The 268,204-nt window shown below is 37.2% G+C and overlaps 5 protein-coding genes across 9 annotated transcripts; 4 read left to right on the top strand and 1 right to left on the bottom strand.

Annotated features, from left to right (window-relative positions):
• Positions 1 to 3,207: 3,207 nt before the first annotated feature.
• On the bottom strand, positions 3,208 to 47,580 carry ZFC3H1 (zinc finger C3H1-type containing). Of its 2 annotated transcripts, XM_081957422.1 has the most exons (35): positions 46,802 to 47,580; positions 42,792 to 43,205; positions 40,796 to 40,842; positions 39,888 to 40,086; positions 39,552 to 39,778; positions 36,971 to 37,094; positions 33,498 to 33,595; positions 31,352 to 31,555; positions 30,042 to 30,206; positions 29,594 to 29,731; positions 28,640 to 28,758; positions 28,176 to 28,322; positions 25,841 to 26,015; positions 25,573 to 25,704; positions 24,095 to 24,643; positions 23,762 to 23,871; positions 22,020 to 22,151; positions 20,325 to 20,446; positions 19,866 to 19,967; positions 19,658 to 19,774; positions 18,551 to 18,734; positions 17,767 to 17,953; positions 16,532 to 16,723; positions 15,354 to 15,591; positions 14,820 to 14,925; positions 12,772 to 12,970; positions 12,166 to 12,260; positions 11,216 to 11,326; positions 9,933 to 10,037; positions 9,300 to 9,465; positions 7,740 to 7,840; positions 6,041 to 6,142; positions 5,407 to 5,446; positions 4,297 to 4,359; positions 3,208 to 4,171 (listed from the first exon to the last, which is right to left on the bottom strand). In XM_081957422.1, the coding sequence occupies exons 1-35, from the start codon at positions 47,355 to 47,357 to the stop codon at positions 4,034 to 4,036; spliced, it is 5,904 nt and encodes a 1,967-aa protein (XP_081813548.1). In that variant the 5' UTR covers positions 47,358 to 47,580; the 3' UTR covers positions 3,208 to 4,033. The 2 variants fall into 2 exon arrangements, 1 of the variants encoding a protein (XP_081813548.1); XR_014175728.1 differs by lacking the exon at positions 3,208 to 4,171 and having other exon boundaries at positions 4,294 to 4,359; positions 5,619 to 6,142.
• Positions 47,581 to 48,036: 456 nt separating this feature from the next.
• TMEM19 (transmembrane protein 19) lies at positions 48,037 to 89,550 on the top strand. 4 transcript variants are annotated; one of them, XM_081957334.1, is made up of 8 exons: positions 48,037 to 48,270; positions 53,446 to 53,532; positions 75,198 to 75,351; positions 78,891 to 79,004; positions 80,180 to 80,317; positions 80,869 to 81,120; positions 85,431 to 85,640; positions 87,713 to 89,550. In XM_081957334.1, the coding sequence occupies exons 3-8, from the start codon at positions 75,219 to 75,221 to the stop codon at positions 87,874 to 87,876; spliced, it is 1,011 nt and encodes a 336-aa protein (XP_081813460.1). In that variant the 5' UTR covers positions 48,037 to 48,270; positions 53,446 to 53,532; positions 75,198 to 75,218; the 3' UTR covers positions 87,877 to 89,550. The 4 variants fall into 4 exon arrangements, with proteins under 4 accessions (XP_081813460.1, XP_081813458.1, XP_081813459.1 ...); XM_081957332.1 differs by lacking the exons at positions 48,037 to 48,270; positions 53,446 to 53,532 and adding an exon at positions 73,285 to 73,499; XM_081957333.1 differs by lacking the exons at positions 48,037 to 48,270; positions 53,446 to 53,532 and adding an exon at positions 73,292 to 73,536.
• An 18,742-nt stretch (positions 89,551 to 108,292) lies between these two features.
• RAB21 (RAB21, member RAS oncogene family) lies at positions 108,293 to 120,099 on the top strand. The gene is made up of 7 exons (XM_081956690.1): positions 108,293 to 108,840; positions 112,691 to 112,750; positions 112,864 to 112,971; positions 113,557 to 113,620; positions 114,428 to 114,482; positions 115,911 to 115,999; positions 118,321 to 120,099. Exons 1-7 carry the CDS (start codon positions 108,661 to 108,663, stop codon positions 118,458 to 118,460), a joined length of 696 nt encoding a protein of 231 aa, XP_081812816.1. The 5' UTR covers positions 108,293 to 108,660; the 3' UTR covers positions 118,461 to 120,099.
• A 12,433-nt stretch (positions 120,100 to 132,532) lies between these two features.
• Positions 132,533 to 174,268, top strand: TBC1D15 (TBC1 domain family member 15). Its single transcript, XM_081957329.1, has 17 exons — positions 132,533 to 132,677; positions 138,800 to 138,913; positions 139,103 to 139,177; positions 142,369 to 142,507; positions 145,050 to 145,260; positions 157,329 to 157,422; positions 158,796 to 158,993; positions 159,100 to 159,228; positions 161,822 to 161,925; positions 162,544 to 162,638; positions 165,457 to 165,573; positions 165,993 to 166,093; positions 167,830 to 167,929; positions 168,770 to 168,867; positions 171,036 to 171,152; positions 172,043 to 172,129; positions 172,940 to 174,268. Exons 1-17 carry the CDS (start codon positions 132,654 to 132,656, stop codon positions 173,141 to 173,143), a joined length of 2,007 nt encoding a protein of 668 aa, XP_081813455.1. The 5' UTR covers positions 132,533 to 132,653; the 3' UTR covers positions 173,144 to 174,268.
• Positions 174,269 to 176,427: 2,159 nt separating this feature from the next.
• TPH2 (tryptophan hydroxylase 2) lies at positions 176,428 to 267,970 on the top strand (the record flags this gene model as incomplete). The annotated part of the gene is made up of 11 exons (XM_081958434.1): positions 176,428 to 176,532; positions 181,877 to 182,029; positions 183,419 to 183,602; positions 183,723 to 183,823; positions 185,997 to 186,064; positions 193,438 to 193,634; positions 199,242 to 199,377; positions 204,401 to 204,527; positions 254,365 to 254,460; positions 267,449 to 267,582; positions 267,690 to 267,970. 11 exons carry the CDS (start codon positions 176,428 to 176,430, stop codon positions 267,862 to 267,864), a joined length of 1,476 nt encoding a protein of 491 aa, XP_081814560.1. The 3' UTR covers positions 267,865 to 267,970.
• Between the last annotated feature and the right edge of the window lie 234 nt (positions 267,971 to 268,204).

The following is a 268,204-nucleotide window of genomic DNA, read 5'->3' as shown; positions in this document are numbered from 1 at the left end:
ATAGATGATGTCTTGTACGTAAATTACAGGAGAGTGAAAGAAAGTATGGTATAGAATAGGAAGCTCAAAGTACTGTTCTCTACTGTCAACGAACTATTTAAGAATATGTTAGGAAAGGCCTACCAGTTATGCTAAAAAAATCAATTAAAATTAAAATTGATACTTATGGTATTAATTACAGTATGTTAGCAAGTTGATTGCATTTTTTTGCAGCTGTTGTTAAAAATATGAGTGGTTGACTGATTTTGAGTAGTCATATTTGAGGGATCACCACTCCCCGGTTACATCTACCATCCTAGGTCTGGCAGGATTCCTTTGCTAAGGCAGTGGTTCTCAACCTGTGGTCCATAGACCGGGGGGGGGGGGTAATGATTGTCATGATATCACAGGTCTGTGAAGGTTTGAATTAATGCCATGATTTAAACCTTGAGTCTAGGTGGTCCGTGGCCATGGTCCGTAGCCCCAAAGATATTTTAAGGGGATCTGTGGTGAAGAAAAGGTTGAGAATCATTGTAGTAAGGCATTCCATCTGACAGGACTCAGCAAATGAGTGTTCTCCACCTATGGATTATCACCCTGAGGTGAGATTGGCTCCAACTCTGATTTTCTGGAAATCCATTAAAAAGCGTTTTTTCAGGTGTCAGCTGGCATCTTCGGTTTCTTTGAAGCACGCTAGCAACAGCCATAACCAGGGATGAGGGGCATTTGGGAGGGGAAGAGTGTTGGAGGTGTGAAAAGAATGCTATGGGAAATTGGGGAGTATGGACTCTGACAGGAACCAGAAGTGCTAAATTGAGCTATCTTTCTGTCTTCAAGGACACCGGTCCTGGGAAAGGTTCGCAAAACATCAGAATAAGACCTGATTGGACTATTCTCCTAGCGGGGTTTTGGACATGGGGGATTGTTTTTTATGTGATTTTTGCTAGTTTTTCTTCAGTGCTTGCCTCGCTACGCTGCACTCAGCATCCCTGGTAAAAGTACCGTTTCTCTCTTCCATCCAACCTGTGCTTGAAGCCAATGTTTATCAACCCTCCGCCCACCTACCTTCAATATATACCTTTTGAGGTGATGGAATTAGTAACAGTATGTGGGCTCTTGATAGCTTCAGTTAAAAAACCTGCTCAAATGATACTTCACATATAATCACCAACAGCTAGGATTCATGAAGATTTTTATTCTGGAGAAGGTTTAATTAAGGGAAAGGGATACTTGAGTGACACTTGGGAGTTAAAATTTCCAGCTATTTCCATAAAACAAAATTTGGATTTGGGCATTCCTATGGAAAAAATTCACTTTGGAAATATAACCCATTTAAAATTGAGCCTGCATGGGTAAAATTGGTAATCAATCAAAATTATAGTTATTTTGTGAGACTATTCAGACTGGTTTCTCTAGGAACAAACACAAATAAGATGTCAAAGGTTTTATAAGGTAGGCTCAGTTGCCTTAAAAAGTTACAATTCTCAGTATTTATCAATACTAACTGTTGCATTCACATTTCTGGTAAATACAATTTCATTTCTGCACATATTCTTAATTGGGTAGTCTGGCTAAAGTCAGTTTAGCTGAACTATATTTGTTGAACTTTTAAATTAATAAATGAAGAGGACTGTATTTGGACCATCAGGCTATGAAACTCTTTTCTAATTATAATTGCAGTACCCTTAATGTATTTCCTTGCTAGTGGGATGCAGGCAAGCGTTTACTGGTTTGCAAAGTATGTAGTCTAGAGATTTTAGTTGCATTGAACTGAACAGAATGAGCACACTTCAATAAAATTAGACTGGTTCCATTTGTGATGCGCTGGCCCAAATGAGCTTACTATTAAGGAATGATGCAAGCATGCGTAAAACAGATGGTAATCTGCAATGCGATGAATAAATTTGCACTTCCTCAGATAGGACCAGTACATTATTTGGGGCTCCTCCTAGACTCTCAACCCCTGGTTGAAGACAAGGTGGCAACTGTGGCTAGGAGGGCCTTTACCTAGCTTTAGGTTGTACACCAGTTGCCCCTGCTCCTGGAACAGAAAGCTGTGCTCACAGTCACTCATGCCTTAGACACCTCCAGATTGGACTATTGCAATGTGTTCTACATTTGGTGGGTCCCAGGTGGCAATCCTTCTCTGCCATTGTTATGAAATACCCTTCCCTTCTGCAAACTTTAGATTAGCTCCATTCCCTCAAGAGTAAATGTATTGAGAGCAAGGGGAACAGCAAGGCAGTGCTGGAACTGATGACAGCCTCAAAGAGACAGGATTGAGGTGCTTAAAATGTATTAATTCATGTACATAGTGGAAGCAAGGATGGTTTGTAAAGATAGAAATGTGTGGAATAGTATTGAATACAAGTAAATTTTCATAACTAAATGTAGCTAAATTTTCTTTTCTTTCCTTACCTTGTACCTTCAACTTCTTTTACATCTTATTTACTTCTTTTGCTGTCTACATGACACCACTGATGGATAATCCAGAAAAGGAATAGCTCATGGATTTCTATATTTGTATGCTAATCATGAATTATCACAAAAGATTACTGTATTTTTAGCTCCGTGAGACGCACTTTTTTCCTCCCAAAAGTGGCTGGAAACGTCTATGCGTCTTATGCAGCAAATATGGGTGACAGGCAGCAGTGGCGAACAGTGGCAGCAATCCCTGTCACCTGAAACAGCTGATCAGCGGTATTCTGGGAGGCTGATCCAACCGCCGATCAGCTGCTTGGAGGCAAAGGCTCCAGTGATCCCGGGGGGAGGCTGCAGACACAGAGGAGGCAGGCTGTTGGCTGCAAGGATGCTAGCCAGATGAATACCAGATGGACCGGTATTATGGTCAGAAGCGTCTTAAGGAGCGAAAAATACAGTAATTAAAACCCGCGGAAGACAATGTAGTGTGATTCTACAATGCAAACATTTTGATTCTTTCTTATGATATACTTTCTCTGGTATTTATTTTCAGTCTGGATTTTTAAAAAAATACTAGGCAAGTGTCTAATAGCCTGATCTATTACTATTACTACTAGTAGTATTTTAACTATTTTATCTTTATCACTATCTACTTTAACTTTCCAATTTATTGCTGCTGCTACTACTACTACTATTTATGGCTCGGTGCTCTTAAAAGATTGTAAGCTGTTGTGTGCTGTTTAAAAAAAAAAGAATGGAAACAGAAACCACATTTGTAATATCTAGTAAAAGACAACAAAGACAACAGGTTTTTTAAAACGTATATTCAAAATATCTTTGTATAAACAGTAATACTACAGTGTAGTATCTTAATACAAATCAGTTCAATATTATTAACTGTTAAACTTTTATTATAAATTAAAATTTCTTTACAAAAATTGCACATAATAGAATTGATCACTCTTGAGGTTCTGATGCACTGGCATTTGTAATAGAAACTGTACTCTTCAGATTTTAGTCTCTGCCACAAGTCCAAAATGCAGAAAGGGATTAAGCTACCCTTATAGCCTCCAAGTACAAAAATCATACTTGTGGCCATGGCAGGTACTTTGTTTAAGAATGGTTGTTTTTGTTTAAATCCTGCAATCAAAACAAATCTCGGAAACAAAAAAGGAGACTGGGAAACAAGGACAGGGAAATAAAAAGCAAAACAAAACAGACTGGTTGTTTTTCATGTAAACAGGGCCCTCGTTATTAACTCCAAACATAGCTCTCTCTCTCAGGCATCAGTGTGAGTGTCAAGTGAAATCAGTAAATAGCACAAAAGAAAATGAAAAGGAGCAGGTTTTTAAAAAATTAATACATTTTATGTCTGTCATTGGGATGAGCTATACTTACGTACATGATGTTATGAGAGTCAGGCAGGGCCCAGAAGCAGGCCATAGAGGGCATCATTTATCCAAGGAGGCGCCATGTTAATTGTTTCCAGGTTCAAGGAAAGCAAGCCAAGAGACTTGAGCTGCTCAGCCCGGCTCATCTGCTTTACACAAGCCTAAAGCCAGAGATCAGCCTGGAGAATCATTCAAAATGATTTTGGCATTTGAGAGGACTTAGTACTGACTGCACCCAGCGTTCAGTGATTCGTGCTTTCTGTTCTGTAAGTGTTTAAATTTAAAAGCTCATCTAGGCTGATTCCAACCTCTTGGCACTTGGAAACTAGTTTTCTCAGGTTATCAGTTTTACCTCCTTCTGATGCTTCAAATAGGAACTGCTGTAAGAGATGGGGAAGCAGACATGAGATTTAGCCAGAGCTTGAATATCACCACATCAATGGACATGGGATATGCAGAAAATTGAAATGAAACCTTAAACTGAAACATAAGGAGAAAACATTACATCTTTCCACAGGGTTGCACAAAGAGGTAACTTCTGAAAGGCTCTCTGATATAAGTGATGGACCTGTAAAGGAGAGACAAAAAAACAATTTGATGTTATCACTCAGTAAAAAAAATTCTCATTAATCTCTACATCAAACTATCTTAATCAGTTTATCATACTAACTCTCATATATACTAGTAACCTCATTAAACACACACACGTTAAAGCCCGCGTATTTGAATTAATACAAAAACATTATTTTCATTCTTAGAATTAACTTCATATTGTCTTGTTTTAAAAATAAAAATTTGTGCATGAAATCCTTATACCTGTTTATCTGGGAATAAAGCTCACTATAGGTAGAATTATATTGTAAATGAGATGTCCTAAGGTCAAAGGGAATTGCATTTAAGTCAACCCAATTAGCATGTGAAAGGACTTTGGGATGGTACACAAAGGTACCATTCCAAGTGGTACAAATATATTGTTACTGCATTTAACGGAAGAGACTGAGCCACATGTCTTTTCTTTTGCTCTTTCAAATGAACATAATGGATTGTTTGCAACAAAAAATTAAAAAAATTCTGCTGGAATGTATTTCAGGTATTTTATATTCACATCTAGCCTATCTGCTCCAGCTTCCCTTTATTCTTTCAAGCAATTAAACCAGGAAGAGGATAGTTTCACCTGTTGTCTGAATTGTGGAGTGAGGACAAGGAATATGTTATTAAGTATAATTAATGTATTAATTAATGTAAGTAAAAAGTTATTAACAAAACATACTGTGATTGGCCTAAGGGGCCTTGACTATTAAGGTTGGACATCAGATCAAACTATTTCACTTCTTGATTTATTTACCTGTACTATAAAAGAAGAGCAAATTAATTCATATTTTGTAAAACCAGAATTCATGGCTTGTTAAACTTTATCCAATAGTACAATCTCTGAATACTGAAAAGCATTTATTAGGTTTTTTCCCCCCTACAAAATAAACCACCATTGCTTTTATTCCTAAAGTACTGTTTCTTCTTCTTTATTAATAGAATTTAAATAGTAGATGAGACAAATTAAGAACCTTGGAACAATTATTTTCAAATTATTTCTATTTAGTATATTTTCCTTACATACCTCTCTTTGTCCCTTTAAAAAGCATTCAGCAGCAATGGCTCTGAAGGGAAGAAATAAAAATGATTTATTTTTACTGAATACTGAATATCTTTACGGGAAGAACACTGGATATGGAATGAAACTATAAAATCCTGGAAAGTAATAGACTAATTCCCAATGATGATAATCTATAGTGAAGAGACAAAAAAGATCCATTTTATAAACAATCTTACATGAGCAAGACATTTCAGTTGTTCCCATTATGTACAAACACTGCAGACAATGATCAGTTCATCATCACTGGATAGTGCTATTATGATATATAAAGGGGAGGGTAGAAAGGAGGAGGAAACAGAAGTCAATAATTTGAATAGTACAACACTCCAAAGTAGCAACAAGGAAAGAAATCATTTTTTCCTTACCTATATACACAAAATATACTTACTTCTGAATTTTTTTTTTTGTATGGCAAAGCAAGGTCCTCGCTTTAATATCGTGTACATTTCTAAACCAAAGAGTGTGAATTGGACTATAATGGAAAACCTTCCTAGTAGAAACTATTTTGAAGACTATTTCAGTTTTATGAAGCAAACCTTTTTAAACAAAGAGAACTACAACAGTATCTATCTTAACAGGTGTATGACTGTTGAATTACATTTTCCAGATGGCCAGGCATGTTGGCATATTATATGTAAACATCTTGGCTTGCAGTTTCAAAATTTGAATATTGTTTTCTTCCCAATACTGCTGAAGCAACCTGTAATTACAAAGAAGCATATGAGAAAATGTAGTAATAGCTAAATCAGCATGTTAAATAAAACTTTTTTTAAACTCCAGAAAAAGAAAACTTATTGCAAATACAAGTTGAGGGTTCTACTTGATATGCATTAGGTGATTGGGTCCAATCTTCTGCTCAGAGCAGAAATCTTCATCACTCAATGGGTGATTGACCAGTCTCTGCTTAAACACTTCCAAGTGAAGGGAAGTTTTTAACCTCCTTCAGTAACTGATCTATAGGTAAACCATTATTATTGCTTGACATTATCAGGCTAACTTCAGCAAAAATAACCAGGCTAAATTACACCAGAAAACATGTTACTAAAACATATATTTATATACTCTTTATTTATTTTCTTTCAAAAGAAATTGCCGGTATTAAGAGGATTGGGACTCTGCTAGTTGAGTAAACTTTGAAAACTGAACAGAAAATTTGGTATGAAGGGAGAAATGATGAAATGAAAAGATTGGGATGAAAAAAAATGACCTGGTCAGAAAGATAATTACTTAGACATCCCAATGTATCTCTGGGGCGACTGTTTTTAATATTGGTAATTGCAGCACAACAAATGAACATTTCTATGAAGAGTTTAAAAAATGCTTACTAAGACTTTATTTATTAGTTATTACTAATTGGTACTAATACTAATTAATTAACTAATAGACAACAGGCATACCTACTCAAAAGACTGAAATCTACTAAGCATAATGGCTGCCTTAGTGCTAATGAAACCATTTCTTCAGCCATCTGCTTGCATTAATTTCCTAGATTGACAGTTTCTGAATCCAATGTATGGCATTTGCTTCTTTTAATGCCTGAACAAACTTTCAATTGTATGTTCCAAAGGTGCTTTTTCGCAAGAGGTAACTGGACTTTCAGCTGTCCAGATCTGAAGAAGCTTTTTGGATGACAAGCGAAATGTCTTCAAAGAAAAACAAGAAAGTCCAGTTGCCTTTTGGAAAAAGCACCTTTGGGACAACTATGACCTGGATGACTGAGAATCTCCATAGACTTTCAATTGTGTGATTTTTAAATGAAATCAAGTTCCATCGAAGTGTTCCTCTAGGTTGTACAGTAAGTCCAAAAGCCCTGGTAAAAACACATTAACATAACACTTTGCTCTAGTTTAGCACTAAACTATTATTGTGCCCAATATTTTTCTTATAGACTTGCTTGATAATATTTATAATTTAAGAACCATATTTATATTTAGAGAACTAGGATGATAAGATCATTTTCACCATTCAACAAACTTTCTAAGCTGCAACTCTATATTGGCTCAGTACACTGGATTGGATGACTGGGTCACAAGTATTTTAAACACTTGCCCAGGTGCTTCTCCTACAGGACTGCACTGATTTTTTTCATAGCCCTCAGTCTGATCCAGCCCCTTTCAGGATCTATTTTTTTATCACTAGCTTCATCTCTCATGTCAAATTCAGTTTAGTTCAGTTTTCAGACAGTTGCTAATCACACAGCTCATTTACCTAATCTTTTTCCAACATTCCACTGGATTTGAAAGAATAAAAAGAAGCACAAACATAAACTTTTAGATACTCCCAGTAATATTTCTTACTTGAATGCAAGTCCAGGATTCGAAGGCATGGTAGAACAAAACCGTTCCAAAGCTTTGGAATGCTGAGTCTTAGGAATACAACTCAGATAGAAGGAAATTACCTGAAAGGTTGATTTTGAAAACATTAGAAGTTCCATTTATTTATTTTTTAAACCACGTTCTCTAGTGTAATGAATGAGAAAATAGCATGCATACTTTTGAATTCCGAGTTAAATTGGACTGACCAATGCCTATCAAAATAAGATTATTTGGGGATATTCCATCATTCATCACTGTTAACCTACTTGTTTCACAGGAAGGAGAAGCATGCCATCTAATTTCAGGTTGGCATGCATAACCCTCTATTAAGGGTTGGTTTATTTTTAATCCTGCTTTTATTATTTTTAAAAATAATTTAAGGCAGCAAACAATACGCCTTCCTGGGCCAAAATAGTGAGAGAATCAGAAATAACAACATTGGACGCTATATGGTGTTACTGCAAAACATTGATTTTTGTATTATTTGCAGATTTTAATGGCAAGAACTCTGCAACTTCTGGTTTTTGATAAAGGGGGAGTAAGCCACAATGAAGTTTGTGCTATGCAATGATAGTCCAGTTGATCTCTGAAACAGAACTGATGCCTTTGCTTCAGGACCCAGGTGGCATTAACATTTTTCTGGGCAGTCTGAACAGATGAGGATATGGTGGTGTGGACAATCTTCAATACCTGACCACACAAAAGTATTCTCAGTCTTGAAGACCAACTGCATATGACTTGCTTTGTAAGGTTCTTTCCTTTCCTCCAAGCAGAATGGAGGCAAGTAATTTTCTTAGATACACAGCAGCTTACTACCATATTTGGTGCACCTATTAACTGGTGCCTTCTGGGTCATCAGTACATGGAAAACCATGAAGAGGAATAAAAATAGAAAATAGGGAAGACAAAATAAAAATACAAAGCAGAAAAACAATACCTAGCAGAAGATGGAAATAATAACAGAACAAAGAGACCAAGCAAATGTCCAAGGAACTCTTGGATGTACTATTACAGCAGTGATGAAAAGGAAATAAAGTAGATAGGCATCAATCCTGCTGAAAAGTAAAATTTCCTAATTAATATTTCAAGAGATTCTGATTCCATTATCTTGAACCATAGGCACAATGAAAAAACAGCCACGATAACTCTCTCAATGCAAGTAACCTGAAACTACCATAATTAAGTTTTGATGAGGACAATATTTATATCTCAGGGTTGAAATGAGGGGCCCCTTAGTACTCTGTAAACTTGGTTGTTTTCTTGCAAACATTTCATTAAGTGTAGGTAAATGTGAGCAGTGATGATGTTACCTAGATGGGTAATGACATGTCTGCAAGAAAACAACCAAGCTCAGAGAGCACCAAGAATCCCTCATCATTACATTTCTTCCCCCATTCCACCTGAAAGTGTTGATTTCAACATCAAATTTTGTCCTGCCTTCTCCCAAGCTCTGACGGGTCCTTATAACATTTTGGCTAATTGAGGATCTCAACATTTTGCTTGTATTAGGTTTGCTTTATTGTGGCTTTTGAAATATTGTACCTTGTTATGAAATTCATAGTTGGTCCAGTAATCAGCAGTGCTAAATGGAATAGGGTAACGTGTTGGGACTGTAATAAGACATCTGTTCACAAGATCAGTAAAAAGCTTGAATTCTTGAACTTGATTGTTGGATTTGACAATTTTGTCATTCATGAAAACAAGGTAACTGGAAAATACAAGTAAAACTCATATTTGAATATTTCTGAATAAGCTATTAAATACCCTTAAAACATAGATTTTTCACAGCCTTGGGGATCCCAGGGAGTGTTTACACAATGGTTGTATAAGCTCAGGCACATCTGCATTCTTGGGTTTTATGAGAGGCAACACAGATCCCCACCTTCCTGGCATTTTGGAAGAGTGTTAAAAACATGGCTCTGCCAACTGGCTTGGGGGTCCAAGGGTACCATGCAACGTGGAGGTGACTGGTGAGCTAAAGGTACTTCCTCTTCCTTTTAACCTTGATATTGTCCTTTTTAACTTTGTTTTAATCTGGTTTTTAACTTGTTTCTAACTATAGCTTAATTTATTATCTATAAACTACCCAGAGGCATGCAAGATAATATAGAAATTTGATATATAAATAAATATGCTAGCTAAATAGTCAAGTAATGTCTCATCATTTCTACTTACTCCATCCAAATCTGCTGAACTATTTCCTCTTGCATGACTGCTCCCAGTGCTGCTTCAAATGCATCTGTTGCTTCTATAGAACTTCCATGAAGTGATTGGTATAAACTATATAAAAAGAAATGTTTTTGTAACCAAACACACACTTTTTGCTAAAAGAAAAGGGCAATGGAGGAAGATGACATTTAGAACCAAAAAGTGTCAAATATGCTTTAGTTTGCACACAACACTAAACTGGTTTAGTTTATGCGCACAGATTTGTAAAGAACTCAAGCAAAGTTTTGAGCTCATTTTCTTTACCTCTCAAAACACTGCATAACAGAACAAAAGTTCCACTTTCCTTTATTTCATTGTTTACTAGTACTTTTTATATAAAAGATTGTTTTAACACAATCCGAACACCCAAACAAAATTTTAGGCATTAGAATTTTGAAATAATAAAACAGGATTAATGAAAAATCAAACTTGATTTCTTTTCCTAGAACTATGACGACATAGGAATAGTAAATTCATTCTTATGTACATAAACCAAACCTGTATTTCAATTTTTAAAAGTCGGCAGACAGCATACCAGTCTTAAGATATAAATGATTAAATTCAAAACCAAGAGGCAAATTTTATATTTCAATTTAATACTTTAAAAACAAATGCTGCTGTCAAAATATAGAGGTTGTACTCATTAGGAGAATAAGCCAAAATGGAGATTGTTCATGTGGAAAAAGTATTCACTAGTTACAATTTCCAGAACATACATTCTTACATTCCTTCCTTTTTGATTACACTACTGAAATGAAGAGAAAGAGGCTTCTTGTAAACAAGATAGCTTTTATTTTTAAATGTGTTGGAGGAGGTGGGGTGGGGCTTTAATCATTTTGGTCGCACCATCGTGTTAACTTTTTTATACGTCATACAGACATTGATGTGAAAGATTTTGAGCTGTTTTGAATACCCAAAATCAATACTTGAATTCTGAATTTTTAATTAAAAAGCATATACTACTTCTTTTCATTAGGTAGAATTTAGGATTGTAGGGAAAAAAACCCTAAGACATTCCCATCCTTACAAATTTTTCCATTCTTATCTCCTAACCTTAACTTGCAAGCTGAAATGCGGAAAGGCACTACACAAAGGCATGATACAAAAAAAAAAAATTCATACCATAGGAGAAAGCTGTATTTATCAAGTGTGATAAATATATCAGGAACAGAAGGGCTGCTCTTCAAGAACTGCTTTAGTATAAGGCACCCTATGCAAACTGATATTAGCATTAAAACAATTAATCTCACCAATATATCTGCCACAGGTAAGGAATCTGCTGGTTTAAAACATCTTCCATAAAATTTCCCTTATACGAGGGTGGTGTAAATTCAATCGGCATTGGAAAATTCAAAAAATACCTACAATAAAAATCTGCTTTTAGTACATAGAACTAATATTATATAACAGAAACTTTATAAACATATAGCAAATATCAAAGTCCAAATGCTATGTTAGCTATTAAGTAGGAATCAAATTAGTTTCTGCAACAAATGCATAACCGCAAACTAGGGCAGGTGCAAAAATTTCCCATCCATACTACTAGTACAATATTGTATTTAGAAGTTGCATAGAATTTTAATTAATAAGAGGAATTGTAAGTACTAATGCACATACAAAACCTAAAAGGTGGCAGCTGCTAGGGTTTATTTCAGAAGTGAGAGAAATTCATTTTAACATTTGCATCATTATTTTCTTCAGTTCATCTAATTAACTTGATTAGCTTAGCCAGAATTTTCAACTGAGAAAAAGAATAGCTTCTGAGTAACTGAGTAGTATCAGCACTGCTTTAAGTAACAGTGAGTTGAATTCAATCTAACGAAAACAAAAGACTACCAGAAGTGGCTATGTTCCAATGAAAATAGACTGATGTTAATGAAGAAACTATTCCAAGACCCAGTTGTGTGCAGGAATAAAATAGTGGATATAATATTGACACAAATCTGAAGACAAAATTTATTAGTAACAAAACTATTGTTTAGTGGAATGGGAACCTAAATGCATGAAGTACAAAGTAAATATGCAAAATCCCTTGATTAAATAGTAGACAAATGGAAATAATTGATTTTCCTGAAAATATGCTTAGTAGTTTGGAACCTGACAACATACGATTAAAATTTCTACAAATACATGTATACTACAATTTCTACATCAAAAATGAGGGTAATTCAATGTAGAATAAAACAGCAGCCAGGCTTACCGTAATAAATCTACAGGATGATTTTCTTGAGGAACATACTCAAAAAATGCAGCAACAAAGGCTTGCAAGAGTGCAGGAATACTATCTGATCTATTCTGTCATAAAAGAATTAAATCTGATGTTAGCTTAAATTATAGAATCCAGTACAACATATGTAAAAACATTTCAATGATTTTTGAAACTAAATCAATTAAATGAGCTGACATATGGAAATATTAAAAGTAAACATTTAGTAATTATATAAAAGCAGAAAAAGGGGACACCCGAATCGTCAAGAGATTACTCAGAAGCAACAACACAAGACCAAATTAACGTCTTATAATTTATATATAAAAAGAATACAAAAGATCCTTTCATGTATAAAACAAAGGTATGAAAAATCCATCTGGTATGTTGTACCTTTGTCACAAAGTTCTACATCATCTACCCAATAAACCAGAACACTCAGATTTGTATCTCAATCTTGTAACATGTAAACAACTAATTTGGGTAAGACATATTTTTACTCTATTCTACAGCAATCTCCGCTATATCTCATGATAAAGTTGTCATTTTGCATTGGAAAAACTGGAATAAATAAATCAAATATGAAACAAGTTGTTTTACCTGCATCATGAAAAAATTGCACATAAAGTAAAAAACCTGGGCATTCTGAGGATTCTTCTCAAACGCTGAGAGCCACACATCGCAAGCTCTTTCAATCTCTCCTGTTCTCAAATACAAATCAACCAGAGTCTTCAAAAGATGACAGTCAAAAGGATTTAGTTTCAGAAGTGATTTACTCAGTTCAATAGCAGCTTCCCACCTTGAATGAAATCAGTGAAGTTTTCTATGAACATCTTCATAGATTATTTAAAATATTAAAAGAATGAAATATAAAAGCCTTATACATTTTTTTTTAAAAAACCACTCCACTCTTAAGGCAGCACAGCTAATATTTCCCGGCCTATCTAAAAGCACTAAGAAGAGTTGGGTCTGTTTATTATTATAATGGAAACTATTAAGAAATGTAAGAGCTGCAGAACTGAAACTTCCCAGAAAGCAATGTCAAGCCCTATATGGGGTGCTGCATAGTGCTGCCAAGAAAATCTTTTGGCCACACCCAAAGTCAGCAGGAGCTGAACTTGATTCAAATTTGTCAACAGAAACATCAACATGGAACCTTATGGTTCCTTGGGGTAGTTATGACCGTGAGCTTGGATGCCTGCTCTTCAGACCATTCCCTTGCCTTGTTTAAGAACTTCGGGGAGAGGGGCAGGTTGTGTGAATGGGTAGAAGGAGGGACTTGTTCCTTCACATCTTCAGGAGGTCTTGGTTCGCCCTCCTCAATAAGCCATTGCTCATTCAGTACCTAACCTTCAATTTTTAAGGAAAGTGACTTGGTACAGAATGCAGCAGTATGGGAAATTAAGTGTATTCGTTGGAATGGCAGACATTATATTTCTGCTCTTTCAGTGCACTGGTTGCCAGTTTGCTTCAAGGTCCAATTCAAGATGCTAGTTTTTACCTTTAAAGCCCTCCCTGGCATGGGTGTCAGGCCCAGAACTTAGAATGACATGTAGTAATTCTTCCAAACTGAATTCTATATTGTTTCACATCTACAGATAAAATCTTGGCAGACTGAGGACTCTTATCATTTGCATCTACAACATACCGTATTTTTCAGAGTATAAGATGCACCTTTCCTCCCACTAAGAACGTGGAAATGTTGGTTCTTATACACTGAATACAGCCCTTTTTGGCCTCCTGAAGCCCCGCCCCTGTATCCCATTTTTGAAAAAATGGGCGAAAAACTGAGGCGCTTTTACCTTCCCCCAGCCCCCAGAAGCACTCTGCAGGTTTCAGCAGGGCTGGGGGAAAGCAAGAATGCCCCCGTTTCTGCCCGTTTTTCTCAAAAACGGGGGTATTTTTGCCTTCCCTCAGCCCTGCTGAAGCCTGCAGAGTGCTCCTGGGGGCCGGGGAGGACAACAACTTTTTTCTTACTTACCTCTTCAAAATCTTGGTGGGTCTTATATTCTGAAAAATACGGTATTCTGTGAACTAAAGGCTGTCCTTTACCCTTTTTTCTCAGACATGATCTCTGGACTGAGTTGCCTGTTACTCCACTGGAATGCACCCTGGGGATCCAATTTCTCACTAGATTTCATCACATTGGACCGGGTTATTTGAGAGACTGTCTCTTCCCATCCCAATTACATCTGTCTGTCCCAGGTGTAATTGGGATGGGAAAAGATCCAACAGAAGAATTTCAGATGCTCTATAACCCGTCTGCTAATTACATTTGGCAGGACCCTGGAGGCAGACCATTTCTGCCATAGTGCCCATAGGTTGGGTCCATTCCTGTTCATATTTTACAATGTCATCAGGCTTGGGAGCTGAGCCCTTGGTGAGTTGCTGAGATGGCTTTACTGCTGTATTTGTCACTCTCTCCTTGCCTCTTAAAAATTGTAGTATTTTTTAATGGTTGATTGTTTTTATATTGTTTTTTAATTTTATTTTACGCCACCCAGAGACACATTTTATGAGATGGGCAGTATAAATAATAAAACTCTTTTTAGTCTTCTAATGTAAGTGATATTAGGGTAGAAACAGCTGGTCCTAGAATATAATGCAAGGAACATACAAAAAAAGTAGGGTTTTCAATAACAACAAACCTTTCTAACAGCTGCTGCAAAACAATCATGTTTCTGTACAAGGGAAGGCAAACAATTCTTTTCTCAGTGGAAGCATCTTCACTACTAGTACATGATTGGATGGCATCTAAAATAATTCAGAAACAAAACAAAAATTACACTTAGAAATATAAAATTTTGTCACTAAATACATATATGTAATTGCCATCCACATTATTTACTACACTCAACTTTAGCACAATCTTCAACATTAGTTTTATAAAATTGATGTTTATGAACCAGCTGAATAAGATTGCAGTGGTGCTCTCCAGTTATATTGAGACTTCAATTTCCAGAGTGTTTCTAGAGAAGGGCTGGTTTGCAGTGATGACCTTCTAGAACAATATTGAGGTTATCTGTGCCTATTAAGAAAGAAGCCTCACTAAGACAGATATATTTACTCTAAATTAATGTATGAAGGACTAAAATCAATGCTTGATAATCAGTAATAGCACACTGTATCCTAATTATAGTATGCAATCTATTAAGTATTATTTTAAGAATTAAACCAATTACCTTCAAACAAAGCTAACAAGGTATCAGGATTAGCTTTAACATCTTCCATTGTTTTCCAAGGTATCAAAAAGGACTCCTTTTTCATTAGTTTTGAAGGGTTGCTATTGGCTGGATCATAGAATTTAACTGGAAGATTTCCAAATTCAATCAAATGTATGTAGGATAGCCAAGCTAAGCAACGGTCACTTACAGTCAGATGTTGCACTATGATCTTATCATTTGCTGACTTCAGAGCATTCTGTGGAACAGAAAAGGATATAGGCTTAAAGAGGAGGCCTCATCAAGGAGACTGAACCTTCACAACTGGAAGGTTCAATCTCTTGGAGCAGATGGCTCTACAAATCATAAACCTCAAAACTGGATCTTTTAAAGCATGGATGTCAAACTCGTGATGTCACATTGTCTTCATGTTACGTTGGTGGTCCTTTTTCCTTTGCGGAGTTGGGGTGGATGTGACCTGTGTGTGATGCATTCAGCCCACGGGCTGCCAGTTTCACACCTCTGTTCTAAAGGCACTTTTTCAGATCTAGACTTTTTAAAGGATAAGAACTGCCCAGATCAAAAGGCATCATTTCAAACAAGATGCAGATCTCCCTGTAAATAAAAGCTGACTTGTGAGATTTACTTATCTTAGGAAGGAAGGAAGGAAGGAAAAAAGGAGGGAGGGAGGGAGGAAAGGAGGAAGACAGGCAGGAAGGCAGGAGTAATTTTGCTCATGAAACAAAATCAACAGCCACAGGAATAAGAACTGGAATTTCTGTATACTGATTTTTTAATCCTGTCACATTCTAAACTATTACATTATTACTATAATTTTAAAGGAAACAATTAAGCATAAAGCCAAGGGTAACAGAAAGTAATTTCATCTTCTGGAGGGGGGGGGGGGGAAGCTGCTATACATTTTATACACGAGTCTGTCTATTTTAAAAGTAATTTATTTCCAGTCATCATTCTTGTGACTTTTGTGCATTATACAATAGTTGTCAAAAATGACTGGTGAACAAACAGGGATTCCTTTTTTCCCCACATTATTTGATAAAAATTAGAATGTTTCCATTGCTGCTCATTTTTTCTTTCTTTTTTTTATTCAGGGTATGCACTAGCCTCTGCAAGATATGTCAAACTATCAATAAATTTTAATTATTTGGATGAATTTATAACATAATATAAGCAAATACCTGAAATAATGCAATGGCGTTTTGATACTTTCCAGTAAAGAGACTTAAGTGAACTCTATACAGTAACATCTCCAGCAAATGAAAGGACGAAATATTCACATTCTCCTCATTCTTTGGAGCTTTCATCAGGAATTGTAGCATTCTTCCACATACATAATCCTTTCCATCATATGAGTTTTCAAGACTTAGAAACTGAACAATAGTTGGGAGAAAACATTCACTCTTAACCATAAGAATCGTTTTGGCTTATAAAGTAAAATACACAAGATTTCAAAAGATAAGATAAGCTCTTAAATTTATTCAGGTTATTTTTGAGACTTTGTGTCCCCAACTGTATCTGGGTGTACATGCTCTGGGTCCTTCCACAATACAGCGCCATTTAATGGGACCCAGAAACACGAGTTCTCTGTCATGGCACATGCCCTATGAAACAGCATCTTCTCTGAGATCCAGGAAGCCCTGATCCTATTAGCCTTCCAAATACCAATGGAATTAGGGATTGCGCGGTACTGCGCTCTCTGGGGGGCGGCCTGGAGCCTCCCCTTTAACCGCCCAGCAGTTCGGGGGCTCCCTTGTATGCAACATGTCCAGTTTGTGTGGGGTAAAAACAGATATTTAGGCAGCACAGAGACACTAGGTGGGAGGAATCACAGATGGAAAAGGAACAAGACAAGATACAAGGAACAAAAACCTCTAAGACCAAGTGGAGAGTCAAAAAGTTACTCCTTCTGGGCCGAAGACTGAGATTAATCTGGGGAGTCACGAGGAGGAAGCAGAGGGAGTGGCTTCAAATTTACCTCAGTCTCCAGGCAAATGGGCCATGTTAATAACCACATGTGACTCCTCCCACGCCTCACTTCGGAGACGCAACTTAGAACTGAGGAGAAATTTCCTGACAGTTAGAACAATTAATCAGTGGAACAAGCTTGCCTCCAGAAGTTGTGAATGCCCCAACACTGGAAGTCTTTAAGATGTTGGATAGCCATTTGTCTGAAATGGTATAGGGTTTCCTGTTGGACTAGAAGACCTCCAAGGCCCCTTCCAACTCTGCTATTGTATTATTGTATATTGGAAGTTCGACTTGGCAGCCATGTTTTTATTTCTAATGCTTATGGTTTTAATAATTTTAATGTGGTTTTTCTGCTGTTTTAATTCTTGACTGCGAGATACTCAAGATTTTGGTATAAGATGGGGAGGGTTATATGAATGTTTTAAATAAATAAAATATAACTTACTGTCCACCAAATTTTATAAGTAGGAGCATATTCCACTGCTGTCTCACACATTTCCTGCACTTCTTCCTTAAGCCCTCTTTTTGAAAACAGCTTGAGATAATGACACCAGATTTCAGAATTGTCTTTGTTATTTTCTAGTGCTCGGGCCAAAACATTTAAAGCTGAATCCAAGCATTCAGCAGATGATCTTTGTAAAAACAAATGGGAGACAAAACAATATTTTAACAAGATTTGTAGAGAGGCAGCCTTTTTGATATGTTGTTGAAAAAATTATAGTACCTTCAATTAACAGATTTATCATGATATAAACTTTCTTGCATTGCAGCATTTGCAACTAAGATTTGCTGCCAGATAACATTCTTAGAGTATTGCCAGTTATTTTCTGGAAAAAAAAAGTCTTCTCATGACAGTGGTTCCACAATTATCATCACTTTTAGACAGACATTTCCTATTTTATTCAAATACATTTTTAAAAAAGCAAAATAAATATTTTATTTCCATATAACCTTTGAAACCACTGAATTGTGTAATTCATTGTTATAACAAACAAGCCTTCCTACTACAAAGCACTGAAAATAAACAGGCTTTATCTTAGAATATACCAATGTTTTATTACCTTTACACTGGATTTATAACATAGCAATACAGCAAATTGTTTTTAAACAATAGCTTACTGTCTTTTGAGCAAGGGCACAAAAGACTTGACAAGCCATTAAGGGAGCATAAGGGAGAAGATACTGAGCAAAAGTACAACTGACTGATCTGCACAGTAAGAATTACCTACCCTTCATTTTGATTCAGGTACTTATAAGCAAGTTTGATCCAAAGCTGAACATTAGAAGGATTCTCGAGTACACTTGCTTCCAAGTTTGAAATGTCATCAGTCTCGTTGGTAAAATACCTCACATCATCTGGAGTCACAACAGCATCCAGAGCAGGAACACTTATTTTGTTTTCTTTTGGAGGAGCTAGAAATAAAAGTATTTTTTTTCTCATGACTATCATAATATCAAGGATTGAAATTATTCCTAATTTTAACTACAGGTAATCCTTGACTTACAACAATTCATTTAGTGACTGTTCAAAATTACAACGCCACTGAAAAAAGTGACTTATGACTGTTGCAGCATCTCCATGGTGACATGATCGAAATTCAGATGCTTGGCAATGAATTCATATTTATGACGGTTGCAATGTCCTTGGGTCCTGTGAACAGCTTTTGTGACCTTTTGACAAGCAAAGTCAATGTGGAAGCCAGATTCATTTAACCACCAGGTTATTAACTTAGCAACTGCAGTCACTTAACAACTGTGGCAGGAAAGGTTGTAAAGTGGGGTAAAACTCACTTAACAAATGAATCACTTAGCAACATAAATTTTGGACTCAATTGTAGTCATAAGTCAAGAACTACCTGTATTTCAGCAAGGTAGGCTGGCATGTGCAGCTGGCCTGCCTTCTAAGTTACAATGAGCTGCAGAGAAGAGGCACATTTAAGTTCCAGGGAAAAAAAAAAAACCTTAAAAATGTGTTTTCCCAATTTTATTTTGAAAATGAAAGAGTCAAAGAGAACTAACTCGTAGAAACAACAGTTTTAGCCTGTTTTACTAAAAATCTGACTAAATCTTGTTTTTCTGAGGATGTTAACAATTGTTGAATAACTGTCATTAATACAACAAGGATTCTGCTAGAACTGAGACAAAAGATTCTGAGTAATTATGTATTTTCTGCAATCAAGTTAGAATCAGCAATCTCTTGTTAACACTCAGTTTTGATTTCCCAACTTGCTTCTTACATTAACATTTATACAGGATTATGAGACATAAACCAAAAAACTATGTGAAGCATAAATAATTTTATAAATAATTTTTGGATTGCTATTTTCTGTTATTACCATATTTAATGGGGCCAGAAGATAGTTCCTCTTCATTGCTACTATCACTGTCTGGTGTTTTTTTCAAGTACTTTACTCTCCATTTCCTTTCTTCTTTCCAGGTTGTAAATGGAGGGGCTATTAATGAAAAGAGAAAGAAAAACTCCTCAAGCAAATGCAAAATGCATCTTAAAACACTTAACCATTGATACTGTTAAAAGTTACTTACTATGGCCCTTGCTTTCATTGATATTGCTAACTAGAAGAACAGCAATCTGATCCATTGCCATGCGATCTTTATTTACCCCGAACAGCTTTTCTATGTATTTTTCTGAAACAAGATGACAATATTGAAGTTTTACACTACAATCAAATTTTTACAAGAGTACATTCACACACCTAGGAAGAAACCCACAAAAAAATTGGTAAAACGTATTACAATGAAAATAAATACAAACGTAACTTTTATAAACTTGAATCTTTAACACAGTGAGTCACAATACCAATTAACAGCTTACATAAAACTAATACTGTATAATAGAAGGTTGCTTTATATTTTCTTATTATCTTATTACAAAGTAAACTGGAAGCATTAGAAAGCAACTTGTTTTTTACATGTAAAGCAAAAAATTTAACAAGTAACATTATAGAACTGAAAATCTTTATTGATATACTAATATGCACATACCTGTTGCGGTACTTATCTCCTCATCAGTACTTTTATCTGAACAGCCTATCAAACCTAAATTGTATGAAATAATATCCTCAAATAGCTGTCTCCTGCTAAGAGTGCAGTCTTTCATGTGTTGCCTAAAAGTAAATAATATACTTTTTACAAAATGTAAGAAGAAAAATTGTGAACACAGGATCACAATATGTGAAAATTTTAATAAACTATTTTAGCTATCAGAAGTTGAGAACAATTTGCTACATAACAATGCCCTTTTCTCATAAAAAACATTTTTAACGCTCCTTTGTAATACTCAGCTATATTAATACATTGTGAAGCATTCAATATTAAAAATTACATTTTGATAGTATTTTTTACAGCCAGATGGATTTTTTTTACAAACCTGCTGTATGGACTACCTTAATAAGCCAAAAATAAATCCAGTGAACAAAATGGATTTCAACACATGAAACATGAATTCTGCAATAAAATAAGCACTAATGATTCCCAACATGCTCCATCACAAACCAAATGTGACTTTTAGTATCATTTAGTAAAAATATGGAATAGGTAATTCTCCACTTACAATCATTCATTTAGTGACCATTCTAAGTTATTACATCACTGAAAAAAGTGACTTGCAACCATTCCTTGCGCTTACAACCATTACAGCATCCCCATGGCCATGTGATCAATGTTTAAGTGCTTGGCAACTGGTATATATTTATGGTTGCAATGCCCTGGGGTCATGTGATTGCTATTTGAGACTTCATAGCCAGCTTCAAACAAGCAAAATCAATGAACAGAAGCCAGCTCACTTAATCACCTCATGGTTCACTTAATAACTGCAATGATTTGCTTAACAAGCATGGCAAAAAAGCTGTAAAACTAGACATGACTCACTTAACAACCAGGTTGATCAGCAACAGAAATTCTGGTATTTGTTCTGGTGGTAAGTCAAATACTACCTATATAATCTTTTTTGTCTATAAGACTTCTTATGCATCCATCAATTTTCTATAAAAGGTGTTTCAAATACACACATATTCATATGTGAACATGAGAGTCATTTCTACAGAACTTGTTAGTGTTTAAAGCCTGGAGAGTTGTATTGTGGATGAATTTGAAATATTGGTTGCTTCTCTTGTTCTCTTTATATAAATCATATTCTATTGATTGATTGATTACATTTATATACTATCCATCTCACCATCAAGCAACTCTAGGTGGCTTACATTAATGGTAAAAGCTGCAATATAAAATATTGAAATAAAAATATTACTATTAAATTTAGCTAAGGAAAACTCAATATACAGCAGGATGGAGGGAGAATCTTCTCTTAATCCATTTAATACCTCCAATATGGAACGCCCTGATTAGGACCCCAGTATACAGGTGATATAGATGATAGATAGATAGATAGATAGATAGATAGATAGATAAGATAGATAGATATAGATAGGCAGACAGACAGGTAGACAAGACAAGACAAGACATACATATCTTTTAAGTATGAACGTACCTTCTTCAAGTTAATTTTATAGGCACAAGTGGAAAACAAGCATGATTTTTTAAAGAAATATGTCACCATATTTAATGATTCTTAAAACTGCTTATGTTGTCTTTGCTCAAACAGTCTGACAATAACAAATTCATTTCAACTCTACAGGCAATAATCTGCAATCACTTAATTTACGATATAAAGTAACTCACCATTGGCACTCGTCGTCATTGCATGTGCCTGTTAAATCAAAACGGCAAAAACACTGTTTGGGTTCAATCTTATTGCTGTAGGATACTGAGCTGAGGTAAAGTTTTTCTTTTGTTCTAAAATAAGGACTAAACCTAAAAAACATAAGTAAAATCAAATACTTGTCATCAAGCAAATATTTTTTTAAAGCAAAAATGGGAAAAGTACTAAATTGCATTCAAATCAAAGATAACTGTAATCATAATAAGATACTCAAAATATCGTTTGTTATTCAGTCCAAAAGGAAGATCAATTGTTCTTATGCAAAGAACCTGTTAACAATAAGATTAGCTGGGATTACAACAATTGACCAAATTGATACATACATTGGTAATGTTTTTATCTAAATGGTATAATCCAATGTCGACACTGGAGATGGTTTTTTAAAGTCTAAGTTCCCCAAAAAAGCAAGGATGCAGAGGAATTTTAGTACATTTATATGAAAAGAGAGACTACTACATTTAGAATATGAAAAATGAACAGAAAAAACAATGTCAAACTAGTGACTATGTGGGAATGGATGAGAATAGAGACAGAGCAAGGTCAGAGTAAGTGTATGGAATATTTAGGTAAGTGTACTACACTGCTTACTTTTGGCTAACTCAAGACAGCCATCTACCTTTTAAAAAAAATACAGAGCAAATATATTCCCCCTGTTTAAAATATGTCCATCTCCCACTGATTTTAGAATAGAGACCATTTAAAAGGAGCTCAGCATTGTATTTCTCAACTTTTGAAAGTGCATTTGGACACCAATTCTTATAAACCTTATTTCCACCCTCAGAATAGTATGTATTTTAAATAAATACAGGTAGTCCTTCACTGACCATCAATTGCTTAGGTACCATTTGAAGTTATATCAGAGCTCCCCAATAGGGTACCAAATTCCAACAGCTGCCCCTCACCACAATCAGATAACTATATTTTGCGCATTTGGAAACTGTCCCACATTTACAGTTGTTTGCAGCACCCTGCAATCAAATGACCATGATTTACTTTCCCCTTCCCACCAAAAACAATATTTAGTTCCATTCTGGGTTTCAGTAAAACCTCCCAATAGCGAATGAGTTTGCTTTCCGACCATGGCATTTATTTTACAATCATGGCGTTTGCTTTATGATTGCTGCATTTGCTTTCCAACCGCTGCAAAAAAAAGTCATAAAATAGCAATAGCAATAGCACTTAGACTTATATACATACTGCTTTACGGTGCTTTACAGCCCTTTCTAAGTGGTTTTACAGAGTCAGCATGCTGCCCCCCAAAATTTTGGTCCTAATTTTACCCACCTCAGACAGCTGAGTCAACCTTGAGCCTGGTGAGATTTGAATTGCCAAATTGCAGTCAACTGGCAGTCAGCAGATGTAGCCTGCAGTACTGCATTCTAACCACTGCACCACCGTGGTTCATAGAGTTGTTCACATGATGAGTCACTTTTATGACAGTAATTGACAGGCTCCATCACGGCTATAAGTTGAGGACTTCCTGTACTTTTCTCTCTAGTCCTTCCCCGGTCCTTGTACTAACAGTGCAGTTGAGTTACATTTTTCCAGTATAACCCAGTTGCTTCTAAGACAACATATATTTACACCTACTTTGACAACAGGACATTTTCTGATCACATTAGACATTCCCATGTATGTTCTAAAACAACCCTATAACAGTATCCACTGGTGGCAAACAATGTTAACAACTCCATGTTCATACCTGTAAGATTTAAAAACAAGAAGAGGACTATGATATGGTCCAAATGGGTATGGCTTTCCTTCTGTTTGTTTATTTGAAGCTGTGAATTGGTCTATATCCACTGTTATTTCCTAGAAAAGAGTATAAGTGTACATATGTTGAAACACTATATGAAGATTCACACCATAGAAATTAAAAATGTAATGCATCAGAACTAAGATTAGAATCTTCCTACTTTTTCAGGAATAGTAATCAAGTAAAACAAGCTAATGAATACTAGCCTAACTCCTATTCTAAGCATTATTAACTATAAGTTGAAGTCATCAATTTTTTATTATTTAATATATAACTTACTTGACCACGAGGGTTTTCTTCAATAGAAATAATGAATGGTGCATTTTTTTCCAAGACTTCTTTCAAACCATCAGCTTTCACATAAAGATTTTTTAGTTCATCAATATTCAGCCCCAAAAAAAGCTCTGGTTGTTCTAATGTCTTTTTAGAAAGTTTGTTTGCAGCTTCTTGCTTGGGAGTGTCCACATGTTTAAAATTAGGTTTAGTAAAAGAATTTGATTCTCTGAAAGACCTTCTTCGTTCTCTACTACAATTGGATGAAATTTCATCATCAAAACAATTCTCTTCAATATCCAAACTCAATTTGTCTTGTGTAAGATCATGAAGGGAAGGCTGAGGTAGTGCAAATTCAGATTCTTCTTCTACAGAAGGGACAATAGTTAGCCGATCCTTACTCTGGTATGCCTGGGCCTCTTTTAGTTGCTGAATTTTCAGGGCATACTCATGTTGCAATTGTTGCAGCCTTTTTTTCTCCTGTGCAATCAACTCTGCAGAATGCTTCTTTGGACTTGATGAAGGTGATTTCTCGAGTTTCAATGTTTTGTTTGGCTGCAAAGAAACAGATCTCTCTCTCTCTCATGAACTCAATTATGGGCAAGATAAATTAGAAACACAATATTTGACTAACTTCACCATTATTATTTTTTAAGGAAAATTTATATGTTCAGCTGAAAAGTGCAACATTTCGGCATATTTACAGAAGTTCAACTGAACCATTCTACAATAAGTATATTTATAATGACCCACAGTTTTACTGACTACAAGTGCTCATTTGGCCTCTCACAGACTGCCTCTTCACCCCAGTCATGTGAGAAAGATTTTGTAGTTAGCTTGAGCCTCTCAGGTTTTCAGAACATGTACCAAATGGCTAGCAAGCATAGTCCTAAGTCTCCGTTTCTTTCATTATGCTATGAAGATGTTAAGAGGGAAGATAAAAAAGAGGAAAAAGTAGCATTTTGCTTATTGCAAACCTCCAACAGTCACTGGCTTACTACAACTTCCTTTCTTTTTCTTTTGATCTATCTGGGCAGAAACAGCAAATACTTTTTGGCCTCCACTACCTGCTGTATTCTGAGCACCGAACAGCTCTATTCCTGCTAATTATTGAGCTGTACTGGGTCTGGAATATGTTTTGATACTAGATGCAACCCCTCCGTTCTTGTCTCAGTCCTAAGGATAGTAGTAGCCATGTATATTTTAAGGCACATTATAGAGGTAGACAACAAGCTTATTTTGCAACAAGCTGCAAAATAAGCTCAAATCCTCCTTCAAAATTAAAGTTGAGGGGTTCATGGGATCACACTAACCAATATTCAAATTGCAATATTCTGTTCAGTTTTTCACATACATTTAAAATTTATGTTTTATAATTAATTTGTAAATTAATTTTCATTCATATTTCACCTTGTTTTCTGACTTCAGGCTAGAACAGTGACTATTTCAGAACAATAGTTCTTAAATTTGAACAACAAACTTACTCCAAAATGGCTGTGTTCAAGTTTTCGTTTTCCGATTTCTTTGCTAGCCAGGGCTTTGGCTCGAGCAAGTTCTTCTCCATATTTTAATGCCAATGCTTTCTTAACTGTTACTCGTTGCTGTACTCTGTGAATCTGAAGCATTTAAACATTCTTCAATGAATTCTATTTTCCAACCAAAAATTTTAAATTAAATTTTAAAGACTCTTAAACACATCTAATAAGATAAGCAACTCTTTAAAATACTACATTGCATTTTTTACATACTTACTTGTTCTTGAAGTTTTTTTAAAAATATCTTATTAGCGTTTAGTACTTTTTCCGTTGCTTGTAGCTGTTCATTAAGCTTAGCAATTTTGCTTTCAGCAAGACGAACAGATTCTTTCTTCTTTGCCTCTTGCTGCAGAAGATGTTTTAACACAGACTCATCCTTCATCAAGAGAAGTCTAAAGAGAACAGTTACATTCTACATAAAAGCTCTATATTATCAGAACCACCATCAAAAGCAGCTGAAGTCTACCACATATTTTCATGATTTTTGATACATTTTCTTTCAATTAGCAGACTATGTTTAACAATAGAATAATATTATAAAACAATAAATTAAAAAGGGAAATCTTTTAAAATTATAAAAAAATGACACAATGATATATTGCAATCCAAATAGTGGTTTTATATATTTACATCTATTGGCCATTTAACTTCAGAATCAACATTGTAGTCTAAAATTTGTATCTAATTTAGCAAAAGTTGATTGTGAAAAGATATACAAAGCTACAACACTGAACTTTACATATATTTATTATGTATGTATCACAATTCCCACCAAGTGAGCTAGTGTTTTTAGGGGGGAAAGGGAGTATTACTATAAATATTATTTTTAATAATGCCAGCATGTGTCTATAAATAAACTCCATAATGAAACTAACTTTATAATATCATATTTAGCAGGAAATTGTGTTATAGTAAAGAACTCAAATGTGTTTACATAATTCCTTAGCTTTTCAACACTTAAGTTATATCAATAAATTAATAATACAGATCTTAAATGTCAAACATATTTAGTATCAAACAGTACTTAAAGTGAAACATCCAAAATTTGGAAGAACATCACATTTATGTATGAAACTGATGCATGAAAATGTGTTGCCATTTTTAAAATTAAAATTATTATCACAATACAAATAAACCACCAGGGTCCCTTCCAACAGTTATTCTGTTATAAAGCAGCTGTTGGAAGTTGGAATATTCAGTTTCTCATAAATTGTTAAGTCACATATTTTCTAATTTAAAAATAACAAAACACATAAGCAGACAGTGCATTGATAGTAACTATATAAACAAACTTATTTCCAAAAGTTGCAGTAAACTTAACTCCTTTCTCATTAGAGATATATACTAGGTTAGCAGCAGTGGTGGGTTTCAAATCCCGTTCCAACTGGTATGGTTGAACGAGGCTGGCAGCGTCCTCATGGAAGCGCACAACACACACATGCATCTTAGCGCCTCCGTGACGCTCCAACTGCTCCGCAGAGTATTGCGCAGGCACTGTACGCACCATGCGCGGCAGCACAGAAGCTTTAAAACACAGGTAAGGAGCTCGGGTGGGCGGGCCCTCTGGAGCACCGTACCGAACGGTACCCGGTGCTCTGGACTGGCTCCGGTACGCCCGTACCGGGGCATACCGCCTGCAATCCACCAGTGGTTAGCAATAACATGTGCACATTGATGCCGATTGCTGCCTCGGCACGTCATGTTTTTGCCCTCCACACGTCGTGTTTTTGGTCTCCGTGCATCGCATTTTTGACCGGTTCCAGGCAGCAGAGATTGGCTGAAAATGCAACGCGCAGAGGCCAAAAACAAGGGGTGTAGAGGGCAAAAACACAACACACAGAGGTGGCAATGTGCTGTAACTATCCTGGCATCCCAAAATGGGTCTAAAATAGAGTGCGCAGAGGCCAAAAACGTGACGTACCGAGGCCAAATACGCAACATGCGGAGGCGGCAATGGGCTCTGGCGATCCCTGCAGCCTGGAGCAGCTGATTAGTGGTATTCTGGGAGGCCGATCCAACCATCAATCAGCTGTTTTGCTAAATCAGGCTGCGATAAAGTGCTGACCATGCTGTTTGCTGCAAGGATGCTATCCAGATGAATACCGATGGATGCTGGCAGGCAGAGGCAGATTTTTTTCTCTAGTTTTCTTCCCCAAGAAAGGTAGGTGCATCTTATAGTCCGGAGCATCTTATACTCCGAAAAATACGGTATCTGTCAAGGATAGATGGTGGACATTATAGAGCCAGTTTTGACTACTGGTTAAGTCAGCAGGGTAGAAAGTGGGATTCTGAGTAAAGTGCAAATCCTTCCTTAGGAATGAAAGCCAGCTGGGTGACTTTGGGCCAGTCACTCTCTCTTAGCCCAACTCACCTCACAGGGTTGCTGTTGTGCTGGGGAAAGTAGGAGGAGGAAGGTATGTTGGATAGGTTGCCTTATTTGTAAAAAGACAGGATACAAACAAATAGTGTAATAACCAGCAAAATATAAAAGATTAACCCTTTTCTCCTAAAAAACCACAATCCATAGAGATGATCACAGGGAAAAGACTTACTTGTGCTTTTTGAGTTTTGCCTCTGCATCTGTAACTTGCTTCGTTACCATGGCTATCCTACCAACTCCATCAATTTCAACATCAGAGTTTACAGGAGATGAACTTGTCTTCAAAGGTTCAGCTATTATCAAGCGTTGCTTCTCCCGACTAAAAAGATTTGAAAACCAGTTTTTAAATGTTTCAAATTACAGAAATTCAGAAATCAGAAAAAAAATTCTGAGAAAATAGAACAATCTCTGAAAAATAAGCTAAACCCCATTAGCAGAACTTAAAACTAAAATGACCAAGTGAATCTACTCAAACAAGGGCAGCAATAATTCAGAGATTACTTTAAACAATAATTTGTTTTTTATTTGTTACATCATTTATTCATTGATTTATTAAACTTGTATGCTACCCATCTCACCAGAGGCAACTCTATGTAGCTTACAGGTATACGGTATCATACAGTATATTAAATATACCTGGCAATCTCTTCTTTTAGAAGTCTATACTCTATTTTTTTTTCTTCTGGTAAAGCCTCAGGAGTTCTCACAGGATTATTTTCTTTTTCTGACTTTAAAGGTGCTTTGGGTTTTGATGCCTGCAACAAAAAGACCCAAGAAAGGAACCTAAATACAGTATTAGAAGTTCAGAAGAAAAGTTATTTTGAATTCATTTTTACATGGTATAGTTTTTTCAGGTCTATATACAGTACTTCCCTTCAGCCGTACTTCCTGGGAATTCTAGTAGTTACACTTCCAACATATATGCTTGTGAATATGGATTTAGGAGACAAGAGAACAGCAAGGTAGCACTAACTAACACTGAGGAAAGGCCCAATAATATTTCAGGGCTCCTTTCCAAAGGTATGTTCTGAAAAACTTTGAATGCTTCATTCTCTCCTACCATGTCAAATCTTTTTCCAACATGTGCCATTCTAAGGAATGGTCCAATTCCAAAACTGTCTCTTTCAAACAGATAATTTCTAGAACATCTCAGAGATCTTTAAGTTCGTAAGATACAATTCTGAAAATTGCTCCAAATATGGCATGAACCAGAAGGAAACTGAAAGTTCTATTTCCTCATCAAGGATTTTTCATATTCCCAGTAAAGAACCATAAAAACCAGGCAACTACCATAATCTACAACACAGAACCATGAAAGCAAATAGTAAAATGGAAAAAAATATAAGTACATGAAAAGGGCCAATTCTGGCTTTTAAAATAGTTTTTCAAATTTAATGCTTTTCAGAAAGCAGAACCATAACTCAGAGTGACTTTTCCCCAGAAGATGATTCTGAAATTGGTTGCTCTATTTACAGGTTCAGAGGAACAGCTATTTTACAATATTTCTTTTAATAAAAACTATCCTATAATGAAAGACAGGTGCACGGAGTAAGAAATGTGTGGCATACATGGCAGCACTCATCCATTTACCTCCACAGTTCTTCTAGCTTCTTTGATCATAGATTCTAGACCTCCAAATTCATTACTAGTAGAGTTAGGTTGTTCTGCATCTGATTCACTGTCATCTGAATCATTCAATGTAACAACAACTGACTTGTGCTTTGGAAGCTGCAGAAATAAAATTACCAGTCAAAGAATATAACAATTTTGACTGAAGATAACAGCAAAATCTAGTATTATTTGATTTTTAAATGTACACTGAACTTCCATTTGTTAGAGAAGAGCATGTTAACCACTAGCTTTTTCCAGTTGACTTTAATTCTTAATGTACACAAATCTGAAATCAGCTTTCCTCAGCCTCTTTTATCATCTCAATTGAAAACAGAAAAAAACAAAATATTCAATTTTAGACACTTTCCTCATATGACAATTTATAAAACACTTTAAAATATGAAGGAATTTTTAAAAAAATTATTACCGCAATGACTGTTCGGGGGGGCCTCGGTACTCTAATAATTTTTGTGTTCTTTATACGAGGTTGACACACAGTATTAATACTGACTGCTGAAAGATTGCTTCTTGGCACAGAATAAGTATTATTGGGAAACGGTGGAGAAGGTGGACTGTTATTATTTGAGTTTTCCTAAAAAAAAAAAAAGATCACAACACTTAAATATTGTATTAAAATTATATATTAAAATGAATAAACTGTTCACACTTTATAGGTTTCTCTGTATATCAATGTTTAAAATATTGTGCAATTATTTAAAAGTAGGAAACTTATAAATCTTTCATCACCCATTAACTTTGATAATGTCTGCCATATGACTAAAATCAGATATTCACCAAAATCCCCCACATTATTCAATCCTGCTAGATTCAGTATAAACTTTTTAAACAATTAGGTATCTGATTCAACAAATATCCAGCTATTTTTTTAAAAAGCACTTTACGGGATTCAGGGATGTACAAAAATTGTATTTATCTTACAGGCTTTAAGAGATAAACAAAAATCCCTACTTTTTTTAAAAAAAAATGGGTGCCTATTTGCAGCAGCCCTGGACTCTTTGAAGATAAGGCTTCTTTCTCATACCACCCAAATTCAGCATGTGATCACACAACATATTCACTGTAGTCAATGTAGGAACAGTAACAACCTGAGTAATACCAGAGGAGCCCAAAATGCGCTGGATTTTCCAACAGTTTAAAAAAAAGTTGTAAGTACATTGTAAAACCTGCAAACTGCAACGATCTTCCCACTTCACAGATCTCTTTCTGGGGTGGCCAATACTAGCTGAATTTCATTCTTGTTATTCCTTAAGGGGGGCCTGGTGCTCTCTGAACTTGGTTGTTTTCTTGCAGATTGTTTCATTACCCAAATTAGGTAACATCATCAATTCTAGACTAATCTTTTTTCTTCCTAGCTAGTCTAGCATTGATGACATTAGTTTGGGTAATCAAATGTCTACAAGAAAACAACCAAGCTCAGAGAGCACCAAGGACCCCTCATTTTAACTGGGGTACAAATATTCTCCTTTACTGGTAATCTTTATCCACAGATCCATTCTTACACCCAATTTGAATCTAAATCTCCCATTTTGATTATACTGGGTTTATAGCAGAGTTATTTTAAATCCTTAGTAAATAGCGGAAATGCAGAAGAATCTTTAAAATTCTAAAGAACTCATCATCTTATCTGATTTCTACCATATATCTTACTTTTCCCCAAACAAAACAAAATGTACTAGGGCTGCCATCTAGTGGCAGTATTAAAAACCTATTAAATACCTCTGGTTTGAAAGCTCGTTTGTAAGCTAAAGATTTAAGTAGCTCTTCCCGTAGTAACATTTCTTCTTCTTCCTCCTCATCTGCAAATGGAGGTTTTGGGGGTTGTTCAGGTTCTTCAGGTGGAAGAGGAGGAAGAGGTGGTGGCGGTTCCAGAGAGACAGTTGAAATACCCTCCATGTACAATTGGCTAATTGGGGGTAGAGTCTAAAAAAAGGTTAAAGAAAAAATACATGTTATTGCTACTAAAGGTTCTCCAGTACTATGTTCTTCTCACCTCACAGATGGAATTGCTTTAAGACAGTGATGGCGAACCTGTGCCACGCGTGCCACAAGTGGCACGCGGAGCCATTTGTCAGAGTTCACCTTTTTGAAAGCTATTTTTTGCCTTCCCCAGGCTCCAGAGGCTTTATAGGAGCCTGGCGAGGGCGAAAAGAGCCTCCCCCGCCCCCCCGGACGCTTTAACGCTTAAAACCACCCTCCGAGCAAACCAGAAGTCACTTCCGGTTTGCTCGGGGGGTGGTTTTAAGCGCTCCGAAGGCTTCAGGGACCGTCCGAGGCTTCCCTGATGCCTTCGGAGCGCTTAAAACTACCCTCCGAGCAACCCGGAGTCACTTCCGGTTTGCTCGGAGGGTGGTTTTAAGCGCTCCGAAGGCTTCAGGGAAGCCTCCAGATGGTCCCTGAAGCCTCCGGAGGGCCTCTGGGGGGTTGGGGGAGGCTCTTTTCGCCCTCCCCAGGCTCCTATAAAGCCCCTGGAGCCTGGGGAGGGCGAAAAAAGCATGTAAAAATGGGGGGGGTCGCGCGTTGTGTGCACATGTGCACTGGGGGTCGCGCGTTGCATTATGGGTGCGGCACGCCCGCACTCGACCCCCCTGCACTCCCCCCACTTGTAACACACGAGCCAAAAAAGGTTCGCCATCACTGCTTTAAGTCATCTACATGGAGTTGTCTTTGAACATTCAGTAGTTGCCCTATCCACTAACTAGGGACAGTAGAGCTAGAATCTTTAATATTGGGGTGGGAACTGCAATGATTATCGATTTGCTTCTGGTCCCATATTAAAATGGTGATCTCTTTTAAGGGTTACACAGTTTGGTGCCCAGATATTCTCAAGTGTACTGTGTGGTTTCCAAGGTAGACCATGTATTCCCATCTTGCATTAAGTGAAAGATCCCTTTAATCACAGCTGCCTTTACACTTTGAAATATATTAGCGTATTATTCGGAGTATAAGATGCACCTAACTTTTGGGGAGGAAAACAAGGGAAAAATCTCTGCCTCCCAGCAATTTGCCTCCTTCCAACAAACAGTACAGACAATATATACTGTTTGTAGTGTTATATTTCATACTATACTTGTACAGTTGTTGTTAAAATGTGCTTTCTGGAAGTATAGTTATTCTCTGCTATTTAAAAGAATAGCACTTTTTAAAACAATAGCACTGGGCCTCTTCAGATCAAGCATCTATTTTAAAAAGCTTCTTCATTTTGTTAAGTTGTCTAGAACAATAATAAAGCAGTCTTTAAAAAATAAGTCTAATAATTTGAATATTCTATAGGCATTTATAATTGTTGACTTACCTCCTTGCAGCAAACAGCCTGATTAGCACAAGAAAAAAAATCTGCCTCCCATCAATTTGCCATGTGGAGCAAACAGCTAGTTTCACTTTCAATTTATCTTGCTCATCAGCTGTTAAGAGGCTGCAGGGATTGCTAAAAATTGCTGGGAGCAGAGGCCAAAGGATGGGGGCTGGTGGGTGGGGCTACATTCGGTGTATAAGGCACACCCAAATTTTCACCCTCTTTTGGGGGGGGAAGGTGCCTCTTATACTCCGAAAAATACGGTACTCCCAAAGTAAGGTATGCAGCTGATCTTCAGCATAAAGCCATTTTATCAAGCTTTTCTAGCACAACTTTTTTATACAATACTGATGATTAGTAGTGTTTTCAAACAAGGAGAGAGCAGAAAAGCTGTTTCAGAACTCCTATTATAATAGGTACTTTAAAAGAGAATTCTCAAAATGGCCAAAATGAACATACCAATGCAAAAAAAAATGCACAAAGAACTTCCATAATTGCATGTTGGAGGCATAGAAAAACATATTCTTAGATTTTTCTACTTCAAAAATTTTATTTTGTATTATCACTTACTGAAATCTGTGGTGTAAGGGTCAGTGAGATTTGTTGAATAGCAGAAGGAAAATATCCAGCAGGACATTCAAAATAAGGAGGCTGTACTGGAGAAGATGCTAGAAAATATTTATCAGAAAAAACTATTGTTACTACAAACTACCATTTATTTACAGCAGCAATCCCCAATCATACCATGATGGAAGAAAGAAAATTATAACTATGCAAAATAAATGTCACAATTTAAACTCCAAGCTTATCTCATTCATTAATTGAATAAAAAGATGAAAGATACCAGGATTCAATTAAAAATTATTTTTACACATGCATTATTCAGCTTCATGCTATAATTCTTCAGTTACATTTCCAAGAGAGGGTGTGTGTGTGCGTGGGGGGGGGGAGAGAGAGAGACAGACTGTCTGTCTGTCTCTCTATCTGCACAAACCAAGCAAGAAGAAATTTTAAAATTGAATCTTAAATCTGTTCCATAACAATGCTACAATATAGTGGAGAGCTTCCAAAAATGGGGGGTAGAACTACTTTTCTCCTTCTGATGAAGACCTGATTTCACTGCCAAAGCCAGCTCTTTGGCAGCACTTGCTCCCTAGATTGAAATGGTTACAGTAAAGGTAAAGGTTCCCCTCGCATATATGTGCTAGTCATTCCCGACTCTAGGATGCAGTGCTCATCTCCATTTTAAAACTGAAGAGCCAGCGCTGTCCAAAGACGTGTCCGTGTTCATGTGACCGGTATGACTAAATGCACGGAACACTATTATCTTCCCACCAAATGTGGTTCCTATTTTTCTATTTGCATTTTTACATGTTTCCGAACTGCTAGGTTGACAGAAGCTGGGACAAGTAATGGGAGCTCAGTCTGTTAAGGGGCGCTAGGGATTTGAACTGCCGACCTTTCTGATTGACAAGTTCAGCGTCTTAGCCACCTCATCCAATTGAAATGATAGCAACTAGGAAAGATCCCAGATGACTATTGGACGATCGTACTACTTGCCTGTGAAGAGAAACCTGGTTGGTTGCAATTCATGAAAATCAGCTGTTTGGATTTTTAAGGACATCTTCTTTTTAATATAACTTTATGAATTTGGTTTTGCTTTTGACATATTTTGAATGTTAAACATCTGGTTGAATACTGAACTAACTATCCTTTACCCTTGCTGGATTATGTGATTTTTTTTTTCTTAATGGTTTTGAAATGGATCACTTTCGTTTTCATTTCATGGAAATCGATGGCTCAAAAGTTTCTTTTTCCATAATGAAAGTGCTTTGATTTACACTGGACTGTTATAGTAAGGAATGTGTATTTCACTAGCTTTTATAAGAACTTTGCTGTTTTACTGTATTTTATTTCTGAGTATTTCTCTAGTTCTTTTTTTTTATTTACCTCAAAGAGACAATAAACTTTTCCCTTTGTCTCTTTTACTTATTTTCTGTTATGGGAAAAATTATCTCAATCTCTCTTGCAACTTGTTGTGTAAAGCACTGTTCTTGAGAGGAATTCCCTATGGTTTTTTTGGACTACATTAAAAATGAAAACATTAAAACTTCCTTGGAAGCCTTCAGGAAAAAATGCTTTTTAACCGCTAAGCTTTCTTTGAAAAATTGGATAAAAAGCTTAATGAAGCAATAACAATTATATATCAATCTAAAGAAGACATTAGGCAGGTAATAGCAGAATTAGATTTGTCATTGGATGGATTAGAAATTGATTTGCTACTGACAAGAGTTGGAGAAGGAATTACTGAAAAATTACAGACTTGGTGGAAAAAGCTGAAAGGCCTATGAATCCAAAAAATTCTGAGATACCTGAATGGAGTGACGAATTGGACTTACTTAAGAAAATTTATGGACATTTAAACTCCATAGCATTTATACTTATATGGAGTTACCTACAACAGAGATCTGAGACAATGACTGTAATGGTTAAGGCTGAAATAGAAGTCGTTGCAGAGGGTTCTGAAGTGGGTTTCTACTGGTGAGGTTACCTGTTACCTGTGTCTTTTTATAGTAGATGATCAAATTGTTTGGGTAAACAGATTTGTGGAAGCTTATATACTATAGATCTGTTTTGCAAAAGGGAAACTACTAATATAATAATATTATATTTATAATAAATATAGTAATAGATTTATTGGTATTCAACTGGAAAAAACAATATATGTGCAATTTTATGCATTTACTTTTTTTTTGACCTGATTAGTTCTTGTTTTTTGCAAGTTTGCATTTTAACTTTTGAATAAAATATTTTTTTAAACAAGAACAACTCTATAATATAGTTTATATGGCATAATTTAAACAAAACTGATTGGACAGAATAGACAGAGGGATTGAAAGAGAAAGATACACACACAAACAGTGCCACCGATAAAATAGTATCTGAACACATCATTCAAAATAAGAAGCTATTTTCACACAAAAAATTGCCCATAAATATACTGAATAACATAGTTATATATTTTAATATATATTGTCTACAATAGGGGTATCAAACACCAGATCCAGCCTGCAGGATGCGTAGATCTGGCCCACGGGGCCAGCCTGGAAACAACAAAGGACCTGCCCGCAGTGCCTCTGCCAGCAAAAACGGACCTCAGGAAGGCCTGAATAGCCCTCCCAGGCTCCACTTTTGCCTGAAACCGCCTCCTACAGCCCTCTGCCAGCAAAGATGAAGTCACACTCCCCCCTCAAAGCTCCGTTTTCGCTGGCAGAGGGCTGCTGGAGGCCACTGCGGCTGAAAACTGGGTCCAGGAGCCCATTTTTGCTGGCAGAGTACTTTGGCCACCACAGGTGCCCCAACACAAGTGATGTCATGCTGGCACGCCCACCATGGCCATGCCCATCCCGACCCCTTGAGGTCAAACAAAATCCTTTTGCGGCCCTCAATGAAATCGAGTTTGACACCCTTGTGTTAAACTTGTCTACAACAAACAGAGGAAAAACAATGGAAAAAATAAAACTCCCAACAAAGATAAAACGGGTAAAGATGAATGGAGAGGTTGAAATCTTGAATGAAACTACTTTTTATTTCATTTACAGTACAATTCCAACATATATATCCTTATAAAAACACTTCAGAGTAAGTTAAGCTAAGGAAATGCTTTTTTTTCCAAATTGGTCTATCGAATTATGTTTCCTTCTAAGCAGTATATGGGACTTAGAATGTTTATTTATTAGAAAGAAAGAAAAGCACCTTTGTTTTATTTTTACCAATAAATCAAAATGTGATACAATAGTACCACTGTAGCATTTTTTTAAACCTTCACTTGACATTCCTAAACTACCTTATTTTATTCATAATTTTTGTGTTTTGCACTTGATGCAGATGCAAAATTGTTAAGGCATTCCATTTTAATTTAAATCAACAAAACATTTTAGTAGTATTGCATGCAGGAATTAATAATGATCAATTACATATAGGATGCAAATATAAAAAGGCACTATTAGGAATAAAGCATAATTGCAAAAAGTAATACTTACCAGGTGAGTTGGTTTCACTTTCTGTGTCCATAGCAACTTCATCATAATTATCATACTGATAAATTCCTCCTGCACTCTCAGTAGATTGCTTATCTAGGGACCTTCTCAAATCTTTATCTGAAGACTAGACAAAGTATATTTATTAATCATATATGTACTTCAAACAATCAAATAGTTTTCCTTCTCCACTGCTAATAAAACTAAAAACTGCCTGCTTTACTACAAATTGCTTTCAGGAAAAAAGGCTATAATGGTGCTATGCAAATTGATTTTCTTCTCATACTTTTTGCTTACAACTCCCACAAGGCTTACTTATTGACAGGTAAACAGAGAATATAGATACCATGGACCAAAATTTCTGAAGGCAATTAGATTGCCAAAATAACTTTGTACAGATGGTCCTCACTTAACAATCATAACAGTCATTAAATGAGATGCTCATATGACCACTTTGCTCAACAAATGCAATCCTAGCTCTCCCAGTTGTGGTTGTTAAGCAGATAGAATGAAAGAGCTGCTTGCCCTCCTTTGCCAGGCAGCTCTTTTGCTCTGTGCATGGAAATAAACTCTTTCCCTGAGCAGGCTGAATGAGGCTTGGACAGATTCAAGTCCCATTCACCTGCCCTGGGAAGGAGTTCCCTTCCATTCATAATGTAAAAGAGCTGCCTGCCAAAGGAAGGTGGAAGAAAATTCTTTCCCGGGGTGACATGCACAAGGCTTGGATCTTTGGTTTAGCCTGTCAACATAGGAGTCATTCCCTTTCCCTCAAGTGTAGGACTCAGCTAGATTTTAAGAGTGAAAGAGCTCCCTGTGAGATTGGTTCAACACCATGCAGGGCAGAGAGCTCATAATGATGATTTGCAATATTTTTTGTAACATCCATTGGGTATGCTGTATTCCCCTAATAACCACATGGTTTTCTTAAGAACCGTGATGACTTGCTTTATGACCATTGTAAAAGTGGTTATAAAATTGAGTCAGGTCAAATGGTGAGTCTGTTAATAATTACTCCAGTGTATGACCAAACATCTGAGCATAATTTTGTTCCAAATTGAAGACTACTTGTAATTCATATCCTAGAAATAAGCAGCTTTCTGAGTAACCTCATCCATTTCCTTGTTCTCTACCAATCACTGCTTCTCCAGGCAAAAATACTTCTAGTAGACTGGTAGGGCAAGTAGGTTTTTCTTCTGTCCAAACAAGTACTTCTGCAGAAGTACACATTGCTTCTATTTTTTTAATAGGATTATGACCCCACTAATGCCTGGAAAAACCATTAGATAATACAGAAGGCCTTTTGTATCTTGAAGACAAAGTCATGACTGTTAAAAATCAGCATAGCTTTGCCAAATTATCATGTGAGATACATATTGTCTCCTTTAACAAAGTAACTACCTTAGTGAACAAGAGAACACTTTGAAATAATCTATCTCATTTTCAGTAACAATTTACCTCAGTTTCTGAGAAGTTTCTGTATGATGTTCTCATAATAAACTGTTAAAAGTGAAATCTGATAGATTCAAAACTGGGTGGCTAACCATACCGACAGCATTAATGACTTTATATTAAGTTGGAGAGAAGTAACTACTAGTGTTTTTCAAGAATGTGACCATATTATTCATTGATCTGGATGCAATTAATAGATTGCTTATGAAATGTGCAGAATGTTTCGTGAGCTTGTGGTGAACTCCTGCACTGGTCCCATTAAACAAAGATTGGATCACAAAGATCCAAAACACTATATATACATATTACATACATATTGAATAGAAGCAGTCTTAGAATAAATCTAGGAAGAGGTGTTCTAGTTTTCAATTCCCCCCAGTCAATGCTTCTATTCTTTGCAGAATTGAAAATATAAAATATCCCTATGTGTTATATATTTACGATGTATTTCTTCAGAATAAAATGCTGCTATTTATAAAAGTATTAACACTATTTTTGGTAATCAATTTAATGCTTTGAGAATGTTATTTACTGCAAAGCAATGTACCAACTTAAATTTTTGGTTTATAAAACATTTCGTATTTACAATGTTATCAATCTGAATCAGCATTCCCCCATGATTCATGAACCTCATACTGACTTTACTAAAAAAAAACACAATATTGAAACATGGACCTTTTCATACACCATTTGGAAGTCTTCTGTATATTCTTCTATCTTTTATTAATTGCTGGGATTTTTTCATTGTTGTTAACTTTGCATGCCTTCCAGAATCATTTTGAATTGGGCATTGTTACAAATCAATAAATTAATTTTATCACCTACATCTCAAAATGTAAGAGATAAATTTCTGTCTATCATGGGTATTACATGATATTCCCTATTTCTATTTTTTTTTACAATTTTGGCAGCTATCAGACAACATAGTTCTAGAAAACAGATCAACAAAAGAAATATTTTAGCATTAATGGGATAGAAAATTAATGATACATGGCTTACAAAAAGTAACTTACAAAGTTTCCAAATGTATATATTTTAAAAAGATACACAATACACAAGTTGTAATATTTTACATGGTATCACTAACAACCATTTGTGTTGTATTCCTTAGAAAAGGTAGTATGTATGTAAATACCTTGCTTCTTGACCTCATCTTTCCACCAACCAGCTTCATGAACCTATTATACTGTTCTTCTTGATTTGAGAGATCACGAATTTTTCTAATTTCCTCTTCTCTTTTTCTTCTTTCCTCCTCTTCATCCTGTTTCCATTGTTCTTCCTCCTTCTGACGTCTTTCTTGTTCCTTTTGCTGCTGTAATTTTTTCCATACCTTTGTCTGCTGTTTTCTTAGAGCCTGCTTAGCTTTAAAAGAAAATTATTTAACTATGCTTTCACCTCCCAAAAAACCCCATAGAAAATCTACCAAAAATGTATCTTGTAAAAACCACCATTTACTAGGTTGATTATTTACCTGCAGTACTTGGCTTTTTGGCAGAATGAGATTTTGTACTGATTTTGCCTTTTTGCTGTACGGTTTTTGCTTTTGTTAGTTTTTCTTTGCTTTCTTTCATTACTTGCTGCTCTTTCTGCTGCCACTTTTTACTAGCAGACTGAAGAGCCAGTAGTCTTAGCTGTAACTCTGATACTTCTTGTTCCTCATCCAACAGTTTCTATTATAGAAATAAAACAATAAATAAACACTTTAATTCTTCATCCAATTGCAATATCTAACTGGGCAGAAATCCTGCCTTTCACTGAAGTGGCTTATTATGTGAAAACCGCAGGAATTAGGGAGAGTTGGTTTAATGTCCAGGTTCCAACTGATAAACCCAACCAAGCAAGCACTGTTGAGATGCAAAACTTTATTGAGTACATCGTATCGGCAAAGATTGAAAGCAAAACTAACTATCTAATTCCCGCGGTTTTCACATAATTAAAGAATAGAATCTCCCTTCCTCTATTACTGCAGGTCACATTGTCCAATTAGATGGCCAGATATTGTTATGGAAACTGTCCAAGTCTTTGTTGAGAATATCTGGTTAGGTGACCTTGGTTCCCATAGGATGATTCTTGCGCCAACTGGAACTGGCATACCAAAGGTGGCTCTCGCTTCCCCCTATTATTGTGGCAAACTGAAAAATTGCATTGGCTGCGACAGCAAAATCACACTTCGAATTTTAAAAGAACGTTTTCATTGACAAGATAAACTCATTAATTCAGGTTATATAGTGCCAGAGATTTTTTTTCTAACTTAGAACTTTGAAACATGTTAGGAATTACCCCCATTAAGCTCAGTTGCACTTCTTTTCAAATTAAGACATATTGCAAATCGATGCTTTGCTAAAGCTCCTGATTTTAGTGGTGAAAGCAATGTTTTACCTTCTCTACTGCAGCATCAGAAGTGTCAAGTTTTTGTTCTTTTTCATCTGTTGGGGGAAAAAAGAGAGAACCCTATTTTTCTAATTATAATGACAATATTGTTCAAACAATTTGATTTAAAAATGTAGAAAAAAGCATGGTAAGAGGACTGGAAGATAAATCCTACAGAAAAAAAAGGAATTCAGTACATTTAACTTAAATAAGGTTAAGGGGAGACATGTTAGTAGTCTTCTGATAGGCGATGCCACGGGAAAGTGTGAGTACATTTATTCTCTTAGCACCCAAAGGAAAGATAAGAACTAATGGTGAAAGCTTTACAGAGATATTTGAACTTGAACAGAGGAATTTCCTGACTGTGAGATCTATTAAGCAACAGTACAGCCTACTTTCTGAAGTTGAAGGTTTTCTATTACAGGCGGTCTTCAAGGAAAGGCTAGACAGCAATTACTGCACTGGGCAAGTGTTAGACTACAAGACCCCCTTCAAGAGTTAGGATGGCAGGATGAAGGGTGAGGCATGGGACAAGAGAGGCAGAAAGTGCAGGGCAGCCAATAGGGCAGGAAGAGGAGAGATAGGTGTGGGGAAATTGAAGCAGAGGTGAGCATGTTAGGGGAGAAGCATGAGGTCTTGACCTAACAACATTGTGGCAGTGGCTTAATGATCTCCACTGGGACTAGCAAAAATGCTATCACTAAGTGGTGCAATCATATGATGTTTTGCATAATGACCACATCATTTAGCAATGAAAATTCTGGTCCTAATTAGGGTCATTAAGCGAGGACTACTCATATCTCCTAATTAATTAATTAACTGCTGGGAACCAACTTCAAATTTGAAAAATAACAACAGAATAGTAAAAGAGTTCAAAAGGAAGGCTTCAAGTTCCTTTTAATCAGAATGAAGATCAGTTGGAGATCACCACCAAAGCAACACAACAAGTAATCCTTGACTCATAACCAAGTTGGGACCAAATTTTTTGTTGCTAAGAAATGCAGTCATAAAGGGAGTTATCCTTGATTTTAAGATATATATTTTTTTGCCACAGTCATTAAGCAAATCTGGTTTCCCACTGACTTTGCTTGTTGGAAAACCCTGGGAAAGTTGTAAATGGCAATTACATAACCATCGTATATAATAACCGTTGTATACCCATTGTCGAGCACCTGAATATTGATCATGTGACTGAGGCGACACTGCAATGGTCATAAAAGCCAGAACTGGTCATAAGTAACTTTTTTCAGCACTGTCATAATTCTGAATAGTTATTAAATGGATCGTCCTAACTTGTGGACTTCCTGTTCTTTCAATTTAGCTAATGAAACCTCATTCTACTAACCATGGTTAAAAACTGTAATGATATTCAAAATATTTATGCCTAGATGACAGAGAACATATCTGATAAACAAAGTTTCATCTGGATTGCAGGATTTCCAATGGTAAAGTAGTAGAAAAATGGATTACAGCCACAATAGAACATTCGGAAAAAAAACTGCTGTATTCTCTTTCAATATACACTATCAATACATAAATGATTGTATATATTGAATGATGTTCAGGAATGGGAAAAAGAGTTTCATAGTAAGCATATAACACAAAACTCTAGTTAATTTTAACCTTTGCTATCGTTTTTATGACTTGAAATGTGCAAACCCAGTCAATTGGCTTAATTCAGTAAATCAATGTTAAAATAACCCATACTTAGTTTATGTGATTGCAGCCTATATGAAAGGAATGTTTCATTTGTAAGTTCGATGATTCATATTTAATACATTTTACTTCAACTATTGGCTTTTTAAAAATTGATAGCTTCCTTAATTCCAATAACCAGAAAAAGCAAATAATCTTAATAAATTGAAAAGTTTAGCTTCTAAGCATTATTTCTGATAATAAAATTTAAACTTTATTTTTTTATTGAGAAATATTTTTAAAAATTGAAGGAATCAAATTTCACTTCAAAAAGGTTACATATAATCAACTTTTTAAAATATATATATACCTTCATTGATATCCTGGTCACTTTTCGGTGAATGTTCTTTTATTCCATCTTTTGCTTTTTTCAACTTGCTCCTCTCAGCTAGCGTGGGCAGTTTTTGCCTAAGAGGTTTCAGTTCAAATGCCTGAAAAGTTAATACTTTGTTCTCCTCAGGAGACACTTCATTTACAGCATCTTTTGTAATACTGACATTTTCAATTGTTATTTGGTCCTGTGGACTTGCTACTTCACTGTTGCTTTGTTGGGCACTGTCTTCTTTATTATTTAGAGCCAGTTTCTCATCTTTATTAATACACTCAAGTTCTAGTTGAATCTGTTTGTATTTCAACAAAAGATCCTCAAAACTCTCTTCAACTGAGTTATCATTTTTAGAAGAATAGTTCTGCTTGCGAGATGGGGACTTTCCAAATGTTTTGGCTGATGCATTAATTAAAGAATTTATCTAGGATACATTTATTGATATCATTACAATGAAGATATGCAAATATTGAAATGTAATGTTTGGCATTAAGAGATTTTACTCTATGCTCACATCATTATAAATCATAACCAACTTCATTGTATTTATTTTGTACAATGACAATAAAGGCTATACTACTATTATATATTCTAAAAGATTTTCAGAATTTAACATATATTGTACTTTGAATTTATTCACCATCAGTAAAATTTTGTGCTTGTCATTGCACCTGATTCTTCTCTGGCACTTTAAATATATCCCCTGAAGATACTGCAACAATCAAGCTTGATCATTTATCTGAAATATGTTTAGCCTCAGTACATATCCCGAGTGATATTTTCTTGAAGTCTGCTAGGAATTTGGTCAAGTAATCAGATCTAAAAAGTACAACTAGGCATAGTGTTAAGATATGAGGCTACAAAATAATTCTACAACACAATTGTATCTACAATATTCTAATTATTGCAAATTTTCCTAAGGAAAACTTAGGTTTTTGATATTGGTAGATATTGTCTATTCACTTTCATTTCTGATGTTATTTATACTTAATGGGTCACATTTATACTTTTCAGTGATTTTCCTTACATTTAATTACAAGGCATTTTAAACTAAACAGAAGACTGAAGAACTATAAACTGGATGATTTTATTCAATAATTATTGAACTGATAAAAATTGGAAGTTTCAAACTTACAAGAGTCTAACTTAGCTATTTGATAAGATTAAAAGTGTATAAGTTATTCAGTATTTAACTTAATATTAAAGTACTATTTATTGCTAAAGTTTTTATCTATCTGTATCCCACTTTTATTATTTTTACAAATAACTCAAGGTGTCAAACATATCCAACACACCTTCCTTCTCATTTCCTCACAACCACCCTCTGAGGAAAGTCAGGCTGAGAATGTGATTTGTCAAAATACACCCAGCTAGCTTTCATGGCTAAGATGAGACCTGGACCCTTAACCACTACACCAAACTGGCACTAGACCACTAGACAAATGGAACTCTCTAGGTCAGTGGTCGGCAAGCTGCGGCTCGCGAGCCACATGCAGCTCTTTGCACACTTTAATGTGGCTCTTCTGTGTGCCGGGCGCCCGCTCCCCTCCCTCCTCTCGGGCACTTCAAAACAAGCGCCTCTTTCCCTTTTTTCTTTTCGACCCACAATGATTAGGGAGGATCCTGAAGTCGGGCGGGGACGAGAAGCGAGGAGGCAGAAAAAGAAACGGAGGCTAAGGAGCTTCCCCCCCCGCCTCCTCCCAGCAAAAATCTAACCGGGGAGCCGGGCGGGCAGTAGCAAATTAGCCGATCACGCCGCGTGATCAGCTAATTTGCTACTGCCCGCCGGCTCCCTGATAAGATTTTTTTGGGGGGGTGGAGAAGCTCCTTGGCCTCCGTCTCTTTTTCTCCCTTCTTGCTTCCTGGGACTCCACCAATGGGGGAGCAAGGCCCGCCCAGCGCCAGGCTTTGGGCTAACACAGAGGTCTGCAAAGTTGGCTGTTTTAAGACTGGTGGACTTCAATTCTCAGAATTCTGGGAGTTGAAGTCCACCAGTCTTAAGAGCCAATTTTGCAGATCCCTGCCTGGGCTAATATGATTGATGCCCTTGGTGGACTTCAACTCTCAGAATTCTGGGAGTTGAAGTCCACCAGTCTTAAGAGCCAATTTTGCAGATCCCTGGGCTAATATGATTGATGCCCTTGGTGGACTTCAATTCTCAGAATTCTGGGAGTTGAAGTCCACAAGTCTTAAAGCTGTCAGGTTTGAAGACCCCTTGGGGTTTTTTTCCTAAAGGGTTAGGGATGCAAGGATTTTGTAACTTGACAGCTTTAAGACTTGCGTGCTTCAAATGCCAGAGTTTATTGAAACTAAAAACAGTGTACCATCCTATGTATTTTCGGTTTTAAAAATGTGGCTCTCAAAATAAATTTCAATCGTGGTTTTGGCGAGATTTGGCTCAGTTGAAAAAAAAGGTTGCCCACCACTGCTCTAGGTTATAGCAAGACAGTACGGGTCAGATGGGTTGAATATTTGAAAGGGCAACACACAATGCAAATATATAAATTATTCCATTTTGCAAATTATCAACCCAGTGGCCTAGGCCCTAATGGCAGGGCAAAGTTTCAAATACAGGTATCAACAATTTATCTAAAATTTAATTGACATTTGTAATGTTGAAATAATTCTCATAAGACAAGATGATCATGTAAAACTGTTTAAAGCAATTTTACACTTTTAAAATATAATTGAATAGAATAATTGAATATAATTATATATTCATTAAACTATGAAAATGAAAAATAAAAACCTTATGCAGCAATAGAGGACTGTTTGAGAAGTACTTTCACTCAAAATAAGAATACTAAGATAAATTGAAATACCCATTCAATAACAGCTCTCAAAATTTCTGAATGCATCTTAATGCATCTTTATATATTTGAAATGCAGACATACACACCAAAACTACATCCTACTCCATAGTTGCATGAATAAAATTACACAATTATAACCAATCCAAACAAAAATATTACTTAAGAGGTATGCATTGAAGATATAAGTGGTTGTAGTAATGTTTGGCAATGATATTCAACATCAACTCAAACTCATTAAATACACCTTCAATGAAAAGGAAGATATAAAGTCTCTAGTCAAAAGCAGCAAAAATCTACCAGAATTCTGTGTTAATATCTGACCCTAATTGGGTCAATGCAGGTCACATGCCCCACAATATATTCTTAGTAACACAGACTTAGCTATGTAGTTTGCAATATAATCTTTTGACTGTTTAGAAAGCATTATACTAATACCAATATAGTATACAAAGTTGCATACTATATCTCCCTGAATTATTCCTACCAAACGCTTGAAAGTTCATAAACAAATTAAAAACTATCCTAATCATATTAGAAAAACATATCCAATGGACTTTTAAAAAATGGTTAATGTACAATATCTGACAAGGCTCCTTAGCACTAATGCAATGAAGAACACCCACTGTACTCTTCCAAAACTGAATAGCTAATAATCTACATAAATGTGAAATTAAGTTCTAAATCTTTCAAAGCTCAATAACCAAGTAGAGCCAAAATGACAGCAGTGAATTTTTCTAATCTCTATTAATGTTCAATTCTTCAGCAGCTTTCCAAGCAGGTCAACATCTGCATGCCCCCCTTCTGCAAATATTCTTTTAAACATTCATGTTTGCAACTTTCCCCGTTTCTAAAACAGTTCTCCCAACCTGGTGATCTGTTGAGCGCACAATTCCCATTATTATAGGGAAATCTCAATAACTCTGCATTCAGATCCTCAATCACCCTCCGACTAGAAACAGCTCTTGACCCTTTATGATGTCGTCACCGTAGTCTCCACCCAACCTTGAGCAAGACGAGACAGCAGGATTTCTCCCGAATCATCGCTTTGTATGAGCTAACCGACACCTGTAATCAGACTTAAACGAACCAAGATAGCACATTTAAGTCGCCCTCATGCACATATCTCCCTCGAGATAAAACAGCAGCAGCAGCAGCAAGAGGCAACTGTTATGACAAGGATACATTTCCGAGGCGAAGGCTCCCTCCAGCCTTGGCTGCCGCTGTATCCACCACCTCCTCCCGAGGGCTTTCCAGGGAAATTGCCACCTCGGCTCCTGCCCCATCGGCCTCCGCCCCGGTAGGCCCTGCCTCGAAAACGAAACCGGTCCAGCGCGTTGTGGCTGCGTTCCCAGAACGAGAGTCGCGGGCCGGCGTCGGGGTGAGGGCCGGGTGGCAGCCGCGAGCACGACGAGGAAGGAGGCGGCTGGGGACGGAAAGGCTCCTTGAGCCGGTACCCGCCACCTCCGCCGTGCCCGTGGACGTGTCCGAGTTCCGGGGGAGGCTGGTGGCGCAAGTGAGGGAAGCGGCGAGAGGAGGACGGGAGGCTGTTCCGCAGGTCGGGAGGCGGCCTGCGTCGGGCGTAAGGGCCCCGGGCGCCACTCCGGTCTCTGCCGCTGGGTTCAGGGGGTGCATCGTTATTGTCGTCGTCGCTGATTTCTCCGTCCTCTAGTTCCCCTTCTTCTTTCGGGGAGAGGTCGCTCGGGGTCGCCGCCTTCTCCTCAGCCGCAGAAGCCGCCATAGGAGTTACTCAGCGCTAACTGGGCCGCAGACGCAAAAGAAAACGCCCCGGGCTGGCCCGCCCACAAGCGAACCGCTCCCTTTCGGTGTCTTTTCCAAGTGGCGCGATGGCCCAGTCAGACCCCAAACTTGTACGCGCAACACCACCCTTCCCCTTTGCTCTCAAGACTCTCGCGAGAGTCTTAGTTTTTTTCCGCTCTTCCCCTTCCTCAAAGGATAGCAGCGGCGGCGGGGGAAGAGGAGCATCACAAAGGGGGCAGCGAAATGCACGTTGGGAATTGTAGTCCTCCGCCGTCAGGAAATTGAGGTCAATCGCACTTCAACGAAGAACTGGGAAATAATAACGGTTCTTTAACGGCAATTGTTCCTGCTATAAAAATTATAAGGAAAAGAATGTCTGAAGATCCAATAAAGGCTGCATAAAGCTTAATTTAGGCGCAGATGCAGAACAAGACAAAACTCAGCTTTACCGATGGGTTTTGTATAGTTCATAATTAACTTGTGGAATCCTCCGCTGTAAAATGTGGAGATGATAGCTATCATCTTATAAGTTTTAAATGAGGAGTGACCTTATTCCGAAGAAGATGAAGATAAAATCCAATAAGAAGTGGGTATGTTTAGTCTAGAGAGAAAACCAGAGGGAGCAGTTCCTCAAATATTTAAAGGGCTGTCACCTGGGGGGGGGGGGGGGGGAGATGTAGCTTTATCCTAAGAAGGTAGGATGGGAACCAGCAAGTGCAGCAGAAGCTTTACCGAAGACGATCCAAACTTGAAATGAGGAATACTCTGACAGTTGTTAAACAGTTTCCTGAGTATGATCTATCTCTAGAAAGAAATATTAGAGGACTATGATTGGAGGATCCCAGCTCAAATTCAGGAAGTTGGAGAAGACAACTGAGTTCCTTTCCAACCCTGTGAGTCTAAATCATGAAACCAATGCTATGGTATCAAGTTTTATATATGAAATGGCTAGAAATAGCTGAATGCTAATACCTTGTATGTGGGCTTTCCATATGTATTTGGTTAGTCACTAGAAAATGTGGATGCAAGAAGGACTTTAGAAGGTTTAAAGTCCCAGAAGTACTTTATGTAAGGGCTTCCCTTCAGTTCATGATGCAGCAGAAAAGTGGAATACTTCTAATTGCAATGAGGCTAGTAATGCAATGTCGTGATAGTGATTTTCCTATGTTCCCTAGGACAGGTTCAGAAAAGTGATGATTCTTGTGGGTTTGTTTCCACTCCTATTCAACATCATCTATTGTTGGAAAAATAATCACTTAACATGTGGACAAGTAGGAATAGGTGAATATAATCAAGTGTAGATTTTAAGTTTAGCCATCTACCAAGTTGCTGAACTAACTGGTTGTAAGTACAGAGAGGTATGAAATTATAATGGAAGAGCTGCCTTTCTGTTTGACACAACCACTCCTATGTGTCTGAATCTCTGGTGAATATTTTTAATCAGGAGCCTTGAGCAATTTTGAAATTTTGCTAAAACCTTAACCAGGTTTTGGGAAAGGATATAAGGTAACACAGAAGGAGCAAATGATAATAGCAAACTGTTTAGCATTGCCACGGAATAGCAACACCTAGAAATACAATGTGGAATACAGGTAGTCCTTAAATTACAATCATATTGGAGCTTGTCCATTAGGATCAAATGTCAGGACAAATATTAAAAGAACTGCCTCAAATATTGACCAATCATCCCTGCTCTTCCCAGTGCATTCGTTGAACGCACAGGTCAATAAGTGGAGTGTGGGGTGCCTCAGGGGTGGGACAGATCCTGGGAGGCCTAATACAGGTACAAGGCCACCTCCCTTGGCTCTCCCACAGCCTTCCTCACCACAGTTATCCTATGCTCCATTTCCCATCCATTGGGTAACTTGCATACATGCCTGACACACAGCTGACTGGCTTGCTGGCAACAAACAATGTGGAAGGAAAAGATGGGATGTGCCTGTCTTTCCTGATTGCTGCTGCCCTTCTGGGGCAAAAAAAAGGATGGGTTTCCTAGCCTTTCAAGCTATAATTTCAATATTTGCATATCTTCAAATCCACCCAAATCCACATTTCTTCAATAAAGAAAACAAAAAACCCTGGGATTTACAGACTTGTCTAACTTTCACCACCATCACCCATTACGTTTTGAAATGAAACTCCGCACCTCTGCCCTCCAATCTCTATCCCTTTTAATAGCTTAATTTGCTAAGTATACTGCATGCCTGGAAAGAGATGGCATAATCTGTAAGTTATTTACCTTGACCCAGGCTGAAGAGCATGGGAAAGGGATAATGCAAGGAAAGAAAAGATTTCTGCAGCAAAGGTCTGGGTCAGCAAGACAAATTTAGACATTGGGAATAGGGTTTTGAAGAAAAAAGACCAATAAAAAACACCAGGTTAAAGGACTCAAGAACTCAGATAACTAACAATACTGTTTAATGTTCAATGTGCAAGACAAATATCTAGACTGTGGTCAGCAACTGAGGAAGCAAAGAGGAGGGAATGGGAGAATGTGTCACTAGAACATTTTGTCACAATGTTTTTTAAAACTTATGTTTAGTACTTTCTCTTTGATTTATTCTATTGTCATTATCAAATGTAGTCTTTTTATTTTATATTTATTTTATATATGTGACAGTGACTGTGCACTTCCATGGTTCTGATAGAGGGTGTTATTTAATGGGAGATAGTGGTTTCTCAAGTAACCAGGACCTATTCCATGAAGGGCTTTATAGATAGCAGCCATCACTTTGAATGGCACCCACATGCAAACCTACAACGACTGCAAATTACAAACTAAAGATGCTTTATAAATATCCTAAGGCCTGCCTGCTCTGCTACATTCTGATCCAACTGAAGGTTCCAATTGGTCTTCAAGGCAGCCCATATAAAAGCTGTAGTCAAGCCATGAGGTGACCAGGACATGAGTGATGTGTCTCCTGATCTACAAAAGGGTGCAACTGACACACCAGATGAATCTGTACAAATAGCTGTCACCTTCTTGACCACAGCTGTTACTTGCTTATCAAATGGGAGGTGTGAATCCAGGATGGCCGTAGGTTGTGCACCACTCTTAAGTGGAGAAGTACAACCCTATCCAAAGACAAAGGTGGAATTCCCTAAGTCTGGGTGGGCCAAATACCCGAAATGTTTCAAAACTGTGTTGAAGACAGTTCCTACCCATACAAATACATACAGACTATAGATACTGGGACAGAATTTTGGTAATCTCACGTGGCCAGGCTGGAATCGAGAAATATAATTGAGTATCATTAATATATTGATAATGCTGAACCCCAAACTGTGGATGGTACCCAGTAGTGGTTTCATGTAGATTTTGAAATGGAAGGTAGAGAGTAGAATCTTACGGCACCCCTCAAAGAAGAGGCCAGGAGAGTAATTGGTCCCCACCCCCCAACCAATACCAGCTGGACCCAGTCTTGGAAAAAGATTGCTACCTTTAACCTAGCTCTACCATAGGTAATCTACAAGTGTGACCAAAGTTGCCTCAGTACTAAATCTGGTCCTGAAACCTGACTGAAAGAAGACCACATACTCTGTTGCCTATAAGGTTTTCATCAACTATAGATCAATCACTTTCTCAAAAACCATCTCCCAAAAGGGAGGGAAACTGGATGATAATTATCGAAAGCAGATGGGTTCAAGGATGGACTTGTGAGGGGATGAGAGGACCACCACCTCTTTCATGATAGGTGATACTATCCCCTCTGTTAAGCTGAGAACACAGCATGAACATAACTGCAAGTTGCCTCCCTGGCTGCTTTTACAACTCAAGAAGGGCCTGGATCCGGAAACAGGTGGCCAGGTTAACAGCAGAGAGGCCCCCCAGGACGGGATAACAGCAGTGATTTGAAAGGCAATATGTCCATAGCAATGGATGAGGTCAATGTCTGCCACTTCCAGATTCTGTATTAATCCCAACATGACCCCCTAAAAATATAGCAAGTATGCAGGCCATTAGTAACTTGGCTCAGGCCACAAATTCCTAGGTGCTCAGTAACTTAAAGCACTTGGATGGCAAAATAAAATTCAAAGGACCAACAGCCTTGCCAACTTGGGAACAAATCCAGCAGCTCAGGCAGGGATGACACTGGGCAGCAGATAGAGTAATACACTATCAGCAATCCCAGATGTTCCTCTAAGCCCAACTTCAACACTTCACATTTGATTATCTGTGAAGCAAAGTCCTCGAAAGCTTGCAACAACTCACAAATAGCAATAGTCGCCCTCCTCCCCTGGGCTGTCAGCAGGTACAGAACCTAGTCCTATTCTTTTTAATATAGCTTTAGCAATCCTTCAAAATAGTATTAATACTCTCTTTGAAAGAAAAGTCTAATGCTCTTCAAAGATCATTAAATCTGTGCTGGTCAGGAGCCTGTCAAAGTCTTGAAAAGACTATGGAATGGACCAAGTCAGATATTATTTCCACAGTAGTGTATATTGGAGATGATGACTCTTTGAGAGCTGTATGCCACGAAATTTCATTTTAATGTATGCCAATTAGGGTACATTTAAAGTGAAAATAAAGTTATTCTAAGTCTAAATCTAAGCTAGTTTGCAAAAGCCAGGTATCTTGCATCTCCTGCAGCACAAGCGACATGAGCATGGAGGTCAATTCATATAAACCACAAGGAAAATGACTGCAGAAGGCCAAAGTGTCCATTGGTACTGTGCAGATTCCAATTTCAGCAATATTGGTGAAGCACAAACTGTGTAGTAGAAGAGGGAAAACATTACTTTAAACCTAGACCAGCTAGGATGACTTTAAAGTGTCCCAAGAGGTTGATATAAAGATAATGACATAATTAAGAAAAAGCGCTTATTGATATGTTCATGTACTGAATAAGGGAATGTGAAGAGCAATCTTGAATTTTTCCTATAGATTGGCCAACAAAACCATTGCATTTAAAGACTGTATATATACATGCTTACTTGATAGTACATTGAACTTCATGCAAATTTATTTTTTAATAAATACAATGTAAATTTCTCTTGTCTCTATTCCCTTGTCTACTCTAGAACAACAATTCTTAGAACTGAATTTCTCATAAATCTTTTGGATTTTCGTCTGTTAGATTACAAATTATCTAGATTAATGGATTCTAGTTTTGTATTCTAATTTTGTGCTGAATTTCATGAAATTGAAATTCAATTTCTAAAATTGAAGAACCATTCCCATATTTTTAAAATGATTAAAAAGAAGAGTAGTGTAAGAAATAGTGTGATTTTATTTTTCAAATTATACATAATGTCCTAGTTACTATTTGCAGTGGAAGTGCCTTAAATCAGGGAAAACAAGCCCTCTCAATGTCATTGGATGTCCAGTTACCTGGCCATATAGAAATCAAAATCAAACAGCATCTGGAGTGCCATAGGCTCCCAGTCCTTGTTTTGAATGGTTTTGTAAATGAAAACTGTATTTTTTGAATTGTGTTTATTTTGTTTTTTTAAATAATTATAAATTTACATTTAGTACTAAGATATATCACATTTGCTCAACCATGTGGCTGAATGAAAAACAGCAATTATGTATTGCTCAATGATCTGTATCTCTAATTCTATGTATTTAGATGCAGTAATAAAGTCTATGTGATATATCAAATTACTACTCCATCTGAATTTAGTGTGGCTTACTTTTGAAAAACATTCAGACTATAGAATATGTGTCTATTGGTAGATCCTCCAGAAATTGTATAGAACTGGGTTATACTGACATGAAACAATGATGACAGTGGATAATCAGAATTCTGTTTCCAACAAAATGTGCCAATAAAATATGCTGGGTGGATCTCCAATTTCACAAGAGGAGAATGATGGAATAAATTATAGACATTACTTTGATGTGAAGCCTACATGTTAAGGCACACCCTCTTTCTTCTTCCAGTGCTGTTTTGTCTTTTAAGGAAGTGAGTCATGAGAGAGAGAGAGCCTAAATTCTTCCACATAAATGAAAGAATGTGAAACAAAATTAGAGTGGGCGAAAAGGAAATCCAGAACATTTTTTCTATTCTATTGGAAATTATTGTTATTGACAACTTACTATGACATGTTTAACATTTTCCCAGGATTCCCGGTGGTGATTTTGAGATACATATCTCACTTGCATTCCATAGTTCTTGGAGTTCAAAGCTGTGCAAGATTCTCAGTAACAGGTAAGTGATACCAATTTTGCTATTCTACCTATTTATTTCTTCTATTTCAATCAATGCTTTACATTTTTCTTTCTACCTGTACCACTGTGAGAAAATTCTACAAAATCTTCTAGCACAAATGAGGAATGTTTTCTTAATATAACTAGTGCAGTTAATATGCTGACATGTTTAGATGACAGTCATGAATGTATAGGTATTTACACAACACTCTCATTGCATTTAAGAGAATTTTATCCAAAGAATTCTAATTCAAATATTGGATTTCTTATACATATCTCTTCAGAAGCCCTACTGAAATCAGCCAGGCTTACTGCCAAGTAATTGCGTTGAGATTTTTATTTATTTTTACTTTAATTATTAGCAATATTATTTCACACAATATTTCATATGTTCCTTTCTTACATTTGATGTGTGCTATATTTCTCATGTGTGTATAGTCAATATGCTTACCAATTAACAAACACAATTATGATAAAATGAGAAATAGAATGGAAAAGAAATAATAAAAGAAAATAGAACTGGAGGTGAAATGTGGTGCTGTTGAAACTAGTGATAGAAATAGTAGTTTGCAACATGAATATATGCAATTGTAGAAAGGTGGTCTAAGATAATGCCCAAAATTGTTATTAACCTGTCAGTAGTAGTGATGCAAGAGAATATATAATCCACTACCTTCCTAGGGAAAACAACTAAGAGGAACAACTCCCTAGGTTCTTTTCTGGTTCACATTGCATCTGGTACTTGCTGATCAACAGCAACTTGATTATTGCTGAGATTCTTTAGAAGGTAAGCTTTGCATCAGGCATTCAGATAGTTTGGTTAGGACCAGGTTTTAAACTGTCATTGTTTATCAACTTCACATTTTTCTCAACCAGCTTTTTAGATTGATTATTCAATCTTTTAGGTGTTCCTTTGAGTCTTAATCCTGTTTTTCCCATGTAATCTCAAAATATGTTATTGTTGGAAATGGAATCTTAAATGTTCTCTTCCCATCTTCAAGAAGAGCCCAGGTTTTGCATAGTCTTGATGTACTATTTGGATATCAGTTACTGTATTTATAAGATACTTTCTTTACCTTGGTCTCCCAGTTTTAAATTAGGTATTGTATTATTTAAAAAGCATTTGGTTTAGGGGAATGTGATGTTGACTTTAAAAAAATGTAATTCTTGGGCCAGCATTTATTACAAATTTAGTTTTTCTTATTGACAGGTTTCAACAAAGCCTGTAACAGTAATGTACATGTTAGTGTGTCTGGCCAGAGGAAGCAAAAATTTCAGGAACAGTTTTGAAGTTCTGTGATAATGCTTATATGTAAGCTTAATATAGGCAGTACAACATATGATCAGAAAAAGAAGTCAAGTGAGAAGAAGAAAAAATTACATACATAAAGCAACTGTTGAGTCAATAGTAAATGGGATAATTGCCAAACAATAGTGATTACTTGATATCAGAAATTTAACACTTTCAAGAAAGAAATATATAATCTACTTTTGATATTCAAGAACTGGGTTTTTCAGGTTAAACCTGGGTTTATTTTCTGATGGCATCCCAATAAATAGGCAGAAGTATTAGGAATGTTTGCTGCCTTGAGTTGACCTTTTTTTTTAAAGGCAGATGAAAATTATAATAATAAAGGATTACGTGGATAAAAATGTCAAATCCAGTCTAAACATCTGATTGTGAGATGAACCATTACATTATGTGTGTGTGTGTATTCCGTGGCAATGCTAAACACCCGGATGAAGAGTCTCTCCCATAAATAACATGGTGAAATGTAATTTACAGAAACCCATTCTGGATCAGTCATTAACAAAGTCAAAGCTATCATGTTTTCCTAAAAAATATCACCTACCCCGAAAACTAGCCCTAGCCTGATTTTCATCCCTGTGCCTAATATATATTCCCCAAAATAAGCCCTAGTTAAGCCCTGTCCATTGTCTGGTTGTACAAGGTGAGATGAGGCGCAGGCATAAAAATCAAGCTGGGGTGGGGAGGTGGAGGTGCCCCACGTGTCCTGTTCCTGCTTACCTGAGGACTGCTGCAGTCAGGCCTCCCATGCCCTGACACCTGATGCACCACTGCCCAATTTCTTCTGCAGCCTTTTGCGGCCACTTGTGGCTGGATGTCATGAGGTGCATTGCGCTGGTGCCACCACAAGTGGCAGAACGCAGTGAGACTCGTTGCACTGAGGACATCGTAAGACTCTTCGTGCTGGTGCTTCCATGAGCAGGATGCCGTGAGGCTTGCCGTGCTAGTGCTCCCATAAACGGCACCAGCGCGACAAGCCTGGTGGCGTTCTGCCATTCAGGGGGCACCAATGTGATGAGCCTCATGGCATCTTGCGACTCATCATGCCATGAGCGGCTGTGAGCAGCTGCAGAAGAAGTTGGACAGCAGCGCAACAGGTGTTGGGGCATGGGAGTCATGGCTGCGGTGGTCATAAGGTAAGCGGGCAAGAGATCCCCTGAAAATAAGACCTGGTGCTTATTTTGGGAGCAAAAAGAAAATAAGACAGAGTCTTATTTTGGGGGAAATATGGTGTGTGTTGGACTTCCTGAACATATGGTGAAAAATGGTTACAGGACTATTAGCTTAAGGACTTAAGACTATTGGAAGACACACCAAATGAAACAGCTTTTTTTTTCTTTTACTGACCCTGAAATCTCTTGTATCAGTGTGGAGTTGTGGTGACTGAATGGACCTGAATGTTTACTGGCCGGATGCCCTTCCTGACACCTACACAGAGCTCACAGCAGATTTCTTTTCTTTATGCCCGGAGAGACAAATATCTGCTGCTACCTAGGATTGAACTCACATCCTCCAGATTGTGAGGCCAGAACTCCACCTCTAGGCACTACACTGCTCCAAAGAAACAGTTCCAAAGATACAACTATTAAAAGATGCCAATATTGTAATATCAAATATAAATACAGACTTATTGCAAGAAACAAATCAACTAATGAACGGAATGGCTGCAGTTATAATTGAACATCTTGAACACAAAATTGGAAAAGAAAAGAAAAAGCCTGGAAAATAAGATAAGTATGCTAAGAGCAGATGCAAGCAAGTTAAGGCAAATGAAAGAAAATAAGCTGAAGAACAAGAAGAACAAAGAATACCCAATCAACAGCAGAAATAGTGGGGGAACAGGCAAGAAAGAGCAATAGTTGGTTAACACCAGCCCCCAGGTGAAGATAAACTGCATGGTTTTGAGGTGAAACATCTGACTGGTCTATACCAACTCATTGCCAAACAGTTTTATATACTGAGAGCATGTAAAATTGAAGATTGGTTAACATCTGGTAAAACCTACCTGATAATGAATAATCCAACAAAAGGGGCAGTACCAGGAAACTGAAGGCCAACTACCTGCTCACCAATAACTTTCCAATTGCTAACTGGTATTGATAGTTGATGCAGTCTAGTTGAAAACAAACTCTTTTCACCTGAGCAAAAAAGAAATCACCCCAATAGCAGAGGAACAAAAGATCAACTCCTAATTGACAAGATGATATTGGAAAACTGCAAGAGAAAGGAAACCAACTGGAATGTAGCTTGGATTGATTACAAGAAGGTATTTAACTCCCTGCCACATAATTGGATAACCAAATGCTTTCAAAAACAGGAATCAGTAGAAATATCAGAAGCATTGTGCAAAGATCAGTGGCACAATGGAAGACAGATATTGGTCAGTGATGAAAGAGTGAGACAGATTAATATCAAGAGAGGAGACTTTCAATGGGACTCACTGTCAGCATTCCTGTTTGTCATTGCACTGGTTCCTCTGTCAACAATAAAGAACAAGTCAGGCTATGGCTATCAAACATCAAAAACATTTGCCAGGCTATCTCACCTCCTTTACATGGACGATCTGAAGCTATGTAGAAGTATTCTATTTTGAAATAGAATCATTACTCCACACTGCCCATATATAAAGCCAACATATTGCAATAGAGTTTGGACTGGACAAATATGCCACCCTTACTATTAGAAAAATAGTAAAAACTAAAGGAATCAAGATGCTCTATGGAAATAACATCAAGAGTCTGGATGAACACGATCATTACAAATACCCGGGCATCCTTCAAGCTGACAATATCAAGCACATCATTGTCAAGAAGGTTAGAAATGAATACATCATTAGAGTGAAAAAGAACTTTAAAGTCCAAGTTCAGTGTGAAAATATCATCAAGGCAATTAATATCTGGGCAATTCTAGTCATTAGATCCATAGCTGAAATAGCAGACTGGAGTCAAGTAGAAGCAAATGCCCTGGACAGGAAGATCAGAAACATGACAGTAATTAATGCCCTTCATTCACACAGTGAGGTTAACAAATTCTACTTTCAAAGAGAATGGGTGAGCATGGAATATTGCAAGTACACACAACAGAAGCAGAAAAGGGGCATTGGAAGAATATCTGAAGGACAGTAAATAAAATGCACTGAAGCTAGTACACTATTAAGGTTTCCTGAATACCTAAGAGACTAAACTGGCCTACAAGAAAAATCAAAGGAAGCATGGAAAAGAGAGATAGCAAGGCAAAGTATTACATGACCATTACAGTTAAACAACAACAACAACGATACCAACAAGATCCGGCAATGGAAATAGCAGGAAAACTGACAAAAGGAAGGGATGATGGTGTTAATTCTTAAATGCCAACATTTAAGAACCAGTGCATATAAAACCAGAATTGAGAAGACAACAACTGATGTGATTTCTGCAAAGAAGCTAAAGAACAATGGATCATCTGGTTAGCTGCTGCAAAAAGATTGAATAGTCTCACTACAAGCAACAGCATGACCAAATAGCAATAATGATGCCTTGGAAGATCCGTAAGAAATAGTTCTGCAAGCAAGAACTATTGAAAATACAAAGTAGACAATGATTAGAAAATGAAGAAGTTCTGGGACTTTAGAACTTAAATGGAGAAGCATCTGCCACATAATACCCCAGACTTAACAACTGTCAATAAGAAAGTCAAAGATGTCTGGCGCATGTTACAGTACTTGGAGACAGTAGAATAGAGGAGAAAGAACTAGAGAAGATAGCAAATACAAAGACTTGAAAATATACTGTAGGTAGAATGGCTGTGGCAAAAGAAAGCAAAAATATACCAATAGTAATAAAGGCCTTGGGTGCAATCCCAAAACCATTTTGACAATATTGGCATTGACACCAGTCAATTGTAAAAACAGCTTTACTTGGAACAGCGGTGGTGAACCAGTGGTGGGTTGCCAATGTTTTTACTACCGGTTTGAGCCTCCCACCGCCACTATTACCAGTTCACCCAATCCAGGCTGAACCAGGAGCAACCCACCTCTGGCTCACATATAGGAATGCCAGAAACCAGAACAGCAGTTTCCTGGTCACCTGGTCTTCCAGTTTCTGGAGCGCATGCGCGCGTAAAGAGCAGCTGGCCGGTACGCATACAATGTGCTGGAAACCAGAAACTCAGCTTCCCAGCGTGCACATGTGTGCCAGGGAGCTGCTCTTTCAGTTTCCGGCACTCCTGCGTGCACAAAAATCAGCTGGCCAGCACGCATGTGCATGCTGGAACCCAGAAGAGCAATGGGCGATGGCTGGCGTGCCTGGAGATATGGCTCTGCATGCCACTTCCAGCACATGCCATAGGTTTGCCATCACGGTCCTAGAGCCTCTTTGGTAATGTATCATTCTACTTTCAGTTTATGCTTTTATATCAATATAAAAAATATCACTCGAATTTTCATCATAATGTAACTCCTTCACATTATTTTTGCCATGCTGTATGTCTACAGCATATTTACAACCAGATCTTAATCATTCAGGCTTCTGTTTTCTGTGTAGATATTCATTCATATTTGGAAAAAGTACCACTATTAGCACATAATTAGCCATTTCAAAGGTCACAGCTTCATTATCACTGTCTTCTAATTTAGATTTAGAAGGCTGCCTGGCTTCAAAATTACCATAAATGGAAGTGCCCACCCTCCATAGCATTCACATGTAGCACCCATCCAACTGCTTTCCATAGCACCAACCTGTTTTCCTGGGACACAATTTTAGCACCTCTTCCTCTGTCATGGTCATGTGAGAGTCTCACTTAACAATAGCAACAGAAATCACCAGGCTGCTGTCACTAAGCAGTACAATTTCATTGTGCTTTATGATCATATTGCTTATCCAATCCCAATTATCACCCTAATGCTGTAGTTACATCCAGATCAACAGGAAACACAGATCCCATGGAACTTTAATGGTATGCTTCAAAAACTAAAACATGTTTGTAAGCTAATGATATGACTATAAGAGAGAAAATCTAATCAGATGTTTAGGTATAGAATAAATAATTCACTGAACTGAAACATTAGCCACACTGTTCTGAATTAACAGGACAGGCTAGGCTAAAATGGTATTGGTAGTTTGGGATGGAATGTGCTATCCAGGGTGTTTTGTATTGGCATAATTGAGGTTTTACCATTACCTTTTAATTGAGATGTATTCAGATATAAGTGATATGGTTTACCAGGAGACATTGGAGCAATATATTAATCTGAGTGGTGAATGGAACTTTAATTATTTCTAAATAATTGTTTACTTAGCTACACCACTCACTGTTATTGACAAAGTAGCCAAATTTTTAAGCACTAGAACTCCAGAACATTAAAAATAAAGTACAATGTCTTTCAATCGATACAAATTTATAATACAATCCTATAGTTATCAATTTAGAAAAGGGGATATGAAGAGAGTAGAGGGAAATCTGTCTTCCTGTCTGCAGCAGTGCCATCTTTGAAATGAAAGCCCATTTTGACTTTGCCTGTAGGAGAGAGAGCAGGCCACAAAAGCATCTGTCTGACTAATTTCAAGTGATCATTTCCTAGCTCTGGTGAAGACAGGTTGATTGATTATGTCCAATCAAGTCATTTTCAATTCCTAGGAATCACATAGATTTTCTTCATGATGATCTAAACCCTAAACTGTTTTTTCAAGCCCCCCCAATAGTGCATTTGTCATCACTGCAACTGAATAAAAACCAATAAATATAGTTATGGGTTTCTTGTGAAAAAATGTTAGTCTTTAAACATGGGTTTAATATTCTGAAAAAGTACTGGTTCCATCATCTGTCACATATAACCAAGAACAGAATGAAACACTAATTGTCTAGAAACCTGTAATTTACTGAGCACAGGTGTACAGCCTCACAATTGCTGTTCAGAAATAGCCTGATCAACAGGTTACAGGTGCAAAGGAGGAAATCCAAAGATCACTGGGAGAGTTCCTAATTGCTTTACCCCACACCCTTTTATGCCTGAGCATATTACTTGAACTACCAGACAAGTTTGTTAAACCTGTATTCTAATCATCCATCTAAGTTCACCCCATCCTGCAATCTCCCACTTTATAAAGAGATTGATGGTTGCTTTCCCCCATTAGGATGACGTACGGTAGAAAGAAAACTAAGATAGTCACAAATCCTAACTTGCCTGCATTGTTACTGTCGCAGAATAGATCTCAGCAATGAAAGGACATGGTATATGCCAACATGAATTTTTGCTAGGTCAAAGACTAATAGACTTCATGGTGAGGAACAGCTCTTAGCAGTATCCCTATGGATATTTTTATAAATAAAATAAAAATTAGGATTATAACCAAGCCAATATAATCTTCATTAAGAGAGATTGAGAACAGCCAACATACACTTTATTTTTTACTGAAGTAATCTTTCACTTCATCTAACAGGGAAGATCATGATTTGTCAGAATAAATAGGAACGAAGAAATAGAAAGATGATGCATTAATCATATTATCCAGTTTATTCTGTGCCCTTTAGGTTTTAAATTGAGGTTCTATTTCAAGCCTTCTGGACACATTCATATTTGATTGTTAGCATTGACACAAATAATTTTATCCATAGTGATGAGGTTTTAATCACAGATTTCAGCTCCTTGAGTAAATTGATCAGAATTATAGTCTTAAATTCTTTATGAATAGTTGTCATAATTGTACGTAATTTTGAACAACAGCAATAGCACTTAGACGTATATACCGCTTCACAGTGCTCTATAGCCCTCTCTAAGTGGTTTAAAGAGTCAGCATATTGCCCCCAACAATCGGGGTCCTCATTTTACCCACCTCAGAAGGATGGACGGCTGAGTCAACCTTGAGCCTGGTGACATTCGAACTGCCAAATTGCAGGCAACTGTCAGTCAGAAAAGTAGCCTGCAGTACTGTACTCTATTGCACCACCTCAATGAAAAGGTTTAACGCAAACTTATGTTAAAACAATATAGTTTTTATATATTTTGACAGTATATCCAGTATTAAACACCAACAGTACATTATTTCATAAAAAAATATTTCAAACTATAATTTAATGTAAATTTTAGATCCTTTGCAACATAGTTTCCCATTGTTTAAGCATTATATCCCAAATTCTTTAACCATTGGATCAGGGGTCACCAAACTTTTGGATCTCAGGGACCACTAAATTCATAATTTTAAATCCCATGGACCACTAATATGATCTGCCTAATGACCGGCTGGGTGAGCGTGGCAAGGTGGTCATGTGACTGGGTGGGCATGGCCAACTCGATGTCACTCACATCACTCCTTGCCAGACTCTACTCACCACTGCTCGCCTGCCTGCCAGGGCTCCTTAGGGCCTCAACAGAAAGCAGTTGCTGGAGCTAATCAGCCACCATGAGAAAGAGTTGGCAAAATAGCTGGATCAGTTCAAATTGGATCTGACCAAGAAGGAGGCTCAGCGGAAGCCTCACTGAGGACTCTGAGCATAGGCTTTCCAAACAGAGAGAAGACCTGCAGGAGCGCAAAGCCACCAGCACCTAGAGGCTCAGTGGGCTGAGATGGTCAGCCAGTTGCAGATCATGATGCAGTCCCATTGGAATGAGGCCCTCCAGCATTTCCTTCCAGCCTTTGCCCAAAACCCTGCACCAGGAAGCTGAAGCAGACCACAAGTCGGAATTTATGCCCCGCTTTGACCCGCACAAAAAGACCCAGAAGGGGGAGATTCTCTGCAGCAACACAACATTCATTGCATGCATCCGGCCCATAGACTGTAGTTTGAGGACCCCTGATTTAGTGCAATATAAAAAATACAAATTTTTCTGCAGACCACCAAAATTTTCTCACACACCACCAGTGGTCCACAGACCACCAGTTGGTGACTGCTACATTGGATCACGCAATGCTTTACATATTCAGTCTCCAAATTCAATTTCAACAACAGTTTATAAACCTTGGCAATAATGTGTTCATCATTACCACACAGTACAATTTCCAATTCGCTTTTTACAAAGTCAAATCCATGTGTTTTCTAATTTAAACCTTTCTTTCAATTGTAAATATTTAAACCAGTGACAGACACATTCTTCTGATTCCAGTTCTTCTTTGGATTTGAGGGTAGGTTCAACTTGATTAAAAAGTATTATTTGACCATAGATCCACCAGTCCGACCTCGCCATCATTTCTTTTCTAAAAAAAGGCTTCCTGAGGTGATACCTGAAGAGTTATTTTTGGAGAGATTATTTTACATTTGTTCCAAACCCTTAGAATGGCACATCCAACAATGATTGTTAAAATCAACATTTAACTTATCATAACATTAGGCATGCCATCCAAATCTTAGTTCATGGCCTTCTAATTCAAGTAGTCTCTTGTTTTAGAGTCGCCCACTCTTTTATCCAGACCAAACAGGCATCACAGTCCAATTTCAAATCTGGTAAACCCAAATCTTCTTTTTCTTTAGGATGAAGTTTATATATTTATCTTGATTTTTTTCTGGCCATGTGAATTTTGAAATATCAATTTGCATTGTTTAAAAATAGAGTGTTAGTTATAAGTATCAGTAAATTCTGAAATAAAAAATAACATCTTTGGTAAAACATCTTAATTACAGAGATTCTACGCAATAAAGATAATTGCAAGTTATTCCAGTTTTGTGAGTTTTTTATATCATTCCACAGAGATACAAAGTTGTTTTGAAACAACGTTGGTATTTGTCAAAAGATATTTTAGCCTTTTCTCCACTTTGAAACATGACTTTTTGGTCAATATTTCATAATCCTGAAAAGCCATATTCTTAACATTTAGTTTCTTATCAAATATTCTATTCCAGTTTTTGGGTCTTGCAGAAATATAACTAAGTCATCATCAAATAGTCTCAATTTATAATTTTTTTAAAAAAATATCTATGCCTGTTATTTTCTCATGTAATACCTATTCAAAACTTCCAGCATCAGTGGAGCCAACGTCACGACATTACAACATGTGGTCTCGACACTCCGAGATCGCCGTTGACACTTTTGCCGCTGGACGGTCCATTTGGACCTAAACTGTCCCGCAGAGATGGTGATCAGGAAGACGAAGCCTTGCTGGTCTCAGGGACATCGCAAAGTCCCTGATTGACCCAAGGGAAGCTCTTCAAGCCGGCAGTAAACAGGCAGCCCCAGGCTGATGAAGTCGGGATGGCTCCGGAAGGAAGGAAGTGAAAAGAAAAAGTGAGTCCATCTGGTGAGGTATTTTTTCTATTTTGGGAAAGACTGCCCAAAGAAACTTTTTTTAAAAAGCAAATTTGATCCTTAAGCAAAAGAATTAAGCGGCGAAATTAAGTTATATTGGATTGCTTTGGAAAGCTTTTTTTTTCCTTTGTAACTATACTTTGTGGATTGAAGTGCTCGCAACGTTTCTCGTTTCTCCTCTTAAAGTGAACAGATTAATTTTTTTCTTCTGCTTTTTGTTATTTTATTTTTTGACTTCTAGATTAAAACCTTCCTTTTTATTTTAATAATTCTTCCTATTTCTTGTTATTAAATTTCATTAAAGAACTTTGTTTCCTATAAGCCAGAGATAAATATTAGAAAGTGAAAAGTAGCAACACTGCCACTCGGAGGTCAGAGGCTGGAGTTTTTGAAACAACGTATCTCTTATTTTTTCCTCTTTGATCTTACTGACTTCGCAGCTGAAGGGTTTGCAATTTGTTTACAGAAACTGATAAAGAGCCAAGGGCACGAATTGTTTTCGCAGGTGCTTTTGAGAACTCTTTTGGCAGGGGAGAGAAAGGGAAAAACAAAAACAGAACCCTTCTCCTTTGAAGAGCATAAAAGTACTGTGTTTAAGTCAACCTAAAATAAAAAAATAAAAGAGACCTGGAAGGCTAGAGTGGCAGTGGCTACTAGTTTTTCTTTTCCTTCTTCTTTTTTGGAAACATGGATCAATATTCAGATGAGGAAACCTTAAAATTCCAAAATATCTTGGCTGGAATTCAAAATCTATTGGAAGGATATGGGAGAATTGAGAAGAAGTTGGAAAAACTAGTGTTCCTCACAGCAAAAGATGAAGGGGTTGGAGCCCCAAAAATTAAAGGGGAGAATGAAGACATAGAAGATAAAGACAAGACAATAGATGAATTTATTAACGGAGCAAATGTGGGTGAAAGTGGAACGAAGGGAATATGGAAAAGGGAATTTGACAAACTGGAGCTCTACCCCAGATTCCAAGATACAGAAGAAGAAAAAAAGGTAATGATGACGGATTTAAAAAGAGAATTTTTTTCAGAAGCACAATTGACAACCAAACACAAGCTAATTTTAATAACAGCTGGAGGGCAACGAGATTACCTGAAAGATCCTTCAAGCAACAAAGTGCGGAGAGAAGTCTATAAAAACCTTACATAAAGGAGATAAAAAGAAGACTGACACCACAATTGGCAAGAGAGATAAGACTATTTTGCTACTGGAAAAATACAGCTTGACAATGAAAGTTGATAATAAAAAATTAGTTAATTTTGGTGATCAATAAGTAGGAATTTAGTCATTCTTAGATTGTTTTAGATTGTTATTAAATGTTTATTCATCAACAAATAATTAACGATAATAACAATAATGAAATGATAATGGGTACAGCTTAATGATATATACATGTACTGGCAAACTAGTAAAAGAAATTTGGATATAAATTGCAAATTGCGATCTGGGAAAAAGACCTATAAATTTTATTAACAAACTTTTATTTAGATCTTGTCATAAAGGTGTAATGTTTTTTGGGTTTGATGAGAGGAGGTGGGATATAAATAGTAAATTATTTTTAGCCAATTATAATAACAACAAGGAAATATCAATGGATATTGTTTAATATTATATACATGCTCTGGTATTGGCAAAAGCAACTTGGATACAAACTCTAAACAGCGAGTTGGGGGGGGAAGAGGGGGGGAAAGGTTTAGAAATTTTATTAATTGACTTTTACTTAGAATATGCCATAAAGGTGTAATGTTATTGGGGGATTTTTGAAATAGCTAATGAATGCCATTATGTGGTTGTGTCTTTAAGTATGAATGATTTGAGGTAAAAGCACGTTCAAATAATTGTAGTCAAATGAGAATTGTGGTACATTGATAGTAAGATATACAAAGATTTTTGATTTAAAGTGTATAATCTAATATGAACTATAAGTAATGACTGTGGAAGAAATGCATGAAAGTTATCTGTAACCAATCAACACGCTTTCTACAAGATGTAATCAAGGATGATTCTTTTTTGTGTTTTTGTTTAATTAAAGTAAAAAAAATAAAAAATAAAAACTTCCAGCACCAGTATAAACAAAGGAGATAAAGGACATTCTTGTCTCATACCCTTTTGAATTTCACACATTTCAGTTAAGTCTTAATTAATAATGATCTTTGCTTGCTGCAAAGTACAAATCACTTTGCCCCAAAGGTATTTTTTCAAGAGGCAACTGGACTTTCTTGCTTTTCTTTGAAGACATTTCGCTCAATGGTGGGTTTCAAAATTTTTTAGAACCTGTTCTGTAGATGTGGCCTGCTTTGTGGGAGTGGCTTGCTGACCATGTGACTGGGTGGGAGTGGCTTGCCAGCCATGTGACTGGGTGGGAGTGGCTTGGCAATCATGTGACTGGGTGGGCGTGGCCAACTTGTAAAATGTGGTGACACTCACTTAACAATGTTCTTGCTTAGCAACCAAAATGTTGGCTTAGAAACTCTGGCATTTGAAGCACGCAAGTCTTAAAGCTGTCAAGTTACAAGACCCTTGCACCCCTAACCCTTTAGAAAAAAAAATCCCAGGGGTGTTCAAACTTGACAGCTTTAAGACTTGTGGACTTCAACTCCCAGAATTCCTCCTCCAGTCATGTTGGCTCAGGAACTCTGGAAGTGTGCAAGTCTTAAAGCTGTCAAGTTATAAGACCCTTGCACCCCTAACCCTTTAGTAAAAAAACCCAGGGGTGTTCAAACTTGACAGCTTTAAGACTTGTGGACTTCAACTCCCAGAATTCCTCCTCTTGCTCTTCATCTTGATGATGTGCGGACGGGTGGGGGGGAGGGAGCTGGAACTGGTTCTAAATGGCACTATAGATTTGTGGAACCTCTTCTATAGAAGAGGTTAGAACTGGCAGGAACCCACCCCTGATTTCACTCCTCATCTAAGAAGCTTCTTCAGCTCTGACTGGATAGTGCAGAATGGAAGGATTTATATTTGATAGCTGGTCATTTACATTCTTTTAGAGAGTTGTTGAGGTCAAATAGAGATTTATCCGTGTCCTTGGGGTCACCCGAGTAGGGCAAATGGGTGTGGAGTCTTCTTGGAACAGCTGAAAGGACTGTATTGTACACTGGAGATAGATGATGTCCCTCCCACTCTGTTCAGAGAGGGTTATTCAATTTTGACATAAATTGCCTCTTTGACTTCTCTTTCAAATCAGCAGTCTTCTCTGTCCAAAATGTGGACTTCGCTATCTTCAAAAGAATGGCCTTTGTCTTTTAAATGCAGATGTTGTGATGATCTCCTATGTTCTACCATGCGTGTATGAAGTGGCTGTTTCCCCAATTTACAGATCTGCACATGTCTCACTGCATTGTACTGCATATACCACATTGCTCAGTTTGTGTCTGGGTGTTTTATCCCTGGGATGGACAAGCCTTAGACTTAGAATATTCTTGGGTTTAAAGTGTTCACATACCGTATGTTGTGTTGGCTGAAGATCCTTTTGAGTTTTTCAGACATTCCTGCAATGTATGGAGTGATGACATTGCTTCATCTATTGTTCTCTTCTTCATCATTATGGAGGAGCTCCTGTTGGGTCTTTTTGGTGATTTGATGAAGGCTCACTTGGGATCGCCACAAGTTTTGAGGACTTCCTTGATGTATTTTAGTTCTTTTTCTCTCCCATCTTTTCTGATAGGTAGGCCTTCAGCTCAGTGGTAGGGTTCTGTTAACTCCCATTTTCTGCTTCAGTGGGTGGTAAGAATCAAAATGTAAATATTGATGTGTGTGTGTGTGTGTGTGTGTGTGTGTGTGTGTGTGTGTGTGTGTGTGTGTTAGGCTATTTAGGCTAGGCTATTTTCCTTAACCTCTTCCCATGTGAGTTTAATGTATCTGTCCACAGAGTTATGTTTGGTGAACACTTCCAATTCCTGTGTTTTGATCTTGACCCACATATCATCCACATACCTATACCAGTGAGTGGGTGGAATTATTGTGAAGGAGTTTAGGGTGATCCTGAGGACACAGATAAATCTCAAAGTGGCCTAAAAATCTCTCTAAAAGAATGCAAATGACCAGCTGTCTGCAAGGAATATAAATCCTTCCTACTATCCAGTCAGAGCTGAAGAAGCTTCTTGAATGAGAAATGAAACATCTTCAAAGAAAAACATGAAAGTCCAGTTGCCTATTGAAAAAGACCTTTGGGACAACCATGACCTGGATGACTGAGAATCCCCATAGACATACAAATCACTTTAACTCCTTGAATAAATTTCTCCCTGAAGTTCATATCTTCCAGGGCTTTAAACATACAGACCCATTTAAATTGTCAAAGGCTTTCTCTGCATCCAAAAATATTATTCTTTTAATTATAGTAGTGTAAGAATATTTCTTGATCATTCTTGATCATTCTGCAAAGGTAAATTGTACAATAAGAGGTTTTCCAAATTCAACTTAAAACAAAATTGCCTAAAATAAACAGGATCAGGGTCAACATTGCTTCCCAGCAGTACTGTTTAAAATTACCCAAATCATTTTAAGGCAGGGTTCCCCAACATGATCAATATCCACCCCCAAGGATCAATTGAACTATCCATTATTTTGTTATTATTAATCATATAATTATTAGTTAAGTACTATTAAAATATTTTCATATAACAGATTTTTGGGGTTGATGAACAATCTAAAGAATCATGAAGAAATTAATCAGCTGAAGAATTTGTGGACCACTGTTTTAAAGATTGATAGGCCAAAAAGGCCTTTGGCTGAGTCACTATAATCTTGAAACATCTTGCGAAAAAAATTGTTTATATTCACTCAGAGCTGGATGCTGGAGATATTTTGGGAAAGGAATGGTGACCTATTAAGAGAGGTGAAATGGCAACTTACATCTGGTAAAGTGGAAAACACAAAATAGCCCTGTCTTTATTATATTTGGTATAAGATGGAGTGCAGCAAAACTCTTTAGAGTTTTTAAAGTCTTTAGAGCCTCTCAAAATCTTTCCCTAAGATCACCTCTACATTCCATTTTACAAAGGTGATATTTTACCAGATAATCCCAGACCACTTTGATCTTCAGGAAGTGGTCCAATTTCTACATTGTCTCTTTATGTGAATTGATAATTACCTTGTGAGATAGTCCAGGCATGTACACACAGTACTACTAGCTCAATCTTTATTGTAAGGTTATTAACAGAATTTCACAAGTCTGAATGTATATCTCTCCCACCTCACTTTTAGTCTCAGAAATTAGAGTTCTTTCTGAGGCAGTTGCCATGCTTCCATTCCTTCTGTGGGCTCAGTTGCTTCATATCTGACCACAGCAATATCAATAGCAATTAGACTTATATACCGCTCCATATCACTTTCCGACACTCTCTGGATGGTTTACAATGCAGAGCAGTTTTTGCATATTACACCCAACAAGCTGGGTCTTCATTTTATCAACCTCAAAAGCATGGAAAGTTGAGTCAACTTTGAGCTCTGTCACAATTCAACTCCAGGCTGTGGGCAGAGTTTGCCTGCAATAATGCACTTTAAACACTGTGTCTCCAGGGTTCCTATAGACTAATGATGGCTAACCTTTTTGCCATTGTGTGCCAAAAGCAGGGGGAGTGTAGTGGGTTGTGCACAGGTGTACCCACACCCATGAATCTATGCGCGCAATCCCTCCTGCAAATGCATGCATGACCCCCACCCTCACCCTGTTTTTGGCAAGTTTTCTGCCCTCCCAGGCTCCAGAGGCTTTCTAGGAGCCCGGGGAGGATGAAAATGGGTTCCCCTCTCCCCACGGAGGCTCCAGGAGGTTTCCCTTCCCGGAGGGCAAAAAATGGCCCTACAAGCAAATCGGAAGTTTGGGAACGGACTTCTGGGTTGCCCATAGGGCCATTTTTTACCCTAAAGAGGCTTCAGGAGGCTTCCCTGAAGCCTCCGGAGGGCGAAAAACAACCCAACACACCAACCGGAAGTCAGTCCCTGAACTTCCGGTTTCCGTGTTGGGTTGTTTTTTGCCCTCCAGAGGCTTCAGGGAAGCCTCCCGAGGTTGCAAAACGCCCAAAAATGAAGGCCGAAGTCAGCTGGCCAGCGCCGCATGCACCCTGGAGTTGACAGGGCAACGCCTCGCGTGCCCTAACAAATGGCTACGTGTGCCACAGGTTTGCCATCACAGCTATAGACCATGCCTATTATGTGGTTCTTCCTTCTTTCTCCCAAGGTCATTCTCACACACCATTAAAATTGGGCTGTTGTCTCACTTGGTTGGTGAAAGCAGCCAGAGAAATAATGGATGGCTGAGTATGTGTGGTACTTAAAGGCGTTCTTGGGAGACAACAGTCTTGAGGTGGTGATAGTAGTGAACTTACCCCTTGGGAAGAACATAGCTGTCATAGTCCCATCAAAGCAGGTGCAAAAATGCCTAAGATTAGCATCAAGACTAAATTTATAAATACCAGAAGGCTTGCTCAGAAAGTTATTTTAGTGGTAATTATTATCATTACATAAATTTATCATGTGTGCTTATTTTGATGGACAATTGGGAACAATTTGTCTCTACCCAATCTCAACAGAAGGGGAAGAAATTGTACATTACAATGATGGCTCCAATTATTGTTAAAACTAAAGTAAAATGCAAATATGCACACTCAGAGAATAATTTATTTTAAGTCATTCCCAGGTGAAAGTAGGATTGTCACCCGTGGTTTTGTTACTGTGCTTTAAACAAAGAAAGGCATTTAATGTTCACAGGTCTGACCAGTTTAAACATTTAAGATTCACCATTTACAGCTTCTAAAAAACAGATTAGGAACACAGGTTAAAATAAGGAAGAAAATGGTGAGCACCTGTCTACCCTAGACGAGTTCAAATCATCATGACCAGATGGACTACAGACGAGATCTCAGAAGTACTGAACTATATCTTTCAAAGATCCTGGAGCACCAGGGAACTGCCAGAGGACTGGAAAAGAGCTGATGTAGTTCCCATCTTCAAAAAAGGAAAAAAAAAATAGATCCAGGAAACTATAGATCTAGCAGCCTGACCTCAATACCAGGGAAGATTCTGGAAAAGATAAGTAAGCAACAAATCAGTGAACACCTAGAAGCAAGCAAAGTAACCAAAAGCCAACATGGATTTGTCAAAAACAGATCACGCCAGACTAATATTGCATTCTTTGACAAAGTGACAAAATTAGTGGACCACAGAAATGCTGTTGATATAATTTACTTGGACTTCAGTATGGCATTTGATAAAGTAGACCATAAACTATTATTGATAAAATAGAAAAATGTGGGTTAGATAGCAATAGCACCTGATGGATTCGTAACTGGCTGACCAACCGCACTCAACATGTAGTCCTCAATGGAACTGCATCTACATGGAGGGAAGTATGCAGTGGGGTACCCCAAGGCTCTGTTTTAGGCCCAGTACTCTTCAACATCTTCATCAATGATTGGGACAAGGGGATAGATGTGGAACTCATCAAATTTGCAGATGACAAGCTAACAGGAATAGCCAACACTCCAGAAAATAGGCTTAAAATATAGAAGGATCTTGACAGACTTGAACATTGGGCTCTATCTAACGAAATCAAATTCAATTGTGAAAAAAGTAAGGTTCTACATTTAGGCAAGAAAAACAAAATGCACAGGTATAGTATAGGTGGTACCTTGCTCAATAGTAGTAACTGTGAGAGGGATCTTGGAGTCCTAATGGACAGTCACTTAAATATGAGCCAGCAGTGTGCAGCAGCTGCCAAAAAAGCCAACACAGTTCTAGGCTGCATCAACAGAGGGATAGAATCAAGATCACGTGAAGTGTTAATACCACTTTATAATGCCTTGGTAAGGCCACACTTGGAATACTTAATCCATTTTTGGTCACTACAATGTAAAAGAAAACATGTTGAGACTCTAGAAAGAGTGCAGAGAAGAGCAACAAAGATGATTAGGGGACTGGAGGCTAAAACATATAAAGAATGGTTGCTAGAACTGGGTATGTCTAGTCTGATAAAAAGAAGGACTAGGGTGACATTATAGCAGTGTTCTGAAATCTCAGGGGCTGCCACAAAGAAGAGGAGTTAAGCTATTCTCTAAAGCACCTGAGGACAGGACAAGAATGTGGAAACTCATCAAGGAGAGAAGCAACTTAGAACTGAGGAGAAATTTCCTGACAGTTAGAAGAATTAATCAGTGGAACAAGCTTGCCTCCAGAAGTTGTGAATGCCCCAACACTGGAAGTCTTTAAGAAGATGTTGGATAGCCATTTGTCTGAAACGGTATAGGGTTTCCTGCCTAGGCAGGGGGTTGGACTAGAAGACCTCCAAGGTCCCTTCCAATTGTTTATCCTATTTATGAAGGGAGAATTCAGATAAAATGCTAACTTTGCTTAGCAAAGTCTCATTAAATTTATTACTCTTTATGCATTTAAAAGTGAAACTTGTAAAACGAAATTATTTTGTACTTAAGGGGTTTGATTTGTAAGGACAGAATTTTTTTTAAGTACTGAAAATTGCTGGTGGGGCGATTGAGCTTCAGTTGTATATAGCAGTTGTAGGAGAAGCCAGCCATATAGGCGAAAGGAATGGAGAGCAAAGGGGGCTTTTAATGAGGAAGAAAGAAGCCTAAGAAGCGCCCGCAGCGATCTTAATTTTCCCTGATGAAAAGTAAAGTTCTAAAGCTCAACTTTAACCCACTCACGAAGACGCGTGCGCGTAAGAAGTAGACAACTAGAGATAGGAAAAAAGTAGAATGATAATAAATGCCCTACGGCCTACGCCGAGTTCACGCTTGATTTGATACTGTGTTTATTCCATTATTCATTATCACTAATTGGAAACGATGGCTGTTATACATTCTTGAACTGCCGGTAACATTATAGATTAAGAAACAATTATAATTGTGATGATTCATGGGGAAACCGCCCAAATGAGATAGCTGAGTCGTCCTAATCAATCAAAGATTCTCTGTCTCGAAAAACCCGATGTTACTTTAAGTAACCTTGTCTGAACCTAGAGTTTCCTTGCAGGCTTTTTGGTGGAGATGCTAGGTATTTCTTTTTTACAATGCAGCCCTATCCATATTTCTCAGAAGTTATTAAATTATAACTGGTTTTGATTAAAAATAGTCTCAGATACATTCTATACGTGATATATTCTATAAAAATATTCTCTCTCTCGTCCTCTGCTGCTGCGCTTTGCGTTTTGCATCAGCAGAGAGGAGGGCAAGCTGCCGTCCAAAGAATTGCCTTTGTTCCTCGTTATTCCCCGGAAGGACGAAACCGAAGCCGCTCAAGATGAATTCGGAAGAGTCAGCCTTCGCACGAGTCTTCAGACTATGAATCTATGGCCTCGGGTTAGGGTTGCTTAGGGCTGCAGCGGGGTTCGGCGCTGATGGGGCTCCCTTGCCGTCTTGCTGGTTTGATCCGCGGCTCGCTGGGAAGAGGATGGAAGAGTATTTGCCTCCCCAAGAAGGTCGGCTAAAGCCAGGCGAGGCCCCAGTAGCCCTGAGGTGTGTCAGGAAGCTGAGATGCAAGGCTCTGTCTGCAGGCTCTCGGCGCCTTTTGGGCGAGCCGCTCGTGCTTCCCCAGGACCGTCAGAGACGGCGCTGCCTTACTCGCAGGAGCTCCGTTGGCTCTTTACTGTGTACCAAGCATCTTGGACAGCGAGCCCAACAGAGCAGTTAGGCTATGTAAATGATTGAAATGTAAATAAGCAGCCAGAAGTAGAGGGGTATCTTTAAATACCCGCGCGTTATATACGTAGAGCGAATTCATCGCAGTAATTTAACACCTCGCCCCTTCGCAGAATGCCGGGAAGAACTGCTTCCTCGTAGTTTACATTATTGGGGGCTTTCCCTAGGCTCTCTTGATTTGTGTGCTGCCAAAGAGTGCTCTATGATCCTGTACTCTACATACATGCCGGAAGTTTTTCCAAGGGATATGACATGCATATTTCCAATATTAAAATGTATTGAAAGTAGCCAATGAATTTTATACATTCTAGATATATTTCGATTAGGATTATACTTTGAGTTTTGCATTGAATTGGGAGTGGGTTATTTTTTAAATATATATTAAAACTTGTAAGTTGAAGGCAGAGAGTATAGTTGTATGGAAGATGGTAACTTTTGACTCGTTTCTTGTTTGCACAAGTTCTTGGTGGTTGTTTTTTTAAACAATATAGTGACAACAGTTTATAGGCTGTTGCTCCAGATCTCATTTCGCAGTGTAGTTTTAGTAGTCTAGGATTATCAGGTATTTTGAATGGGCAAGGTGGGAAAAAGGAAGCGACGATGTTTACCTTTCTTGACATCTGTGAAAATACTTACAGCAAAAAAATGTACTTAGATCTTCATGTATACAAAATCATTTTTTCCAGCACCAAAAGGCTAGGCCTTCAATTGTAATATTTTTTTCAACAAATCTTTATTTTCAGGAACATTTGTAGCTATAATACCGAATTTGCAACAATGTGTTTTGTGAATATCACCATAGAAAGGTATGGCAGATCATGTGGTCTCACAGATTACAGTGATCATGGATTTCATGGGGCTGAATTGTAACCAATTGTTGGAATCAGGAAATAAAGTACAGTAAATCCAGGCTATTGATAAACAGAGAAAAGACAGAAGAGAATTTACAGGGCCACAGTATAGGAAAGTTTGACCACTGTTGTGAAAACAGTTTAAAATTTTAAAAAACCCAGATACTAAAAAAAAAATCCTTCTGTGTTACACTTTAAGACTATGTCTGACATGACCTCTTTTTGCTGAATGATAACTCTTATTAGTTTGAGTCTGGCAAATATTTGCAGTAGTAGTAGAGCAAGGTGAGGAAGGATTCTACTTTACTCACCTATGCATCTTTTTCTGCTATGCTGAGTTCAAAATGTACTTCCTGAGATGAATTGCCAGCATTTGTATTACAGGTAAGCACCCATGCCAAGTTACTTGTATACACAATAACAAAAAGACATAAAATCTGAATGGTTGCCCTATTAAAAACTCAAGGCATTGTATTATATTTTAACTGGGCAGATTTGCACACAGATATTTTCTTTATCTCCACAAAGGTAACAAAATCCCCTCCCCCAATTGAAATGTGAAATATATATATATATATATAAAATTTATCTAAACAATCAACATTTTCTGCTTTCTTCTATACACAGGTGATCAGTTCTGGATTTTCCATGCTGTTTTATTCCTGGAATGAGTTCAATAAAGATTCCTTCAAAATGATAACAAACATCATCATTTTGAGTATACTTATATGTATTTCTTTATCTTTCTGGATTGTGTCCATGACCGCAAGCACATATTATGGTAAATTTATTAAGTCATTAGATATTTATGAAATGTTTGTTTATTGCATTCACATTTTAATTAATAGCTAATGTTGTTATGTAAGCAAATTTTTGCCATATATTTCTATAACTGAAATATTTTAGGTGACTGCTGAAGTTTATCAATATATTCAACCACTCATAATATTTTTTATATATATATATATATATATATATATATATATATATATATATATATATATATATATATATATATATATATATATATATGTATGTATTTATATATATATATATATATGTATTTGTGTTACAACCCCTGGTATGCCCAAATATGGGAGGAAGCTCACTACTCCCTCTTTCTGTCCTTCGGCTCATTACAGAAAACCATCCAGGCAGAAAACCATATTTTTATTTTTAATGTTGCCTTTTTATATTTGTGTTGTATTTGTGTTGATAAATAAATAAAGGGAGACTAGTATAGATCTATTTCAAGCTATTTAGCTCTCATCAGCTAGCCATAACCTTACTGGGATTTGAACTTGGGCTGTATTACATATTAGGCAGGAGTCTTAGCCGCTAAGCCACAGGCTCTCCTCCTTTGGGCATATTTGGGCATACCAGGGGTTGTAACACAAATACATACCTATTTCCCTGGCTCAGCTGATAAGGAGGAGAGCCTGTGGCTTAGTGGCTAAGACTCCTGCCTAATATGTAATACAGCCCAGGTTCAAATCCCAGTAAGGGTATGGCTAGCTGATGAGAGCTAAATAGCTTGAAATAGATCTATACTAGTCTCCCTTTATTTGTTTATCAGCACAAATACAACACACACACACACACACACACACACACACACACACACACACACACACATATATATATATATATATATATATATATATATATATATATGTTATATTTGTACTGATAAATAAAGGGAAACTAGGGCATACCAGGGGTTGTAACACAAATACATATATATATGTATGTATGTATGTATGTATGTATGTATGTATATATGTATATATGTATATATATGTATTTGTGTTACAACCCCTGGTATGCCCTAGTCTCCCTTTATTTATTTATCAGCACAAATACAACAATATATATATATATATATATATATATATATATATATATATATATATATATATATATATATATATATATATATAATATTTGAAATATATGTATAGCTAGTCGTTTTATTGGTAGTAACTAGAAATAATATATATATATTATGTCAATAATTTATTATAACTGATACTCCTTCCTCCTCCTATTTGCTTCACAATTAGGTACATATATTCATCACCTTAAATTATTTATAAATAATAAAAGCTCTCTCTCTCTCTCTCTCTCTCTCTCTCTGTGTGTGTGTGTGTGTGTGTGTGTGTGTGTGTGTACAGCTGGTACTCTGAGAAAATAAAAAATCTCTTTTTTAATTAAAATATTGTCATCTGTCGCAGTGATATCTATCAATTAAAATAAATTTTGCCAACAGATTTTGACAATGTAATTTCAGATTGTATGACACCTCAAAACCAGTGTTTCCATCTTTAGCAGCTTTAACATGTGTGGACACCAACTCCCTAAATTCCCTAGCCAGCTTAAAGTTGCAAAAGTGAGAAACACTTCTATACAATGGTAACATATATTAGCATATATATTATATATTAACATATATTAGCCAATAGGTCTAAACTGGTTTGTTGCATAAATAAAATGAAAGCGATTAGACAGGATATGGTTTCCTAACCTTTTTCAAAGAAAAGGGATAGTGTTACATCAGGTATGCTTGGAATCCAGGATGCACATGTTTGTGGTCTAATATGCATTACTTTCTGTTGTCTTTCATAAGGCTTACAAAGCACACTGTAATTTCAAATTCATTAAGCATATTATAGCCTAAAATAGAGGGGAAAATATGTTAAGGAGGCTATGAAAAAAAAAAGAGTAAAAGATGCTCCCAACAATCTGGGTCCTCATTTTTCCAACCATGGAAGGATGGAAGACCTAGTCTACCGTGAGCTGGTCAGGATCAACTTGTAGCAGTGGGCAGAGTCAGCCTACAATACTGCATTTTGACCATTGTGTCACATAATGTATTTTTTAGAGTATAAGACGCACCCTTTTCCCTCAAAAAAGAGGCTGAAAAACTGGGTGCGTCTTATACACTGAATACAACATTTTTTTGCATCCTGAAACCCCGCCCCCTTCACCAAAATGGCCCTGCAGAGCCTTTAAGAGGCTTGTAGAATGCTCCTGGGGGCTGGGGAGGGCAGAAATGAGAGAAAAACGGGCTGTTTTTTGCTCAATTTTGCCCCATCCAGCCCCCAGGAGCACTCTACAAGCCTCCTAAAGGCTATGCATGCCCCTTTTGTTTGACAAATAATGGGCCCGTTTTCACGAAAAACGGGCCATTTTTTGCTCATTTTGGGGGGGACCCACCTACCAGGAGCACTCTACAAGCCGCCTAAAGGCTATTCATGTCCCTTTTTTAAAAAAAAAACGGGCCTGTTTTTGCGAAAAACAGGCTGTTTTTGGGAGGTCTGCAGAGTGCAAAAACTTTTTTTAAAAATTTGCCTCTTCAAAATCTTGGTGCGTCTTATACTCTGAAAAATATGGTAGCTCACAATTCAAAATTCTGCTTTTAACGTGCAAAGTCTTTATGTCTCAGTCTTTAGCTACTGACAGGGAACAATTTGATCAGCTCATTTAAGTCCAGAAGGCCATCTTGAGAATTCAAGTGAAATCAGCAAAGGGGCTAGAATATGGTGGGGTTTTTTTTCATATGTTGCCCCTATGCTTAACACTCCAGAGATCTGGATGGCGCTGTCCTTTCTAGTTTTCCACTTGCCGTCATGACAGAATTTTATCGTAGCACATTTGATTCCTGAAAATAAAGAGTTGCTTTTGTAGAGGGCTGTTATGATTTTATGTATTTTGCTTGATTATAAACTGCCAGGAATCTGAATGAAGTTGTTAGTATAAATGTAGTCAATAGGTCATTAAATAAATAAGAACATTTTGGCTGTTAAGTGATGTGGATGAAAAATATATGTGAATTCAAAGTGTTTCTAGATTCTACAAAGGGTAAAATTACTTCCAGTTTATGTCCAGAGCAGCAACCTCCAATCTTTTGGGCACCAGGAACCGGTTCCTTGGAGAAAGGGTTTTACAATGGACCAGAGGGGGCGTGGTTTTGTGTGCTGCCTGCATCCTATGGATGGGGCTTCACTTGTTTGCATGGCCCGTTTGCTGGCATGCTGCGGACCGGTGCCGGTCCACAGATCAGGGGTTGGATCCCCTGTCCTACAAGGTAGTTCTTCAATTGGCCCATTGCCATTAGTTTATTTTTTCCCCGAATAACCTAACTGCTCCCCTATCCCAATAGAATATTTTACTGTACCTGTATATAAAGTGATACAAGTGTATGTTACTTAAAAAGGAATAAAAGCTGCTTTTACTCTTCAACAGTTTAAAAATAAATTATGGTTTGTACAATAGAATATTGGTCTTGACATTGTATACTGTTTTCAACATACTTTTTAGGTAGCTTGCGGCCAATTTCTCCATGGCGCTGGCTTTTTTCAATTTTGATCCCGCTAATAATTACTTCACGAGGATTTAGGAAAAAGAGTCTTGATCATGGTGGAGCAATAGGAGGTATGGCACTATCTCTTAATGTTGGTTGTATAGATTTTTGAGATGTAAGTATTTTCCTTCACCTTTCAACTTAGCATTAAGATGTGTTTGTTTTTATTTATTTATTGTCATTATGCTTTTTTTTAAGTTACCTGCATGTGCAAGCTTTCAGTTAAAATAATTTTCTATTGTTATTGTGGTCATAATCTGCCCCCAACATGTACATACAGTACATATATACACAGATCAAATTTCATCTGATATCAGATGAAATTTGATCTGTGTATATGTGGGTGTGTACTAATACATATTCAGTCAAGTTGTCCTCTACCCCTAAATATCGAAAATAGTCTGAGGAATCTTAGGATCCTATGTCTGATCAACCACAAATAAGACACTGGGGTGCTTTTAGAAGAAATTTCATATTTCTTCTGATATCAGAATAGGCCAATAAAAGTAATTGGCACTAGATTACCATAGCATGTAAGCATTTTTCTTTGTATGTTTTAGCATATTCAAAATAGTTTATTAATGTAGTCATACTAATTCTTTATTATTATGTTCGAGAAAATTGCCTATACTAGAAATACTGTGCTAAAAAGCTGGGATTTAAAGGAGGAAAGAAGTTTCAAAAATATCTGGAGCATCCAACCTCACCTAATTAGGGTGAGGAAGATGCTTGGTCTATATTGAATAGCAGAATGTAATAATTTGATGGCTTTTACCCCTGAAAAATTTGCTATCTCTATACCTGATCATTATTGTACAACTTTTCTAATCTAATTATGATTCTTAGCAAGTTTAATCTAACTCGCTTAATAGAAACCAATATTGATTATTCCATGCTGCCTCTTCAAGATGGCCTACAGTTTTAAGTTACATGGGAAGAGTGGGGAATATGAGTTATTTCATTTAGTTATGGTATTTATGACAGTTTATATGAATCTAGCATTTATAATAACATTTGGAATACTGGGAAAAAAGGAATTTATGAGACATACCAGATTCTATCAGAAACTTCCTGCAAGATTGCTTTAACTTGCACAGTCTGTACAAAACAATAAAATTGTTGGACTATTATTTCAATGTAGGTTGAAGCCAAATACTTTTAAAAAGTCAAATAATTAAATTTCTGGAAGAAAATGATTGCAAAATATAAATTGTAATTCTTTCTCCAACTTTCACTTTTCCTTCAGGTTTAATTGTTGGATTTATCCTCACTGTTGCAAATTACAGCTTTTTTACCTCCATGCTCATGTTTTTCATTACTTCTTCCAAACTCACCAAGTGGAAAGGAGAAGTAAAAAAACAAATAGATTCAGAATACAAAGAAGGTAAGGTTTTAGTTTTAAGAATTTTAATAATGATGATTTCCCCTGATTTTAGGGAAGGAATGGTGTAATGCTTAGATTGGATCCGGGTAGGAAGAAGCTGGCCTTTCCCACTTCACTTTTGCCCTTTCCTTATCAGTCCAAAGATCCTGGAAATATTTCATTGGGGAACAGGATTCTATTGAGAGAAAGGAATATGTTTGGAATAAGAAAGCATTTGTGAAAAATGGTGGAAACATTTTTATAAGCCAGCACTGTTAGGGGCTATTTTTGGTAGTCTTTGGAAAGTTGCAAGTGGAATGGGTAGAAAAATATATTTAATCACCATTGCATCTGTAGGCTAAATCCCGAATAAATATTTCTTGACATCATTATCATTTCTTGAAATACATATAAACAACATAATTGTAATGTTTGCTTTGAGTTAAAATTGAAAACACTAATGATTTGAAATAAGCATAGTATTATTCAATTTTTCTCTTAAGTGTGTACTCTCCAGGCTACTAAATGTTTGTTTCCTCTTAACAGCTTATAGTTTCTCTATTTGTGTACAGGTGGACAAAGAAATTGGGTGCAAGTATTTTGCAATGGTGGTGTACCTGCAGAATTGGCTCTGCTATATATGATTGAAAATGGACCAGGTGAAATTCCAGTAGATTTCTCTAAACAATATACAGCTTCTTGGATGTGTCTGTCATTACTGGGTGCTTTGTCCTGCTGTGCTGGGGACACCTGGGCTTCAGAAATTGGCACTGTCATGGGTCATGAACCTCGGCTAATAACAACCTGGAAAAAAGTTCCTATAGGTAAGCTTGAATTTCAAAATTATCTCAGCTGAATGACATTCTTTCTGTGGTTTTGGTTGAATTAATATTAAACATTGTTTTAGCAACCATAGTTTATTATATAAACCATAATTGTCTAAATTCTTACATATTGAACTATAAACCATGATTTATAGATCATAGTGAGTAGAGTCTCATTGTGCAGAAAGCCAGAATCAAGTAAACCCTCATGATTTAGCATGATGTGTAAACTTAATCATTGGACGCAGCCTTGAATTTGGCCTGAAAGACTTGGACCTTTGCCTTCTTTTTCCCAGTTACCATGTATTTGAATCATTGATGCAATAATACAATTGTCCAAAATATCTCCGACAATTACATGTTGTCAGTAAACCAGATAGGAAACAGAATTAGATGAGCTATTATAACTATTATAAGGTGAGAAAACAAATAGAAATAGATTTAGAAAGATGGAAAAACTTACAATTATCATTGATGGGAAGAATAGCAGTAGTAAAGATGAACATACTACCAAGACTGCTATACCTATTCTAAACAATACCGATAAAATTAAAGAAAAAATATTTTCAAAGTATGAATAAAATAGTGGGGAAATGTATATGGCAGGGGGAAAAAGCAAGAATTAATATAAAAATGTTGCAAGCTCCAAGAGTTCGAGGTGGATTTGGATTACCAAAGTGGGAATTATATTATCAAGCAGCAGGATTAGCGTGGATGAAAGAATGGATTGTTAACAATATGGGAAAGAGTGAAAGGAAAACACTATTTAGAAATACCAATGTGGCTTTCAACAATGGAAGTATTGACACATCCAAATATTAGTAGTATGAAAAATGTCATTAGATACAAAGATATTTTAACAGAAAGGGAGAAACTAAAACAAAAACAAGAATTAGAAAAACAAGGGATTGATATAGGATGGTTTTCACAATTGCAAATACAATCAAGATATGAAAAAGATAAAAGGGAATACGGTTTTAACTTAGGAAGTTCGGAGTTGGATAAGATACTTATGAGAACAGAAGAAAAAATAATTAAGAAACTATATAGCTACCTACTAAGAACTAGGTTAGAAGAAGAAGTGATTAAAGATACAATGATAACTTGGGCAAGGAATTTTGGTCACACGATTGAGTTAGAAAACTATGGGAAAGGAACTATAAATTAACCATGTCAACAGCTTACAAAAAAACCTTATACAAAATGTTTTATAGATGGCGCACGTCACCAGAAAAATTAGCAAAGATGTTTAGAGATAAATCAGCGAATGTTGGAGGTTTCAACAAGCAATAGGTTCCTATTATCATACGTGGTACAGAAGCAAGGAAATAATGGACTAAGATAAGAGTATGGTTAAGAAAAATGTTACAAGAAATAGAACTTAGACCAGAGATATTTTTACTAGGTATTATCCCAGAGAAATTTAAGAAAGAGGATACCTATTTGATTATACATGTAACTACAGCAGCAAGAATCATATTTGCCCAAAATTGGACTAAATAAGCTAACAACAGATGAAGAGATAATAAAAAAGATATAAGATTGTGCAGAGATGAATAGGTTGACAATGAAAATAAAGGATAAAGAGGAATCAGAGTACTTCAAGACATGGGGAAGATTTTATGATTGGCTAGAGAAAGGATGCTAGAAAAGAAAGTAAGGAGAAGATACAGTACCCAGACATTAAATATATAAGTATATATTTAATAGCAAGATATAAAAGGGGGGAAACAGGATAGATTAGCGAAAGTAACGAAATAAGAAATAATACCAAATTATATTTGGGTCTGCGAAAATACTATCCTTAGAAAATATAAACTGAGATTTGAAAGAGACACCTACAACAATAGAAAAAGCAAGGGAAAGAGGAGAGAATGAGAGGAAGACAGGGGAAAGAAGAAAGAGGTAAGGAGAGGCGGATGGAAGAGAGAGGAAGAGAAGGAGAGAGGGTAGGAAGGGTAAGGGGAAGAGTAGGAGCAGGAGAAAGGGAAGGGAAGAAGGAAGGGGAAGGAGAGGAATAAGAAAGAAAGTAGAGAAGGGAAGGAGTGAGAAAAGAAAGGGAAAATAAGGTGGTGTTACAACAGGCGGAAGGACTGGTAAATAAAGCAACCCAAACTGTATATTATAACCTATTAAGTGAAATAATAAATGTATAAGAATGATAAATATAAAGAAGAATAACCATTATGTGAATGTATACTTAAAATGGTATGTAAAAGAATAAAAAATAAAAAAATTAAATATGAAAAAAGACTTAGATGAGCTAATTCTACTTTATTGTAAGGCTACATTAACAGACTGTTGGAAGTCTAAAATTAAAAACTTTGCACCAACCTGATAGAGTTAACCAAAAAGGAAATATAATTCACACCAGAACTATTTCTGTTGGAAATATAACAAGGGGATAATTTACTTAACAATACATATTATTACGGCAGCAAGAATGGTCTTTGCCCAAAACTGGAAAAACAGGGAAATTCCACAAGAAGAGGAAATAATTAGGAAAATTCTGACTTGTGCTGAAATGGATAAATTAATGTGGGAATTGAAGGATAAAGAGAATCAGAATATTATAACATCTGAGACAAATTTTATCAATGGTTGGAACAAAAAAGGAAAGACCCTAAATAAGCAATGACTAAGATTTATAGAATGGAGATTAGAATTATGTATGAAACTATAACAGGGAAAATATGTAAGATAAAACAAAGCAACATGGTTGGAAATACGATATTTTTATATTTGTAAATACTGAATCGACCAAATGTAAATAAGCATGGTGGTTATAACGTATAACTTTATATTTTAATAAGTATGGCAAAGATTTTGCCAGGATGGTTACACTTTGTCCAATGTTTCAATTTGTGTTCAATAAAAAACTTTTTAAAAAACCAACTTTCCATGAGCCATTTTTAACTGCCTGATCCATTAGGGCAGGCCCTTTCTCAGTTTCTTCTATGACACTTAAGTAATTGCTGGCTCCTGCCCGTCTTGTCTGATTTTTCCTAGGCAGCATCTCTCTTCTCCTTTGTTAAGACTAATGCATTCTATTACAGATGTTTGCAATTATAATGTCTGTGATTAATATATTAATTTGGTGAGGGGGTGTAATAGCCAAGTAGCCCTTAAATAGAAAAATGTTTTTCTATGCCTGAAACCATTGGGTTTGGACTAATGACCATGTGATTTGCTTAACAACTACAGTGACTTGCTTAACAACTGTAATAAAAAAACCAGTCATAAAATCAAGTCTGTTCACATACAATCACAACAACTTGCAACTAACATTCTGGGTTCAATTTTGGTCACAAGTCAAGGATTACCAGTGTCTTCCCATTGTGAACTTTCTGTCAGGGAAGGCATTTTTACACATAGCTTTCTCATGTGCTTTCTGATTGAAATATGCCTGGCATTAATTTTACTGTATTTACAATGCCAGGCAAAGGCCTTTTTTTCTTGCAACTTGCTGCAAATAAACTTTTAGTACTCTGTTGCTTTTATGTTATTATGCACTATGTATTAATCTGTTCTTGTGATATTGTAAATCACCTTGGAAAACATGGGTTTGAGCAAACACACACACATATATACATGTGTGTGTGTGTGTGTTGCATTTGTGCTGATAAATAAATAAAGGGAGACTAGTATAGATCTATTTCAAGCTATTTAGCTCTCATCAGCTAGCCAAACCCTTACTGGGATTCGAACCTGGGCTGTTTTACATACCCATATATATGAGTTATATCAATATAAAATATTGATATAACACAATTTTTGTCAGTTCAACTATAACAATATTATCACTTGCTACAAGCATAATGCAGTTGTTTGGGTCCTTAATTTGTATCATGTATTAAGTAGGAGATTACTATTTAAAACAAGTGTCAGTTTAATACAATGTGATAATCTGGTCACTGAAATGAACACTGATTGGAATGCTGTTTGAAGTCGACTTATGGGTATAGTTGATATCAGTATTAATAGTGCATTTCTGGGAAGAGAAAAGTTGAGGTTTGTTCAGAGTTTTTTTTAATTAAGTGGATTCAGCTAGAATGCTGCATTAGTGGTAGCACCTGGTATTGCTGAGGTTAGTTTAAAATGGATTAAGGGTTCCTGGGATTCTCCTTTTTGTCTTAGTAGTTTTGTGTGCTGCAAAAAGAACAAAGATGGATATTGTCAATGTTATTTCATTTAAAATAAGATGATATTGTCCAAATATGTGCAATATGTCAGGTACAAATTTATATTATGCTGTATGTAATGCAAATTTTAAACATTTAGAATGCTAATTTTGGAACATTTTATTTTAGGTACTAATGGAGGTATTACTTTAGTGGGTTTAATTTCAAGTGTGCTTGGAGGCACATTCGTTGGCATGGCTTACTTCATTTCCCAGTTGATTTTTGTGAATGATTTGGATATATCTGCTCCACAATGGCCAATTATTGTGTTTGGTGGTTCTGCTGGTTTACTGGGCTCTATCATTGATTCCTACTTAGGAGCAACAATGCAGTACAGTGGTAAGTTTTTTAATAAATTTTTAGATTGGTAGAAAAGTAATGTAATCTTACCATTTAGAACATGTAGGATTGATAATCATATCTTAAAATATTATCTTAAATATTTTTGTTTTATATTAAATAAATTAGAAATACTAGTTGATATTGCTATTCCATCATACATAGCATATTCCATTTAGCATCAGATAATAAAGACTAATGCTGAAAAATTCTTAAGACATAACAAGCATTATACTGAAGGTAAACAACTTAGCTGGAAGTTATTAGAGTTAGATTCTATCAGCATTTGGGGAAGTGGAAATTGATATTCTATCTAAATCTAAATTATTAAAAAATATTCTAGTGAGAATGGAAACAAAGCATTTGTTTGCAACTCTTTCATGAATCAATGGCTTTTCTTGGATTTGCATAGATGCTGCCTTAAGACTTGCACTGTCCATGAGCACTTTCATGCACTTTAAAGTGTCTAACTGCAGTCAGATCCAAAGCTCTGGGCAACCCTGCTATCTACAACATTCAGATAAGAGGAAATTGAGGTTTATAAATCCCTTGGCTAACCAACAGAAATTTAACAATTACACAAGAACGTATTTATTCATGTTTAGATATTGTTTAATCTAAAAAAGAACATTTTCCCTGTCTGAAGTGGAATAGATTGAGATCAAAAGTTGATAGAGCGTTACAGAGCTGCTTTTGAAAAAAGTATATATAGAATTACAGCGTACACTTGATTTTTTTATGGTGTCTGCAACCTTATCCTCAGATACATTTTTTTCAATCATTTGTTGCTCTGATGGTTAGTGTTCCATTTTCCACTAGCAATAAATCTCACAATTTGTCAATAGCAATCTCAAAGTGAAATAAATTCTTACCTGGGAAACTCTTCAAAATTCACAATTAATAGAAGAGTGATTTAATGGCATGTTTCTTCAATAACGTATCTGTCTCTTAGGAAAGTTAAATTAGTTGCCCTCTCAATTCCTGGCAAATAGATAGGGAAGAAATGGAGGTAGTGACAGATTTTATTTTTCTGGACTCCAAGATCACTGCAGATGGGGACTGCAGCCAAGAAATTAAAAACCACTTGCTCTTGGGGAGGAAAGCTATGGCAAATCTAGACAGCATACTAAAAAGCAGATTACCCTGCCAACAAAAGTGCATATAGTCAAGGCTATGGTTTCCCCAGTTGTAATGTATGGCTGTGAAAGTTGGACCATAAGGAAGGCTGAGCACCAAAGAATTGCGGCCTTTGAACTGTGGTGTTGGAGAAGACTCCTGTGAGTCCCTTGGACTGCAAGGTGATCAAACCGGCCAGTCCTATAGGAGATCAACCCTGACTGCTCTTTAGAAGGCGAGATCCTGAAGATGAAACTCAAATACTTTGGCCATCTTATGAGAAAGAAGGAGTCACTGGAGAAGAGCCTAATGCTGGGAAAGAGTGAGGGCAAAAAAAGAAGGGGACGACAGAATGAGGTGGCTGGATAGAGTCACTGAAGCAGTAGGCGTAAGCTTAAATGGACTCCAGAGGATGGTAGAGGACAGGAAGGACAGGAGGAACGTTGTCTGTGGGATCGCGATGGGTCGGACATGACTTCGCAACTAATAACATATCTTCCACTATTGTCCTTTCTACTCAGTCAGGCACAGGTCTTAGTTTTGAGCTTAATAATTGGTGTATTTAGAAGACCTTATTCTTTTACCAGGTAAGTCACATATGAACGCAAGAAAAGTGGCTGAATTTTGTTCACTTGCTGTTGTGGGTTATAGTGCTACTGTAGACTATTAATGTCACGGCTGGTTTTAGGATATTGTGGTTGATGACCAATAAATATTCTAGCCTTAAATTCTTCGTAATGATTGATTCCTGATGAAAAATAAGGAATACCATTTTATGTAAGAGCTTTTTAAACAAGCATTTTGAGTGTTGAAATATTGTTTTCAATAAAAGTAAAATTAAGACCTTTACAATGTTTTTAATTTGTGGTCATTGGAACGTATAGTTGATGCCATATTATATTATTGAAGACTGTTTTCTCCATTTGGTTAACATACTGGTTTTACTGCTTCTTCAGGTTTTGATAAACGAACTGGAATGGTTGTCAACCATCAGACAGAAAATGCAACACACATTTCTGGTAAACCAATCCTGGATAACAATGCAGTGAATCTCTTCTCCTCTGTAGTAATTGCTTTGTTATTGCCAGGAATAGCATGGGGATTTTGGCCAAGAGGATGAAGACAGGTATCCACTTGCATTTTTGTCTTCAAACAAGCTGTGACCTAGAGGATTCTCCGCCAAAAGTCTTTATAATTTTGGACTGGAATACATTCCTGCAACTGTTCTGAAAGCATGAGGAATCACTAGGTTATTAAAATGATACTTCCTGCAGCAGTTTTAGGTAGCTAAGACAGACAGGAAGAGGAGGATTGCTTCTTATGTAATAGACTATAGTTAACACTTGAATTATTACTTGATAGAATATTTGATTGCACTTCATTCTCCATAATCTACTAGGCAAATGGGAACTGGGAAGACTAAAATAACGTGGATAAAATGCCACTACAGCTACCTGAACAAGTAAAGGATCTTGGTCTAGTGACTAAACTAAATGCTAAACTTTCATATTATTTTGAAATCTATTTTTTGTGGGGACCTATTGTACTATAGCTAGTGAATTGACCAGTCTAGGTACAACATTCAATACAATCACAACTTTGCTTTTTGCCGTTCAAATATTTTTAAAAATTTGTATGGTATGAAACCTAATACTAACCTGTTGGTGCTTAAAGTTTAAAATTTAATTTATTGGGTTTAAAATATTATGTTTAAAAAACAAGAATGTATGTTTTGGCCACTGTCTGTAATTACTAGTTATAGTTTTATCCTGCCATATGGAACAAATACTTACATTTGTTCAAAATGTGTTTGATCTTTGAGATGGATGTTGCATTTTAAATTGTAATATCTTACCACTGATATCTGTATAAATAGGTTTATTTCTTCATAAAGATTGGGCCAAAAGTGAAATTCAATTAAACTGAAAGCAACTCTTACTGATAAATTACTTTTTATTTTTCTTGTATAATTTAAAAAAAATCTATTGGCAAATTATATTAGAAATGCAATGAAAAATTTGTCTGGTTTGTTTGCAAGTAGATTCATTTTCCATAGACTTATATTTGTCATTTTATATAGATCAGATACTAGAATGTTTAATTTTACACTAATCTTAAAGGAAAAAAGGTAAGAAGTTGGTGGATGTTTCAAAGAGGCTATGCCTACAGTTTTTAATATTGTTTGTAGAAATTGACTGTTTTCAGTTGTTTACTTTATCAGTTACAACTGTAGATAATTTATTCATATTAACAAGGAATGTGTATAAAGCAAATTTGAAGAACCATTTGTAGAAATTGATTAAAACAATACAATATGCCCATATGTAACAAAGGACACTGAGAATTTCTGCAAAAATTAACATACAGATTTCTGTAATACAGACACTGGAATACATGGCATAATAAAGTGAATATAGCACTAACTAGTGTTGATACTAATGTTCTCCTAAGCATCTGAAAATTTGGGTATTTGTTGATAGTGGCAAAATAGATAATAAAATCTTAATGCAACCCAATAAATTGATTGGATTGGATGAAGATCTGGTTAAAATATTATAGATATCAGTGAAGCATTGTGAACAAATTATAAATAAGAAAAATTGAAAATACAATATTTAATAGGATTGTATGAGTTGAGGAGAAGAATGTAAATTGAAATATCTTCTGAGCCTCGATGTATTTATACACCGTGATAAATAGAGCAGTAGACAACTTTTTTGAAAATACATGTAGAAAATGTGTCCCAAATGAGCTCTTATAAATATGTTCAAATAAAAATGACTTTAAAGTGGCATTCAGTCTGTTTTGTTTAATCATTACAGACACAACACTGATATGTTACATTGAGAAAAATCATGCAACTTTGATATAATTTTGTTTTATAAAATTAACACCTTAGGTAGGATCAATTCTAAAAAGTAGCAACTCTTGTTGCTATCAAGAATCATTACAACTTATCAACAAGTTCAACATTGAAATATATCTTCAATGTCTTCTCGAGTTCGCCCAAATTCATGTTCATTACACTAATGGCATTAGCTAACCATCTCATCCTCTATCGTTCCCTTCTCCTTTTGCCTTCAATCTTTTCCAACTTCAGAGGTCTTTTTGCCTATCACTCCTTTCTTCTCATCTATTGGCCAAAGTACTTCAATACTTCAGCTTCAGTATCTGTCCTACCAAAGAACACTCAGGGTTCATTTCCTTTAGGATTAGGATTGATTTGATGTCCTTGCAGTCCAGGGGACCCTTGTAAATCTTCTCCAATATCATAATTTGAAAATATCAGTTCTTTGGCGCTCAGAATTCTTTATGGTCCACCTTTTACAGCCATACATTGCAACTGGGAACCACAATGGCTGGTTTATGTAACAAGTTGAACCCCAAAAGAAGTACTTTTGGAACAGTGCATTTGTATAATTATCTTCACTTGGATTCCTGTTGACTAATATACTGTCAATGACTTTTACATCCTTTTCTAATTAAATTGATAGAACTAGCATTTGGCAATAGCGCTTAGACTGCCTCATAGTGCTTTACAGTACTCTGGGCAGTTTATAGAGCCAGCATATTGCCTGCAACAGTCTGGATCCACATTTTACCAATCTCGGAAGGATGGAAGTCATTGAGCCCTGTCAGGATCGAACTCCAGGCCGTGGGCAGAGTTTGCCTGCAATATTGCATTCTAACTTGAATATGGACATTTATGAACTCACATCTCATACCATGAGGTCAGGGCTGTAAGCTGTTCCTTTCCTACAGATCCAGAATACAGTATAAAATTGGGAGAGAAATACACAGAATCAGAGGTGAAAACCCCCAAAATAGACTTGGTTTTTTTAATCCTTTAACAGTCCTAGCAAAAGGACAATGTAGAAAAAAAAATGGCCCAAGGCTTTTTTACCCTGAGCCTTTCTGCTGTAGCCTTATCCCTCTAGAAATGACTCATGACCACCACCTTTTCTGCTCCTGTACTAAACTCTTATGTGGCTTGTACTATGCAAACCTAGTCTACGTTTGTAGGATTATTAGGCGCCAAGGAGGCACAATGGTTAGAGTGCAGTACTGCAGACTACTTCTGCTGATTGCTGGCTGCCTGCAATTTGGTGATGAGCGTTGAGGTTTATGGCTGGTGAGGCAGCAATTTTTTTAGACTTGTGGACTTCAACTCCCAGAATTCCACAGCCAGGCATGCTCAGTTCCGATTGAAAGTGACAGCATTTGTTTTCCTTCTTTTTCTTCTCCCTTCCCCTCTTTCCTCCCTCTCCCCTCTCTCAAACACACACACACACACATACGCACACACAAGTTGGATTGTAGTGTTTAATTCCATGTAGCTGATTTACAGTGCAAAGGAGGAGTTATTTTTGCCCTGTCCAATAAGCTTTTCTCTTGCATTTTCTTTGATAAAAGGGATGGAAAGATGGTCTTTGGGTTCCTCCTTTGAATGAGAGAATCTGTTTTAGTCAGAATGTTCAAATGTAATAAAATGATCTTCCTGTCTCGATCTGTTTCATTGGAAAAGATGCCCGCCCGAGGAAAGAGCCTTTCACGACTCTAAAAGCCAGCCCGGGGTAGGATCCCTCCAGTGCAAATTCGGCTTCCAGAGCAGGCGATGCAGGCACCGGTGGGCTCCTCCGGGCTACTGCCTTTCCAAAGCGTGTCCCTGTTTTTGTGGAAAGCAAAAGAATGGAGAAGAAACGGGGAAGCTTCGGGTGTGAAATGAGGCCACGTTCACCAGCAAAGGGCAAAACTCTCTTCCAGGACCTCATTTCACACCCGAAGCTTCCCCGTTTCTTCTCCATTCTTTTGCTTTCCGCAAAAACAGGGACACGCTTTGGGAAGGCGGGAACCCGGAGGAGCCCACTGGCACCCGCACTGCCGGCTCTGGAAGCCAAACTGCCGGCCAGGACTCCCCAGCTCAACTGCTTCCTGGGCCGGTGGTGCCTGCCAGACGGGGTGACGGGAGCTGTGAGGGAGTGCCGTGCTCGGCGGAAGGGCTCCTGGGGCTCTGAGCGTCCACCTGCCACCACCCGCCTTTCGCTCCACAGAGAAGAGTCAAGCGGCGCTGGCCCGGGTCCCCCGACCGCACCCTCGGCACCGAGCCCTCCGGTCGGGGTAAACCAAGGCCGGTCCGGCTCGGGGGAGGCCAGCCACCCTGTGAAGAGTCCGCCCCGGCCTCCTTGCCACCCTCTGCCCCTGGATTCAGCCACGGCACCGCACACCAGAGCAGCGCGGCATCTGGGCCACACTTGTCAGACGAGGGCAGCGCAGGTGGGGCACGGATGGAGCGGAGGAAGCCTCTCCCCCCTTCCCCCACCCGAAAGAACAAAGGGAACCTTTGCCGCCGCCCGGGCAACCTGGCTGGCCTCTGTCACGGTGGCTCTCCGGTGCTAAGCCTGGGAGTCCCTGGAGGAGCTGGCGGGGGCTGCAAGCGCGCAGCCTGGCCTGGAGCCAGAGGCGACGCCCCTCCGGCCAGGTAAGGTGGGCTGCCTTCCCTGTCTCTCCTACCCCCTTCCCTCTCTCACTGAAACCAACTCTCTCTCTCACACACACGCAAAGCTTCTCTGAAGAAGCCCCGCCCAAACGAGCGCCCTCTACTAGGTGGCAGGAAAACTGGGTGCCTCCCCTACGTCAGGAATTTTTAAGCTTTTAACCCTTGCTTAACTTAAGGGTTAAAAGCCTAAAAAATCCTGACGTAGGAGCGGCATACAGTTTTCCTGCCTCATAGTAGAGGGCGTTTTTTAGAGGCTTTTTTAAACAGTTAAGCAGTCATCCATGGTGAAGCAGGCTCAGGCAGCAACTAGCTCAGTCTGACCTCAGCTCTCGCCTTTTCCCTTTACATTTTTTTTCCTTTTCATGATGACAGTGGTGAGGCTGTGCCACCCCTGCCTCCCCTGACTGCACGTCACTGAGTGGTATATGTCTAAGTGCTATTGCTATTGCTATTATCAAGCTACATTTGCAGAATAGCTGTAGTAGCATTAAGGAAGGGGGAAAGAAATCTATCTGTTCCATGTACATATAGTCCTGGAAATAAGGATCCTAGCTTAGTATCTCTCTCATATTCTAATGAGTAGTGGTACTACTTTAATGTAGCTTCTATTCAAACATGCAATCTATTTTGTCTTTAGCCACTCATAGAAATGGATTCTGAAAATATAGGTATTTTAGGCTGATCCAGATCTTATGTTTTTAACCTTTTAAAAAAATACTACTTATGATTATTGATTCTTCCCTTTTCCTAAAGCATTTGTGAATGCATTGTCCTGTTAAATCTAACAAATACATTTCAACGTTAGTGAAATAGAGTTGTGTGTTAAACTCATTCTGTTAGATCCATTGATGTAACGTCAGTATTAATTTCCTCTGGTCCAGGAGTAAACATACTATGTCTTAAAAAGGAAGCTACTACTATTGTTTCTATATATCAAAATTGAGATATTTCACCAAGCAATGGTAGCTGATATTCCTTCAGTATCATCATTGAATAAACAAATTAATCATATCTGAATATGGAGGAGTGGAAATGCTAATATACACCTAGTATAAACATAGTTACAGAGCCTTTAATTCTGCCTCAAAATTTAAAAAATTAATGATTTTCATAAAGAGACTACATCTGTTAGCAGAGCCTTTTTATTGTAGTGGCGGGGGATGGAAAACTGAGGCTTCGGTATTATACAAGGCAAGAAGACCTGTCTGACTTCGCCAATAGATTTTCCTGTGCGTTACTGCAGCAGCCGTTAACGGTCAATTCGAGCCTCAGCTGCAGCGGTGGCCATTTTCTGTGCTATGCATCGTTAGAGTTGGTGTACGGTCGTTCTCAGAGGCTCAATTAAGGCAGTGGCCACTTTAATTTCTATAACGGCTATTCCAATGCTCTGCTGGCCATCTAATTGCCTCCAGCTGCTATTACATTGTATTGAAGAAACATCCATTTAGCCGTGAAATAAAATACGGGGATTTGGCCATTTTATCTACCCTGTTGAATGACTATTGTATTACAGGGATTCAGGCCACTTCAGCCTACTCTGTGTGATATTTACCTGTTCTGCTGGCAGCGCCTATTTTGACAGTCTGATCTAGTCAGACACAACTATTGACTAACTTAATTACTGTCATTAGAGTGATGTGCACGTACTGTCATGGCAGAAAGCAATAATAATTCCACGTCTGGCCATATTGATTCTTCTCCAGTGCCATCAGAAGGACATTCATCAAAGAACTTACCAAGCCTCACTCAGCCAGTATGGCTGCAGCAGCAGAAATTAAAGCAAAGGCCAGAATTCGAAAGAAGGTATCTAGAGCTGAGGAGAAGGCTGCAAATCAGATTCGAAAAGCCTGAGATAGGGCAATAGCTAAGGCTACTGAACAATATACTAAATCTAAGTCATTAGACACTGCTTCGTTTTCAGTGTAGACAAACTCGGACCTGTCAGGACAATATACAAATTGGTCACCTGAGGTTTCAAGTGAGCAGAGAGATGGATTGGGCCTATGTATGCAGGCATGGCCTTCTACCTCTCATGAGGGGTTTTATGTGGCATAGCCAGTGACGTGCGGTGAGGTTTATGACTGGTGAGGCACTGACACAGTGCTGGGTTTCAAATATTTTTAGACTTGTGGACTTCAACTCCCAGAATTCCACAGCCAGGCATGCTCAGTTCCAATTTAAAGCGACAGCATTTGTTTTTCTCCTTTGCTCCTTCTTTCTTTTTCTTTTTCTTCTCCTTTCCCTCCTTCCTCCCTCTCTCCCTTCCTCCCCCTCTCCCAAACACACACACACACACACACACACACACACACACAAGTTGGATTGGACTATCTCTCCTACCCCTTCCCTCTGTCACTCACTCTCAAACAACCCCCCCCCCCACAAGTTGGATTGGATATCTTTTCCAGTGGCTTGAAAGCAGCTCCTCTGCCATCCCCCCCCCATTCCCCTGCTGCCTTTCCCAAACACCTCCACCATTGCAAATGCAGCCTGCTGTCTGGGTGGGAAATGCCTGGAACACAATAAAGCCCACCCACCACCTCCTGCTGGCAGGCTGGGGTGAGAGGAGAGGCAGAGAAGCCGGAGGGGAGCCGAGCCGAGCCTTCCAAAAGAAAGTGGCTGGGGGGAAGTGTGTGTACTACAGCATGGCTCTTTGCCTGGCTTCCTGCCTCCTCCTGTGGTCTCCTCAGTGCTCGCTTGTGCTCTCCCTCCCCAAGTGTAGTTTGATTGCAGGTGGAGCCACGTTGCCTTTTCAAACTTGTAATCAGTGAAGCTGGGCTAGATTTTTATATAGTTTTATCCAGCTGTGTGTGTGAGAGAGAGAAATGAATGGGGGCCTGGGGAGGAAGTCACTACACTTGGGGAAGGAGAGCACCAGTGAGGTTAAGCAGAGTCATCCACGGTGAGGCAGCAACTAGCTCAGCTTTTTCCTTTTACTTTTTTTTTTTCATGATGAGAGTGGTGAGGCTGTGCCTCACTTGCCTCACCTGACTGCACATCACTGGGCATAGCCCTATGTCAAGACTACTGAGGCGGGGAACCGCCAAGCGGATGTGGAGGAGCAGGAGATGCCTGCCTACTTTAGAAAATGGATGTCTCAGGCAATTAGACAGGAGATGGCTGTATTTCAGCAAAGCCAGACTTCATATCCTTACTATACTATAGTTGGGCAATCAGAAATTTGGTACCCAGAGGGGGATCCAAGAGATGAACAAGAGCTTTGGGCTGGAATTTTATCACCTAGAGATTCTGCTAGGAGCCCATCTCCCTTATCGGAAGGTGAAATACCTGGGAAGGGGGAGTTTTCTGAAGGCAAAGGTGAACAGGAAGCTTTGCCTAATTTTAAGGGCTATTTAATCCATCTCTTTTTAAGTCTGTACTATCCAAGGTGAAGATGACTGCACGTATAGGAAAGGATGCAGCTGCGCAAGAGTCTGGCCAGGGGTCGGTGACAGAGGATTATTTCCTTTTCACAGAGAAGACAACAGTGTCTGATACTATTCCTATTCCTGGGATGTTCATGGATGTAATTAAAAGACAGTAGACTGCTCCGGCCACTCTTCCCAGGCAAGTAATTCTGAAAATTCTTTGTATGCTGTTGATTCTGATATTTTGACATTAGTGCAGGTGCCCAAGGTAGATGCACTAGTGACCACTTTGACTTCTACTTCAGTGTTGTCATCTGATGCTGAGGATGCCTTGAAGGCGGAGGACAGAAAGGAGGAAATGGCTCTTCGAAGAGCACATCAGGCCGATTCTTGGGCTATTAGGGCCACGACCGCAGCTTTATTTTTCACTAGACCATCTTTACGTTGGCTTTGACATCTACAGAATATGATTCCAGCAGAGGATGTACATGCTCATCAGGACATCACTAAGATCATGGCTGCAGCTGAGTTCACCACTGATGGGTCGTTGAATGCAGCTAAGTTTGCGGCTCGAGCTATGGCAGGTAATGTTACGGCACGTCGTTTGATATGGTTGTGTCATTGGCGTATGGACACTAAGCATAAGTGGAAATTGACTGCTTCTTCCTTTTGGGGGGGGCAACTTTTTGGGGAGTCTTTGTCACCTTTCCCTATTGAAACTACAGACAAGAGGAAGGTATTACTGCACAGGGTAGACGGTCAGATTTCTATGGCGGGGGCAACAAGCCATATCGCTGGCAAAAGTGACTCAGAGACATCACTGCCAATAGCAGGTTGACTGACATTTTTCTCAGAAAGGTGGAAGGAAATCACAACTGATGTCTGGGTATTGCACACTGTAACATCAGGGCTTTCTCTGGAATTTCGTTCCCCTCCTCCGAAGCTTTTTCTCCACTGTCCCATGTCCAGAAACCTAGAGACAAGGGGTCTTATGGAAGTGGAAATCCAACATTTGTTGGAAATTTGAGCCATACAACCGGTTTCTCGGGAACAGTGGAGACAGGGATTCTATTCAATGCTGTTTGTAATTCTGAAGGCTTCGGTGGGATGGAGGGCAATTCTAAAATTGCAGGGTCTCAACAGGCATCTGGTTTACAGAAGGTTCAAGAAGCATTCCCTTCAATCTATTCTGGCGGGAATCCGGCACGGGGACCTTTTGACCTCAGTAGATTTGACAGAGGCATACCTCCATATCCCTATACATCCAAATTACAGACAGTATCTGAGATTTTGTTACAACAACGGACATTTCCAATATGCAGCCCTTCCATTCACACTTGCATTGGCCCAAGGACTTTCACCAAAGTTCTAGCAGCACCTGCTGCCTATCTTCGGACATTGCCCATCCGAATACAATGCTATTTGGACGATTTATTCATTCAGGCCTCGTCTTACAGTCTTGTTTGTTTGTTTGTTTGTTTGTTTGTTTGGATTTATATGCCGCCCTTCTCCAAAAGGACTCAGGGCGGCGCACAACATTAAAAAACATACATCCAAAAATAAAATAAAAACTAAATCCATATCCAAAAACAAACCGAATTAAAAGACAATGCATTTAAAATAAGTTAAAATTAACAGGCCGGGCCGGCTTGCTGGAAAAGCCAACTTTTTAGGGTGCGTCGGAAGGACCGGAGGTCAGGGATTATGCGAAGCTCCGGGGGCAGCTCATTCCAGAGGGAGGGTGCTCCCACAGCGAAGGCTCTCCCCCTGGGGGTCACCAGCCAGAGGGAAGGCGCTCCCACAGAGAAGTCTCTCCCCCTGGGGGTCACCAGCCGACACTGTCAGGCTGAAAAGGACCTTCAGACCACCATTCAGGTTCTAAGAGACCATGGGTTTTCCATAAATCTGAAGCTATGTCATCTAGTCCCATCTACAACACTGTTACATTTAGGGGCGATATAGACACTCTCACCGGACATGTCTTTCTTTCCCAGGAGCGACAGGACAGCATCAAGGCATTAGCAGACCAGAGTGGTATAGTTGGCACTGCTGTCTCAGCTGCTGGGAAAACTAATATCTTGCATCTCCCTAGTGCCCTGGGCAGGGTTCCATACAAGACCGCTACAGTGATTCATGCTGCCATACCAAAAAGCACATCGGAGTATGTCTCCAATGAAAGTGCTGGTGCCACCAAAAGTATTACGATCACTTCGTTGGTGAGGGTCCAGGGCCATAACCAAAGGTTGTGTGTTCAGGGATATGTACAGGTTGATCATTAGGACAGATGTCAGTCTATTTCGCTGGGGAGCACACTTCAGAGATCAGGTAGCTCAGGGTCAGTGGACTCCTCAAGAGTTATCTCACAATATACCGGTAAACTGGCTGGAATTGAGGGCGACATGTTTAGCTCTCAGAGCATTTCATCAGCAGATCTCGGGGGGGGGGGGGGGCTGTATTGATTCTAACAGACAATGTGGCCACAAAGGCTCACATAAATCGACAAGAGGGGACTTGGTCGAAAACCCTTATGAAGGAAGCAGAGACATTATGTCGGTGGGTGGAGACTCACCTGCTGTCCATCAGGGCCGAACATATAGCAGGGGTGAGAAATGTACAAGTGGACTGGTTGAGCAGGGCCACAGTGGACCATGCAGAGTGGTGTTTGCATCCCAGACTCTTCACAGAAATGTCTCACAGATTCGACCATCCTGTTCTAAATCTATTTGCCTCTCCAGAAAACACTCACCTTCCAAGATTTTTCTCCAGGTTTCCAACCCCGGAAGCAGGAGTGGATGCTCTAAGATGCCCATGGCCCAGGGGGATGCTATACGCATTTCCCCCACTGCCTCTGATTCTGGCGGTAGTGGGAAGGGTGCTATTGGAGAGGGCAGAAGTTCTATTAGTGGCTCCCCATTGGCCAAGGTGACCTTGGTTCGCTGATCTAGTCAGCCTATCAGTGGTCAGACCATGGATCATTCCTCCAGAGAAGATTTCTTTCAGCCAGGGACCCATGCAACATCCAGAGCTCCAGTGGTTATGCTTGACTGTTTGGCAGTTGAGCGGAAGCTGCTAAAATCTGAGAGGTTATCTAATAAGGTCATTAAGACCATTCAGGCAGCAAGAAGACCTTCTACCATCTGCATTTATAATGCAACATGGAGGGTATTTAGTACCTGGTGTCAGGAGAGACAAGTAGATTCTACATTGGCCTCAGTGGTGGAAGTACTGGAATTTCTGCAGGAGTGTTTGGAGAAAGGACTTCTTCAAACACATTCCGCAGACAAGTAGCAGCATTAGCATTGGTGATTACTGTAGAAGGTGTTGGTTTGTTAGCTCACCATTCTAGAGTGAAGACCTTTCTGAAAGGACCTTCTAATTTGAGGCCACCTACGATACACTGTTATCCTACCTGGGATTTGCCCAAAGTATTACAGGCACTTACCACGACATCTTTTGAACCTTTGAGGGAGGCTAGTCTTCGCCTCCTCTCGTGCAAGGTATCATTTTTAGTGGCTATCACGTCTGCTAGACAGATATCAGAGATGGAAGCATTGAGAAAGGATCTCTGTGTGTTTCATGCGAAGAGGGTGGTCCTGAGGATGGACCCTGCCTTTTTGCCCAAGGTTAACTCCTTGTTTCACCAAGCACAGGAGTTAATACAGTGTTTCCCCAAAAGTAAGACAGGGTCTTATTTTCTTTTGACCCACAAAATATGGCTTGGGCCTTATTATCAGGGGAGGGCTTATTGTTTGGGGGTTGGGCACAGCCTCAGGAGTGAATGGCTGTGTTGCGCTGTTGCTCTGTACGCTCTGGGAGTAAACTCTGCTGGCAGCCGGCCCACAATCATAGAGCATATTCCCAGAGTGGCCACTGACGGAAGACACAGCAGCCTACCTGCGTGGTTTGGAAGCCACCAAAAAAGCCATTCTGGGATGGCGGTGGCACCGCCGCCCTGGCTCTGCAGGGAGAGTTGGGCCAGGGCATTGTGAGGCTGGGAGCCATGCGAGCGGGGAGCGGAACAGCACTTGCACAACCGGTCTCCAGCTGTGCACAGCACCATTCACTGGTATTCCAAAGGTGCCAAGCTGGGGAGCAGCGAACAGGTGCTCACATGGCTTGGCGATACCCCTAGGTCAGTGAATGGTGCTGTGCCCTGCTGGAAAGGGGGTTTGCTGGGTGGCAGCTCATGAGTGTGGTCACCTCATGGCTGCTTGTTGTGCTGCTGCGACAGCGCAACACAGCCGTTCGCCCCTGAGGCTGTGCCCGGCTCTTCGGGAGCCCGCTCGCAAGAGAGGAGCTGTCCGGCAACCCCTTCTCCATCTGGGCACAGCACCACTCACTGACCTAGCGGTATCCTGTGGCTTGGCACCTTTGGGATACCGTTAGGTCGGTGAGCGGCGATCTTCCTGGCCGGGGGGGGGGGGTTGTCCAGGGGGCTTATTTTCGGGGGAGGGCTTACATTTTTGCCCACCTGAAAAATGTGGCATGGCCTTATTTTCAGGACATGTCATATTTTCGGGGAAACACGGTACTACCAGACTTCTGTCCTAGACTTCAGCATGCATTAGAAAGGCAATGGCATAATTTAGATGTACGAAGGGCACTCCACATTTATCTTTCTAGGACCAAGGAATTCAGGAAGACTGAGGCTCTGTTCATATCCTTTCTGCTGTCAACTCTGGGCTGCAAGGTGACATCTTCTACAGTGGGGCATTGGTTAAGGGCTTGTATAGCCAGACCATATGAGAGTCAGTCCCATACTGTGCCCAAGGGATCATGGCCCATTCTACAAGAAGTGCAGCCACTACAGCAGCTTGGGCCACTCAAGCATCAGTAGAAGCGATATGTAGATTAGAATAACCCCATCCTGGATTCTCCCGTCGATCATCATGAGAAAGGGCGTTCACAGGTAAGACCAACGCCCCTTTTATAATTAATATAATAAATGTAAGTAATAATAGTATAATGTTATTATTGTCTACTTTTTGCTTAACAGATATTCCTCATTCAAAAACTATTCCATGGCTTTTTTAGTTTAATAGGCATTATTTTAAGCAACAAATGACAAGGAACTGCTGACCTTGGAATAGGTGTAACCAGAGACTGCTTGAGAACATCAATTCTGGTAGGATTGCCTTAAACTGTGCTCAGGAGTAGGTTTGGGCTGTTGGCAGAGCTATTGCTATGAGTATAAAGGCTGTCAAAGGAGTAGCCTGATCCAAGGAGTGAGTTCATACACAATGTTGCTGCCAGAGTGTGCTCTTGCTCTGGTTAGACAAGCTGGCAGGACTGTTAGAACATTGTCTGATAGTTTTATTGCAAGCCATACTATTGTCATATTTATGCTTTGTTAAAATACACACTAAAAATCGTGTACATGTAGTTTGCACAATGAAGTTTGAGCATTCCTATATCACATATTTCCTATTATGTGTGTCAAAATGTTGTGATAAATCCAATTTATACTATTTAGGATCTAAATCTGAGTGTTTTGTATGAGATTAATTGCACTAAAACAAAAGAAATTACACGTGACCATAGAGTTCAAATATTTTTCTCTGCAGTAGTCTATGTGTTGTGGTGAGGAAGTAAAAACTAGCAGGTAAGAGTTTGTATTATAAAATAGAATTTAAGGGATTTCACAATCTTAGTATATAGTTGAATGAATTTATGTCCATATTCATGCTTGGTCAAAATATACACCAAGGCTTGTACACATATTTTGCAATGAACTATACTCTATATACTTGTTACTATGCATGCATTTCCAGCTTCATTCCTAGCCATTCACACCCTCCAAGATTTTCCACGGTGGTTGTGAGTGAAGGGAATACAGCATTAGCAACAAACATGATAGAAATTTGGGAGTTAAAGCATGGTGATGGTTTCAATTAGATTAGCTCCATCCCCTTTGATATTCTGAAAGTCCCTCAAGAACTAGTTATGTAATCGGGCTCAGGGCTGCCAGGAAGCCAGAGATAAACTCAAATGGGCCCTTTGTTAAGTGCCTATTGTTATAATTTCTATTTTAATCTGGATTTTATATTTTTATATTGCCTATTTTTATATCTGTTATTTGATTGTTTACACACTGCCCAGAGACAGTTTGTAAAAAGGATGACTATATAAATTGGATCAATAAATACATAAACAAGCATTGCCTGCCAAAAGAAGAGAGGTTCATAATGCACATCTTTGTATTGCACTTCAATTAAATAGAAATTCTATTTATTTTTATTGTTCAAATTTTTTATTAGTTTTAAAAATTTTACAAGGAAAAGGGGTTATAGGATTATAAAACATTTTGACAGCTACATTGTGCGGGGGGGGGAAGCCCCCCCCAGGTCTTGCAACTTTTACAAACGAAGATAGAAAAAAATCAACATTTACATAAGTATTAGCAGTTTTGAGTTTTACACAAAATCATCAGTATGTTTCAATCATTTGTTTTGTATCACTAAGCCTCTGCTTCCACTACTGTGTTGATTCTAATTCTGCTGCCCTCCCAAAAAATCAACATGCCTTCTGGAAACAGCCACCTGAACCAAACCCCATTATTGTATAGTTTTTTTGCTAAGAAGGAATATTTCCTTCTGTTATCTCTTACTTTCTTTGGGATCTGTTTAAGAATGGTTATTTCTTTATCTTTGTATTTTAATGGTCCTCCCCTTTGAGCTCCTAGAACCTCATCTCTTGTAGTTTTCTAAGAAATTTAACATGAACTTCCCTTGGGACATTGTGTGTTCTTGCATAAGCTGAATTAACCCTATAGATCAGATCAATGTCCCACCAAAGCTGTTGTTTATCTTTATTAATATATTCTGCTAGTATTGTGGTCATAATCTCCTTAAGATCTTCGTTCTCAACTTCTGGCAAGTTTTGGAACCTAAGAAAAAAAGACATCCTTTCAAATTCCATTTTTAACATCTGATTTCCAAATTCTACATTCCCCCTTTGGATTGTCTTCATCTCGCCTCTCATCCCAACCGCCCCCTCCTCCAGCACACCTATCCTCTGTTCATTCCGTGTGGTTTGCTGATTCGTCTCTCTGAGCTGTTCATTTAAGTCCTGCAGTTGTTTTTTAATTTCGTCCTGTCCCTTTAAGATGATTTGAAGCATCTGCTGAGTAGACAAGTCCTTTGCACTCTCTTCAGAGGCTTTGGGTTGTAAAAAAGATCCCAGTTGTGACTGGTGAGCAGGGCTGGATGTGGAAGATGTTGGGGCCGATGAGGCCTTACCAGGCGGTAATTTCTTTGGACCCATCATGAGGCTCAGAGATAGTTATTGTTCTGTACAAAGAGATGGCGTCTGTGGGAGAGCACAACCGGTAGGGATCACCAAACAAACAAGTCCAAGGGAGAATAAGTCTTCTAGTACAGAACTAGAGCAAATAGGTGGGTCAGAATATTCCAAATCCAGGGGAATAACGTACTTGAAGAGGCTTCTGGAGATCTCTGGGGTGGAAATTAGTTGAAAGCCATAACGTTTTCCAAGGGAGGAGTCTCATTCATAAAGACAAAGAAGAAAGAGGAAGTTGGCCATAGATAGTTTAAAGAAGAATCAGTTCAGCCATCCTTTCTCTCGCAATTGTAGTCAAGAAAAAATTTTTTTCCCCATTATTTAAGGGAAGTGAAAGTAAATTTCAAACTTTCTCTCTCCCCCATAAAAGGGAGAGATTTTTCAAGTGCCGCTTTTCCAAGGGGGGTGGAATTCCCCCCCTCCAATCTAAACTCCTCCAGAAGTTGAAACAAAATCTCAAAAAGAAAACTGCAAAACAGTCAAGAGTAAGAATAGTAAAAGACCTGGGGAGACCCCTCGCCTCACCGCTCTTCAGCTGTTTCGTTCCAATTAATTGTTTCCTTCCAGGCTGTGTTTGGCAAAGCGCGCGGTGGCATTCTGCGCATTCCCTATGCTCCCCGGCTCCTGGGGCAAAGCTGGAGACCCCCCGCGGCCGCCGCCATTCCAGGGGGTCCCAGCAAGCCGCCTTTATGGCAGGGTGCCACTCCAAGGCGCCCTGTGCTCCTCCTAGACTTCAGGGGAGCCCACCGGAGCAGCGAAAAGGCGGACGCCTTCGGCTGCCGGAAGTCGTCCAGAAATTCTATTTATTATACACGTGTAAAATGATTTATTTCAAATGCTTCTATAGTGGTTTGTGTAATTCTGAGCGGCTTATTTGTAAACAAACTTTTCTGGCTTTGTCATGTAGGAAGTTATCACCCAGCCCTCTCCCAGAAAAATGAAATATCCTAGGAAATATTGAAAAGGCAGAATATTATATTTTCCTGGATGTGAAAAAGGGAGAAACACATTTTAAACACAAAGTAAATTCCTGCAGCTTCCTGCCCATCCCCACTTTGTCAATGGCCCATTAAGAAGGCCAAGCTAGTCCACTTTACATAATAAAGAGTTCTCCCCATCAGCTCCAGGGGGATGGGATTAAGGCATGATAATATTGGCACTTTACTCAACTGACCACATGGCATCTGAACTCAACCAAACCTGGATTCAAAACTCAGCCTAGAGGGTTGCCCTTGCATGGGCCCATGTGAGTCTGACAACCAATCAGAATACATTTCTTACACAGGAACAGGAAACAGATAGGTGGGGCCGAACAGATTATAAAAAGCCCTGCAAGCCCTTCTTCACTCTCTTCTCTTCCCTTCTCTTCTTCTCCACCAACATTGAAGCATGTGATCATCTTTTCTGTTCAGGACTCAAGCCATGTGGTCCTGTCCACCATTAAAACCATCCTTCCAAGCAGCCTCCATGTCTCCAGTGTCTTTTTCCCCACTTGGAGCCGAACCCAGAAGGACATTTCTTCCAACAGTCATTTTTAATTATAGTGATAAAATGCTAATTCATGTCATAGTCTCTTGTTCCCCTGCAGCCCATTTTCACAGCTTAAACCATGTTATGAGAAATCTTCAACTTTCAGATGGGAGAATTGAACGGTACCTCCTGCTAATCCAAATCAAACATTGCCAAGGTGCAAGTTATAGTTCAGCAACAACTAGGGTCATAGATTCTCATAATTGTGAAATAAAAATAAAAATTATTAGAACAAGCAATACACAGGGAGACAGTTTTTATAATATTTTTGAACAAAAGAAATTATAAATGATAGTGGCACACATTAACACATGGGAATAATGCTATATACACTACATTACATCATTGCCTCAATCTCTGGTGCTGACCTTTTCGTATGTATGCCATTATTTTGGCTGTTTTTTTCTGTCCTGCCTGACAGTAACATAACTATGCTATAGTTAAACAACTAGACAAAGAAATGCAAATGCTTAATGCTGTCCTGCTAGATATTTAGAAAGTTACCTGATGTAATTTTCAATCATGAGTAAAACTGGGTTATATAGACAAGTACTGGTATAATATTTTTATAGGACTTTCTCATGTACATTAAGTTTCACCATTTGCTTAGAAGAAATCACTGCTCATTCCATCCCACGAGTGTTGATATAAGAACATTAAAAATCTATCACAATAAACATAGATTACAATTATTTTCCCAGATGCATTTGATTGCAATCTGAATTTTCATTAATATTGCATAAGTTGTCATTTTAAACACGAAAACATGTTTTGTTCAATAATGATTTACCAATGGGAACAGCACCACCTATTGGTTTCTTTATGCTCCAATTAGCAGTATGGAAAATTCAAAATGTGAAATCTCATTATAGCCAAATAAGTAACATTAATATTTGAAAATCCATTCATTTTGCAGCATACATCCTCTTTGTCCTGAATTTAGGACATCAGCTTGAAGGCATATATGGCAATGATTGAATATTTTTAGTCAAAAATATTTATATCCCCAAACTCCTTATTAGAAGTAAGCAGCATTGTTTTGAACATTATACTTGCACCAACCCTCCATTATTTAAAAAAACAATTTATTTCATAGCTAAAAGATGTGACAATAAGAAATTCTAACATACTATATTTCTGGTGCAAGATGGGAGACCGTTTCTGCCTAAGCTTAGGCAGTTCTAAATCTTTTTTTAGGGAAACAGATTTTCCCCCCCACAGAAATAGATTTACCTTGTCAAAGGTATGTCTCCCTCAAGTCAAGTTCCTCTCCAGGTAATTACAAATCCAAATCCAATCCATGCTATTATGTAGCTATTAATATATTATGTTGATAGCTGTAGAGCTTTGCTGACACTCATAACCTAGCCTACAGCTTTGGAAATTTGAATTAAATCTTTCATCCAAGTACTAACCAGTCTGACTCAATTTTCAAGATCATTCAAGGCTGGGCAGCTGCTACCCTTTGAGGATGCCTTGATTTACCATGATCTGAAGATTAATATGGACGGATATTATTATCATGTGGTCATGAGTCATGAGTTCTTGTCATAAGTATTCTTTTTATAAAAGTTCCTATAGCAATTCATCTGAAATTAGAACTTTTCACCTTGAAAACACTTTTCAAAGACTTCTTTCAAAGCACATTGGAGGGAACTAAAAAATTAACTACCCTAAATTTCCTAATATAATCTTTAACAAGACTTAGTCTGAAATCTGTGAACAATTTAAAACTATGTTGTGGCCAACTCACTTTTGACAACTGTTCTTTGTTTTGCTTTTGATCTCTTATTTGGAGTTCCTAGTTTTGTAAGAGCTGTATTTCCATTTGGGAAAAAATTAAAGACATGTACAATTTAAACGTAATTTAAGCTAAACTTAAGTTTAGCACTGCATCATGTGAAAAGCCATTATGATTTATTCAACCAACACAATTAAAACAAGTCACTTAGTCTGCATGAAATCACAGAAGAATAGCCATAGCTACCACATTCAGCTTATTTCACTATGTGCAGTATCAGAAATATATAAAAATGCTTTCCAGAGTTACATGGGCATAATTGAAGGCAAAGGTAAAGCTATAAATCAATTGATTTATAGTACATTCATGTATCTAATTACATTATTTAAAAGTCACTCCTAAAAATAGAGCCTTTGTCATCCTAGCTGGATCATGAATTTCATTTTAAAAGTACAGATGCAAATAGATAAATGTACATATTTTAAAAATGTGTGCAAATTAATCTAAGTAATAGCATGAAATGTACTAGAAGAGTAAGCATCAAGGCTGACAGGGTTTGATGCATACAAATCTTGCAACTATCCTTGAATTAAAACATTCTAATCAAAATAAAAACTTTAAAAATAGCTTTTTTATATAAAAACTTCTCAGGAATCCGTAGGGACATATCAGATGTAGGTAGCTATGATTATCTTAGGAAATGTGTGAAAAATTGATAGTTTTGAACAAACTTTTTAATATTTCATGCTGCCTGGAAAACTTCACAGAAAAAGCAATCTAGAAATGTCTAAAATGAGTTGGGGGGGGGGGAAATCTAATTTTAAATAATTATATTGTTCAATCCCTAAATGCACTTATATAGAGACAAAGATAGTTTGCTGAATAAACCACAAGATTTAATTTGTATATTATTATTCTCTAAGCAGACACCATATGCATATGCAAGTTCAGGTTTTACATGCAACAGAGTGGCAGCTGGACTTCACAGGATAACAGCATCAGGTTGATAATGACAGCTGGCAGCCTAGAAAATGACTTTCCTCATATTTTCTGGTTGATACATTTCATATTTTTGTTGTTTGCATCAGGTTGGTAGAAACAGTAGGTTAGGAACATACATAATCTTAGACATGATCTTATGATTTTCACATTATCTAGAATTACTGTTTGAAAATCTTTAATCTAAACAGGAAATATGTGGTCACCTTTCTTGCCACCGAATGGATAGCCCCTTCCATAACAAATTACAAGGCGTAGTGTACGAGTTCTTATAACGCTAAATGAACTATCAATGGAAGCTAATCTGCATCTTATCAGCGACCGTTTTTAAACGGCTACTTATAAATCAGCACTAATTTCTTCCGTTTTACTTCCTTGGGCTTCAATCTTTACTCCCCGTTCGTTGTTCCCGAGTCTAGGCGCACGCAGTTCTTTAGGATTACTACATCCTCCTCCGTCTGATTTAACTACGTTCATTAGCCTTGAAGGGACCCAAACATTCTTCATGGTTATAGAAAAAAAAACGTTTACGGCAAACCGGAAAGAAACAGTACGAATTTTGACTAAACTTTCTCACACTTGCAATTTCTCTGCAAGCTTACCAAGACCAGAAGCAAATCTCATGGAAACTAAGTCCTATATAGCAGGGGTGTCCAAACTTGGGAACTTTAAGACTTGTGGACTTCAACTCCTAGAATTCCCCAGCCAGCCGGCTGGGGAATTCTGGGAGTTGAAGTCCACAAGTCTTAAAGTTCCCAAGTTTGGACACCCCTGCTATATACTTTATTTCCAAGTATGAACACACAAAGAGGGAAAGCATTAGCCTTCCCTCCACCATCACCATCCTTGTTTTTCGTGGGCAACCCTGAGCAGGAAACATTGCTTCAGAAGCAGTGGCGCTTCAGGCCGGCTTAATAATGACCCATTTTCTCCTCCACCGCCGATACCAAATTCGGCAACTGGTACCAAGGCCTCCCCTGTAGAAAAATATGAGTGACACAGGCCCCGCCCCAACGGCACCATCGCGTCCACTTACAAGAGATCACACGTTCACTACGTCATCTCCGCCCGGCCTAGTTTAAGGGACTCCTGGGTTTTTCGGGCGGAGCTTTGGGAGGCCGAAACGTCAGCTGGCAACGGCGTGTCGCGTGACCGTCCGTCGAATGACGTAGGAGGAGGAAGAAGAAGACGCCATTAGAAAAGCGGCTGAGCGAGATACCCCGGTGCGGGAGGGTGGTGGCTCGGGGTTCCTCTCTCTTTCCCCCCCCCCTCCACCCCGCCGCTTCCGTCTCTCCTGTGGTTTGCTTCCCCCTGGCAGTCTTTCTCCACGCGGCCTCCTTTCCTCCTCCCCCACCCCCGCTCCCCTTTTACGGTTCTCTTGGACTCTGCTCAGCGCCCCGTATCAGAGCGGAGCGGGCTTCGGCGGTTTGCCGATGTGAGGCCGCGGCAGCGGCGGCCACTTCGCTGCGGATGGCGACGGCAGCGGCCACTTCGGGCGCGGTAGGCGGCGGCGCTGCTGCTGCTGCTGCCGGCGGGCGAAGTTTCTCCTTCAAGGTGGTCCTGCTCGGGGAAGGCTGCGTGGGAAAGACTTCTCTAGTACTCCGTTACTGTGAGAACAAGTTCAATGACAAGCATATCACCACTCTGCAGGTAGGCCGGGAGGCTGCAGGAGGCCGCTCGCCAGCTTCGGCAGGGGTGAAACTCGGCTTCCTTCATTAAGATGGGCTGGTTTCTCCTATCGCACTCGGTGCTTTTGAAGAGTGGGTCCCCGAGCTGCCGCCCCCCCCCCCCCAATCCCCTAATCCGAACAGCGAGAGAGTGAAGCGCTTCGAAATTTCCAGCCCGGACCACGCACTCTTTAGAAAAATAGCCATTAATGTTTATCAAATCCATCTTGATTGGAGATAAATAAAATTGATTGTGTCAGACAATATGGAAACACAAAACAGGTAGTAGGAAAAGCTGAAAAAATAGGTAACATCGGTTCTAGTTTAGAAATGCTATAGTAAACTGACTACTATTTCTCTGGAATTTGAAGATATTGGGTATTTTAATGTATGCATGAACCAAAGCCTGCTCAATGTTCTGTTTTTCACCCCTAGTATTAAGTTTCATAAGTAAGTCCCAATGTATTGTTTTACTACTGTAGAAGCTCAAACTTTAGAAGGACAGTATCTTTAAAATAATTGTCCCATAGAGTTTTGCAAACTGATATTTCTGAAACACTGTAATTCTAGAATTAAGATAGAAATGATAGGTATTGAGAATAGAAGTAAATTGAAGTGGCTGTGTGGCCTTGCTGTTTAGAACTACAGTATGCAATGTTAGATCAGCAGGAATTAATAAAACATGGTAATTGTAGAAATTATTTTATATTTCAAAATTGCAGAAATCTCTAAGACAGCTTGGTTGTTTATTGTTTTTTTCTTTCAAGAATTTCACATGATCATCAGATATTCTGGATAAACATGATCATACCCTGTAATTATACTTCTCTGACATTAACCAGACTTTGAAAAAACATGTTTATCTATTTACTTTCCACTGACCACTTTGCAAACTACTTAATAAACATGCTGATTTATATATAGTAAAATCTTGAATGGTTTTGTAATTTGAAACTCTTGTTGATACAGTTCATTTGCTTTGCCCATACTTTTTAGAGAATAGTAATGGAATAGTTTGTCAGATCCAGTATATAGTCACATGCAGGACTGAAATAGACTCCGAATAATTCAGATTACAGAAGGATATATTTGTAATGATGTCTCTCCAAGGATACAAATAAGACCATTTAAAGGAGTTTCCATACACATCTATAACTAAACTTGATTAAGTTTAACTTTCATTATCAGCTGTTAGGGTCCACTTGATTCTTCAAATAGATTTCTTCCATACCAAAATTCTATGTTCCATCTAAATGTCTGTTTAACATGGCTTTAAGGATAATTATATTGAATTTATGAATTACAATACAGTACAGCAGTGCTGATCCTTTTGCTTTCTAAAACAAACATGCAAGAGAATATATTACATCTTTGCAAACAATTATTGCAATTGTTTCTGTCTACAGTACAGAAAAATACTATTCCCATTATACTGTTCATTAATAAATCACAGGTTTGTTTCTTAGTATATATAGTATACCAGTACTTTTTGAATATAGTGTTTAAACAAATCTGCTAAACTTGTTAGGTAGATTCTTGGGATTTCCCTTTTATCATTATTAGTTGAGTGAATAGAAACTTTGTGCACTTGAATGTTAAGATTGTTCTCTCTTGCTAATGACCACTATAATGGGAAGCTAGCAGTCTGCAGCTAAGAATTAGTTACTGGCAGGCAATCCATGCTGGATATGATACTAGTTAAGGACTTCTTTTAAAATTCACAATTGCTAATTGTAACTTCCTCTAAAGATTAAATTTGTTGTTCTTTAACATCCTGCTCTTTCTCAAAGAAGCCCCAGAAGACTTACATAATTCTTTGTTTCCATTCCACACCAGTTTTATTGCAACACTCCTACAAGACAAGTTATGTCTTAAAGCAGTCAGTTTTATTTTGTTCTTTAAAAAACTACTGTAATATAATCTAAAATGCGATATTTTACAGTTCTGTAAATCTATAAACAGATTATTTTATACAGCGATTAATTAACCTATGAAATTGTTTAGGAAGGTAGTGCTTGACTTATAACAGTTCATTTAGTGACTGTTCGAAGTTACAACAGCACTTTAAAAAGTGATTTGCGACTGTTTTTCACACTTACAACTATTGCAGCATTCCCATGGTCACATGATTAAAATTTAGATATTTGGCAACTGGTTCATGTTTATGATGGTTGTGATCACCTTTCGTAACTTTCTGACAAGCAAAGTCAATGGGGAAGCCAGATTCACTTAACAGCACTGTTACTAATTTAACAATTGTAATGATTCACTTAATAACTGGCAAGAAAGGATATAAAATGCAGCAAAATTCACTTAACTGTCTCACTTAGCAATTTAAATTTGGGGCTCATTTGTAATCATAAGCCAAGGACTACCTGTAATATGCTTAATGTAAATTGAGAGTAAATAAATTGATAAGATTCAATTTATGTGATTGAAACAAAGTTAATTTCTTAGATTTAAGACATTTTATATTCCTTTGAAGTGCCATCTAGACTATATTAGATTTCTCAGAATTGCTTTATTATAAACTGAAAAAAGATGTCCATCTTTACTCATTTAAATGCCTCAGACCAATGCTGGGTCGCAAACATTTGCCTTCTGATGTTAAAGCAAGAAGAGAGAACAAGAGGTTGGAGGACCTCATAATTAAAAAATTTTCAAGCAGTCTGTTATCTGCCACTCATTTTATTGTTGGTTTGACATTGGTGTTAGGAAAGGCAGGAGGTTCTCTGTTGAGGAAATATCTTTATTTATATCCCTTTTCTAAATAATATGAACACTTTGTTCCAAATCAGATTGATAGGCTATTGTCTGATTAAATTGGGTTTAATCAGGTAGCCAGTTTTTATATCTTACAAAACCTGGTTCAGAATGTTAAACTAATGAAACATTTTCCAGTTTTGAAATATCAGTTTATTCAAAGTTTGTTTTATTACTGTATAAACCTGAACTTTGAATACATTAAAGGTGACTCAAGGCAGTATATAGAATCAGTTAAAACCCAATGTAACAATAAAAGAACTGAAAATAATGTGGTATTTACAGTATTTACAGAACTTCAGATATGATCTCCAAAATGTTATTTAAAATAGAAGTAGTGTTCTCTGCAACACCTTAAAGCAACTGCATCTTTTCTGAGACAGGGAACTTGAAGGCAATTGTGCAATATTAGAAAAGGGTGAGATGTTTTAAGATGCTGCAAGTAGTGTTTTATTTGCGTTCCTTCATACTTAAAGGCATCTTTTGGAGTTTGAGTCCAATATGCAGCACAGTCGTATTCACTGGAAGAAAGGTTTTATTCAGGAGTCTTTATTTCTTCTCCATTATCCAAAAGAAGAAGTACAAAATAGAGTTTGCAACACCATTATATGCATCACAGATAACAATAGCTCTTTTAGTTTGTTGAAATTTCTTGAAGTATTTCTCTGAACTAATCCATAATTTTGCCAAAAACAGAAAATTTAATTGCCTAATTAATATTTTTTGCCCCAGACCATCATTTCCGCAATAGACTTTCTTATAAATAACATTGTACAAAGTGAAGAAAAGGAATAAAAAGTCATTAGTCAAAACTATAATATTGAAATAAATGAAAGGAATTGATGAAATCTTATTAAATACGAGGAAAATATAGGCAATTCAAGTTTAACACCATTCAGATCCACTTTTTTATTCTTGCAAAGTATCATTTCTTCTACATCTATATACTAGTCATATTTTTATATAAATTAGTATGACATGAGGTTGTTTTATATTTACAAAACTCATTGAAATATTAGTATGAGTCAGTAATCTAGGCATTAATTTTATGTGTGTTTTTCCACTTGCAGGCATCTTTTCTAACCAAGAAGCTAAATATTGGAGGAAAAAGAGTAAACCTTGCAATATGGGTAAGTGCTGTAATCATGTTGTCATACACTGCATTTAAATATCAAACTTTACTTAGGAAAACAATTTACTGTTTGAGTAGATTAAATAAGATCAGTATTTTTGTATCATGCAGGATACAGCTGGACAAGAAAGATTTCATGCACTAGGTCCTATTTACTACAGAGACTCTAATGGAGCTATTTTAGTTTATGATATAACAGATGAAGATTCTTTTCAAAAGGTAACTATACCATTTCCCTGTATCAAATAAGCAACCACAGCAAGTACATTTTTTTCAAATTAAATTTCACTCTTATATTTTAGAAATAACCTGATGGATAAACTTATCTCATTATACTGTGGACTTGGATTGAATAAAAAGTGGTATCTAAATGGGCCTATGCCCTGGAGGAATAGCATTAACTAGTGAAATAGTGCTCCTAGATTTCACTGCATGATTCTGAATGTATGCTGAAGGTTGAATAGGAGAAAAGGTGCAAAGGAAGTCCCATTTTATAAACAGAGTAGACCTATGTGTCAGTAGTAGATCTAAAAGCATTTTTTATGTACAATCCAGAAGTAAGTTCCATTAAATTAAATTCAGTAGCATTCACTTCCAATAAAGTGAACCAATACAACCAATTTCGTTGTATTTAAGTACAATGACAATAAAGATTATACTTATACTTAAAAAGCAGTTATAGGATTGCAATTCCTGTGAAGACAATGAAAAGAGACTGGGATTTCTGATTAGAAATTTTAAAATAACTTTTTAAAAAACTTAAAAATTGTAATATTGAAATACATTTTCTTGTTACTTTTATAGGTAAAAAACTGGGTAAAGGAATTACGAAAAATGTTGGGAAATGAAATTTGCCTATGCATAGTTGGTAAGATTTGGGTTTTTACATCTTATTTTTCATTTTTAGTGGAATGTTGCATTTAAATGATAGCATAAAACCTATAAGTGCTTTTTAAAAACCCTTTTAATTTTGGTACTGATTGGCTTCAGTAAGAAAAATACTATCTGAGGATTGTAAAAGTAAACAAGGAAAAAATGGAAAGCAGAATGGCAGTAGCAAGAATGTGAGAAAGTTTTTTGAGAAATTTCTGAATGTGTTTATATCCTTATTACAGTTCTGAGTGCATTTAGCTCTACACTAAATAATCTTTGTGAACAAGTTAATATAAAATTGCTTTAGAAAATAAGGTTGAAAGGTTTCCTCCAAACTATACAAATTACTTGCCATTTTGGGAAGTTCTTTGGTATCTCAAATTAAGTTTAACTGCATTTTATGTGTTTGAAATAACCAAAGCTTCCTGTTTAATTATACAAGCAAACATGTCTTTTAGAGATTAACCAAAGATTTCAGGATGGAGCAGGATTCTATCATGCTATTTAATACTTTCATGGTGAAGAATTACAAAAATGTTTCAGCATGTTCTTTTGTATTCTTGCTGCTTAAGTTATAGTCTTGATAATGTGAAGTTGAGTTTGACAATTAATTCTGGATATCTGAATGGATACAGATGTAGAAGAGTAAATGCCACTCATGCTAGAAACAATGAATACTAGAAGTCAGTTAGAAACATATTGTTGATGTTGAGCAGATTGGTTAGAAACATATTGTTGATGTTGAGCAGATTGTATCTTCCTCATTTATTTTGTATATTAATGGAATCTGAATTCTTGATAGGTAACAAGATAGATTTGGAGAAGGAAAGACATGTGTCTATTCAAGAAGCAGAATCGTAAGTTTTTGACTCTTAATTTCAATACTACTTTGACAATGCCATCACATATAGAGCATACAGTAATCCTCATTTAGCATTTAGACAGCAACCGATCGCAGTTGCAACAGTGATGAAATAGTAACTTTGTGACCAGTGCCCTTGCAGCATCTCTTTCACATGTTCATCATCACAATCAATAACCTGTTGTCCTGTGCCTGACCTGATTCCCCCCCCCCCCAAAAAAAAGCTGGAGAGATTGCCTAAACATGATATTGTTCTGAGTTGCTTTTCTCTGCTGCACAGCCTATTCCTAAAAAGGCTTAAGCCGCAAGTTAAGAAACCTAGCTTTGTGGTCTTAATTAGTTGATTAGAATGTTGGGGGAGCTTGCAGTTACTGCCTAAAATTGACAAGACCCTAATTAGTTTTACTCCAAAGGATTTAGTTTGCTTCCTAAATAGCATTTTAAGTAAACAATTAGCAGTAGCACATTTCTTTCACTGTGTACTTCCCATTGAGTACCTTATGACTCTCTTATAGTCCCTCCCTCTCCAAAGAATGTAAATACAGGAATAAATTCTGCTAAATACCCCAGCACTGGGGTGACTATTCAAAAGGACATCAGGGTGGGGAAAAAAACTATAAGAAATATCCTTTTGTCCAAGTTCTTCACAAGTTGAATTCTAGAAAGCTTCCCTTGGGTTTGGCCTCATCTGGCTGCTTGTGGTTATATCCTTCAGACAATCTCATTTATTTTGGCCATGTCCTGTGGGGGAATTCACCTATGTTAGGAAGAGTTAGCAGTAAAAAAAGAAATCAGTCCTCCAAAAAACACGGCGGATGAACACCATCAAAGCTGACACCAGTCAGACCACAGAGCAATTCAAAGAAGTAGTGCAAGATTGGCAGATATAGAGAGAACTGGCTCATAGAATCACCAAGATTCTGACATGACTGAATGAATTATATCATCATCATCATCAACCTTCTCTTTCTGTCATTTTAAAGCAAAGGAGAGGAAAGTGAAGTAAACTTGTAAGGCCAATCATGATCATGTGATTTTTCACTTAGTGACTTCTTTGCTTAACAATGAGTTGCCAGTCCCAATTATAGTTGATAAATGAGGACCACCTGTATACATATTTAAATAATGAAGTATTAAAACATTCTGTGCAATTAGTGTACTTAAAAACTATCTTTACTGCCTCAATTCTGCTGTTAATGTTGTTTTTCTAATTAATTTAAATAGTCTGTGTTCAGATCCAAATATATTACAATCAATGACCAGATGCAACTACAATTCAGCCACAATTTACAGGGAGGAAAACAATGGGATATTTTTGCTGTGCATTAGACGTATTAAAATGTACACTGTATAATTTATTTACGATATAGAAAATGAATGCAATTGTAATTTTCAGTCATAAGATAAGGCATTTTTCTTGCAGATATGCAGAATCAGTGGGAGCAAAACACTATCATACATCTGCCAAACAGAACAAAGGAATAGAAGAACTCTTTCTTGATTTGTGTAAACGTAGGTTTGTCTAATGTATGGGTTAATGTTTCTGTTATGAAAGCAAATGCCTCTTGAATGATGAGCTACTGTTTTATATCCAGTTTTATTTGCACTAGATTTAAGCTATGTAAGACAATTTGCATTACAAATTTCTAATTTTTTTAATTAACATTCTTAACATAAACAATTAACAAAACAATCTTTAAACTTAAGGAAAAATAATTATAGAAACCAAAAGAGAAAAGAAACAACTCCATACAAAGAATGAAAAGAAAAAAAAATTATATTTTATATTTAACAAGTCACTCATTGTTAATAAATACACTATTGTAAATAAACTACATAAACTACAAAACATTATCATAAAATATCATAAACTTTCTGCCATAGTAACGCATATAGCTGCATTCTTTGGTTAATAGAAAATATTGTGTTTTCCAAAGCAATCATACATTCCTGACAACCATTCCTTAACATTTGGAATAGTACCATATTTCCAGTTTTTCAATAAGATACTTTTAGCCACTTCCTATTCTTGATATAACCATCATTCCTGATCAACGGATTCCAAAGTCTTGGTATATATGTCAATTTCCCTACTTATTTACTATCCCACTAAGATACCAAAAACTGTAGTTTTTCATATTAAAATTTTGTAATTTTATTTAAGCACATTAGTGCAGAACCTTCTGTCCACATTAGTATTCTGACATCACAAAGTGGTTATTCTGCAACTCTGAATATTTTAAAAATAGTAATGTCATTGAATGTTAAAATAATGTTACTATTTAAAATTGAACTGCAACCATTTATAAACTAACTTAAAATATATTTGTTATGTTATGTTCTGTTATATTACGTTACATTACATTGGGATAGATAAAATAGTTCCCTGCTTAACTGTTGAATATTTGTATCTTCAGCAAAATGCTGAAGTGCATTTTAAAAGATTTTAGAGGTACTGTATATTAATATAATTGGTTATGCAATTTTGACTTACTAAGTATTTCATACAGTATTATAAAAAATGTAGCTAAGGTTTTTTCTGACCAGAACAATATATGGTGGGAGCTAATATTTTGTTTTGTAGCCTGCCATCATTCTGTTTACTATTTCTGTTCCTGTATTTTAAGTCAGGGGAGTGAGTTCGGTGGCTACTAAGGGAGATACTTACGGTTTTATCTGCAGTTGCAGGTATTCCATTGTCTGTTCCTGTTCAAGATTATTTCTATTTATAGGATTAATGATCCATCCAAATGGCATAGTTTTCCTATTTTCGTCTTTGTTTTCTACGGTAGTACAGGGTGAGGATAGTAGATTGAGCAGTAATTGTGAGAAAGACAATTGTAGGTCAGAAATGGCACTGCTTATTTGATTAAGACTCATAATTTGTAGCATGAAGCCATGCTTCCAGTAGCATGCACTTTGATTACTGGCTGCTAGATCCTAGAACATGTGTTGGGATACTATATAGAGAGGCAGAAATCACAGTTCTGCTAAAAAATGGACAAAATATAAACTTAACCTGTTAAACTGATGCTTGACGTGTGATATCATTTTAAGGTATAGCCTCTTAGTTCCATAAGAGAAGAAGATGATTCAGTTCCTGCTTATTTTTACTGAAATGTTAATGCCTGATATGTAAACCTAGGACAGGAAAAAATACATATGACAGTAATATAAGGCTTCAAAATCCAGTTCTGCAGAAGTTAAATCTAGTTAAATAATAAGCATTTCAAAAGAATGGCAGGGATGAGATACTGACAATGCTGACATTTAAACTATAATATAGTTTATGGACCATAAACTGTTTTATGGTGTTGCAGCTGTTCCTTATTTTGCCGTAACCACATAGGAAGATGCGCCAGGGAAATTGAAGACTACTGCTTATTACTAAGACTGTGCATGCCCATTTCTTAGCCGCATCAGAGTTCAGGAATCTTTTGGGTATAGAAATATGGTGGTACCTATTAGCTAATGGGTTGTTGTAGAATAATCTGGGATGGTAATCACTGAAATAGAATGGTTATTACCTTGAAAAGTGATAAGCTCTCTGTAACAGTGACATATTCAAATTGATGTCAGATAATTATCTTTGCTATTATATTTGATTCTTTAAAGACCATTTGTCTCTAATTTTAGTTCAGTAATACATGTCGGGTTTCAGATAATATTGGGCATTTAAAATTATATTCTGTTTATAAATTAACTTATAAGTAATATGTGTTTAAAGAATCTTTTACAAAATTTGCATATGTTACATTTGTATAAAATATGAGTTGCTTTTCTGCTTAATGATTAGAAATTATCTAATGTAATATAATATTTTTGTATTGTAGGAATGATAGAAACTGCGCAAGTTGATGAGAGAGCACGAGGCAATGGTTCTAGTCAATCAGGAGCTGCAAGGCGGGGAGTACAAATCATTGATGATGAGCCCGCAGCTCAGAGTAGTGGAGGTTGCTGCTCCTCTGGATAATTGTACAAGAGACTGGGCTTCTTGCCCTTTAGTGAAGACTGCCACATTCAGAGTCTCATTCTTTATCCGCGGAGAATTGGAATTAACAGTATTTAAAATCATTTGTAACAATTCAATACCATTAAGTGCTAAACTAGTGGAGTATGTGACCAGAGAATTGGCATTTTCTACAGTGATTAACAAAGCAAACCAATGGCCTTTTTACATATTTCTTTAATAACGAATAACATTGCATGTGAGAAGGACTTATGGCTTCATTTATATTTTAAATGAGATCATTATTTAATAACTTATACACCTTATTGGAATTAGACATTTTTGCAGCTCTTTGTATTTTGTGGTAGATCAAGCTGTATCTCTTCACAATTGCAAATCCATTTCTTTTTAATTAGCAGATATCTGGATACTATTTTTGCAGGGGTACCACTGATATATAACTGCTTGACTACTTTGATATATTCATCTTGTACTCCATGCTGGTAAAATAAATGATAAATTACACATTAAATATTTTATCTGCTTTTATAAGTGCAGGTGCAGAAATATATACACAAGTCTTGTCAGTGATTGTGAGGTGAAAAACGGTGGGAAGATACAAGTTCTATTACTGCTGACTTTCTCTTTGTTAGATTATGATAATTAGTTTTCCTTGCTCTAAACTTTACATACGTTTCTAAATATTTTTCTAGCAGCTATTGATCTATATATAACACTCTCAGTCCAAAAAATCTAGTTGGAATGTTGTGAACTGTTAATGTTTCTTTTTACTAATATAAGTTTGACATGGGTACAATACTCCTTATAACACACACACACATTATATCTGTGAGTAGGCCTTTTTTATTTGATCATCTCTAAGAAAGACCTGCTCATGAAGCTTCACTTGTCCTTATATTCTTGCTTCCTTATATATAGTGTTAAAAATGGAAATTAAAATAACTTGGCTGTGACACATAAAAATCCATTAAAATGGATATGAATTATTGAACTTCGAACAATTATTGAACTTTAAATCCAGTTTTTGAGAACTTCCAGTTATTAAGTATGTATAAGGTATTTTCTGAAAAAAAGAAATACAGGAAACATACCTGAAAGTGTTTTTGTTTCAGAATAACATTGCATCAAAAGAAGGATATTGTTGAGTTCCTGAAGGAAATTCCACATGGTTATTTGGTAAATGGGAGTATTTTGGCATGGAACATACATGATTTTGCTTTTAGAAATTTACTTGTTTGATTCTCCACTTCAGATGGCTTGAATTTTCAGTACTATGATGAATATAATGAATATGCAAGCTCAAACAATGAACACTGGGAGTTGGATACACATCCTATAAAGGTCACTTTCCAGATACTGACACAGACCCCTTAAGAGTGGCATTTTAGAAAACACTGCATGCATTTATAATACTATTAAAGTTGATGTACAAAATCAGTGGAAGTCAACAGGAAGAAATTAACTCACACATGGCTGGGTAAATATATACATTATACTCTGTACCTTAACCCCTACTGAAACTGTAAATTAAATGATTTGTTAAAATACTTATGTTCAAATAGCTTGCTTACTGTGACTTCTCCCATGTGCTGCTGTATGCTACCCTATATTCATTAAATATATTTAGTATCTTCTTTTTACAGCTATTTGTCTGAACTGTGTTTGACATAGACAATTTTGAGTATCTGTTCAAAGGCAAAAACAATACTTTTACTTATTTTAGAAATAATGGTTTCAATTTTTCATATTCATGACTCTAAAAATAATCCTTGGGTTTTCCCTTCTTTCTTGTTAAATATGCTCTTGGAATGAACCTTTGTGCATTATTGTAAAATAGGGCGTTGCATGATTCAGAGAGCATCCACTTATAAAATTCTTTAGTAAATGAGCAGGATATTGCTGAAGTTTGAGGGGAGTTCCAGATTAAAATTGGTACCCTTATCCTAAACAAAAACACAATTTATGTAATGGAAATACTCTGGTTATACTTCTAAGTTGCTTAACTCATATTCCTCCTGATTCAATATGTGAAAAAGTTTTTTGTGTAAAAAAAAAACTATCGAAAGCTTTATAGAAAGAGACACAAAAAGTGAAAATATTAGTCTTTGTAAGGCAGCAGATACTGCTTAGCAGTAGAAACAAGCTGCAAGTTTACTTCTAAAAATCTTACTGGAGAAACATCTTTGAAAAACAATCTACTTGGAACTCATGACATAATTGTTTTTTATTTATTCAATTTCTATTTTATAGTGGCCATTTACGCATGCGTTTGAAGTATACAACTTTTAAGGCTATGATTCTTTTTACCTTTAAATCCATGATCCCTTATTTATGTTTCTGATACGTGTAAACTGGAAGACTAATGGAAGAATTTTGTATATTAGTAAACAGATTTTATTGGTATGTTAACTTTTCAATGGTTTTATAATTTATGTAGTGGATGCTATAGTCTTGAAAAAAGAATACACCCTCTTCTGAGTTCTATGGTTTTAGATATCAGGATATAGTAAAAACCATTTACCTAAAAGTAGATAAATTCAACTTCAGATGTACAACAACATATGACTTGTTACACAATGTCATCTATTTTATAAAAAGAAAACCAAAATGAAAAGGGCATGTGTGAAAAACTAAGTACATTTTATGATTCAATAACTTGTAGAACCCCTTTTAGCAACAACTACTTGAAGTAATCATTTTCTGTATGTCTCTCACATAATTGTGGAGGACGTTTGACCCAATCTTCTTTACAACATTGCTTCAGTTCATTGAAGTTTGTGGGCATTTGCTTATGCACAGCTTTCTTGAGGTCCCACCACAGCATTTCAATTGGGTTGAGCTCTGGACTTTGAGCCATTGCAACACATTCTTTTCTTTTTCAGCCATTTTGTTGTAGATTTGCTGGTGCGCTTGGAATCATTGTCCTGCTACATGACCCAATGTCAGTTTATCTGTCAGGCAGATGGCCTCACATGTGACTTTAGAATATTTTGGTATACAGAGGAGTTAATGGTCGACTCAATAACTGCAAAATGCCCAGATCCTGTGGCTGCAAAACAAGTCTAAATCATCCACCATCCACTTTTGCTTGACAGTTGATATGAGATGTTTGTGCTGATATGCTGAGTTTGGTTTTCACCAAACATGGCATTGTACATTATGGCCATACATCTCCATATTGGTCTCATCTGTTCAAAGGACAGTGTTCTAGAAGTCTTGTGATTTGTTCAGATGCAGCTTAGCAAACCTACTCCCTGCTATCATGTTAGTTTTAGAAGAGGTTTTCTCCTTGCAACCCTTCCAAACAAATCATACTTGTTTAGTCTTTCTCATTGTACTGTCATGAACTTCAACATTTAACATGCTAACTGGTGCCTGTAGAGTCAGCTGTAACTCTTGTATTTTTTGCAATTTCTATAAGCATTTTTTGCAAAATCTTTTGCAAATTTTTTTTATTATTAACACAAAAAATCATAATCTTACATTACATCTTGTAGAAAGTGTGACAATTGATTACAATTAGCTTTCGTGCATATCTTCCACACTCATTACTTATATTCATATCAAATATAAAAGATTCTTAATGAGTCTTACTATCAACATAACAGAGCTCTCATTTGACTGAAGTCATTTTAATGTCCTTTTGCCTAAAATAATCCATCTTGAAACAACCACCTGATGGCATTTCATTAATTATTACAAAAATCATCCAATAACCTTCTAAATAAAGATAAGTTGACAAAAGTTTCTAAACCCTTTTCCCCCCAAGTCACTGTTTACAATTTGTGTCTGGTAGTACATTATATATATATATATATATATATATATATATATATATATATATATATATATATATATAATTAACTCTATCCCTTATCATTATCATTCATCATTAGTTGTTATCATTAATATTGGTTAACAAAAGATCCTTTACTGTTTATATCCATTTTCTTCTTAACAAACCAACACATATGTGCACCTTATTGCCAATATCGATTATTTATTTAACAAAACAATCTAAAAGTTACTAAATTACTACTTACTAATTATAAAACTTATTTTTTTGTTATCAACTTTCATATATCCAATAACATTACACCTTTATAACATATTCAAAATAAGAATTAATTAACAAAATTCCTAAACCTTTTTTCCCAAATCAGTTTGCAATTTATATCCAAATTCCTTATGTTAAACCAGTACATATATCATTAACTATATCTCTTTTCATTTCATTATTATTATTGTCATTAATATTTGTTAACAAAACCATTTACAAAAATCCTTTACTATTTATATCCACTTTCTTCTCATCAAGCCAACACATATATGTACCTTATTGTCATTAGCGATTATTTATTTAACATAACAATCTAAAAGTTACTAAATTATTACTTACTGATTATAAGGTTTAGTTAATTTTTTGTTATCAACTTTCATGTATCCAATAACATTACACCTTTATAACATATTCAAAATAAGAATTAACAAAATTTCTAAGCCTTTTTTCCTGTCACTGTTTGCAATTTATATCCAAATTCTTTATATTAAACCATATATATATCGCTAACTATATCTCTTATAATTTCATTATTGTTATCATTAATATTTGTTAACAAAATCATTTATTACTTATATCCAACTTCATCACCTCCAGCCAACATAAATATGTACCTTGTTACCGTTATCAACTTTATTTAACAAAGCAATCTAAAAATTACTAAATTCCTACTAATCACCAAACTTAGCTACTTTTTTATTATCAACTTTCATATATCAACCTGTATCCTTCCAGAAGGCATATAGTCTTATTTCTTTTGCCATTTGTGGAATTAATCTTCTGTTTATTTCCTTGGTAAAGTTTTTATGGACATCTCTCCACACCTTGTTGCTTGTTGCATCTCTCTGGTAATCTCGGCACCCTCCATTTGCTACTTTAATTAATTTATCTTTGATTGTCAATTGTGCTTCTGGTAAGGTTTTTCTCCTTAAAACCATCATTTTTTCCCTTTTTTCTTCTTCTGTGTCTTGAAATTTGAGGTAGAGCTCCAGTCCATCAAATTCCCTTTTCCATACTCCCATTTTTTCGTTTTCAATCACTTTCATTCCTTAGATCAAATCCTTAGTTTTCTTATCTTTGTATTCATTTTTCTCTTCAATTTTTGGGGCTACATCTCCATCATTTTTTTCAGGAACAAATGCGTAGTTTCAGAAACTCTAGTCTCTAGCCTCCGAGTGGCAGCATTGCTTCCTTTCACTCTCTGATGTTGCTCAAGCTTAAGGGAAACAAAGTTCTTAAAGTTCTTAAATGGAGTTTAATAGCAAATAATAAAAATTTTTATTAGAGTAGAGAAGAAGATTTTAGTCCTTAAGTTAAAAAATAAAGCAAAAAAAAAAGTCAAAGAAAAACCGGTCCGTTCACTTTAAGAAGAGGAGAGAAAAAAAAGGTGCAAGCACTTCAATCCACAAATTGCAATTACAAAAGGAGAAAAAAAAGCATACTAACCAAAACAATCCAATGCAGGTCAATTGCGCCGCTTACTTCTTCTGCTTAAAGATTTAATTTCTGTTCAAAGAAAGAAAAGGTTTTCAAAGTCTTTTTCAAAACAGAAAGGATTCCTCACCAGATGGACACACTTTCTTTTTCCTTTTCCTTCCGTTCTGGAGCAATCCCAACTTCATCAGTCTAGGCTGTCTTTTGTCGCCAGCTTGAAGACCTTCTCTTGGGTCAAACAGGTACTTTGCGGCGTCCCTGAGATCAGCAAGACTAGTCTTCCTGTTCATTGTCTCTTCGGGACAGTTAGGTCTGATTGGACCACCCAGCGGCAAAGTATCAGCGACGGTCTTGGAGCATCGAGACCGCACATCCGTACCGTTGCGACGTTGGCTCCCCCCCATTTTTTGCAATTTCTATGAGCATTGCACAGTCTGACTGAATTTTTTTGGGTATCCATTCCTGGGAAGATTGGCAACTGTCTTCATTGTTTTCCACTTGTGAATAATCTTCCTCACTGTAAAATGATGGACTTTAAATTCTTTGGAAATGACCTTATAACCCTTCCCAAATTGACATGCAGCAACAATTGCTTCTCTAAGATCATTGCTGATGTCTGTCTTCTTTGACATTGTGTTAATAAACAATGCTGGAGACCAGCAAACTCCTAAAACTTCAGCTTTCATAGAGGTAAGTCACATTTGCTGATGATCAATTGATCAAGGGCACTTGATTAGCAACACCTGGCACATGCTTCCCCAGTTTGTCTTTCTCTTTGTAAAATAAATTATGACAGGGTGCAATATGTTGTACATTGTTGTTCATCTGAGATTGTATTTCCCTACTTTTAAGAACTGCTACGGACCAGATGATTTTTACTATGTCCTGCTATATAAAACCACAGAACTCCCAAGAGGATATACTTTTTCACATGACTATATTATGGAATGTTTCTGAAGTAAGTTCAATTTATTTATTCAAAGAAATGTATTTATAAGAAGCAGAGAACACTAAGAATTGCTTTTAGAAATTTAATTCTTCATGTAAATTATAGGAAGGATTAGTTGAGAGATCAGGGTAGAATTATTTAATCACTGTCCTTTAATAGATTATGGTTCATGGGTAATAGAAAAACTGCTACTTCTACCCTCCAGCATCTGTGGCCAAAGTTGGTCACTTTATTCCATGTAACAAACAATACAGGTAGTCCTCAATTTGATTGTAATTGAATCTGGAATTAGGTTTGCAAGTAATTGCCGTTGTTAAACAGGCCACCATTTGACCAGGCCTGATTTTACATTTCTTTTGTGGTGGTCAGTAAGCAAACCTTTATATCCAACGAGCATTTTTGGCTAGAAACCAAAAGTAAAATCTGGAAAATGGCAAAAAAGTACAAAATGATCATATGACTGGGGCATTGCAAATGGCTGTAAAAGTGAGCCAATTGTCAAGTGCCCAAAGTGCAAACATATGACCATGGGAGAGTATGTAACCATCATAACTTCAAAATCGGATCATAAGTATTTTTCGTGGGGTCTTTCCTTTCAGTGTAAATAAGGACTGCCTGTAAGAATTTGCTTTTAAGATATTGGTCCATAATGCAGAATTGCTAGTTGGTCTAATACAGTTTTAGATGTTCCATTATTGGGAACAGTTTACATAATATTGAGCACTTCTTTAAAAAGCATTGAAACATTCAATTTAAGATAAGCTTCATTTCATAGTAATTGTATACTTGTATTAGATTATAAGCATTAATAAAAAAGATAGATAGATATTGTATAGTACATAACATTCTTGCCAGAGCTGCTGCTTACCGAGCAGTTCAAAAGCATAGTAGATACCATGTTTCCCTGAAAATAAGACAGGGTCTTATTTTCTTTTGACCCCCGAAATAAGCACTTGGTCTTATTTTTGGGGAGGTCTTGTTATTTTTTAGGTGCAGGAGGTGGCGAGCATGGTCACCTCATAGCTGCTGCTGTATTGCAATATTTTTGGGGAGGGCTTATTTTCAGGGGAGGGCTTATTTTAGTGCATGTGTTCAAAAGCCCGATTGGGCTTATTATTCAGGGAGGTCTTATTTTCAGGGAAACAGGGTAAGTAGGTACCACTTCACTGGGAAGGTAACAGTGTTCCATGCATATGCTGGCCCTATGGCCACGGAAGCATCTCCAGACAACGCTGGCGCTCTCAGCTAAGAAACAGATGACCATCACCTCCTAGAGTCGGACCCGACTGGACAAGAGAAACCTTTACCGTTATATTTAATTGTATAGTTAGATCATTGTGACTGAGTGCGAGTTTCATTGTGGTTTATTCATAAAGCCACTACATTTATTCAATATTCAATTATTCAATAGTCAATATACTGAATATATAAATATATCCTTTATTTCCAAAATGGTTTTGGAACGTACACAAATACTTTAAGCACCCACTAAGACTAAAAAGTAGGTGCCACAAGCAGCTTTTGTCTTCTTGCCCCCCCAAATCCTCCAATACAGTGCCAGAGAGCATTCTGGGAACTATAACAATAAGTAGGAAATAATCCATAATTAATAGGTGTGCTACACCCTCAGGAACTATTTTGTAACATCCATGGAACATTAATGTTTTAAATACCTACAAAACTGAAAGTTTGATGATCATGGGAGTAAAATATTTTTGGCTGGAATTGAAGATCATGCCAAGCTAAAACCAAACATGGTATATTATGGTACTAAAGCATGCTCTGTCAATTCAGATGCTGTAATATTCTTTCAGTGAACTTACATGTTTTTATTTATGCACTTCCTAAGTACAATAACTTAATCATATCAGAAAACCTAAAAATTCACATTTTGATTTAACAAGAGAAAATTAAGATTCCAAATTAAGTCAATAAAATTATGCAGAGTGGCTCATACAACTATAAATAGTTGCTTTGTGAATTCATTGTAAAATGAAGACTGTTAGCCTATAGCAGTGATGGCGAACCTATGGCACGCGTGCCACAAGCGGCACGCGGAGCCATTTGTCAAGGCACATGAGGCACTGCCCTGTCAGCTGGCCAGCGCTGAGTTCACCTTTTTAAAAGCTATTTTTCACCTTCCCCAGGCTACAGAGGCTTTATAGGAGCCTGGGGAGGGCAAAAAGAGCCTCCCCCACCACTCCCGCAGACTTCAGGGACCGTCCGGAGGCTTCCCTGAAGCCTTCGGAGCGCTTAAAACCACCCTCCGAGCAAACCGGACTTACAGGTTGCTCGGAGGGTCGTTTTAAGCGCTCCGAAGGCTTCAGGGACCGTCTGGAGGCTTCCCTGACACCTTCGGAGCACTTAAAACGACCCTCCGAGCAAACCGGAAGTGACTTCCGGTGTGCTCGGAGGGTGGTTTTAAGCATTCCAAAGGCTTCAGGGTAGCCTCCAGATGGTCCCTGAAGCCTCCGGAGGGCTTCCCGGGGGGGGAGGCTCTTTTCGCCCTCCCCAGCCTCTGGAGCCTGGGGAGGGCGAAAAAAGCATGTAAAAATGGGGGTGGGGTTGCGCGTTGTGCGCGCATGCGCACGGAGTGGGGTTGCGCATTGCATTATGGGTGTGGCACGCCCGCACACGCCCCCCCTGCGCTCCCCCCACTTGTGGCACGCGAGCCAAAAAAGGTTCGCCATCACTGGCCTATAGGGTCAAAGAACAGAGTGGTTTCATTTTTTTTGTCCAGGCTTAAAAAGTATTAAAAGGTATAGTTTTTCATGATCTAGCCTAAACCCTTCATTATTTTACATTTATTAACATTTTCATCATCTGAATCCATAGAAAAGTATATCTCAAAGTTCCATCAAAATCTCAACAACGACCACTCCACCACCCATAGATTTGATCTATATTCAAAAAAGTTCACCATAAAACTATGGATGTATAAGTCTGCTTCAGAAAAATTAGCAACACAATTGAGACTCTTCAACATCAGATTTCAACCATTTACAATCTGAACAAACAAAAGGAGTATTTGGCATATTACTATTACTTGATATGTTTCACATGTAAATTTAATGTGCGTACATTTTTTCCCCCTCGCTTCCACCACTTCATCCTAATTTAAATTCCACATCAGTTTAGCTACTTCATGCATCAAGGTAAGCTCTACGTTAGTGATGGGGAAACTTTTCGGCACTGAGTGCCCAAACTGGAACGCACGTGTGTGTCAGAGCGCCGGAAACCTGAACACCAACTGGCTGGTGCGCATGTGCATGCTGGCTACTTGGTCTTCGGGTTTCTGGCACGCGCATGTGCACGCTGGGAACCAGAAGAGCAGCTGGTGATGGTGCGCATGCTCACAGAGAGGGCTCTGCGTGCCACCTAGATTAACTTGCTGCGGCCAGCTTGGCTTGGCCAACTCACCATTAACAAGTCACCACTGCCAAGTTGCGACAGGACAACTCCACTTGGCCAACTCAAGTTGTCCATGGGGACAACTTGTCAGAGATGGCTGGAGCAGTGGTGGTTTGCGAGCGGTATGCTCCGGTACGGGTGTTCCGGTGCCTGCTGGGAGCTTCAGTGCTTCGGAGGGCCCACCCGCCCGCCCACGTTCCTGAGCTATATTTCACCCAACCGGGCCATTAGCACACATGCATGCAGCATACGGCTCCTGCACGGCGCTCCGCCGAGCAGCTGTAGTGTCGCGGGTGGTGGGTGTGCATGCGTGCACAGTGCGCATGCATGTGGTGACGCCCAGCCCCGTCACAGCGTACTGGTTGCAACGGGATCCGGGACTCACCACTGGGCTGGAGGTAGAGCCAAGTGGGTAAGTGAGCAGGTGGCAGATCGCAGTATGGTAGCCAGGGGCTTCCCGCCATCATGGCAACCTAAACTAACTTGCTGCAGCCAGCTCGGCTTGACCAACTCACCATTAACAAGTCACCATTGCCAAGTTGCCACAGGACAACTCCATTTGGCCAACTCAAGCTGTCCATGGGGACAACTTGCTACAGATAGCTGGCGGTAGAGCCAGATTGGTAAGTGGGCAGGTGGCAGATAGCACTATGGTAGTCACGGGATTCCCATTTTCACAACCCTGCCACTGCAGCCGAGCTCTGGGCCAGAGAGGCCAGGGATGGCAGCATGTTTGTGTGTGAAAATGGGATGTTCCCAGCCACCACTGCCTCCCTGCTCACCACCGTTGCCATCCCCAACCTCTTTGGCTGGGAGTTTGGTTCAGCTGCAGTGGCAGCATTGGTCTGTGTGTAAATGGATACTTCTGACCACTACCACCTCCCTGTCACCCACTGCCTCTGTTACTTCTGGCCTCTTCTGCTCAGAGCTTGGCATGGTGGCAGCAGTAGGGGGTGTGAAAATGGTAAGCCCCTGGCCACCGCCACTCTACCCACCCACTTGCTCACCTGCCCACCCGCTCTCTAACAGTCCACTGACAAGCAGACTTTGGACAAATGGAGGCAACTCTGTGCCACTATCATCCTCCCAAGAGTGGTCGCCCTATCAAGATCACACCACATGTAATACTCTGGGAAGTTACCAAAAACACACACAAAAACCCTGCTTATGCATTGGTGTCAGTGTTCAGAGACTGCCATCAGAACACTGAAAAGATGTGTATTGTCCCAAAGGTGGCAACTGGACTTTCTTGTTTTTCTTTGAAGATGTTCCGCTTCTCATCCAAGAAGCTTCTTCAGGTTTTGGATGAGAAGCAGAACGTCTTCAAAGAAAAACCAGAAAATCTCCATAGACAATGATGTGCATTGCAGGGTTGCAAGGACAAAGCCAACACTCTCCAAACAAAACAACAACAACAAAGTACTGCTCATCATCAAGCTGCTCATTTTCAGCTTGTAAAAGAGCACATGGATAAGCTAAGGCTGTTGGAAGAATATTCTATGGATGGATCACACCAGAAGAGATTCTTTTACTTGAATGAAAAACTTTGGTGGTTGTACCATGGTTTGGATCAGTTTTGCTGTCCCTGAACCAGGATGATTTGCTATCATTTATGGAACAGCAAATCCTGAATTGTACCAGCAAATTTTACAGGAACATCAGGATGATGTCCATGAACTGAAGCTCAAGAGAATGTGGGTCATGTGGCAAAACACCCAAAAACACACAAGTCATAACAACCAAGAATGTTTAAAGCAGGAGAAACATAATTTTTTGGAATGGCTAGGTCTAAGTCCTAACCTTAATCCAACAGAAATATTATGGAAGCATCTGAAGTGGGCAGTTCATGCAAAAAAGCCCACTAATATTGCTGAGTTGAAGCTGTTTTGTAAGGATGAATGAGTCAAAATTCTTCCAAATTGATTAGCAAGTCTAATCAACAGTTATTGGAAACATTTAGTTGCACTTATTGCTGCCCAAAAGGGACATATCAGGAACCGAAAGGTCAACATACTTTTGCCACACCTAAACATGTGGGTTTGGATCATCTTCAATAAATACATGGGCAAGTATTATCTTTTTGACTTATTTATTTGGATTCTCCTTATCTAGGTTTAAGACATGTAGAGAACAGATAACATTTTAGATCATTTATGCAAAAATAGTGAACATTCAAATGGGTTCACAAATTTTAAACACCACTGCATCTGCAATTTGCCTTTAAAAAGTATGACTTACAACATTTCCTGGATGGGGAGGTGATAATAGACATTGACAATTAGACTTTCTATTTATTCCTCAAAACATTTCAAATCACATGCTCTGTACAGTATTGCAAATTCTGTCATTTGGAATTCTGAAGAAGAATTGATATTGTTAGAATACATGGCAACTCTTCCCTTTTTATTATATTGTCAGAGATGGGAAAAAGGTGACCCACTAGAGACAACACCAGAGTCTTACAGGTGTGTTCCTTTTGAATATTTTTCAACTGCTGTATTTCAAATAAGGGAGATGTGCTCAGATCTGTTGTATTTTTAAATCATATTTTCCTCTTACGTAAAGAGCTCAAGCTCATCTTTATGAATATAAATGCATATATAATAAAAGTGACCTTTCACTTGAAACAAGTATCTTTTTCTCCTACACAATTGTATTCTTTAACATTAGGCACCTTTTTAACCAGTTTTATGCTGGAGGTAAAGTTGCCAGTATTTTTCTGCCACCAGTGCATGCAATTTATTCAAGCTTTATCAAGAATCCCCAAGCCAGCTTCTGGAGAACAAAATCTGACTATAACTCGTCATGATTTGTTTGTTTATGATTTTGCAACTATGAAAGAGACTGATGCCTGTACTTCCTGATATTTTAAAAAAACCTATTATACAAAAGGCCTACTAAAATATACCAATGAAAAGTAAGATTAAATGATTTAAGAAGAATACACATGTAAACATGGGATTGTGCTAGGCCTTTTCTGGAATGTAGCTGTGACACTCTACTCTGAATAGACATTCACATAATGAAGGTAAATTTGTCCCATTTTGTTTGTGCATTTAATAGTGGACAAAAGTTTGGAAACGAGTAACTAACCAATGTAAAGGTGGCGAAATCAAAGTGATTTGCTGACTGAAAAAATATAGAAGGAGGAATATTAAGATATAGCCCTCTTGAAAAACAATGTTGGAAGTTAACACCGTCTCCTAGAGAATGTTTTGGGAAATATTAAAAAGGCAGAATATTTCCCCTAAAAAGAGAAGTAGAAACTCAAGAGAGGCAGAAACTCGACTCCCTTCCCCCCCCATTGTGAATGAGCCATTAAGGCCTGAGCTAGTCTATTCTACATAACAAAGATCTACTCCCGTCAGCTCCAGGGTGATGGGATTAAGGCATGGGCCTCAGGACATAATAGTATTAGCCCTTTACCTATCTCACCTGGGAAGATTACATCATCACTCAGCAAGTCAAGCAAGCCTGGAAGACAGCCTACAGTGTTGCCCCTGCATGGCCCCATGGGAGTCTGACAACCAATCAGAATACAAGCTCAAATTCAAAGCCCAGAGAGGGCACAAAACCAGGAACTTTCAGCATCTCTGCCCTTTTCTGCTCAGGCCATGTGATCCTATCCACCATTAAAGATAGGAGAGGGGGCGGTCTAGAAATCAAATCAAATCAAATAAATAAATAAATAAATAAATAATAAATAAATAAATAATAAAAAAATAATCTTTCCAAACAGCCTCCATGTTTCCAGTGTCTTTTTCTCCACTTGGAACTGAACCCAGAAGGACATTTCTTCTAACAAGAAGATTTCTATCAGCTTTAGCTGTTGTCTTAGAAATATCATGCTAGTATTCCTGGGAGCTATACAAAAAACACACCTACAAGATATAATGCTGCTTCTGAGTATAGTCCTATCAATGTTTCAGCCGTAGTCACTTTAAGAGATGTGGACTTCAACTCCCAGAAGTCCCCAGCCAAGGGGGACTTGGCCACATCTTTTAAAGTGGCTAAAGTTGAGAAATACTGGTATATATTATCATTCCACCAAAGTCAAGCTCATCATTCTATCCCAATAGGTAAACAGACGGAGTACTAGAAACAACGCTCACAGGAACGGCCCAAACTTGCAACAAAACGTCGGCAGCAGCAGTCCAAAAACAAGCTCCGCCCTTTACTACCCTCGTTGGTTTCTGCCGCTACTTACTGCGCAAACTCCTAATCGTCCTCTCCATGCGCATGCGTTGATCCCCCGAGGCCGGTGAGATTCGGTTGGGTGGGGGTTGTTGTGAAGCTGCTGGGAACACGTGAAGCAACGTCATCATAAACATTAGTAGCCAAGATGGCAGCTCCGGCAGGGGGAAAGGTAAGGGATTGGAATGAAACCTTTTGAGTTGCGGTGACTGCAATGTTGCCTTGAGAGCAGAGTAAATTTTATTATGGGAGCTCTACGATGGTTGGGACGGAAATCCCGGACTGAGCTGGGAGGATGTCAGGCCGCTGTCTGAACCGGTCTTGCTTCGAGGGGTGTCCTCCAGATACGTCGGGGCAAGAGCCCGCAGACCTCGGGTGGGGCTGGATGTGGTGTCAACGGAGGCCCGAGGCTGAGGCGTTTTGCCCTCGTTTGAAGAGGACCGCCTCTTGACCGGCCGGAATCAGGACAGGTGGATGACACGTGAAAGGTTTCTCGCATCTGTGATCAGGTCGCGGTTCAAAGGAAGCTTATGCCTTGGTACTTTGAAAAGGGAAGTGGTGCAAAGGAGTTTTGTGGAAAAGAACATACCCTCATAGCGTCACTAGAAGGCTTTCGTTGTACGCTTTTGTGTAACTTTCCTGTTTATATGTACGTTTCTGATGAATTGTCAGATGGAAGCCACCCATCCTTCCTTTTTACTGCATTCTGACCTGTTTTGACTGATTCTTTCAAAGCAGCTGTCTGTGACATGGTTAAAATGCAGGAAAACAAAACCTGATTTAAAAAACTTCCCACACAAATTTGCCATTTAAAAAAAATCCTGATATATTTTTTAAAAAATGATATCAACCTAATTGATTATCATCTTCAAAGCGCTCCATGGCACAGGACCTAGTTATTTGCGGGATCGTATCCTGCCCCACACATCCCTTCGGCCGATTTGCTCACACAGAGAGGGACCCCTCTGGGTGCCGTCCACTAGGCTGTGCCAGCGGGCGGTGCCCAGGGGAAGGGCCTTCTCTGTGATGGGCCCGACCCTCTGGAATGACCTTCCCCCTGACATTAGAACGACCACGGACCTCCGCTCCTTCCGCCAGAAGCTCAAAACCCACCTGTTTCATCTAGCCGGCCTGGCCTAATTCCAGCTTTCCCACCTCAGTTGGTATTTTTAAATTTCACGGTTTGGTTTTAAGGTTAAGTTTTAATTTTTATAAACTTGTACAGGGGTCTATTTAATCCGATTTTAATTATATTTATTATCAATTGTATGGTTTTAATTTGGTACCTGTACACCGCCACGAGTCCCTTCGGGGAGAGGGGGGCGGTCTAGAAGTCTAATAAACTAAACTAATAAACTAAACTAATGATTGTTTGGAGGCTGCAACTAAGACATCTGATAAATAGATGGAAAATGGACTATTGAGGTGCTTTAAAACAGTGAATTAAAACAGAAATGGTTTTTAAAAGGGGGTATTTTTTCACCACAACATTGTCACATATAATGGTTTGGTACATATAAGTGATGTACAGCATTGGGTAGTCATCCACTTTTACATTTAGATCATTTTCAGTGGGAGCACAACTGTTTCTGTTTCTCAGATATTTAATTTTTCTCCTAAGCTAGTAATACTTCTCTGTAGAATATTTCCAGTAACTAGGAATCAATGTTTGTGTTGCTGGATTACAGCTTTCAGTCCATTCTGTTTCAATAAACAAATACCTGAACTCAAAAATTTTATTTTTATTGCTTAATGGTATAACTACAGTATAAACAGAAAAGAAATGCAAATCAAAGCACATTCCTAAAAACACATTACAAGAAGTATATAAAAGCAACACAGTTTTAAACAACACATTAAATCTTAACTGCATAATATATCAATCAATTTTCTTATTAGAGATAGATTGAGAATGAATGGATTTTAGATCTAGGTCATAATTTTTCTGAACACAGCAAAATTATTTTGGCTCCTCTCCAAGGTGACTAAAATTCATCAGATGAATTTTCAATATCTAACTTTGTACTTTGTACTTTAAACCTTATATAATCTTCCTAAATTCACATTAGCCATTGCATTATTATTAAACTAAAACAGGACAATTATAGGGCATGTGTCAGTGTTCTCAAATTTATTACATTGCTAGCATAAAAAGTTTTATGTACAGTCCTTAAATGTCCACTGAGATGTTCAGCAAACATAAAAATAGTTTAATGAAACTTATGTTAAGATTATAAGGAAGTTTATTTAAATTCAAGACAATTGATTTATGGTGTTGCAACCCGTGACAGAGTTCTTGAAAACTATAAAATCTATCTTAATAATACTTTTCATATATCTGTAGAAGTAAACTTGGTGTCTTCCAAAATACTTTTCAATACAAGGAATGCAACATTTTCTTAAGCTGCTTATATATCACATCCAAATTGAGAAAACAATTTTAGAAAATCCAAATTCTTCTTAGAGTACATGTAATGTTTTAAGGAATGTTTCAAAGTTGGCTCAAAATATTAATAGCTTTTTCTATCTAAATATTAGTTTTAAAAGATTTTGCAGTGATTTTTCAAGTTAAAATTATTCAAAAATGTTATTTATTTCAAGTGAAGAGTTTAAAGGATCTTGACAAACTTGAACATTGGGCACTATCTAATAAAATGAAATTCAATGGTGAAAAGAGTAAGGTTCTACATTTAGGCAACAAAAACGGAATGCACAGGTACAGTATAGGTGATACCTTACTCAGTAGTAGTAACTGTGAAAGGGATCTTGGAGTCCTAGTGGACAACCATTTAAATATGAGCCAGCAGTGTGCAGCAGCTGCCAAAAAAGCCAACACAGTTCTAGGCTGCATCAACAGAGGGATAGAATCAAGATCACGTGAAGTGTTAATACCACTTTATAATGCCTTGGTAAGGCCACACTTGGAATACTGCATTCAGTTCTGGTCGCCACGATGTAAAAAAGATGTGGAGACTCTAGAAAGAGTGCAGAGAAGAGCAACAAAAATGATTAGGGGACTGGAGACTAAAACATATGAAGAACGGTTGCAGGAACTGGGTATGTTTAGCTTAAGAGAAAGAAGGACTAGGGGAGACATGATAGCATTATTCCAATATCTCAGAGGTTACCACAAAGAAGAGGGAGTCAAACTATTCTCCAAAGCACCTGAGGGTAGAACAAGAAGCAATGGGTGGAAACTAATCGAGGAGAGAAGCAACTTAGAAATGAGGAGAAATTTCCTGACAGTGAGAACAATTAATCAGTGGAACAGCTTGCCTCCAGAAGTTGTGAATGCCCCAACACTGGAAGTCTTTAAGAAGATGTTGGATAGCTATTTGTCTGAAACGGTATAGGGTTTCCTGCCTAGGCAGGGGGTTGGACTAGAAGACCTCCAAGGTCCCTTCCAACTCTACTATTGTATTGTATTGTAAATTTCTATCCACAAATTCCAAAAACATCAAAACTTGATCATTATAGGAAATACTTTAAATACTTGCAAATGGTAAAAAATGTGTTTTATTTGAGCCCACTGTACCCACAAAATATCATTTGATTACATAATAAAACAAGCTGTTGGACCCAAAGGCAAATTAATAAAAGGCATCCTTGATAAATTTCACACAGCTTCTTCATGCTGAGGTTTTTAAACAGTAATCAGAGCTAGGATTCCAGCATGTTTTATCCTTGGCCAAAATATCTTCTGCTGCTTTTCGCCAGAAGCTTTCCTCTCTTCTCCAGAAATGGGTTGAATTACTCCAGCAACTAGGTTAAAAATAATCATGGCAACATTGCCCAAACATTGACGAGGCTGAATCTACTTCAGTTTGAGGGAAAGGCAGTGCTAACTCATTCCATACTACCTATCCAGGCTGACATCTGTTCGTGTCCTGACTTTGCCCTTTAGAGTGCAGTTTCTATACTGTAATTACCAATTACAGTTACTGAGGTGGAAAGAAGAATGTCTGCAGGACTGGTTTTAGCTGGAGTTGGCCACCCTAGGTTGATAACGTATGGGAGGTAGATAGGTTACAGAATTTTTATGTTTTTTCTCTTCCCTACCACCAAATTTTCCTTTGGATATCATTTCAAAATTACTAGGGTTATGCTGGCTGGTAACTTCTGATATGGTGATATAGCATAGTATACTTATAAGATTTGTTTAGGAATGAAAAGAAAGTTCACTTACATTTATTCATTAAGTTATTTTTATATATATATTATTTATTCCTTATTCACTTTAACATAAGGTTTGAAAATGCCCGTAGTAATGTGAAAAGAAATAATTCTAATTGTAATAATTCTGTCTGAAAAAAAATAAGGTACTACTGGTACTCTAAATACTAAACAGGGGAATCCATTTTTATCAGTCATTCCAGAAATTAAATGTGTACAATAGAGAACTTCTGTATACCATGTAGTTGATTCAGGGTTTTCTGCCTGTATTTTCTTTCTCTAAAATATCAATTAACAGATATTGCCTGAAGCTTGTCACCCTTTTATAAAAGCAGATTGTGCAAGATGAATTTCAAGAGTAATATAGCTTGCAATCTTGGCATTCTTTGTCTTGCCTTTTGTATCAGATTAGTTCACTGGTTCTCAACCTTTTCACCACAGACCCCTTTAAATACCTTTTGTGACCATGGACCCACAAGACTTAGCCCAATATTTAAATCATAACATTGCTTCAAGCCTTCATCGCAGACCCCCAGAGGTCTGCAGACCACAGGTTGAAAACCACTGGGTTACTTAATTTGTGGGTTATAATTTTTTTAAAATTGAATGGCTCTCATCAGGGTGGATTTGATTTAAATCAAGTCAATTTAAATCATAATTTTTAAAGAGCAACTCTCATCTCTGGCCCACAGCGGCTCCTCTGACCCCGCTGTTGACTCACCGACAGTCCCATTCACTTTAATGGGATGACTGGTGATGCGGCAGTGACACAACAAGGTGAAGAACGTGATGGGCAGCAGATGAGTGAATGCACGCTAACAGGCGCTGCCATGATGGATCTGAAATGACAGGTTCTTTTTAAATGTAAGGACTCGTTCTTGCTGGTAATTAAAATCTTTAATATTATTATTTAAATTTTATTAAAATAAATTTGATAAAATCAGAAAAATCCAATTTGAATGAAAAAAAATCTAATTTAAATAAAAATCTGATTTTTTTTGTTTTAAAAAAAAACCATTGATTTTTATCCACCCTGGGGCTTATGAGCCTAAGCAAACCTAAAAGCCTCCCATCTTTGGTACAGAGAAATATAGTACTTGGTTTGGAGATGGGAAAAAAATCTTCAAATATTTCTTTCACTTGTATTCATTGTTAAAGTTACAGGATTGTCATGACCGAATTGGTAGGAAGTTATGTTATCATGCAATGATATGTGTTTTTTCATTTTATGATATTATAAATGCAAAAAAGGGAATTGGCTGGTGTGATGTAGGAAAGTTTAACAACTCCATTCACTTTTGCTTGGTTTCTGAAGCAATGATTTATTTTGAGCAGAGGCATATGTGCATATGAGTGTTACATGTGAACCTGAAAATGTTAATGTGTTGCCAGTGCCATGATTTAAAGCTTAGGCAACTGGACAAGAAGTTAGATCTAACACTTTCAGATTAATTTTCTAAAATATAAGCAAATCCAAATTAGTTTCACTTGAATTTAATGAAATAGATTCATTAACATAGAATGTATCTTAAAATATTTAAAGGCATGTCTCTTCCCATTTGTTCCTGTCCTTGAAAGCCTATTCCAAGGGTCCATGCCCTCTGAAGTGTGGGGAGTGGCTGATGGAAGTGGCCTTTTTTTAGGGTTACTTATTTCCATATGGAACATTATTTTTTCAGACCTTTTAATTATTTTTCTATTTGAGCTTCTGTGTAGCATTCTAACTAGCCTTCCTTTTTATTTCTGATATCTTTATTTAAAAGTTTTAAACGGATACCTTTTTATTTTAATAGTTCCTTGCTTTGTGACTAACATGCTTTAGGAATCAATAAAAATGGAATAAACTGTTTCTGAGCTCTTGATTTTAATATAGCTTGTATTGCAAAACTAGTCTTGTTTATTTTTCCATCCATATCATTATATCCCCAGGCATGTAATGTTCTATTCTAATAGAAACTCTGCCCAATTTATTACTTGACTGGGCTAGTGAGTATGCAATATAAACTTGTCATTTTCTTTGAAAGATCCAAATTGCATTACAGTAATTGGTTTTGTCCCCAGAGCCAAAAATGCTCTTAATGAAACAACTCTACTTAATTATTTTTATTTTTTATCTTTTAGATTATATATGAACAAGAAGGAGTTTTCATTCATTCTTCAAGTGAAAATGATGACGATCATGATGCTTTACAATCTGGATTATTGCGAGTCATTGAAAAGGTTACACATCAAAATGTAGGCTTTTCTCTTTTGAATATAACTATATAACTGAATATATACCGAATATATTCCTGTGAATTTACCTTCCACCGTTTATGAAAGATGACAGATAGTTTGTATAGAATAAATTAATAATATTTTGTAAATAGAAACATATGACATTACTGACTTACTTTTTGAATAATTGCATCATTTGTGTTTTAGGGCATTGAGGTGATAATAGATTGGAGACCTCTAGATGATTCACTAGACTCTTCTAACATTCTATATGCTAAAAAGGTATGTTGATTATTTGTAGCAATTTTTGTTAAAGCATTAGAAGTATACCTTAGAAAACTGAAATAAAGATAAAATGAAGGTTTGAAACAATCAGATTGCCTCACAAATATTTTGTATTGTAACTCCCAGAAGCCCCAATGAGTATTTCTAAGGGTCAGAATTTTGAGATTCCTTTTCTAAAATATCAGAGTAAGCCAGATCAGGAAACAAACAAAGAAGTAGAACTCTACTATACTGATGCAGGTTAGTATAGCAGAATCTTCAGAGTTTAACATATTCTCTTCGTGTTTTATCAAAGAGACTCAACTTGGGGCAACTTTAATTGTTTTTCTCACACGTTCTTGCTTTCCCAGGCTTAGCTCATGTTTTCTAATAGTCTCCTCCTCATAGGTCATCCCTCTGATCTTTTACAAAGATGGGTGGTAATATTTGGATTCTTAATCTTTTTAGAAAACAGAGGATCACAATTTGTGAGTGTTGATGTAGATGTCATATACATGTGACTGTTTTTCTGTGATTTTCTTTTTTAATTGCTTTATCTTTATAGTAAGCTAAGTGATAAGAAACAATAATGTAACTTTTGAATTAACGGAATTGTGGAGACTGCAAAAATTGAATGAGGACTAGTTTTTCACTCATGATCTTGAAGATGGCAGGTTCTCTTTCTATGTCTAAAAGGTTATTTGCACCATCCAATAATAGATTACCTTGGGTGGAGAAGAACTTAGAAAAATTATTTCCTTATCTCTGGTGAGCGTAATTACCACAGAAGGCAATAATACATAGCACAATTGCTATGTATGTTTATTGAATCAAAGCTTGAATTCAGTTGACCCTTTAATATATTTCTTTATTCTGACATATCTAATTGGAGATACAAATTGTTGGTCAACATGGTTTTAATTATAATCAGGTTATTTCATTTAATACTCTGGCAATTCCCAAACAATCAATTCCGAAATTGATTTTCTACTGTTGAAAAGATAACAAGAAATAACAGATAAAAAGCAGCAAATAAAACAGCAAATTGTAGGATGTTTTATATTTTATACAGACCTTTATACACTTCACATACTTTTCACAGGTTACATATAGAATTTCTCTTTGTCTTCAATTGCAATGGTAATGAACTTTGCAACCAGTGCTTGCATTTATGATCTTTATAAGTCTGTAAAGCAAAGGGAAGCGAAGTAAGATTGTAAGCACAGAAACAGATTCATTTGGCGACTGCTTCACTTAATGACTGAATTTCTGGTGCCAATAGCATCCCTAAACAAGGATTATTTTTAGTGCAATCCTGTGTCACTCTATTGAGAATCAAGCTTCAGTGGGTTTTATATTCAGGTAAGTGTCTTTAGGATGACAGCCTAACACAGTTGTTCTGTACCCAGAATGAATACAATGTAGTTACTTAATGTAATACCAATTTCACTAAATCAAATGAACAAGATATATTTTAATGACAGTGATCACTGGGCTCCTTGCCAAAATAAAACAGGGAGAATTACAAAGTCCACAAGTTTATAGCTGATACATCTCTAAAGTGATATATAGAACTCCTTTACAGCAGAAATGTAGAACTTGATAATAACATGGGTTGACCTTAATATGGGCTGACCTGCTGTATCTACAGTATATTCTACTTTTCTGAGTGGGCTCAAAGCCTGCCTTTTCTACTGATAGCACTTGCTAACATAAACAGTGTCTTTTATTGTATCAATAGTTTGACTTCCTTCACAGAAAAAGCAACAAACTCATTTTTTAACCCTGTCTCCTACCTGTCCAGCGTTTCAGTTTACCCGCTCTGCCTAATCTGCACTTCAGAACCATACTATGTATGTAAGACAAGAATATTATTTGTCCCTCACACCAGAGGAAGACACAGCTTACAAAACAGAACTTCTCTTTATTTTCTATTTTGTAATCTAAATGTGTTGGATTCTTGACAAGCTTCTTTTTGATTAATCTGCTGATAGAGTACTGTTACAATTTTAGTTTGGGGAATGATCAGCTGCCCACTGTTCCATTCTTGATCATGGAAATTCATGTCCTCAATTCTTGGTATTTTTATCTGTCATACTTTGGTGTTCTACTGTTTGGTACATGAGTGTTTTAGTTGATCCTGCTACGTTATTGCATTTTCATGCACTTTTGCATTCATATGAATTGTATGTACTTCATTAGCCTGAATATCCATCTTACAGTTCACTAAGCTTTTATAGTTCATAGAATTATATTTCATTATTATCCATCATGATTATTTGCCGGATAAGCCTACAAAATGATTACAGTATGTTGAAACATGAATTGTGTCTGCTTCAGCTAGTGTTTGGTTCCTGTATATCCTTTAAATGTATTATAAACTTCATAGATTCTGGGCCTGGTCATGAGAGAGAGAAATCTCTCATGTTCTCCTCTGCTACTGGAATAGAAGACAGATATCTTGGTTAACATCCAGCATTTAAAGATTTTTGATTTGATTTAGAGATGCTTCGGAGAGATAGCTCAAGACTGTGAAATGATTTTGTGGACTAATGCAGAGCCTTGAATAATATTATACATTTGTGTAAGTAGTAATAATTAAAATATTCCAAGATCATAAGACTAGAAAATCAAGAGTCTTTGATTTCTTTAACTATAACATGACAGCTTGCATTAAAGTTTTAAAGGAAATCTGTCACAGTTTACAGTTTACATAGTTCACATTTGTTGTTTATTCAACTGTAGATATATGAACTCTTTTTAAAAAATTGTTTGTGGGGGATGGAAAGCAAATGACCTCACTGATAGTTCTACTATGTCATTTGAGAAAGAAGTTGCAAAAGCATAGAGATGGAATGTTGTGACTGATGCCTTAAACAACCCAAAGATTGAGTAATGCTATATCTGAGCAAGACTATTTTTCTTCTGAAGCTAAAATGCTATTTTTTCCATTCCTTGAGCTGGACTTTAAAACAAAGTTTTATTATTTTTTGATTGGCAGTTTTCTTCAAAGTAAATTGTTTTACAGCTTGACTTACTGCAGTTTTTAATCTTAAATTTGTATATGACAAAAATGATGTTCCTTGAACAAATTTGCTTTATAGTTTTGGACAGAAAAATGGATGCTGGATAAAATTGATGGATAATTTTTAAAAAAATAACTGGTTCACAAGAAAAAATGGCTGCTGATGTTTTGATATTTTATTTAGGATTCCAGTTCAGTTGTAGAATGGGTGCAGACTCCCAAGGAGAAGACTGTCAGAGGGACGGAACATATGAACAGTTATGAAGCAGAATGGGATATGGTCAACACTGTCTCTTTTAAAAAGAAGCCACATTCAAATGGAGGTACTTAAGCAACACTGTTATTAAAATATGAAAGTGACTTTATTGGTTGAGCCCTATGAGATATGTTCCTGGGTATAGACTTTTTACTTCTGGTGCTTGCTTGCTGCTGTGCTTGTAAAGTTTCTTTCAGCTAATAATGCTAATCATCTATCTTTCATAACAAAGGGGATTCTAAGATTCTGAATTCAGGTATGTATACAGAAATAATATTTAAAAAATTCACTGAAAATATTCCATCTGTAGCAAAAGATTCATTTTGGATAGTGAGATGAATGGCATTTAAATTTAATAAATGAAAGTACAAGGCATCTGTATTTTTAAAGGCATTTTTATTGGAACTAAAGGATGTTCATTCGTTGCAAGTCTATATGGACAAATGTTTGTGCATTATTTGTTAATTTTTACAGTTTGTTTATGTCTCATCCCTAGTGGGCCTTGGACTGTTAACATATGTTATAATAAGGAATACATTACCTTAAATCATTAAAATAGGAATAGCTCATCCACCTAAGAAAACACTATACATAAGAGAAGGAAAATGTAAGGGCATTTCCGCCCACCAAAAAGTTGTGTTTATCAGTCAGACAAAGCATTATTATAATACCCTTCCATGTCATTTTACTAACCAAAAGAGTCTGTAGAAAGTGTTTTTTGGGGGAAGTATTGATTGCTATTGAAGAAGAATTTTACAAATAAATAAAAATGGCAACTCAATACAAAGTCTCTAAGGCTATGGTTTGTGGTTGCAGACTCCCATTTTGATACAACTTGGGCAGTAAACAATATTCAAAATTTTATCAGCAAAAAACCTGGAGTCTGAAGATTTGGTTTCTACAAAACATTACAAAAAGCTTGTGAAGCAAGCAACTATGCATTATTAGTTGATAGGAGATTTGAAAGTGATCCTGGACATGAGATCATGAGGGAAAGTGAATTAAGTAGGAAGAATTGGATCAGGGAATGAAGAGTGGTGAGAAGGAAGAAGAGGAAAAGTTGCCAACACCAAAAATAAAGTTGTCTGGAATGAGTTCATATTTGGATCATCTGGTTTCATACATGTACTACTACTCAGGATTATTACCTCCATTTATGTATTACAAAGAAAATAATTATTCAGAAGAAACATGCTTAAAAGACTAAATTGTACATCACAACTGTACCCTTTGTTGTGAAACCAATTAGCACATTTGGTTTCTTACAACATTTGCAAAAATTTATAACATAGAACGTTACTAGATAAACATTGTGTAGGTTATTCTTGATAATTACTCTTAAGAGGTTCTTATGTGATTTACTATAATGCTTCCTTTATTACTGTAAGACGGCATGTGTTTAAAATTGTTCAATAGAAAATAATGCAAATGAAAGAAATAGAATAATAAAATAACAGAATTGGAAAGGACCTTGGAGGTCATCTAGTCCTTCCCCTGCTCAAGCGGAAGATCTTATATCATTTCAGACAAATGACTGTCCAGTTTCTTCTTGAAAGCATCTAGTGATGGAGCAGCCACAACTTCTGAAAGCAAGCCATTCCACTGGTTGATTGTTCTCATGTTAAGAAATTTCTCTTTAGTTCTAGGTTGCTTCTCTCTAAATCTTTAGAAACATTTCTAATTTACATGTTACATTATTAAGAATGTATGCTGATTATTGGTCATTGGTAAAAAGGCAGTTCACTAATTATATAGTAATTATATGTTTTATTTATCTTTTTGAATAACAAAGAACTAGTAACAAATGCTAATGTTACTTATTTATGAAACGTGTGTGCTGCCCATCTTCCCAAAGGTGACTCTATAAAATATTTTATAGAATCGCCTCTATTTTTTTAAAGCATTTTAAATGTGTTTCATCAGGTTTCATGATTTCAGCATATTGCTTTTCACCTCTTTGCTATCAAGTAATCAAAAAAGGATTTTTAAAAAAGAGAATTCAGTAACAACATGATATTCAATCTGTTCTAATTAGAAGTACAGTATTTCTGAGAGAGGTAAAATTGAAGTTGAAGAAATATTAATTCAATTTTGGGTTGGTGGGGTGCTTTGTGTGGTACCTGTGAGCATTTTTGGAGCGTTTTTCATTAACTGAAATTGGTGTGTTACTTGAAATCTCTTTTGATAAAATTAGCCTTTCTTTTGTAATATCTTATCACAAACATGAGAAGGTCCAGATTGCATATTGATTCATCTTTCACAAAAGAGAACTTTGGTACCAAAGTGATCTGCTTTCTTCTATAACTTCCATACTTTCTTCTCAATACATGGATGCTAAATCCTTATTCATGTGTGAGTAAATGAACAAATGTTATTCCTTGTTCATATTAAAGTGATACGAGAAAATGATAAGAAATGATAATTAAAAACTAAAATATGTGAAAATGGGACAAGCATTTGCTTTTATAAATAATTATTCACGTCTAGCCAGAAAGTATTGAAACACCAAGTATTTATTTTAGAAGAAATTTCTCCAGTTGCAAGGAAATCATAATTATAGTAAAATATTACAGTTGTGAAAATGCTCTTTATCTTTTTTATCCTTTCAGATGTTACAGTTCGTACAACTGGCGAGAACAAGTGGTCCTTCCTTTTCAGTTTAACAGATTTAAAATCAATTAAACAAAACAAAGAAGGAATGGGATGGTCCTATTTGGTATTCTGCTTAAAGGATGATGTTGTCCTTCCAGCTCTTCATTTTCATCATGGTGATAGCAATTCATTCATCCATACACTTAGAAAATATGTGGTGCTTTGTGAGTAAGTATTCTTGGGATTAAACACAACAAAAGATGTACTTACAATGGCATTTAAAAGTTTGTGAATTCTTTTGAATTCTCATATTTCTGCATAAATATGTTCTAAAATGTTATTAGTTATCCACACAAGTTCTAAAATTAGATAAAAAGTACTCAATTAAACAAGTGAGTTGCACGGGAACCAGCAAATTATTCTATATTCTAACTTTCACAAAGCTCAGAATTGCACTCTTTTAAGCTGGATTTAACATTCCTTTACTTTACTTTACTTTTATTTAATTTATAAACTGCACCTTCTCCCCGAAGGGACTCGGGGCGGTGTACTATCATAATAAAAACACAATATAAATACATATAGATAGAGGAGGCGACATACAAACTGTACAATAATAATTAAAATTAAAAGCAACATTAAAATCTACCCCTAAAAACTACCCCAGAATTAAAATAACTGCCAGGAGGATAAGAATGGGACTATAAATGGGCCAGCTAATTGGAACAGGTGGGTCTTGAGTTTCTTACGGAAGGAGCGGAGGTCAGTAGTGGTTCTGATATCGGGGGGGAGGTCATTCCAGAGGGTTGGGCCCATCACAGAGAAGGCCCTACTCCTGGGCGCCGCCCGTTGGCATTGCTTGGTGGACGGCACCTGGAGGAGTCCCTCCCTGTGAGAGCGAATTGGTTGCAGGGATGTATGGGGTAGGATGCGATGCCGCAGGTAACTAGGTCCTGTGCCATGGAGCGCTTTAAAGATGGTAATCAACACCTTGAAACGCACCCGAAAAACTACAGGTAGCCAGTGCAGCTCGCGCAGGAGAGGTGTTATGTGGGAGTATCTACTACTCTCCATGATAGCCCGCGCGGCCGCATTCTGGATCAGCTGTAGTCTTCGGGTGCATCTCAAGGGGAGCCCCATGTAGAGGGCGTTGCAGTAGTCCAGACGGGACGTCACCAGCGCATGAGTGACTGTGCGAAGGGCGTCCCGGTCCAATAGGGGGCGCAATTGGTGCACCAGGCGGACCTGGTGGAACGCCCCCTCGCCACGGCTGCCACATGGTCATCCATCGACAGCCGGGCATCTAGGAGGACGCCCAAATTGCGCACCCGCTCCACGGGGGCCAGTTGCTCGCCCCCAATGGCCAGCGATGGAGTCCACTGGTTGAACCGGGGCGCCGGTAGCCACAGCCACTCCGTCTTGGAGGGGTTGAGCCTGAGTCTGTTGTCCCCCATCCAGACCCGAACGGCTTCCAAGCATCGGGACATCATTTCGACGGCCTCGTTGGGGTGGTTTGGGGTGGAGATGTACAGCTGCGTATCATCAGCGTACAGATGGTATCCGACCCCAAAACCACGGATGATCTCACCCAGCGGCTTCATATATGTGTTGAACAGGAGGGGCGAGAGGACCGACCCCTGCGGCACCCCACAAGTGAGCGGCCTCAGGGTCGACCTCTGCTCCCCTGCCAACACGCATTGCGTCCGGTCGGAGAGGTAGGAGCAGAACCACCGCAGAACGGTGCCCCCCACCCCCTCCAGCCGGCGCAATAGGATACCATGGTCGATGGTATCAAAAGCCGCTGATAGATCTAATAGGACCAGGATAGAGGAACAACCCCTATCTCTGGCCCTCCAGAGATCATCCACCAACGCGACCAAGGCTGTCTCCGTGCTGTGACCGGGCCGGAAGCCGGACTGGCGCGGGTCTAGATAATCGATTTCCTCCAGGTGACGTGGGAACTGTTGTGCCACCACACTCTCTACAACCTTCGCTAAAAAGGGAAGGTTGGAGACGGGACGATAATTAGCTAGCTCCGTCGGGTCCAGAGAAGGCTTCTTGAGTAAGGGCCTCACCACCGCCTCTTTCAAGGTGGCCGGTAAGGACCCCTCACCCAATGAAGCGTTCACTAGACCCAGGAGCCAGCCTCGTGTAACCTCCCAGGATGCCAGTACAAGCCAGGAGGGACACGGGTCCAATAAACAGTCGCCCACGCAATCTGTCCATATCCTCGGGGGCAACAGAGTCAAACTCCTCCCAGAGTGGTCCCTCAAGACTTGCTTCTGACGTCCCCCCCGGTCCACTGAAGGGGGCCCATTCACTCTGGATCTGAGCAATTTTGTCCTGCAGATATTCCCCAAACTCCTCTGCTCTACCCTGCAAGGGGGCTTCCCGCGGCCTCTGTACTAGGAGGGAGCGGGTCACCCGAAACAGGGCGGCAGGGCGGTTGTCTGCGGACGCAATAAGAGCGGCACAATGTCGACGTTTGGCCGCTCTTAGTGCCACAAGGTAGGTCCGTAAATAGGCTCTTACCTGTGTTCAGTCAGATTCGGAGCGTGAGGACCTCCACCTGCTCTCTAGGCGTCTCTTGTGGCGTTTCATCACCCTTAGCTCCTCGGTAAACCAAGGGGCCAGGGTGGTTCGTTGCTGCAGGAGAGGCCGCAAAGGCGCAACCTGGTCCAAGGCCCCGGCAGCCGCACTGTTCCATGCGGTCACCAGGTCCTCCATCCGGGAGCGGGTCAGGGCTACAGAAAGTGGCCCAAGCTCCGTCTGGAACCTATCCAGTTCCATCAGGCGCCTGGGGCGGAACCATCTAGGACAATCTGGTTCCGCCTCCCCGCGGTGGGGGGTAGCGCCAGGGAAGTCGAGCTGGAGAGATGAGTGATCTGACCATGACAGGGGTGTAATAACCAAGTCCCCTATTTCCAGATCACTCGTCCACTGTCCAGAGACAAAAACAAGGTCCAGCGTGCGGCCACCCTCGGGTGTGGGGCCCTGAATTATTTGGGTCAGGTCCATGGCTGTCATGGAAGCCATGAACTCCCGAGCCACCTCGGATGCTTCACCCGTCGACGGCAGGTTGAAATCCCCCATAACCAGAAGTTTGGGGGTCTCAACCGTCGTCTCTACGATCAGCTCGAGGAGCTCGGGCAGGGCCGCTGATGCATAGCGAGGAGCCAAGTATACAATCAGCAAGCCCAACTGCCTCCCTGGGCCCCATTTCACGCCAAGGGACTCACACCCGGATATCTGTGGCACAGTGAACTCCCTCGGTTCCAGACTCTCCCATATAATTACCGCCACCCCACCACCCTTACCCAGGGCCCGCGGCTGATGAAATGCACGGTAGCCCGGTGGGCACATTTCCACGAGGGGTAAACCACCCTCGTGGCCCAACCAGGTCTCCGTTATCCCTGCAAGGTCCAGCTCCCCCTCCGAGATCAAATCATTAATGAGGGGGGCCTTATTGACAACGGACCTTGCATTGCATAGCATCAGCCTCAGGCCCTGGCTCTGTAGGTCCTGGCCACCTAGACTGCGGGGGTTGGTACAAGTGACCGGGCGTGTCCAACAGCCACGGTCTCCCAACCGACTACAAGATTTTCTTCCATCCTTGCACCCACCCCTCCCCACGACCGTTGGAATAGAACAACCCACTACTGGAATATCATTCTCCCTCCCCTCCCCCACTCCGCTCACTCCCCTCCTGACCACACCTGTTCGCCTGGCACTGATCCCCCTCCTGGCCTGATTAACCCTCCCCCCCACCCTGGAGCCCCCTAAAACAGATAAAAAACATTTTATTAAAAACCCCCTGAGTCTCCGCTTCCTCCACCTCTCTGGGTTAATAAACCCGTCATCAAGGTGGGCCCTTGAGATGGCGGAGGGCCATACCTGCGAGAGGGGGGACTCCCACAGTAGGAGCAGATCTGACCTCAAATATATGATGGATAAAAGCTACAACAGGGCCAGGGTGCTGTCGATGTTAAGTGAATCAACAAGCCAGGGTTCCATATGAAGGGGGCAGCAGTGCCAATAGTCACATCCTAGGTGGAAAGGATGGTGAGCTGGTCAGGTGGTCGGATGATAAGTGGATGGGGACCAGGAGGCGGTCCATGGTGGGCGGTGAAAGGCAAATAGTCCATGGTAAATAATTGATGGTAAGCGGAGGAGGTAGATGAATAGTAGGACAGTAGGGGTGAAAGATGGTAGGGGGGTAATCTAGCAGGTACCCACCGACAGTCAGCTGGAAGCAGATGTAGATAGCCAGATACCAAGCAAGGGCAGATAATCGCAGATGGTCAGCGAGGGGTGAATGGGTACAACCATGGCAGGCAGCTGGCAGGAGGCCGATGGATCCTCTGCCAAACCTGGCGTTACGCCTCCTGCAGTCTCCAGGGCGAGCCCCGCCCTGCCCCCAGTGCCACAGGTCTTCCTCCTTCTGCCAAGGCTCCGGCGCGAACCTCCAGCGTCTAGTCCCCGTCGTGGCCTGCCTCCCCATGCTCGGCGACCCCCAGCCGCTGTTCCAGGCCCGAGCGCCACTCCGGCCGGCCTACGGCCCTCCCGCAGACCTTCCATCGGCCTCCGGCGCCTCGAGCCTCGCTTAGCCCCCGCACGGCCCTCAAACGGCCCTCGCCAGGCTTCCCGTTAGATCGCACTCACAGCGGCCGAGAATTTGATATTTGGCGTCTCCAATCACCAACGCCGCTGTCGTCGCCGCTCGGGTCGCCGGATCGAGTGCCGTCACCGCTCGGGTCGCTTGGGACGTCGCCGCCACCCCCTTTGTCGTTCCTCCGCCGCCACCGGCGCCGGCCTCCAGCTCCAGCTCCAGCTGGCACCTTCTCCTCCCCCACCCCGGCTGTCCGACCACCCTGGAGGGCCAATTTAGGTCCTAGGAAAAGCCAGGGTGGTCGTTAATCTGATTCCCGACCCTCAAGGTGGAAAAGAGGGCCGGCAGCATCCCTGCCCCGTCAGAGAGCCCCTCTAAACATACGGAGCTCAGAAGCCAGCCGCCATTCCCCCTGAAGCTCCTCCTCCCAACCTCCCTCTGCACTTCTTCAAGGCAGATACAGTAAAATCTCTGTAGCTGAGCATATTTGCCCATATGAGGATTTAAAACTATTTATTACATGTGGAGTAGCTAAATTTTGTGTTGCTGTGATAAAAGCAAGATATAATTGGATAAAGGTAAAGGTTCCCCTCGCACATATGTGCTAGTCGTTCCAACTCTAGGTGGCAGTGCTCATTTCTGTTTCAAAGCCGAAAAGCCAATGCTGTTTGAAGACGTCTCTGTGGTCATGTGGCCAGCATGACTAAACACCAAAGGAGCACAGAACGCTGTTACTTTCCACCAAAGGTGGTTCCTATTTTTTTATTTGCATTTTTTGCATGCTTTCAAATTGCTAGATTAGCAGAAGCTGGGACAAGTAACGGGAGCTCCCTCCATTATGTGGCGCTAGAGATCAAACTGCCGAACTGCTGATCTTTCTGATTGACAAACTCAGCATCTTAGCCACTGAGTCACTACGTTCCTTGGTTAAAGATATATTTATCTTTGTTTTAAATGTTATTTTTGGTGTGGTACATCTCAACTAATAAATTGTAGATGTGTAATTTTTGTTTTTTATTTTATACATTAATGCTCTATATCTGTGATGACAAACCTATGGCATGTGTGCCCAAAGTGGCATGGAAAGCCATGTTGCCCCGCACGCGCGGCCTTGCCTGTTTGTCTTCTGGGGTTTTGGCATGCACGATGATCAGCTGTCCTATGCGTGGCAGTGCTGAAAACAGGCCTGCACATATGTGTCAGCCAGCTGATCGTTAAGTTCAGCTTTTCAGGAGCGTGGCCCTAACGAGCATGCGCGTGTGAGATGTTTCTGCGCGATCACTGCTCTAGATTTATCTCCTAGGTAGCAGTTATATTAACAGTTGTTAATAGAGGGGTGAATGTTATATTTTGTGATTTATTCTCCTAGTTGTTATTGTATTTATTTGCTTCACTTTGGTTTTATTATTTTAATTTTTTGCTACCGTGTTTCCCCCAAAATACGACAGGGTCTTATTTTCTTTTGAAATCCCCCTCCCCCCAAATAAGCATTTGGCCTTATTATTGGGGAGGTCTTATTATTTTTGAGTTGCAGAAAGCGGCAAATGTGATCATCTCATGGCTGCTACTGTGTTGCAATATTTTCCGGGAGGGTTTATTTTCAGGGCAGGGCTTATTTTAGTGCATGCGATCAAAAGCCCGATTGAGCTGATTATCCAGGGAGGTCTTATTTTCGGGGAAACAGAGTAGTTCAAATAACTATTATTACTGAGTGAGTCAAAAACTTTGTACTTGTTCATTGATTTATTGAGTGAAACGATCCAAAGCTACATATTTTTTCCTACAGACAAATATTTGCAGCTCATTTGTTTAATTAATAAATGTATTGATTTTTAAGACTTGTATAGAGAACAAATAACAGTTTAGATCACATTGATCCAGAAATATTGAAAACTAGCTGAATACCCATGCTCCACTATGAAACTATGTGATCGGGCTTGATAAATTGACACTTGAAAATTAATGAGTAGTTACCATCGACCTCTCCCCTCCCCTTCTCTCCCTCAGGCTTGCCCCACAGAATCCTCTCCATTCTATCCCCTTCTCTCCCTCAGCCTTGCACCACAGAAACCTCCCCTATCCTATCCCCTTCTCTCCCTCAGCCTTGCCTCACAGAAACCTCCCCTACCCTATCCCCTTATCTCCCTCAGGTTGCCCTACAGAAACCTCCCCTATTCTATCCCCTTCTCTACCTCAGCCTTGCCTCACAGAAACCTCCCCTACCCTATCCCCTTATCTTCCTCAGGCTGGCCCCACAGAAACCCCCCCTATTCTATCCCCTTTTCTCCCTCAGCCTTACCTCATAGAAACCTCCCCTATCCTATCCCCTTCTCTCCCTCAGGCTGGCCCCACAGAAACCTCTCCTACCTTATCCCCTTCTCTTCCTCAGGCTTGCTCCACAGAATCCTATCCTATCCCCTTCTCTTCTTCAACCTTGCCCCATATAATCCTCCCCTATCATATCCCCTTCTCTTCCTCAGCCTTGTCCCACAGAAACATTTCCTATCCTATCTCCTTCTCTCCCTCAGGTTGCCCCATAGAATCCTCCCATATCCTATCCCCTTCTCTCCCTCTGGCTTGCCCCACAGAATCCTCTCCTATCCCCTTCTCTCCCTCAGCCTTGCCCCACAGAAACCTCTCCTATCTTATCAACTTCTCTCCCTCAGGCTGGCCCCACAGAATCTTTCCCTATCCTATCTCCTTCTCTCCCTCAGGCTGGCCCCACATAATCCTATCCTATCCCCTTCTCTCCTTCAGGCTGCCCCCACAGAATCCTCCCCTATCCTCTCTCCTTCTCTCCCTCAGCCTTGTCCCACAGAAGCCCCTCCTAGCTTATTACCTTCTCCCCCTCAGGCTCCTCTCCAAATGCCCAGCCAGCAGGCCAGATGAGTCAGTGCTGGCCATGCCCACATCCAAGTTTTCAGATTGGGAGGGGGAGTAGAATGTCTAACTCCTTAGAATCAGAGCATGTTAGTAATAATATAAGAAATGCACATGCTCTGATGGTTATTTTGAAAAATCCTTTGTTACCGAGCACCTAGAAGCCAAGAGGAACATAGGTGCAAATTTCAAGTTTGTAGGCTTTACGGTTCTGGATATTTCGTGATTCCTGCGTGAGTCTTTTCCGTTTATATATATAGATTCAAAATGGTTCACAAACTTTTAACCACTTGTGTAGATTGTAGAAACAGAGTAAATACAAGAAGTGACTTTTAATGCATAATGTACAATGAAACTTTTGGTAATTCTTTTGAAGATCAGTAATATAGAGCACTGGTTCTTAAATTGTTTACCCAATTATGCCTTTTCCCAATTTTGAATAAGTCATTACCTCCACAAAAATAGATGCACTATTGTTTCAGTAATATCAGTCCCAAACTTGATTCTTACCTCACAAGCAAGCAATTACAAATTGCTTCATTAGCCCCAGGATATGCCCAAATTACCAAATTATCTAAAATGGAATTTGCAAAAATAATAATAAATTAAAATAGACTTTTAAGCAGTATTCTGTGCGTCTCCCAAGAGACTCTCCACCTTAGTTATTTCCTTGCTCCAGGGCAAACTTAAAAAAAATGTATGTATGCTGTAATATGAACAGCTTCATATGCTAAATGATTTAATTGTAGAAAACCTCTAGACTCTAGTTGATAAGGTATTATTCAGGTAAATGACAAGACATTCCAGAGTTCCTTGGAATAGCCTGTTTGCAAAGATGAAATGTTTGCATGTCTATTGAACTCCTCATGGAAAAATTGAACTTGAAAATAAAAGTGATTTTGCTCACAGTGATAGAATTAAAGGAAGCATTGAAGAGACAAAAAAATAATAATAAAACATCGGCCCCGGATGGTATACCTGTAGAATTTTATAAAGCCATGCAAGAGCAAACAGAAACAGTGATTTTAGACTTATTTAATGAAGCACTTATAGAAGCAAAGTTACCAAAATCATGGAGGGAAGCATATATAACATTGATACCCAAAGAGGATTCGGATCATCAACAAATAAAAAATTACAGACCAATTTCTTTACTAAACACAGATTATAAAATCTTTACATCAATAATGGCAGAGCGAATTAAAAAAATATTAAATGAAATTATCCACACAGATCAAAACGGCTTCTTACCAAAACGTCAGTTAAAAAACAATATGAAGATAATTATAAATACACTAGAATATTATGAAGAGAATCCGGGAAAACAAGTTGCACTGGTCTGTTTAGATGCCCAGAAGGCTTTGATAACTTGAATTGACATTTTTTTATCACACAGTTAAAAATGATGAGATTTGGAGAAAAATTTATAAAAAAGATAGAATCAATTTATTCGACCCAGACAGCAAAAATAATAATAAATAGTGACACTAAGAAGAAATTAAGATATGGAAAGGAGTGAGACAGGGTTGTTCATTATCACCTTTATTATTTATACTATCACTAGAAGTTCTACTAACAGAAATTAGAAACAATCAAGAAATAAAGGGATTAAAAATTAAAAAAGAGGAATATAAAACAGGCATTTGCGGATGATATGGTATTCATATTAGAGGATCCATTAATATCAGGAATTAAATTAATCCAAAAAATAGAGGAATTTGGTAAAGTAATGGGACTTAAAATTAATAAGAACAAAACAAAGATCATTACAAAGAATTTTACTAAAAAACAAGAGCAAGAATTAGAGAAAAACATGGGAATGCAAATAGCAAAAAAAGTAAAGTACCTAGGAATTTGGCTAACAGGGAAATGCTCAACAATTAAAGAAGATAATTATGTTAAAACGATTCAGAAAATTAAGAAAGATCTGGAAAATTGGAGAAAACTGCAAATATCCTTAATGGGAAGAATTGCTATCATTAAAATGAACATACTACCCAAAATTTTATTTTTATTTCAAGTGGTGCCTATTAGCCTAGGGAAATTTTTTTCCCATAGATTTAAACAAATTAATTGCAGTTTATTTGGTCAGGGAAAAAACCACGAATTAAATTAAAATGGTTACAAGACAGTAGAGAAAGAGGAGGATTTGGACTTCCCGATTGAGAGCTTTATTACCAAGCAGCAACTCTCACCTGGATAAAGGACTGGATCAATTTAAAAAACAGAAGATTATTAACAATAGAAGGTTAGAATTTGGAATTGGGTTGGCACGCCTTTATCTGGGATGGGAAAGACAAGATTCATAGCTATTTCAAAAAAACATTTAATTAGAAAAGCTCTACTACAAACATGGTTAAAAATCAAAACAAAACATTACAATAAAATCCCAACCTGGCTATCCACCATGGAAGCTCTGATATACCCGAACCTATTGGACATAAACAAGATAATAAGATATAAAGACATATTAGACAGCCAAGAAAGGCTAAAAACAAGGCAAGAATTGAAAGATGAGGGAATAGATAATGGCTGGTAGCCCTATTTACAAATGCAGGCAAGGTATAAAAAAGACAGGGAAAGGGACAGCTTCTATAAGGAGCTGCAAGAGCTGGATAAAATTTTACATGGAACTGAAGAAAAATTGATTAAAAAAATATATCACTATTTATTAAAATTTAAAATGGAAGAAAAAACTGTGAAAGAAACGATAACATGGGCGATAAAGTTTGGGTATAGTATAGAATTGGCGGAATGGGAAAAAAATTGGGAAATAAACTACAAATTAACGATGGCAACGGCTTATAGAGAGAACATGTACCAGATGTTCTACAGATGGCACCTTCCACCAGCGAGAATTGCAAAAATGTTTCCAAATGTTCACCTATCTGCTGGAAATGCAACAAACAACATGGAACATACTACCATATGTGGTGGACGTGCACAGCTGAGAAAAAGTATTGGAAAAAAATAAAAGATTGACTACAGGAGATTACTGCACATCAAATTGCACTAAAACCTGAATTATTTTTTTAGGGATTATAAAAGGAAATTATGAAAAAAAATACTAGATACTTAATTTTACACATCGTTATGGCAGCGAGAATTATATTCGCACAAAACTGGAAAAATAATTATATACCAACAGAAGAAAATGTAATTAAAAAAATATTGGAATATGCAGAGATGGATAGGCTCACGAAAGAACTAAAGGAGAAAGACGAATCTATGGGATTTATTGTACAATTGGCTAGAGGAAAGGGGAAAAGCAGGAAAGCAAAAAAGAAAGGAAGAAAGATCAACAAAACAGTAGACAACTACAAAACCAGAAAAGGATTAAAAGATTGAAATATGAGATAGACTATAGCAAATAAATATTACACAAAATGACGTAAATGTAGTAAAAACCCTTACACATAGAATATTACATATAGAATGAAAAAAAATGTATGAAATAATGTAAATGCACAAATATATAAAGTCATAGTTATAAAATATTTAATATATTATATACTATACAAAATGACATAATGTAGTAAAAACTGCTATACATAGAACATATAGAATATTATATATATAATGAAAAAATGTATGAAATAATGTAAATGCACAAATATATGAACTCATAGTTATGAAAGATTTATTGGTATAGATAAAACAGACACAATAGATAGGTAAAAATGTAATGTGTTGCAAAGTTTGTACAAACAAAATAAAATTTATAAAAAAATAAAATAAAAGTGATTTTGTTATAGATGAGTATTAGACAATAGGTGGGTAGTTTCTTTTGACACTGAGAAATCTTCTGTGTGAAGCTTTCTAAAGCATGAGATTAGACTACAGCAAGAGGAGTAGTGGAGTGTTGGTTGTTGGATGGAGTGAGCTTTGAATCCATATCTGACTCTGCAGAAGCTTAAAATCAGCCACTGACCATCCATAATTGAGTATTTATGTTCTCTCCTGCACTCACGATGAGAGTGATTCATTTTCAAAGAAAAACCAGAAAAGCTAAATAATGTTCTTTCTTTACTTTATCCCTATAGAGCTTTGAATATGATTATTACTCTTACTGACCAACTCAACAACTTTATTAATCATTGGTTGCAAATTAAAAATTTAAATCGATGAGAAAAAATAAATATTGGGGGGTGGGGGGGGTTAAGTTAAGTTAATGATGCTGGAGCAGTCCATAGTAGCAGTAATGTAAATAATGCTCTGAGCAAGTTAAGTAGTTATTTATGGTAAACCTTAGTAAAGGCACGTTTAATTAAAATGCATCTTAAGGGGTTTGCATTTTGATAGTTTAGTCAAACATGACTCAGTACAACTTGTGTTTCCTGTGCCATATTAACAAACCACAGTTTTTGTTTATTAACATCCCATCCCATTTTCAGAAGGCCAAGATATAATCTTCTGTTGAATTTCATATCCTCTGTCACAGATGCATCCACTCACATTTGTATTGAAGAGTGATAAGATTTATTAAAAGGCTTTAATAACAGAATAGGTGATAGCCCCCCCCCGCCCGGATATTAAAAATACTAGTATTTTGTTTCAGAAACTGGCAGTAGTGAATTTAAGTTTAAAAGTAACAATCAAGTATTTTCGACTTCATCACTAGTAATGTAATGTAATGTATGCGTAGAAATCACATGCATATCTACTTAAAGTATTATGTGATCGGTTTGTAATCTGTAACTGCTTTTTTTTCAAATGCAAGTTTTATAGTTATCCTTAGCTTATCCCAAATTAGGAAACAGAATTATAGAAGGAAATGTAGAAAAATATGCTTTTTCTCCCTTCTCAGATCTGAACAGGATAAAAGGGTTCTTGTGAACTATCAGAGTATTTCACAATCCTTTGAAAATCTCCTTGATGAACCAACTTGTGGCTTAATACAGGTTAGTATAGTGTAAAAATTAAATATAAGATTTAAGATATTAAAATAGCTGGGTTTTTTTGAAAACAAAAACCCAGGAGTGGGTGGTGGGGTGGGAGAGGCAAAAATCTTGCAGTAAGAGAAAGCTTCCAACTTTATTAAGTTTTATAAAAAAGCCTAATATGCGTACAGTCATAGACAAAAGAACCCCTGAAATCTGGAAAGAATGAATTAACTAACATATATTAATAAGCTTGGGGTATAAAGCAAGGAAGCCAAGCAGTAGCTGGAGCGAGGAGAAAAGAGCTTCCATCCTACAAAATATTTGTATACAGTTGCTATTCTCCTGAAGATGGAAACATATCTGTAGAGTATATGCCCATTGCCGACAAGAAGAGTAGTACAAGGCAAAGACATCTACTGAAGACCAAATGGTTTCAGATCCTTCACTGGAAGTTTCTGAGACTAAAGGTGAAAGCAAAGTCAACCGAGCAGAGCCATGGACAAATGTTGTAAAAAGTATGTTGCATCAGCAACAGGAGAGATGGGAAAAGGAGGTGGATAAAATGTTGAAACTGGGAGAAATTGAACCATCTCAAATTGAATAGTATTCCCCTGTTGTGTTGGCATCACAGCTTATGCAATGTGCCTTTATACACCAATTAAACAGCTATCTGATACCTTATATAGAAGATCTTCCAGGTAGACTAAGTAATGTCTAATATCTCTCTACCATTGTCTTGACACTGGGATATTGACAAGAACCATTAAAGAAATCAAGGGTAAACCTCCCCCAAACCTCTCTATAATATGGCAGGTTGTCTGCTTTTAATTCCATTTAATGACAGAGTGATATACTCACAGCACTCGTCTAGGAAAGAAAATCTAACAGCTGTCCTTTCCTAATCTGGGAATTGGGATGGGAAAGAGAAGGGGGAGCACTCCAAAAAGAGGCTACCACTGCAGAGATAGCCTGCTTTCATATGTATGGTTCTTCAGGGTGGAACCTTACATAAAAAGGAATGCTTTCTATATTTTATGGATTGTGTAGATTTGTAATGGAGAAATTGATCTATTAGGTAACTTAAATCCAGATTGTTCTAAATTTTGTGTGTCAGTAGTAAGATACTGAAACTGGCTATATAGCTAATAGGCAGCCAGCATTATTGTGTATAGCCCATGATACACAGTATCCTGTCTGCAAAATTCTGCACCAGTTGCAAATTCTAGATGAAGTATTCAGGTTAGGCTTCTTAATTCAGCTTCATTAAAACACACACACACACCTTATTTTAATGTAATATTGTGTTGAGTCTTGTCTTCATCATAGTACCTCCCCAATTCTTCATATGTTCATTCATCGATCCAAATAAACTTTACCTTTGTTTTTCTTAGAAATTGAAAAAGGATCCTTACATAACAACAATGGGAGGATTTTCCAAAGTGACAAACTATATTTTTGATAGCTTACGAGGAAATGAGTCAGTAAATCAGCAGCGACCTCCATCAGAAATGGCAGATTTCATTAGTGATGCAATTCCGGGACTAAAAATAAATCAACAGGAAGAACCAGGATTCGAAGTCATCACACGTGTGAGTTTTAAGTTGTTGGGAATTTAGATGGTAACAGGACATTCATCTGATGGTTTTAAAATTAATATCTGGGCAATAATATAACATATTTTAATGCATGTCTTAGATTGATTTAGGAAAACGACCTGAAGCTCATAGAAAGCAACCAGTATCAATTGAAGAGTGGACTAAGAATATGGATTCTGAAGGAAGAATATTGAATGTCGACGCTATGAAACAAATGATATTCAGAGGGGTAATATCTTAAGTTATTTTTTAAATTATTTTTTTATTGTTTTTAAAATAGTGACAAAAAAGAAACAAAAAAATGCAAAGATGAAAGTGCATATATTGTCAAAGAAAAGTAAAACACATGAAGTGCTTTTAAAGAAAATGAAAAAAATACAACAAAGGAAATTAAAAAGTAATAACAGTACATTTCATTTTAACAGTAAATTTCAATTCTACATATAGTTGTCTAATCCAATACTATTACTTCTGTGTCAAAAACATCAAAGTGCTTCTATGGTGAAAAGATTTGATGGTGACATCACTGTTGCCTGGGGGGATGCCCAGTTCAGGGCTCCTTTTGTGTCCCAATTAAATTGCCCACCAAAGTAGCACTTTTTATCTACTCATGGTTTCTCACTTTCAAATTGCTGTGTCAGCAGGAGTTGGATCATGTGATGGGAGCTCACCCTGCCCTGCGACAACAAGGGGTCTTGAATATGAGTTTGCTGATCATCAACCCAACGTTCTACCCTCATGAACTAGCACACTCCTTGTCTATTGCAATTATTCAAGTTTATATCAGAATGGGACTGTTCCCCTCGTACCCTTCACCGCCCCTTGTTCGCCCCTAGGGTTCCGACCCCAGGCATTGACCCCCTACCATTTCGCCTCCACTGAAAGGATCCTAGCTGTTCGCCCTGGGCAATGGGACCCAGCCTCTTTAATCCCAGAATCTTCGTCATGGGCCATTCGGAGAAATACTGTTCACCCTGGCCTTTTGGGCTTAAGAGACAGTTGGCCATCAGCCAATAGGAGGAAGGGAAGGGAGAAAGAGAGAGAGTGGGAGGGAGAAAGTGTTCCATGTTGAGTTTCCTCTCTCGGGTTTGTTTCTCTTCCCAGTCGCCTCGGTCCAAGCTAGAAAACCATTTGCATCCCCCCCCCCCGGAAATGTGACAAGACAACACAAGAGTCACAGGAAAGTTAAATGTAACTGGATTGGGGTGTGGAGGTTGTATTTCCCCCCCCCCGCTGGAAAAGTGTTGGATTCCCCCCTTGCTTGAAAAGCGTTTGGATTCCCCTCCTCACTTGCTTGAAAAGCCTTTGGATTCCTCCCCCCCCCCCCAAATGTGACAGGTCAACACAAGGGCCACAGTAAAGTTAAACACAACCAGGTTGGGGTGTGGAAGTGTAGAGCTGTTGGGGAAGATAATGATAATTGGTTGAAACAAAGTAACGGAGCCAAAAAGCCTTCTGTCTTGTTGTTTTGTCCTGTCACATTTCGGGAGGGGGGAATCCAAATGATTTTCAAGCAATTGTGGGGAATCCAAAGGCTTTTCAAGCAAGGGGGGTGGGGAACCCAAAGGCTTTTCAGGCAAGTGGGAGTGGGGAATCCAAACCCCAGAGAGGAAACTCGACATGGAATACTTTCTCCTTCTCCCTCTCTCTATTTCCCTTCCCTCCCTCCGATTGGCTGGCGGCCAACTGTCTCTTGAACCCAAAAGGCCGGGGTGAACAGTATTTCTCCGAATGGCCCATGATGAAGGTTCTGGGACTAAAGAGGCTGGGTCTCATTGTCCAGGGTGAACAGCTAGGGTCCTTTCAGCGGAGGCAAAATGGTAGGGGTGAATGCCTGGGGTCGGAACCCTGGGGGCGAACAAGTGGCGGCGAAGGGTACGAGGAGAACAGTCCTAGCTCCAGTTTATATATATATATTTAATACATTTATGCAATTATGTTTTTTTTAATCTAACGTAGTTTGTATAAATGAGTTATATATTTCATTATATTTGTCCATGCAAAGTCAGTTTGCTCATAAGTTGCAAGTGCAATCAGGTCCTCAATCTACTATACATTACCTTTCCAAGGCTGCAATCTCACTATTTTATGTCATAATAAGGGCACAATGACTCTATTAATGTTTTAGCTTTTTTTCAAACCTACGTTTTCATATAAAGATAAGTTGCATTCATTTGTATCATTCATACAAAAGATATATTGGGAAGAGAACGTACTCTGATATATAGAGATTAAATATTAGTAAAAGATGTGAAGTAAACAATTGACCACACCTACTGGTCCATCGCCATATCACTTGAACAGCTGCCTAAATCTTTCAAAGCAAAGACAAAACTTCCTTTGTTACTATACTTCATAATTATTTTAAAATAAATTTTAAATCACTGAAATGCAATGGTTTGATAACTGTATCAGCTGTAGGAAGTAATATTACTTCTAGAGGATTCTCAGTCTAAAAACTGATGATACAAGCTAAGGGAAACATGGAGGTTACTGAGAGAGATAATATGGAAACCAAGTGTTGGTAGGACAAATTATTAATTTTTTATTCGTAAACAGTGTTGTAAAATTAAGTCTGGGAAACCAAAATGAGCATTAAAAAGATAGAAAATTAGCCTACTTGTGAGACCATAAGTTTCACCTTGACTACCTTACAAGAAATGAAACAAAGAACTTTGAGCAAAGAACCCAGAGAAATTGTAAATAGTAGTTAAGGATGATAGTGCTACCCTTATAGAATGACTTGGTTTCTTTGTTCCTGGTCTTCATGTTTTACTTATAAAAGGTCTAGTTTTACCTTTATCCCTTTTTTTTTGTCTAAGGGGCTTTGTCATGCTTTGAGGAAGGAAGTATGGAAATTCCTGTTGGGTTACTATTCATGGAATAGTACAAGGGATGAGAGGACAAGTATGCAGAAAAGGAAAACGTAAGCATGATATATTAAAATAGTGACATGGTAGTGGCACGTTTAAACAGAAAGCAGCAAAATTGTGGTGGCTGGCTGACATACCTTTCTGCGGGATTGGGGAAGATGGCTTACGTTAGTTGGCTAATGACATCAGGAGTGGTTATACTGAGATTTGGGCACGTAGAGTTGTTTCTTTTTGGGTATGTTAAATCTAAGATTTGTACACTGATTATCATGGCAATTATCATGGCAATAATAATAGTTTGCTGGTTTGCTGCCAACATTCTGTTGTATTTTTTATGATATCTTAGCCCCCCAAAAGAGAAGTGGACCCATTGTTCATTCCTTCACTAAATATGTGCAACCAGGCTTTAGAATCAGGATACCTGTCGTGTGTTTGGAGGACAGTATTAAATATTATCACCCTAGATTCTGAAGTTATATTTTGTGTTCTTAAAGAATTATATAATTTAAAGACTAAGCAAAAGTCATAAAAGTATAAATATTATTCCCATGCAAAGTAGTGGGAACTAGTTACTTGCAAATGAAAAATGTGAACTATCTTTCTTTTTAATGCTTCATATTTCAAATTACACAATATCTTTAGCATGCTTTCTGATTTTTGTAATTCTTCAGAGATGAATATTTCAGGATGAAGCTTCAGTGGAAATCTGTCAGCGAAGAACAAGAAAAAAGAAACTGTAGACTGAGGGATTACAGAAGTCTTATTGGTAATTTTTAGAAGCATAACATTTCGTACAATACAAATATTAAAGATAAATGTTTTTTCCTATTAGATGAAAATATATTGCATATTTTTAAAAGATTATTTCAGATCATCGGAGTTGCTCGATTCTTTTCTCTTCCTTATTATCTTTCCATGTAAACAGGTAACTTCCTAAGGAGATGCACAATATAAAGTAACAATAATGGCCTCAGTCCATTCATGCTTTTTTTGTTATAGTTATTTCAGTATGCTAAATTAAACTTGTTTTTTTAGGCTGGAATACAAAGCAATATCATTTAAAAAGCTCTATAAGAGGCTCTTCTGCTTGCTTGTTTATTTAATTAATCTATACAGATGCCCATTTGTCATGTAACAAATAATGAAAAATAACAATAATAAACCAACAATTATAAATATATTGCACTGAGGACAAATGTATACATTCAAGCAATTGAAATTCACAAAACCTCCAGATTCAGTGTCTAAGGGAAGAGCCAGGTCTTTAAAGCCTTTCAGAAATGGCAAGTGGGGTCAGAGTCATCTGCATCTCAGGGGAAATTTTGTTCCAAAAGACAGGCATTGAGACAGAGAAGGCATGTCTCCTGGGTCCTGCAAGATGACACTGCTTGAGTGATGGGACCTGGATTATGCCAACCCTCTGATATCTTATTTCAAGTGGAACCACCACTATACAAGCATTTGCATAAAGACAACACATTACTTTGCAGTAGGTTTCAATGAAAATCAGATTGTGATGGTGTGAATTATATGGCATATTCAGTGGCAGAAAAGCATCTAAACATTCAACATAGCAATAATTAAGCTACATGATATGATAAAGTTCCCCATTGATGTCATCTGATGTCAGAACAAGAGTCACTTTGGTGTAATTGTTAAGTCGTAGGCTAGAAACCACGAGACCATGAATCCTGCCTTAGGCATAAAGCCAGCTGGGTGACCTTGGCCAGTAAATTTCTCTCACCCCTAAGAAGGAAGCAGTGGCAAATGACTTCTGAAAAACTTAGCCAAGAAAACTGCAGGGACTTGTTCAGTCAGTCTCTGAGAATTGGATATTATTGAAAGGAAGAAAAAATAATAATCAGAACATCCAATTGGAACCCCAACAAAATTTAAACTTGATTGCATATAATTTTATTACCATTAAATATAAAATATAACATATAGAAAGTGTTTGAAAATTTGTTTACGGGTAATCCACACTGGTTAGTTAGCAATTGTTTAAAATTATGATGGTTCCCCCAACCATCAACCCCCAACCATCAACCAACCATCGAATTTTGAAGTTTCAGCATTGCTCTGCCCTATGGTCACATGACTGCATTTTGGGCAGTCAGCAGCCATCCTGCATTGATGGCCACTTGCAGTGCCCTGTAATCATGTGCCCATCATTAACAACAGATTTGATGAAAATGAGTGTTTACTTCCAGTTTCCAGTAAAAACTGCCCCATGGTGAATTGTGGGTTCACTTAAGATTGTGATGTTTGCTTAACATTGTGAAAAAGGGTCAGTTCACGTCATGGTCACTCATCTTGTGACTGTCACAACTTACAAGTATAATTCCCAGGCTCAATTTTAACTCAAGAACTATCTATATTAGAAATAATTTTGAGACAAATATTTTTTTTCTTTCCAATTGCTATATTTTAACAGTTGTTTTAATGCCTTTATTTTTCTAGCTATTTCAAGCTCAGCAGTTTTAAAAATGGAAATTCAAAGATATACCGTATTTTTTGGAGTATAAGACACACCTTTTTCCCTCAAAAAAGAGGCTGAAAATCTGGGTGTGTCTTATACATCGAATACAGACTTTTTTTGCCTCCCGAAGCCCCACCCCTTTACAAAAATGGCTGTGCATACACTTATGGAGGCTTTCAGAGAGTTCCTGGGGGCTGGGGAAGGCAGAAATGAGCAAAAAACAGGCCGCTTTTTGCTCCCCAGCCCCCAGCAGCACACTATAAGCCTCCACAAGGCTATGCATGCAATTTTTTTGAGAAAAAATTGGGCCCGTTTTTGCGAAAAACGGCCCGTGTTTTGCTCATTTTAGGCCCCCCCACCCCCTCAAGGCTGCAAGCCCCCCCAAGGCTATTCATGCCTTTAAAAAAAGTTTTGGGGAGGTTTGCAGAGAGCAAAAACTTTTTTTCCCTTTTGGAAAGCTCTTTAACTGATTTATGAGAATTACATTGATCAAGTGCTGTGCCAGCAGAAAGAAAGTCTTAGGTGCTGCAGATTGTCAGCAATTTCCTTCTCCAGCACATGGAAAAATACACCTGGAAACATCTACCTACCTACCTACCCCCCCCTCTCCCCCTGCCCATCTACTGTATTTCTCTCTCTCCCCCCCTCTACCTACCAACCTACCTACTCTCTCTCTCCCTACTTATCTACTGTATTTCTCTCTTTCTATTTCTCTCTCTCTATCCCTCTACCTACCTACTGTATTTCTCTCTCTATATATTTTTTCTTTCTTTCTTTCTTTCTTTCTTTCTTTCTTTCTTTCTTTCTTTCTCTCTCTCTCTCTCTCTCTCTCTCTCACACACACACACACTCTCTCTCTCTCTCTCACACACACTCTCTCCCCCCCTTTATCTACCTACCTACCTAACTACTGTCTCTCCCTACCTACTGTATTTCTCTCTCTTTCTCTCCCTCTCTATCCCTCTTATCTACTTACCTATATATTTTTTAATTTGCCTCTTCAAAACCTTGGTGCATCTTATACTCCGGTGCATCTTATACTCTGAAAAATACAGTAGACTTCAAGCTGTTTTGAAATTTCATTAAATCTAGGCTTTTTTTCTAGAAAAGGATGTAAACAGAACTGATAGAACAAATAAATTTTATGAGGGTCAAGATAATCCTGGATTGATACTGCTTCATGACATTTTGATGACCTATTGTATGTATGACTTTGATCTGGGTAAGTAAAGCTTTATCTTTTATTGATCCTTTGAATTATTATTTCTTTAAATTATTCAAAGACAGTCTCATGTATTCAATTTTAAAATTTTAATTAAGAGGAGTGAGAAAAAGAGTAAATTATATTAGGTAACATGTTAAAATGCAGAATATATTTATAGCATATTTATATTGTACCCTGTCATGAAGGAGGTCCAGTACTATTAGGCATACTTACTTTTAATACTTTATAAAGTACTTATTAAAATGTATTATAAGTTTTTAAATTGTATTTTTTTCTATATCTTGGTGTGTGTGTGTGTGTGTGTGTGTGTGTGTGTGTATAGATGGATATCTTTTGTAAATATTTGTTCTTAATTCCAGAATTTGTCACCTCAGAAGAGAAATGTTCAACAATTCATTTTTTTCTTTTCTTTTAAGGATATGTTCAAGGAATGAGTGACTTACTTTCACCTATTTTATATGTAATGGAGAATGAAGTGGATGCTTTCTGGTGCTTCACATTGTACATGGGTCAAATGGTAAATATTGTCATCTTCTATATTATTATTCTATTAAGTTAAGACTGAAAAATATTATTTCCTTATGTCACCTGCTCTGATTCTTCATATTATATTTCTTACTTAGTGTATTCAGACATAAAGTATTAAAATTGCTACATGAAGTCAGAAGCAGATTAAATATTCTGAAATGTATCTATATAGTCAAAGTGCAAAAAAGTCTTTTTAAAAGGAATCGATACATATAATTTATGACTCTTCAAATAGTTACTTGAATCTGGTTGTACATTACATTGTAGTTGATCATTGTTATATTTGTATTTAAGTCTAAGAACTATTGCCTAATTTTTTGTTCTCTTCCTTCCTGAGCTGTTTTCCTATGTGCCATTTAAATTATAAGCTAGTAGATGGCAACTCTTGGATTTTGCCAAACATTTGTAAGCTGTTCTGGGTCTCTGTGGCTGAATAATAGAGTAAAATACTTAGAATATCTGAAATCAGACATAGTGATGCATTTAATGCTTGTTCACATGGATTTTGACCTAAAATGCAGTGTTAGTATAACCGTAGCTTTATTAATGCTAAACCATAAAAAGAAGGAAGGGTACAATACTATTTTGAGAATTCCATTATAACTGTTCTTTCTGCTGAAAAGAATGAAACCCTTACAAGGTTCGTTCATTCATAAATGTAAATGAACTTTCATCTATGTATAGGTATAGCTATATACCTCTCTGTGCATGTGTATATGTGTGTGTGTGCGTATGCGTGTGTGCGAGAGGGAGGGAGGGGGGAGAGAGAGAATGTACATACATCATTTACATTTTTATTTAAAGCCAGCAATTCAGCATACACAATGGAATTCTGTGTTCATTATAATGCAGATAATTATTATCTGGCTCTCCATATATGTGAATCCACTGACGTTATACACATGTACACAAAATGTATGACAACTGTATTCTGAAAATAATTGGGATAAATAACATTAACAGATTTCAGATGTTAGTATTATTACATGATAATAATTGATAATCTGAAATCTGTTAATGTTATTTATCCCAATTATTTTCAGAATACAGTTGTCATACATTTTGTGTACATGTGTATAACGTCAGTGGATTCACATATATGGAGAGCCATGTGCAAATACATCTGGACAGGTTCTATGACAACTCACCACAGCCAACTTGCTTCAGCCAACAATTACTAGTTTAAATAATTAAATTGAAGTGTTGAATTGTCTTGCAATGAGTTGTCCCACAGCAAGTTGGCTGTGGTGAGTTGACTGTGGCTAGTTGTCCCATTCTGCCTGGCACATATAATGCAATCTGTTTAGAAACAGATGGGGGTAGCTACACTTATCATAGTTTCATTTATGTGTCTATTGAATTAAATTATCATATAAACTGTGAGATTAACTTCATCCTGGACATCCTTCTGATGTTTTCTCTCAAAACATGGTTGTGTCAGCAGACCTGTGAATCTCAAGGAAATAGCAATTTGATGAGATTGTTCAATTGTTTTTAACTTCAGTTATCTCCACTATCATGTTACTAATAACATTGTTGATGCTTTTTAATTAGTTTTTAGCATTAGGATTTTATTATTGTTTTTATGTAAGGAGAGTTGCTTTATTATGAAATGTGGCTGTATAAATGTAATAGATAAACAACAAGACCAGAAATAGACTTAAACTTAAATACGTTTAAGATTCTGAGTACTCACATAAAATATTCTATCTGTTTGTCATCAAGCATCAAAATTTTGAAGAGCAAATGCAAGGCATGAAGACACAGTTAATTCAACTGAGCACTTTACTTCGCTTATTAGATAGTGGATTCTGCAATTATTTGGGTATGTATACTTTTTTTTTTTAAAAAAAAGAGTTATTCTAGATACTTCTTTACACCATTTTCTTGCATCAATTATTTTCTTAGTTTTCAAGAGTCTTTGGTTTTAGATAGCAACCTTCCTTATGCATAATTTTGACCCAAGGTTTTTTAACCATGGCTTGTAGAGTGGTAATTTATATTTACCAACAATGAAATAAAGTGGTTTGTAGAGCAAGCTATCCTGGTTCACACATCTCTAACTCTAAAAAGCAGTCTTTATGCCCTAGAGTTAAATGTGATTCAGATGACTGTTTCAGCCTATTTATTTTATTCTATTTGTATTTATAGTTAAAATAACTTTAGGTATAACTTTGGATATTACTGTTTTGTCCTGAACTATAAATGAAACAGTTATGGCAGTATTATATAAATTACCATATTTTTTGTTCCATAAGATGCACTCTCCCCCCCAAGTGGATGCAAACGGTACTGGTCCTTTGGTGAATAGCAGCTGGGCATGGTGGTGGGGTCCTTTTACGGTACAGAACCCAGCCTCTTCTGTCTCTTTTCTACAGTGCAGGAGTCAATAGGCAGAGCTGGCACATGAGAGGACACCTATCTGTGGTCCCTTCAGGCTCCACCTGATATTTTTTTGTCTTGTTTTCCTCCTCTAAATCTAGGTACGTCTAATGGTCCAGTGCGTCTTATGGTCCATTGCGTCTTATGGAGCGAAAAATACAGTACTATGTTTGTTCATAGCTTAATTATTTCACCCAAGACTTTCTTTCTAGTTGTCTTTTATTGTGAAGTTAAAATAACCTTCTAAGAGGACTTATGGATGTATTTCCTCCCATTTCTTTAGAATCTCAAGATTCAGGCTATCTTTATTTTTGTTTCCGATGGCTTCTAATAAGATTTAAAAGAGAATTTAGTTTTCAAGATATTCTTCGCTTATGGGAGGTAAGATGTTTTTTATGGCAACATTTAACTTTTGATGCTCAACGAGAATGTTCAAGTTTTTAAAAACATACTGAATATTTCTTAACCCTATCCTTTCCTACATATACTCACACAGCAAAAATAAATGAACTGAAAAAGCCAAAATCTTTGATATGGAAGACATAAAAACATGCCGCCAGGGTATTTTTTTTTGTTTTTGTATTCCTTGTGCCAGTGGGTAACAATCCTGTTAGAAGGGTTTGCCTTTATTTTTTCTCAAAATGGTGACCTAGACCATTTTTATATGAAAAATAATTTTATCATTAAAAATGAATAAACTAAAACATACTTAGTATAGAAAAATTAGATAGAGAATACTCAAGATACAGATACTGTTAATTTTTGAAAAGAAAAAAATAAATTTTATGCATACATTGAGATCAATGCAATTTTCAAAGCTAACATTATATAATCCTGCAGAATCAAATTTTTAGGTTTTTTAATCACACAAAATGGAAATCATACCATTGTTGAAGGACAGAATCTGGAAAGAATCATGTTTTCTGGAACAACCTAAGTCACACACACACATATATATAGGTGGCTATAGCCATTTATCCTTGGAACTGATACCTGGTGTTCAAGCTATCACACATCAAATCTAGGTCATGCCCATGTTCTTTCATTGCCTTCTTTTATATCATACTGCTGAGTACTAAATGTAGAATTTTAGATGAGATCTAATGTAGAAATACGCCTTTTGAAAACTGTAGTTCCGTTAACATACTCTTAAAATATTACTGTCCAGAGTCCCTCTATGAGAAAGATGGATAGATAAGAAGTTTGATAAATAAATAAAGTTATCTTTTTCAGCTTATCAATAGTTCACATCTGAAATTTTTAGTATCTATCAAAATGAACAAGGTAAAGGTAGTTTTCCCTGTCTAGTCATGTCCGACTCTAGGGCACAGTGCTCATCTCTGGTACTTGACTGAGGGAGACAGCATTGCCTGAAGACATTTTCTGTGGTCATGTGACCAGCATGGATATATGTCAAAGATGCACACAATGCTGTTACCTTCCCACTGAAGTGGTAGTTATTAATCTGCTCACATTTTTGCATGCTTTTGAACTGGTAGGTGGGCAGGAGTAGGGGTAGGAATGGGAGCTCACCCCATTGTGTGGCACTCAGGCCTCGAACCTGTTTTTTAACACTCCATTATTCGCAGCATAAGGAGAACCTGCCTACCTTACTGGTTGTAAACCAACAATATTACTGTTTATTAGATTTTTTAATTCAACATATTTATTCATTTATTACAAGTGGCATGCTGGCCTAGTCGTGAAGACACTCACCTCCCACTTGGAAGGTTGAGAGCTCAATCCTAGGTAGTGCAGATGTCTCTCTCTTAGGGCTCAAAGAAAAAAAAATATCTGTTGCAAATTCCATATGGCATCAGGAAGGGCATCCTGCTAGTAAGCACTCAGAATTCTTGTTTGTTTTTTCTTCTATTAAAAAATTATAGATTCATTCTTAGTCATGCTGAAATAGTTTTGTTTCCTAACTGTCTACAGTATGTTACTTACCCCATTATGCCAATTTTTGTTTTTGTTCCCTGACTTTCTATAACACATATTCCCATGTAATAATTTTTAAGTCTCATTAGAGATATCTAATGTTAGTTGTAGATGGCTGATGCTGGCAGCATATTGATTGCTCTGCCTTTTTTCTTGTCAGGACCTTCAGAAAAAGCTGTAATAAGAAGTGAACTATACAGACAAAATACAATACTCTGCTCATAAATTATATAGATAAGGGTTTCATTAGAACTACCAACACTAAAATAGTTACAGCCTTTAATGAAATCAATAATTAAAAGTTAGCCAACTATTTTTCTCCTGATGTGATTATCTCTCCAGAAAAAATAATAATTTAGTGACTGGATATTATAGATCTAATCAGTCTTAACTGACATGTAAACTGAATGATGATTCAACTGAAATATCAAATACAAGCGCACACAGCTTAAAGAAAATGTAAGAGATGAACTAATGTAGTGAGTTTTATTTAAAATGAATTGCATTTAATTTTATTTAAAAGATTTGTATGCTTGCCCTTCTTAATAATCTTTTATTAAAATGGCCAGAGTCTTGTCTTTTATTTATCAGCAACTTGAATGTTTTACCAGGTGATGTGGACAGATTTGCCTTGTCAGAATTTCCACCTTCTTATATGCTGTGCTATTCTGGAATCTGAAAAACAACAAATAATGGAGAAACATTATGGCTTTAATGAAATACTTAAGGTACCTGTTAAATTGAATTAAATTGAGACTATTTTTCTATCCTTTCTGTTTTGTATTTGCAAAATGAATAGCATTTCATTTTAGAATAAGTAGTGAGAGAGGGTTAATAAATGTTAGTAGTCAGCCATAGTTTTTCTGTGATGAAAGATGGTCAATGCTGAATTATTTATAAAGATATTTTATAAATCAGATTATTCTTATACAGAATGATAATTATTTGATTTATAAAGCACGTAAGAGAGCTTCTTTCTTGTTCTGAAGTAACTACAAAGCTTCTTATGTGCATTGCTCCAGGATAGAGGCATCAAGGTGAAATAGGAAATTCTTTGTTGAATGAAGTTAAGCTATGGAATAATAAAGTTACCCATGGTTATAATACAAGCAAAACACTCGTCTATTCCAGTGTAATAGTTCACAGAAAAATTGCAATCCATATGTTGTCCAATCTCATTATGCAGCTTTTTGGCTGTGGCCTAGCAAAAAGAACTGGCCAGATTAAAACAACTGTATCAAGAATTCTAAATACAATCAGGGTGTGTAATTTTTGTACCATACGTTATCCAAAATATATTTCTAAATTTAGAATAATTGTATATTTCCAGTGAAAGGAAAGATTGGATAAATAATAATGTCACATTGTTACCATATTCTCAATGTATCTAAAATTCTCCTTCAATTTTAAAATAGATTTAAAGCTAGGGGTATTTTTCAGATACAACTATAAAGAACTAAATTTTAATTCTAGTGGTGAAAATGTATTAAACAAGATAGCAATAACTTTTAATAAAAGATGCTAAAGAAGGTATCAACATTCTGAAACTTAGATGTAAATTAAAAATAACTCTCTTCAGCTTTTTTGAGGCTGACCTTTTTTGCTTTTTTTATATCAGCATATCAATGAATTGTCTATGAAAATGGATGTGGATGATGTACTTTGCAAAGCAGAAGCTGTTTCTATGCAGATGATGAATTGCAAGGTAAATAGTGAAATGCATTTTATAAACATTCTATGAAGAAATCATCGGTTGTTCTAACTGATCCTTCAAAAGGTAGACAACAGTATTTGGAAATATAGAACGAATACACAGAATGATAGCCTATCTTGCTGCTGCTTTTTCTATGGCAACTTTCTCTGTCTTTAAATATACATACATACATACATACATACATACATACATACATACATACATACACACACACACACACACACACACACACACACATATATAATTTTTACATTGTAACATTTTATTATGCACTGTCCAGAGTCCCTCTAAGGGAGAGATGAGCGGTTTAAAAATGTGAAAAATAAAATTAAACAAACAAACAAATAAATAAATCTTACTTTCAGATTTTGCATTTCCTCTTTAAGGAAAACATAATAAGTTGTAGATTTTCTTGAGTCTGAACCCTTTTCCCTCCTTTTTTTGTTAACTTGAAGGTTGTGTGCACACATGAGATGAGATTAAAGAAAAGCAGTAAGCCATATTAGTGTGCAGCATTTCCCCGTCCTAGGAAAGTAATAAGTTCTTTTGCAGTATTGTGACTCCTGGCTATTGTATTTTGTTGCTTTTTTAGGGCTACTTGCTACTCACTTTTTCCTATCAAACAATAAGTTGTATAATTTGATACTTCATATGCCTACATTTATAAGTCATATTAATTTAATTTAATTCTGCATTAGGAAGTCTGGTATTTTTGGCTGGGATATTGTTTCAAAGCAGGATATAATTAGAGAGGAATAACATTCCAGCAATCAAAAGAACTTTTTTTTCTTTTCTTCAAAGGAATTACCTCAAGCAATTTGTGAAATTTTGGGATTAGAAAATAGTGCTATGACAACACCAGATTCAGATGCTGGGGAAGATGAAGCTGTTGATGGGATGAGTTGCCTTGCATCAGCATATCCAAACGTCTCTTTGCCTGTTGCTGCTGCCAACAAAAGAAATGAAAGAATTCCACAAGTGATACACACAGACTCCACAAACTAATGATTGTGTATTTGGTTGTATTGTTCAACAGGCAGTTTATTACAGCTGTTTTGTTTCAGGCACTTGGGTTGATATTTTGAGTTTGTGTTGATTAAGCTTTAATGAATTGGGGAAAAAATCATGTACTGTAATACTTCTGCATCAAAGCTTTACATGACATTATTTTTATAGTTTCTTCTACCAAAATAGCCTTCCGTTTTTCCAGTAACATTCCTTAACACATTTGTATAAAAGTGCATTTTTTGTTTTCAGTGAAATGAGAATCAGGCAGCATGAATGGCATGAAATAAGGGATCTATTCCTTGTACTTTGAAAATACCTGGGTATGGATAGTTTTGGATATCATTAAAGTGTTACAACTCTTCTATACTATTTCCTAAGTTAAAGTTGGCAACTTCCACAACACAGCTTTGTAAATGAAAGGATTGTGTTCTTTTTCTAATGTTTACAAAAATACTAAGTATTTGTGCGGACTGAATGTAGATTTGGAATGAAAATTTCCATTTGTGAAGTCCCTGATCCTGAATTTTGCATAATCTAGGATGGCATTTTTGCATTTCACACCTTTCTTATGCATACATACTTATGCATTCAGATGTATGAATATTAAAGGATAACTCTATTTTTGACTAAAACAACTTTGGTTGGTAATTCAGATAATTTTGTCCAGGTTTTAATATACAGTTCAAGCCTAACTATTTTTGAAAATCATTTTTCTAAAGAAGGATAAATGTCTAAATATATTTAGGTTCTCAACTTAATATTCTTAGCAAGATTTTCTTGCTCATTTAACTAATAATGTTTATCTTTGCTGAATAGTAGTATTACTGTTTAATAATAACCAATCTAAATTGCCTTTATATTAGACTAAACTTTTTGAAAACAGATAAAAATAAAGTTGAAATTTTAATTTCCTTCCTTTGGTTCTGCCTAAGCTCCCTTTGGCGACACAACAAAATCTGGAGTTTCCTAGGGTAGACCGTTACATGCATATGAGAAAAATATAAGATTATTCTATGCGATTATTTGATGTTTTATAGTAATGTGAAATATAATTTCATGTATTTGTTTCTATTGGAAGAGTATTGTACATATTATGAAATAAAATGCAAAGTTTACTTAAAAGATTTTTAATTAAGACATATTTAGTGGAAAACCGAAAAAAGAGTTCCTAAATTTCCAGTGTTTCATGAGAGGCATTCAGTTCTTTTATGGCCTAATACTTTGGTTATAAAATAAACAGGCTAGTGATGGTGTTGTATGCGTAAATAAGGAGTTGAATTTTGGTTTTCTGCAGATAAGCTTGAAAACACAAATGTGATCCTCATGACATTTGTCAGGCTCTAGAAATCCCTTTTTCATAATGACATCCTAATCCATGTTCTGCCAATAGAAAATCAGGCTTGTTTTTTCCAATATGATTAAAGTAGCTGTAAGAAAAAGGGAAGGAAATATTAAGTCTTTCCCAATTATCAAATGCAATCTGTCTCCAAAAGATTCGATTTCTTCTATATACATTCTGAAAAAGAACTTACTGAGAGTGAAGAAATATGCCTGTGGTTTTAGTTGCTGAAAAGATAAAGCAAATTGTTGCATTAATGTGAGAGAACTGATGAAATGGCAAGTTATTAACACAGATATCAGAAGGTGAGATCTCTGTAGTCCTTGGCTTTAATTTGTTTGGGATTCTTATCTTTTATCAGTTAATAACAAAATACCCCATTTGGCAAATGGCAAGAAACCTAACATCTCTAGGCTTTCATTTCCTGCTTACAGGAAATAATTTTTGGATTATCTTGCCCTTTTTGTTCTCTCATAGAACGTTGGCTTTTACATTATCATGTTAATACAACTGCAGGATATATTTTTTTCTACTGCTGTCTGTTGGCATGATTCCAAAATGAACACAAAGCTGACATGTAATCTCTTTCTCTCTCTCACACACACACACACACACCACACACACACAAAATTTCCTTAATACTTGCAACATTCAATGTGGAAAGAAATATGGAAAGCATAATTAGGATATTTATGCACATAGTAGGAATTCTGATTTTTTCCATTACATTTACCTTACATGACAACCTCATTATCAAAACCATGTTCCATATGTCTTCATAAAAATAGTCAAATAGATTTGGTATTGGAAATAACTGAATAATTGTAACACAATAGCCCCAGTGATAATACTTATTTAAAAATATCTGACATGCATAAAGCCTGTCTACCTTAAGTCAGCCAGGTGGAATAAGAGGAGGCTCTTAAGGAAGGTAGTCCCACCATTTCCAATAGATGCAACCACAGAAATCCTCATGCAACCAAATTAGCTCTTCAATAGATATGGGAGTGGGACTTTATAAGAAACGAAGTAATGAGCTTTATTGTACCTGTCTATAATGAATTGTTAAGAGTTCTAGAAACCTACATCTAAATCATGTGCCAAAGTTCTTGGGAATTTAGCCTCACCTGTATTTGGTTAAAGAACACATCTATGAGTCTAAGCAGATAATACAGTCTAATTGGATAATACAACTATAATATTTAAATATTTGCACAATCTCTATACTTTAGAATTTATGCACTAAGTATTTATTTTTATATATGATACTTCACCAATAAGTAATAGAAGGATTCCTTTGGTCTAATGTCAGTTGCTAATCTCAATCTTTCACACAGTTGCCTCATTTATATATACAAAATAGGTAAAGGAGGAATTGTAAATCAATAAAACATCTTTATAATACTTTTAATCCTGTAATCATACTCATTGGATTATAGTGTGAAGGCTTCTGACAATATTAAAACACTCCTGGGAAAAGTATCAGATTCTCTTCATTCTTTTTAAAAATGTAATGTTTATTCAGTGACATGAGAAGTGCATTTCTTGTTAACTGAAACATCAAGCTGCCCATCTTGCTTTGAGTATCAATCTTCGGTAATAGAATGCCTTGCAAATGTTTAAACGGCTCTTTGTAAAGAAAGTGCTAAACTTTCTGAAGTCCACTGATAAAAGTATAGTACTTTTAAAAAATAGTAACAAGTCAGAGGAATAAAACAGAAGAGGAGTCTAGAAAGAAGTGTGCTTCATGTGACAATCCTCATCAGTCTTTCATCAGTCCTTCACGAGGCATATAAAAACCCTTGCTGGGGGAGGTGAGAGGCGCTTGAAGTGTTTCTTGTTCAGCATCAGAGTGCTGAACTGCTGGACAGCTCCCTGCAGGCAGCATTGCAAACCTGTTTCCTCCTGCTCTGAACAGGGAAAACACAGTAGGGCTCCCACCATGCAGCCAGCAATGATGATGTTCTCCAGCAAATACTGGGCACGACGGGGCCTTTCACTGGACTCAGCTGTGCCTCAAGAGTACCCATTATCTAGGAATGCAACTGTAAGTATCAAGCGTTTAAAGATACCAAACCATTATCTTGTCAGATTGTTTTAGAAATGTTCAAGCATTTCCAGATGACTGTTCTTTGGGGCCTTTTAACTGAACAGATGTATTTGTTTGCTTGTTCAGAAAAAGCTTAGGAATCACTCCTTACTCTCTGCAACACAACTGTCTCATTACAAATTATCAAAACATTTTTTATAAAATAGATTTTTTGAGACAAAACTTTAATTCAATTGATTGTAGCCTTCACTTTTGTGATGGATGTTCCTAATGGTGGAAGTTAATCCAGTCTTTGTTGAAGATTTACTTTCTCTTCCTTGAATTTTTTTTAAGTGCACATTTTTTAGCCACTTACAGCAGCTTATATGTATAAGCACATTTGGTTTAGTAAGATTTTCTTCCAGGGAAAGTGGTTGAATTTACATGTAAGATTTTTTAAAAAGATTGAATGCATTGCTGAAATCATAAAACACAGGGATGGCAGTCATTGTGGCTGTCATTTAAAACCAAACCAGAAGGGTATAATATTTCAAACTATTTGAATACTATTACTACAACAAATAATATTAATAATTGATATAAATAATATTATGATCTGGCCTTCTATTAAAAAGATAATAACACTTTTATTGAAAATTCAATCATACCTCTTTGGGCTTAATTTTATACCTAAAAGTAGACATAAAGAAACAAAAAAATTATCTTACTGTTATACACAGCCTTTGTTATAACATTAAAATGCTTAACCTAAATAAATATTAAAATTCTACACATTTTACAATGTTTCCTCAAATAATTTAAGATTAAGAAGCTGGTTCTTGCTCTCTGATGATGTTATTGTCACAAAGTTATTTCTCTCTGTGTGTTTATACTTACATCTATCTATCATCTATCATCTATCTATCTATCTATCTATCTATCTATCTATCTATCTATCTATCTATCTCCATTTCTATCTGTCTCTAGGATAGTGATGATGGTGTTTCCTAGAACAGCCCTATTGGTGGTGTTTTCAATTTAGCAATCCTGATTATGTTTCCTTCTTAAACTGACTGGCTATATTGTAATATAATGGACTTATACTTCTGTATATAAAGCCTCATATTGTATACAACTATATGTGTCTTATCAGATTCACATTCTCTATATGTGTCTTATCACATTCATATCACATTCTTTGATTACAATTTATTTGAGATATTGACCTATTAGCTTCTTTCAGAAAGTGCTTCATTTTCATAAAAACTAAAAGTGCTATATCATTTTTATTTGGGTTAAGGTAGGCAACGTTTGAGAGGCTGTTATTAGATTTATATTTTTTTAAAGATCACTAGAATTTTAAAAATCACTAAAATACACTATAAATATATATTTATAGCATTTTAGTAGGATTTTTAAAAGATCTTATAGCTGTATAATCACTCAGTTGTGATGAGTTCTTTTTTTTAAGCCAAGTGTGGTTTTCTTAAACCAAGTCTTGCCATTAATTCAATTGATAATTTAACAGCAGTTACTTTGTATAAAAAAACTTGTAAATTTATCTAAGAATATAGGTTGTTGTGAACAAACACCATATCTAAGTAACATGTTTTACTAGGTTAGCATTGTACTGCTAATTTCTATGGTTTTCTTGATCTTCATAGTTTTAGGTGATCAAAAGGAAATCACAATTCTAAATGTTTGAAATATGGTAGGAAAATAATTAAACATGAATTATATTTAGGAATAGTCACAATATGAACACAAATATTTGGGGAAGTTATCAGTGTAGATTATTTTCCTCCTGAAGCACAATAAGGTACTTGTAATTTTTTATTTATTTGTAGCACAAATGAGTAGACTTGAGTAAACTGATGGAAGTTGGTCTGTTCAGTTAGGAATCCTTCAAATTACATGTATAATTATTTTCTGTTTGTAGGATTACAGGCAAGCCATATAACAATAGAAACATTTCTGTTTAGCTTCATGCACAGTATAGCATCTGTTTGGGAAGTATAATTGGATACAGTTTCTCAACTTGTATACCTTTTATTCATGTAAAAAAACAGAAAAATACATATGGTTGTCATGACAATTTGCAAATCTTGGTCTTTGGTTATGTGCACCAAACAAATACCGTATATTTGGGGAGATTTTTTTTTCAGGGAATATATTTTTTAAAATTATAGTCAAAGACCTGAAAATCTCAATAAAATAATTTTTGTATTGTTTCTATTATTTAAATAAAGATTAAATGGTTGTAAAATGCTAGAACTAAGATAAACGAGTTAAGTTTTTAAACTATACATGCAGTAAAATAAAATTTTTGCAAGACTAACAGAGATTATATCATTTTGATCAAATGACAGTAAATACCAAAGGTAAACTTAATCTGAATGGCCATAACAACTGCAATTTATTCGAGGTATTTGTCACGGCTTATGTTCTGAATATCTAAATTATATATCCTATTTATCCATGTCATTGGAGGTAAACAGCATTGTTTTTTATTAGATTTGCTTGTTTGTAGGCAAATAAAAAAAAGATTGAAACCTTTCTATGTTGGAAATATTCAGAGGCTGTTCAATTTTTGCAGTCACAAATAGTGACTGATATGAGAGATTGAAACAAGATAAGAATTGCCATTGGTTCACAATCCAAGATCCAGTTACTAAATGCATAATATTAATGTTCTGTAAGTTTTATTGATTCCTCATTTGGCTCAAGGTTAAAATAAAGATACTTGTGCATGTCTTTAATAGCTTTGTAGATAATGATTCTGTTATGCAGAAGAGAGTAGCTATCCCCATGTTTGTTCATTCGTTCGTTCATTCGTTCATTCATTCATACATCTTTCAACATCATAACATTGTTAGCTTCTGTGTTATATCCTGTATATTTAATTTCCTGTAGAGTATCCACTGAATAGGTAATTATAAATATAATAAACAATATCTCTTATTATAATCAATTTCATAATAAGTGAGACTAAATTTTCTCTTCCTTCATCTCCATCAAATAATTTTAGTTCTTTGATTATAGTTAGGTAAAAACTTTAAAAATATAAGAACTGTAAAACAAGAGGAATAGTAAACATTTTCTTAATATGTTATGAAATATATAAATACAGAAAGTATGAACATTTTGAATAAAAAACTATTAAAAGCACATTTCTTTAAAAAGAAATCTTATAAGTATATTTTGGCCATTTAAGTAAGCATCATATACGTACCTTGTTTCAATTCTTTTTTTTTCAGGTAATAAATGTTGAATAAATTGCTATTATATCATTTAACTGTTATTTATATCTAAGTATTCTAAATTCGTGCTACAGATGGGCATTGCTGAAAGCAAACTAATCCATTCAGCCATGTGATCAAAGATTTCCTTAATTAAAACAAAATTAATTGTGTTTTACTTAAAGTAGTGTAAGGGCATTCAGTGTTGATGAAAATTATTTTTCATTACTTTGACTTAGGGGATGTGTTGATTTTTCCAAGGAATTATATTTCTACGAGAAATTTCACTTTGAAGAATGTCTGTTGGAGATTTTCAATCATCCAGATCATAGTTGACTCAAAGATGCTTTTTCAAAAGGCAATCTAACTGTTTTTTTACTAAGGAAGAAGAAAAAGACGTTTTGCTTCTCATCCAAGAAGCTTAATCGAACTGGCAATGGAAAGATTAGTTCTGACAGGATGGGAGAGGGAGTGGAAGGATCATATTCCTTTCCAATCATCTGATTGTTTGCACTCTCCCTGAGAGCTCTTGAGGCTCCTTGGGGGTTTATCTATGCCCTCACGGTCACAGTATCAGAGTGCAAATGGGGTGTGGAATCATCTTGGAACTGCTTCAAGGGCTGTGTTGTAGACTGGAATTGTTGTATCCCTTCCCCTGTTGAGAGAGGGCTGTTCAACTTTAACATTAATGGCCTCTCTCTTAACAGAGATATGTTAACATTGGGCAGCCCTCTCTCAACAGATAAACCCCCAAGTGGACTCAAGAGCTCTCAGGGACAGTGCTAATGACAGATGTCTGCCAAAAAAAAAATATCCTTCCACCCCCACTACCCATCCTGTCAGAACTAATCCTTCCATTATACCCATCATCCTTCCAGAACTGTTGTAGCTTCTTGGATGAGAAGCAAATCTTCTTCCTTAGGGAAAAAAAACCACACAGTTCAATTGCCTTTTGAAAAAGCACCTTTGAGTTCACTTTGCAGAGTTGTTCTTCCAAGTTTTCAACCTATATAGAAAGATACTTCAAGCCTGTTTTGCACTGAGCCTGTAAGTATGAATTGATATTTTAAAAATATGTTCAGGTAATCCTTGAGTTACAATTGTAATGGAGCTTCCTCATTATGATTCTAAGCTGTATAATGGTCATAGGTGTAATGGGTTTGTCAAGTGATTGACCCAACTTTACTTTTTTTGGTGGCAGGCAATATCTAAATCGTCCTTTCATTTTGTTTATCAATGCTTAGGAAGCTTTCTCTGTTCTTTCCCACAACCAATACATTTAAATTGTTACTCAGTAAAACCAGGGGTGGGTTCTGGCTGCCACTACTGCCAGTTTGCTCAGGGATGCTCCTGCATGCACAGTGCAACAAAAATTGCTCTGCGCATGCACAGAAGGCAAAAACAAGATGGCGCTGCCTATGGCGCCGCCAAGAGAACCGGTTTGGGGGTGTGGCAGGCCTGGGTTGCTGCTGGTTCCAGTGACCCAGGCCACCAAGTTACAACCAGTTCAGCCGGTAAGAACCCAACTCTGAGTAAAACCATGCATTTCAGCCTTCCCCCAGCCCTATGTAGACCCACTGGAATGAGAAATTCAGATGCAAGCAAAAATGAACAAATCTTTCCAAGACAATAAAGAAAGTGCAAGTTATTTTTTCTATCAACTGCTTCTTTTATAATTTGAAAATTGTGTTCTTTGAATTTTTCCCCGGTATTCAAAGGCACCTGTGATGGGAAAGGGATGTAATGTTCTGCACACCATTCATGTTTGAATTTATAATGTGGACCTCAGAATCCATAATTGTTTTCCAAAAACTTGGGAAGTTTTTATTTTCAATTGGGAGCAAAATATTAGTTTTAAAAATAAAGAAAAAATGAGATTGTAACAGCTTTCATTCTACAATGCTCTTTTTAAATTTCATTTAAAATAATCTTTCATTTATGTTTGCAACCTATAATTGCTAACAACCTGTAAAGGCCCTGAATGTGCTTTTTAAGAAAGAGGAAAAAACTAAGCAAAACTTCACTTTTGAAAGAGCTACATAAATTCTAAGATCAAATAAAGGAAAGGTTAATTTTTTATTGAGAGGTATGTGGAAATTCTTGTGATCTGTATTTTCTTTCAGCTAAACAAAACAAATTCTGGTAGAAGTGATGATAAAAAGGCTAATAAAGGTACAAGCAAGAATGAGTCAACATCTGAAGGTGGTAAAACTGCTGTCGTGTTTTCTTTAAAAAATGAAGTTGGTGGCTTGGTAAAAGCTCTCAGACTTTTCCAGGTAAAAATTATTTTACTATTTATTTTCATAATAATATATTGATTGAAAAATGTGCATCGTGTTTGTATGAAATAGGCATAATATGTCTATTAAATCACAAGACACTAGATTCACTTACCACACCAATCCATTGATTAGTGAGGAACCCAACTGAGTTCACACATTGTGCTTGGCCATTCCATGATTTATTATCCAAAATGGCTTGGTTTGCACAATATGAACAATTAAAGTCAATCAAACCACATTACAGTGTAAAGTGATGCTGGTCATTTTATGGTATATTAACTGCAAATCAGAATCTTGCTTCTGACATGCTAGAAGTAATTGTTTATTATGAGTTGGCTTAGCCTGTACTTTCAGTTTTCTGAAATAATATATTTCAATCTTCAATAATAGTTTTGGAATTATTAATATCCTTTGATACCAAGATTGGTAGCAATATCTAGAAATGTTTTCTGTTAGCTCCAGCTCCAGCTAACATACTCATCTAAAACATCCAGTCCAGTCTTCCTCCATTCTTGCTTTAGTTATTTGTTTCAGCTACTGCAATCTGCTTTGTAGCACATGGAGATAAATTTCAGAAGTTGGAATATTTTAACTGAGATTCATAGATTAGCTCTTATGCTATTTAACTTTATTGCCTAATTATTTATTTCTGCATTCAGTTTAAAATACTAGCTGAACCATTTAAAACAATCATTAGTACCCTGAAGTCTAAATCAAATGGCATATCTAAATTTAAATTTCTCTGGAATAAGTTCACAGAATTCACAATTGCAATTTAGGGTTGCCAGTTCGGTTATTTTATTTGCAAGGGCTGTTTTAAAAAACATTAGATCTTGACTAAGTTATACATCTAGCCAATGTTATGCATCTGAGCTATTCAGCTATATATTGTACTGTTTTATTAAAGTAAAACATAGTATTTCAGTACTTAGATAATGAACAGTAGTAAGTCTTGGGTTGATAGGGATTTCTATGCTGTGGAATTTTTATCATGCATTTGGCCTTCTCTTTGGGAAAGTTATAGATGACAGAACAATGCTACTGTATTACCAAATTATTTCATTTTTTTCTATTTTGCTCGTCATAAATTTGGTATGGAATTAGTAGTATTTCTAGTATATATGAATGATGATTTTATATGAAGTTGCCATGGTAAATCAATTTTAAATTTTAATTATCTTAGTTTTTCCATGGAGATTTATAATGCAATAAAGGAGTGAATGAAATAATAATTTTATAGTAGTTTATTTCTCGCTGATACACAAATATTTAATTTCTTTTAATAGAAATACCTGGATATCTATTCTAAACTACCACCTGTTAAGGCCTAAGCATTTAATTCCTGCTTTTCCTGGGTTAACTCTTTTTTTCATCTGTTTTCAGGAGAAGCATGTGAGTATGGTTCATATTGAATCCAGAAAATCCAAGCGAAGGAATTCAGAGGTAGAAATTTTTGTGGATTGTGACTGTACCAAGAAAGAATTCAACGAACTCATTCAGTTGTTAAAGTATGAAACAAACATTGTGACTCTGAATCCTCCAGAAAACATCTGGACTGATGAGGAAGGCAAGACTATTGTTTCTTTTCCTCATCTGTTTTCCACCCATTTTATTATAAAATCTGCCCATTTGTATGAAGACGCAGGGAAAAATGTTTGATTCCCTTCCATCTCTTTGTTTTTTCCAGAGCTGGACTGTGTGCCTTGGTTTCCCCGAAAGATTGTTGAATTAGATAAATGTTCCCAGAGAGTTCTCATGTATGGCTCCGAACTGGATGCAGATCATCCTGTAAGTATTTAGAGAAGATCCAGAGAGGTTGACCAAATAATCTACTAATAATGTAGCAAATGAGTTAAATGAATGAGTGCAATACATTATCTATCTTAAGCAGTTTTGGTCCAATCTGTTTAAGTACAGACCTCACATTTTGATTTGTCTTCAGATGTATTTCTGTCTTTCTGGAACATTCATATGTCAAATTTAGATGGGTTTGTGGATTGCAGCTTCTGTTTCAGAAGTACACTAGGGAACTTTAAGAGGCAATTTTCATTTCTCTTCATTGCAAACAATGCAAAAGTTATAGTTCTAAATCATAGTGATATTCAGGCACACTGCTGTATGAGCTTTTAAAAATATAGATATTAAATTAACATTCCAGGGAGTGTGGGAGGCATATGGAAATCTGGTAACACTCCAGGAGATAATTATAAAGTAGAAATCCTAGCATACTTGAGCAGGAATGCAGCTGGCACACAGGATCTTTGTGTTTTTCCCTCCCTTATTTTTAATTCTTTGGCCCCATTTCAGCTCATGTTTCACTGTCTGCAGGCTCACGTATTGCCTGAAACCATTGCATCCAAAACCTGAGGAAATTAACCTATAGATACGGTTTGTCTTGCTTTCATTATTGCCTCTGCTCACTCCTCATGGAGTAAAGTCAGCTTTTAGTAAATCTTGTAACTCCTAAATCATCCAATAGTAGAGATACAATACCATGTATTATGTAAAGCGCACAGGAACTTACTCTGCAACTATTACTATCCCTACCCTCATTCCCTGTTCTTCATAGGATTATGTTAGAGGTGAGAGTAGGGCTTTCATCCAATACTGGGTATTTTGCACATAGGCATTTGGTAGTATTTTGGAAATTTGAGGAAGGTGTGTTCTATTTTCTCTTGGAAATTCTCCTGCTATCTCAATCATCCAAGTCATGGTTGTCCAAAGGTGCTTTTCCAAATGGCAACTGGACTTTCTTGGTTTTTTTTACCCTTGAACATGTTTCACTTCTCATCCAAGAAGCTTCTTTACTTCTTAGTTTTTAGAACTGAAGAAGCTTCTTAGATGAGGAGTGAAATGTTTTCAAGGAAAAAAAATCAAGAAAGTCCCATTGCCTTTTTGAAAAAAAAATCACGGGAGTTTGTACCCAGAATTGATCAGTTCCCTCAGGGAATGTTGGGGAGTTCTGTGCAGTATGGCTGTACAATACTTTGGATTCAGTTATCCCAAAGGTGTTTTTTCAGAAGCTAATTGGACTTTCTTGAAGCTCAATCAAATATTACATATTTAATGCTTTGGAACCCAAGCTCAATGGTTTATACACCTCAGCATTGTTTTCTGAGAATAATACCTCTAGGGTCTGGCCTTTATTTTAATGAAATAAAGTCAAATGCAAGGTTCTTCAAGATTGCTTTATAATCCAAAGAAAGTTAAAATCTACTTGATTATTTCCAGTCAATAAATAAATGAAAGACATCAGATTCTGTTTGAGAAGTAAAAATGTTTTACTTCTCATCCAAGAAGCTTCTTCATTTCTTACTTTTTAGAGCTAAAATGTTTCCAAGGGAAAAAAACCTAAGAAATCCAGTTACTTTTTGAAAAAAACATGTTTGGGACATCTTTACCCAAGATCCATGGGACACAGAATAGGCAAAGATATAATGGCAGGAACCCCCCCCCCCGCCATTCCATCTGCCACACAATCATCTTTTAGTATTTGTGAAAAGATTTGAGGCTGAGACTGGTAGAGGAAAATACCTCCAATAAAAGCCCTATTAGTTACTTATTAATGTTGCTTATTCTGGTTTTGTTAATTTGCTCAGAAGTGATTCTAAGAGGCCTTGGTAAGATTTGAAGCTTGAAAGGCAAGTTAATCATAACAACAAATAAATAATACAATGAGAAAAAAAAGCTCTACTTAACAGATACTTGCAATTGTAGATATAGAAAATATGGAGCAAATTTTGGAAGCTAAATCTTAAACATGCTTGGGTAACTACTAAAATATTTCATTTTGGGAAAAGTTGTTTTTCCCCTCTTGGATGTGGGTAAACTGCTTTCAGCTCTGAAGGTGGTATGAATGAGAATGTTCATAAGTATTTAAAACTTGGATGATTTATTTAATCCTTTTTTCTATCACTTCCCTGCCTCTTTGGTATAAATTAATTATTTTTATTTGCTTCAGGGATTTAAGGACAATGTTTACCGACAGAGAAGAAAATATTTTGTAGATGTTGCCATGAGTTATAAATAGTGAGTACTCAATATTTTTTAAACCTTCAATTTTAAAGTCTTTATCCTCAAATATAAGAAAAATATGCAGCCCTCTTTTTCTTGAATATAAAATTTGCAATAGGCAGATGGTGATCATTAAGCTGTAACTATCTATATTACCAAATTGGCATGAGGAACACAGAAGTTGAGTTTATTGGGATTGAATTTTGGAACATATCAGTATTGGTTCATCCAACTTTGTTTTCCTTCTGTAAATTGGCCATCTTTTCTAGCCCAAGCAGGATTGAAATTAGGATTTCTGCATGCAAAATGTAAATACTGTCTCTGTGTTCTGGAACTACAGTTCTTTTCCATTGTGCTTCTGGCCATGACAGCATGCATTTACGGCAATGGCTCAAGAAACTAGACAGCTGGGTTGGATTGAATTGAAATAGTTAGTCATGATATGAGTAACAGTAGACCAATTGACTTGATCGTTATATCTAAGGCTTAAAAGGGATAGAGGTATCTGGAGCAAATGCAGCTTTCATTAGAATGATGATGCAGGTAGTCCTTGATTAGTGATTGTCTTATTCAGTAACCATTCACAATCACAATGAAAATGGCCAATGTCTACATTTGCCACTTTTGTAGGTAGGTACAACCTTTGTAAAGCAAATGAAATCTGATGTAAAATCAGAAGTATAGACCCTATTTCACTTAGCAACAGCTTTGCTTAATGACCAAGTTGCCAGACAATTGTCACTAAATGAGGACTACCTAGACATGTGTTATGATGTCATAATGCATAATCATAAGATTCATTACAAGGAGCCAAATTTGTATTATGATACTGTATTGTGATGCATGCTCTGCTACTTTCCCTCTGTGACCCCTCAGAGATGTCTATAAAAGGAGACTTTGCTTCTTTGTTCAACATTCTCCAGGGAAAGTTTAGCTACATGTGAAAGTTCATGCCTGCTAGTCATCCCTTTTCTGCACAGAGCAGAGCACTAGCTATTGAGAGAGGGCGGACTGTGTCTACCTTTTCCTTATATGAGTAGGCCATTTATTTATTTTTCTCTTTGATATAGCTGCCCATTGCACACATGTGATGCATTTGCTTGATGGTGAGGGAAGTTTCCCCTCCTTTGGATGCTTGAGTCCCAGGACAAATAGCTGTAATTCTGCCTTTCCCGGTGCGGATGTCCTGCAGATCTATAGACATTAACTATCAAAGTTTTCCAACTACTCTGGCAATTACAGTAAACAGTTCTGTGTCAGAAAATATTCTGGAAATTGAAGCATAATCTTGAAAAGGGGTTTGGATTGGGGAGACTGGCTATATGTTTTGAAAAGACAGATCTTGTCAAGCACTTCTTTATATTTATGGTCTCCCAAAGGCTTTTTCTTCATGCCATATGCTCTGCCATCAGATTGATGGGCTCCTAGAAAAGGATTTAGATGTGCTTGCTTGCTTGCTTCCTTATTTATTTACATATATTTCCTACAATAATTTCCCCACTAGCAATGTACAGCACTTTCTAGAGTCATCCAACCTTTACTTGTGCCAAAACAGCAGTATGAAGACAGGCACTATATCATATCAATAATGGCGAGGCGGATGGTATGAAAATACTATAAGTCATCAGTGAGGAAATAGTCATTTATATACATTGCCTAGTAGCAATAAATGACTAAAAAAATCCAAAAGCAAAATATAATATTAAAACAGAATGATCATAAAACTCTAAATGACAGCATGGAATTGCAGTAAAGAGAGAAAAATAAGACACAGAAAACATAAACCCAGGGAATGCTTCCAGGGAGTTTATCTAAGCCTGTGGATATGTTGTGATTGGTTGCATAGTTATCAGATAGATATTCCACCTATCACAATGCTATGAGTGGAACAGGAGAAATTGGGAACACTGTTTTAATTGGTATATTTTAACATGTGTCATATGCAAATTCAACTGTCATAAAGTGTCACAGATAGCTCTAAGGAAATGGAAGATTGAGACCAGGAATTGCTAAACTTTTGATTTTTTTTTAAAGACACCCTCATATCTCATTATCCAAATGTCTGTTAAACCATTTGCCATTATGAGTATGCTTTATGCTAGACTTCTTTGCAATGATTTAGCAGTGATATTTCTACCGCCCCACCCAGTTTTGATCTTCCTGCCATATACTTATTACTGTTCTACTGCACATGTGCTCATAGCACCTTCCTTCCCTCTTTCCTGTTACTCCATTTCTTGATCTTTCTACCACTTATCTGTCATCTATATTTACAATCTAGATTAAAAATATATCATGCACAGAAGCACACATATTTTGGAAGATTAGATAGTTGCAGTGTTATTTCCAGGCCAATCCATCTGAGTTCAATTGGGCTTTCTCTTACCAAAGAAAGTATGCATAGTAGGCTCCCCAACTTACCGTAATTTATATGCAATAATATCAATTCCTTAATATCTTTAATATACATGGAGCTTTTTCTCATAAATATGTGCAATTTGTATGTGTCATTTATTCATTCATTCTTTTGTTCATGGCAGACCAGGCCCACAGATTGAATTCATTATTATTCCCAGGAGTTGGTAAATTTCCAGCACAACCGACAAATACCTGCTGTTTTGCAATTTTCTTGTCACAAAAGTTTCCAAGTCAACCTAATTCCAATTGGGTTCTCATTTTACTTGTAATGGGCGAAACTTCACACTTCAAAGCAGGCACACTCTAATTCTACAGGTGAAACTCAAAAAATTAGAATATCGTGCAAAAGTTCATTTCTTTCAGTAATGCAACTTAAAAGGTGACACTAATATATGAGATAGACTCATTACATGCAAAGCAAGATAGTTCAAGCCGTGATTTGCCAGAATTGTGATGATTATGGCTTACAGCTCATGAAAACCCCAAATCCACAAGCTCAGAAAATTAGACTATTACATGCAATCAATAAAACAGGGATTGTACATAGAACAATATTGGACCTCTGAAAAGTATAAGCATGCATATGAACTCCGTACTTGGTTTGGACCTCTTTTGCAGCAATTACTGCCTCAATGTGGTGTGGCATGGAAGCTATCAGCCTGTGGCACTGTTGAGGGGTTATGGAAGACCAGGATGTTTCAATAGTAGCCTTCAGCTCTTCTGCATTGTTCGGCCTCATGTCTCTCATCTTTCTCTTGGCAATGCTCCATAGATTCTCTATGGGTTTCAGGTCAGGCGAGTTTGCTGGCCAATCAAGCACAGTAATCCCACGGTCATTGAACCAGGTTTTGGTCCTTTTTACCCTGGACTTAATGAAGCACAGTGGACCAACACCAGCGGATGACATGGCTCCCCAAATCAACACAGACTGTGGAAACTTCACACTGGACTTCAAGCATCTTGCAGTGTGTGCCTCTCCATCATTCCTCCATACTCTGGGTCCTTGGTTTCCAAATGAGATGCAAAAGTTGCTCTCATCAGAAAAGAGGACTTTGGACCACTGAGCAACAGACCAGGTCTGTTTTTCTTTAGCCCAGGTAAGACGCTTCTGACGTTGTTTGTTGTTCAGGAGTGGCTTGCCAAGAGGAATACGACATTTGAAGCCCATGTCCAGGATCTGTCTGTGTATGGTGGCTCTTGATGCATTGACTCCAGCCTCAGTCCATTCCTTGTGAAAGTGCTCAACACTTTTGAATGGCCTTTTCCTGACAATCCTCTCCAGGCTGCGGTCATCCCTGCTGCTTGTGCACCTTTTTCTTCCACACTTTCCCCTTCCACATAACTTTCTATTAATGTGCTTTGATACAGCACTTTGGGAACATCCAACTTCTTTTGCAATTAGGCTTTCCCTCCTTCTGGAGGGTGTCAATGATGGTTTTCTGCACAATTGTCAGGTCAGCAGTCTTTCCCATGATTGTGATTCCTACTGAACCAGACTGAGAGACCATTTAAAGGCTCAGGAACCCTTGGCAGGTGTTATGGCTTAATTAGCTGATTAGAGTGGGACACTTTGAGCCTAGAATATTGCACCTTTTCACAATATTCTAATTTTCTGAGCTTGTGGATTTGGGGTTTTCATGAGCTGTACCTGAACCCCATAGAGAATCTATGGAGCATTGCCAAGAGAAAGATGAGGGACATGAGACTGAACAATGCAGAAGAGCTGAAGGCCGCTATTGAGGCATCCTGGTCTTCCATAACACCTCAGCAGTGCCACCGGCTGATAGCTTCCATGCCACGCCGCATTGAGGCAGTAATTGCTACAAAAGGGGGCCAAACCAAGTACTGAGTACATATGCATGCTTATATTTTTCAGAGGTCCGATATTGTTCTATGTACAATCCTTGTTTTATTGATTGCATGTAATATTCTAATTTTCTGAGATTGTGGATTTGGGGTTTTCATGGGCTGTAAGCCATAATCATCACAATTATGATAAATCATGGCTTGAACTATCTTGCTTTGCATGTAATGAGTCTATCTCATATATTAGTTTCACCTTTTAAGTTGCATTACTGAAATAAATGAACTTTTGCACGATATTCTAATTTTTTGAGTTTCACCTGTATGTACTCTTCAATTCGATGGTTCCTTTTTCAATAGTGAATCCTTTCTTTCCTTCTCCTCCAACTCCTTTGTGGATTCCCTCCATTCCTGAATATTATAAGCAAAGAAATGGAAAGGGGGAAAATATTTCCCTTTCTTGCAAACAGGAAAAGAACATGCCTAAAAGCTCATAAAAATGTTTATTTTATGGACATATATATGAAATGAAGAAAGACTAAACAAAAGAAGAGGGAAGAAATTTATATTTTACAAACAGAGCTGTTCTTCCCTCTGTATGAACTACCACTGCCTTAGCATTTAATAAGGATCTCCTAAATACAATACTTTAGTGCATAAGCTCCTGGATTTGGTTTAGGAACACTTAACTAATTTCAGGTTGGGCTGACCTATTTCCCCCCCTGATTACCTGCTGTGCCAGTTTTTTCTACATTTAATGTAAGAAAATAGAAAATGTTGAAATGTGTGTACAATTTGGCTTAATTAACACATGCTAATGAGTAGTGACTCCCCCTATCCCTGGATAGATGATTAGCATGGTTTTTGAAAGCTTGCTTTAACTCTTTCCACCAGGGCAGTGTTTTCTTCTGAATGATTACTCTTACAGCACTCTACATCGCTTTGATATGCTGCAAGGTTTTCCTTTTCATTGTTCTATTGTCCCTGTGTTATCTCCTCTACCCATTTACCTTGTGTGTAGTTGGATATGCAGCTAAACCCTTCTATTATTTTATAAGCTAGACCATGAACGCAAATCTTGATTCTTTATTAAAGAACAGAATAAAGTGAAACAGTGATGCTTTGTACGGGCTACAGATTTTGTCTTCAGAAGAATACGTGCCACAGAATAAGGTGGATTCTTCTGAATGTTTCTGTTACCTCAGAACATTACAAAATGGAGTCTGGCTTCTCAGAATGTAAGGGTACTCAGTAAGGTCAAAACTCCTACCCAAAACAACGTTCTAAACAGTGAAAGGTTTGGCCCCAGCCACTAGATGGGGCTCGACACATGCCAGATAGCAACAACAGTATATGCTGGAGGCATGACACCCTACAACTGTGATAGGTTGTGCAGCATTTGTTTTCATGAAGAATTCCATATGCACCTTAAAATTAAATGCATAGTTAACATTCTGAAAGAACTAAAATGGAATGTGAATAAGCATATATGGGAAATGATTGGTAAATATAGTTGAATATATCCCTGGGAGCTAAAAATTAATTTTAATAATCTCAGAGGAATGATCAATATCATTCCATAAAAGGATAAGCTAATGAGAAGAAGGCAGGATTACATAATGTAATTGTAAACAATTCCAAGGAAGAAGAAAAATGTCAGCAGAAGAAGCCAATATGGCTGCATAAAAAGCTTAGTGAATATCTAAAACCCAAAGAGAATAGACATGGTCAGAGAGGCAAGTACTTCACCAAGGAGGAGTGCAAACATGAATTAGGAAAGCTCATAATTAGATGGTGAAGCAAGTGAAGACATAGGACTTCTTTGGCTGTGCTCAAATGGCAAAATGACAACAAAGAAAAGACAGAGCTATTCATCATTTATTGTGGCTTAGTATACTGCAATGCAGATTATTCAATCAGCTAATTGGGGTGAGAAGAATGAAGGGGGAGATTGAAGGTTGAGATTGATAGAAAGATGGTCAAAGAGTATCTGTTGAGCGCAGAGCCAAATGAATGGCATCTTGGGGAAAGAAGGAAATTGCCAGTGTGGCTGAATCATAATGCCTTCAATTGGAAAAATCAGGGAAAGCTGGCAAAGTACTAGATGATTGCCAGATGTTGTTTCTACATTTTCTGTGTTGGATTCTACTATATTTTTTTCTCTTATTTATGACCCAGCAAATCTCTTTTCCAGACACAAAGCTGTTAAATTATTGCAATGAACTAATTATCATATTCTTTTGAAAGAGTAGAAATTATTTGTTTACCTTTTAAACTCTTGTGCTGATTGTATATTAATATTTTTTCTGTAAGTTTTAACATGTTCAATCTATGGAGCTCTCTTTTTACTATGTTTACTATAAAGTGTACATTTTATGTATTGTGTTGATTATATTTTAATACTTCTTTTGCAACTTTAATAAGAGCCAAATAGCTAAATTTCTATACAAGATCTCCCCCCCTCCATGTAGCACAGGATCCAGATTATCATGTAAAAGCAAAATTCAAACACAAAATATGAACAATGTCATTGTTTCCAAATTGCTCACCAAAATGCAAACCCTTTTAAAAATTCCCAGCTAACCATGGACATTACAAAATAATGAATCATTAGATTTATTTAGCAGACAATGTTTATCAACATTGCAACACTGTCTATACCTTTCATGTATTATGGCTCTCTTTCTGCTAATCAAATTCTGGAGGTGATCTAGAGAAGATAGAAGCAGGATAATCACAATTAGAATATTTTTGCTAGTTAGTTTTCCGCCCAGGCTTTCTATCTACTAGTCGTGATTCTCTTATAATACGTTACCAACATTCCCCTTCCCCTTCCCAGCAATACTTTGCTAAGGATATTATGTTGTTTAGCAAAAGAATAATATGAAAGGCTGGGTGGGATAGGGGTGAGAAATAGAAAAAAAGCTACTTGTATTTCCATAATTTCCATAATTTTGTGGAACAGGAAGAAGTCAATAAATAGGTATGTTAAAATTGAATATTAAATTTTGACAGAATTGGTGAAAAGAATGGATTGGACTGACAAATACTAACTCCTGTTGAAATAGCTATTTGGGGGATTAATAGGGAAATTAACAGTTTAGAAAATGTAATTGGACAAATGACTGTTTTCTAAGTGTTTATTTGTTCTTGATTTTTTGTTTTAGTGGCCAACCAATTCCTAGAGTAGACTATACACCTGAAGAAATAAAAACTTGGGGCGTGGTGTTCAGGGAGCTTTCAAAACTCTATCCTACTCATGCTTGTCGAGAATACTTGAAAAATTTCCCATTACTGACAAAGTATTGTGGCTATAGAGATGATAATGTCCCACAATTGGAGGATGTCTCTATGTTTCTCAAAGGTAAGCATCAAGCTTGGTTGAGCCTGTTAAGGAAAGTACTATAAAAGCAGTTACATAAAGCATAAAATCTAATATATTTCTCTGTCCTGATATGTCTGTTTGGTAATTTAGTCTTAGAACACTTCCATTGCATCCTTCCAATATTTATACCCCTCCAAATCTCTTACAAATAGTTTGAAACAGATTTTTATTAGATTCCTCTTTGCTGCTCAAAACATTCTATGTGCATTGTCTTATCTATGTTTAGATAAAGAACACAATGAACCAACCTGTCTTCCTACTTTGTGTGTATCAGATTACTCGTACATACATACCCATATACATAAGAGATTGTTAAGCGTGGAAGATACATGGGAAAGGCTGTAAAATATAAACATATTTCTTGAATTCTTTCTGCAAAAGTTCCACTCATTAGGAGACCAGCTAATTTTTGCATTCGAAGTCCCCTATGACTTGTGAGGCTGAAATGACATCCATGCCAAAGATATTGTAAACAGGAATTTTAACCAATAGCTATGACCATAGTGGCATTAAACTTAAGGACTGGTAAGAGTAAAGAAGATATGGTGTAAGTCATCTCTGTAAAAAAAATATAGCAGGAATGGGAAAAAAGCAACTGCAGTGGTCTGGGGAAGAGAAGTTCATTGTTTTGCTGTGGCCTGGAGGAAGTGATGGACTGTGGGATCTGGAGGGCAGAGACTACAGTACTGTTCTGGAAGCATTTTTTGATTGATGCTTCATGTGCTGCAGTCAGCAAGAGTTGATGAAAACTAGGCTTAGATAAAGCAAAGGACAAGCTTTCTACTTTCCTCTTACAGTTCTGGTCACTTTGACAGCTCATGAACACTTTATTGCCCCATGGTTTTAATTGCTTTGTTTTTTTATTTCTAAAGAGAATAAAGTTATTTGTGGTCCCTTTTGCAGTGATCCTGAGAGCTGGTATTTTTGATGACATATAAAATGTAATGATGGGTTTGGGTGGGAAATGAACTCTCTGGTGATATTAAAAATACAGGAAAGCTACAGCACAGTACTCTGATAATAAAAAAAAATCAGAAGAACACTATTTCAATTGAAAATAAAGATATATAGTATTTAGTTTGAAAAGCTAACTGTGCTTCCTTTCTTTATTGTACCTTTATGGCTGTCAGTGTTTAACTTTAACTGGTTGGCTGTCCTTTGAGTCTTGAGAGGCATATCTTTCAATGATGCCTTTTGTCTAATTCTTTGTGTCCCTCAGAGATTCCTTCCCCCCCATTTGCTCAAAACTATAAAAGCATTGGAAGGCTCCATAGCATTCACTTAGCCAAAGACATCAGTGAAAATTGCAGGGGAGATTGGGTGGGTGGGGGAAAAAAAGCCAGATGCCTTTTAAAAAAAGAATGTATTAATGAAATAACAAAATATCTGAAAAGGTATTCTTCAAAGCTTCAAAGCTTGAAATCACAGTAAGTTTAGAGTGACCCAAGAAAGAGAACTTTCCTAAAGAAAATGGCAGTTTGAAGAGGGGAAATGAGATTTTATATTTGATGCACTTGGAGAGAAAAAGGTTACTTAGAACTTTCTGGTGAGAGGAAAACAACCAACAGGACCATCAATATCTAAGGGTAAGAAAGCAGCCACTTCAGACAGTATATGTTAGGAAGCAGTAGCAATTTCTTGTAATAGACAATGTGTTACATGGTTTTTTTTTTCATCCACTAGACTTTCCAGCTGCCTTCAGAGATGGTGGAGCTTACTGGCAATTTTCTTCTGAAAAAAATATTCAGCCCAATCAGTTCTTGTTCATGAAAGAGGAAGAAATAAGATTGGTTTTTTTTTTGTTTCAGGCAGCAAAACATCATAGCCATTCCAGACAACTACATTTTAACTTAAATATAGTTTTTGGATGGTCAATCACAGTTGTAAAAGATTGTACGCAGCCTATTATATCTCAGTAAAGATTTTTTAAAAATTATTTCAAAGGAAAATCTAATAGTGGCTGTTCCACCATCTAGAGGATTTTACTTATATTTGCATTTTGCATGCAGGTAGTGTATATGATGGAAATAGTAGAAAAAATAAAATCTTCTAAATTGTGGAAGATTTCATAATATGTACAAAAGATGCTCTTTCCTGAAATAAGAAGATTTAACTCCTACCTCTTTAAAAAGTGTGTTCAGAACAGATTCAAATTGTATGCCTCTTATAATAGGGCAAATTGCATCTGCAAAATTCCAGGTAATAGAGAGATTATTAAAATTTCGGGGAATTGAGTATACATTGCTTAAAATGAACAGCTCTAGATAGATTTGAAGAATTACATAATTATTGACTTAGAAAGACTAGCTAATAAAATGTATTACCCTGCTCAAGGTAGGAATTCAAATTAAGATGTCTACAAAAGATGGTTTCCAATTTCTACTTGAACAAATCCAGGGAAGGGAAGCCTATTGCTCTTCTTGGTAACTGATTTCATTGTCAAATCTCTCTTACTGTTAGGAAATTTTTCTATCATTCAATGGGAATCTACCAAATGAAATCCATTATTCTATGTCCCACACAATGACCTATATCCCAGTCTTATAATTTGTAAGTCACCCAAAGTTATCTTTTAGGGGTGATAGGCAGCATAGAAATTTAATAAACAAACAAACAAACAATAAATAAATAAATCTTACAAATTGCTGAGGTATCCCATTGAGCTCTCTCTTCTGGTCCCAATTTCTTTAATCTTTCATCTTAATTAGTTGATAGTTCCTGATCATCTTTATTGGTCTTCTGTTCCAACTCATCTTAAAATATATATTCTAAAACTGGACACAATTCTTAAAATGTGATCTGAGCAATACAAATTGTTGGAAGTGTAAAAAAACACCAGGCACTTTCTATCATATGTGGTGGACGTGCAATGAGGCAAAAAAATATTGGAAAATGATTCAATCATGGTTAGAACAAATGGTGGGAGAACAAATCCTGTTTAAACCAGAAACTTTTCTCCTAGGCATAATACCGGAGGGGTTTAAGAAAGATACACTTTATCTAATTATACATATACTAACTGCAGCGCGCATAACCTATGCACATTATTGGAAAAAAGAAAATACACCATCAGAGCTAGATATAATCAGAAAAGTGTTGGCCTGTGCAGAAGCAGATAGGCTCACTCTTGAACTTAAAAATAAAGGGGAATCAGAGTATTTTGAAGTATGGAATAGATTTTATGATTGGTATAAGACAAGATGACAAGACTGGAACAAATGTATATATTGTGATTGGACAGAAGGATAGACAATGTATTAAGTAGATTAATTGTTAATGGTTGAAACTAGCTGTATATAATGTGAATGTATGGTCACTCCGACTCCGCGGTATTGCATTGTTTTAAATGTAAAAATAATAAAAATATATTTTAAAAAAGTGATCTGAGCAATACAGATTAAGGTGGAATAATGATTTCCCATGTTTGGAAATACTATTTCTGTAGATACACCTTAAAATTGAATTTGACTTTTTTTCCAGACTTATCACACTGCTGAATCATATTCAGTTTGTAATTAACTACTATTCCAAGATCTTTTTCACAAGTATTATCATCGTCCTCTATTGTGCATTGGATTTCTGCTTCCTAAATGAAAACCTTTTATTCCTGTCTTCTAAATTTTACTGTATTGCTTTGAAACCATTTTATCTCCTATCAAGATAATCTCTTAGGGTATTAAAAATCCAACCAAATTTTGACATCTGCACATTTGATAAGCTTCACTAAATGCTTGCTAATTACCATGTCATGGGGTGCTTTGTCAAATGCTTTGCAGAAATCGTTCTCATACTCAATTAAAGAAGTTACCTAGTCAAAAGAATAAGATAAGGTTATGGCAAGGTTTGTTCTTGACAAACTCATACTGACTTCTACTAATTGTTTTCAAGGTGTTTTAATTGTTTTTAAGGTACTTAGAGATTGATTTCTTTATGAACTGCCTTGGAATTTTCCCAGCATTAATGTCAGGCTGATTGATCTGTAATTTGCTGAATCTTTCCTTTTCCTTCTTTTGAATATATGGAAAAGCATTAATTTTTTAATACAATTTTATACAGCAACCTGAAATGTTATGTAAATGATAAAATGTGAATAATAATATTTTTTTGAGAAATTTCTCCTTTATGTACCTGTATGGAACGTCATGATGCAAGTACAAAATGAGCAGAATTTGTACTACAAATATTAAAAAACCATTCATCATTTCATACTACTTATCTGTTGTCCAGGATTTCACAATGATGATGCACAAGACTTTCAGCAAATTCCTATGATGCAATTCATCAGGACTGGGTTATCTAGACTAGTTTTGGGAAGATATTGGACTAGAAGATCTCAAAAGTCCCTCCAACCTATGAGTCTATAATTCAACTTTCAGTCCTGCTCATTCTTTATAATTTTTTTTTTTGCTGGAGAAGCTAGAACTAAAATTGGATTTGAGTGGTTTGCTATTTCTTTCTTGTTTTTAGACCAGTTTGCCATATTATTGAATAGTTGGTATACTAATTTCTTTTCGTTTTGAGCATAACTAAAGAAAGTATGTTGTTTTTGTTAATATTCTTCAGTGATCTCAGTTATTCCAAACTTTCATTTTCACCAACATTTTTGTATAGCAATATTGGCTTCTGCTATCTTGCATTTTGTCCTAATTGGAATTGCTGGCAGTTATGCTTCTAATATCTCCTCCCTTATGAATTCCATCTTGAACTCATTAGTTTGTCCTCCCATGGAATCCTACTTATCATTCCTTTGAGTTTATTAAATCCTCACATTTGAAGCCCAAATTCTGATTAACTCAGTTTTAGTCTCCCTATCGGTCAAAGCATAGCTGATCCTCTTATGCCTTTCTTTACTCTCCACCTGATAAGAACACAGCTGGCAGCATGGCAAAACAGGAATTCTTAAAAGACCTAGGCTTATACAATTTGCCTCCCAATAAATGTTGGAATAATTAAAGTTTCTTAAACTTCATGTATCTTTGAAAAATCTGCAGTTTTATTTTGGAAGGTATTACCCACATTATCTCCTTAGTTGGGAGAGTAATAGTAGATATTAACAACATATTTATTTTTATTTCTTCATTCACTTGCTTTAATTCAGATGATTTCTAGCATTCAAAAATTCATTCACCTGGAAATCTGAGCAGAGGTGGATATGTTTAACATACTCTCCTTTTTTGCATGTCTTTCTTTGGAACAAATAGTATCACAAATGGCATTGCTATCTTCTCATCCTGGGAGTCCCCTGCCTCTTGTCTCTGTGACAGCATATTTGCTCTTCTGTGCTAAGTTTAAGTTCATTTTGTTTCTTTCCTTCACTTTGTGGCAGTAATCCTCATGGTTTCTCTACCTACTAAATAAGCTCCATGAGTTAAATAAGCTCAGTTTTGTAAACTCTGCAGTCTTATTCTTTACTGCTCAAAGATGAATCCCATCTCTCTCTATTGGATAGCAGCCTAAATAGTATATCATGATGCTTAATAATGAACAATTATTTTTAAAGAAATCTGACAATAGTTACTTGTATCAATCAATTAGAATATACATACATAATGAAATACAGTAATGTTGATTTGTCTTCCACTTCAGAAAGGTCTGGTTTCACAGTCAGACCAGTGGCTGGATATTTGTCCCCTCGTGATTTCTTAGCTGGTCTGGCCTATCGAGTTTTCCACTGTACCCAGTACATACGGCATGGTTCAGATCCCCTTTATACTCCAGAACCGTGAGTATCATTTGTGATAAGGCAATTACTGCAATTAGGGCTTACCTTTCCTCATACCACCTGAGGGGCACTCAGGGCCATAACATCTCTAGCTTCATAATGATTTGGAAAAAGTAGGTTCAATACTCTGACTTAGTTTTTCCAGAGTCATTGAAAGTTGGGTGCCATAGTAATAATAATTTTACTTATGATAATAGCTGGTGATATGATAATTGATAATAATTACAATTATGCTTATAGTTCGTTTTGATTTGATAATTACAATTACTAGGATAATTAAGATAATGGCATAAACCAGCAGTGGTAGTCCCAGTGATTGATACACTGAAAGCTATACCAAAAAATCTTGGAACACTTAGAAAATCTGCACAGTATTTGCCAGTGTGTTAGTGTGAGACTGAAGAGACCCAAGTTAAAGTCACCATTCAGCTATAGAATTCAATGAGTCATTTGGGGGAATTACTAATTTTCAGTCCAAAGTAGTTTATGAGATTAAAACTGAGGAAGGACATCCTGTCCAGTGCCTTGGCTCTTTTGAGAAAAGACAGGATAAAAATTCAATTACAAACTCAATCAGTAATAAACTTTAGGGAGAATAAAGCAACCTCCAATGACTGAATATTCTTAACATCACTCAGAAAATAGCCATAACAATAACATCTTTTATCAGTAGTTTGCATTTTGAGCCATGGGATGTTTAAATGTTCTTTTTAGTGATTTTTCTTGCATGAAACAAGAAAGTGGAAGATTCCACTTGAATTAGGAGAAGGAATTCAAGCTTCTCCATCATATTTTGCCTCAGGAGATGAGTTTCTGCTCGTATGGAATAGTTATTTCTGCCAGGGCCAGTTTTACTTTACTTTGTATTTATTCTTAGAACCTTTTTCCATTTAAATACTTCAGAAATCCAAAGGGGGTGGCCAAACAGCATCTTTGTTTGTGACTGTCAGACCCCTCCCATCATTTTGGGGATTTAAAAAATTAAATTGGTTCTTGTAGTTTCGTCTGTTTTAGGGAGGTTGGAGGAGCAAAAAACATATACTTCTGTCTCTGCATTCCATTCCTAAAACCCTGGAAACCTGCTCCTCCATTTAATGCCCACTTTTGCAATATAAGCCTTAACATGTCATGCAAAATAGGAAGCAATCAGATACCACTGAATATTCTTTGTTTTCTTATTATTCTTTATTGAAAGACAATCCAAAATATGGGTCAGTGATACTCTTTGAGCTTGATTGTTTTTGTTAAGTAAGTAAGATCCCCGTTAGGAGAGCAGGTGCGCAGAGAAGCATAATGAGAGTGGTATGCAAGAACATGCACAAACCAGCATACAGGGACACTGAATAGTATAAAATATAGTAGTTTACTATGTGGAAATATAGAGGTATTCAGAGTCCAGTTAACAGTCCAAGCCATACACGGTTCAGTCATTCAGTTATCAAATAGTCAGTCTAGCACACAAAAAAGCTAACAGTAGCAAACCACAGTACCTCACAATACACTGATCAGCGTCTAACAAACAGAGCTAACAGTCATTCTGGCTCCCTCTTATGGCTGCTTGAGGTAACAAGCCAATTACATCTCTCTAGTATTTAAAGTAACAGATACATTTTGTTACAATCATAGCTTATATACATTGTCAAGCCAAGCCTAGGGTTACATCCCTAACAGTTTTCTTGCAGACATTTTATTACCCAAATAGGTAACATCATCAGTGCTGACAGCTAGAATTGATAATGTTACCTAGTTGGGTAATGAAACAACTACATACAATTTTTGTCAGAAAGAAAATTGTCCTGCAATCTACAACTCTTACACTGCAAAAACATATGGCCTTCACAACTTGACCAGGGTAAAGCAATAGACGCAATGTATATAGACTTCGGTAAAGCTTTTGATTCAGTGGTACACAACAAACTACTTCTAAAACTAAAGCCTTATGGCAACTCTGGTTCTCTGCATAAGTGGATAGCTGCGTTCTTATCAAACAGGCAACAAGTAGTCAAAATAGGAAACACCCTATCAAACCCTGCTATCTAATTCATACTTGACGAAATAAAACAAACAAACAAACAAACAAACAAACAAACAAACAAGCTCAGAGAGCACCAAAGACCCATAGTTTAATCCTCAGCTACAAATATTCTCTTCTCTTGGTAATAATCTAAATGGTGCTGCAATTCTAATACTTTTTCCCATGAGATTCCCATTGATTCAATGAAACTGCTTCAGAGTAAACATTGCACTGGATTGCACGGGAAATGTATTTTTTACTTTATTATATCTTTCAGCTCTTGCTAGGATATATCATCTAAATGCTTTGTCATCCAAAGCAATTATACTTTGTTGGTATTGATATAATAAATTTTTTTTTAATGAATTCATAAGAACATGAAACATCCAAATTGTCAAGTACCATAACAGAATGGCAAAAAATTGAATAAGCACTAAATGGCAGCGTTGGTGTCTCTTGAATTGCTTTGCTGCTATCGAGAGGCCATATCAATTTTTTAAAAATATATTTTATAGAAAGTTCTAACAATAATAACAACTGTTGCAAACTCAAATAGAACAAAAAGGAGAGACAAAGGGAGAAGAAAAAAGAGAAAATGCTAAAAGTGCAGATCTAAAAAGTAAAAGGAAAAAAAAATTAAAAAAATCTTTTTCCCCTTCCAGATCAAGTTTTTTCAGCAATAGATTTAGTTTAGCCTTTAGGATTATTGTGCTTCAGTAGTGCTGATTTGTGTATAGACCTTTGATAGTTTCCCATGGCAGTATTTATAGTGATAAATGATATAGAATTGAACTGCAAGGCAAAGTTCTGATTCTACAGCCAAATGATTTTTCAAAGAGAGACAATTGGGGACAATGACAAAGAAGACTGTGATATAAATACCATACATATTTGACAAGATACACCAAGTCTAATTCTTTTAGCACAGGCCTACGTAATGAATATTGAATTAAAGATACTGTTGTTTTTAAATTATAATAAAACTATGCTAATTCTGAAACAGATGTTATAGTACAGGATTATAGAGATATATTTTCTTTTATCATGACAATGGCTTGATTTATGTGCACTTAAAATATGGTATTCCATATACTCAAAAGAATCTCTGTCCTGCTCTTGGGTGACTAAAATGAAATAGCTGCTAGGGAATTAGTAAGCAGACACTTTCTGCTTATTAAGGAGTTAGTTTCATTAATTCATTTCTGAGTAATCTGGAAACAGACTAGACCATCAACAATGATGGATCTGGCCACATCCAGGAATAAGTTGCATCGTTAGAAATGAGAGATGGGATCACATTAAGAAATAGAAGGACCAAAATGCATTTAACAGAGCAAGCAAATAAAACTCTCACAAGCAAACATAATTTAATAGTAACTATGAAACCAGTGATAAAATGTTGCACTGAACAGTTGTAATTTAGGGCATTCTACTTCATTTCACTCTTGTATACCCCAGGTTTCTGGACTTCCTGCATAAAGTCATTTAGCTTGGCTTTTTTTCAGATGACATTTCATTTTCAGGAGTAGGGTTTTGTTGCCGCTCTTTTGCTTGGCAATGCGAGAACTGAAGCACTGCAAAACTCGTGAGGGTCCCGAGTTCTGCTGCTCAGATCAACACTCTTCTCCTGAAAAGAAAACTTATCAGGATGTCAAGTCTTGAAATCAATGAAGGCAATTCCATTTCTATTCAAGAATGTTCATTCACACACTTTCTTTAGGAAAGGTATGGTCCCAATATGTTGAACATGCTGATTGGGAATCCTAATTATAAGAAACGCAGAGTCATGTATTCAATATAGGTGAATAAATGGAAATCAGCCAACCCACCAACCCACTTACCCCCCACCTACAATACTTGGAGATTTAAAAGCTGATTTTTAAAGATTTTCTTCCTTCTTTATTATTTTTATAAATAACTCAAGGTGGCAACCATACCTAGTACGCTTTCCTCCTCCTATTTTTCCTGCAACAGCAACCTTGTGAGATGAGTTGGGCTGAGAGAGTGGCCAGCCGAAAGTCACCAGCTGGCTTTCACGGTTCGTGTAGGGTGGGACCAAAAGTCAGTCTCTTGGTTTATAGCCAGGTGCTTTAATCACTAGACCAAACTGGCTCTCTTAGTGGAAGCTTTATTAGGGAAAAGAAAGGGATGTTGTAAAGCTAAACTAAATGTATGTACTTGAATCATGAGTTTAGATTGTGTTTATTTAGTAACGAAACAAGCTTATTCCCAAAAGTGGAGTCTTTTATAAAAAGCACAAGGTGGCAGTTCAGAACCAGAAATGAATGCTAAGTCTATAAGAACTAAATTTAATCATAAACCCCCTCACACTGGTTCTATATTGTAAAGCAATAAAAAAGAAAACAAACCATTTGGGAAAACAGGCTTCTTAACTCCTCTATTTTCATACTCACACACAGTTTCTTAATTGTTCTGATCCTTACATACACATCTGTGGTGATCTAATCAACAAAAAAGGATAGGCTGGTATTGTCTTGACTGAGAGAGGTTATCAAAAATGTAACGGGGAACTAAATCTAATACTAAAGAATACTGATGACTGTAGAAATAAACACATTGACACCAACATCCCCACAAACAAACACACATTTATAATACCAATACTATTTTTTGCTTGTGCAAAGAGACAATGGGAGCTTTTAAAAAAGTTATGAACAGCAAGAAGAATTTTTTTTTAAATTAAATAGAAGCATTTCTTTCCATGAAAACTGATAGGTGTTTTATGTTTTTTAGACCCAGCCAGTTCATATTTTTGTCAAAAATGAAACAATATAAGGGAGACAAGCAAAAATAAAGAAATAAATATGCTGTTTCACTGCTGCAAATAAAAGATTCAAGCTTTGAAGCAACTTTTATGATAGTCCTCTTTCATTTTGAAAAAGAACATATTAACTTACTATTTGGGAATTGTTTCAGTGCTCTATGTGAATTTATATCACAATAGTTTCAGACATGTACTAACTAACATTGCATTTTTTTCTGTGGTAGGGATACATGCCATGAACTCCTGGGACACGTGCCTCTGCTTGCTGACCCCAAATTTGCCCAGTTTTCTCAAGAGATTGGTTTGGCTTCTCTGGGAGCATCTGATGAAGATGTCCAAAAGCTTGCCACTGTAAGTCACTATCATTTGAAATGTGAGATTTCCTTCTTTGTTAAGAATCTGCCAGTTCTTCTAAATTTACTAAATATACGGGTGGGAGAAAGCTAGTCATTTCCATCATCCCCAAATATTGGCTGTGTTCACACAATGCACTAAACCAATGGTTTTCACTAATTTCAGTATCATTTGATGGAGGAATACTGAACATGGCTATGTGTTTATGAATCCAGCTAATGTTGGATTATTTAACAAGCTATGGTCAAGTAGGCTATTGCTTAGTATGGTGCCCATTCCTCCCTGGCAATACAACCATGCTACCTTTAATATATGGTCATTTCCCTCCCTCCGTCCCTCTCCAAGAAACCCTTCAGAAAGTGCCTTTACTTCACTATTTTCCAGATGTGATAATCCCAGAATTTCTTGCCAGCTATTGTTCATACTCCTTAAGAACATAGGGAATTATAGGAATTGTGCATCCAATATATCTGAAATATACCTGATTGATAGAAAACCACTTTAGGATACAGATTTGAATGGATGTAATTTCAGACCCTCTGTACTGTATTTTTCCAGTTAAACTTTTGCAAACTGTATTGTAAAGGAAATATACATCTTTTTATATTAGCCTATAGATAAAATGAAGATGAAAAATTAAGGCCTACAATAAGAAAGTACTGATTTCTGAAAATATTGCAATATTGTAGGCAATTGTACACATTCAATGGAATGAAATATAGTTCTCCCTGAGGTACAAAAAGTAAAAATGAATTTGCAGGAGTGAGAAAACTTTGTATCAGATGTAAATCCAAATTTCTTTGAATCCCAAGAAAATTTGGAACCGGAGTAGAGATCTGAGAAACAGGTCTCACATTTTTTTTTCTGTTGAAAGTTTTATGTAAAGAAAAATCCTTAGGCTTTTTGCACTGTAAATTATGTTACCTAGTTTAGGAAATGCCCCAACCATATCAAATGTAAGTTTCTGGGTATGCATTAGTTTATTGAAGTTATGAAATTCAGATTAATTCTCTAGATTTTAATCATTTTGAGAAAACTAGTATCCAATGCATTATACAGTATGTATGTTTGGATCTATTAGTGTAACCTGCAATGTCTCTTTCTAAATGTACACTGTCATAGTGCTAGATTTGCTTCAATTTCTATTTTTTCTGTATGGATTTAAAAAAATCAATTATTTCAAAAATGATCTTTATATTAGCCTTCTAATATTGCTTCTTTTAAAATACTACTTATAAATATGTCCAATTAAAACAATTGCTGTCAGAGGCTAATTAACTTTTTTTTCTCCAAGTTTCCTCCTCTTTTATTCTGAAACTGTTTTCAGTTCTCAGTCACTTATGTATTAAAAACATAATTCTTTCTTTTATTGCTATTGATTGTGCTATTTTAAGCTAGTGCTGAAAAATGGAAATTAAACCACTGGTTCCTTTGTACAGGAATGAACTCAGATGCTTCTACAGAAGTAATCAGAAAGTCAAGATGGTGGGCATGGTGGTGGGTTCAAATCCCAACTCCCTTTTTTGTATGTCTTCTGTGTTGCATGTAGAAATGCAGGCTTTGATTATGTCCAGGTAGGGAGAGTCAAGTAATGTGTAGGATGAGGTCAAAACCCCATAGGTGCTTTTTCAAAAGGCAACTGGATTTTGTTTTTCTTTGAAAACGTTTTGCGTCTCATCCAAGAAGCTGCTTCAGTTCTGGCTGAATAATGGAGGATGGAAGGATTCATATTCCTTGAAGTCATCTAGTTGTTAGCACTCTTTCTGATAACTGTTGAGGCCACTTGGAGGTTTATCGGTGCCCTTAGGGTCACCAACGTAAATGGGAGTGGAACGTTCTTGGAACTGCTGAAAGGACTGTATTGTAAACAGGAGATGGTGGTACCGTATCCCACCCCCTCTGTTTCTCTTTGATCCACCATTGGTTTGAAAGAGGAGTCAAAAGAGGTCATCTACATTAAAGTTGAACAGCCCTCGCTCCACATAGGGGTCGGGATACGTGATGAGGTCAAAAGTTATGCTAGATTTCTGAGCAGAGAGAAAGGGTGTGGCTCTGCTGAAGTGCCCAAGTCATGTTTACGGTATTGGTTTATGCACTGGATCTGCTCAGGAATATTGTGATAACTTTGTCAGTGAATTATATGATTTAATCATGGATTCAGGAAAACAGGCATGCACAGGATTTGATGCCTTCATTAAAATGAACAGAATGGGAGCGGAGCTTGCATCATGGCATCCTGTAGATGCTGCTGCTAGGAATGAATGCAGTGCTGTTTTTCATTAAAGAGCCAAATAAAATAATGTTTGATAAAGTATATATATATATATTTAGCAGTATGTCAGGGCTTGATGAGGAACCACTACAAGAGGGGCATCCTCTTTTCATCTGTGAAAGAGCTACACAAACATATCAACACTGGAATTTTTTGAAAGATAATCATTTGTAAGATAAATGTGATTACTATAACCAATAATTGTTGAACAATTAAAATTGGAAATCTATCAGTTACTATCCTGAAGAATTGAGAATACTGTCTTCAGTGAGCTAGCATCAATATAAAGAGCTTGGAAATAACTTCAAGATTTAAATTGGGAAGAATGCATCTGCCAGGAAGCCCAATATCATTTAGAGAATCTGAGTGAAAATTCTAGAACTGAGAGCCGAGTTCCTAATGCTATACAGTACATGTTTTAATTTATATTCTCAAAGGTTACAGGTAGCTGAAAGAAGAAAGCAACACCTCACCCCTTACAACATTTCAGAAAAAACAAATGGCTACAGATGCATAGCAAAGTTAACTAGAATAATAAACAGATACTTAGCATTTATATAGTGCTTTAAAGTGCATAAAACGTTTTGCAGATGTGGCCATTAATTTTTACACTAGACAATATAAGCATGCCAATTCTTAAGAAGGGCTGAAAAAATATTGATTGGTTTAAAGCAAGCAAATGCATCTATGATGGGTGAAGCATTTAAATGAGAATCTTTGTAAGCCTGCTCAGTTGACACCTTAAAATGTGGACCACCAAACAGCCCCTCCATCCTCTCATTCATATTGGTGACATCAGTGAACTGGTAGTTATCCATGATATAAAGTAGTTGTCTGCAGAAAAAAGTTTCGCATATATGCAAAAGCTGGTATGCAGTCTGAAATCCTATAATATCAAGGTTCCAGCTCCGAGGCAGTACAATCTCAACCAAGAGCCAAAACAAAGCTGGAATCATATGTTTCTTGATATTCCTTACGTCCAGGATTTAATTTTAGTCTGTTTGATTCCATTAATCTCTTACAGTCTAGATTCTGGTTAGGACCTCTATCATATCTCCTCTTGGGCTGGGATAAAGTTATAAAAAATGGGTATAACTCTGCCATGGTAGTGAACTACTACCTCCCTCATTGAAACATTTATCACTCTTCAAGTCCAGCATTCTGTTGCCTCTTGGCAATTTGAACAAGCAACGAGGGGCAAGAATCTAGCCCAAAGATGGCTGAATTCATACTACTGAGAAACCTATCCACTTTCTCAAATTCCACAGGTTCAAAAGAATTCCAGATATCTCTACAAGTCCCTCAATCATCTCATTCCATATTGCCACTGGACAGCAGGCTGTGAAAAATACCAGCAGTATGCAAAAACTATCTAGAATGATAAGCATACTCATCAAATATACTCATATCCAGTTACCTGCAAAGCAGGATATGTAGTCACTAATAAATCTCTCAGATAATCATTAACATGCCATTCATCACCACATCCATCTTTTCTTTTTGTGCGTAATATCCTCCCCTCTCTCTTTTTTTTAGAATGGCATCTGTTACAGCACCCAAAACCTAGTCAGATGAATTTCCAACAACCAGCCCATTCATCCTAGCCTAGTCAAGTGGAGCACAGTTCTAAATAAACATGTTGAGGATTGTAGTATTTGTCATCTGATGAATAAGCTGACTCACAGTCATAACTAAAAGAAAAATGTAGACGGAAAAGGCAGAATAGAGGCATTCTAAACCACAGATTGTGTCATGTTTGCAAGACATATTATTGCCATGTGAAATGCCAAGGACCATCATTGTATGCTGGGTTAAGTCCACATTTTATCTTGTGCCCTTTTATTTCTGGAAGCAGCATTTTCTTCTTTTCCCTTAGCTAAACAGAGGATGGAGAGCATGTCCCCCCCTTCTGCTGAATGTACATAACGCTACAAAAATATCAGAAAAAATATTCCCTGCATGGCAAGTATTTATTACTTCTTTATTACTGCAATTTAATTTCATGCCTTCTATCTGAGTGCTTTTAAGATGGCCAACAGTATTGCCAGAATAGTTAGTTATAAATAAAATCAATGAACAGTAACATAGAGCTGAAAATAAAACACAATCAGTTGACAAATATGTGGGGAAGGGAAAGCTGAAGCTGTGTAGTGGCTTATAGGGTTTTAAACACTTGTGGGAGTAGTGGAAAAATTCCTTTGTGACTTTATAGATTAATTCTATATCAACATCTTGTAATGTTGCTTCATCACTGGCACTTCTGATGGCTATGAAAAGAATAATTGTGCAGCTGTTCGTTTGCTTAAACAGTTTGCAGATACGCAAGGGTGTCTTGCTTTTTTGACTGCTTATGATCAAAGCTTTTGTTTTGTTTTGCTTTTTTGCTGCAGCTGTATACTTAGTTTAAAAAATAGCTTCATTGCTAGGAGCCAAAAACACCAGATATTCACATGACTGCAAACTCTGTTCAGCCAAGCTGGCCCTAATGTTAGGCAGAATGAAGTTGCTCTCTAGGCAACTGATCCTGTGTCTCATAATTGGGCAGCAAATTGTCCTTTATATTTTTATACTAAATCAACTGTGCAGTCAAGGCTGGACCTCAGAACTGAAACCCCAGATGAAGCGGTCCAGATGGTACCTCAATGATCTAATGGTGGTAGGGAACAGATGATGGGAAACAGCAAAATGGTAACACATTAGCCAGGTTGATTTTGGTTGGTCTAGTATTCTTTCTCTCTTCTCATTTAAAACCTACCTGATAATGTAAGGCTAGTCTGACATATTCAGAGTTTAAATGCTTTTTTTGTTTTGTTTGGAAAATTGTGTTGTCTACTTTGATAGCAAATTAGTGTTCATTCCCATATGTTTATCGAATTAGTTGGATTGTAGTAACACAGAAGCAGTTGTAAAGCATGGAAGAGGGGAAATATTAGTTAAAGATATACCTTTGGGGCATTCAGTCCAAGGCATAAATCATATAGCACTCCCTAAAACAGCAAAGGTTTTAGAAGCTTTCTTCTAAAATTTATTACAAAATCATGAATTTAAATCTTTCAGAAGGGGAAAATAGTCAGATGAATGACTTTATATGAAGAGTAATTCTAATTAAGATATGTTTTTCATTCTGGTCTCATTCTCTTTCCCACACCATGCCATTTAAAGGCCAGGAACAGAATTTGGCACAGAAAACTTTGAACACCTCTAGTCTAAAATTAGTTGACTATATGATTGTTACTACTTTAAATACTCATGGGATTTTCTGCCTCAAATCCTGAAATAATTTAGGATTCCCTTCCACTTCAGACTACAAGTGAATTCAAGGATTTTTGCCTCAGAAAAAAGGTAGTGTAAAGATTGCATTCCCCCACTTTAAAATTAAGTATTCTATGTTAATAAAATCAAGTGCAGGTAGTCCTCAACTTATGACTGTTAGTTTAATAATGGTTTTATATTATGATGGCCTTGGAAAAAGTTCTTTACAATTGGTACTCAAACTTACAAGAATCACACTATCCCTGTAGTCATGTGATCATAATTTAGATACTTGGCAACTGGCTTGCATTTACAACTTTTTGCACCATCTTGTGGTCATATGTTTGTAATTTTTTTACTTTTTTGCCAGTTTCCAGCAAAAAAAAAAAAAAAGTCAATTGAGGAGCTGGAGTCTCTTAACAATTTGCTTAACAACTGTGGTAAAACAGTTGTAAAATTGGTTCAGATCATGTGATGACTTGGTTTGGGACTGCCTCATTTTCAATGGATTCTGCTCTCAACTGTATCATAAATCAGAGTGTATTGCTAACACTCTGGCTTGTAGTCTTATGCAGGCATTCCTTTGCATAGGTTTCACTCAATTTAGGATTTATTTTTGAGAAAATATTCGTAACAAAGCTCTATTTGTTGGGCATTCCTCTTAAGAACTCTTATGAGGAAATGGGACTTTACAATGAAGGAATTAATTTGCAGTTATAAAATGACAAATAACTTTATACATCAACTTTAGCTCATTTATATTGCAGGACTCAGTGCAACATAATTCTAATCAAGCTCCATATTAAAACAATGCCCAACAGTTCAATGGAAGGCTTAGAAAAATCAAAATATCAGTTTGCTTTGTTTTGAATTTTTATCAGCTCTTTGTTAGAAGTTTTAAAACCTCAGGCATGATTTTGTAACCCTTCAAAATGACCTAAATTAATACGGATCTTGAAAAGTAGTGTGTGTGTGTGTAGTCAACAAGAACTGCTTTTAATGTAATGAAAATGGTATTCAATCTGAAAAAATATGCAGAAATGCAGGCAAAATGATTTGATTTTATGGCTGTTAAAACCTTTGCATAATATTCCTTGTCTCCCCCCCCCCCCACTCTATCTATCTATATATGTTTCGTAGATTTTCACGGGTGTAGGTATGCTGGTCTTGTTGTATTCAGGTCTTTTCCCGTATAAGACAATCTTATATATATATATCTATATCTATATATCTTGTTAATTCCCAACAGATCAAATAGGGTGCTGTTTTCATTACATAAATTAGGGAGATATGTAGAGAGTAAAAACACTCAGATGCAGAAGTTTAGAAATGTATAATGTGCACATTCTGGGTGTTTTTGGGTGATATTTTAAAAGGCTCATATAATGAGCATTAACCAGCACGTCAACTTTCAGGCACAAAAATGTAATTGATTTTGATAGTCAGGCTAATAAAAGAATAATGCAATCCTGACAAAGCATTTTAATGCTCATTATATCTGCTATGTTCTGGGGGAAAAACATCATTATCATTAAGAAATTGCAGAATTTGCAGTCAAAGTCCTCGGCTCACATTAAATCACTCATACCGAGAATGTGTGATCTTCCAAAGCAGGGAGAGAATGGTGAGAAAAAGCAAGAGGAAAAGACTGCTTTTAGAAATAGCCTGGCAACAATGTAATCTTCAAGAGTAACAGATATAATTAAGAAAGTAAATCAGTCCCAAAGCATTTGCTTTAATTTGTATGTTTATCTAATTTTCTTCCTTAATGATACATATAGTCTATTGAAATTAGACTAAAAAGGAAGTCTATATGGGGGGAATACTGACCCTCTTAATGCAGCAGGAATGAGTTTTAGCTGTAAGCTGTTTTAAAAGTCTTCACTGATTAAAAGATGGTTTCCTGGAAAAAAATGTTTTTAACCCACAGTTCAGATAGCCAACAAACAAAGTGTAAGATCACAAATACTTAAAAATGCCATTTACTCCTGGATGACTTTGGGCTGGACAGTTGCTCAATATAATCTCTACACAGGGTTACTGTTGCAAAGAAAAATTAGAGGAGTGAGTATTATGTATATTAGTGGTATTTTCTTCACCACAGATCCCCTTTAAATACCTTTTGTGGCCATGGACCCCCAAGACTGAACTCAAGATTTAAATCATAACATTTCTTCAAGGTTTGCAGATCCTCTGTGATGACATGGTAGCCCCCCTGGAGTCTGTGGATCACAGGATGAGAACCACTGGCGCATACTTTTTGAGTTTTTGGAGGAAAGGCAGTATATAATTTTAATCAAAAATAAAATAAACTGTTGGTAAAGCATACTATTATCCCAATTCCAAAATTTGGAATTTGACAAATGTTAGTAAGGTCAGTGATATGGGCAGGCGAGTTACTGATAGTGACCTCTGATTTTGAATGATACTTTTATCCTTATCACAGACCTAGGGGAAAGTAGGAGAACATCAAAGTGTTTAAGCTGCAAATTCATAGGCAGTCTAAAAATGTGCTTAAGTAAAGAAGTTAATGACGCCTATGAGATGAGTTTCAAAGTTTATGTACCATTGTCAGAGGTGTAGTCACTTTAATAGCAAGACAAAAGATGTCCAGGAATTCAAAGCAAATTCACAGTTCCTTGATAGAGGTCATCTAAGTCGTTTCCTTCAGCCCTAGCTGAGCCTGCTAGGTTATGTACACTTTTACATGTATAAGCTGAGACCCTTCCAAATTTAGTCAAATTGGTTTGCAGCTAATGCTTTAGCTAATGGATTACACACAGCTAATGATCCATATAGTTCAGGTTTGTCTCCCCTAGCTTTCTCCAATTTGGGAAACCTCAAAAAACGTGATTGTTATTGAGATTTCTTGGAGTTAAAGCTCCCTCATCAAGTATAATTCCACAGGAAAATTTCTGTAGCAATAGCCAGTTTTTCCATGCTCTATCTAAAATTACTGGGGGTTGGAACTAATGCTTTTCACATGCAAAACACACAAAGGTACAGCTCATTCTGTAATGACTAAATGTGAATGATTGAAAGCTTATAAAATCAGAACACATAAGGCCAAGGAAGTAGTGTCACCTCTTTGTGTATATTCTCTTTCTCTTGAGTAATGTGGCTAAAAGCATTCAGATCTTTTATCCATACACATCAAAGTAATTTTTCTTCCCAAAGAAAATAGACTTTTCTTAGTGTTCATATTATTATGTATTAAAGAAGACTCTTTTAATCACCACTTTCTGTGCATGGCCAAATCAAATGTGACTAACAATTTGATCTTTTATCTCTTTGCTTTGATGCTGGATATCTGGATAGCTGAACAAGTGAATGAAAATTGGACTAAAATGTTTAAATGTTTAGGTTGGGTTTAATAAATTACTGGATGATAGTGTTAGGAAGAGCTGTCATGGAATTAAAAGGTATCTGGTACTGCTAATAAGGTAATTATAGCACTTTTTCTAATGGAAGTATGAATTGATCTCTTTCCCAGAACAGCTGGGAATTCTGTCATTGTCTTCCATTTAAATTTAGCAACTGTGTAATGTTAATAAATTTACATATCAATTAATCTGGAGGATAGTTCTCTATTATTTATTCTTACATTTTCATAATGGAAGCAATATGTTTTTAGAAGTAAAAAGGTAAAAAGGAAAAGTTGCATTATCACCTTCTTTGACAGTATATTCTAGCTGCACATAGCAAAGGATGCCTCATAAAATCATTAACAAGCTGCTGTGCTGAAACATTTGCATAGTTTGTACAGTGCAGTGCTTCAAAATGATCTGGAGTGGAAATGAATAGATTTTGGTATATCCCTTTTTAAAAAACTGAGATCTCTGGAGCTAAATGTTTACTCAGGGATTCAGTCAGACATAGCCTGAAACAGACATTGCCATCATTTTAATTATCTTTCTTAGAAATGACATCAGTGCCTCCATTTTTTTTAAAAAAATACCCAAAATTCTGAGACACCCATTGTGCAAGATTTTAGCAATTTATTTTGAAAATTTTTGCATGAAAATGCTAAAACTTCAGACAAAGCGCAAGCAATATATTGTAAGATATTACGATTCTCACTTGAAATCTTTAGGTCTTTCAGTTAAGACAATTTGGGAATTTTTTAGAATGCTAGAATTTATTGGCTACTAGAAAATTCAAAACTGCTTTTGTCAACTCCTTTTAACCACTAGAGTGAATATCTCTGTATCAGCTTTTAATGTGAGAAAACAGAGCCTTAAACCATCATTCCCAGAACCCCCCTCCCCCCCTTTTTTTTGCACCTTGGGTCTGTTCTTCTGCGTTAGGGTAGTGCAGGGGTGTCCAAACTTGGGAACATGGCTGGCTGGGGAATTCTGGGAGTTGAAGTCCACAAGTCTTAAAGTTCCCAAGTTTGGACACCCCTGGGGTAGTGACTTGTTAATTCACTTGACTGCCCCCCTATCTTCCAAGAGGTGCCTCATCTGACATTTTCACCTAAGTCTAATGCATGACAGAGAAAAGGGGTTTATCACATGTGTTGTCCTCCTGGACATAAAAAAATGGAAAATGATGAAATGATGGAAAATGCAATTTCCTGACTACTTAGTTTAGAGCCATATGGCAAGAGGTTTCAGCTATTTCTCCCTTCCCTTTTTGCTGATAAGTCAATCTCACAAGACCCAACCAAAATAAAGCTTCAGTTAAAAAAACAAATTGTAAGATATTATAAAGTATATGAAGTCCAACTTACAAAACAATAATACACTATTTTGATAGACGTTTATTTATTTGTCCAATTTATATAGCTGCCCATCTCACAAACACATGATCCTGGGCAGCATACAACAAAGAAAAAAAACAATAAATACTTTATCATATTATTAAAGAACATTAAAAATCCAACAAAGCTAAAAAGAAGTAACAGGTGATATTATTAATATCAGAGTTTATACAATGACCATAGTCAGTGAGCTGGGGCAGAAGCTCTTATTACCAAATGAAATACAGAGAAAATAAAAAATATACTGTAGAAAACAGTTTGAAATTATTCAAAATATTCTACTTAAGAAGAAAAACATGAACAAGGGATAATAAGATTTAACTAGTTTACAAAGTATACAATAATCAAAGGTCTAACATTTATCAATATAGTACCATAAATGTCTACCAATTTCTGCAGAAATTTTTAAAACCACTTTTAAAACAGGTGTTCCCTGTTTTCCCTTTCCTTTGAAATTCCAATCAGTTATTGCTGAGGCTGAGAGATGTTACATCCTATTACTTTCTGACATGAATTCAATAGTTTCAGCCTTTAGCTGTAAAATAATAGGGTTTCCCCCCTCTCTTCAGAACTGAGAGGAGTTGGATGGGATCTCTATGTGTTTATATGCCAAAACCCAAGTCTTACCTGTATAAATGTATATTCAGACTCAGATGCTGGCTAGTTGGAAATGTGTGTTGGCTGGGAAGTTGCCTCATAACATTCTCATGTGAGATCTTTTTACAACCATGCCCAGAGCTAAATGGGCCATTGGAATATTGTTATGAGAGAATGACATTTTTGCCTACTTAAGTGAGGGGAAAAAAAACCCCAGGCATCTCCAGATAACAAATGGAATTGAAATAGAAAATTCCTATCTTGGAATTTTCCCATGCTTAACTGTGACCTCTAAAGTTCAGGTAAATAGCTGATTCCCCACCTCTCCTTTTTAAAAATGATCTTAATTGAATGTTTCTCATTAAGATGTAAGATCAATTCTTTCTCAGCTGGGGATTTACTACTTTGTTTTCAGAAGTTTAAAGTATCTTTCATTAAGATGCCAGTCAAATATACAGAAACAGCACTTATGAGAAGCTCAAATACAGAGACTTGCTCTGACATTAGAGGAAACATTGATTCAGCTAATAAGATCTTAATATGTTTTATATCTCAAAGAATTTGCATGATTTTTTTGTCATATTTAAGGAGATAATGGAATACTACTAGATATAAAATTTATTGCTAGAAATATAATATATATTGTGTATGAAGACTTACCTTACAACTTGCTTTTTATTGTATGCTTTGTGTCCTTAGCTTCTTTTTTTGAAACAAAGTTTTTAATTTTTTTTGATACATATTTAACTTCTTTTATAAACAAAGGGTTATAAAAGGGTTTTCCCCTTTTGCATCTTCTCTTATACATAGTTCATTTTACATCATATTTCCATTTCAAATTTCAGTCATATTATTTTCTTTCCATATTTTCCAATTTACCTTCAGTTTCTTCTTAATATATAAACAATATCATTATTTGCCTCTCCAAGTTAATCAAATTTAACATTTCATTTCCTTCTATTATTCTGTTTTACTGTCAATAACATATCCTCAAATTTAATTTTGTATAGTAAACATTTCACTTAGGTAATTATCCACAATTAGTAGTGTTAATCTGATTCCCACACATCATATTAACTATATACCATTGTCAATATTACTATATTTCATTCTATTTTACTTGTAAATCCTTTTCCTTCTTTCTTCCTTTCAACCATTTTCTTTTAGTCTCCCAGGAACTCCACTCAGAACTCTTATATTCTCTTCTTTTCCCCCATTCGCCTAATTTTTTATTTTTCTTGTTTTTGTAATTTCTATATTTTTCCTTCCCACTCTTTTTTCTCCCTTTTAGTTCTATTATTTTAGTAACTGTCCCCAGTGTTTTCCCCAGTCTTTCCCCATTATTCCCACATTTGCTGTTTAATTTTCCCTTTTGGGGGATCACTTCCCCTTTGTCTCCTTTTGGTGGGTCATTGTAAATCCCAATACAATCATCTGAGTATTTTTCTTTTTAAATCTCTTTTTCTTCTGTAGTATCTTCTTGTTCTTCATTTAATTCCTTTTCATCTCCTTTTCTCCTCTACCTTGTTCTAAGTGTTCCCTCTGAGTTTCCACTTTTTCTTTACCATTTAACGTTTCATGTGCATTTTTTAGTATATCAAGTAGTTCATTATACATCCAAAATTCCATAATGTCTGTGTGAAGTTCCCAAGAGCTGACCTAATTAATTTACGAGCCTCGAGACAAAGTTAAAAAAAACCTATTCATTTATTAGGACTAACATCTTGGCACGGATTTCTGTGGAGCCTAAACTGGCTTTCGCTTAATTGTGTTTGAACTTTACCCCTCAATCTCCTCCTTTCTATCATGCGTCATAGATCATATTCACGAACTAGGTTGTAGAAATATGAGATCCAACTCTGGCCGAAGGTATGCATGGAATCCTCCCCCGAATGCCAACCTGATAATAGTCATGGTAACCCTTTAGAAATTGACAGTCTGCTTAGTTAATTTAACAAATTGTTTAAGCTTTTTCTATTATATCACATTTACTTAAACTTAAAATTTGTCATTTTTTTCCTTTCTTGTTTCCAAATGCTAAAGTCCAGTTCCAATTTTATTTTATTTTTTCCCTTCCACCACAATAGTAAGTCCAATCCACAGCACTGTAACAAAAACAAATTCTCCTTGTTGTTTTTCACGGCTTCAAATTATCTTTAATTTGCTATGGTCAAGGTCAAATCTGCAGCTGTATTTTTCTGTTATTTTCTATTAAGTCTTGTAGTATCCTCTTCTCACCAGTAGATGTCTTTCTCTCTGTAGGACACAGTATGGTCTAATCAAATGTCTGTCAAAAGCTGTCAAAATCTGTATTTAATTCACAAAAAATAGAAAAAGGTAGAAAAAGAAAGAAAGGAATTCTCCCTGTTCTTTTATAATTTTTAATGTTTCCAGATCCCAATTTAGTAATAAAAATTTTCTATGGCTTTCCGTTTTAGTCTCCGCCCTTTTTTCTCTCCGTTAAATCCCCTGTCGCCAGATAGCTGCTAATTTCTGCTCCGGGTCTCTTTTTAAATCCAATTTTAAAGTTTCTTTACCTTGGGTTGATCACTCTTTCACCCAGGTCCAATGCTTTGTTCCAGCACTGCTCCTGCTCAAATAGCTTGGTCCGGTTGCCCAGACTCTGAAGCGGCCATTTGCATGGTCACTGCCACTCCGCTGTCAGTTTGGAGAACTTTATCTCTCACATTTCGAGGAACTGCCGGTTCTTCTTTGGTCGTCGAGATGCTTCTCCTTTTTTCCCTGTTCCTCCAGAACAGTTCTGACCTGAAGATCCCTGGCAGCAGCTTGTCCGGTTCAGTTTTCGTGGAGGCCGACAGATCTCTGCTATTTCCCAACCTCCCTCGCTGCGGTGCTTCCAGCTTCCCCCAGTCCTTAGCTTCTTAATGATAGAGTTACAGACTTTTGACTGTTAAAGCAATTTGTGTTTGTAACACTTTTTGCATGCATGCAAAACAACAATGAAGACACTCCAGCAGATGTTGAGGGCTATTATGCAAGTTCAGATGAGAGAAGACTTGATAAATAGAAGATTCTAGTTTTTATAGAGTAGGTTATGGCATAATATTAATCACCACCCCTATCCCAAGTTGATGTCTAGAATATGTGATAGGTATTGATGCACCAGCTGTGGTTTCTGTTACTTAGGAAGATTGTAAACACAGGCAGGCTGAAAATAAGGTAGTCCCAGAAGAAAAGGAGACTGCATTGAAAGCACTTGGAGTTATAGATGTGGCTTTTGTTATCTATAATCTTGCAGATATGCGGATAATAGAGACCAAATTTCAGTATGTCCATAACAATTGTGTAGTCACAATTTTAACTGTGTTTATTGTTTTATGCATGGGCAAATCAGTGGATGGACTTTTACACATTTGTAAAGATTAGAATAACAAAATAACAGAGTTGGAAGAGACCTTGAAAGTCCTCTAGTACAATCCCCTGCTCAAGCAGAAAACTCTATACCCTTTCAGACAAATGGTTGTCCCACCTCTTCTTAAAAACCTCCACTGATGGAGCACTCATAACCTGAAGGCAAATTAAGGTTAAGTCTCTGTGCAGAGCATTTACGTTTACATGTAATCCTCAATTTATGGAGGCAATCGGGAGTCTGCAGTCCCAGTTGCCATTGTTAACTCCCAAGCTAATTAGGTGAGGCAACTTTCTGCTGGCTTCCCCAGAACCAAAATCAGGAAGTTACAAGTCTCAGGCCAGCAGGTAGGTAGTGGCTATTGCCAAGTGGGAAAGGAGTGAGCAAGATGCGGGAGAGGCTCAGGGAGGGTGCAAAAGAATCTGAGGGAGAGTCAGGGAGAGTGTGTGGGGCTGTGAGGGGACCATAAGAAGGTCTGAGTCAGGAAGGGTTTGAGAAGATGCGAGTGGAGGGTCAGAAAGGACACACAGAAGTGTGAGGGAATACTAGCTCTATCTTTATTGTAAAGTTATATTAACAGAATCTTGAAAGAGTGAAAATATGTCTTCCTTTCCTTTTACCCTCTGGAAAAATAGGGAGGATCCTTCTGAAACATTTCTCATTCCTCCTGTGGGGTGAAATATCTTTTATGCACCAGTTTTCCAGTCTGCAGCTCTCACTCCTATCTTCCAAGTAATTTCCACATGCCATTACAGGAACAGTTTCCCAAGAGACTTTGTACAACATCTTTACCATTTTATATGTACATATGCTCCAAGGACACGGTGACTCAGTGGCTAAGATGCTTGTTGATCAGAAGGTCAGCAGTTCAGCAGTTCGAATCCCTAGTGCCACATAAGGAGTGAGCTCCTGTTACTTGTCCCAGCTTCTGCCAACCTAGCCATTTGAAAGCATGTAAAAATGCAAGTAGAAAAATAAGCAGCACCTTTGGTGGGAAGGTAACAGCGTTCCGTAACAACCTTCACCATTTAGTCATGCCACATGACCACAGAGACATTTAGCCACATGACCACGTAGACATCTTTGGACAGTGCTGGCTCTTCGACTTTGAAACGGATAGTAGTCGGGAACTACTAGCACATATGTGCGAGGGGAACCTTTACTTTATACACATTATGCACAGCAGGAATACTGTGCCTCTGAATTATATAATTATTTAATTATTTTGCAATGTTGTTATAAAGCTAGACCCCCAATTCCCACCCCCTGATCTTCCATGGCTATTTAGTTGTCCTATCTATTGTCCTATATTTTTATTTTATTGGGTTTTTAAAATTATTATTAAATCTATTTGCCGCCGATCTCACAGTTTAACAGTAAAGGTAAAAGCTTCCCCGTCAGTCATATCTGACTCTAGGGCACAGTGCTCATCTCTATTTTTTGGCTGAGGGAGCCAGCCTTGTCCAAAGACAATTTCTGTTATAATGTGGCCAGGATCACTATACACCAATGCTGTTACCTTTCCACCAAAGTGCTACCTATTAATAAACTTGCAATTGTATGTTTTCGAACTGCTAGGGCAGGAGCTGGTGCAGGGAACGGGAGCTCACCCCGTTGCACAGAGCTCAGGTCTCTAACCCTGGCTGTCAGCTCTCCAGCTGACAAACTCAGTGTCTTTAACTCCTGAGCCATTATGTCCCTTGTTTGACAGTAAATTGTCTGTCTTTCTGTCTGTCTGTCTGTCTGTCTGTCTGTCTGTCTGTCTGTCTGTCTGTCTGTCTATCTGCCTGCCTGCCTGCCTGCCCATCTATCTATCTATCTATCTATCTATCTATCTATCTATCTATCTATCTATCTATCTATCTATCTATCTATCTATCTATCTATCTATATCTTTTTATCTTTCTATCTCAGTCAGTATGGCTTGACTGTAAAAAAAATGGATCTTTGAGATAAATTGAAGACATCCTGGTCTAAAAGTCATTTTCTATTGGGGGGGATAGGATTTCTACAAACTTCCAAGGCAACTGCAGAAGTAGATAAGATTGAAATATTGTGTTTCTTTTTTACTCTAGAGGCTATTTAAGAATGTATTATATCCCATATTTCAGTTAACAATAGCAACTTATCCATTTATTGTTGCTATAGCAGATGCGACTAGAATTAGGGCCATGAAAACTAGCCCTAACTAGGTGCTTCCTCTGTGTTAGTTACTTAATTAGGTCTCTTGAGACCTAACAAATGAATTCACCTTTTAACCCACGCCTGGGTGATGAAGGCAGCAATTCTCTTGTCACCGTTTCCACAGCTGTAACTACTAAGTAGTAACAGGAGGAAGGCCATAGTATTTTACTTCAATTATAATTCCACTCTGAAAATGCCAAAATTAATTCTGGCTCGAAATCCATTTTAAAGGCAATCTGTTTGATAACCGTATTATTTCTGAATTCTGAACTGGGAAATTTGACATTCAAAGGCAGCATGACTATTAGAACAATCCTACCATCTGGGTAAATAGAAGAGGCTAAATGTGGAGGAAAGATTTATTTTTCAGAAGCTCTTCAGCATAGTTTCATTTGGACAAGCTCAGCTGCAGGAAAGGCATGGCTCCCACATCTCAAGGATGACAATATTTTACATCTGGAACATACAATATCCCAATTTTAGATTTTAATAGAAAATAATAGGAGAAACAATGTGTTCAGCCGTATAGGACTTTATAGGAGACAAAGGATTTCTTGAATTCCTTTTATATATTGTATCTACTACAGCTTGTAGAACACATTACTTGATCGAAATGCTCACATAGCTGCACTCTGGACCATTTACAGCTCTTCTTCTGAGTATTCTTCAAATCTCCATGTAGTAGACCAAATGAGAGGTAACCTGGATATATTAAGAGCCGTGGTGGCACAGTGGTTAGAATGCAGTACTGCAGGCTACTTCTGCTCATCACCAGCTGCCAGAAGTTGGCAGATCGAATTTCACCAGGCTCAAGGTTGACTCAGCCTTCCATCCTTCCAAGATGTGTAAAACAAGGACCCAATATGTTGGGGGCAATATGCTGACTCTGTAAAACCACTTAGAGAGGGCTGTAAAACACTGTAAAGCGGTAGATAAGTCTAAGTGCTATTGCTATATAAGTGATGATTATAAAGGCCTTCTGATCTAGAAAAGGAAGCAGTTGGTGCACAGGGATGGAGTTCTGTAAAGGTCTGGTCAGGACTGTTACTTACTTATTGAGCAGGAACTAAGGGTCTAGGAAAAAATCCAAATTATGTTCTAGAGGAAATGCAACATCATCATGAATTAAAGATGCTAACTCTTTATAATCAGTATTATTGTCCAGTCTCCAACCTTCCCTTTTTAGCGAAGGTTGTAGAGAATATGGTGGCACAGCAATTTCCGCGACACCTTGACGAATCCGAATATCTAGACCCACGCCAGTCCGGCTTCCGACCCGGGCACAGCACGGAGACGGCCTTGGTCGCGTTGGTTGATGATCTCTGGAGGGCCAGAGATAGGGGTTGTTCCTCTATCCTGGTCCTATTAGATCTGTCAGCGGCTTTTGATACCATCGACCATGGTATCTTATTGCGCCGGCTGGAGGGGATGGGAGTTGGAGGCACCGTTTTGCGGTGGTTCGGCTCCTACCTCTCCGACCGGACGCAATGTGTGTTGGCAGAGGGGCAGAGGTCGACCCTGAGGCCACTCACTTGTGGGGTGCCACAGGGGTCGGTCCTCTCGCCCCTTCTGTTCAACGCATATGTGAAGCCACTGGGGGAGATCATCCGTGGTTTTGGGGTTGAGTATCATCTGTACACTGATGATACTCAGCTGTACATTTCAACCCCAAACCACTCCAACGAGGCTGTCGAAATGATGTCCCGGTGTTTGGAAGCCGTCGGGGTCTGGATGGAGGACAACAGACTCAAGCTCAACCCCTCCAAGACTGAGTGGCTGTGGCTGCCGGCACCTCGGTTCAGCCAGTTGACTCCATCACTGGCCATAGGGGGCGAGCAATTGCCTCCTGTGGAACGGGCGCACAATTTGGGCGTCCTCCTAGATGCCCGGCTGTCGATGGATGACCATGTGGCAGCCGTGGCAAGGGGGGCGTTCCACCAGGTTCGCCTGGTGCGCCAATTGCGCCCCCTACTGGACCGGGATGCCCTACGCACGGTCACTCATGCGCTGGTGACGTCTCGCCTGGACTACTGCAATGCTCTCTACATGGGGCTTCCCTTGGGATGCGCCCGAAGACTACAGCTAGTCCAGAATGCAGCCGTGCGGGCCATCATGGGGAGTACTAGGTACTCCCACGTAACACCTCTCCTGCGCGAGCTGCACTGGCTGCCTGTGGTTTTTCGGGTGCATTTCAAGGTGTTGATTACCATCTTCAAAGCGCTCCATGGCACAGGACCTAGCTATCTGCGGGATCGCATCCCTGCGACCAATTTGCTCTCACAGGGAGGGACTTCTCCTGGTGCCGTCCACCAGGCAATGCCAACGGGCGGCGCCTAGGAGTAGAGCCTTCTCTGTGATGGGCCCAACCCTCTGGAACGACCTCCCCCCCAACATTAGAACCACCACCGACTTCCGCTCCTTCCGACAAAAACTAAAGACTCACCTGTTTCGATTAGCTGGCCTGGCACACTCATAGTTTTTACCTCCTGGCAGATATATTTTAATTGAAATTTCTGGGGAACCATTTTAAATTTAATTCTGTGGGGTATTTTTAGTGGTCTTTTAAAGATTATATTTTATATACTTTACTTGAATGTACAGTTCTTTTAACCTCCTCCATCTAAGCATTTAATTATTTATGTATTTAATATCTAAGTATTGATTTATCTATGTATTCTTTCTATGTATTGACTGTACGCCGCCCTGAGTCCCTTTTGGGAGAGGGGGCGGTCTATAAATATGAATAAAAGTAAAAGTAAAGTCAAGTCATTGAAATCAAAGACTCTTGGTCTTGTCTAGGCTGAGCTTCAGGCTGTTCCTACCCATTAAGACCCTTACAACCTTTAGGCACCAGCCCCAAACTTCCACCTTATAGCTTGCCTGAGCTGGGTTATCATTCTCATACTGATATTTCATTCAGTGGCATTGTGTAGATTGAGCTGGGAGAGTTCAAGTGTTGTAGAGTCTCAATAGTAAGGGCCTTGGGCTAGATCTCTCCCTCCTCATGCTCAATACTGACTGCAACTGTTTCCAGAGAAAGGAGACAAAGCACTTGAAGAAGAAAACAATCTATTATTTCTATAGAAATACAGTCCCTTAAACTGTGTTAGACAAACTGTATCTAGATTACTTTGGGGGACTTGTAGTTAAATTGCTACATCTAATATCCATTTACTTATCTATTTGCATTAGAAACTTTGAGAAAATTGAAAAATGACATATTTGTCCTTAATAATTAATGCTACTCTAGTTTTACTGCCCATGTGAAGTGACAAAATAGAAGAAATTAATTCAGTTCTTGCTACTAGTTGCCAAATATGTTCTATCAACACAGTTGATAGTGGAGGATTAAAGTATATCTTTATTTGGCTCAATGATAATTACATGTGTCGGAAATATAATCAGTTTAAAAATTAGCAGCAGTGCATCTTAAAAGAACCTTTTAAATTAAATATCATTTTGTTCATCTTTGTTCTCCATCTTTTGGTTGGATCAAGAGAGTATTTCTAATAAATTATCTCTCTCTTATGCAAATATATTCTTGTATTGAAATAACTAAATATGGATGTGTACTTCAAAATTTGTATTTCTTAAAATTACCAGTATTTTTTATGCAGAAACTCTAACCATATGAAGTTTTGTTTTGTTTTGTTTTGCAGTTTATGTAGTTTGTCTTCTTTTTTGTTGTTGTTTTAACTTTGGAAATTTTGTTTATTATTATATGAAAAGCAATCTTTTTGTATCTCGCCTTCAGACTGCATAGTGTTGCTGCTTAGAAGCATTGATGACAGCTGTTTCTTCAGCTTCTGGCTGAATATTAGACTTGCCTCTTTCTCTGGTGTGGGGGACAAATAATATTCTAATCTTACATGCACAGTATATACATTACAATATGATTCTGAAGTGCATATTTGGCAGACCAAGCAAACTCTGGAGGGGAAGGAGGCAGATAACAAAAATTAGGTTGTTGTCTTTTCTATTTAAAATTTTTTAAATATCAGTATAATAAAGAACACTGTTAATGTTAGCAAGTGCTACTATCAATAGAAAAAGAGGTTTGTAGCCTACTTAGAAGAACAGAATGTAGTGATGCTGCATCACCCCATAGTAAGGTTAACCCTTGTTATTATCAGATTCTACATTTCTGTTGTAAAGGTCAGGTTACAATTTGCATTGCTTCTATACTGCAGTGTAACTCACATTTACAGTTTACACTTAATCGTTTGTTTAGCCTATTTCTTTCAGATATGGATTCTAGGTGAAATACAATATACCGTATTTTTTGGAGAATAAGACACACCTTTTTCCCTCAAAAAAGAGGGTGAAAATCTGGGTGCATTTTATACAATGAATACAGCATTTTTGGCCTACTGAAACCGTGCCCCCTTTGCAAAAATAGACGTACAGAGGGTTTGGGAGGTTTATAGAGTGCTCCTGAGGGCTGGGGAGGAAAAAAAGAGCAAAAAAGGGCAATTTCCCCCCCCCAGCCCCCAGGAGCACTCTATAAGCCTCTGTATGCCCCCCTTTTTCTGCAAAAAAATGGCCTGTTTAGTGCTCGTTTTTGCCCCCCCAGCCCCCAGGAACATTCTAAGAACCTTCCAAAGGTCTGCATGCCCTTTTCTTTGCAAAAAATGGCCCATTTTTTGCTTGTCCCCCCTAGCCCCCAGGAGCACTCTACAAGCCTCCCAAAGCTCTGCATGCCCCCCCTTTTTTTGCAAAAAATGAGGCATGCAGAGGGTTTGGGAGGCATGCAGAGTGTAAAAACCTTTTTTAAAAAAATTACCTCTTCAAAATCATGGTGCATCTTATACTCCGGTGCGTCTAATAGTCTGAAAAATACGATAATCAATAAAACTGACATTAAAATCCGAATTAATGTAAGATTGAAAAGTTTTTAAATTATAAAAATAATATAAAATTTCCAAAAGGTGAAAAAATTCCAAGATGGGGAGTTAGCAGTTTTTAATACAGGCATGGGTGCATGTTTCCCATGGGGCCACCCACCCACATGGGCCTCTATGTCCCCCACACAAGGCTGCACAGATAGGTTTTGACTCCTTTGTGGAAGGCCAAGAGATTGGGGGCTTTCCCCATCTCTGAGGGCAGAATGTTTCATAATGCAGGGGTAGGAGAGAAGGCCCTCCTCCTAGGTCCCACCAGTTGAAATTTTTTGACTGATGGGGTCTGTTGCATATTTTCCTTGATGACCGAGTGGGATGAACTGATGTGATGGGTGAGGCTGATTCTGTAAGTAGCCTGGGCCTATGCCATGTAGAGCTTTATAGACCAGCATCTTAAATTGGACCTGGAAGCAAAATGGTACCCAATGCAATTCAGAGGGCAAATATGTCATATGTGCCCTTCTTTGGGCATCCAGTATGACCTGTGTGGCCATATTCTGCACCAGTGTCTATATACTTTTCAATGATAGTCTTATGTAGAGCTTGTTGTAATAGTCCAGTCAGGAGATGATCAGGACGAGAGTGACTACATTTATACTAATTTACACTGCTTTGGTGAAATATCACCTGTTTATGGGTTTTGGGATTCTCCTATGTTTCTTTATCAAGAAGCCCAGTGCTCACTGTAGATTTGCATGCTAATAAAAGATATTTTCTAACATCTTAATAGAGAAGGAATGGCAGAACCTGGGGAAGGAATCGAAAGAGGAATCAGCCTAGAGCAGGGTTGTCAAACTCCCAGCCCATGGGACAGATGTGTCATGCACTGGCCACGCCCATGCCTAGTTTAGCAAAGGGGAAAAAAGTCCCGATATGTCATGTGATGCCACCATGAGTTTGACACCCCTGGCCTAGAGTCTCTACATAATTACAATCAGATTAAGTTCAGCCCCCTTTGAATTTTGTCGATCTTCATCTAATGACAGGATAGTGCTGTTAGTTGACTAGATTCTTATGTGTAGCTGTGATTAGTTATAAGTCAGTTTAATTGAAACTTCATATGTGGTCCTGATCTTTTGCACCTGATGTGCTTTTGTGAAGTTGGTATTATTTTAATTGTATTACATTCCTTATGGATATTTTTGACACTCTTCAAGGCACCTCAGAATGTTAGGCTAAACACTCTTACTTGGACATAAAACCCAATGGGGCTTAATTGTCAATAGAAGAGTACAGGATTGAACTTCAGGTAGTTCTCATTTAGTGTTGAATCATTAAGCATGGTGGTTGCTAAGGGAAAGTGTGACTGTGCTTATAATCATACTTCATTTTCCTTTCTTTAAAGACCTGCAAGATTATTAAGGTAAACATTGGTTGCAAAGTTACTTTTTCATCACCATTATAACTACGAAAAGTCACTGTTAGTTGCTAAACAAGGACTATCTTTATTAGTGAGGTTGATTATATTAGTGATGGTAAGTATTGTATACTGTTATGCACTTATATATAAATATAGACAGAGGGATTATATTTGATCACAGACAAATCACCTATACCCTTAAGATAACCTGAAAAACCATTCTATTTGACTTTGCTCATCCTTAACTAAAACATGATCCCTATTTAACTCATAAGAATTAAAAATAAAATTACTTATCTATTTAGCTATATATGAAAGATTCTATTCATCAATTTAATTGTTTTTCTCCTTTGGAATGTGTATGCATTTTTAGTTATTTCTGTCCTAATCTGCTTTCTAGCTGTCAAATATTTACTTCTCTGTGGTATCACTTTCATCATGAAAATGAAATATAGGGAGCAGTTTTGTTGGGAGCTGAGTTTGTAGCTATTTTGGAAAACCGTTTTCCTCCTTGAGGCCAGGGATTTGATTTGATTTGATCCTGTCCTATAGAAATGCAATTGTAGCTGTCTTACCTAAGATCTGCATATTTGCAATTCTTGTTTGTTTTATTCCTTTATGTGCCTGTTTCCATTGGGGAGTTTCTGTGGTTCAGTTTTGAAAAGAGGGGCATGTGTCTCTTTTTGACCCTTTATCTATGGCCCAAAGACACTGATACTATGACTTTGATTGGTCTGCAGAGATACTGGGCAAAGTCTGATGGGATTTAAGCTAAATGGAAGGGTAGTGCTGGGTGGAAGTGGTAGACAAATATATTTTAGGTACAAACTGTATTTATGTCAAGGAAAGCAAGGGGAGAATCAATCACGTCTATGTTAAGGCACTCTGCCAAGCAAAGGAGTGGTCTGGTCCTGATAAGGCAGCCAAGGAAATAAGGGAGCATTCTGGCAGTGATGACTTCAAAAAGTGGTGATGAGGTACTAGGTGCTCTCCACAAAATACTTTTTAAATGAACAGTCTGTTCAACTGAAGAAAATACTAAACAGATTTGCTCCTTGCCACAAACTTGTTTCAATATTATTTACCTTACATTCTAATTAATCATTCTACAAATGACTGTGATGTTTTGTGAGGAGTGAATATTTAGGTGAATGACCTTCAAATCGGAAGCCAATTGTTGCTGTTGCTATTAATTCATTCATGTAGCATACTTAGACTTGCACCAATTTACAGAATCTATCTCTGACCCCTCAACATTTTTACTTGGCCCTAACTCTCACAAGTCTTTATACAAATAAGAGATTTCTGTATTAAAGCAGTCATTATTGTTGCAGAAGAAGGAGCATGTTATTCTTACAGGGCATCACAGCTCCTACATTCTTGGAAAGATGGCATAACACTAGATATAAGTCAAATATGGAAACTGTATGCCAGAAATACATCATATTAGAGAGCAGATCAGAGACTTCCAATTTGCTTTTTATGTATTTGTTTATGGGGTGAGGGGAGAAAAAAATCCTTCAGTAATTAGGGTGAGATGCTTGGTTATTGGCCAACAAATACATATTTCTATTTACAGTACTTAATGGAAATAGCACCTCTTGATTGAGTAGCAATGCTACATTACTACAGATTTGCATCCAAGGGAAACCAAGTGTCCAGATAATTTTAATGGTAAGACCAACTCTCTCAAACTTTGGATGACTATCCTGACACAGATTAGTTTGAGGAGCAAAAGGCTTGTGTATAGGTATCAAAGTCCATACTTCCAAAATGCACCCGAATTAGAGAAGCCTAGCCTTAAAATAATGTATTTTTTGTAGTTACAGGAATGAAGTCTTGTAGTTAATTGTGCATGTTATTGAGCAGTATAGTAGGAATTCATATAGCAGTTGACAAAAAAAATTAAAAGACCTAGTCACAAAAGTGTTACCCACTTTGTGTAGGACGCAATCTCTAATTATTGTAATACATTCATGTGAGTCCGGGTTATTTTTTTGTTGTTTTGCTATTGTTGTTAACAATATTTTTGTTATGTTCAAACAAGATACCACCTATTTGTCAAAATTGAAAAGCACAGCTAAATCCCACATTAGTGGAATGAATTCAGCCCCTGCACCATGAAAGGAAATTATGTTTCAATGATCTTGTGAAAGGTAGCATTACCAGTGAAGGATAGAAGGATATGTATTTTCCCTTCGTGTATTTTTGTGGCTTGGCATTCAGAAGATCTTTTTCCTACGCAGTCTGGAAAGGATGTCAAAAGGCTGTTTCTGTTTCCTTTGAGATAAGTGTGAACTACTTTAGACAGCCCAAACTAGAACAACAGCTTGAAAAGGAAATGAACAAATGTTCACTTAAGCCACTCCAGAGAACTCTGAATATAAATGAATATGACACACTTTTGAATGTCAATTGGAAGGGGAGTTGTGTTCATTTCACATTGTTCTTTCCTTAGAATGCCAGGTTAAATTAATAGGAATAACTGCCATCTCTTTGAACCTGCCAGAGATAAGAAAGAAACGGTGAAGTCATAAATGTGAAAGCTTCCAAATGTCAACATCAGGGTGGCCTGTTCCTTTGGCCCAAGAGGGCTAAGTGTGTAATTCTGTGATCATTTTACCACCTGTAATATTTTGCTTTAATACAAAGCAGCCCAGGGGAATTTTAGGTTGAGCAAAGCAACTCTTTAACACTTTCTTCACCAGCTGCCTGATTATTTCCAGTCATTTTTCATATGCTTTCTTTCCAGCTAGGGAAGACATTTTCCTTTTAATGTAGGTGGAGAAATTTCTCTTCAGACATCTTCCTTCTTTCCAATAATCTGTTGCTTCACTGGATCACCAATCAGCCTGAAAGGAGCCATGCGTTTTGCACTTCGAAAACAGTGGTGGACAATGATTTAGTTGACATGACTGTTTTTGAAGTGGCTTGTTTCAGACTTACTGGTGCTGACATGCTTTTTTTTTATTTACAGTACTTAAAATGTGGTAATATACATTTATTTATATTCACATGTCTCTTGCCTTGCCTCTCTTTTAAAGAAGTAAGGCAAAAGTACCGATTACGTCTGGCCTTTATTTTGTATTTAGAGCAGGGGTGTCCAAACGTGGCAACTTTAAGACTTGTGGACTTCAACTCCAAGAATTCCCCAGCCAGCAGAGCTGGCTGGGGAATTCTGGGAGTTGAAGTCCACAAGTCTTAAAGTTGCCACGTTTGGACACCCCTGATTTAGAGAGATCCTATAAAACAGAGAAGGCTGACAACAACCAATCAACGCTTCATGACTCACCTGGTGGCTTTCATAATGTAGTGAACATGGATTTCAGGGATAGTATGATGATGTGTAGTTTCTTCAGTAAGCTATGGTAAGGTGACCAACTTTTTTACAGTGAAAAGGAGGACAAAACACGTTCTATTGTCCAAAATGCTAAGGTGACCAACTTCTTTACAATGAAAAGGAGGACAAATAAATTGGAAAAAATATATCGTAAATAAAAGAAATATTTTATTCATTGCAACAATAATACACTAAATTATGATATATGCATAATAAAAACATTTGCAACATTTTATATTGTAATTATGCTTACATGCCTGTTAATTATTATTTAAATGCATACTTTTCCATTGAATTAATATTTTTTGTCAATGTATCATCTTCTAACAATATATTGGAAATATCTGAACAAGAAATATCCTTCATATTGAATTTTACAGCAAGTGCTGCAGCTAGAGTATCAACATTCAATCTCGATTTCTCACTTGTCGAAAAATCATTGGCCATTGAAAAAAACTCTTTCAACTGCTGCATTAGTTCCAGGGCAGCACAACGTAAATTGAACAAGTATAAATAAATGTTCACATGGAATATGTTCATTTTTGAAATGGCTGAAAACATCCACCCATCTTTTATCAATTTCAACATGTTGATTTTCCCATTGTATTAATTTTTCAGAATTTAAATATACATTCAGTCTTCTAATTTCTTCAAAGAGACAATTGTCGTCTATTTTAATGTCTAGCATTTCTTTAGATAAAAATTCTTGAGTCTTGACGAATTGTCATGTCAAATACAAATACGTCACATAACGCGCAACAGATTAGTCTTCAAATATCGAAAAGGAGGACATATAGGAGGACACTTTTCGAGGGAGGACAGAACTTACAAAAGAAGGACTGTCCTCCCTAAAGGAGGACGGTTGGTCACCTTAGCTATGGTTAAACCAACCATGACTTAACACAATATGTAAAACCAAATCTATGAATTCCAGTGGTCATTATTTTAGCTGAAAGCAATTTATCCTTGGCACCCAAATCATATGCAGCTCCTCATGAACAAGTTTGTGACGAGTGGTGTCTGCAGCATGCTGAGATTTTATTGAAACAATGAAATATTCAGTGATACCATAATGCAAACTCTGGCTTCATCTATTTGCATGCAGGGATACAATTTGCATTAATATATTGTAACCCACATTTTGTCATTTGCCTTTGCCATTGTCACCTCCCGAAATCATTACGTTTATTTGCTTGACTTATATTCCAGTTTTCTACTCTAGATGGGCTCAAATCATCTAAGAAAAATGTCAGAACAAATCTTTTAAATTTAATAGTTAAAGACATGGTTTAAGCATAATACTAAAATTAATTAGCAATTATACTAGGGTGAAACATGCTATTTTCTAGATTCTGGATTTTCATATAGGCAGTGAGGCCAAATGCAGTTCTTGGAGGAGAGCATTCCATGGTTTAGGAATATGCAGGAGAAGTTCCTTTTCATGTGACAAAAAGGAGGGATATTCAAAAGGATCCCTATAGATGGTAATTACTGGACAGATATATAAGTGGAGAGGTTGTGTTTAAGAGATCTAATATTTAGTACGGGTTATAGCATGTATTTTTATCAATAAGTTGGAGATTAGTCCAGCATCTCTTCAGTGATAAAAAGAGATATTTCAAATTACTTGATCATAAATAAACATGAATAAATAAACAATCACAAAATGACCTTGGATACTGTTTCTAATAAAAGTAAGATGGAGTAATTGTTTGAGAAATACTAATGGGTTCTGAATTGCTCTTTAGAGGTGCTACTACCAAATATTATTTTAATCTACTGATCTTATGTTGATCCATAAGGTTTAGCTGTTTGCAAGCACCAGTAGAACCTTTGCTGACACCAAGACGGAAAAGACAATGCTTTCTGGTTTTGTTTATTGATAAGAGATAGGATATGGGAAGAAGAGATCATTTGTTGTCTTTTAAGAGGAGGTAATAAGTTACTAAAATTGATTATACTTCATCACAAATTGTTGTGACGAAGGTGGGAAGTTATTTCTTACATACTTCTTTTTCTTTACTATATTCTTATTTTCCCTTTCTTCCTTTTTCTTTTCTTATTTTTATTCATTTAATTTTTTTCAATTTGTACTCATTTTTACTGTTGTAATTATAATTATATTTCTTAAAAATATTAAGAAGATCTTAAAAATATGCAACTCTTGCTAAGCCAATAGTTTGGACTTTGTGACAATAGCTTTGTTACGAGAATGTCCCTCTGTCCATTTTGTTTATTTATCTTTCTTCCCGGTCTCTGAATGTATGAGAAAAGAGTGGGAAGACTGAGCGTCATAGCTAGCCTTGTGCTGTCTTACTTCTACCCCTGCCACTTTCCCAGCACATCTTATTTTAGGCAATGACCTAAATATTATTTCTCCTTTTTCTTAAAATATAAATACTTTATGCTGAGGTAAGGATCAAATATCCAACTCTTCATGTTATTCTATAATGCAGATTTTTATTAGTTTTGCACATTTTAAATGGGGCAGTGATAAATGATTACAGGAGAGGATTTACTTTATGTAATTTATTTGCCATATATTATATTGGCATTTCTAGAACCAATAGAGGATTTTACAATTGACTTGTCCCCATATAGCAAGTATTTGCCTTTGGCTATGCCATTTACAATTTATAATTGTTACAGCACAAGGACTCTTGCCACTCCCCTGAATCAAAGTCAAATGCTTGCCTCAATCAGGCAGATGGGATGTCCAAGTGCAGTAAACTTTGATCAAGTTAATCTAGCTAATCAGATTCTTTTATAGATGTATAATCTTCACTTTTTATCAGTTAAAATATTTCCCAGATTTCCAGCATAGAATCAATTATTAATAATGAATTATAACTTGCATGATAAAGTTGAAAGATGGCAAGGTCAACCTCATGTTTTTATTTTCTAGTTTCTTGATAAATGCTGTAGAAGTGCAAAAAAGGCTATGTTGTGCTTCTAATAAATTATTGGGTCAAAATCAGTAAAAGTTTGCTTAGGATAGGAAAGTTCATTCCCCCTGAAGTGCGGACCAAGCATAAACTGTATTTTGCTAGTTTTGCAATCCTCATTATTGATTGTCCTGTCCAGGACAATGCATGATGAAGGCCTCTTCTGCATATTTCCAACTAGTAAGACTTTGAGCTTTCCTTTGCCTGTTGAACCTGCAATACTTGCTGATGTCAATCCATTTTATTTTAGGTCTTTTTTGTGAACACTTTTGATCAAGTGGAATCCATTGCCTTAGTCTACCTGCCATCAGTTCTTTTTGCTATGTGACTAGCCCATTTCCATTTTAGTTCTTTTACACTTTTGATGGCATCGTATATGTTTCTTTGTTCTCTAATCCATTTGTGGGTCTTTCTATCTTGCTTGTGATGCTGAGCATGCATCTTTCCTTGCTCTTTCTTCTAGTCATAGCTTTTGTATTGATTGTTAGGTTAGTGTCCATGTTTCACTGGCGTATGTCAGAATAGGTATCACACACTGACCAAAAACTTTTCTCTTCAGGCATAAGGTAAAGTTGTTCTTGAAAATTATGCTTAACTTGCCAAATGTCTGCCAACCACATTAAACACGCCGTCCAATTTCCATTTTTTGTATCACCTTCATTGAGATATCATTGCCCAAGATATACGTAGCGGTCTACTACATTTAATTCTTCTCCAGATATAGTTCTTTTTCCTTCTTTGGTGACTTTATTAAACATAACCTGGCTCCTTTTTAAGTTTATTTTTAAGGCAAATTGGGTCTTCTGCTTTGTGCAGTTCTTGTGTGTGTCTTTGTAACTCTTATGGGTCTTGTGAGAAAAGAAGAACTCATCTGCAAATCTTAAGTGGTTTAAACAGATGCCATTGATTTTTATTTCATCTTTTGCCCACTCTAGTTTGTGAAGTACTTCTTCAAGGCAGGCCGAGAAAAGGATAGGTGATATTGGATCATCTTCCCATACACCTCATTGTATGTTGATTTACACTTTAAAATTGTTGCTATTGTTTTTTCATATACTGATTGTAATAAGTTTATGTAAGCCTTGTCTGTGTCTTGGTTGAGCAATGCATTGATTATTGCTTGCTGGAATACTGAGTTAAATGCTTTTCACAGTCAATGAAAGCCATGCACAGAGGCATGGTGTACTCATCATGCCTTTCAATGACTTGCTGAACAAATTGGATATGATCCATTGTGCTGTGGCAACCTTTGAAATCTCCCTGCTCCTTTGGCAATGCATCATTTAATGTTCTCAATATAGTCTTGCAATACCCAGCTAATAACCTTAACTGAGCTTTTGCCTTATTGCACTCTCAGGTTCTCTTACAAAAGTAGAGATCTTGGATTTAAATAAAATCTCAAAAGGAGATTACCAATCTTAGCTTTTTTTAACCTATATTGACCAAATAACACAGCAGTATAATATTGGTGATAATGATGTCTCTTGTACCAAAAGAATGAGAAAGCTAATAGGTTGCCTTCTAATTGCTATTCTATCACTGTCTTAAATATTTTTAGCAAACTATATATAAAATCTCTGAAAGGAATTTTTCTAAAGAAGCATAAAGATAAATGTTCCCCTCGCATATATGTGCAAGTCATTCCTGACTATAGGTGCTCATCTCTATTTCAAAACCAAAGAGCCAGAACTGTCCAAAGATGTCTCTGTGGTCATGTGGCCGGCATGACTAAACTTCAAAGGCTCACAGAATGCTGTTATCTTCCCACCAAAGATGGTTCCCATTTTTCTACTTGCATTCTTACATGCTTTCGAACTGGTAGGTTGGCAGAAGCTGGGACAAGTAACGGGAATTCATTCCGTTACATGGGGCTTGGGGTTCGAACCACTGAACTGCCAACCTTTGTGATTGACAAGCTCAGCATTTTAGCCACTGAGTCATCCTGTCCCAAGTAAAGATGCATAAAGCATCCTTTTATTGTATGCTTTAAAAAGATATTTAAAACAACATCAAAATAAGTAGGACTAATAATTAAACAATAGCCTTGCGCCACATATATTAGCAAAGTATTTCTAAAAAAATCCAAGTTTATTGGCATGCCCATATAGCCAAGCCAAAAAGAGAAGATAAAAGGATTTTGGTGGGGCTATTATAGGTAGTCCTTGACTTATGACCACAATTGAGCCCAAAATTTCTGTGGCTAAGCGAGACAGATGTCAAGTATGTTTTACCCCATTTTATGGACCTTCTAGCCACAATTGTTAAGTGGATCACTACAAGTGTTAATTTAGTAATATGGTGTTAAAGGATTTTGGCTTCCACATTGACCCTGCTTGCTAGAAATTTGATCCTAGGACTCTGCAGCTGCCTTAAATATGAACCAGTTACTAAACATCTAAATTCTGATCACATGACCATGGGGAAAATAACTTCTTTCAGTGTTGCTCTAACTTTGAGTGGTCACTAAATGAACTGTTGTAAGTAGAGGACTACCTGTATTGTTGGAATTTATAAAGTTAAGTGAAAATTATCAACAAAGTGGCAAACCTTCTATGAGGCTTTGTGTATTTGCAAAAGTATATTGTCTGAAACACAACTATAGGAAAATATGAAATGGAGACACCATTCTCTCCATTTCAGAGGAGGTTTTAAACACTGCAAGCCAGCCAGAACCATGCCTTATGCTTCATTACATTAGATATTCTAATAATTAAAGGTTGAGGCAAATTTTGCAGCAGCAACTCCGTCCATTCATTTTGTAAGAACTGAATTCCCCCTCCCCCTCTTTGTTTTTAGACAATGGACAGTCAGAGCTTTGAGTGACATTCATGCTGCCTGAAGAAAGAGCTCCTACTTAATTTTTCACTCCAAGGACATTTTTTTTCAACTTTACCTGATATGAAGTTATTATGCTACCTCATAAAAACATTTCATTTCGGAAAGGTTTTAGTATAATTATAATTGGGCTGTGGTGTATATAGTTTCCATTTTAGCTAAAAAGCTGAATAGTATACTAATATTTTTAAAAGTATAATCAATTAACTAATAACTAAATAAATTCAATAAATAAATAATATTGATTGCTGTGTGTTTATACAGTATTAGGCTGCTAGTTCTTTTTCTTCCTAAATGAGATCTCTCTGCTTTTGTATTATCTGACCTGGGACAATGTGGCATGCAGTTGCTAGTAATTACTTTTTCTCATGTTGTGTTCTAATAGAATTTTACCTGAATCTGTGGTTTGTTATGTGTAGAGCATAGCCTGGGGTTGACTGCTCGATGAGCCCAAAAGCTATTACCAAATTGAAGGTAGTCAGGGGAAAATGTTGATGGTGAACCATGGAAAATATTTCTTTACATAACCTCTTTCTTTCTTATATTAGGTCAAGATGGCTTATATTTATTAGAAAAAAAGGGTAAAAATAGAATTGTAAGATCGATAACAAGAATTTTAATTCTAATTTTATGGAAAACTACAATTTATTTCCACTACATTTACCAAAATATTTTCCTTGTGTTTAATAAAGGAGGATTAGGATTAGGGGTTGTTCCACTCTGTGTCAAAAGTATTTGTTTAGAAATCCAAACAAATGCATATTATCGTACCCTGACAATATATAGCTTAAAATGAGCAAAGGAATATATTATTTTTCAGAATACTTTATTATTGCTAGAGACCAAAGTTGGCTACAACATCAAGACAACTAAACCTTTGGAGATCACTTCCGGTCACTGAAGGTGACGGACGTTGTTGTCCGCTGTTCGTCTCTCTGGTGGGCTCCTTTTAGGAGCACAGGGGGCCTCAGAGGGGCCACCTGCTGCAGGGCGGCTTGCTGGAACCCCCCCGGATTCGGTGGCAGCCGGCGGGGGTGTTTCCAGCCTCGCCTCAGGAGCCGGGGAGTGGAGGGGGGGCATGGAGCAGCATCTGGCTGTCTGCCCTTTTGCTGAATGGGCTCCGGGAGGAAGGAGTTAATTTAGGAGGAGCGGCTGGAATGCTGGTGGAGGGAGATCCGTCCTAATCTCCTTAATCATTGTTAATGGATAAGCAGCAGACTATTGTAAGTTCGTGTTCAATCTATTTGAAGGTGGAAGATTAGAGGGGTGTTTTTCTTTCTCTTTACCCCCTCGGATAAAGCGGCATTTGAATTATCTCTCTCTACATCGGAATGGAGAGAGAATAAAGGCTGACTTGTCACCTGAATTAACTATGTGAGAAAGATTCACATCACAACTGCAAGAGGTGATTGCTGAGCTGTTTTCTTAAAGGGAAAAACTTTATGGAAATCTTTGTTCTTCTACCTATGAAAGGAGGAGCCAAGATGGCTCCCCTCCGTCTTCATTTTTGTACTTACAAATGAAGTCTGCCTTTTGAAACTACCATTGAAAAAATTGCTGGCATTGTATTATTACCCCCCCTGAAGGACCCCTGGACCTCTCCTGTTATATGGTCTTCCTCGATACTGACTATTTGATTTTCCCCTTTCTGGTGTGCCTCCGTGCCTTGGAACTGTGACGGTGAACTGACTTTTCACTTTCGGTTTTGCCTGCCTCCTTGGATGGGCACAGCTGCGCACTCCACTGATGCCATTTCTTTTGTAAAAGATTCCCTCCATCGCTGAACTCAGAAAAATGGGGCCCAAAATACCACCAAAAGGCAAGTCGTTCTCGGCTCTCACATCTGCCACCTCCAGCCCAAGTATGCATCAGATGAAAATTACTTCATTGTTACAACAAGAAGGGCCTGGAGAGAGCTCAAAAGGCTTATCCGTTACCCAAATGTTTCAGGAAATTATGAGGGGTCAAAATGAGTTGAAAAAGGAGGTGTCAGATCTCAAAGAAGAACTCAGAGGTGTACAACACCATATATCAGAAAACAAACAAAGAATTAAGGTGTTGGAGGAGGGGGCGGCTGGCCTGGGGGAGGAGGTTAAGGCAGTCTGGAAGGGGAATTTAGAATTGGAGAATTTTATGGCAAAAATAGAACTTGAAAGAATGTCCTTTTTTCTCAGATTCCAGCACCTACCAGAGACAGAAAATGAAGACCTTAAGGAAATTATGAGTACAATTTTAGCAGAATATATTAAGAGAGACAAACAACAGTTGTGGTGGGATATGGATCTGGTTTACAGGATTAATTCAGCATATGCTAGAATACATAATGTTCCTAGGGAGGTACATGTTAAATTTCTTAGGAGGACCACGAGGGATGAGGTGGTAGGGGCTCAAAGGGGGGAACCACTAAAATATAAAGACAAAGAAATTACCATTCTTAAGCAAATTCTGTAAAAAATAAGAGAGAGAAGGAGGAAGTACTCCTCCTTAGCAAAGAAATTATATAATAAAGGAATTTGGTTTAGATGGTTATTGCCAGAGGGAATGCTGATCTTTTGGGAGGGAAACAGAGTTATAATTAATATAGTGGGGGAGGCAGAAGCCTTCATTAAAAACACAGTTCTCTCCTAGAGGACGAAAATATAGGTAGTGAAAAAGGTAGTAATGTACAAGATATGAAGGAGGGAGGGGATGTGGCTCCATCTGGGGACAGGGAGGAGGGAGTAATAGCAAAAAGGCTCAGGTCACAAAAATAAATGCATTTGAAATATTATTGTAATTGTTGATATACTAGAAAGTGACAAAAAAGAGATGATTTAACACATGGTTAATATAATGTAGAACAAGATTCTGTTTTTGCTTATCTTTTATACGTTGCCTTTAACATTGTAAAAATTGTGAGATTTGGAGAGATTTCTATCACTAGCACAGGAACTGCCAAAATTTTCTATGTACCCTTTTACCTTTCCCCATAAATGTTTAAAAACCAATAAAATTCTTCAAAAAAAAAAAAAGACAACTAAACCTTTTTTGAAAAAGGATTGATTAGCTGAAACTAGGCTACACCACTACCTTACAGTGAATATCAATGGTGACTGAGCATGATCTACTTTCCAAAAAATCATCTCTGAGGTGACTCTTAAGGGAGAAAATATAAAATTGATATCTGTTTTGCAGTGTCTGGTACAGGTAAAAGAGATGCAGTTCAGTCTTTATGCCAATGTACAGCAACAATTTACACACAGTATTGATCCAATTGCTTCCAGGATTCATCAGCTTAAGCATTCTTATACAGATATGTCATTGAATCTCCCTTCTAAAAGAGAGGAATGTACCAGATCAAATCTGGCAAATATAAAAGTGAGGGCATAGAATGTTGGTGAAATAATTAAATACTGTGAATTGTCTCCTTAGCATGCCTAAACTATAGATTTCTAGAGCACAGCTCCTGTTCTTTTGTAAGTCTTGAGAATCTGCTCCTTTATTTTTTGACAGAGCTTTTGCATAGCCAGTGTAGATTAGGTTTTGTGTGGAAAATTCATATCGTTTGTTCAATTAAACTATTCAAAGTTTGATTGGACAACTTGAGGGCCTCACAAAGAAATATAAAACAGGAAATAGTACTTTGGCTATCTACATTGCTGCCCGATCAAGTTTTCCCAAAGTAAATTGAGGGATGAGGCAGCAACTCTTCTTGGGAAGCAAATTTTGTCAAGCATGGTCATTCCAGAAATTCAGTGTTACTGAAAAATTTCTTCTTCAGATGTTGAAAGAACAAAAGGATCAGCTATCTTCAGTTGATGCTGACCAGCAAGAAAGACAATCAAGAAAAAGGAATTATTAGGAAATTTACTAAATTTGTTTGCCGCCCTCTTCACTGCAAGGTGACTGAGAAAAATCAATATGATACAATCAGTTATGGTATCATGCCATCATCTTTACTATCTCTGAGTATTTATAAGCAGGAACAATGACAAGAAACTACTCCTTGTTACAATAGTTCAGACTTTGGGAAAACAGCCAGACACAGACAGTGTCCATTGGAAACAGGAGAAAATGGACTAATGGTTTATTTTTCTCCTTTTCATTGGAGAACAGGGTAACTACAAGTAGATCAGAGACCATGTCTTGACAGAATGATAAGCATTACATTCTCTGAAAGGGGATTTGTTTCAATAGCTTACAGAAATGGGCTGAAAATAACAAAAGGGAAGTTAACAGAAATAAATGCAAAATTATTCACTTAGAAACAAATAAATCAAATGCACAAGTAGAGTCTCTGAGGCTTGGTGATAAGAGTTATGAAAAGGATTTTGGAATAGTAATTGGTTGCATAATGGCTATAAATATAAATGAATATCAGCAGTATTATATGGATTTTTAAAAGACAAATGTAATTTGAGGTTGCATCAATAAAAATGCAGTTTTCATATTATGGGAAGAAGCGGTTCATCTTTATTCTATCTTCACTAAACCTAGCTTTAAAGACTGTAGTCAGTTCTGAGCACCACATTTTTAAGTAGCATTCAGAAGGACTGGCAGATTCAGAAAAGGGAGCAAAAATGATCAGGGTATTGGAAATGAGATCCTATGAAAAGGAATAGAAACAACTGAGAATATTTAACCCTGAGAACAGAAGACAGAAAGCACTGTTCAACATTTACAAGAATGCCATATTAAAGAAAGTCAAGATTAGTTTTCTGCTGTTATTGGGTGCAGGGCAGAAATTTAAATTGGACAAAGTAAATTTACTTTGACAGTTTGAAAATAATAAGAGCAGTTTGAGAGTGGAACCAATCAGTCAGAGGAGTAATGGATTCTCCTTCATTGTAGTAGGGCAAGTGGGGGCTTAACAATCATGAACCTAGAACATTTTGATTTTGGTTCTTCCAGGAGATTGGATTTGGTACCTTAAAAGACTCTTCAGCTCTGTGAAAATGAATGAATTCAGACATTAAATTTCTGTATCTATAATTAATTATTTTTTAAGTTCAGGAGATCTGTCTTGGAGTGTAATTGTATGTTTGGTCATACAAGGAATTGAGTTTACTCCAGTTGCAGCCTTAAGTATTAACATAGAAATAGAGTATATAAAAATAGCTGCAATATTAATTATGCTCACTGTTGTTGCTAGAAGTAGAGCCTTCTCTGTGATGGGCCCAACCCTCTGGAATGACCTCCCCCCCGATATCAGAACCACCACCGACTTCCGCTCCTTTCGACAAAAACTGAAGACTCACCTGTTCCGTTTAGCTGGCCTGGCCCATTTATAGTTTTATTCTACCTCCTGGCAGATATTTTAATTGGGTATTTTTAGGGTATTTAAATATTGCTTTTAACTACTTTACTGCAGATATGTACAGTTTCTTATTGCCTCCTCTTTGTGTTTGTATTTTCTATTTATTGATGTGTTTTTATTTGACTGTACACCGCCCCGAGTCCCTTTGGGGAGAGGGGGCGGTATAAAAATCTAAATAAAAGTAAAAGTAAAGTAAAGTAGTTTGCCACTCCCTGGAAGTTCTCAATTGGCAGTAGAGATAAGCATAAGCTGTAATGGGGTGAGAATATGGTGATTCTATACTTATTCTGGTTCCAGTTTTTATGAAGAGTGGAGTTATACATCTGAGAGCAATTTTCCAATATTTTAGGAGGAAATTGAGTGCAAGCAACTTCATTTGCTTCATGCTTCTGGGATTTGATTTTTTAGCTTATTTTCACACGGTTTGCACTAACAATGATTAAAAATAGTGCTATAGCAGATGAATTCTCTCAGCAGGACTTTTTATATTTATTGCTTTGTTTTTTAGCTTCCTGTGTTGGGTTAGCATATTCAAATTTAAATATGAAAGCAATATTTTTGATCATGCTGTTATGTAACAACGAACAGATCTTAATGCATACTTTTTGAGAAAATATCTTTAGCTATCCTAATAAAATAGATTCCTTGTGCCCAGTTGTATTGGTGGTCCTCAGTCTGCACATTAAAATACCTGCTAGACAGGTTCTTTCATAAAGAGGTAAAGACTGAGTTTTCTTCTCAACTGCGCTCAGGGTCCAATCTCTAAAAAAGTTAAGCCACAAAGCCATCAAAATATTGTAGAGGGGTGAGATGCAATCTGTTACAATCAAAATAGCTTCTTTGCATTCACAACTAAAACAGCTGGACAACTTTACAGAACATTGCAGTTTTATTTATGCCCAAATATGTTTACTTTCTTTGTTTTGTTGCCCAAAGATTTGGAAGGGCCCATTTAAGTCATTGAATTTCAACTTCCATTCAGTACAAAAATCCAGATTAAAGCATTTTTATTAGATTGATTCTCATCTTTGACCAGTTCCAATGAAGTGGACCTCAGCTCCTCCCTTGATAATTTCTTCCACTACAGTGGAAATAATCTAATTATTTGAAAGAGTTTCATACCTAGAGCTGACCCACAATTTAACCATTAATCACCTCGAGATGATACCAAACAAATGTCAATCCTCTTTATGATAACTCTTCTTTGAACTTGAAGGGGCATTATTTTCCTCATCCCTCCCTCCATCTGTTGGCTTTTCCCAACCTTAATCTGCTCAGTCTTTCTAGCAAGACCTTGATGTACCTGCACCATTTTTTCTTAATCTTTTTAAAAATGTGTCCAGAATTGATATGTTATTGAAGGGAATCCATCAGATGAAATAGAACCATTATTTACTGTAATTTGAAACACATATTTCTGCTGAAGAAGTCTAAATTGCATTTGACCTGTTAGCCATATCAAATTTCTCATTTTTATTTGGTTTTAAGAATGCTTATAATTAAGCATAATTCCAAAATTCTTTTCAGGTATTTGGTTTATAATTAAGCATAATTCCAAACCAGGTGTTCCCCATCCTATACAGTACACTTATTTATTTTTTCTAACCAAAAGTACCTACCCTTTTTATATTAAATTTCATTCTGTTATTTCTGTATCGCTAATTTTTAAAAACTGAATTTTGTTTTTTGTTTTTTATTTTTAGGGCTTTAGCTATCTCCTAGTTTTGTGTTATATGGAGATTTTTTTGACTTCTTGATTATGAATGCATATGCTGGAAAGTCTAAGATTCAGAATTGAATGTTATAGATGCTATTTGATATTGTACTCCAATTTCATGAAGAAAAACTGATGCACATTATTTGAATAAGGATGCCAAACCAGCTGTGAAATCACCTACAAAACATATTATTCAGGTCATACTAAAAAGTTTGCTAGTTCAAATGATACAGATACTTTGTCATCTGCTTTGTGGAGTAATAATATGTTAAATCCACAGCATTCCCACAATATCTTAAGAAATCTATAAAATCAAAATGAAATAAGATTAGTTTTTTTTAATAAATCCATGCTTTCTTCTCCTAAGAAGCTTAAAGAAGAATGGTACCCTATGGAATCTTTCCAGGTATTGATGTGAGAACTGCCTGTGCAATTTTCTTCAATTAGATCTGTCCATTCTGATATGAAAATGTAACAATTACTGACAGCCATGTTATTTTGTCTCTGCTTTAGCTATATTTTTAAACCACTGTTGTAATGGCTTTCCATTGCTGATTTCTAGTCTCCAAAAGACGCTTTTGACAAGAGGTCATGGCTTCATCATATAAATCCATAGGCAAGTTAGAAACTTTTGTTTCTATTTATCAGCTGCACTTCTGCTGGCTCTGCAGATTGCATTGATCATTTCCACAGCAGGCTCCAGTTTAATGGCCCAACAGAATAAACTCCCTGCTGATTATTCCCTTGTAGGACTTCCTTGGCTCCTGTTGCCATTAATGGAATAGCTTCCATTGGCCCAAATTCAAGATGCCTTTGCACATGAGTAAGCATCATTTGAAGTGGCAAGTATGTTCATACTTAGATACATTTAATGAAAATAATGGGAGTGTACAAAATACTTCAATAATAAAAAATGTATCAAACTATTGTAATATATACCACAGGCATGAGCATCTTATGAAGCTTATGAGCCTTAACATACCTATCTACCACAACCTCTTGATGTGTAGAGGCAAACATTTTCAAAATGGATAAAGAGAAAACTCTTCATATATAGAAAGAACCACCATTGGTTTCTGCTATTATATTGTCATAAAAAGAACAATGATATATTTAACCAAACAAAATATAAGCACCAAAAGCATGTTTATTAAATCATGCAATTTGTTTGAGAAATGCTTTTAATTACTTGCTTTTAAATTAAGAACAGTTAAAAATATTAAAAGCCTTTAGTATTTATTTAAAGAAATGGTTTTCTTAATCAGCAAGCTTTATTACTGGAAAAATTTCCCAAACCATACTAAAAAAAGATTATCAGCAAATAGAATTTCCTGAATATTTGGAAAGGTGAAAATAATTGTATTAAAAACTAATGATCTGAAGATGGCAGCATTGGGTGGGATACTTCATTTAATGCAGGCTGGCTGGGGAATTCTGGGAGTTGAAGTCCACAAGTCTTAAAGTTCCCAAGTTTGGACACCCCTGATTTAATGGTTTAACAAGCCTTTCTGAACTAGACTGAAACTGCCATAGTTTGTATTCAGTAAAAGTATTTTAGTAGCATTTTCATAAAAAGAGTTTAATCAAACACAATATTGATGAAAATTAGAATTTGGCAAATTCAAACCATATAGAACTGCCAGGAACATTTATTTTTCTTTATATATATGATTGATAACTTATGATTTATGGACAATAATGGTGTATTAATACAGCTGGTTTGTTTATTAAGTTAAACATAGTTCAGTCAAATAATGAAGTTCCATGATGTATGAACTATTTATAAAGCAGGATTTAGTTATTGTATTCTCTGGGTGTGAAAGATTGTAGGAAGTCTACAAAGGAAAAGAACATTTCAATTGCTTAAAGATACACTGCCTTACTTAGTTCATTGTAAATGAAGATGGAAAATTCCTATTTCTAAGTAAGACTTTGTATTTACTGCCAACCAGCATTAAAGAAACCTTACTGAGATATTGTGTACTTCTTGGTTCCTTGATCTTGTCCAGCTGTGTGCGGCTTGACAATGAGGAAGAGAGAGAAGCCAAAGTGCCTCATTAAGCAGAAATCTTCGGTATTGTCTTCTGTGGCCTCCCAGCCTGAGGACTGCCCTTCTGCTTTTCTTGGATTCAGAGAATATTTTCCCAGTACTATATCTCTTCCTTCTGCATTATAGAAGCAAAAACACCTAATGACTTTATTTCTACAACTGAACTGGCTACTAAATTAACCAACTTTCTGGTCTGTGCAATACACTGAATCAAATGGGATGGATTTATACAAGATACTGAGACAAAAAATACAGTCAGACCAAAGTCTTTTCATATTGTGGAAATGCAGCAGGAATTTGTTTTTTTAGCTTAGCCCACAGAAATTTCTTTGGGAACTGTCTATGGTCCTGATTTCTGCCTAATAACCATTCTCTTGCGTAAGGGAATTGGGAATCCAGTCAGAATTAGAGTTTATTTCAATATTTTTATGGGTATCTTTTAATATCTTAGAAGGTATGGCTTTTATCTTGATTTTATCCCGTACCCCTCCTTCCCTCCCCTCCTCTTCCCTTTCCATTCCACAATCTTGGGAATGTACCGTATTTGTCCATAAAAGTACTATTTTAAATCAAATAAATAAATAGATACCCAACCTACAGAGAAACAAGTTTTTGACATCTGTTGCATTAAAAAGAGAGAACTGAAATAGATGATACATTATATATTCAGCCAGTATATCCTCTTTGGAAGATGTCCATGTTAAATTATTTGCTTATACTTATTTGTCTGTGTTTATAAACCATGCAGACTAAAAGCTGTTAAAATTTCACAATTAAATCCACAAGAAAGCACATAAATAAGCTATTGGATGATTGTATTTAAATAAATAAAGCCATGTATCTTGGTAAAAAGGGGGCATTCACAATCTACTGGAGATAAAGGCCATGATCCATGGAAATCCACAGCCTAGTGGATTAGAGTGGCCTTGCCCCAATGAAGGGCTTCATACAATGAAGCAATGCAATTTTATTGACCAAGATAAAATGACAATCAATTTTTCCTTAACAAGGTCCTGTACATTGCCTAAGTCCTTAGGTTCTAATAATATTTTGCTGAGGTAAACTGGAGTCTATTGTGATTGGCTTATGCACAAATCTTATAAACAAATAATGCTTCCAATATTCAAAAGAGATTTCTGCACATAAAGATGATGGCTGGACCTGTTGAAAGAGACTTCTGCTTCCAGCTATTGAAAGTGTCAAACGAGGCAGTAAGAGTAGAAAAAAAAAACTATAGCTTATTTGCTTTGCCTGAAGAAATTTACTGTACTGTGAAGCTGGTTTAAGGAGCTAATTTACTTAGGGCTTTGTTGAAACAGCGCACCCTTCCAGAAGTCATCAGGTTAGCAACTACCAACTGTATATGAGAAATTGATTTTTGAAATTAGCGTGAGGGTGAGGATAATAAGCCCCTGCTAAAGTGATGTATGGGAAAGTAAGGCCCAAAGTCTGTCATTCTGGTGCAAATTCCTTGTGGTGAGATGAACAGCCTCTTGGATTCAGTTATATACAATACAATACAATAGCAGAGTTGGAAGGGACCTTGGAGGTCTTCTAGTCCAACCCCCCACCTAGGCAGGAAACCCTATACTGTTTCAGACAAATGGCTATCCAACATCTTCTTAAAGACTTCCAGTGTTGGGGGCATTCACAACTTCTGGAGGCAAGCAGTTCCACTGATTAATTGTTCTAACTGTCAGGAAATTTCTCCTCAGTTCTAAGTTGCTTCTCTCCTTGATTAGTTTCCACCTATTGCTTCTTGACTCCCTCTTCTTTGTGCCAACCCCTGAGATATTGGAACATTGCTATCATGTCTCCCCTAGTCCTTCTTTCTATTAAATTAGACATACCCAGTTCCTGCAACCATTCTTCATATGTTTTAGTCTCCAGTCCCCTAATCATCTTTGTTGCTCTTCTCTGCACTCTTTCTAGAGTCTCCACATCTTTTCTACATTGTGGTGACCAAAACTGAATGCAGTATTCCAAGTGTGGCCTTACCAAGGCATTATAAAGTGGTATTAACACTTCATGTGATCTTGATTCTATCCCTCTGTTTATGCAGCCTAGAACTGTGTTGTCTTTTTTGGCAGCTGCTGCACACTGCTGGCTCATATTTAAATGGTTGTCCACTAGGACTGCAACTAGGACTGCAACAGTTACTACTGTTGAGCAAGGTACCACCTATACTGTACCTGTGCATTTCATTTTTGTTGCCTAAATGTAGATCCATACTCTTTTCACCATTGAATTTCATTTTATTAGATCATGCCCAATGTTCAAGTTTGTCAATATCCTTCTGTATCTTTAGCCTATCTTCTGGAGTGTTGGCTATTCCTGCCAGCTTGGTGTCATCTGCAAATTTGATGAGTTCCCCATTTATTCCCTCATCCAAATCATTGATGAAGATGTTGAAGAGTACTGGGCCCAAAACAGAGCCTTGGGGGTACTCCACTGCATACTTCACTCCATGTAGATGCAGTTCCATTGAGGACTACTCATTGAGTGCAGTTGGTCAGCCAGTTACGAATCCATCTGGTGGTGATGCTGTCTAAGCCACATTCTTCTACTTTATCTAGTAGTAGGTTATAGTCTACCTTATCAAATGCGTTACTGAAGTCCAAGTAAACTATATCGACGGCATTCCTCTGGTCCACTAATTTTGTCACATTATCAAAGAATGCAATAAGATTAGTCTGGCATGATCTGTTTTTGACAAATCCATGTTGGCTTTTGGCTATTACTTTGTTTGCTTCTAGGTGTTCGCAAATTCGTTGCTTGATTATCTTTTCCAGAATTTTTCCTGGTATTGAGGTCAGGCTGATAGGTCTGTAGTTTCCTGGATCTATTTTTTCCCCTTTTTTGAAGATGGGAACCACATCAGCTCTTTTCCAGTCCTCTGGTAGTTCCCCGGTGTTCCAGGATCTCTGAAAGATATAATTCAGTGGTTCTGAGATCTCGTCTGCTAGTTCCTTCAGAACCCTGGGGTGTAATCCATCCGGTCCTGGTGATTTGAACTCGTCTAGGGTAGACAGGTGCTCACTTACCATTTTGTTCCCTATTTCAATTTGTGTTCCTAATCTGATTTTTGTGGTGCTGCTTTTGATAGGTTGGACTGTTTTATCCCTTTGTGTAAAGACAGATGCAAAACATGAGTTAAATAGTTCTGCTTTCTCCCTGTTGCTTGTCACCTTCTTGCCACTTCCTCCCAGCAATGAACCAATTGTTTCCTTAACTCTTTTCTTGTTTTTAACATGTTGGAAGAAGCTTTTTTGTTATTTTTTACTTTTGTGGCAAGACTTTCTTCATTGTTAGCCTTAGCTTTCCTAACTTCATCTTTTCATGCTCGGGCTATTTGCTGATATTCTGCCTTAGTTATGCCCCCCCCCCTTTCCATTTTTTATACTTATTTTTTTTTTGTCTTTCAATTTGTCAGAGAGTTCTTTATGCAGCCATGCTGGTTTCTTTTGGGAGCTATTATTTTTCTTCTTCATTGGTATTGTGCTAGACTGAGCTTTTGTAATCTCATTTCTCAAAATTTCCCAAGCTTCTTGAGTTGTTTTCCCCTTGAGGATTCTCATCCATGGAATTTTTCCCGAGCTCTCTCTAAGTTTATTGAAATTAGCTTTCTTAATGTCCAAGACTCTAGTTTGACTTTGTTCTACTACTTGTGTTTGCATAATGTTGAATTCCAATACTGCATGGTCACTTGCCCCCAGGGTTCCTATGGCTTCAACACCTTCTATCATTTCCTCTCTATTAGTGAGAATTAAGTCCAATATGGCTGATCCCCTTGTTCCCTTCTCTACTTTTTGGGAAACAAAGTTGTCTGCTAGGTTTGTTAGGAACCTGTTGGATCTTTCACTTGGTGCAGCATTTGTTTCCTGGTTGATGTCGGGGTAGTTAAAATCCCCCATTACTGTTGTGGTGTGCTTCCTACATATCTTAGTTAGCTGACTAGCAAAAAGTTCATCTACTTCCTCTGCTTGGTTGGGTGCCCTGTAGTATAGACCTATGGCAATGTCAATTCCCTCCTCCAACTTATAATATTGACCAAATGCATTCAAGATAGTTTTCATCATTGTTGTGCTCTATTTCTGTAGAGAGGTAATAATTTCTTATATATAGTGCAACTCCACCTCCTCTTTTATTTGGTCTATTTCTTTTAAATAATTTAAATCCTTCTGGCTGTATATTCCATTTATCGGTTTCATCCCACCAAGTTTCTGTAATGGCAACAATATCGTATCTGCCCTTTTTTACTTGAATTTCTGATTCGCCCTGTTTATTCCTCATACTCTGTGCATTGGTGTATAGATATTTGAGTCCATTTTGATTGAACCTGTGTTTAGTGTCTACATAACCTGTCTTATGCCTGATTGTCCCAATTTTCTTGCCACTTGTATGATTCATGCACATGGTATGGCACTCACTATTAAATGCTTGGTTTTGCTTGACAGTGGGAGTGATAATCTTACCCGCACAAACATCTGTGTTACATGCACTGATAACCCTATGAATTTTAGATTGCTGGGGACAAAAATGTTCTGTATCAATTAATTATCTGTCCCCGCTGTTCAGTTTAAATGTTTATCCAGAAAATTTGTGAATTTAATGCCAAGTAACTTAGTCCCTTTCTTGGATGGGTGCAAACCATCTCTTTTGTACAGTTTTTCATTGAACCAGCTGCAGACATCATGACTAATAAAACTAAAGCCTTCCCTTTTACACTACTCCTTTAGCCACACATTAAACTCTGCTACACACTGGCCCTTCCCTTTTTGTTTCTTATACACTGGTAAAATCTCTGAAAAGATAAGCCTATAACCTATACTACTAAGTTCATACCCCAAGCTCTGGAAATCATTCTTCACACAAAGTACATCTTTTTGGGACAGATCATTTGTGCAAAGATGTATAATAGCATCAACATCACAGTCCTTACTTGCATTCTTGACTATCTTAAGAATATGCCTCTTGTCTCTGCTGGCAGTACCACCTGGCAGACACCTGACCTCTTTTAAAACCTCCATATTTACATCCCTTATGGTTAAATCATCAACCAGAAGTGACTTCTCTTTTTGCATACCTTGGTCTTCTTGTGCGAACTGATGTGTGATACCTCGTTCCCCATTTCGCCTTTCTGAAGTAAGTTCTTCATTTTGGACCACGATCCCCTGCTTATTTGAGTCATCATTATCACAACTACCTTGACCTGTCTCTTTAGTGTCCCCATTAGGGTCAGCAAGGGCGCTATATCTGTTATGCTGGGTCACAGCAAAAGCTTTGTGTTTATGGTTCACAGCTCTCACCCTGCCAGATCTCACAGTTGTCCAAACTCCTCTTCTCCTGCAGGATCATTGCGGTGGGTGTGGGTGTGTGTGTGGGCTGATAGCGTGGCATCTCCATAGAGTGGAATGGCCAATTTGGGCACCTAATTTCTGCTTGGAGAGCACAGATTAGAAGTTCTAGATAGGTAATCTGTCTATGTAGACTAGTAATTTGTTTACATAGGGAACAGTGTTGTGGGCCAGCAGGAGCTGTTGGAGCTGCAACCAGACACCGACAGTGAGGGGCCTTATGAGTCAGCTCTGGAAGATGTGGAGGACCCTGGACAGGGTTCCAACTCTGAGCAGGGATCAGAGAGGCTGGTTAGCCACCAGGAGGCGCCTGAGGCATGGAGCAGCAGAGAAAGCTAAAGGGAGCGTGCTCCTGAAGTCATGCCTTGGAGCAATGGGGAGGAGACAAGGAAGTGTGCTCCTGACATCATGCATTGGAGCAGTGGGGAGGAGACAAGGGAGGTGGTTCTGGGTGCCCGGCAACGAAGGGCTAATAGACGTAAAGAACAGCTACGCAGTTACAGGAGGTAATTGAACTCAGGTGGTTGTAATTAGGATCCTCTCAAGACTGTATTTAAGGAGGGACTTTCTGCAAGTTGTTTGCAGGAATCAACATATTTACAGAGCTGGAGAAGCTATCGGGTCTTGTCCTCTTGGCAGGCTGGATTACTGCCACGGTCTAGTCTGTGCTGGATTGCTGCCAAGGTCTCGTCTGTGCTGGATTGCTGCCAAGGTCTTGTCTGTGCTGGATTGCTGCCAAGGTCTAATCTGTGTGTTAATAAATCGTCGTGCAGTATCTTTGTCTCGGCATGTTTGGTGTATGAAGAGGGGGGGGTCACAACAGGACAGTATCCAAATTTGAAAAGAGTATTGAGAAAGACAGGTGCAAGACAGCTATTACATTGAACTAAACCAGTCATTTTGAAATAAATAAAATCACAATTTCAAGCGCACTAATCCAGAATGTATGATTACTATTTTGGTTTATGGACATATGATTCGCATGCCGTTAGGCGCGCGGGCCACTACCTACTCCTCTTTGTCTCTCTGCTTCCCCCTTTCCAGCCAGCAGCTCCAATCACTAGCCACAGGAAAGTTCAAATGAAATGAAGTTAAAGGGCCACTACCTACTCCTCTTTGTCTCTCTGCTCCCCCCCTTCCAGCCAGCAGCTCCAATCACTAGCCACAGGAAAGTTCAAATGAAATGGAGTTAAAGGGCCACTACCTACTCCTCTTTGTCTCTCTGCTTCCCCCCCTTCCAGGCAGCAGCTCCAATCACCAGCCACAGGAAAGTTCAAATGAAATATAAACAAAGCAGCTTCAGAACTATTGCAATTATAGTATTATATTGTAAGCTGTTTGATGGAGGGGTTAAAGTACCAGGCTAGAAACTGGGAAATGGTGGGTTCTAATGAGGCCTTAGGCATAAAATCAGCTGGGTGACTTTGGGCCAGTCATTCTCTTTCAGTCTTTGGAAGCAGGCAATACTGAATCATTTTAGAAAATTTACCAAGATATGCAGAAACTTGTTCACAAAGTTGCTAGGAGTCAGGACTAAATTAAAGACACCAAAAAAGAAAAAAAAACCTTATATCATAGAGTTTTTTTCTGTTTATTTGTGACTTGTTTGGCAATTTCTTGATTGGGATACTTTTTTACTTGATTATTGATCTGATGTTAATCTTAGAGTTAATCAATGCTCACCTGGGTACTGATTCCTGGTGAAGAAGTGCTTAGGTCTTTTTGTTTCCTTTTCGGCTTGCTGATTGTCTCTTTTGCATAGTCCATATATGTTGTTTATGTGTATAAAATTCCCTAGCATTTTTGGACTTGGCTTGGTCTAGGATGATCACAGCTTCCCATTTGAAACTATGGTCAAGTCTGTCCATGTGTTATGACATTAAAGAATTTTCATCGTGTCTCATGACTGCTAATTGGAGTTCATGGATGTGTTCTGTCATCTGGAATATTCAAAATATTCCAACAAAATGGATATCCATGCAACTTTATCATAAAGGGCCTGACTACTCAACCTAATATAGCACAACCAACACAATTCCTTAAAAGAATAACACTGACATACAGTTTAATGATTGCAACAACCACTATGCAAGACAAAAAGGCAGAATATTGGCAGAATGCATCAATGAACACCAGCTGGCAGTCCGAAGACATGATGAAAACTCTTTAATTTCACAATATGTGTAGACAGACTTAACCATAGTTTCAATTGGAAAACTGTGACCATCCTAGACCAAGCCAAATAAAAAGAATGCTAAGGAGTTTCTAGAAACCTGGCATTGTGACAAATTGGTCATCAATAGACACATAGACATAAACAACATCTACACACTGTGCAAAAGAGACAATCAACAAGCCTAAAAAAGGAACAAAGACCTAACTCTACTTCTCCACCAGCAATCAGCATCCAGATGAGCATAGATTAACTCCAAGATTAACATCAGATCAGCAATCAAGTAACCAATAAAAAGCTCTCAAACAAGCCACTAGAATATAAATTGAGAGCAAACCCCACTCCTTACTGGCATTAATTATGTTACCTAATATGGATAATAAAACATCTGTAAGAAAACAGCCAAGCTCAAATAGCACCAAGGTCCCCTCATTTTTAGCCTGAGCTACAAATATTCTTCTTTATAGGTTTTAAAGACTTATTACGTAAGTACTACAATATATACACTTTCATCCCTTAATAAAGTTCACATTCTGCTTGTGATTTTTTCCCCCAGGGCCCCCCTTACGACAATATTTTTGATGTGCTATTAAAACACATCCAGCATTTGCATTCTGCAAATCTGGGTAGCAGATTTACAGATGTGTTCTTAGTTATTTCACAATAATTTTTTTCGTAAACAATGGTGATTTTTTATTAGGGCTATGCAATATAATTCCCCAAAGCTACCATATTTTTCAGAGTATAAGATGCAGTTCCCCCCCAAGAAGTGGGTGGAAATGTATGTGCAGCTTATACTCTGCGGAAAATGGGTAGTGGTGAATAGGCCGTGCTGAACAGGTGGCGGTGAACGGGCTGCGGCGAATGGGCTGCAGCAGTGGCAAACAGGCTGCGGCAACAGGCCAGATGAATACCAGATGGATGCAGATTTTTTTCCCTTGTTTTCCCCAAAAGCTAGGTGCATTTTATAGTCTGGAGCATCTTATAGTTGGAAAAATATGGTACTTTAGATAATACAGGTGTGAAAACACACTAGTTGCTTGCAACACTTTAGACTAACTGTGACTTTTCCAAGAATTTGATATTGGCTGCATTAGGTAGCCTCATAATTCAAAATAAAAATGCAAGTGCTTTAAAAATGGAAGACAAGTATCACTTTTACACTGTGCATATCCTGCAACAGCCTTTTGACATTGATTGTGAAGCACTGCAGAGTCCAAATTCCTATCATGATTTACACCAAATAGATTTATGATAACCCCTGGTATTCATGGCATTACTATTTGGTAATTTTCTTTCACATCATTTATTTTTTAAAAAAATAGTATGTAGAGGGGCTTGCCTGGTGACCTGTTTGATTTCTGAGTGTATCTAGATTTATTCTAATATATGCATTTATGTGTCTGTGTATTTCATTTTACAGTGTTATTTCTTCACTATTGAATTTGGCCTTTGTAAGCAAGATGGACAACTGAGGGCTTATGGAGCAGGTCTTTTGTCTTCTATTGGAGAGCTCAAGGTACTGATGTAAACAAAACTCTACTATTTATCACTAGAAGCCAGCTCTATGATTTCTATATATTTCTAATGCATGTGATTTTACACTGAACTCATCGTTGCTTTAACTTTACTTTCAAATCATCCTGGGAGCCATTTGGCTGAAGGGCAATATATCACTGTCTCTAACAAATACATTAGAAAAGCTATACAGTTTCAATTAAATCTAGTTCTCTGTGATGGACCCGACCCTCTGGAATGACCTCCCCCCCGATATTAGAATAACGACCGATCTCCGCTCCTTCCGTAAGAAACTTAAGACCCACCTGTTTAACTTAGCTGGCCTGGCCTAACTGTAGTTTTTGTGTCCCTCTAGCCTGTATTTTAAATTTTTTGGGGTAGATTTTTTAGGTTGTTTTAATTTTTAACTATATTGTACAGCCTATCATTTAATCGGTTTTATGGGTATTTAAAAATATTTAAGTTTTGTATATTGTTTTATTTGTGGTCTGTACACCGCCCCGAGTCCCTTTGGGGAGAGGGGGCGGTCTATAAATTCAATAAAATCAAATCAAATCAAGAACAATGGGAACGTTAGATCATAATGCTAATCTGGGATGGAAATGATTTTTTTTGAATGCCAGCCCAAAATATATACCTTGACCCATGTATTAAGACATGTTTCATACTTGAGTCTGATTCTTGCATTTGAATGTGATTCAAGCAAATTACCCATTTGAATTAGATCAGGTGCTTCTGAAATAATTCAACTATCTGATGGAATTTATGATATGCATACATACATACTCTTACCAGATCAAATCTTTGCAAATTCAAACTGAATGTCTTCATGAAATCCAAAATTCAAATTAGAACTTGATTCATTTACCTCCCCTCCCAGTACCTATATTTAGTAAATTGATTTTCCAACTTCATTTAAATTTTTGCCATATTCTATGACCTGTACTAGTACAACAAAGATAATTTTGTTTCAGTCTTTTGCAGTAGAAACATTGGAATTTAAGATGTAATAATGTTCAAGCAGTTAAACAAGACGCCCAGCAATCCTAAACTCTAGTGGTAGAGGTGTCAGGCTCCACACAGTAGCAGTTCTTATTGACAATTTTGTAGGATGATTACGCCCATCAATTGACAGGCCAACATATACGGCTTTAGTTATGTTGGAAATATTGTATCTATTTAAGCATAACCCACACAAATTAAATCTTTAAACTTCTCGACACTGGTATTCCAGGTGGCACATTAGTTTCAGTCTAGCAATCATTTTGACAATGAAGTAAAAAAAAAAGGTGCTTGTGCCCTCAAGAAAATTCAAACTTGCTGTAGAGCCAAGATTTATTTATTTATTGAAGACATTTATAGTCTGTCTTTCATAATATATACCCCAAGGCATCTTGCAACCCAAATTAAAGTAATAAATACAGTTAGACAGAAACAGTTACAAATACCAAATCCACTAAAAATGACAAGTTGAGTATATGATAATATTGTTGGTGTTTAAAAAGTACCTATGCTTTCGTGATATCCAGGTTAGATTTAGGCAGTAGTGAACTCTATCTGGAGTAATTCCCAAGCTAGTTAAGCAAATTTAAACTAGTGCAGAATATGGCTCATTAATGATGCAGGATTCTTGAAATGTGTGATATCTCTATTGTGTCAATTATCAGCAGTGTATTTTTATAGTACGTACAAAGTATGGGTTTTTTAAATATAACTTATTGAAACTTTAAAAAAAAATAAGATAACTTATTCAAATTAATACAAAGCAATTCAGAAAAGAGAAAAAGAAAGCAAAAAGGAAGCAAAGAAAAAAGCTAAAATAGAAAAGAAAGAAAAAAAGGTACAAAGCAGTGGTTTCTGATTTTTTCAAGATTATAAGTGCAATTATATTTTAACCCCTCTCTCTAAAGTAGACCTGGACATTTTACGGTTTGTGGGCCATATCTGGTCTTTGGGGTGTTCCTGTCTGGTATCAGCAGTGTTCCCGGGGGGGGGGGAGGGCAGGGAATCAATGGCTGAGTGGTATAGTGGGGGCAGGGTGACATCAGTGGGGGAGATGGTAGGAGCAGGGCATCAGCAGGTGGCATTGGTGGTGGTGGTAGGGATGTTGGACAGGTTGCAGCAGGGGTGGAACTGCAGTTGGGTGGGGCCATGGTGAGAGTATGTGGTCATAGTGGTGGCCTCCACAACAATCCCAGCTATTCATATGTGCCCTTGGGAAAATTAATTGTTCACTCCTGCTCTAAATATGATATTATATTATTTGCATAAGCTAGACCAAGGGCGTCAAATTTCTTCAAGGGCTGGATCAGCCCTGTAGTTTTCCTCCATGGGCCAGAGGGGGAAGCAGGGGAGAGATGGGATGGATGTTTCCTGTAGCACCCTGCCGGCCAAAATAAGGTGTGGGGGAACCGCACATGGCCCCTGCATTCTTTTTTCGGCCTGGACAATCTCCTGCAGCACTTGGCTGGCCAAAATGGGGCACGGGGGTGTGCATGGCCCCCTCACGCCTCATTTTTGGCCTCCATGGCCTCCTGCAGCACTCTCCTGGCCGAAAATGGGACACACGGAGCCCTTGCAAGGCCCCCATGTGGTCCGTTGTCAGCCTCCCCAGCCTCCTGCAACAGTTTCCAGGCCTAAAATGGGCCATGGGGGGGCTGCATGCAGGCCACATGCAGCCCATTTCAGCCAGCAGAGGCACGGGGGGGGGTCCTTTGATATTTCCAGGCTGACCCTGCGGGCTGGATCTGGTCCACAGGCCTTGAGTTTGACACCCCTGATCTAGACTAATAATATCTTCAACCTTTCAGCCCATATCATGCTAAAGTATAATAATTATATTATAATAATTATATTATACTTATTACTCAGTAAAAATATTGGCCATTAGTTTCTTGTTAACATTAAATCTCAAAACCCTGAAGGATTGAAACTTCTACTTTATCATTAATTTGTTTTAAGTCTGTACTCAATTGCACCATAGATTCTTCCAAACTTCTTCTTGACATCTTTTTTTATTCCTGCAAATCCTCCTTCTATTTCCTTTTTAATTGTTGAAGTCATCTTTTGGCCAAATTCTTCAAACTTTTTCTGCAATAAATTTGGTGAAATGCCCTTATCTGTAAGCTGTTCTAGTGAACTCCTGCCTCTGTCTGCCAGTTCAACAGATTTTCTTGTGATTGCTGTTGTGAGGAAGTGAAAATATGCCACTTATTACAGTGAAAGTAAAAGGCTGGCTTCTGTTTTCCCCATTTTGCTTCTTACTATCTTTAACGCTTTAGTTCCAATTAGCTCTCCATAGTTACAGTCTCACTGCTTAGCTCATATTATCCGTATGTTCTTGATTTAATAAGAAACAACCAGCATTCCCACAAAGATCTGGACAACAGGTCTAATTAATTTTGCTATTTTCAAAGACACTTTAATCAGAAAAATATTTTAAAAAGAAATCACTGTCCCCTTTCTCTATTTAAAACTTTCTTCATTTTCAATCCTGTTAAGCTTTTTGTTTTTAAATTAAAATAGCAGTTTTCCCTCTTCTAAATTTAAAAATGAAGACATTCACTAAGAATTTTTGATCTACATTGCCATTTGAAATATTTCTCTTAAATCATAAAGTGTTTACAAAAGTGAGACATTTGCTGGTTGAATAGTCAATTAAGGATGCATACCACTTAAGGACATGTTGGTTTTTACCATCAAAACAAAATTATTTGGACTCATTTTGGTTTGTGTAGTCTTAAAACTATGAGTTGGAGGCATTCCTTATATCCCATTCACTGAAAAACATAGTTTATTGATATGAAATAAAGGGCATTTTCAGTGTTACTCACACATTTCTAGAAATCTAATTTAAAAGAGGTAAACGTGAACCTAGAAATATAAACCATCAGATATTTGTTACATTTATTTTCCCCATGTTAGCTAGGATTTGATATTTTTGCAATTTGAGCTGATGCTATTTTTTATTTTTTCATCTTTAATAATAGAATGTTGAGTTGGGTGGTCTTTTTCATTATCCTTGCTTATGCTGCTAATTGGGCTATTACTTAAGGTTACTGATCTTTCTATAGGCTGTTCTTTATACAAGGGCTTTTAAATTGTCTGATGAGCTTTATAAATCAAAAGTTATTTTCTATGTATACGATTTAACATGAAAGGGTCTGGATCATGTAGAGATATTTAAAGTGCTTTAAAGACAAAAGAGGCTGGATTATAAACTCTCTTAGTTGAAGAGTAAGTTTAATAAGTGGGATCCCACAGCCAAGGAAAAGGGGTTCTTAAAACATTAATGTGGGAGTACATTTTTTAAAAGCAGTCCCTAAAACATATTTCATTAGATATCAAGATCACAACCTACAACTCAAAGAGTGGCATATGTGAATACAGAAGTGGGTTTCTTTTATGTGTAAAGTGTCCTGAACTGATTTAACTTATCAACCGAAGAAGACATGTGTAGCTCAGGGTTGAATGTTTGGGGACTCTGTTGGTGCTCTCTGAGCTTAGTTGACATAGTCTACCCTTGATTTTGCACGATTTTCTTGAACTCCTAGAGCAACTGTAAATTCTTAAGTATAATTCGGAATCATTCCTATTTTATCTGAGATCTTTCCATTGGTAGATAAAACATAGCATAGCTTCTCTTTGATTTTTTTTAATTACTGCATTGATTTTTGAAGAGGCAACTCCTGTTGTATGAGGAATAACAGGAAGATCAAGCTCATTATATGGATCCTGGATCCAGTTAGGTTCAATGTTGAAAAAGCAATCCTCAAAGGAGTTTCTGGCAGAATTTTGCTTTGAAATTGCCTATCAGTTTTTCTGTTATTTAGGAATGTATCTCCATTTTGGAATTTCTGTTCTAGGATACATGCTCAGGCAGTACCACTGATATCTGAAAACTTGTCCTATAAATGAGAATAAAATTGTTTTTCTGGAGATGTAATTTGCTTGAAAACTAACAAATAGGCACCTGCTGTGAGTGACTGATGCTTATAGCTTTGGGATATGCTGCCTTATCTAAATTTGATTTCAAGCAAATGTTTAGTTATATAAATATTTTTGGCATTTGGCTATCTCTTTTTCTTTTCGTTGTCTTAAAAAAAATTATAACCAAGACTTTTTGTTGCTAAGTTCCATATTTTACAAGCATTTTGTTCTTGTAAAATGCCAGGATAGAAAACAACATTAAGTTTGGCTAGAGCTATGTGACACATGCTTTAGAGTGGCCGACTGTTGTCTGGAATTATTGCCACTGCTTAAGCACTTAGACTAATTAATTGAATCTATTTTATCATTTTTTATGAGATATCTTAATGATAGATTAATTGTAGATGCCTGCATGGGACAATGAAAAAGAAGTCATCAGTTCACATCCCATAATCCATTTAATTTTCAAGACTATTTTTGTGTTGCAATGATACAATACTTAGAAGAAGTCCACGATTTTTACTGGTATGCATTTGAATTCTGAGTATTACTCAAGCTTCATGTTTAGACAAATTTGTCTAGAAAGAACTTTGTTTTCAAGGGTGGGAAGAACTTCAGATTCAATTCCTGAAAAATCCTTGTAACATGTAGGAGCATGCACACAGCACACATTTGCAACTGTTTTAAAGTCGTGCCTTTTTTCAGGATCACATGCCTGAGTTCTGCAAGGCTGCCATGTGATTCTAGAAAGAGATGCAGCTTTGGAAAGAGTTGCAGACAGTGCTAAATTTATTGCATATTGCTTCATATTGCTGGGCAGGAATGCCTCTTATTAAAACACTTTTTGTCCCATGTCTCTAACATATTTTTAAAGATGTCTTTAAATTATTAGTTAATCATTAATTTAGATTTTTTTCCTGTTCTATTCAAGTGGGAGTTCTGTAATTTGTAGCATCATGGTACACCTATCACTGGTACACAATATGTACTCCTCCAAATTTCAGTTTCAATTTATAAAATGTATGCCACTAGAAATGGCAATTTCACTTTTGCATAATTTTATCTTTAATCTTGATCCAATCAACTCAGTATTTACAACAATATCAACTCTCTAGAATATCTAACTGAACTCTTTCCTGGCTCAATATGAAATGGCCAGGAATTGAACCTTGGGCAATCTACAAACAAAACACCATCTAATAATAATCTTAGACTGGAAGAAGAAAAACACATAGATGTTTTGTCCTATTTACCCAGAGGGCTTTTCCACAGTCAAAAGACAGATCAAAGATTGTTGAAAGGAAAGAGAAAAAACTTGATTTTTGATATTTCCTAACTACTGGCTTCATGCAGACTTCTGGTGGTTTACAACAATATATAATCCATCAAAACAAACTAAAAACAACATTTGGCATCGATAATGACTTCTTTATTCATCAATAATCAAAAGGTTTATAGAAAAGCCCTACCTTGACTGCTGTTTGAAAAGCTGTGAGGGTGCCATCTCTTAATGAAAAGGAATCCATTAAATAAGGGAATAACATGAAATACATGCAATGTACTCTGAACCATCTCAATAGGAGGTAACTCTCAATGCACTCTTTTGTTCTAAAAAAAAAAACCTGGATGCGTTGGTTCTACTTGAAACATACAGTCCAGAAAAATTCTGGTATTAAGCCATAAAGGATTTTAGAGGTTAAAATCCACACTTCAAATTGCCTTCAGAAGCCTCCTGGAAGCTAGTATAGAGTCAAACCATTGGCATATAGCACTGGTGGCTCTCATTTGACAATAATGGGCTGCTGTGTTCTGCACCATCTGCAGCTTTAGAAGAATCTTCAAATGCTGCTCCAGGTAAGGGGTATTGCCGTAATTGACTTTTAATAGGTGATGACAAGAAGCCTTCCTCAAAGCATCTGCTTCAAGAAGAAATGCAACTATCTCAATACATGGATTCCTTCTGTCTGTCTACCCGTAATTCTCCAACCAACAGAGGATCCTCAAGGTCTAATTCTTCAGAGAAAGACAACCTACACAGAGTTTATTGGAGCAACTTACTTCTTCCCATCTGGACATAACAGCTTCCAGACATTGAGTCAGAATTTCTGTCTTTTCTGCTGTTCAGCAGGTGTGGTGTTTTGCAGACAAAAGGATAACCTTCTAGTGCAACTATGTAGATATTAAATACTTTATTTAAATATAATAATAATAATCCCCCAGTGAAGCCCTACCTTGATGTGATTGTGGGGTTGTATAGCTGTGCCAGAGATTCAGCTATACATGACAGGTCTTATCACAGGACACAGAAAATGAGTATCTTTCCCATAAACAGTATGGTGAGATGTAATTTACAGAAATCCATACATGATCAGTTATCATCTGGGTCACCAAGGACTACACTAGGGTTGGAGTTCCTGGACATCTAAGATGGCTGGAAAAAAAGTATTGTTGGCTAGTAACCAGATCCAGCAGATGCAAGACTACTGGAAGAAAACAAATAACAATGTTATTACAAATCAAATCCAACAATAAGAGATTATTTGAAATCAATGCATCAATTCTGGAAAGAACAACATCTAGAATCAGAAATAACAGAAAAGAGATTAGCAGATCAACAATCGTTTTCATTCTTAAACCAGGTACTCCCTCCTCTGCCCTAGCTTCAATTCTTTATCTAAAAAGAATAGAAGTAAAAAATAAATGAGCATCTAAAGCAGCACAAAAAACAACAGAATAAAGCTGCCTGCATTGAAGCTTGTGCCAAAGAAACAGCTAGCACAAGTGTTAAAAGATGCAAATACGGCTATATCAAGTATAAGCACCAACTCATTGCAAGAAACAAACCAACTAGTGTATAGAATGGCTGCAGTTATAATTGAATACTTTAGATGAAAAATAAAAATAAAAGCCAAACAGTCACCAAAAAATGGAAGATCACGCTGGAAAATAAGATTAGCATGCTAAGACCAAAAGCAAGCAAACTAAAAAAAAATGAAAGCAAAGAAGCTGAAGAGCCAAAGAATATCTGATCACCTAGAAACAAGGAAGGTTAAGGAGGCACTGGGAATAACAAAGCACAAATAACAGGTATAGTTCAATCATGTTCAATTCTTGGAGACTGCTGGACAAGTCCCTGCAATTTTTTGGAAAAAGTTTTACAGAAATGGTTTGCCTTGTCTACTTCCTGGGGCAAAAACACTAAAAAGGACTTTTTTAAAAAAGAAAATAGGTAGACAAATTATATATTTCACTTTTATAAATCAAGTTTTAGAATGGTTAGTGACTAGTTGTTTTTTTAAGAAAATAAAGTTGGAACCAAAGAATTATGGAACACAGAAAGGAAAATGTCCCAATTTTTATTCTCATGAACATCCATGTCCTCATATATAAAAGTACCAGATATGTGCATATGGAGATAATAACATATATGTATATCTGTGCAGTTCACTATAACATGCAACCTTTACATTTAATTTTTTTATATATTTCTTTCTTAAAAAGAAATATTTGATTAGTAATTTCTTTATGAACTGAGATAGAACAATTGCTATACCATAAGTTGGAAGCTGGACTAACTAGAGCAGGGGTGGCGAACAAGTTTGACAAAAAGGGCCAAAATTTTAAACTGTGAGAGTCAGAGAGCCACACCACGCAGTGACCTGCCAAAACAGACCCGGAAGCAATGTTCCCTCTAATTTTTTTTCGATGTGAGCAGAAAAGTATAGTGTTTGAGCGGCACATTTTCATGCCTGAGCACCCGAATTTTTTTCACAGATGTCACCTAAGACAACAACGAAATCAGTATTATTTGAAACTCAAAGTTATGTTTCTTCAAGGTACCCGCTTAATTCAAAGTGTTATATAATATCAGTATCACTTAACAACGCTCCTGCTTAGCAACCAAAATGTTGGCTCAGAAACTCTGGCATTTGAAGCACGCAACTCTTAAAGCTGTCAAGTTACAAGACCCTTGCACCCCTAACCCTTTAGGGAAAAAAACCCCCAGGGGTCTTCAAACCTGACAGCTTTAACACTTGTGGACTTCAACTCCCAGAATTCCTCCTCCAGTCATGTTGCAGCGACGTCATCTGCGTGGATCTGCTCCATCTTTGCTTTCTTCATTGTGGGCAGGGCTTCTGCTGAAGATGCCGACGAGTACGAGTTGCCACCAGAATAACTGCTGCTACCTCCTCCTCCTCCTCCTCCTCCTCCTCCTCCTCCTCCTCCTCCTCCTCCAACAGAATCACCAGATTTGCTCCTGAGCTCAGCGCTGGGTTACCTCTGCCCCCTCCCCCTCCTCCGTGCTTTTGAGGAGCCATGAGGCTTTTTTTCCCCTGCTCCCCCCGCCTTCCTACTGGCTCCTGCAGCCTCATGGCTCCTCAAAAGCACGGCGGAGGAGGAGGAGGGGGCAGGGGTAACCCAGCGCTGACTGAGCTCAGCTGCTCCAAGCGGAGGGGAGGCGCCGCTGCCACGCACGGAGATGCCGGCTGGAGCTTTGGCGGCTTCATCTTAGCCGCAGCGCCGGGCGGCAAATCCGGCAGTGCTGCCTGTTAGAGGAGGATGAGGAGGAGGTGGCAGCAGTTCTTCCGGTGGCGGTGGGGGCTTTGGGGCTTCACAACTAGCCTCAGTCGCCCCGTGCTCCTCAAAGCAAGTCTGGGGAAGTCCTTTGCAGGCGGCCCGTTCTAGCTGCCTGCAAAGGACCTCCCCAGCTTCCGAAAGGGAGCGCGCGATCCGAGCCACAGTATACTAAATAATGATAAGAGGCAAAGAGCCTCATTTATTTTGGCAGGGAGCCGCATGCGGCTCGCGAGCCGCGTGTTCGCCACCCCTGGACTAGAGCATAGTGCGATATTCCACAGAATATCCTGTTCATTCCTAGTTCTTTACATTATTCTAAAAAAATTGTATATTCATAAAATTCCATGACTTCTAAATCTTACTCAGTTTGGTTTTAAACAAATGGGTATACAGTGAACACTGTTGATGAACTGTCAATCTACCTTATATTAAAAAAGAGCAATGAAAATGTTCATTATTTATTTAGATCTTTTCAAGTCTGAAACAAACTGGTGTTATGTGAAATACTGGAGGTGAAATATAATTTTTATGAATGTGTAATATGGGTAAATATCCATATATTGCTTCTGCTTTTTGAAGAATTCCTAATATTAGCCATAGTGTGGAAATACTTGAAGTATTTATTATTAATACAATAATAATACAATACATTAGTAGAGTTGGAAGGGACCTTGGAGGCCTTCTAGTCCAACCCCCTGCCTAGGCAGGAAACCCTATACCGTTCCAGACAGATGGCTATCCAACATCTTCTTACAGACTTCCAGTGTTTGGACATTCACAACTTCTGGAGGCAAGCTGTTCCACTGATTAATTGTTCTAACTGTCAGGAAGTTTCTCCTCAGTTCTAAGTTGCTTCTCTCCTTGATTAGTTTCCACCCATTGCTTCTTGTTCTACCCTCAGGTGCCTTGGAGAATAGTTTGACTCCATCTTCTTTGTGGCAACTGCTGAGATATTGGAACAATGCTATCATGTCTCCCCTAGTCCTTCTTTTTCTTAAGCTAAACATACCCAGTTCCTGCAACCGTTCTTCATATGTTTTAGTCTCCAGTCCCCTAATCATCTTTGTTGCTCTTCTCTGCACTCTTTCTAGAGTCTCCACATCTTTTTTACATCGTGGCAACCAGAACTGAATGCAGTATTCCAAGTGTGGCCTTACCAAGGCATTATAAAGTGGTATTAACACTTCACGTGATCTTGATTCTATCCCTCTGTTGATGCAGCCTATGACTGTGTTGGCTTTTTTGGCAGCTGCTGCACACTGCTGGCTCATATTTAAATGGTTGTCCACTAGGACTCCAAGATCCCTTTCACAGTTACTACTGTTGAGCAAGGTATCATCTATACTGTACCTGTGCATTCCATTTTTGTTGCCTAAATGTAGAACCATACTCTTTTCACCATTGAATTTCATTTTATTAGATAGTGCCCAATGTCCAAGTTTGTCAAGATCTTTCTGTATCTTAAGCCTATCTTCTGGAGTGTTGGCTATTCCTGCCAGCTTGGTGTCATCTGCAAATTTGATGAGTTCCCCATTTATTCCCTCATCCAAATAATTGATGAAGATGTTGAAGAGTACTGGGCCTAAAACAGAGCCTTGGGATACTCCACTGCATACTTCCCTCCATGTAGATGCAGGTCCATTGAGGACTACACGTTGAGTGAGGTTGGTCAGCCAGTTATGAATCCATCTGGTGGTGATGCTGTCTAACCCACATTCTTCTACTTTATCTAGTAGTAGGTTATGGTCTACCTTATCAAAAGCCTTACTGAAGTCCAAGTAAACTATATCGACGGCATTCCTCTGGTCCACTAATTATGTCACATTATCAAAGAATGCAATAAGATTAGTCTGGCATGATCTGTTTTTGACAAATCAATGTTGGCTTTTGGCTATTACTTTGTTTGCTTCTAGGTGTTCGCAAATTCGTTGCTTGATTATTTTTTCCAGAATCTTTCCTGGTATTGAGGTCAGGCTGATAGGTCTGTAGTTTCCTGGATCTATTTTTTTTCCCTTTTTTGAAGATGGGAACCACATCAGCTTTTTTCCAGTCCTCTGGTAGTTCCCCGGTGTTCCAGGATCTCTGAAAGATATAATTCAGTGGTTCTGAGATCTCGTCTGCTAGTTCCTTCAGAACCCTGGGATGTAATCCATCCAGTCCTGGTGATTTGAACTCATCTAGGGTAGACAGGTGCTCACTTACCATTTTCTTCCCTATTTCAATGTGTGTTCCTAATCTGATTTTTGTGGTGCTGCTTTTGATAGGTTGGACTGTTTTATCCCTTTGTGTAAAGACAGATGCAAAACATGAGTTAAATAGTTCTGCTTTCTCCCTGTTGCTTGTCACCTTCTTGCCACTTTCTCCTAGCAATGGACTGATTGTTTCCTTAACCTTTTTCTTGTTTTTAACATGTTGGAAGAAGCTTTTTTTGTTAATTTTTACTTTTGTGGCAAGCCTTTCTTCATTGTGAGCCTTAGCTTTCCTCACTTCATCTTTACAGGCTCGGGCTATTTGCTGATATTCTGCCTTAGTTATGTCCCCCTCCTTCCACTTTTTATACTTACATTTTTTGTCTTTCAGTTTGTCAGATAGTTCTTTATGCAGCCATGCTGGTTTCTTTTGGGACCTGTTATTTTTCTTCTTCATTGATATTGTGCTAGACTGGGCTTTTGTAATCTCATTTCTCAAAATTTCCCAAGCTTCTTGAGTTGTTTTCCCCTTGAGGATTCTCATCCATGGAATTTTTCCCAAGCTATCTCTAAGTTTATTGAAATTAGCTTTCTTAAAGTCCAAGACTCTAGTTTGACTTTGTTCTACTTCTTGTGTTTGGATAATGTTGAATTCCAATATTGCATGGTCACTTGCCCCCAGGGTTCCTATGGCTTCAACACCTTCTATCATTTCCTCTCTGTTAGTGAGAATTAAATTAAATATGGCTGATCCCCTTGTTCCCTTCTCTACCTTTTGGGAAACAAAGTTGTCTGCTAGGTTTGTTAGGAACCTGTTGGATCTTCCACTTGGTGCAGAGTTTGTTTCCCAGTTGATGTCAGGGTCGTTAAAATCTCCCATTACTATTATGGTGTGCTTCCTACATACCTTAGTTAGCTGACTAGCAAAAAGTTCATCTACTTCCTCTGCTTGGTTGGGTGGCCTGTAGTATAGACCTATGGCAATGTCATTTCCCCCACTGTATGTACTTTGTTTCGGGTTTGATTATTTAAGTTATTTTTCATATATAAAGGAGAATTATTATATTCTTGCTGCAACTAGCACTATATTCTTAATGGTGTAATTACTTGAGGGGAAGGGAATCTTAATAGATAATAAATAGATTGATAAGTTGAAGTTGTGCATCACATTCATTCTAAAAAAAAATCAATTATAGGTGAATCATGTGGAGAGCATTCTTTGCTGTAAAGCTTGGGTGCGTAGAAACACTTTAGATTTCTGTCATGTAACATTTGATGTGGTGTATTTTGCAGCATGCTCTGTCTGATAAAGCCAATGTGAAAACATTTGATCCAAAGACAACCTGCTTGCAAGAATGCCTTATCACAACTTTCCAGGAAGCTTACTTTGTCTCAGAAAGTTTTGAAGAAGCCAAAGAAAAGATGAGGCAAGTTGTTTCCATGACCCTTAAAAACAAACCCCAGATTGAATTTGCTCTTATCTGTAAGTGCAGAAATAAGAGTTAATGTAATTCTTTTATTATTTTTATTTCAGGGACTTTGCAAAATCAATCAATCGTCCCTTTTCTGTTTACTTCAACCCCTACACCCAAAGCATTGAAATTCTGAAAGACACCAGAAGCATTGAAAATGTTGTCCAGGATCTCCGAAGTGACCTGAACACGGTGTGTGATGCTTTAAGCAAAATGAATAGATATTTGGGTATCTGATTTCTTAGTGATGTGGTTTTGAAGAATAGCTTGATGCTGTAACACCATTATAAGCTACAATGGCTATTTTAGCATTGTCTATTTCTTCTCTAATGCATGGCTACCACATTTGCTCCGTGTTCTCTTCCACTTATATGTAACTTGAAATACACCAACACTAACCTACAAATATTTAAAGAAGAGGATTGCACAGTCTTTTTATCAATTTGCATAAATTTAAAAAAGCTTCCTTCCCATATTTACAGAGTTACAAACAGCATTTGCTGTCATATCACAAAAGAACAATTAAAGGCAAAATATCACCAGTCAATCATACATGGGAAGTTAAACTTTAGTAAGT

This window comes from Natrix helvetica, assembly GCF_964273705.1.
Source record: "Natrix helvetica genome assembly, chromosome: 6".
NCBI lineage: Eukaryota > Metazoa > Chordata > Lepidosauria > Squamata > Natricidae > Natrix > Natrix helvetica.
The sequence above is the reverse complement of the archived record's forward strand: the minus strand, read 5'-3'. Positions and strand labels throughout refer to the sequence as shown.

What these genes read in the sequence shown, in the direction of transcription:
- TMEM19 (XM_081957332.1), top strand. Translation starts at nt 73,419, where the DNA reads ATGGGGCTCCCTTGCCGTCTTGCTGGTTTGATCCGCGGCTCGCTGGGA. An exon ending in GTATTTGCCTCCCCAAGAAG is followed by an intron (nt 73,500 to 75,197) that starts GTCGGCTAAAGC and finishes TTCTATACACAG; the next exon opens with GTGATCAGTTCTGGATTTTC. An exon ending in CTGGAAAAAAGTTCCTATAG is followed by an intron (nt 81,121 to 85,430) that starts GTAAGCTTGAAT and finishes ATTTTATTTTAG; the next exon opens with GTACTAATGGAGGTATTACT.
- TBC1D15 (XM_081957329.1), top strand. Translation starts at nt 132,654, where the DNA reads ATGGCAGCTCCGGCAGGGGGAAAG. An exon ending in AGTATGCAGAAAAGGAAAAC is followed by an intron (nt 161,926 to 162,543) that starts GTAAGCATGATA and finishes GTAATTCTTCAG; the next exon opens with AGATGAATATTTCAGGATGA. An exon ending in GCTTTAATGAAATACTTAAG is followed by an intron (nt 171,153 to 172,042) that starts GTACCTGTTAAA and finishes TTTTTATATCAG; the next exon opens with CATATCAATGAATTGTCTAT.
- ZFC3H1 (XM_081957422.1), bottom strand. Translation starts at nt 47,357, where the DNA reads ATGGCGGCTTCTGCGGCTGAGGAGAAGGCGGCGACCCCGAGCGACCTC. An exon ending in CAAAAAGCCAAGTACTGCAG is followed by an intron (nt 39,779 to 39,887) that starts GTAAATAATCAA and finishes TTTCTTTTAAAG; the next exon opens with CTAAGCAGGCTCTAAGAAAA. An exon ending in CTAAAAGAAGAGATTGCCAG is followed by an intron (nt 28,323 to 28,639) that starts GTATATTTAATA and finishes AAATCTTTTTAG; the next exon opens with TCGGGAGAAGCAACGCTTGA.
- RAB21 (XM_081956690.1), top strand. Translation starts at nt 108,661, where the DNA reads ATGGCGACGGCAGCGGCCACTTCGGGCGCGGTAGGCGGCGGCGCTGCT. An exon ending in GAGTAAACCTTGCAATATGG is followed by an intron (nt 112,751 to 112,863) that starts GTAAGTGCTGTA and finishes TGTATCATGCAG; the next exon opens with GATACAGCTGGACAAGAAAG. An exon ending in ATGAAGATTCTTTTCAAAAG is followed by an intron (nt 112,972 to 113,556) that starts GTAACTATACCA and finishes TTACTTTTATAG; the next exon opens with GTAAAAAACTGGGTAAAGGA.